The following is a 288,358-nucleotide window of genomic DNA, read 5'->3' as shown; positions in this document are numbered from 1 at the left end:
GCACCGGTTACATTGAATAGAGGCCGCTCTCGCACCTGTTATATTGAATAAGCGACGCTCTAGCACCAGTTACATTGAATGGACGACGCTCTAGAACCGATTACATTGAAAGAACGACGCTCTAGCACCAGTTACTTTAGTTTAAACTAATTTATTTCAGCTCGACTGTGATGAAAGCTTAAAGCTTATTTGAACCACTCTCGAGTCCGCTTCCTGGAAAACCCAGCACTGGTGTCATATGAGAAGTCATGGTCGTGACCCCAGTGAGGCTTGAACCCACGACCCTTTGATTGATCGGCCGACACCATAACCACTAGACCACCGCTCCCGTCTTGAATGGACGACGTTCTAGCACCGGTAACAATGAATGAACGCCGCTCTAGCGCCGGTCACATTGAATGGGCGACGCTATAGCACCGGTTACATTGAATGGGCGACGCTATAGCACCGGTCACATTGAATGGCCGACGCTATAGCACCGGTAACAATGAATGAACGCCGCTCTAGCGCCGGTCACATTGAATGGGCGACGCTATAGCACCGGTCACATTGAATTGGCGACGCTATAGCACCGGTAACAATGAATGAACGCCGCTCTAGCGCCGGTCACATTGAATGGGCGACGCTATAGCACCGGTTACATTGAATGGGCGACGCTATAGCACCGGTCACATTGAATGGGCGACGCTATAGCACCGGTTACATTGAATGGACTCTATGATCCCAAAAAAGACCACAATTAATAACATTAGCGAATCTTACACCTCTTATTTCGCTTTTTTATTACATGTATTACAAATCAATACGCTACCAATATATAGTTCCTGTTATTTAACGGACAATTCTAAATAGATTCGTTTTAATAACCTGACATTTCTATCAAATATACATATCATTCAAATAAAAGTAATAAACTATTATATTTAATTTATATCCTAATAAAACACAAAATAACGTACCTATATCACAAGTAATTAGTACTAAAATGAAAATTTGGAAAAAGTAGCACACATAATACAACATAACCATACCACATAAATCACAAAATAAATATGAAATTTGTAAAAGTAATAATCAAATTTTGAAAAGGCATGTAATATTCCAGTTTCCGATTTTTTTTGCATAAACTTGACCAAAATGTTTTGACACGTGTACAAGTTGACTTATTTAGAATCTCAAAGACGCAAATCAAGTTCTTTTCACGGAGATTTTACCGTACTTTACTAATTTAAAGGCATGTTATAATCGATAATTAATCGTCAATCATCGAACACATGTCAAACGATAATCAGCACTTTTGATCTATCGATAAAGTCAATACAAGAAACAGATCATGCATATCTCAACATGCTTTTACATGTTCGCTATCCGGCGCTTACTGAAATCCTGTCCGTAAGTATATGTCCAAAATTCACCAGTTCTGGAATTGATTATCACTAATAAGCATTTCGATATTTTCATACAGAAAGACTGCCAAGTGCAGTGGTTTATATCATGGACAATACAACATAAAAGAAGCGTTTTTAATTTTACTTATTTTTGTCTTGTTCATGCATGTGTATGTTGTTTATGGCCAGGCAAACATACTCCTTTGTTCTCGTCACTTTTCGTGGGGGAGGGGTGGGGGAATCTTTTTAACAGGAGAGTAAACGTGTGTTAACTGAGAGATTCTCGCGCTCACGTGCTGTTAAAACGCCTTTTCTTAATATGCAGTTAATTGTGCCTTTGACACATATTTATTAAAATAATAAGTTTGTAAGATGAAAAATAAATCTTCAGTGTACATTTTTGTCTCAGCCTACGGAAGATATGGCTCCCTTCGGATATAGCTCCTCTGGGAGCTGCATTCGGAGCATGTTTTATACAGCTTCCTTGCTAAAATTGCTAACACATGTAGCTCTGTTTTGAATGTTACTCCTCTGTCTTTTTATACAACATAGACCACATAGTTGCTAATTACTTTCAGGTATTGAGATTAATTTCTATAAATGCGACTTGAAATATAAAATAGTCCGGATCCGATTCAACGTTCATCAATGTCTGTGAAGTGGGATTTTCGATCGGCACCCTAATTTATAGTGTGAAAAACGACTGTCGAGCTACAATCTCGAGCTCGGCCATCAGCGTCCGATTTCATACAGCAAAATAAAAAAGACTACTGAAATCTGTCTCGGGGCTTTCGAGACTTTGTGGCACTTAGATACTTTATTTGGTCAGGTGCTATAACTTTTTAGTTACTGATCCCATATAGGACTCAAATCTTCAAATAAACAGATTTGTATCTGCTGAAGTGATATGATAAGCGCGCAATATGAACATACCCGGTATATAAATCTTGGTGTGAGAATGGTGGAAATTTTGTAGTATTTTTTGCTTTCTCAGGCATTGTCTCTGGACTAGACAGGCCATGTAAAGATAGATTATATACTTATTTTGCCAAGGCTGTTTTTGTAAAAATATCATTTGAACAAAATGATTTTAGAAACTGTCGACTGTACAATGTTACAAAGAATTATGCCAAATGACCCTTAAATAAAATCGTATTGACTTCGGTGTTGATGTAGAATTATTACCATAATTTCTTTTTAAGGTGGAATGCGCCTAATTTGAAGTTATTGGGTTTCGTTTCGACATTTTGATTAATATAAAATTCAGCATATTTTTCATTGACTGCGTATTTTACTTTTTTGATATTTCTGTAACTTTTTTCTCTGCAAACCTTCAAAAACGACCATTGACCCTTAAATAAAATCGTTTTAACTTCGGTGCTAATGTAGAATTGTTTTAACACATAATTTCTTTTAAAAAAAAGCTGAATAATACAATACATTCTAATATTCCTGCCTATGTTAAAACACCCTTAAGCTAGAATGACGTCACGTTAACGTACGATGACGTCAAAGATTTTGTTGCGACAAAGAAAGAGCGCTTCTATATTTTATCTACTGTTTTAGATTAAGGGCATAATAGAATCGAAATAATTTATAGCAAAACCGTGTTTTAACACTATTTATACACTCAATCGGTAATACGTAGTACAAATAATATTATTATGCCCAACGTATAACCGACCATCGTGCATAAATAGTGATAAAACACTCTTTTGCTATAAATTATTTCTTAAATAATAGCATGCTTATTTCAGTTTCAACTTACTAATTATCTGGCTGTCTAATATTTAACTAATGTGCCTTGGATGCTAAGCGGTACCCTAACGTCTTGCATGCTTGTTAATGTGCCTTGGATGCTAGGCGGTCGCCTATGTCTCTCATACTTGTTAATGTGCCTTGGATGCTAGGCGGTCGCCTAATGTCTTGCATGCTTGTTAATGTGCCTTGGATGCTAGGCGGTCACCTATGTCTTGCATGCTTGTTAATCTGCACTGAATGCTAGGCGGTCGCCTAACGTCTTGCATGCTTGTTAATGTGTCTTGGATGCTAGGCGGTCGCCTATGTCTTGCGTCTTGCATGCTTGTTAATGTGCCTTGGACGCTAGGCGGTCGCCTATGTCTTGCATGCTTGTTAATGTGCCTTCAACGCTAGCCGGTCGCCTAATGTCTTGCATGCTTGTTAATTTGCCTAGAACGCTAGCCGGTCGCCTAATGTCTTGCATGCTTGTTAATGCGCCTTGGATGCTAGGCGGTCGCCTATGTCTTGCATGCTTGTTAATGTGCCTTGGATGCTAGGCGGTCGCCTATGTCTTGCATGCTTGTTTATGTGCCTTGAACGCTTGCCGGTCACCTAACGTCTTGCATGCTTGTTAATGTGCATTGAATGCTAGGCGGTTGCCTATGCCTTGCATGCTTGTTAATGTGCCTTGAATGCTAGGCGGTCGCCTAACGTCTTGCATGCTTGTTAATGTGCCTTGGATGCTAGGCGGTCGCCTAACGTCTTGCATGCTTGTTAATGTGCCTTGATGCTAAGCGGTCGCCTAACGTCTTGCATGCTTGTTAATGTGTCCTTGAATGCTAGGCGTCGCCACTTGCATGCTTGTTAATGTGCATTGAACGCTTGCCGGTCGCCTAACGTCTTGCATGCTTGTTAATGTGCCTTGAATGCTAGGCGGTCGCCTAACGTCTTGCATGCTTGTTAATGTGCATTGAACGCTTGCCGGTCGCCTAACGTCTTGCATGCTTGTTAATGTGCCTTGAATGCTAGGCGGTCGCCTAACGTCTTGCATGCTCGTTAATGTGCCTTGAATGCTAGGCGGTCGCCTAACGTCTTGCATGCTCGTTAATGTGCCTTGAATGCTAGGCGGTCGCCTAACGTCTTGCATGCTTGTTAATGTGCCTTGGATGCTAGGCGGTCGCCTAATTCTTGCATGCTTGTTAATGTGCCTTGGATGCTAGGCGGTCGCCTAACGTCTTGCATGCTTGTCAATGTGCCTTAAACGCTAGCTTGTTAATGTGCATTGAACGCTTGCCGGTCGCCTAACGTCTTGCATGCTTGTTAATGTGCCTTGAATGCTGGGCGGTCGCCTAACGTCTTGCATGCTTGTTAATGTGCCTTGAATGCTAGGCGGTCGCCTAACGTCTTGCATGCTCGTTAATGTGCCTTGAATGCTAGGCGGTCGCGTATGCCTTGCATGCTTGTTAATGTGCCTTGAATGCTAGGCGGTCGCCTATGTCTTGCATGCTTGTTAATGTGCCTTGAATGCTAGGCGGTCGCCTAACGTCTTGCATGCTCGTTAATGTGCCTTGAATGCTAGGCGGTCGCCTAACGTCTTGCATGCTTGTTAATGTGCCTTGGATGCTAGGCGGTCGCCTATGTCTTGCATGCTTGTTAATGTGCCTTGGATGCTAGGTGGTCGCCTAACGTCTTGCATGCTTGTTAATGTGCCTTCAACGCTAGCTTGTTAATGTGCATTGAACGCTTGCCGGTCGCCTAACGTCTTGCATGCTTGTTAATGTGCCTTGAATGCTGGGCGGTCGCCTAACGTCTTGCATGCTTGTTAATGTGCCTTGAATGCTAGGCGGTCGCCTAACGTCCTGCATGCTCGTTATTGTGCCTTGAATGCTAGGCGGTCGCCTAACGTCTTGCATGCTTGTTAATGTGCCTTGAATACTAGGCGGTCGCCTAACGTCTTGCATGCTTGTTAATGTGCCTTGGATGCTAGGCGGTCGCTTATGTCTTGCATGCTTGTTAATGTGCATTGGATGCTAGGCGGTCGCCTAATGTCTTGCATGCTTGTTAATGTGCCTTGGATGCTAGTCGGCCACCTAACGTCTTGCATGCTTGCTAATGTGCCTTGGATGCTAGGCGGTCGCTTATGTCTTGCATGCTTGTTAATGTGCATTGGATGCTAGGCGGTCGCCTAATGTCTTGCATGCTTGTTAATGTGCCTTGGATGCTAGTCGGCCACCTAACGTCTTGCATGCTTGTTAATGTGCCTTGAATGCTAGGCGGTCGCCTAACGTCTTGCATGCTTGTTAATGTGCATTGAATGTTAGGCGATCGCCTAACGTCTTGCATGCTTGCTAATGTGCCTTGAATGCTAGGCGGTCGCCTATGTCTTGCATGCTTGTTAATGTGCCTTGGATGCTAGGCGGTCGCCTAATGTCTTGCATGCTTGTTAATGTGCCTTGGATGCTAGACGGTCGCCTATGTCTTGCATGCTTGGATGCTAGGCGGTCGCCTAACGTCTTACATGCTTGTATCGAGATGGTGAGACTGTGCAAAGAAAATATGTTCTTCTCCTTGTTCTAGACCATATTGTGCCTAAACTCACGAAAACATAAAAAATGACTGCGTGTATCCGCTGTAGTGAGGGCGTCCTTGTTTTGTTCATTAAGTTTACGTATTACAAAAATATCAAGACTAATGGTTAAGGCCGCATGCTTTAAAGACATGGAAAATGCATTTTAAGAAACGGCGTAAATTAAGTAACAAACATTGTCATATTTTGCATATTCTTCATAACTGACGCAAGTTTAACAACATATAACGTAATTACGTAAAATTCCTACATGTGCAACCGTTTGTTGTTACATAATTTTAACTGGGAATAGTCATTTACACGAAATTCTTTATATACGTGGAACATTCTTCTAATTTTTTTGAAAATTTGTGGGTGACATTTTTATTTCATTAACTCAAGCTGCGCTTGTCTGTAACATGTTTCGTTTGTACTTTTTTCCATTATAGTTAACAGACATTGTGTCTTTCATACAGTTTCAACTGCGGCATTGTAACGAATTAAAAATGTTTCTGTATAATCAGTTTGCAACCAGGTTTTGCAACAAATTCAAATATTTAATTAAAATAAATAACAGTACTGCATAAACTGATGAAAAACTTTTATGTCCTCTACCAGAAAGTGGGTGAGCAACATTTACTCGTCGAACTGGAGTCTCATATAAATAAATGTATTTCATATTAGTCTCTTCACTGTACTTTTAACATATATCATAAAAGATAAACTACATAAGCATGTACATTTTAATACATGTATAAGGCAAGGCATAGATCTAAAAGCACTTCAAATTATCATTACAGTTTAATATCTAGAAATTAATATTCACATAAACATACTAGGACAATATCAATACAGTTTAATATCTAGAAATTAATATTCACATAAACATACTAGGACAATATCATTACAGTTTAATATCTAGAAATTAATATTCACATAAACATACTAGGACAATATCATTACAGTTTAATATCTAGAAATTAATATTCACATAAACATACTAGGACAGTATCATTACAGTTTAATATCTAGAAATTAATATTCACATAAACATACTAGGACAAGATCATTACAGTTTTTAAATATCTAGAAATTAATATTCACATAAACATACTAGGACAAGATCATTACAGTTTAATATCTAGAAATTAATATTCACATAAACATACTAGGACAAGATCATTACAGTTTTTAAATATCTAGAAATTAATATTCACATAAACATACTAGGACAAGATCATTACAGTTTAATATCTAGAAATTAATATTCACATAAACATACTAGGACAAGATCATTACAGTTTAATATCTAGAAATTAATATTCACATAAACATACTAGGACAAGATCATTACAGTTTTTAAATATCTAGAAATTAATATTCACATAAACATACTAGGACAAGATCATTACAGTTTAATATCTAGAAATTATTCACATAAACATACTAGGACAAGATCATTACAGTTTAATATCTAGAAATTATTCACATAAACATACTAGGACAAGATCATTACAGTTTAATATCTAGAAATTATTCACATAAACATACTAGGACAAGATCATTACAGTTTTTAAATATCTAGAAATTAATATTCACATAAACATACTAGGACAAGATCATTACAGTTTAATATCTAGAAATTATTCACATAAACATACTAGGACAAGATCATTACAGTTTAATATCTAGAAATTATTCACATAAACATACTAGGACAAGATCATTACAGTTTTTAAATATCTAGAAATTATATTCACATAAACATACTAGGACAAGATCATTACAGTTTTAAATATCTAGAAATATATTCACATAAACATACTAGGACAAGATCATTACAGTTTAATATCTAGAAATTATTCACATAAACATTCTAGGACAAGATCATTACAGTTTTATATCTAGAAATTATTCACATAAACATACTAGGACAAGATCATTACAGTTTAATATCTAGAAATTATTCACATAAACATACTAGGACAAGATCATTACAGTTTAATATCTAGAAATTATTCACATAAACATACTAGGACAAGATCATTACAGTTTTTAAATATCTAGAAATTTATATTCACATAAACATACTAGGACAAGATCATTACAGTTTAATATCTAGAAATTATTCACATAAACATTCTAGGACAAGATCATTACATTTTTAAATCTAGAAATTATTCACATAAACATACTAGGACAAGATCATTACAGTTGAATATCTAGAAATTATTCACATAAGCATACTAGGACAAGATCATTACAGTTTTTAAATATCTAGAAATTAATATTCACATAAACATACTAGGACAAGATCATTACAGTTTTTAAATATCTAGAAATTAATATTCACATAAACATACTAGGACAAGATCATTACAGTTTAATATCTAGAAATTATTCACATAAACATACTAGGACAAGATCATTACAGTTTAATATCTAGAAATTATTCACATAAACATACTAGGACAAGATCATTACAGTTTAATATCTAGAAATTATTCACATAAACATACTAGGACAAGATCATTACAGTTTAATATCTAGAAATTAATATTCACATAAACATACTAGGACAAGATCATTACAGTTTAATATCTAGAAATTATTCACATAAACATACTAGGACAAGATCATTACAGTTTAATATCTAGAAATTAATATTCACATAAACATACTAGGACAAGATCATTACAGTTTAATATCTAGAAATTACTCACATAAACATACTAGGACAAGATCATTACAGTTTAATATCTAGAAATTATTCACATAAACATACTAGGACAAGATCATTACAGTTTAATATCTAGAAATTATTCACATAAACATACTAGGACTAGATCATTACAGTTTTTAAATATCTAGAAATTATTCACATAAAGATACTAAGACAATATCATTACAGTTTAACAGAATTTTCTTAAATTTTCGTATATCTGCTTCAATATGTACATCGACAATTTCAGCGATCATTAGGGTATGTCGCCATGCTCTTTTTTGAGTTAAAGACAGGTTAAATAAATGACAATTCAAATATGAGAACCAAGAACTGATTAGATTTTATCACAAATTTAACTGATTTTTGACAAAGGATTTTCTTAAATTCTTACTTAAATTGATAAAAATAATTGTTCAGATTTCAAAATAAACATGACTTTTTATTAATTTTTATTTTTGAGAAAATTTCTCGTTTAACGCATTAAAATATAACAAATGATGTACATCCTGATCTGTTTTTCACACGACACCTTTTTACATCGTATGTGTTTTTCATCATACACAACAGATATGGATATCCATGCTTTCTTAGGAATTATTTAGATAAAATAATCTGATTTAGACAAAAAAAATCTCATTTCTAGATGAAGTATTTTAACAAATATGTTTTCTTTTGCCTATCAGAAGAAAGCCTACATTGATTCTCCTATTTAAATAATTTATATTACGTTTTAATACTGAAAATCTTATTGTTGTTATGTGGAGATGTTGAAGTGAATCCAGGACCTTTTAATGCATCTTTGTCTATCTTTCATCAGAATATACGCAGCATTAGAAACAAATTTGAATACATAAAAACTAATGTCTTAGACTATGACATACTATGTTTTACTGAGACTAAGCTATCTCTTGATATTACAGAGGATATGTTGAAATTAGAAGGTTTTGATACTATTTACAGGAAAGATAAATCTTCTTACTCAGGGGGCCTTCTTGCCTATGTATCAGCTAAACTTTGGTCGAAAAGAATAACTACATTAGAAAACATATTGCCGGAATCTATTTGAATGGGAATTAAATGTGAAACAAGGAAATATTTAGTATGCAATTTATATCGGCCACCGAATTCGGCCGTAGAACGCTGGGACAGAATCAATATTTGCATTGACAAAGCGCTCGAACTATCTGATAATATAATTCTGGTAGGGGATGTCAACGAGGATCAGTTAAATTTGAATAATAATAAACTTAGAGATATATTACTGTTGAATAATATGACAAATGTCATAAATGTACCTACTCGTATTAATGCTTATTCTCGAGCATTACTAGACCCTGTTGCCTTAACTAACAATATTCATTGTATACATTCTGGTATTTTTGAAACTGACAGAAGTATAAGTGATCATTTCGGTACATACGCATTTGTTAAGATTACCCTTCCATCTACGACTACTTTTAAAAGAACAGTTTGTAATTACAAGCGTGCAGATTTTGACAAACTTAATACAGATATTCGTTTAACAGATTGGTCTTTTCTGAATTGTAATGATATAAATTCTGCAACAGAAACTTTTACAAGCAAATTTTTTATTAAAGTCATGTATTCCTACGAGTTTCGCAACAACACGACAAAATGACAGGCCTTGGTATAACTCGGAAATTAGAAAAAAACTTCTCGACAACGCGACAGACAAAAAAGAAAAGCTGAAAATTCGGGAAAAATTTCTGATTGGAATTCTTATAAAAAAGAAATAGAAATAAAGTCAATACCATGAAAAATCATGCCAAAGAATTTTTTTTCAATAATATAGAATTTGCGCGATTAAGTTCTTCTAATCAACGACAGTATTGTAAAATAGTCAGACAGTTGGTAAAAGATAACTCTTCGAGCTGTGAAACAATACCACCGCTTTCGTAATCACGGGATAATCTAGCCTTTACAGATACTGACAAAGCTAGCACATTGAAATCACGGGATAATCTAGCCTTTACAGATATTGACAAAGCTAACATATTGAACGACTATTGTGTTTCAATTTCAACAGTTGATGATTCTAACTCTAATTTGCCAAATTTTCCGCTGAAAACAAACAAAATTTTAGAGCACATCACTATTACAGAGCAAGAAGTCACGGATGTATTATTAAATCTTGTAATAAATAAAGCCAGTGGACCTGACGAAATTAGTCACAAAATGTTAAAGGAAACGTGTTATACAATTTGTAAACCCTTAGCTGTTCTTTTTAATATGTCTATTCAACTTCATGAATATCCAAGTATTTGGAAAGACTCAACTGTGATGCCATTATTTAAAAAGGGAGAAAAATCAATCCCATCGAACTACAGACCTGTATCACTGATAAGTTGTCTTGGAAAAGTAATGGAACGGATAATGTTTAAGTATTCAGACTGACAATTTTTTACATGAAAATAAGCTTATATATAAATATCAAGCCGGATTTCTCCCAGGCCACTCTACTATTTACCAGCTTATTGATATCTATGATCAGATTTGTAAGGCTTTTGACAATAGGAAATCGACATGTATAGTCTTCTGCGACATAAGCAAAGCATTCGACAGGGTGTGGCATAAAGGTTTTATCTTTAAAGTTAAACAATACGGTTTTTCTGGAAATGTATTAAACTGGTTCTCAAACTATTTGCTTAATAGGAAACAAAGAGTATTTGTAGGCACTTCATTTTCAGATGAACAATACTTAACAGCCGGCGTGCCACAGTGCTCAATGTTAGGGCCTTTGCTATTTTTAATTTACGTCAATGAAATAGCCGATTCACTAATCAGTATAACACGTTTATTTGCCGATGACAGTTCAAACGATAATAACTACATAGAAACGACTATTAATACTGATTTAGAAAATGTATCTATCTGGGCTAAACAATGGTTAGTGCAATTTAATCCGGCTAAAACAGAAGTAATGTATTGTTCTCTGTCAAAAAATAATAAAAATCGTCCTGCTATTTATTTTCAGAACGAACAGCATCATTTTGTACATTACCATAAACACTTAGGTGTTACATTCAGTGACGACGGTACTTGGCATAAACATATACAATATCTGCATCAAATATTTTAAGAACAATGCGTATGCTTAAATTTAAGTTAAAAAAGAACACTCTAAATCAGATTTTTATATCATATCTGAGACCAATATAGAATACGCATCGTCGGTATGGGACAGCTGCACTCAATATGAAAAGGAAACGCTCGAAAAAATACAATATGATGCTGCACGTGTTGTCACTGGTTTAACCATATCCGTTTCAATTAACAGACTTCTTTGTGAAATGGGCTGGATTTCTTTGTCAGATAGAAGAAATATGCAAAAATTAATACTAGTATTTAAATATAATCGTGGCGAATTACCAAGTTATTTGAATGACATATTTCCAGAAACTGTTCTTGATTCAAACACATACAATCTAAGAAATAACAATAACTATGCTACTGTTGCTAGACGGTTGGAGATCTATTCAAAATCAGTAGTACCATCTTCGATAAAATTGTGGAATAGCCTTGACACTGAATTACGAAATGCTCAGACACTTTCTTCCTTCAAACAGAAACTTAAAGAAAAATACAAACCCCGACTAATACCTTCATACTTTCTTTCTGGTAACAGATGTTCGCAAATACACCATGCGCGCATAAGAAATAAATGTAGCAATCTAAATTCAGATTTATATTACAATAATATACGGAATAATTCAAGTTGTAACTGTGGTTTCTATAATGAAGACGCAGATCATTTCTTTTTTAAATGTCCTCTTTATTCAGAGCATCGGCGAAATTCGTTTAGAAACACACGACCATACCATCCTTTAAGCGTCTACAAATTATTGTTTGGTATTAATCACTTATCCGAAAAACGATAATAAAACATTATTCCAACATGTACAACACTTCATGAAAACAACAGCACTATTGGAAATGATAGAATTTAGGATAGAATTTTATATATTCTGAACACCGCTGTTTACAATCGAAAACAATGTTTGGCTGTGCTGATTGCACTTTAGGCGGACAGGGAACATTTATTTATGGATTACATATTTTTCTTAATTTAGGTTTTTCTTCTTTTTTCATTTTTTGTGTTTCTTTCTTTTTTTTGTTTTGAAACAGTTACCTTTTGTATTTATTTAAATTCTCTATATCATTTACATTACTATGACATACAAAGAAAATGATGCTCATTTTGTTAAATTTAATGGGACAAATGGGACGGGCCAACCTCTTATGTTGGCAAAACTTGTGGCCCAACCGTTTTGCTTTTATGTAAGTTGAATTTTAATCATACTGTTATTAATTTGTTAAAATAAGCATGCCTTTTTCATTGTATGATTTGTGTATTTGTATTTAAATTAAAAGCAATAAAATATGATTAAATCAAAGCCTACAGTTATAAACATAATATTAATCGTATAGACATAAAATGTTACCATAACATGCATACATCTTTCAAAAAGTAAACAATAACAACCATATATCGCATTTCTATTTCTTTTCCGTCTTGTAACTTGTAAACAGACATCTTTGTTTTTCATTGTATTTGCCTTTCCATTAGATATAAACCATTTGAGTTTTTACCTGCTGAATCATTTTCATTCAATTAACTCGTATTGTCCGACTCCATTCGCACCTATTCAGCTTCATATTTAACCGTACGTAACATCCTGTAAATACCATTGACTCTGATATCATGCTTAAAAACAAAATGTATAAAACAAATGCATCTTCTAAAAGGAAACATTTTATTTACAAACTCGTTTCTTCTTCTTAAAATAAGGAAGCAGGTTCCGGTGGTATGTTAAGGGCATGCATTTACTTTTTTTAAGATTATATTATCTCGTGCGCGCGACATCTTATTTCGAGCGCTCGATATCTTATCTCGTGCGCACGACATCTTATCTCGTGCGCGACATCTTATCTCGCGTGCACGACATCTTATCTCGAGCGCACGACATCTTATCTCGAGCGCTCAACATCTTATCTCGAGCACATGACATCTTATCTGGAATGCACGACATCTTATCTCGAGCGCTCGACATTTTATCTATATATATTAAGGCCCATTGTGTGTATTCAGATCATCAGTAAAAACATAGATGTCGTGCGCTCGAGATAAGATGTCGTGAGCTCGATGAAAGATGTCGTGCGTACGAGAAAAGATATCGAGCGCTCGAGATAAGATATCATACGAACGAGATAAGATGTCGCGCGATCGAGATAAGATGTCGTGCGCACAAGAGAAGATGTCGAGCGCTCGAGATAAGATGTCGTGCGCACGAGATAAGATGTCCAGCTCTCGAGATAAGATGTCGTTCGCACGAGATAAGATGCTAAGTGCACGAAATAAGATGTCGAGTGCTCGAGATAAGTTCTCTTGCACACGAGATAAGATGTCGAGCGCTCGAGATAAGATGTTGTGGGCTCAAGATAATTTAATCTTAAAAAGATGCATGTCCTAAACATACCACCGTATAAGACGAATAAAATGTTTGTTTTTATTTTAGAAGAAGTGTTGTAACATTTCCTCTCCTGGAAAATTTTAAAATTTGTGATTTCTAGAAGGATTTAAACACTAACAATATTGATTGTCAGTTACTCCAGGTCTAAATTATATATTGATGAATTACCCCTGGAAAAAAAAGAAGTTTTTGAGTAGAAATTTTTATTAGGGTGTTTGACTCTTGCAGGAAGTGGCACCTTATATGACTTTGAGTATTTCAAAAGCCAAAGGCTAAATTCCAGTGAGTTTCTAGGATAAAATTTTCAGGATGGTGTCATCACATACAAAGTCGCGACATGCAATGTTTACTGCTTATATTGTTTATGAAATTCATTTTTAAATATCCAATAAGGTTCCCCCGAAAGAAAATGACGCAAGTAAGCAAATTAGTACTATACTTTAATTATTTTTTCATGTGATTTGCAACACCCCTCACACCCCTTTGCACCGGCTTATTAAATGATATTGAATATCCAAAATGAGAAATAAGAACCTAATTCAATGGTTGGACACAAAAACTTTGGTAAAAATTGTTGATATTTATTTCCTTTCAATTGAATATTAACCTATTTACTTGAAAAAAATGTTGATAAGCAGAGCGTCACTACATATAAAATAGAATGAACGTAACCAGTGCAATCAGTTACGTAATCGACAACAAAATATCTCTGTAGATGCAAATAAATATTAAACACAGACAGACATATAACACAATATGCTACATCATTGTTGTCATCAAAAAGCTAATAAGCCCTATAACAAACATACTCATCATGTATAGAAGCACACACTCTGTAAACAATACCGGGAAAGAGCAGGGATACATCACGTTTTGCTAAATAAAAAGAATGTTTATGAGTTTAGCAAACATGAAGACATTATGTTGGAATGTTTACCTTGTTGACTTAGTATAAAGATATCAAATTGTTTGACAAGAAGCAAGAAGTTTGGTGTGCTACCGAAAACAAGTTCTGTTTATAAAGTAATTTTTCATCCTGCGTATGAATTCGTCCTCATTTGTTACTGTCAGCTAGATTGACACAGTCGACAAACAATAAAGGAACAAGTAAACGCTGCTGTTTCAATTTTGTCAGTTTTTGCATATGATTATGAAAATGCTTGGCAGTTGAATGGCATATTGAATTTATGGAAATATTTGATGCATAATTGGCAACGAGTTCTTGCGTGATGAAGTAAGCATGCGCATTTACAGTATACAAATGTATAGACAAACCACTATTCTGTAAGGTAACTACAGTCGATCCAGACAAGTCACGTGTTGATAACAAAATATGCAAAAAGGCGGAATGGTTTGATAACGACTGTCGTCAAGCTAAATGTCCATATTTTGATGCTCTTACATTATTTAATAGAATCAAAACAGATGAAAATAGGTTAAATATGCTTAGACTGAAATCGATATATAAACGTTTAGTCAAAACGAAGAGAAAAGAGATATGGAAAAGTAAAAGAATTAGAAAAATTACGTCATTCAAAACCAAAGGATTTTTGAAGACTGTTTCGCAAAAATAACAAGAAATCAAATAGTTCCATCTCTAAAGATGATTTTTATAAATATTTTCCAGCCTTACAAAATGATATACAACATGTTGTTAATAACGAAGCTGGGAACATTTGTTCAGAAAATAATTTCGAAGATAATGCTTGTAGATTTGGGGAATTAGATAGTCCAGTGACTGTATTAGAAGTTGTATATGTTATTAAAAGGTTGAAATGAAATAAAGCTCATGATAATGATAATCTCATAAATGAATACTTCATAGAGTGTTTTCATATACTGTCATCGCATTTAGTTGATATATTCAATGCTGTATTGAATTCTGGATATTTTCCTGTGGAGTGGTCAAGAGGTATAATTGTGCCTGTATTAAAAAGAACGATCCCTGCAATGTTCACAATGTTCAGAACTAAGAGGCGTAACGCTTGTAAGTTGTTTATCAAAAATATTCATTGGAATTTTAAATAAGTAAGTTAGCGACTAGAAAATGATAATATTTTAGGCGATCCGCAGTTCGGATTTCGCGAGGGCCGTTCCACTATTGATGCTGCGTTTGTGTTAAATGCTATTATACAGAAGATTTTAAACGAAAAAAAAAACGTTTGTATTGTTGTATGGCAGGTATGAAAAGGGCATTTGACTCTGTATATTTAAATGGTCTTTGGCTAAAGTTGTTTAAATTAGGCATTGATGGAAAATTACTAATAATTGTTAGAGATATGTATTCCCAAGTAAAGGTTTGTGTTAAAGGTTGCAACTCCTATTCTGAGTACAATGTATTTTGAATGCGACGTATGATTAAAACAAGGGGAGGTAATGTCCCCTTTGCTATTTTCATTATTTGTTGATGATCTGAAACTGTTTTTACAACAAAACCCCGACAGTGGCTTAAGCTTAGATGATATAGCATTTATACTTATGTTATTTGCAGATGACATGGTAATTTTAGGAGATATTATGGTCGATTTACAAAATAGTCTTTAGTACATACTGCAACAAATGGCGGGGGGGGGGGGGGGGGGGTGAAGTAAATTCTCTAAAGACAAAGATTACAACAATCAGGAAATGGATATTGTTGATAATTTTAATTACCTTGGGATAGTTTTTAATTACACAGGTACTTTTGTGTTAAACCAAGAAACCTTGGCTGGTAAAGGGCTTAAAGCTTTAGATGATTTAATGAATACTGTTAAAGGTTTGATTTTTAAAACCCAGTGGTTATACTACTCTTAATTATGGTTGTGAAATCTGGGGGTTTGGAAAATCGAAAGAAATTGAACGTATTCACCTGAAGTTTTGCAAATCTTTACTGAATGTTAAAACATCGACTAGCAATATAGATGTATATGGTGAATTAGGGCGACATCCGTTATATAGAGATAGATATGTACGAATAATCAAGTACTGGGGTAGAATTAATTCATCTTCGAATATATTATTAGTTAAATTGTATGAATGCTTTCTTGTTAGTAAAACTAATAGAAATAATTGGGCTTATCAGGTGAAATGTCTTTTAGATAATTTTGGCTTTTCCTAAGTATGGAATAATCCAACGTTGGTAGACTTAGGTAAGTTCCACCTAGCCTTTAAAGAACGTGTATTAGATGCTTTTAAGCAGAATTGATGCCAACGAATAAACGAATGTGGAACATTAGATATGTACAAATATTTTAAAACCAGTTTTGTATTTGAAAAATATTTAGATTTATTACTGTTTAAAAACAGGAGTGTTTTGATTAAGTTAAGACTATCCTCGCATAAATTAGTGATTGAAACAGGTCGTTACAGCTAGACAACTGCGTTACTGTATATTTTGCCAGAATAAGGATATAGAAGACGAATATCATTTTATCATAGTGTGTCCATTGTACGAGAATATAAGAAAAACATATTTAAAATCATACTACTACCGAAAGCAGTGAAATTTATTGAACTTCTCAATAGTGACAAACAAGTTATTATTAGAAATTTATCAAAATTCATTTATCATGCATTCATACTGACGCATCTTTATTGTAAATAGTGGTATACTTTTAGCTTTACGTATCTAAATGGTACTTCCGTGTATAGTAGTTAAATGTATAAGACTCATTACCAACAACAATCTATGTTTCACGGAAAAATATTTATTTCATTCAAACATGCTTACTTTTTACATTATTTGTATCACATGACAATATTGAAATGTGTATGTTATATTATCTTGCTTCGCTCTCGCCTGATATGGATTTCCTCGACAGCGTATATCCCGTATCCTGTCACCAACAAGCAGTGTAACTAATATTATATGACAAAAAACTGTACAGTTTAAGTCAATAAAATAGTCTTTCTGTCTGCTTTTACACAGTGTTTACGGTTTTATGCGAACTGGTTTTGTTTTGATCATAAGCTGCTATACTTCCAGTTTTTTATATACTGTAAAAGTCTTATATTTCGCGATTTCCTATTTTTTAGCGAGTTTTTTAATTCGCGAGGTTGCCACATCGAAATTGGGAATTTCCGGTTTATATATATAAATAATATTGAGACAGAAAATTTATCGAGACAGATGAATTCGCGAGAGTGTTCATTTGCAAAATTTCGCAAAAATGAAAACCTCGCGAAAAATAGACTTTTACAGTAGTTCCTAGATTGCAAAACCAGGCAATCCTTCCTTTTAAAACGAAACTTTATTAACATAATGCGTCTGTAGGTCGGATAAAGCATGATTTTTTGTGCTGTAACATCTGCAGAATATCGAGGAATTGGTTGGTACCCGAGTCTATCAACTTATCTCGAGGGATCCTGCTCATGTTATAACATAGAATAAACATGCGTGAACGCTGTTCTAATGTAAAACGTGTAAAAAGCTAAACAATGAATATATTGTCCATCAAGGACATTACATATTCAAGGAATGCGCGGGAATGTCAGTGTTGTTTGTTCACATTGACGTTATTTCTTTTGAATTATCCGTTATAGCCCGTAATACTTTTAGGGGAGATGTTGTTAAGGTGTCGGCCGCGCAACACAGTCGTGACTAGTTTTTTCCAGGAAGCGGACTCGAGAGTAGTTCAAATAAGCTTAAAACTTCCATCACAGTAGAGTTAAAATAAGTAAGTATAAACTAATACTTTTACGCTTGCCACGGAATGCGCATATGTAAAAAAATGTTTATTAAAAGCGCGTGGGCGCCACTGAAAACACCCCTGAAAACTGAAAACGACTAAAAAACAGTAGTTTTATGCTAACATTCATATAAATGTGTAAAAAGAAAATCTATAGAGTGCTTGGAACTATTGTACTATTTCGACATAAAAATTGTGACGATATTACGTTATTTACCTAAAATAGATAACATTTGGTGGTTAATATATTGAAGAGACGTGTATGAAAAACGAGATTTTTTCCGCTCTTGAACATTAAATGCTATACTTTTTATAATTCACTGTGAAATTATTACGCATTATTAATTATAAATTATAAGTTATTCCGCAAATTATTAATCTCTTCTTGCTATTTCGGTATGTTAAAACATGGTTCTGCTAAATATCTATATATTATTTCTTAAATATGACTAACACTTTTATTTCCTTATCTTCTTAACACATCTTTTATATTTAGTTCTAGAGAAAGTACTATAGACAAAAATAATTCTATATAATAGAGTAATTATTAACGATGCATTTCTGATCAATTTTCTGTGCACGAAATCTATCCTCAAATTTTGCTAATAGCATCCCAATGCCCGGGTCGAGAGCATTATTGTCTGTGATGAATGTTTTACTAAGGAATACAAAACTAATATTATTCTACACCAGTTATTTATGTCATTCAAAGAATGACTCCAATGTACAGATAAAAATGCCGAAATGAGGAAAATATTCCTGATTACATTCTTGTGGAAACCCCTCTACGTATATATATCCAGACAGTATATTTACTTCGATTCTCTTCTCTAAACAGTTGTATTGCTTTGGATAAAAGTTTTCACATTTTTTAAATGGATTGACAAAAACGGATTTAGCATTTAAAAGTTGCATTTAAAATTACTACTAAGTTGCACAAAATATTGTTGCAGTTCTGGATATTGACAGAGTACTGTGCTACGTTTGACCAGTGATAGATCTATACCTGTTTGTTTATATATTTTGGTTTCTGCTTGGATTAAATAGTTCAGTTTTTTTAATTGGGATATCCGTCACGAATAGTGTACGGGTAGCATGCGGTGTTCTGGTGTTGCACGTTCACTCGAAATTCAGTTCTCGATATATGTGAAAACTTTTTTATTGAATTCATTTATCTCTAAGTTAAATGTGTTCGAGTAATGGCTTACAACTGGGAAGAAGATATATATCATTTCTCCAGCTTATAATTAAAAAATATCGGAAAAAGCTTCGTTTTCTTGTCTTTAGACATTATAATATTATGATAAAAATTTACTTCAAAATTATGTATTACCACTTATTGTTGTAGTTCTTGTTATCATTATTATTGTATTATTATTATCATTATTATTGTCATTATTATCATTATTATTGTCATTATTATTATTACTATTATTATTATTAAATTTAAATTACATATTAAAAATCACTTTTTTTTCAAAAACGGTGTTTTCACCTGAACTGATACGTGTACTATTTTCAAAAAAGTAAATAAAAAAGTAATATTTTCTAAAATGTTATTTTGGTTCTTTAACCGGATTAAAAACTATTTCAATGGAATGAGTTTACTAGTCTTTGGATACAGTGGCTGAAACTTTGCTTACAGTTTCGAGCCAAATTAATGTTCAAAAAGCGATATCATCTCTCACATGTACTAAATGCTATATAATTATATTTGACATATTTCTGTAAACAGTTCTACAGGTTTCAATTGCACTAGCATTTGTCAAATAATATTATTTTGAAAGGTAATGCAGCTTTCCATCCTAATAATTTGATCACATATATTTGATATCCCATTGAAGTGAATGATAAACTAAAAGAAAAAATATGAAAAAATAAAATTAATTCTGTAAGCTCATTTCAATGAGAAGGACGTTTAATTTTTAAGTCGGTTGTTTTAGCACTTTTTTAGGCCGCATTCTCCTCATATAATTCTTTCGTAGCTTTTATGCAATAGACAGCTGTTTGGGATATATTTAATATTACGGTTTCGAGGATTTTTATCCATATCCTTGACGACATCAAACAAAAATTTGCTATTTCATGGAGTTTTCATTCCTAGAAAATACGAAATGAAACCATGTAAAATTCTATTTGGATGTGTAAATTACGCCATGTTCATTAAAAATTCAATTTTATTTCAAATTTCAATTAAGTATTTTCATTTATAATCAAATTTTCTTGATTGGCCATTGTAGCTTCAAACTTGAGATATGATATACATTAGTGAAAAAATATAATCCATTAGAGTACGTACAAAATCAGATACTGATAATTAAATAAAGACAATGAAGAATAAAAGGTGAAATAGACCAAATTTTTAGCTTATTAATAGAAAATGGGGTAAAGTATGGCAGCTGCAACCATTTTACTACATGCATGTTGAGAAATGTCCGTTTGTGCTTGATACCGTAAGGTCTTTATTTTGAGCGAATATTCAGTAACATTCCTGTACGACTGAAATGCATTAAATATATAGTGGTGTATACACTAGTATAATTGTGTTCGACATTTATACCCTCATAGATGGTTGGTGAATTAGTCACAACGTGTGCTGGCCGAAACTATTTATCATCTAAACAAAGATGTGCGGAAAATTCAAATAGAACTTAAACAGACACAATTCATAACAAAAACAGGCAGGTAAAACATTCGCAACACATTTCGTAACAAATAAGCATAAGTGAAATTTCAGAACCGCAGGTATCAAAGGAAAAAATACAAAGAAGTTCAACGTAAATTTAACATTTCGGCATATAAAATACATAACTTTATTGTCAATATTACTAAAAACAACAGAAAATGAATAATTGTCGAAAAAATACAAATACAAATAATTTTGAATCATTTAAAGCTATAGCAGAAATTCAAAGTATACAAATCTTTAAAAATTAAACATAGTTTTAAAATATATTCTTTAAAATATGCTAACAGACAGTGAACATCGGTCCGAATTGACTGATATTTTCATACTGGGAGCACGAATTGACGGATATATTCATACTGGAGCACGAACTGACTGATATATTCATACTGGAGCACGAATTGACTGATAATATTCATACTGGAGCATGAATTGACTGATATATACATACTGGAGCACGACTTGACTGATATATTTATACTGGAGCACGAACTGACTGATATATTGATACTGGAGCACGAACTGACTGATATATTCATACTGGAGCACGAACTGACTGACAATATTCATACTGGAGCACGAATTGACTGATATATTCATACTGGAGCACGAATTGACTGATAATATTCATACTGGAGCACGAACTGACTGATATATTCATACTGGAGCACGAATTGACTGATATATTCATACTGGGAGCACGAATTGACTGATATATTCATACTGGAGCACAAACTGACTGATAATATTCATACTGGGAGCACGAATCGACTGATATATTCATACTGGAGCACGAATTGACTGATATATTCATACTGGAGCACGAACTGACTGATATATTCATACTGGGAGCACGAATTGACTGATATATTCATACTGGAGCACGAACTGACTGATATATTCATACTTGAGCACGAATTGACTGATATATTCATACTGGAGCACGAATTGACTGATATATTCATACTGGAGCACGAACTGACTGATATATTCATACTGGAGCACGAACTGACTGATATATTCATACTTGAGTACGAATTGACTGATAATATTCATACTGGAGCACGAACTGACTGATATATTCATACTGGAGCACGAACTGTTCGGTCAATTATTGAATCATCTGTTGACATATTTCATTTCTTGGTTGTTTTACTACTGTATACTTATTCATTACCTCAGTTAAAACTGGTTGTCTGAAGTTTAAATGTTTTGAAGTACCATGACACGATTATTCAGAACAATGCTTCTTCTGTTAGATTCTATTGCAGAGATCTTATTTGCTGTATTTTGTATTGTTCTTTTTGCAATAACAGTAAATATGAAAATAAGCTAGACCGACTCAAAACAAACCAATCTGTACCCTATCATATTCAAATAAGATATAACAATCAATACTTTCTAAAAGTTACATTTTACAAAAGGCCAATGACTAGCAAATACCTTGATGTTGGTACCACTGTGCTCATTAGACACGAAGAAAGAGTTGAGATACTGCTGTATCAAGTGGCTGCTTATTCAGTTTTGACACGTAAAAGTAAAAAAAAAGTTATTTGTTTAATATATAACCCGTACTATACGAGGGTTGTTAAAAATAACGTAGACTTTTGCTGTCAAAAGCCGTATATTGTGTAAAGAGCACTGTGAAATATAGCATTGGAATTCGCAATCTTTCTGTAATTTTGGTCATGCATTTTCTGTATCATTTTTGCTGATAGGCAAAGCGCTTAGAATGTTTTGATTACCATAGCTACGCATTTTTCGTCTGTCATGATTTGAATTCAATCGCTAATGTCCGCACTAATAGTCCATTTGTGCAACAACACGTCAGGGCTACATGGGATCGTTGAATCGTGGGAGGCGGCGGAAGTAAGCGACGTTTATTTAAAACAAGTGAGTATAGTTTAGTTGGCTGAATAAGATTATGGATGAAAAATCGTAGTACCTGATTATTAAAGCGCAATACCCAGTCTCACAGTATTACCTGACTGTTAAAGCGCAATGTTTAGTTATGCATAAATTTGGCTGAATAAGATTATGGATGAAAAATCGTAGTACCTGATTATTAAAGCGCAATACCCAGTCTCACAGTATTACCTGACTGTTAAAGCGCAATGTTTAGTTATGCATAAATTTTGGAGAACAGCAACTGAAATTTATAAACTAATGAAGCTGACGCCACAACAATGTTCGATCATCTATATCTTGATCTTCAAGCCATTCAAAAAATCGCAAATGGCCCAGAATTGCTTAAAGAAAAATCCATGATTCGACATAAACGTCAATGTTTGACGCCTTGGATAAAGACCAAATACTCACGTTGAGCATCCTGTCTGAGACTTTACACTTTTTTTCCAGTTTTCTAACCAAATACCTTATTATTACTTTGGTATTGTCCGTGAAAGTTAATAAAAGAAATTTACAAATTTAAATTTATACAAACTTAATTAAAGAATCTTGTTAAAGACACAGCGTCGTTAACGTCGTTGAAATATGATCCTGTGCGCCGAGACGTAACTCCTCACTTTGTGATCATAATCGTGTCAAATTTAAGGTACATTTAGTAGAAAGATTGCGAATTCTGATGGTATATCTTTTGTTTTGCTTCATTTAAACTATATAAAAGTTAGAAACAAGGTCTACGTTATTTTTGAACAGCCATCGTATTTGTTTTTTCATGGTTTGCTTCTATATTTATCTCCATGTACAGACTGTACAATACAACTTTTGCAAACATTAAAATTATGTTAAAGGCTCATAATGCCTTTGTTCAAAATGTGGCTGCCACATTTTCCATTATGAACATAAAATACATTAATTTCTTGTTAAATCCTTTTTCTGATAATTAGTTTCTTTAACGTTTGTCAAAGGTTTGAATTATTGAATCTATTGTTTTTTATTACCTCCCTGTAATGCTCTAACTATAACAGTTCATGTGCAATATAAACGTAACTTGCTTTTCTTACCAAGTAAGTACGCATAAAATCTATTTGGAAAGCTGTTTTTCACCTGTTTTTCGCATAATGGCGGATACAAATAGTTCTCAGTTTTTTTGTTCTGTAGAGCTATTTTCCTTATTTTCTTTGCAATTTTTTTGCTAAAATCACATGACAGATCTATGCTTGACATGTAGGTAGCATTTTCATAATGAAATAACAACATGACAAACTTTTTCATGGAAACTTAGATCATACACCACCAGTGTTATTTGGGGTCTCATTTTTTAGCTGATTTTGCAGTTTGTGTGTTTGACTGAAATTATTTTTCTTGCATCAAGCATGACCCCCACTTTTCTTTTGATTTTTATTTAGCATTGACAAAACTCTTCAAAAAAATGTAGGTTACAGACATTTAAAATGGGTCCTGATGTGTGCTGTAGCCATTGGAAAAAGGTCAATTTTATATAGAATAAAGAACAATAACTATTTAGTGTGTTAAAACCTATAAGATGACATTGGTAAAAATTGAAATCTGGCCAGATGATGGTGGAAATGGGCTACTTTGATTAGAATTTGATAGAAAATGACAAAACTATTGCAATTTTGTTGAAAATGAGAATAAAACCAAAAAATATCACATTTTCACTGTTTTGGGTGTATTTTTTTTCAAAAACTGCCTATTTATAGCCTACTGATTGCTAATTTCTGGCCATCAGAGGTAAAGTGAACATATTTAACAGTTTAAATGTGTACTTTGTATGTAGATCAGAGTAGAAAATGTCAAAACAGGGCAAAACAAGGCCACATTTAGGGTAACTGCTTCAAAATTATGTCGCGACAGCTATTTTTGACAAAATCTGATGCTTTGTCCTATGGTACTGAAAATGCCATAAAACCTTAGAAACTGTTGATATCAAGCTAAAACCTTGTATTTTTTCATGTATTTAGGTTTCTTGTACATTTCAAATGAAACTGGCACAGTGTCAGAGAAAAAAGTTTTTCTTATAGGCATACAGACACTAAATAGAAAAATGGCGCGAAAAAAATGGTAGTCGCATAATGGCGGATACAAATAGTTCTGTTTTTTTTTTTTTTGCTCTGTAGAGCTATTTTCCTTATTTTCTTTGCATTTTTTTTTGCTAAAATCACATGACAGATCTATGCTTGACATGTAGGTAGCATTTTCATACTGAAATAACAACATGAAAATTTTTTCATGGAAACTTAGATCATACACCACCAGTGTTATTTGGGGTCTCATTTTTTAGCTGATTTTGCAGTTTGTGTGTTTGACTGAAATTATTTTTCTTGCATCAAACATGACCCCCACTTTTCTTTTGATTTTTATTTAGCATTGACAAAACTCTTCAAGAAAATGTAGGTTACAGACATTTAAAATGGGTCCTGATGTGTGCTGCGGCCATTGGAAATAGGTCAATTTTATATAGAATAAAGAACAATAACTATTTAGTGTGTTATAACCTTTTAAGATAAAGTTTTAAAGCAGCCAAAATTCCGTATCTTTACATTGATATGAACAAGTTGTATACTGCATCTGTGTGAATACAGAAAAAACACGTGTATGTTCAACAGTACACGCAAAACTTTGTTAGACTTGGTATTGCGCTTTAACAGTCAGGTAATACTGTGAGACTGGGTATTGCGCTTTAACAGTCAGGTAATACTGTGAGACTTGGTATTGCGCTTTAACAGTCAGGTAATACTGTGAGACTGGGTATTGCGCTTTAACAGTCAGGTAATACTGTGAGACTGGGTATTGCGCTTTAACAGTCAGGTAATACTGTGAGACTTGGTATTGCGCTTTAACAGTCAGGTAATACTGTGAGACTGGGTATTGCGCTTTAACAGTCAGGTAATACTGTGAGACTTTGGTATTGCGCTTTAACAGTCAAGTAATACTGTGAGACTGGGTATTGCGCTTTAACAGTCAGGTAATACTGTGAGACTGGGTATTGCGCTTTAATAATCAGGTACTACGATTTTTCATCCATAATCTTATTCAGCCAATTTCAAAGAAACGATTGAGATATGATTTTTACATGCACGGGTCGGCGAAACTTTATGAAAATCGCAATGAATAGCGCGTTGTGTGGCGACCCATGACAATTTATATTTGGCTCCAGCAGAATAACAGTTACAGCGGTTTTTATTGCGTGCAATTACACCGTGTATGTCCGGAATGTTTGTTTACTGTGTAACATTTCATTCTAAATAATAACCGACGACAGATCCTGTGATATACATCGAAAGAAAAATACATTTTCATTTAGCATTTACTTAACAAAATAGACAAGGTTCTTGATGTGTTTAAGAAATTCAGTATCAACTTCACTGATATTACCTTAACTTTAATTTAGAAAAGTTATTTAACTAACGAGTCATTCATAATATATTTTTACCTGTAAATCGGAACAATTTGCATTTCCGTCGACAAAATATCTATAGAATGCATCTTTTTCAAATAGCTGCTGTAGTACTAGCGAAAATATTGCTCATGTAATGAATTATTCAATTCAACTAACCAGAAATATTCCAATTATGCAATAATAAATTCTTATACATATTATAGGTTTTAACTCGTGTGAAATTTTGAAACAGTCTGCTTTTAAACAAGTATACACATCATAACTTTTATATAATTTTGTGTTATTGGTTACTTCAGTCCGACTTGGTGTTTTCAAACTCATGGAAATCATGATTTTCTAATTGCTTCTAGTTAAACCTTAACAACTTTAACAAATGTAAGCAAAGTCACATACATTATTTGAAACTAAAACATTTAATTTTGACCTTTTTTTCAATTCTTTGTTATGCATTTTACCTTTGTCTTACAGTAAAATTACTGCATGGAATTCCCTGCATTTTCACAGTATCATTGAAGGGCATTTCCTGCATGTTACACAGTATCATTGAAGGGCATTCCTGCATGATACACAGTATCATTGAAGGGCATTCCTGCATGTTACACAGTATCATTGAAGGGCATCCCTGTATGTTACACAGTTTCATTGAAGGGCATCCTGTATGTTACACAGTTTCATTGAAGGGCATCCCTGCATGTTACACAGTATCATTGAAGGGCATCCCTGCATGTTACACAGTATCATTGAAGGGCATCCCTGCATGTTACATAGTATCATTGAAGGGCATTCCTGCATGTTACACAGTATCATTGAAGGGCATCCCTGCATGTTACACAGTATCATTTAAAGGGGATCCCTGTATGTTACACAGTATCATTGAAGGGCATTCCTGTATGTTACACAGTTTCATTGAAGGGCATCCCTGCATGTTACAGAGTATCATTGAAGGGCATCCCTGCATGCTACACAGTATCATTGAAGGGCAACCCTGTATGTTACACAGTATCATTGAAGGGCATCCCTGTATGTTACACAGTATCATTGAAGGGCATTCCTATATAATACACAGTATCTTTGAGGGACATTTCTTCATGTTCTACAGTATGTTTGTGTGACATCTCTGTATTTTACATAGTATCTTTGAAGGACATCCCTTTATGTTACACAGTATCTTTAAGGGTCATCCCTTTATGTTACACAGTATCTTTGAGGGACATCCCTGCGTGTTACATTATATCTTTGAGGGCTATCTTTGAGGGACATTCCTTAATGTAATAAAATATCTTTGAGGGACACCCTGCGTGTTACACTATATATTTGAGGGACATTCCTTAATGTGATATAGTATCTTAGAGGGACATCTCTGCGTGTTTCATTATATATTTGAGGGACATTCCTTAATGTGATATAGTATCTTAGAGGGACATCTCTGCGTGTTACATTATATATTTGAGGGACATTCCTTAATGTGATATAGTATCTTAGAGGGACATCTCTGCGTGTTTCATTATATCTTTGACGGACATTCCTTAATGTGATATAGTTTCTTAGAGGGATATCCCTGCATGGCGCAGTATATTTGAGGGACACCTCTGAATATTACATGCAGATACTATATAACATTAAGGAATTCCCTTCAAAGATATAATGTAACATGCAGGAATGTCCCTCTAAGATATCTTCAAGGGACATCCCTGTATGTTATACAGTTATACAGCATCTTTGACTGATATACCTGCATGTTACTCAGTATCTTTGGGAGACATCCCTTAGTGTTGTACAGTATCTTTGAGGGGCTTTCCTGCATGTTATGCAGTATATTTTAGGGACATCCCTGCATGTTTTCAGTGGTTAAGGTTATAACGATACTAAGCATTAAATATTATAAAAAGACACTCATTTATCTGTTAAAAGAAGGTCGTCTTGGAGGCCGCAGGTATATTGGAAAGCAACAAGTTGTGTAGCACATGGGGATTGGGTGATTTCACGTGACTTTTTACCGATATGCGACTGGTTTATCGCATTTATGGAACGCCGTTTTTTGCAATATAGCTGGCACTCTATATGATATATAGAGAAATGTTTGTGACCTGAATTCCCCATTCATTATTTTATATAATTTATTCAAACTTTCAGCAATGATCAATATTGATACCTAGCTGTGCATAAGGGATTTTTCTTTTAATTTCCTGGATTATGGTCCTGTGTTGACTTGCTCTATATGTCAACGAAGTCCAGATGAAAGCACGAATCACATTTGTGATAGCTCTAGTAAAGTACTTCAGTAGTCAAAGAATGCGACCGGTTGAGCTAAAAGTTAGGGAAATATAGTTATTTATGCTCAAAACAATAACTTTCAGAATTAAGAAGATCTACTTGTAAATCATGTAGAATGGAGTAATATTTCCTACATTAAAGCGTAATGGTATAATAAAAAAAAAAACAGCACGTTATTCACCCATAAGTTACTTTTTAGGCTGAGTGGTCACACATACATCCATAACAATTTCTGGTCTGTATAACTTCTGGCCTCGGGAAATCTTTCGACTTGTACGTTATTAGAATTGATTTTGCGTCAGGAAATGGGCTCGTCTCTCTCTCTCTCTCTCTCTCTCTCTCTCTCTCTCTCTCTCTCTCTCTCTCAGAGAGGAAAAGGTGTGTGAGATGTAATTAGGTGGAGACATGATTGCCACAGTGGTTTATCTTGAGCCTTGAAACATTGCTATCAAACCATCATGATTAGAACAACCGTGATAAATTGCCTCATTTGCTTCTCCTGAAATCCTCATTTTTCATGATACATCGCAGCCTAACGGGGCTTGGTTGCAAGAAAGACAAAAAAGTGCTTTTTTTTTTTTTGCTTCGTTCGATGTTTGTCATTTCCCTTTTTTGTCTGTCATTCTGGTTAAGTCTCAGGTTTTTGTTTCTGAAATGTTTTCAAGAAAGATGAACTTTTAATTGTCATAATTCCACCTAAGATACAAGAAGCATACTGCAATTCTCTCACTGAAAATAAATATTTTAATACAAGAAATCATAAATAAATTTCTGTCAATATGTGTATAACTATATGATCGCCATTGAAAGGCTAAAATGTTTGAAATTAGTAAACACATTAGGAGATGTCTACCTATGAATTAAATCACTCATTTCCTGTAAAACTTAGTTTTGGCAGAATAAATATAAGATTTTGAATATCGTTCATATTGACAAAATTTATATTTATTACTAGTAATCAGTTAGGGACACTTGCAAAAACTGAATTTCTTAAACAGAACAATATACATGTTTTCTGTCTCAATATCATTTGGAAAAATCCTAAAATCTATTAACAGGTTCTCATATACCTACCTGGTGTATCTTTTTTCCATTATGTGATACAATTACTAATATTATGAAAGGTCGAAAAACTAACTAATATAATTATTTGCAATTAATTGTATGTGTAGCTCTGTATGTTACAGAAATATGGTTGTTCAAAGATAATGGACAAACTGTAATGGTCACCTGTGCTGACCATCACTGCATGGTCAGTTATGTGTACATTTTCCGCCTCGCCACACCCGGTCGTAAACTGGACATTAACTCACTTTATATTAGTCTTGTCTGCTAATTAGATCTGACAATCGGTCAGCAGCCAGCTGGCCAATATTGTAAGGGGCGTAGTATCTGTCTGCACGTTTGCATGCAAAGGATCTCGAAATTTAGAAAATAGTCTAAGAAATAGTTTAGAACATTTTACTCACTACCCTACGTATGTTTAATTATGGTCTTCATTAGTTTTCATCAACAGAATAACACCTAATAGGCAAGGTATAATACATTTATATATTTAATTAAAATGTCAGTAGATAACAATATTCACAAAGAAATGTCCACTTACTTTTTGCACACATCACAAGAAAAACTTTGTATATTTTGGCATAGGTTTACATTACTTCTGTAGTATAAATAGGATTTTTAAGTTCGGCCAAAAATTATTATATTCTGTCTACTGAATTTAAACATTTCATACATCGATTTTAAGCAACGTCGTTTGTTTCCCAATGCTGTAATACAGTACTTTAGGGTACACAGGATAGCTAACAAACTTTTCCTGCATTCCAGTTCAAAGAAAATAAATTTAGTAGGGTTTTTTCCCTGCATATGAAAAGGAAAATGCCTATTCTTTTCAAAGCATTCGGCTTTTGATTTAAAAGCATGTGTTTTTCTGTTCATGCAGTTGTATGCATACGCATGGATTTAGTGTGTACAGGATAGTTTTGGTCATTTTTTAATTATTAGTTAAAGAAACACACATAAACAAATTTGCCAGGAACTTTTGACTATAAATCAGAATAATAGTGTTTACTATTTTCAAAAACATTTCAATCAAATACTTTTCATTCATTGATGTTTTTACATACACGGTGATTTAGTCAGTAGAGGATAGTCTGATTTTTATATGATGACATGTAAAAAAATAAGACAAGCAAATATTTAAAAATATATGTCAGAATGTCTATCTGCAAGCAGGAAGGTCTAATACGTATCAGTTGTTCCAGCTGCAAGGCAGTAAAAGAATGTCATGAAAATTTGTACAATAACTTAAGTCTAAATACAAAAAAAAATATCATCCTATCCTCTTTACCCTAATATCCGCTATATCCAAAACCAATGTATGTAGTAAAATTTAAAAGAAGTATATTTCGGAAAATAAAGCGCAACCAAACAAAATGATAACAGGGTTGTATTAATTAGTTTCATAATTTCCGACAACCAGCTAGACATAAGTTCTAGGGAAGGATACTAATTACATAATTAACTGTTCCTAAATTTAAAAAAAAAATGTATTTTAGGGTGTCATAAAGTTGCCGGTGAATATACTGGCAACGATAACATGCAGTCTACGGACAGATATTGAAGGTAGTTATCTAGTAATAAATGTACAGAATTTATTGTCGCTCTTTATTGAAAGTGTAGTCTTGCAATGCAACGAGTTATTAAGTAATATTTGACGTATGTTTGGAATTATGCATATTACACGGTTAATGATAAGAAATTAAGATACCCCAGATAAAGAACCTGTAACCAAATTTCTAGAGAAATATTATACTCCGCAAGTCGACCAATAAGCGTTTTATAATGCATCGACCAGTAAGCTCTGTTATACCGTCTCAATAAACAAGATTCCTGAAGATGCAGGCTCTGTTTGATGTCTATGAAGTTAGTAAGATATATGTGGTATCAAGTTTCATAACTGTTTCCATGGATTTTGTGTGGCCTTTATATTCCATCTCTTGATGGCAACAAAAGCAGAACGTTTGTCCTCCCGTCTTCTCGTCACAACAAAGGCAGAATGTATGTCCTTCCCGTCACAACAAAGGCAGAATGTATGTCCGTCTGTCTTCCCGTCACAACAAAGGCAGAATGTATGTCCGTCTGTCTTCCCGACACAACAAAGGCAGAACGTATTCTTTGGTAATGTTTAAAAACATACATAGACTATACAATCACATTCCTGCTTATATGTACTAGATATTACCTATACAAATAATTCAGCTCAATTTGTTGATAGTACACCTTCAACAACATTTCATTTCATTACTCAATCTGAAATAGTTTAAATCACCATGTCTCATTTTAAACGGTTTATCATAAAATACAACTTTTTGGCATGTTCAAATAAGATGTATTTAAAAGTTCTGTAAATTTAAACATACTTGGGCGATTGATTAGTACCCTAGTATATATTCCTTTTCCTTTAAAAAGAATATGCAGGGCAGGACAAAGTGATATTCATTTTCTAAATCGCTGTATTCACATGAGGCACATTTTCATTCAGATTTCAATATATTTCTATGCCTACCAGTTTCAATATTTAAATGATGGAACGACATTCGTACTTTAGCAATCCTTTTTCGCAGTATAACATCATTTATTTTATTTAGATATTCAGATGTTTCAAAATGTCAACTTATTTCAGTCAAAGAGAAGATTTGTTTAAAATTGCTAACGTACAGATCAAGTAGTCTTGTTCGTAATGATGGGATAACATTTGAAATAATCTGATTCAAAATATAACCAAACATCAATAAAGCATGCAAGTGTTTTAATTTAGAAGCACAGCTGACCACATTCGTATCTGTATCAGTATCATAATGTTAAATACAGTTGTTAACAAGCAATTGTTATATTTACCTTAAATGAAATATTATAAAATATTTAACAATTCTTGTTTGTCTTAAGGATGTAGGATCAGTTTTCTTCTACAAATAAGATTTTTAGGTTGAAACCGCGAAGCGGTTGAAACCTATAATTACCGTATTCTGGAGCTTCCAAGAATATCATATTGACAGTTTTCACTGAAAGGCAGATTAATCCGCCGTAAGGTTTTTACCCGTTTTTTAGGCTAATCGACAGATACTTTTATTAATATAAACTGTTCTCTGAACATTGTTCTACAGTCCGTTGATATTTTCGTTTTCATACTCTGTAAGCTTGAAGAACATTAGTTTCTAAGAAATTTAAGAACAGAAAAGGCACAGGTCACCGCACTCGTTTTTATTTAATAGGCATTTTTCTTCCACTGTTTAAGCATTTCTTAAAATAAGTAAATTTGAAAAAATGGGGATACCTTATGAATCATATCTCTCACTTAATGTTAATGGGATTTCAGATCTTACAGGTTACTATGAATACATGCCGATACCAGTATTATGTAAGTATAAATGTCTCAAACATATCTCTTTCATTTTAAATGTTGACATAATTATCCCCACCCACTTTTTGTTAATGGAAAAAACGTATTTAAATCTACAAAAAAAATCTGTAGTTAAGATTTTGAAAATATTTTGCTGCTTCATTGACACACAAAAAGCTTCAAAATGGAAAGAAAAAAGGTTGTGTTTGCCGTGCATCTAAGAGATATATTTAGAAAAAAGAAACTTTAAAAGCAGTTACTGATGAATTTTGATATTTTAGCTCTTTGTCTCAATTCATACTTACTAGATAATATAAAGTGCTATAATAAAAACTTTTATTTTAGTTGTAGATTGTATCATTAAAAAATATCAGAACCAAACCGGATCTACTCAAATAGATATTTGAAAATACCCCTTCCCCCATTGTGCAATTTATATCAGACTAAGGCAGATGCCGGCAAAACGTCAGTGTCAATGTTTCAATCTTTTTGGATCAATGGTACATTATTAGCCATTTTTTAATGATTTAGTATTTATTTTCGGCATAAATTTTGTTAGGAATAAATAATTTCTTTTAGATTATTAACAATTTTATCTCCAGATACATTACGTCGAAATGTCATATTTTAGCGGAAAGCAAAGACGTTTTAATAACGCTGAAATATAAATAGTGGTAAGAAAATGATATAGGATAAGCCGAAAAAAAGATATGTGTTTAATCCCCCCCCCCCTCCCCCTCCCGAAAAGCAAAATAACATTTCAAAGACAAACAGAAATACTTTATCTAAACAAATAAAATATTTGACTTTTAAGAGTTAATCTGCATATTAAAAGCAGGTATTAAATGTCAAAGTTTAATGACCTGCTGCTTTTACTGGTCATAAAACAACCGTAACATATCCATCTCCTGGTTCAGTTTAATGAGCGCAGTAGGACACATGTCGGGGCTTTCACAGGTCACCATAAATATCACCCTTGTTTCAATTCTTTACCGTGTAAAAGAGTGCAAATCAATTCGTTATATGCCAGTTCAAATACTAGTAAAAACATTTTATTGATCAAAGCTCCAACTAACATTTTTGACCTATACTTTCAAACGTAGTTTAAATTTTTTAATGTTTTAAGTTTAATATTTTTGAAAAAGACCGAAATGACAGGTCACTAAAACAGCATCTACATGTTTTAGCTAATATAACAATTCCTTACTGTCGAAACTGAATTACAGCGTAAGGAAAAATACCCTTTAATCCGCTAGCGATTTTTTTTTATAATAAACATCCATCCGGTGGCTGTCAGCTTCGTTAACTAATCTGGCTACGGGCCAGATACTATTTTATAAATATTTTATTATCTGTTGTTGTTTTTTTAAAGCAAAAATCCGTCTCAGCACTATTCTCCTGTTTTAAGACAAAAGGGGCAATAAAGGTAACTTGAATAACAGTTTTAATCTATATATGTTTTTATGTTTTACAATGTGCTATTTATTCTCGCTATCTTTCTTCTGTGTGTTTCGTAAATGTGATTTGTACATAATTCAAACTTGTTCTGCTCTTCAAGAATGGGTGAAATAAAGAATAGACACAAAACGTAGTGTCGGTTAAGAGTAGTCGCTACCGTGCAATGTTTTTTTTTCTTTCAGTTTAGTTCAGAGTGAACCTTTATTTTGAAACTTAACTTCAGTGTGATTGTTTACAGTAATCATTTCTACATTTTGATTCCATTCTTGAGAAACTACGTCGTTGTTTAACCAGTGCGACCAATTTTCAACTTTAAAACGCAGAAACACCTAATTGATTACAGAGCCGTAAAACTATTGTTGAACGTGACAGGGTGTCATAGTGGTGTTTATGTCATAACATATTCCTATTGCAGACAAGGTTCTGCCACAGAGATTTAGCCGCAGATTGAATTAGCACCTTTATGTTATGTCGTCTGCGCACAGAAAGCTTTCATTTGCTTTTTCATTCGCTTTCAAAACAAAAGCCGATAAAGCCATCAGGGGAGTAAAAACATAACGCAAAAATGCGCGTAACTGACTAGATTTTCATTTTTCTCAATCTTTGCATATTTTTGTTCAACATAAAACAGCGTAATATTCATTTTAGAATACCAACATGTGAAAACATCAGGTCGAGTTAGTGTAACGTTAAAACTCCATTATCAAAGGAATGCGAACTAACGGGACTTTTTTCCCTTACAAACTAAAACAACAAATTATTACGCGTTGTTCCAGACGTATGAAATGGTTCCAATTATCTAGAAAGATTATAAGCATTTAACGGTACTGTATAATTGTTTCAGGATAAATTTATATAAACGTTTTAAGTTGCCTAAGCTGTAGTTGTCCAGAATTAAACATTGGAAGACAAGCTACATGTTACTTTACTTTGACAACACTGCCGTTCCCACAATAACTTTAAAAAAAAAAAAAAAAAAAAAAAAAAAAAAAAACTAACAAAATAGTGGAATTATGCAAAAAGCACCACTTGATGATGTAAAAATAATTTAGTGTAAAATGTCACTAAAATAGTAGTTTTATTGTTAAAAAACAGGGAACGACGTACGAGAACACTATTTTTTTCTAATGTTGATGTCAGTGTGTAAAATAAATTAACATAGTGACAATTTTGTACACCCGAAACCATTTTTCCTGTACGACATGGCATGTGAAGACTCCAACGGGTTGTTTGCCTTCGCAGACGATTTTTCTTTTCATGTAATTAGATGTTTTTTTGCGAAAATTTTCGAGGTAAAGATTAAAGGCATTGTTAGCATTGTCAAAATGATGTGAATTACGTAAGAACATTGCAGAATCATTACATGTTTAATGCATTTTGCATAAACATAAAAAAGCTATTAAAGCCAATATGATAAATGGGTGTATATATCTGTTTGGTACATTGCTACAATTAAATGAAGATCTAACCTGCTTAGCTTAAATGTTGTAATATGTATTTATACACAAGTATATGCACAAATATATTTGATAATGATATCAATTTATCATCTATAAATATATTTTCCCCCAGATACAAAGCATAAGGGGGCTATATTGAAGTCACGCATGTCCATCCGTTGGTTCGTCCGTCTATCTGTCTGTCTATCCGCCCGTCCATCGTACCGGTTCTATGGGAAGATTTTCATAAAAATAGCATCAATTATTTACCTCACTAAGGCGAAGTGCAAAGCACACGACCCAAGTCATAAGGTCCAAGGTCACGGCACACTAGAACGTCAAAGGTTAAATAGCTTGCTTTCGTGTCTAAACCGCTTGGAAATATAACACTAGCATTTGTTGTTTACCTACAAGGCATAGTCAAGGTCCTACTTAGAGGTCAATGATCAAATATGTTAGATTCGTGCTCGCTCCAATTATTCTGCCATACGACATTAAGAGTGCACATCCCAATTTACAAATATTAAATAGCTTGGATTAGTGTCCGCTCCATATCTTCTTAATTTTCATATAAAGTACGACGCGCAGAGTATTCATGATCGCAGAGTTTACATGATCGCAGAGTATACATGATGCAGAGTATATATGATCGCAGAGTATACATGATCCCAGCATTTTACTTTCCGTGTATTACAACGGCGTCTGGGGTATAAATCGCCTTTAGTGGCAGTTCTAGTTTAATTACTTATATAAACGTAATTAGTGTTATTGTAAACATTCTAAAATGTACCTTATTTGTACAGTGTATCGTCCCTGTAGCATCAGTATATAAATATCATATGGCAACGTGTTTGACATTGATATTGTCAACCCGAGGGCAGAATGTCACCCGAGGCGAAAGCTGAGTGGTGACATTCTGTTTCGAGGGTTGACAATATCAATGTCAAACACGCTGTCATATGATATTTATTTTATTATACCGAACAAAATTTAGTATATAAAAAATGTTTAAAAATGTTTTTAATTCATTATATTTAATAGTTTCATCTTTAGCGCGGTAATCGCCTGTGTACACATTGAATAGTGACGTCACTACTATATGTGTACAAGGGAGACAATCATTTGGCTAAACAATTGAAGCAGTTAATTGCCCTTATTTGACATTCAAAATATCAGCGCGGTCACGTGCCCTGACAGTCACTTTCGCTTGGTCACGTGTCAAAAAGGTTGAAAATGTTTTTGATAGTCAAAATATCTCTTTCTCGGGTAATGGGATTTTATCATTGTAGACAAAAGAGAGGTATAATAATGTAAATTAACTTGTTCAGTTATATACATTAAATGTTGTACTGCCCACATTGTTTTAGATTAAACAAACGTGTTATATGGTTATCTTTGCAAATAGCCATTCCTAAAAGATCCGCCCTAGCCGTAAATCGGTTTTTTCATGATCAAGATATAAACTACACATCACACTAGAAGTCTCCGACAGTCGTAATGGGCATATTTTAAAAAAGATTTAAAATATCTTAAATAATATAAATGTTACGACTAATAATGTATTTTCCCATTGTAAAATTCAGGCAAACAGAAGAAAGAATACGACGGAGATGTTGATTTTATACTAACTAAGATAATCAAAGTAATGAATATAGAAAGGCTGGCTACCACAAAACACTGAAAGAAAACTGTGCGGGAAAGATGTTTGCAAAATCTGAAATATTATGGGCTTTCCATATCAAACTAAGGCGAAAATAGGGTACTGTTGAGAGGAATCATCGTTATTAACTTGAGAAAGGTAGTGTAAGTATATTACAGACTATCTACAACATATAGACGAATATAAATATATAGATAACGAGGACAAAATGAACATTGAAAGGAACACAGTCGGGCGAAACTGTCAGTGGCAAACCCAACACTAGTGAATTAAAACCGTTTTATGCTGCAACTTTATCCTTGGCCCCAACAATGGTTCCAAAGTCAACACTTTTAAAAAAGCCAAGTTGAGTCATTGACTTTTATATAGACTTGCATATAATTAAGTATTATTTTGTAAAAAGATCATATTAATATACCGTGAATAAGCAATCACATGTTTAGAAAATTATCCAAAGGACAATGAAATTGCTTATAATTTGTAAGTTATAAGGGGTACAAACAAGAGAAGTATTGCAAAGCAATAAAGGGCCTCCTAGTGGTAAGGAACATTGCAAACAAAAATGAGGTATTATAAAGAATAAGAACCAGAAACAAAAAGAAAAATAAAGAATGTGGAAAATTACCCTACGTTGCAATATTAAGCCTCCGTTTATGTATAAATTCTCGGCTTTTACTTCTGAATTTTGCTTTTGCATATTTTGACATTCGTAAATTGAGTCAACGTTAATATATATATAATTAAGCTCACTGCTTTTATTCATTTTATAATGATAGTTTACATTAAAAAAAAACAATTTAGGGGCACAAAATCGGAGAAAATATATAAGTAACAAACACGACATCTATACTTCGATACAGTCCCACTTTGTTGACATAATGACGTAATACATGTCTACTTTATGAATAGAAAAGATGACATGTCGAGTTTATGAATAGAAGTTAGGACATGTCGAGTTTATGAATAGAAAATATGACATGTTGATTTTATGAATAGAAATTAGGACATGTCCAGTTTATGAATAGGAAAATGAGCATGTTGCATTGATCAAAAGAAAAATGGTCAAAACAAACATTGTCAATTTTATGAATGAAAACCTAAACACTTTGTCTAGTCGCTAAATCCTATATAAAACCAAAGTTGCGGTTTAACAGTATTGAAAAGGAGAAACCCCTCATTCACTCGTTTTTTACTCATTTTCTAGGGAGGAGGAACCCCTTATGTACTCATTTTACCTCCTCCCAGGGAGGAGGAGCCCCTCTTTCACTCATTTTTTACTCATTTTCTAGGGAGGAGGAATTGCTCATTCCCTTATTTTACCTCCTCCCAGTGAGGAGGAACCCCTCATTCACTCATTTTTACTTATTTTCAAGGGAGGAGGAATCTCTGATTCAGTCACTTTAACTAGTTTTGACCACATTGATTATTATTTCAAAAGAATGGAGGTAAAATTGTATGAATGGAATGCAGTTAATCCACTATACAAACAAAAACACTTCAACTGGGCTATCATTTAATACTGTCATCTTTTCTATTCATAAACTCGACATGTCCTATTTTCTATTCATAAACTCGACAAGTCATCTTTTCTATTCATAAACTAGACATGTATTACGTCATTATGTCAACAAAGCGGGGCTGTATTCCACCGCCTCCCCGCGCCCCCATTTATCAAACCGTAATAAATTAGATGACAAACCACAAGAAGGCATTAATTTTTTTCATTCTTGTATGTTCAATCACAGGCGCTTGAAGCTCTATCAATAAATATATGCATTACCATATCCCACCCACCTAATATACTATGAGATCTAACCTGCACATAATTGATAGAGCTTCAAACATATGTGGTTCAATGACAAAATTTGGTAAAAATTATGCTGGGCTTAATTTATTCGTGTAGTAATGAACCAGACGTCATGCGGCAATTTGACATCATTATTGACGTCATAATGCCCTCTTACCGGTCCGCGCATCAACCGTGGTTTATCGTATAATATACAGAGCTTGACTTTCTTCTTGTTTAACTGGCAATCAAATTGTTTGTTTGTTTTGGGTTTAACAGTATTTAAGTCATGTAACGGCGGGCAGTTAACCTAACCAGTGTTCCTGGAGTCTGTATCAGCACAAACCTGTTCTCCACAAGTAACTGCCAACTTCCCCACATGAATTATCAGAGGTGGAGGACGAATGATATCAGACACAATGTCTTTTATCAAATCGTCAAGGACAATATACGCCCCGCCCGGGGAGGGATCGAACTCGCGACCCCGCGATCCGTAGGCCAACAACCTCTATTGAGCTAAGCGGGCGGGCTGGCAATTGAATTGAGATATGTTTTAAATATAATTAGTACATAAGGTGCGCGGTACGGATTTTATCATGAAAATAGAACATAGAAAAAAACCCTAAATAATCTAAGGAAATCTAAAAACAGTTTCTTGGGAAAACTACATTACTTTCAACAGTGTAAAATCTAAATGGAAACAAAGCTACTGTCGCTTAAATTAATCGCAATATTTTACGCTTACTTGTCACGTGTTTACCTATAAGTGACCGTTTATAAATGAAAGAACAATCAGTTCTGGATTTAGGGGTATAAAATTACATCGTTTTAATGTCTTAGTGTTAGACTATCCCACAATCTAAAAATAAATGTGTTTGGAAGCAAAATGTAATAGAGCGGATGAAGTGGTCCAGTGATAACACTGTTTGACTACGAAACCTGGGGTCGTGTGTTCCAGTCCCCGCTCCTCCAACTAAAATTAATGACTTTGGGATAAGAGTCCCGTGTATGGATGCTTTACACCTGGCACGCTAAAGAATCAGGGAAGCTTCTGGTATTGTAGCATCTTCTGTATCTACTAACATTACTAACAGTCTTCTGGAGGAGTGGCCCATATGTAGGTGGTGGCCGTGTTTTGTGAGTTGCTGTTTTTAGGCGAGAAAAATGTTTTGTTTTTTTTTGTGTGTGTTTTTTTGTTGTTGTTGTTGTTGTTATTTGCAGTTCAAAATGGCGTCATTTGTTTACTTTCTGATATAACAGAGGACACGTTTTGCAGCGGTAAGTGTGTTCATTATTTACGAATTTTTCAAACGGTAACGCCCAGATGGTGGCCATATAATTTATCTTCACTCGGCTTTTGGTCTGACATGTTTATCTTTGTTGGTAAAAAAAGTTATTGAAGGTACAGTGTCAGCTTATAGTGACGAAAAAATCGTAACCGTGCATGAAAATGTGATTCCTGTACAAAACGAACACTTTACGGGATGTTTATTGATTTGGACGTATACATAAATATATACTGTAATTGAAGATTATTATGTGCTACTTCTAAAACCTCAACAAGCAACATTTTGTTGTTTAATGTTGTATACACGACAGTTTTGTTGTGTGATTGTTCTACCGAGAAGTCTTCTTGAAGTCTACAATCTAATACAAACATTGGAAATTAGAAATATTTGAAAGTATGGTGGCTGATTTCTGCCATTTCGTGTTGGCGTGTTGGCGGGGCGAAAACCCGACAACACGACAAAAGCCTAATTTGTCGAGTTGTCATGCCGGCGGGGCGAAAACACGACACATTTTACGCGAAAACTCGACGTTTAGAGGGCGCCGACACGACAAATTTATCTGTCAAGTTTTCGTGTTGGTGGGTATAAATATGTCGTATTGGCGCCCTTTATTTGTCGAGCTGTCGTGTTTTCGCCCCACCTGACACGAAAACACGAAAACTCGACAAATTAGGTTTTTGTCGAGTTTTCGTGTTTTCCTGTTGTCGTGTTTTCGCCCCGCCAACAGGAAAACACGACAAATACTTTTCAGACATCTCTTATAAAACGTCGAGTTAACTTATTCTGAAACTAGTGGCATGGGGTTTTAGAAGCATTTTTCTTTCTATTCGAACGAACCGTCAATTCAGAATTTATTTATATTCACTAAAAATCTGAGATTATAAAACAGTACAATAACATGTCCGATGTCAGTCATTGTTTTAACAATACAAAGTGTATGTATAACAGACCCGGTTCCAGAAATATTCCATTGGGGTGCGGTGAGCGGCAACAGTTAAAGAATGAAGGCGGCATCGGCGAGCCGAGTGGGTTAAGTACGGAAGGGGGTAACCCGTAATGTTAGGTAGATCAGGGCGTGTCCGCCTGGAAATGTTTGAAATATATTAATAAAATGGTGGCCCCTGCTGCATTTTTTGAGTCCAAATTTTGAGGTACGGGGGTTAACCCCCTCCTGACAATGGAATCACAGGGTCTCTCCATTGTCATTTTTGAAATATAGGTTTGAAATGGTGGTCCCTGCTGCATTTTTGTCCAACATTTGAGGTACGTGAGGGGGTAAGATGGTATTCCCATGGACATTTTTGAAATTTAGGAAAGCAATGGTGGCCTCTGGTGCATTTTTGGGTCTAAATTATGAGAAAATATTAAGTTGATATTCGACCTTTGTCTTTCGATATCTTTTTATGTAACAAAAAGGTATTCGGTCGAAATATACATAGAGCATAAGTCAATTTTAATTCTACAAGTTATATTTTCTAGCATGCAGTTATGTTGTGTATTTGTCGTGTTTTCGTGTTGTCGTGTCGGCGGGGCGAAAACACGACAATACGAAACACGAAAACTCGACAAATACCTAATTTTTCGAGTTTTCGTGTAGGCGGGGCAAAAACACGAAAACTTGACAAGTAATGTATTTGTAATACCTAATTTGTCGAGTTTTCGTGTTGGTGGGGCGAAAACACGACAGATCGGCAAATAAAGGGCGCCAACACGACATATTTATACCCGTCAACACGAAAACTCGACAGATAAATCTGTCGTGTCGGCGCCCTCTAACCGTCGAGTTTTCGCGTAAATTGTGTCGTGTTTTCGCCCTGCCGATATGACAACACGACGTGTTGTCGTGTTTTCGCCCCGTCAACACGCCATAACGAAATGGCAGAAATCAGCCACCAAATGAAAGTGTTATATATAAAATACTAAATGTAATGTGGTACTCACCAATACTAGTGAAAGCAAAAAAAAAATATTATATATCACATATTATAATATAATATAAGATAAATTACATATTATAATATATTATCTACCCTTTTCGTACATTTTTAATTCCTGTTATTGAAGATCAGATAGTTACTAATTGTACAGATAATATAATATATAAGATATATTACATATTATAATAAAATATCTACCCTTTTCGTACATTTTTAATTCCTGTTATTGAAGATCAGATAGTTACTAATTGTACAGGCGCTTGAAGCTCTATCAATACATATATGCATTATCAAATCCACCCACCTAATATACTATGAAATAGTACAGGATCTCTTTCAGAGATCTATGATCTCTTCAAGAGATCTAACCTGCATATATATTTTATTGATTAAGCTTCAAACACCTGTGCTTATTGTCGCCTGAGGGAGCAGACATAGAGAAAGGTTTGATGACGCCAATCTGCAGCCTTGTATGTCATCTTTCACGGACGCGTCTATCTATCTAGGTACCATGTAAAAATTAAACTCCTTATTTCCATCCAAAAATATTGATTTTGATGAGGAACATTTAATGTTGTGCAAGTGTAAATACGTGAAAAATAATGGAAGAGAGTAAATGAGTAAATATCAGATGACCAGAGTGAAAAAAATGGTAGGTCGTTTCTAGACTGGCTAGACGATTGTTACTATAAATATAAATTTTGCTTCATAAGGAATTAAAAAAACTAATATGAATAACAGATTTCAGTTTTTGTGAATAATACAAAAACTTGTTAAATACAAATAGTGCGTTATTTTCATATTTACAGAGAAAGGTAGTTCTGCACGTTTGGATCTAAAAAAAATCTACAATGTAGAATTTGATTAAACCTCAATTTTTCCAAACTTCAGAATACACTTAGAAAATTCAGCAAATAAAAAGATAGTGCTCGATATTTTGCTAGACTGATCTGAAATTTTTAACCTCACACAATTTTTCATAATGGGAGTGTATGGGAAAATCACAATTTTGATAACATTTTCGCAAAAAGATTTTTTTCTACAATGTAGATTTTAATGAAATGCCTGACAGTCGTAAATAAACATACGGTCTATAATATGGTGAAATAAAATGTATAGGCTTGAGATATTTGTCCACGATTAAAGAGTCCGCGCAGTTCAAGATAATTTAAGACATTTTTCGGAATTATTTAACGTGTCAGATGTTTTAATTTCATATTGTCACTTTAGAAAGATAGTAACGTTGCCGTTGTAATAAATTCATTCACCATTTGCCATAAATTTATGAAATGATTTTCATTTTCGTACGCCGAATCCAGGCTTTATTCTACGTTTTCCGGATAAATGACATTACGCTATCAAACGTGCAGAACTACCTTAAATAGATATGATTTCTCAAACAGATTATTTATTTTTTATGAGTATAGAAGAAAATGTGTTACGTTTTGTATGATGATTGTTATCATAGTCTTAGAGAGTATGAAATGAAATTTTATTCATAATAATGAAATGTGAACGATGATCACATTCACAAATATTAATATAAATAACAATTGTTACAGTTGTAAATAATATTACAATTCTTAGTATAAAAATACAACAGTAATTTTATTTTTTATCTATTTCATTTACTAACACTACAACATAATTTATTCACAATAACACAATAATGTCAGTTTTATTTATAATTAAAAAGATAGTAATTGTTTTATGAATGGAAGATAGAAACAATGAAATTAGTTTAGTCAAATAACAAAAGAAAGAACATTTTTTAAACTTTCAAATGGGCAATAATAAATTACAAGTAGTAATAAATTTGATTGTAATTAAAATCTAAAAAATCATTTATTTGTTTAATTAAAAAGGTGTTGCCTTTAATTGCATAGTCATTTTTTAAATAAATTGATACAGTGAATAGTATTCAAAGATATGGGCAATATATAAATAATCTCGACAAAATAAATTAATCAACACAAATTGCATAAATTTAATATAAGGAGTATTTACATGAAACACAAAATTAATAATTACTAAAATGTGCTGAATATCAAAATGGCCTTAATTGGAACCACACATTAAGACCTTACAAATGCTTTATACCATTAAATTTGATTAGAATAAAAAAATATTCGAGGTTTAAGCAAAATATGAAATGAAGGAATAATCAAAAACATGAAAATGTGATATTGTTCAGATTATATATTGGCCTTATTCGAAATGAAATATTAAGACCTACTGAACTGCTTTCAGTAAATCTGATTAGATTTGAAGTTTAATCAAAATGGACATGCCTTTAATTTTATAGAATAAATCAATTATCTTGTTTTTTTTAACGAAAAGTTCCAGAGAATTCTAATACAAACAAACATTCATGCTATAAGCAGAAATGTATATACATGATAACTTTTCAATTATCACAGAATGTTTTCCTGACACTAGTCGTCAAGTTCCTGCACCACATTTTCAAATAGTATACTGGCGTAAGTCCCTGTAAATTGCTAACAGCCTGAAGGGTGACGATGTTGACATCTCATCATCCTCATTCATAATCGTCACAAAACCTGGAATAGTTTTTCACTTCTGCCATTGAAGTCTCCAAACTAGCGTAATGTTAAGTTCTACAACCTGGGCTAACTAATTGTTAGGCAATTTAGATGTTTTATATTATCTTTGAAAGCATCACATTTGTTAATATAATCTTTAATATATATGGCAAATAAAAATTTAGTTTATTGACACATTTATAATTATATTAAAAGATAGAAATACAGTTATACAAGCTTTACTTGAATTTAATACTGAAATATTGTTTTTGTATATTCTCAACACTCACACAATATCATTTTTATTATAAAAGAATTCAATACCTCTCCATTTGAAATAATTTTTATTTAAACCATACACAACTCCTTTAAATCAGACCATTCAATCTTTAATTTTCATTGTTAATGGCACTTTTCACCTAGACTATTAATATATATTCTAAATTACCCTAATTACCTAATTACATAACAATGGTACACTTTGCCTCTAGTAAATCCCTATATAATTGTGTGGTACACATTAACAAAGAAAGTGGTACACATTGGCTTGAATTGGTACACATCGACCATAGTACACATTGACTATCACCCATTTATGTTATTTGATAATAACGTGTATCTTGAGGCATGGTCCAAGGAAGTCATAGTTCCTATTTATAACAAGAGGACCATGATGGTCCTGAATCGCTCACCTGTCCCCACATGACCCAGTTTTGAACTGAGTATGACGTCGTTTTTCTATTATTTGACATAGTGACCTAGTTTTTGACCTCATGTAACCCAGTTTTGAACTTGACCTAGATAATTATCATGAAGATAAAAATGCTGACCAATTTTCATGAAGATCCATTGAAAAATATGGCCTCTAAAGAGGTCACAAGGTTTTACTATTATTTGACCTAATGACCTAGTTTTTAACCGCAGTTGACCCAGTTTCAAACTTGACCTAGGTATCATCAAGATGAATATTCAGACCAACTTTCATACAGATCCCATGGAAAGTATGGCCTCTAGAGAGATCACAAGGTTTTTTTATTATTTGACCTACTGACCTAGTTTTTTAAGGCATGTAACCCAGTTTCAAACTTGACCTAGATATCATCAAGGTGAACATTCTGACCAATTTTCATGAAGATCTCATGAATAATATGGCCTCTAGAGAGGTCACAAGGTTTTTCTATTTTTATACCTACTGACCTAGTTTTTGACCGCACGTGACCTAGTTTCGAATTTTACCTAGATATCATCAAGATGAACATTCAGACCTATTTTCATGAAGATCCGTTGAAAAATATGGCCTCTAGAGAGGTCAAAAGGTTTTTCTATTTTTAGACCTACTGACCTAGCTTTTAACCGCAGTTGACCCAGTTTCAAACTTGACCTAGGTATCATCAAGATGAATATTCAGACCAACTTTCATACAGATCCCATGGAAAATATGGCCTCTGGAGAGGTCACAAGGTTTTTTTATATTATTTGACCTACTGACCTAGTTTATGAGGGCACCTAACCCAGTTTCAAACCTGACCTAAACATCATCAAGTTGAACATTCTGACTAATCTTCATGAAGATCCATTCAAAAGTATGGCCTCTAGAGAGGTCACAAGGTTTTTCTATTTTAAGACCTACTGACCTAGTTTTTGATCTAGATATCATCAAGATGAACATTCAGACCAATTTTCATACAGATCCCATGAAAAATATGGCCGCTAGAGAGGTCACAAGGTTTTTTTATTATTTGACCTATTGACCTAGTTTTTGACGGCACGTGACCCTGTTTCGAAGTTGACTTAGATATCATCAAGATGAATATTCTGACCAATTTTCATAAAGATCCATTGAAAAACAGGCCTCTAGGGAGGTCACAAGGATTTTCTATTTTTAGACCTACTGACCTAGTTTTGGACCGCACATAACCCAGTTTCAAACTTGACCTAGATACTATCAAGATGAACATTCTGACCAACTTTCATAAAAATCCCATGAAAACTGTGACCTCTAGAGTGGTCACAAGCAAAAGTTTACGCACGGATGCACGGACGGACGCACAGACGACGGACGACGGACGCCGCGCGATCACGAAAGCTCATCTTGTCACTTTGTGACAGGAGAGCTAAAAAGGGCGATAAGGCTAAACAAAGCATGGAACGCTCTTACTTTTTGAGGTTCAGTACCACATAGTCTTCTAGTTTGAATTCATGTTTAAATAGTACATATGTTCGTAGTTTCCTAACATCCTTAATATCGTTTGCCCACTTGTAAAATACCTATACCGAGTTGACAAAGCATGGAACGCTCGTGCTTTTTGAGGTTCAGTACCACATAGTCTTCTAGTTTGAATTCATGTTTAAATAGTACATATGTTCGTAGTTTCCTAACATCCTTAATATCGTTTGCCCACTTGTAAAATACCTATACGGAGTTGACAAAGCATGGAACGCTCGTGCTTTTTGAGGTTCAGTACCACATAGTCTTCTAGTTTGAATTCATGTTTAAATAGTACATATGTTCGTAGTTTCCTAACATCCTTAATATCGTTTGTCCACTTGTAAAATACCTATACGGAGTTGACAAAGCATGGAACGCTCGTGCTTTTTGAGGTTCAGTACCACATAGTCTTCTAGTTTGAATTCATGTTGAAATAGTACATATGTTCGTAGTTTCCTAACATCCTTAATATAATTTGCCCACTTGTAAAATACCTATACGGAGTTGACAAAGCATGGAACGCTCGTGCTTTTTGAGGTTCAGTACCACATAGTCTTCTAGTTTGAATTCATGTTTAAATAGTACACATGTTCGTAGTTTCCTAACATCCTTAATATCGTTTGCCCACTTGTAAAATACCTATACCGAGTTGACAAAGCATGGAACGCACGTGCTTTTTGAGGTTCAGTACCACATAGTCTTCTAGTTTGAATTCATGTTTAAATAGTACATATGTTCGTAGTTTCCTAACATCCTTAATATCGTTTGCCAACTTGTAAAATACCTATACGGAGTTGACAAAGCATGGAACGCTCGTGCTTTTTGAGGTTCAGTACCACATAGTCTTCTAGTTTGAATTCATGTTTAAATAGTACATATGTTCGTAGTTTCCTAACATCCCTAATATCATTTGCCCACTTATCTGAGTAATAACTTTTAGCAAGATCCTTAGCATGTGACAGGTTAATAGTAGTTTTCGTACTGAAGCAATTGATACAACCTATTGTTGACATAATTTGTTTAATTTCACTTGACCAATTATAACGACATAATAAAAAGTCATTTTCAAACACTTTCTTGGTTAGTCTGTTACTGTCCATAGTAACGAGGCAATTCCAGAATCGTATGATATTTAACCATCTGCGATAAACATTTGGTATCCAGCCGGTATCACCGTGCAAGGCAAGTACTGGAGCAAATCTATGAACTCATAGAATGTAACGTAGTGCTCTGTGTTGAACATTGTCAATACATTGGAATGATTTGAATACCCATGTAGAGGAACCGTAATCAAGGATAGGATTGACACAACCATCATAAAGTTTTTCAAAGGCATGGAATCCAAAGTCTTTTAATTGGTGTATTTTACTTATCAATTTACCTAAGGCCCTTTCTGCTCCCTTAGCAAGTGCTTCACAATTCATAGTGAAGTTATTTTCCTCGTTAAAAATCACGCCTAAGTACTTGTATTGCGCCACTATTTCTAAGACATTGCTTCCAATTGTAAATTGATGCTGAGTACACTGTGTTCGACCCCGACGGAAGTGCATGCACATAGATTTCTCAGTATTAATGAGCACCCTCCACTGTCTACACCAAGTATGTAATAAGTCTAGCATTTTCTGTAATTTCTCTTCAGAGTCTGTAACAAAGACAATATCGTCAGCATACATCAACATTGAGACTTTAATGTCACCTACAACAATACCACAGTCAAGGTTGTTAATTTCTAGAACTAAGTCGTTTGCAAAGACAGAAAACAGTGTAGGAGAAAGGTTACAACATTGCTTTACGCCTGTCCTGCAATCAAACCAATCGGTTAGTGTGTTGTTTATACGAATACTAGCTGCTGAACTTGTGTATATGTTCTTTATAGACTTGTAAAGTTTGCCATCGATTTTGTTCAACAAAAGTTTATACAGTAACATTTCCCTGTCAATAAAATCAAAACATTTTCTCAGGTCAATAAATGACGTATAGACGTTTTGATTATTCCTCACAATGCTATCTAATGTAAATATATGTTCTTCGCATGATCTATTTGCGCGAAATCCATTCTGTTCATCCGCTAGGAGTTCATTTCCTTCTAAGTATGAGGACAATCTTTTGTTAATAAACGAACTATATAGTTTACTTATGCAGGATAATAGGCTTATTCCTCGATAATTTAGAGGCACGCGATGTAACAACTGGATTTAAAACAAGGGGAACCATTATCTCCCCTTCTATTCATTTTATTCATCAATGATATAACTGAAAATCTGAACTTCAACTCTATGACAGAAAAAGATTTTGAGTTTTTATCGATGTATTTGATATTATTTGCAGATGATATAGTTTTATTTACAACAGACCTGAAGAGCTTACAATCACAAATAGACAGTTTATACCAGTATTCAGAAAAATGGGGTCTAAAAATTAATGTTGATAAAACAAAAATATGTGTTTTTGAAAAACGTAAAGAAAACGGGTCTGAAGATTTCTTTATTAATGATGAAAAGATTGAAATTGTAGATAATTTCACATATTTGGGTGTCAAGTTTATGTATACAGGAAATATGCCAGGTGCTGTTAAATCATTATAATGATCAAACTTTAAGAGCTTACAACAGTTTGCTGTCTTTGTTTGATAAAATAAAAATAGTTGTGAAGACAAAAGTATCGCTATTTGACACCATGGTTGCACCGACTCTCCTATATGGATAAGAGGTGTGGGGTATTTATAACTACAAAGATATTGATAAACTGCACATTAGATTTTGCAAATATGTATTAGGTGTAAAACAGCAAAACCCAAGCTGTGCATTTATGGTGAACTCTGACGACTCCCACTATCTATTATTTGTAAAGAAAGATCTATAAAATTTTGGTTAAAAATTATGAAGAATTCTGATACTCCAATGTATAGGATGTATAGAGATATTTGCAATCATGTAAATACCAATTGTTGGGCATCTAGAATTCATTCAATTATTGATCATCTTGGCATTACAAATGGATAGAAATGTAAATTACATGCGTATGTTTAAAAGGAGGCTACGGGACCAGTACATTCAAGAATGGAATCATGCTATTAATACTATGCCTAAATTATATTATTATTGTAAATTTAAAAAGGTGTTCGAATTTGAAGAATATCTTAAGGCATCGCCACAATCACAACTCAGTATCAGTTCATATTTTCAGGCCGAGTATTTTTCTCTTGAAAATTGCACTAAAGCCGTAACAGCCGGTCAAATTATCATCAACATAAGAAGCATATGATGATTTATAGTACATATGCTGATTGTAAAATATTTGAGTCTCCTTTAGACCGAAAGTTTACCCCAAAATATTGAAATTGCAGTCAAACTCCAATATAAACAATATTACAAAGACAAAATTTAGTTAATTTCATAGTACAATATGTATACTGCAAACTCCTACGGATTTTTGTCGAAATTGTTCCTGGTTATTGCATTAGACACAAAAAGACAACCCCGTGTAAATTTAATTTAAAATGTTGTTTGTACATGCATTACTGACCACAGGTAGCCAGGTAAACCTATACATAATCCTATAATATCACCTGTTTATATACATGTAAATTATGTGTGAACAGATAACACAAATTGGATAGATTGATGGTGTTGGGTGTCACAAATTGACATACGGGCCTTATTTTATATGTATTGTAAATGCAGGTATTGCATCATCTTTTTGTAAATTTTTGAGTTATTGAGGTAAATGTCAGATTTCACGCATGAAATACCTCTCATGTTTTTCTGTATTTCATAACTTAAATTTCCATGTAAATTTCATTAAATTCTGTTCAGTAATAAGAAAGTTGATATTTTATAAACTTCAGTAATTTATGTTTTTATCCCCAAAACCACTATAATGGGCCTCAAATTGTCAATTTAAATTCGCGCCAAAGTAGTTAGATTCCCCGGCTATATCGTGAATCCCGTGAAAATAGAAATAGTAAGAGCTCACGGCTTAACCGTGAATCCCATGAAATTTAGTATTTGGCGGGACATTATCCTTTAAATAGACTGGACTAGATATGCCTTGCGCACACCACCTTACGACTTTATAGACGAATCTATGTCTGAATTATTTTCTTGCTAGAAATTTATGCTCGATCGAGGTAAGAAATTTATTTGTTAGATTTTTGTATGATTTTTGCATTACGATTTTTATTTGGTAAATTTTTGTTCATTCTACAGAATTTTGTAACATTTACTTTTCGGTACATGATTTTGGCTAGTTTCGGTATGTCAGGATGATTTATTAAATTTTTCAGACTTTTGTAAATTATTTGGAAAGAGGAATCTAAAATGTTTCATTTATATAAGATGTTAGATTTATACTGAAATTTGTATCGTGATAATTGTAAAGCACTGTTTCAAAAACTTATGTCAAACATTTTGTTAATTATGGAACGCCATTACTGCATTGTATTGTTATGTATAAATCTATATGGCAAGTCTAATACCATGTTTGTAATATATTATTGTAATTTGTAATTGTGTGCCAGTCTATAGCACATCTAATTAATGTCCGTTGTAGTGTATGGCATTAGATATTATATGGATGCCAACTCTCATATAACGTTTGATTTACATTGAATTTTGTTAATTTGTAGTTGTAAATAATAGCTGCAGTTTATCATGTCCGTATCTATAATGTTTCATCATATACTTTTCATATCATTTCATACTTTAACTTTAGTCTTTTAAGTAAGTAATCTTTGTAATATGGAAGTAATAAGTGACGTATTTTAATCATGTGACGTTTGAACTTAGTAGCACATATGTTTTGTATAAGTAGCACGTATTATTTATGGGAGCCTACGGAGGTATGGTGTACCCAAAGGAGCAGTTTTATGCCCTGACTTTTTGTTTTGCTATGGTGCTTACCATATGTTATATATTTTAGCTTCTTCCGCCAGACGATTTTACCTAGTGATGTCATAACCCGGAAGTACAATGCCCGAGGTTCACTTGTCTTCACTCGCCTGGATGTGATATTCCTAGCGCAGAGCTTTCGTCCCATGGTTGTGCCGTAAACCGCAAAGACGATGATTTTTGTTATCCTCTGAAGTCAGCTCAGGGATGCAATCACCTACCACCATAGGGAGCCAACACGGAATCAACGTATTCACGGTTTAAAGGGACTGTATTTTGAATTTAGAAGCTATGTTTTGTTTGTGCTACTTAAAGTTCACAATTGAATTAAAGAACTGTGTCACGTCAGATTAGAATGGAATTTAAGAATTTTTGTATCTAGAGATACTGAACTTTCTTTTTTTTTCTTTCTTATAATCAGTTTTTTTTCTTTTCATATCTATTCATTGTTAATAATCATCTTTTGTAAATAAATTTTTAAATATTGTAAAGGGTGTTGATTTGTTCTGATGGTTACTGTCGCCGGTACGGCCTTTCCTGTCACATTGGGTTTATTGTGTATAATTCAGTAATCAGGTAAAATTTCAAAATAATTTCTGAAGACTTTATTCTTCACGGTCTGCTTTACAATTGGCTGTAATTATCTTTGAAATGTATTGAATATATATTGAGTTTGACTGCACATAAAATTGCAAAACTATATTGTAAACTATGCCCCAAAATGTTATTGAAACTGAGTACCATTTTATGTTGTGCAGTAATAGATATGAACAATTAAGAAAGAAATATTTGGGAACCATTACCTGGCCTAGTATACAGAAATTTAATAATTTAATGTCAACGAGAAGTAAAAGGAAAATGCTGGAAATAACAAAGTTTGTCAAAGTCTATGTCTTTAAAAGAAAAACTACACTGAAAATTTAATTGTTTCTTAATATCATGCACTTGCGTTATTTGTGTTGTATAATCTTGTAATTTTATTTTATTCTGTGTCTGTTTTATATTGTATGACTATAATATTATTACAATGTGTCTTTGCCATATTTTTTATGGATGTAAATGGCCAAAGGCAATTTATATTGTCGATATGCCAATAAGAAACCTTGAAACCAATATCACTGGCTCCAGATATTGCGTTAAGTGTACATGTATAATTATCTTATTTGCGTCCCTATTTTCTAGGCTGCATTATCAGATAATTTTAATGCTTTTTTTTCCTGTAAAGAAACGTGAGATGAGATTGTTTCCAATTTTGGAAAATCGAAAATAGTTCAATATACAATGTAGAGCATGTGAAAGAGCTTCAACAAATACTAACAACATGATAGATGTAGTAAACAAAAATAATTTGATATATCTAAAACAAATAAATTAAAAACAAAAATGTATCTGATTAAGCTTCCTAAGAGTACTTTAATCTGCACAGCCATATAAATATTGCTCGGTAAGTGTGAAGTGCAGATTTTTGAACTATCATCATTTCTCTCACTGTATATTTATAATAGTCATTTGTTTGTGTTCTTAGTTGCCTTTGAAAGACTGTTGTATCGTACAAAAAGAAGCTTTAAAACATTCATCAAATCATTCTGAAAGATTATTCAAATGTGTTGCAATTATATGTTTTACAACTAACAACTGACGACTGCATAATTTATGTAATGATTTACACCCACAGTTATATGAAGAATAATATAGGATTGACTAAACATGTCAAATGTTGACCTGCCCATTCTAATGGTCAGAAAATAAACATCCAACAAATAGGTCATGTGTACTCTTAATATCCACACCATTCATTTTGTAATTATTTTACTTAGTTAGACATTTTCGTTTGAAACTTGTGTTTGCACTTTCGATTCAAATTTATTATGTGATGTAACATTTTTCACTTATATTTGTAGGAATGATGAGACAAGTAACTCAAATTAAATTTTAAATGAATACAAGTGTTAAGTATTGCATTCTTTCTATCTTGTTAACTGTACATGAATATAAACTGTACATTAATATAAATGGTCCATTATCATAGAAGTTTCTTCGTGAAAAAGAGTTAGAAAAGAAATTATAAAATAAAATAAATGTCTTCCTACCCTCACTTTTTTGTCAAATAACCTTAAACTCAAATATTTTTATGGGTATTATCTTTGATTTTTTAAAGCGACACATTGTCAGCTTTTAAAATCCTTTTAAAATGTGCTAAATTGTATGTTCTGTAACAGTCGTGTTTGGTGTAAACATTTTATTATACAAGAAAATTCCTAAATGTGTTTGCAAAGAACCTTTGTAATATACAATTATAGAAAATGATAAAGAAGCTTTTGATATTATAGAGAAAAAAAAACATCATGCAATATTATTTCGGACTGCATCAATAATATGAATGATACATTTTCGGGCAAGATTACTTGATTCAAGAAATATGACAATGGTATTTCAAAATCTTGCTTTTAGGAATGGACCTGGTTTCTACAAATTAAAAACAAGTGAAACACAGCAAGGGTCAGTTTTCTAATAGTCTCTTACTGTGAGATCTGGTGAGCTTATTCGATACTTCCTTCATGATATTGCTGCTGTCTACATGTTTGTTTATTACCTCATTATACTGACAGGCACGTTTATTTATACAAAGATCGTCTGTAATTTTCCTGATAAATATTTCAAGAAATGATAAACACTTCATGTGGTATGTACACTAATAATGAAAACTGTTTTATAAGGCATTTCTCTCTATAAAAAGTGCATTATGGACGCAACGCCATTATTTTTGTAATAAGGTAAAATGTTTACATCTAACCGTTTTATTTGTGAATAGCGCTATTAAAACAAAATTCACGTCGCATTTCTGTTATCAGTTTACTCACCTTTAACACATTTTTTAAAAATCTCAAACTGAGTTAATCCGTTATTGCTGTTAAGTTTAAATCTTGTATATGAAACCGTGTATGTTGCCTTGCATACGTTCGTTAATTTTTGGTTGTTTTAGATTGTCGTATACTCGGATGATTTTTTAAAAACATCCTGCAAACACAAATGAGTAGCAAACATGTAGCCATCATTTTTTTCTCTTAACCTTTACCCTGCTATATTTCTAAAATAGTCTGGTCTGTCATTCAATTTGAGCAGTACCACTTATTATTCAAGGGGTGTTGACTGAAAATTTACTTACTGAATAGCGAACAGTACAGACCATGATCAGCATGCTCGGACGTGTAGGCTGATCTTGGTCTGTACTGGCCGCAAAGACAAATTCACTTGCCACCAGCAGGCTAAACGTTAATGTAGTTGTATTTCATATGTATCCATTTTCTTATTGCAGTTGTTTTGTGGATGACCATTACTCGTACTATTTGTAATACGGGAACAGAGACACAAAGTAGCACAGAGGCCCGTGAAAATAGCTCACATAGAAATCTTTCAAAGGAAATGAAGCCTTACCACCGACTAAATAATAGCTTCTTTTTTTAATCTTAATTTCTATTGTTTACCTTTATTACTTTTTCACTTTCTCGGCAAAATTACGGAAAGGGTATTGTGCAAAAGCGTAAAAATAGCTCGGGGCAATCAAGAGTAATTTGTTGTCCAGTCTTGTATCGCATCGCTTAAACTAAATGGACATTTTGTTAATACGCGAAAATTTCTGATACCGTTTGTATCTCATAAAAATAGTTCCAATGTAAAAACAAATACCGTACATTGCCAAATTAAGCCTCTGTTTTTGTATAAACTCTCGGCTTTGACTCTTTAATTTTGATAACGATTTTGTTCATTTTGCTAAATTAACTCAATGTTAACATAGATATTTAAAGAAGCTCACTGTTTTACTCATGATTTATATAATGATATTTTACTTTTAAGACATAATATCAGAGAAAATATATAAGTAATAAACACAACATCTATACTTCGATATGTCATACTCACAAGTTACGATGAACATTAATCAGGTTGAAAAGACTTGCAATTCTAATAACTAATTATGGTGAATTGCATGCCAAGTAATAAAATTCCTATAAATATATATACATATAGTTTGCACAGTAAGGTAGAAGCAGAAATCAACTAAACAAAGAGAAGCATATAGATATCATGTATTTGTATGCTTTCTTCAAATGCATTAAAAATATTTGCCATTTATAAGGCTTTGTAGTCCATACATAGCTAATAGTGAAACCTAGGTTCGCGAAAATATTACCATATTTGGCCTGGTGGCAAAAAGTTAGGGGAAAAGCAAGAGTCCAACAATGCACAGTCCTCTTCCGTACCCATTCTGCATGACAAAACTATCTGTCAACCGATTACTTTTTTCAGTACTCCTCGCTGAATTAGGCCTGTTGTTTTGATATTTGCACATACAGCCAGCAATCAATATTCGCAGTTTCGCATCTAACCAACTTTGGACACTAATTTCGTTAAGGTCAGCTGAATGCTTGTCAGAAGATTTTAAAAATATCCATTTCACAGCACCAAAGCACAAAATCCGATTTGAATATCATTTTGAACTTCAGTTTTGGCACTTACCTTTATTCTTAGATTTTGACCCTGGCAAATTCGCATCTAACGCTGGAAACTACCAACTGCTACCAAAGGCCTAACTATAGTATAGGAACCAGCGTGGGAGCCATCTGGTTTCGCGTAATGGCTGACAGGATTTTGAACACTTGGCATGGCCACAGAGGTCTAAATTAAAGCTGGTTTCTGTTTAAATTTCATTGTGGATGTATTTTGGACATTTTGGTTGAAAAAATAGGAGAGGAGGTTGTATTTGGTGAAGTGAAACTCAATTTTAATATGCGTAGTACTTCCAGGTCACAGCAGTGTGATTTTGATGTGGTTTTACAGTAAGCAAATGTGACCACAGGCAATCGTCGTGTGACTTTGACCCCTTATGAATGATGGACCCCTACCCTGTTCTCTACAACCCAGATCCCCAACATAATAACAGAAAAACACATTTCCAAAAAAAAAAAAAAAAATGCTATATATAAAAAAGATAAAGGTATGGTACTTTACGGCCAAACATTAAGGAAAAAATGGAATGACCTCAGTAACGATCTCACTGCGTACACAATTTTCGGTCGATTTTTGAAAATCTGGTCTTAATCAACGCATAAAGCATAAATCTTAACAGTTAACATGCACTTTGGTCTCAAGGCTGCATCATTTTGATGCAGCGAGACGCTATTCTTTGACAAAATCATCTCGTACACGATGTGACCTAACCCGTATATTTCTCGGGCCAATAGACAAGTCAATGGCAGCCACCTATTCCCTTCGTTATTTCCAAGCACAATCGTGGCCAGCCTTTAGAAACATAAATAATTAGTCGCTTACCTATAATTACTTCGTCCAGTTTCCGTCATTAACGATGCATCCAGTCAATTTCCCAACGCTGTATTTCTCTCAAAACATCAGCTGCCATGTTTAAACCAGCTCACGTGGAGAACACACCTCCAGAATCGACCAATCGCAAAAAGGCTACGTAGTAAAAACCAGTTCCGGGTCGCCGTATAAACATGGCAGCTGATGTTTTGAGAGAAATTTCCCAACGCTGGATGCATCGTTATTGACGGAAACTGGACGAAGTAATTATAGGTAAGCGGCTAATTATTTATGTTTCTAAAGGCTGGCCACGATTGTGCTTGGAAATACCGAAGGGAATAGGTGGCTGCCATTGATTTGTCTATTGGCCCGAGAAATATACGGGTTAGGTCACATCGTGTACGAGATGATTTTGTCAAAGAATAGCGTCTCGCTGCATCAAAATGATGCAGCCTTGAGACCAAAGTGCATGTTTACCGTTAAGATTTATGCTTTATGCGTTGATTAAGACCAGATTTTCAAAAATCGACCGAAAATTGTGTACGCAGTGAGAACATTACTGAGGCCATTCCATTTTTTCCTTAATGTTTTGCCGTAAAGTACCATACCTTTATTTTTTTTATATACCACAGTATAGCATTTTTTTTTTTGGAAATGTGTTTTTCTGTTATTATGTTGGGGATCTGGGTTGTAGAGAACAGGGTGGGGGATCCATCATTCATAAGGGGTCAAAGTCACATGCCGATTGCCTGTGAATGTGACAAGAGAAATCTCTCTTAGAAGGTATATCACCCCTATTTTTTCTCCTCATTTTATGTCAGTTTTGTCATAACTCTTTAAAAATGAGGTAAGGATTTGTTCCCTAGAAATGGGTCTAGCTATGTTTGGTAGCTATTTTGGTAGCGACCGAAAATAGAACATGGAAAAAAACTAAATAAGCTAAAGAAATTTAAAAACTAGATTATGCCTGGGAAGATTCTATTACTTTTTAAAGCTTTACTTTTTTGACTGATTTTAAGTTTGGTTTTGATTTAATTGTTATACATTACTAATATTTTATATATCAGTTTTACGATTTCAAGATGTATTATTTTATATAATATATTATTTTTTTCTTGTTTATGCTATATCCTTTTTTTAAATATGCTTTATCAAAAATGCAGTTTACAAAAAAAAAAACCAAAAAAAAAAAAAAAAAAAACTTCACGGCATTATTGCTGAAAAAAGATGCAATTAAAAATATTGATGAAAATTATTTATAAAGATGTTTTACGGTGTCTCGAACCTACGAACTCAAGACTAAAATACTGGAAGACAAACGTGCTAGCCCTATGTGCTATCGAGTCTTTTCCTTTATGATTGCAAATGTCAGATTAATAACTCTATACCTCCTTGACACAAGACATGAGCTAAACAAGATTTCGTACTATTTGCTTATCTAAAGTTTATATTAGCAGGAGCGGAATACTACACTTAGGACCATTACTAACCCGATACTTTTTAAATTCCGTGTTTTTTTAAAAAAAATATGGTTCAATGTATTTGAAACTACAGTGTTAATGTATATAGTTATAAAGTTGTTTGGCTACATTAGCTGCACAGAAATTATAAAATCTTTCAACCATGACGACCCAGCAGTTTTGCGTAAAGTACGTGCACGATTTCAACACTTTGCAGGAAGAAATGTTGGGAAGCAAAAATATCGATTTTCATTTTCGTTTAGTTGTTCTGAAATTCTATTAACACTGAAAAACATAATTTAGCTATTAAAATTTTACTGGTTATGTTATATATCCAACAGCGCGGTTGCAAGCCGGACATTCACTAAATACGATTTTATTTATATAAAGATATTGACTGCAAATATTTATTCACAATAGATTATAATACAAATGTACATTTATCGTGAAATTTTAATACTGAGTTATTTTCTTTATAGGTTGCGCGAGTCTTTGGCAGATATTTGTCAACCATGGCTAGTCTTCGACAGAAGTTTCAACGCAAATGCCGAGCTGATGATGAGCCGAGGCAGCCTCGCAGAAGGGTGACAACGCCTGCACAGGATGCGCGGATCGTTACAGATCATCTTCGATATCGTTTCAAGACCGCGACAAGCAGTGAGAGGGCGACCAATGGAACGCATACAAGACCCGTAAGTCAGCAAACAACAACAGCGGGAGCGATTGGCCCGCCGTCATCAGCGTATGACATACACGGGCTGAGTGGTAAAATGTCCTGTTCACGGACGACTGTCGGGTTTAACTTGTACCACAACGACGGAAGGATGCAGACGTCGAGGTGAAAGATAGAACGACGCGTGTGTGTTTCAACGAGACCAGAATGATTGCATTCCTTGAGTGTGATTTGCCAAAGATCCATAAAATTATAGACTATATTTGTCAGAGTAATGATCTCGATCTCGGTGTACTAAAGGAACTGTCAGTGCGGTTTCTTACAGAATTTCTAGACAAAAATCGTAAAAATAGCAAACAAACTACAGACCAAAAAGCAATATGTTTTGGTAAAGATACAAGTAAGCATTGATCTGCAAAATGTAATAGAGGATTGAGTGAAAAGAAAATGGACGATAAAATCGGTGCTGATCCTAGTGTTATCTGTCCAAGTTGTAAGCGTAGGTGTAAAACTAGAAGTTTGATATGTACACACTGGATACATTACCGATGTCCGGGACTAAGTGAGGTAGAAATCGAAGAGGCAGAAAAGACCACGTCTAAAACATACAGTTGTAAATTCTGTCTAAGGGAAAACAACGAATCTGGTACCTACGAGTCATCTTAACAGCTTTCAGATAGTGCAAAGTTTGAAACAGTGAAAAATGTGGAGAATGCGAGTACTAGGAAATCGTGCCTAGAAATACCCAAAATCATACACGAAACGGAAAGTACATTAGCTCTAGACATTCTCATTGATGAAATGGACGTTGAACAAAATGTTAATACAGATGTGAACACTATACAGGAAGCAAAAGAACCTAGCCTAGTTACGCGTAGAGCATCCTCGAACACTGAATGTTTATGTTCGATCAAATTATCAGGGAAGACGAGGTCAAGATCAATCAATTAAAAACTCAAGAAAAATTGAAAGACTTACTATTATTATTATACCAGATTTATATAGCGCACTTTTCATGATCATTTTCACGTTCAAAAGAGCTTTACATAGTTCAAATGCAGCCACACAGGGCGCATAATTCATCCTCTACTAGTACAGACACAGAACGATCTGACCAGAGGGACAGAGTGAGACAAAGCCCTCACGACAGAGAGATCAGAAATCAGATAAGGCTTGTCCGGCTAACTTAGCCTAGCTCGTTGCGAATAGACAGCCTGGTTCTTTAACGTGCCCAGTGTATAGCACTGATACATGCAAGGATTGCCTGGGTTCCTGACCAGTACACCTCTAGTTGGGTGTGAATCACTGAAAAGCGTTTCTGAAAATTCCCGAGTAGCTGCCGGGGATCGAACCCCCCGACCTCAGAATTGGAAGGCCAGTGTGCAAACCACTGAGCTGTCCGTCCACCACAAGATTTAAATAAACTTGAATCTTATACAAAGCGTCTCGAGGCTCGTAACGAAGAATAACAGGTAACTGTTCAGTCATTCATAAAGCGACTTGAACGTCTAGAATCTGCTGAGGGTAAGTCAGTTGAGTCGGAAGTAGGGGAACAACAACAGCCAGTAAATATGCGCGTATCACCAAGCACTAGTGAAAAAATATTCCAAGAAAGATTTAATAAATTACCAGAAAAAATTACTTTACACACTTCGTATTTGATAAACTTGACACGGAGCTTGAAAAATTCTTAATGGTTGCAAGCAAGCATAGCGAAATGCTAACAACTGAGCCGGAAGGAAGTAACGGGGCGACACAGCTTGATAAGGGAGAATCGCGGGAAGTTCTCCCTCTAACAACACGAACAGATCCAGAAAGCGAATTGATAGCACCGGATGAAACTGCACAAAACCCAAAGGTACCTAAGGAAAACATCAGCATTATCACTGGTGGGTCATGTGTCAGCACTACTGATGAAATTAGAGGGGTGTAGCAAGCGTGGCAACCAGTCAGCCCCGAATGTGTTCATTTATTGAAAGTCAACCTACTACAGCTGCAGATTGTTTCCTTGGGGCACAGACTGATACGACACCTACTATCAACTTTGGTATACAGGTAATTCACGATGAGAGTACTCAATGGGGGCAACCGTTGATATCTAGAGCTGAAAATACAGTGTGTGAACTGCGCGATAATCACCCTTTTTGTACTATCTCACAACACAGACACAGACGAAACAGTACATACTACAGTTAAAAGTAGCGACCGTAACAATGAACTTACACAGTACACTCCCTTAGGTAGTGTCTCTTATAAGCGCAAACATATCATCACCAGTTCAACTACAATAAATGATTTTTTAAAACAGAATAGTATAATCATGGTGCAGGTGCATTGGCTGTTTCAAGTGCAAACTGACTTACTGAGTGAAGTAGATTAAAACATTAACTCTGCAGACAAAGGGATTAATTATAATGATCCAATCCTCCCCACACAGCTTCCGCGAGGGTACAGTGGGTGGAGTCGGAATAATATGGAAGCAAGAGTTAGATGAAGCCCGTGTAATGTTGGTAATCAAGTACATTTCATAAAGCTATACAATTATTCAACAAACAAGGGTTTGGTTATCATATCGTCAAATTTGCCTTGTCGCGGGCTAAGTGGTAACTTAGAGGAATTCTGTGAATTGGTGGATCAGGTCTGTGAGATTATACTAACATTTCAGTCGGATAGTTGCATTCTGATTGGCGGTGACTTGAATGAAAGTTTAAGCAAATCGTCTGAAACAAAATGTTCTTTGTACTTGAAGGAGCTGATTGAGAAATTGTGCTGCAGTTTGAGACTAGAGGTAAAACTTCGGCAGTGACTGTTCGGTAATTGACCATTTCTTATACAATATTCCGAATCAACTGATTACAGAGACAAAGCAAATTTTAAATGTTATACCAGCAAACACGTCTGATCACTACCCAATCAAAATGGAAGATATAGATTCTGCTTTAAAACAATGTACTACAGAGGAAGAGTACGTCACAAATAGAGTGAATTGGAAATGTGTAAACAGAAATATGTATATGAACTGTGTAAATGAAGGACCGAAAGTTCTTCTAAATGTAGATAGAGATGACAATAAGGCAATTGAAAGGTTCCGTGACCTTCTAAATAACTCTGCACTAAAGGCTAGTTCTAAACGGAAAACATTTATATCAAAACCTAAGCTAAAGATCTGGAATCCAGACATAAAACTTAACGTGAGGAACATGGAAATTATCATACAAGGACTGAAAGAATGCAGGGAAACTCCGCGGGATAATGACCAATTTCATGAGAAGAACCGGTGTAAAAAGATGTTGCGAGCCAGCTATAGACAGGCACGTGCCAACAGAGACATCGAGCTGAAACAGAAGACGATAGACAATAGGAAATATGACCCAAAAACTTTTCACTAGCTAGTTTATAGTCAGAGACATAAAGGCACAAGATACATAAATGACCTATATGTTGGCACGAAATGCTACCAAGAAGAAAACATTCTCAGCGGTTTCCAAGAACATTTTAGGAGTCTCGGTACACAGGCAACCAATGAGCTGTTTGATGAGCCTTGCCACAATACGGTCAACATGGAGTGTAATCTTCTTCAGATGTCACTTGTAAAGACAAGGTCAAAAAAGTCTGCCTTGAGGAACTGGAAAAAGCAATAAGGAGTTTGAATACAGGAAAATCACTGGATATTTACAATTTGGCAGTAGAGCACATTCTAAAACGTGGACATGAATCACAGGTATACTTGTTGCACATAATGAATCATGTTTTCAACAGCGGTCAGTTTCCTAACACAGTAAAAAAGGATAAGTAGCTCCAATCTTTAAAAACAAAGGTGAACCGGACGTGTGATCCAACTATAGGGGCATAACTATACTTCCGGTTATTGGAAAGGTAATTGAGGCTATACTGAGGGACAGAATTTCGTTGGATGTGAGCCGCACCCAAAACATATTTCAACAAGGATTCTCTAAAATTCATCGCCTTTGAATGCAGCCTGTATCATAGATGAACTTTATCGTGGAAGCAAAAACAGTAAAACGAAATTAAATTTAATCCTATTGAATGCTAAATCCTTGACCATCAACACATGCTCAAACGTTTGTACTATATGGGTGTTTCCGATCAACATTGGAACATACCTGAAAGTTTTCACAAAAATTCCGTTAGTTCAATGAATAGGAGGGGTCGTTATCGTCAGAATTCCAAGTACAACAGGGTGTCAGACAAGGCGAAGTCCTGAATACTGACTTATATAAAATTCACATTAATCCATTGCTGAACAGACTTCAAGATGCAAACAATAGGTAGCGTAAGATGTTCGGCTAGCGCATGTGCAGACGACATTTGCAAGTGTCAGTTTCTCAGGAACTCCAGAATATTGCAGCAGAATTCGCAAAAATGGAACGGGATCTGCTACAACCTGCCAAAAGTGTACATATACGTGTCCATCCTCAGCGTAGAATGAAACATCAACAGTCACTATTTATAGATAACGGTAAACATTCATCAACAAAAAGATCATTGCATCTGGGTATCATACGTACTGACTCAGTGTTGAACAACCAAAGAAAGAACGTGGAATAGAATGTGAAAAAAGCAAGGCGTAAAGCTTATAGTTTATTCGGAAGTGGATATAGAGGGCAAACTGGTCTCGACGTGTCATCTGTGGTCTATCTCTATAAAATATATATTGTTCCTGTTCTGCTATATGGTACGGAAATCCTTCTGCCACCTGTAAACTTGGTACATAAGTTAGAGACAGTTCAGAGAAAGTGTGTGAAGGAAATTCTAAGACAATAGAGCGAACCCATTATCAATGATGTTACAGGACTATCACCAGTGGAAGCTCAAAATTCATACGTGGTACGATCTCGGAAGAACTCAACAATTGCTTGATAAATTACCGACAAAAGAACAGTGGAAAAGACAAATATATGGCGCTGTCAACAACTATTGGATTAGCAGGGTAGACAGTTTGGTTCCTTTGTTTACTACGCTTCAGTTTCTCAAGGGTGATACTTTTGTACCGGGGGAGTTATTCCATTGGTAGCTCCAGAATGTTGTGCTAGAGAATCAGAAAGACTAAAGACAAAGCTACACCTTCTTACGGAAAATTATTTGTTACAATCCAACAGGAAGAACTTCGGAGTTTACAGCGATATTTTTTATTTGTTAAGTTTTATGCCTATAGTGCACTTTGCCCTCCACTGTTCAACCATTGAAAGTATACGTTGTTCAGTGCTCCCTGATATCCAGAGGCAAGTATTAACTTCAACTAATTTCTCAGCATTAAGTGATGATAAGAAACAGTTGGCCAACTCTAACAATTCCTGAGATCTCCCATGAATGCAGATTACCACGCATACGAGAATGCTGTACGGTCTGGACAAGGAACGACAGCTATTCTTGTTACCCAGAACGAGGCGCCAGCAACCCCAATGTAAATACGTGATTTCAATTCTTTATGATCAATTGGATTAAATTACGGGGAAGTAAGTCTAATGTGTTAATTATTTATATTTAAAATTTGAACGAAATCCGTTCGCAAATAATCGAACTACAGTGCAACCTCTGTAGAGCAACACCCTTTGGAAGATACAAATATTGACTGTTATGTAGAGGTTGTTGTTCTGGAGAAGCAAATTTGATAGTATATTTCAGCTTAGGGACAATTTGAGGATGTTGTTATAGAGAGGTTTTTGCTTAAGAGATGGCCGCTTTGGAGAGGTTGTACTGTGTATGGAATTCTATAGGTGTCGGATTAGAAGTGTATATGAATATGTATGCATGTACATGAGTAGTCTTTAACTATCTCAGCAAAATTCCGTGTTATCTCTCTGATCGTCTGTTTTAAGAAGGGAATGAACATTATGTACCTAATGTTTGAATAGTTTTATGAAACTGGGGATATAAACAAAACGAAGGGTCTGTATACTGACTTTATTTCGTGTCCAGACCCTATGTTTGTTCACAAGAGACAATTCCTGAAGCTATTCAAATTTTGTGTAATTATGACTCGTTTCTTCTCAAAACATTGGCTAATCAGAGCCAAGACTGATGAAGTCAGAATATATAAGAAAAGTATTTTGAAAAAAGATTATCTAGTCTGTAACCAGACTATACTGACTAATGCAGGATCATCGTTCAGGCGGTGAAATATGTTTTGGACTTAAGGTTAAGAAGGCGTAATAGAGCGCCATCTAGCGGAACGTCAAACATTACGCTTGACGACGCCATGTCTTTGCGTTCTAAGCGTTGACGGAAAACAGCTTGTATACTAAAGATTTCATTTCGCATCCAGTTTTTCGTCATATTTAAACAATGAAATATCTACTTGTAGTTCATAAAAGCAGTGGATATAACTACTGCCTACTTTAGATATGTTTTCTGATATATTCTTTTCCATCAAAGTTAGAATGAACGCACTGAAGCAAAAAAAAAATCTATTTATGTTTAGAGTAAAAATATGGTTAGAATTTGTCAGCATTTGACCGTACTCATATTAAACACTCAGATAAAACTTCCACCTTTTTTAACAGTATGTATATATCTTTTTTAAATTCGAATAGCGTGAATATTAAAGCTGCTAAATCACTGTCGTTTTCAACTTAAGCTTGAAACAAAATCCGGTTATATGAATGAACTGACGTATAAAATATGAAAGATTCTGTTTTAAAACAGCACTATCAAAAAAGAAAACACAAAAAAAAAAAAAAAAAAAAGAAAAAAACAGTAAAAATTTAATATTAATAAATGGGAGGGTAGTGATAACAATGAACTTGCATTTTAACAATTAACGGCTAACTTCATTTTTTTCATTTTAATCATATTTGATTTCTTTTTGTTTCATACATAAAATAATTCAAGCATATCTTTTTAACACAGGAAAAAAAACAATTGGGTCGGGCTACAACTTATTTCAACATCGGCATATACAGTCATTTCATCAATGTTAACTTTCATCTTTTAAATGAACATTTCAAACCATGGTTAACAAATATGTGCAATTAAGATTTTAAAATAATTCCAGTTTTGAACCAGACCCTTAGAAAATAGTCTTTTGTCTAATTCATCTAGTCAACAAGAGTGCCAGAATGTCACAATATACGCCTGTCATGTAAATGTTACAGTAAAACATATTCTGTATAAGTTTGGTAGACAGTAAGTCTTCAAGACTGAGCTACTTATAGAAGCAACAAAGTGAAGTAAGTCCACAAGAAATCTATACTTAGTTTTTCTAAGTTCACAAAAAATATCCTTAACAGGTAGAGATACCTTAAAATACACCTAAAATTTCAAAGTAACATTTTTGTTGTACCACAGAAAAGTGACCTCAGTTTTTTCCTACGGTCAATTATAAAAAAAAGTTACAATATAAGTTATTTATAGTAACAACAAAGGGAAGTTAATCTAAAAAAAACACCTAAGTCCACACAAAAATCCTTACCAGGTAGCAATAGGTCAAAATACACCTAAAATTGGTTGTAACATACATGTTGAACTACAGAAAAGTGGTCTCGATTTTTCCCTACGACCAGTAATAAAAATAATACAATATAAGCTATTTAGAGTAACAACAAAGGGAAGTAATTCTAAACTAGGGACCTGATTCTTCGCATGGCACCCCGTCTCATGATTGCGAACAATTTTGCCAGTTGCATCAAAATCCCTCCATGCATGAAGAAGAAATGCTCCGGACAAAGTCATTTTGTATCTGACAATTGGCCTTGCGCATGACACTCCGTCTCATGGTGGTGAACAAGTGTACCAAATTGCATCAAAATCCCTCCACGCATGAAGGAGAAATGCTCCGGACAAAGTTGTCACTCTTGTGTATGACTTTTGACCTCTACGTGCGACCTCCATGCATGAAAAAGAAATGCTCCTGACAAAGCTGTCATTCTTGTATCTGACTTTTGACCTCTAAGTGTGACCCTAACCTTAGACCTAGGGACCTGTTTTTGCGACTGACACTCCGTCTCACGGTGGTGAACAGTCGTGCCAAGTTACATCAAAGTCCCTCTTTGCATAAAGAAGAAATGCTACGGACAAAGTTGTCATTCTTGTATCTTACTTTTGACCTCTAAGTGTGACCTTGACTTTAGACATAGGGACATGGTTCTTGCACAGGACACTCCGTCTCATGATGGTGTCCAATTGTGCCAAGTTACATAAAAATCCCTCCATGCATGAAGAAAAAAAATACTCCGGACAAAGTTTGTGGACGCCGCCCTCCCTCCCGCCAGGGGCGTTCCCATAAAACGTCGCGTCTTCCAGACGTGCGTATAAAATTACCCCCACACCTCATGTCGGACCGAATGACACACTGGTTGGAGCGTTCGCCAATCAATCGAGAGATCATAGGTTTGGTGTCAGGTACGGTCACTCTATCCGTGGATAACATTTTTCAATGGGACTTATGCATTTGATAACCATTAACTGTGTTGGGTTTGCGCCGTTTCTCAAATAAAAAACCGGCGGTCTGCTTACACAACATGTCTTTATAGTTTCTAACCAGTACGCAAAAATTGACAACTTTACCAATTCATGGAGCGCTGTAGCTTGTCGGCCTAGAACTGACATCTCTGGATTCCGGAGAAAATTGTATTTAACTATTTATAAAACAGTTGAAACGGGCCTAAACCAAATGCGAAAAGTTATTTAATAATGCAACAAGCTGTTAAATAAAGGCTGCAAATAAATCCTACAGACAATGTGAACTTGGTTGTAAAACGCGGGAAAAATACGTAACGTTTTAACTGTGCTTAAACTTCCCTATATCATAGCATCGTAGCGTGAAAAGGAACCCGGTATTCAAGGAATTTTATTGTTCCTTCTCTTGAGAACACTTAGGGTTGGTAAGTCACACTTGACTGAGCAATTGACCTCGAAAGCTGTTGTCATTACAAGCTGGCCAATCAAACTCAGTGACCTTAGAAATAACCTCTGACGTTAAAATCATTCTTTCCTAATTGAGGCGACTCTCTGACTGAACGCGCTCCGCGGATTACATATTACTAAACCCGAGGATGATTGACTGATTATTTTATTTCCTCAATTCTTGAAGAGCATAACATGTGTACAAACAGGTAGACATATATCAGCAAATTTACATGTAAACAACTAAATATTATCGTTACCTTCGAATGCATGGTCAATATGTGAAAAAAAAACAACCCATTGCGACCCTCTAATTATGCGCAACAAATTCACGCATCAAATGGTACACTACATGTGGAAATGGACTGACCGGGTCAGTGTATAGCCAGTGTATTCTATTGCCGGATTTACTCAACTGAAAGTGGTAACGGATTTACTTTGTTGTTGGATTTAACAATTTATATTAACGTAAGTACTTAACTGACATTTTTAGGCAGTATAAAACAACATAGTTCTTTTTCAAAATTTTAGGGTTTTTTTTGTATTTTGGTACAGAAATAAACGCACCCTTGGTGCAAAATGTAACGCCCCAAGGGGCGCTTAAAAAAAAGTAAAGTTTCATGTTTAACGCGGGTAGTCGACGAAAGTCCACACCTGGAATGGATGTAACAACTTATTTCCAGCCAAGCCCACGGCAGGCGTCATATTTACTTCCCTAGCATCCAGTCTAGACCGAAACTGTTGGAAAGAGTACTGATTAAAGTAAATCACCCAGCACTGAACACTAGTCGGGATATCAGCCGCAACCGGGTATCGATCCGGGTCCGTGAATCGAACCCGGATCGCTGGTTTTGTAGCTCAACCTGCGCCATTATTTTTATTAAACGGGGGGGGGGGGGTTACGGAATGTCAATAAGGTTGAATGATCTTGTCCTTGTGTCCGATCCTGGGGTTCCACACACTGATGACTAATATTTAAAACAGACATTGCAACCAGTTTTTTTACAAGATGATCATTACATATTTATATAGATGTGCCCTAGAAGGAACTTTTGCTATGCTTTAACTTGTAATCTTACTTTATTCAAAAACATTTAAGGAACCTTTTCAGAAAATTAAAAAAAAATCTACGGAGGAGAGAACGAGCAGAAGTATCATTTTTTCATTACGCTTTTTTGTGTGTATGTAACATGCATTCAGGTATACAAGTGTGACAATAAAAGTCGCAAAGAAATCGGAATTAGAATACGCTTAAAATGAAATTGATGTTGTTGTTAACTTTTTTTTTGTTATGAACTTATTTATCCCTAAAATTGTTTGTAAAATTTTGATGCACAAAATCTGCGCGTGAAAAGGGTGGTAGGGGAAAATTTAAAACAATGCAGCGAAAACGTAGTCGGAGACCCCCTATTTTTCGCTCATTTTGCAGTAAAATAAATCTTTATGATAATTTTAGTGGGTTTTTTTTTTAAACTATGGGACAGTTTTTACTCACTACTTAGTCATTCCGCTCGAAAACAATTATTTCGTAAAAAAATTATGAATTTCTTTATTTGAGGTAAATATCTAATGATGAACTGTTTTATTGATAGATAAGGATTGGCTATCTTTAAATAAAAGAAAACGCTTTTTCAATATTCAGACCGGCTTAACCTGACATAATCTAAACTGATCATAAAGAAATTTTTGATTTTCTTTTATCATTTCACGCAGGCAAAACCAAGCTGGTGATAACGATTTTTATATGTAGAACTCATGCTCTAGACATATCATATAGACATCTGATATGAAAAATATCAGTATATCACAGCCCAGGACTTGATCTCATTTGAAAACTGCGTAGTTTTTCAAGAATGTTGTCGAAAAATACACACTACATCTAATAGACTTGGTTTCTCTTTCTTTTCAATTCCATTTAATTGGCAATTTTTGTAATAGCCTCAAACTAATTTGACAACAGCAATTTAAAACTTTCAAGGAAAATAAATCTTTCACCAAAAGCCATATCTACTTGGTATATACGCTACCGCGTGACCTGTTGATAGATCTATGAAGAAGAACACATATTTGAGACGCCAAACCGACAAAAACTTTCTCCAATTTACATTAATCTTATACTATTAGAAGATGCAACTTTTGTCTTTCAATGAAAATTACGATTACAGAACCGTGCTAGAGGCAACTGCTACCGTGTCACTTGAAAACAGGTCAGTGCAGTCAAAGATTTTGCTGCAATAAATCTCAGCATGTCAAGCTTTTTTAGCACATGATAAGCAGGTGCAAAATGTAATCGACTTATCTGTTTGAATCATTGTTTCGAACCCACAGCCCTTTCAACATTTGTTTTCCCCAGAACAGAACATTCAAACAAGCTCCAATCTTTCCAATGATTTTTGTCCTGTAAAATTGCTTTACTTGTTCAGATGGCTTTTTGTTAAGAGACAATCGATTAATTAAAATGATCTGATTATTTTGTTTAGAGATTGTTTAACATAATCGATATTAAATGCGACTTACTATTTCTGGTTCGAGTCCATTCAATATTACTGTATCATAGAGTTCTACTGAATCCTGAACACAATCTTATATTACTGTATCATAGAGTTCTGCTGAATCCTGAACACAGTCTTATATTACTGTATCATAGAGTTCTGCTGAATCCTGAACACAATCTTATATTACTGTATCATAGAGTTCTGCTGAATCCTGAACACAATCTTATATTACTGTATCATAGAGTTCTGCTGAATCCTGAACACAATCTTATATTACTGTATCATAGAGTTCTGCTGAATCCTGAACACAATCTTATATTACTGTATCATAGAGTTCTGCTGAATCCTGAACACAATCTTATATTACTGTATCATAGAGTTTTGCTGAATCCTGAACACAATCTTATATTACTTAACTTGATTGCATTCTATGCTTCCGAAGGATCTTTTGTTTCACTAGTCCTATCAAAATCATTTAGGAAACCGCAATCACTGAACTGTCTAACTTCATATATGATAATCATCACCTTTTTATCATTTATACATATATAAAAAGGTACATACCATGTAACAATTTCCAAATAAATGCAGTACTAAGCATATAACAAAAGGTACATACAATGTAACGATTTCCAAATAGATGAAGTACAAAGCATGAAGCAAAGGTATATACCATGTAACGATTTTCAAATATATGTAGTTCTTAGCATGAAGCAAAAGTTCCATACCATGTAACAATTCCCAAATAAATGAAGTACTTAGCAAGAAGCAAAAGCTGCATACCATGTAACAATTTCCAAATATATACAGTACTTAGCATAAAGCAAAAGTTGCATACCATGTAACAATTTCCAAATATATGTAGTACTTAGAATCAAGCAAAAGTTGCATACGATGTAACAATTTCCAAATATATGTAGTTCTTAGCATGAAGCAAAAGTTGCATACCATGTAACAATTCCCAAATAAATGTAGTACTTAGTAAGAAGCAAAAGTTACATACCATGTAACAATTTCCAAATATATGTAGTACTTAGCATGAAGCAAAAGTTGCATACCATGTAACAATTTCCAAATAAATGCAGTACTAAGCATATAACAAAAGGTACATAAAATGTAACGATTTCCAAATAAATGCAGTACAAAGCATGAAGCAAAGGTATATACCATGTAACAATTTCCAAATATATGTAGTTCTTAGATTGAAGCAAAAGTTGCATACCATGTAACAATTTCCAAATATATGCAGTACTTAGCATGAAGCAAAAGTTGCATACCATGTAACAATTTCCAAATATATATGTAGTACTTAGCTTATAACAAAAGGTACATACAATGTAACAATTTCGATATAGATGCAGTTATAAGCATGTAGCAAAAGGTACATACCATGTAACAATTTCCAGATATATGTGGTACTAAGCATGTAGCAAAAGGTATATACCGTGTAAAAATTCCCAAATATATTGCATGTAGCAATTTCCAAATATATGTAGTACTAAGCATATAGCAAAAGGTACATACCATGTAATAATTTCCGGAGAGATGTAGTACTTAGAATACAGCAAAAGGTACATACCATGTAACAATTTCCAAATAGATGCAGTACTAAGTATGTAGCCCAAGGTATATACCATGTAAACTGGTATATAAACTATACCGTGTAAAAATTTCTGAACAGACACCATGTAGCCATTTTCAAATATACCATCAAGCAATGTCAGAATAGATTTATATCCTGTAGCTTTTTAGCTCACCTGAGCAATGCTCAGGTCAGTTTTTCTGATCGCTCGATGTCCGGCGTCTGTCGTCTGTCGTCTGTCAATATTTAGCTTGTGTATGCGATATAGGCTGTATTTTTCAACTGATCTTCATGAAATTTGGTCAGAATAATAACCTTGATCAAATCTAGGCCGAGTTTGAAAATGGCTCATCTGGGGACAAAAACTAGGTCACTAGGTCAAATCAAAGAAAAACCTTGTGTATGCGATAGAGGCTGTATTTTTTAATTAATCTTCATGAATTTTGGTCAGAATGATTACCTTGATAAAATCTAGGTCAAGTTTGAATATGGGTCATCTTGGGTCAAAACTAGGTCACTAGGTCAAATCAAAGGAAATGCTTGTATATGCGAAAGAGGCTGTATTTTTCAATTGATCTTCCTGAAATTACGTCAAAATGATAATCTTAATGAAATCTAGGCCGAAATTTAAAATGGGTCATCTTGGGTCAAAAAGTAGGTCACTAGGTCAAATCAAAGAAAAACCTTGTGTATGCGATATAGGCTGCATTTTCCAATTGATCTTCATGAAATTTGGTCAGAATGATTACCTTGATGAAATCTAGGCCGAGTTCGAAAACGGGTTATCTGGGGTTAAAAACTAGGTCAATAGGTCAAATCAAAGAAAAAACTTGTGTATGCGATAGAGGCTGTATTTTTTAATTAATCTTCATGAATTTTGGTCAGAATGATTACCTTTATGAAATCTAGGTCAAGTTTGAATATGGGTCATCTTGGGTCAAAAACTAGGTCACTAGGTCAAATCAAAGGAAATGCTTGTATATGCGATAGAGGCTGTATTTTTCAATTGATCTTCCTGAAATTAGGTCAAAATGATAATCTTAATGAAATCTAGGCCGAAATTGAAAATGGGTCATCTTGGGTCAAAAAGTAGGTCACTAGGTCAAATCAAAGAAAAACCTTGTGTATGCGATATAGGCTGCATTTTCCAATTGATCTTCATGAAATTTGGTCAGAATGATTACCTTGATGAAATCTAGGCCGAGTTCGAAAACGGGTTATCTGGGGTTAAAAACTAGGTCAATAGGTCAAATCAAAGAAAAAACTTGTGTATGCGATAGAGGCTGTATTTTTTAATTAATCTTCATGAATTTTGGTCAGAATGATTACCTTGATGAAATCTAGGCCGACTTTGAAAATGGGTTATCTGGGGTTAAAAACTAGCCACTAGGTCAAATCAAAGTAAAACCTTGTGTATGCGATAGAGGCTGTAATTTTCAATTAATCTTCATGAATTTTGGTCAGAATGATTATCTTGATAAAATCTAAGCCGAGTTTGAAAATGGGTCATCTGGGGTCAAAAACTAGGTCACTAGGTCAAATCAAAGAAAAACCTTGTGTATGCGATAGAGGCTGTATTTTTCAACTAATCTTCATGAATTTTAGTCAGAATGATTATCTTGATGAAATCTAGTCCGAATTCGAAAATGGGTTATCTGGGGTTAAAAACTAGGTCACTAGGTCAAATCAAAGAAAAACCTTGTGTATGCGATATAGGCTGTATTTTTTAATTCATCTTCATGAATTTTGGTCAGAATGGTTACCCTGATGAAATCTAGGCCGAAATTGAAATTGGGTTATCTGGGATTAAAAACTAGGTCACTAGGTCAAATCAAAGAAAAACCTTGTGTATGCGATAGAGGCTGTATTTTTCAATTAATCTTCATGAAATTTGGTCAGAATGATAACCTTGATGAAATCTAGGATGAGTTTGAAAATGGGTTATCTGGGGTTAAAAACTAGGTCACTAGGTCAAATCAAAGAAAAACCTTGTGTATGCGATAGAGGCTGTATTTTTCAATTAATCTTCATGAATTTTGGTCAGAATGATTACTTTGATGAAATCTAGGCTGATTTTTTAAAAAAAATGGGTCATCTGGGGTCAAAAACTAGGTCACTAGGTCTAATCAAAGAAAAACGCTGTGTATGCGATAGAGGCTGTATTTTTCAATTAATCTTCATGAATTTTGGTCAGAATGATAACCTTGATGAAATCTAGGCCGAATTTGAAAATGGGTTATCTGAGGTTAAAAACAAGGTCACTAGGGTAAATCAAAGAAAAACCCTGTGTATGCGATAGAGGCTGTATTTTTCAATTAATCTTCCTGAAATTAAGTCAAAATGATAATCTTAATGAAATCTAGGCCGAAACTGAAAATGGGTCATCTTGGGTCAAAAACTAGGTCACTAGGTCAAATCAAAGAAAAACCTTGTGTATGCGATATAGGCTGCATTTTCCAATTGATCTCCATGAAATTAAGTCAGAATGATTACCTTGATGAGATCTAGGCCGAGTTCGAAAATGGGTTATCTGGGATTAAAAACTAGGTCAATAGGTCAAATCAAAGAAAAACCTTGCGTATGCGATAGAGGCTGTATTTTTTAATTAATCTTCATGAATTTTGGTCAGAATGATTACCTTGATGAAATCTAGGCCGAGTTTGAAAATGGGTTATCTGAGGTTAAAAACTATGTCACCAGGTCAAATCAAAGAAAAACCTTTTGTATGCGATAGAGGCTGTATTTTTTAATTAATCTTCATGAATTTTGATCAGAATGATTATCTTGATGAAATCTAGGCCGAGTTTGAAAATGGGTTATCTGGGGTCAAAAACTAGGTCTCTAGGTCAAAACAAAGAAAAACCTTGTGTATGCGATAGAGGCTGAATTTTTCAATTAATCTTCATGAACTTTGGTCAGAATGATTACCTTGATGAAATCTAGGCCGAATTCGAAAATGGGTTATCTAGGGTTAAAAACTAGGTTATTAGGTCAAATCAAAGAAAAACCCTGTGTATGCGATAGAGGCTGTATTTTTCAATTAATCTTCTTGAATTTTGGTCAGAATGATTACCTTGATGGGTCATAAACTAGGTCACTAGGTCAAATCAAAGAAAAACCCTGTGTATGCGATAGAGGCTGTATTTTTCAATTAATCTTAATGAGTTTTGGTTAAAATAATTGCCTTGATAAAATCTAGGTCAAATTTGAATATGGGTCATCTTGGGTCAAAAACTAGGTCACTAGTTCAAATCAAAGGAAAAGCTTGTATATGCGATAGAGGCTGTATTGATCAATTGATCTTCCTGAAATTAAGTCAAAATGATAATCTTAATGAAATCTAGGCCGAAATTTAAAATGAGTCATCTTGGGTCAAAAAGTAGGTCACTAGGTCAAATCAAAGAAAAACACTGTGTATGCGATATAGGCTGCATTTTCCAATTGATCTTCATGAAATTTGGTCAGAATGATTGCATTGATGAAATCTAGGTCAGATTTGAAAATGGGTCATCTGGGATCAAAAATTACGTCACTAGGTCAAATCAAAGAAAAACTTTGTGTATGCGATAGAGGCTGCATTTTCCAATTGATCTTCATGAAATTTGGTCAGAATGATTGCATTGATGAAATCTAGGTCAGATTTGAAAATGGGTCATCTGGGATCAAAAATTACGTCACTAGGTCAAATCAAAGAAAAACTTTGTGTATGCGATAGAGGCTATATTTTTCAATTGAACTTCCTGAAATTAAGCCAGAATGATTGCCTTGATGAAATCTAGGTCAAATTTGAATATGGGTCATCTTGGGTCAAAAAGTAGGTCACTAGGTCAAATCAAACGAAAACCTTGTGTATGCGATACAGGCTGCATTTTTCAATTGATCTTCATGCAATTTGGTCAGAATGATTGCCATGATAAAATCTAGGTCAAGTTTGAATATGGGTCATCTGGGTTTAAAAACTAGGTCACTAGGTCAGATCAAGTAAAAACCTTGTGTATGCAATAGGGTCTGCATTTTACACTGGATTTTCATAAAATCTAGTCAGAATTGTTGACTTGATGAAATCTAGGTTAAGTTCGAATATGGGTAGTCTGGGGTCAAAAACTAGGTCACTAGGTCAAATCAAAGAAAAACCTTGTGTATGCGATATAGGCTGTATTTTTCAATTGATCTTAATGAAATTTGGTCAGAATGATAGCCTTGATGAAATCTATGTCAAGTTGGAATATGGGTCATCTGAGGTCAAAAACTAGGTCACTAGGTCAAATCAAAGAAAATACTTACTTACATTTTGCTCCAATTTTAATGATAATTGGTCAGAATATTTTTTTCCATGAAATCACTAGGTCAAACATGTTTACACTGTTAAATATGTTGTGTTATGGTGTGTTTCTCAGGTGAGCGACCTAGGGCCATCTTGGCCCTCTTGTTTCCAAATAGGTTTAAACTATGAAGCCATTTTCAAATAGATTTATGCCATTCAGCTACAGACTTATTTTCAAATCGATTTATACCAATATACCGTTTCACAAATTGAAAACAAAATTTGGACATCGGGCAATAGCTGCAAGAGCATGTCAGTTTCAAACTATTTATAAACCAGACATACTTTTATCCCGGAAATTTATAACATTTCACTGCATAATATTTATATGCACAGCTGAATAGGACGAAAGATGGCTTTCAGAATCTCTCTAACACTTAAACTAATGAATGGAAAAAACTCTATTGTTTACTTATTTTGTTTTGGTTTTCTCTTTTTCTCGAATGTTATTCAAATTATCAGTTCATGTCTAAACTTGAGTTAAAGACTCACTGACGTGTGCTAACAACTTGTTTAGTTAAAGCAGAAAAAACTTTCAATAAGTATAGCTCATCCTTGTCAATTTTACAGAAGCATTTTCACAGATGCACACTTTCCCGTAGTCTGCATTCTACAGCAAAGTAGAAACCATCATAGGTATATCTAATAAATTATGTCTATTTCTTCTTCAAAAAGAAGTTCTGTAAAAACATACATTTTAACACCATTCAATTTCTGAGAATCCACGATGACCCAGTCTCATCCTAGACCAAGTCTCCATTAGTGACCACTTTTACACAGAATGTTAACAATAAACAAAAGTCAAGCGAGACAATAACTGTTGTCTCTGAACTACAGGAAACACAGGTTATTAGAAGATTTCTGGTTCGATTTCCAAGTAATACTAGTAGTCCTTATTTTCAAACAGTACAAACTATCTAATACTTCTGCTAGTAACCCCATTTATTTGATGTTTGCCAGTGAATTATAGAGTTTTCTCAGTGAAATAAAAGTGATAATCCACAGTTTTGAAACAGTAGATTATCATTTTTATTTTTCACTGTTTTTGCCGAACTAGAGTAACTTCGGGTATATTCGACACCTTAAGCATAAAAACGGTGAAGCAATTTTCATTGCAGAATGACCGGTGCGAGCATTTCATGAAAACGAAAGTAGACCTTTTCTGTGTCTTCAGTATAAAACGCTGCCCAGTGTTTGCATCTACATCGTCAATATGATGGATTTTATTCTGATTGTTGTCGTCGTGTAAGTTCGACATCTTTCGGGCAAATTCGGCACCCTGATGAATTTTAAAACTATACAAGTTGAACATTAATCATTTTTGTAGAACTACATTAAAAACAGCTAATTTCACAACAGACATAACACATGGTTTTATGCTGACGAGTAGGCTCTAATTTTTCAGATTTCATAACTTGAGCTATAAAAAGTAAAACAAACAATAATCTTTATTGTTCAGTAGATTATACAAACGCTGGCTAATTGTTTCGGGAAACAATATAAGATATAGCCTCATTAATGATGTTTATTTATTTATTCGCTGCTGCCTTCTTTTTTGACATGGTACCATTTTCTAAAATCTGAAAGGCAGAAGCAAGTTTTGACGGAGAGTAGCTGCAACATTTTGCATGAACTTGTCTCGACATTTTAATCTGATAGAAGGGTTTTTGTTACTAAAATATGTGGAGTACTCGGCTATGATTGTTTTAAATAACGATCGATGATATGTTCTTATTGTATGCTAATCAATATATTACACTATTAAAATTGCATGAATTTTTATTGTCTATTGATAATTAATTGTCATATATTCATATTGGTCCCAGGTGTAATTATGTGCACGCTAATTAAATGTACAGGTGCTTTTTAATGACGTAATTAGCGACGTCAGTTCAGGTTACATACTCTAAGGATCTGTGTGGACAAAATTAGGAAAGCTCGGATTGGTAAAAAAAAAAAACGCTTAAACCATTTGTATACCGTAAATTTCCTTTAAAGGAGATATAATCGAATATTTTTTAATAGTATGACGAATTTGCACGACAATGTTATATCTTGTCTTGCAAATTCGTCACCCCCTAGCCAAGGTCATGCTTGGAAACATGGGATACTATTTGTTTCTAAACATCAACATCAAATATACTTCTGTTTATATTTCGATTAAATAAAGTCAAAATGCAATTGTAAGAATAGTTTTACACACCTTTGGTTCGCTGACCATTCTTACAGAAAACTGTTACTGCGGTTTTCGTTCAAAATGAATTTGACTGTCGAAGTTACCCGATGAGCGTATCGGAAAAGGAAAGAGCACCTGTGTGATCAAGATGTTCTCATGATGTCATACATAAATATGACGTCATATAAATTACCAAAGAAGAATTATTCTAGGACATTATGGGTTTTTCCACACGGATATTAATTCAAGGTGTCGAATATACACGACTGTCGAATTTATCCGAAGTTACTCTAGTTCCGGTCCTCCGTCGCGACTGAAGTCAAATTGTATACCGAGCGTTATGAATACCGGGACCATAATGACGATGACGTCGTAAAAATGACGTCATTTGTGTTATGCTTTCTGTTGATCTTTCCCGCGATTTTCGACATTTTATAAATTGCGTAACAAAAGTAAAGTATTACACACAAAATAAAAAGAAAATTTGTTTGTGTCAGTGAAATATCAATTTTATTTCACAAGTGAGCACAAAAAAAGTCATTTCAAAAACTGATATTTTCACGAGTGGCGTAGCCACGAGTGAAAATGACTTTTTTGTGCTCACTTGTGAAATAAAATTGATATTTCACTGAAACAAACAAATATCCTCTATTTTATACCATACAATGGTGCAAAAAGGATAAAACAACGTCATTCCCGCTTCACACACATGTATACATAAACATGATTGCAAAGTATACATGAGCGTGGTACCGCATATATTGAGTAAGGTACAGAAATGTGCATAAGGATATTTCCCTTCAGAACAAGGGAAAAATGGTTTATTCTTTTGCGGTACATTCATACGAATTCAGGATTGTTGTTGTCAGTGCCTATGCTCTGGCAATACTTCACAAACAAGAAATATCGGTAAAACTGATGAATGCTCCCCCGAAATAAAATTATTGCATATTACAAGAATACACTGACTGACTGGGCACATATAGTTTACTAATGTTGAATAATCAACTTTAGGGCAATATCTCAATGAAAAATCATCCCACAGATACATAAGGATAGATAAGGATAATATGCCAACCTCCTCTTAAGAGTGAAGCCTCCGAATTCCAGCAAGTGGTTGCTGATATGATGGTGCTATAATTTACTAATGTTAAGTAGGCCTAATCAAAGTGCAATACATCCACAGCTTTTATTATATTTGACTGGCATATCCTCGTTGGTTGTCACCTTGAAATTATCCGATAATCAATATCGGTTTACCTAGTGATGTCACTTTGAGAAATAGATTATATAGGAAATTTATTTTCAATGATTAATTTTAAATATATATTTAAGTTTGTGAATATTTTAACACATATGACAGTATACATCAATTTCTCCTCTTCAATTTAATGTAAAAATATTTATTCTAACTGAACATCTTCTTGCTTCCAATTTTGTTTTAAAAGTATCACCATCGCTTATATTGAACATATAGTGAAAATCACTAAACTTTTCAATTTCTTTTACTTTAGAGGCAAATTAACTATATTTTTCAAAACATGACAACTTATTAACACATATGTAGGTGTTCTTGACTTTATAAACAATACAATGGTATATTTATAATTGTAATAGGGTAAAAGCTTCTTGCTTTCATTTAACGTCAAAATGTATCAAGAAATAAAAAAAAACTTGTTGATTTCTTAATATAAAGTTCTGATAACTTAAACCGTGTTAATCTATAGAACTGCATATAACAACTGACGTACGATTCAATATAGTCTTTTGAAATAATAACGTTCATAATTGTCTCAGTCAAAAAAATAGAAAAAAATGAACAGAACAGAATAGAGCAGAGCTTTGATTTTTCACCAAACTGTTTATGAGAACAATGCGAATCAACATAAATTACATTATTTCCGACTGAAAGCTAAATATCTTTGGAATATTGAAACATTCGACGACAGGAGAAAAACTATGTCAAAAAGTAATTTTCTTATGAAATAGTGTAATTTGCAAGTTAGGCGCTCATTGAAAGATGGTGAGATGGGGAGAGAATGTGTATATTTATTTAAACAAAAGACACACCATGGTTTCCACGCTGTGCAAAGAAAGGGTAAAATTAACAGACGCGCAATATCATGTCTATTTTAGAAATGAAATCCAGGCTTGAAAACAAAACAAAACAAAAAAAAAACAAACATTTATTATAGCATGCTTTCCATGAGTTTGCACGGTAGGACTATCTCTTTAGTACGACCTACATTTTTTGTCACGGTTTTGTTCGTGGAAAGTATGCGAAATAGCCACCTTTACAGCTAAAGACTTTAGTTTACACGATAAATTTGATTTCCTGACTTAATTGTATAGTATGTACAAACACATATACAGTTATATATGCGCCAATGTGTCGGCTGCATTTTTCTGTGCTCGCAATATTTTCATGTGAATGAGTGGAAATACTTCATGAAAATTTTTGAAATTTGGCAAGATCGTACATAAAGGATTTGTGAAAAGATTGGTGTACCTTTTGTGAAGAATTCTTTAGTGGTTTGCATGATATTAGAGGTTTTAAAATCATTTTAGTGACATATTTCGGATTTTAAAATCAAGAAACATGCCTCCAGCTATATCCGTGACAGCTGGTGAACACTTAGCAGAGAATGAAGGGATTATACAGTACAATAGATGTGATCCTTCCTTTATACGTCAATCAACCAATATTGAAAAGCCAGATCAGCTACTATTATCAAAATTAAAACTTTTAGGTCTATTGAACTTTGGACAATCAGGTTACTCTCAGTACAGGGGTTCTCGAGGGGGAATTCCTAAATTAAGTCGTGTTTGGGACACAAATAAAGGGGTTAACATAGACAATCTACGGGAACTACCGCAAGTAATTCCTGTAGTTTCACAGAGTCATCAAAATACATGCAAAGTTTCAACAGTTTCAGATCATGGGGTCAATCTCAATAACGGACAAGAGTTATCTCAGACAATCCCCATACTTGCAGAGACTCGTCAAGGTGCAGGTAAAGTATCAGCTGTGCCTTCTACCAACAAAATTAAAAATATTGTACATGTACAACGTGAACCTCCCACTCTAGTTAAAAGTCAGACCTCAATTAAAGTATGTAGTATTAACCCAAGATCAGTTAAAAATAGAGCACTCTCTTTTTGTGACTACCGGTATATCATTTCAAATGAATTCGATGTAGTTGCTGTTACAGAAACTTGGTTTGGCAGTGCTGTAGATAAAACATGCTTAAGTGAACTTGTTGGCTACAAAATTAAGCACGTCCCCCGCTGTAAGGGCAGCCGTGGCGGTGGCGTAGCAATCATACATATAACTTCTATAGATGTCCGCCTTCTGGCATCAACACGAGACAAAGATTTCTCAACTTTCGAATACATGGACTGCAATTTGAGCATAAAAAAATTTAATTTTGCGTATTGCTGTCGTTTATAGACCACCACCATACCGGGGAAATAGAATTAAAATAGGAGACTTTCTTGAGAATGAATGGCCCAATTTCTTATCTAGATTTGCAACAACTGACAAACTAATCATCATTGTAGGAGATTTAAACTTTCATTTTGACTTTCCGACTGATAGACACACAACAAACCTTGTAAGCACTTTGGATGCACACAGAATGAGACAACATGTTAATGAAGCCACTCACGTCGGTGGACACATCCTGAATGTTGTCATTATAAGAGATAAAGATGACATCGTGTCAAACATTGAAGTCACTGATCAAGGTCTGTCTGACAACTGCGGTAAGGTCGCTCGCGATCATTTTTCAGTGACTTTCAAAGCAAAGGCTGCCAGACCTCCACCAGTGAGAAAAACTGTTTCCTTTCGAAAACTTAGGGCAATTGATGTTGACTCATTCAAAGGGGATCTTCTGAACTCAGAGTCTTTGAAACCTGTCCCTGGTTTTCACAAGAACTTCATGATGCTAAACATTTAAGGCGCAAGTTGGAATAGAAATGGCGCAAATCAAGACTGACAATAGACCGCCAGCTTTACAAAGAAAAGTGTGCAACAGTAAATAGGTTACTAAAAAGGGCAAAAATACATTTCTACTCGGATAAGGTAGAATCTTGCCAAAAAGATTCAAAGAGCCTTTTCAAAATCACAAAGCATATGTAAGGTGCTACAAATGACATCACTTTACCAAAAGCTGCATCCTCCAAACAACTCGCACAAGACTTTAGTGACTTTTTCTTAAACAAAACACAAAATACGGTCAGACATAGCATCCTGTTTTGTATCCGACATTTCTGACGAAGCTGAAACACAACCACCAATTGAGGACTGCCTAAACATTTTTACTCCAGCCAAACCAGAAGATGTAATGAATATTATTCAGGCATCTCCATGTAAGTCGTGTGAATTAGACCCAATACTAACTTGGCTTTTAAAGACATGCCTTGACGAGCTCCTTCCAGCTTTGACAAAAATTATCAACACATCACTTGAAACCGCGTATGTTCCAAAAGAGTTTAAAAAGTCTCACGTTAGACCTCTTTTGAAAAAAAACAGACCTTGATTCAAATGAACTAAAGAACTACAGGCCTGTTTCAAACCTACCTTTTGTCTCAAAGTACTGGAAAAAGTAGTAGATAAACGCATTGAGTGCCAACTGACTTCGAAGAACCTACATGAACAGCACCAGTCTGCATACAGAAAGCATCACTCGACAGAAACTGCACTTCTAAAAGTTAAAAATGACGTTCTTCTATCCCTGGATCAAAACGAAATCACAATTTTGGTAATGCTTGACTTATCAGCTGTGTTGATGCTATCGATCATGAAACGTTGCTAAAACGCTTGGAAAAGGACTTCGGGATCATTGGCAAACCACTACAGTGGATGGCTTCTTATCTGAATGACCGCTACCAAACAGTCTCAGTAAATGGCCGAAAAACTACATCATGTACACAAAACCCGTTGATTCAATCTGCAGAAGCCATGAACTGAATCATCACTTTTATGCCGATGACTCACAACTAAGCCCAAAAATATTTCCTACCAACATGAAGCCCTATCTCGAATTGAAATCTGTCTCAATGACATAGTCGCGCCCGCCCACTTAGCTCAGTAGGTAGAGCGTTGGTCTACGGATCGCGGGTCGTGAGTTCGATCCTCGGGCGGGGCTTATGTTCTCCGTGACTATTTGATAAACGACATTGTGTCTGAAATCATTAGTCCTCCACCTCTGATTCATATGGGGAAGTTGGCAGTTACTTGCGGAGAACAGGTTTGTACTGGTACAGAATCCAGGAACACCGGTTAGGTTAACTGCCCGCCGTTACATGACTGAAATACTGTTGAAAAACGGCGTTACACCCAAAACAAACAAACAATGACATAGTCTCTTGGATGCATCAGAACATGCTGAAGCTCAATACTGACAAAACTGAGGTCATTTTGTTTCACACAAATCACAAATGCGTGAAAGTAGGACCCTCTCAGATTAAACCATCAATTTGTGTGAATAATCTAGGTGCTAGAATGGATTCAAACATGGTCATGACACAGCATGTTAACTCTCTTTGTTGAGCTAGTTATGCACAACTTCGGCAAATAGGCCACATCAGGCAGTACATCACAGCTGATGCTACCAAGTCTCTTGTTAACTCTCTGGTTACATCGAAAATAGACTACTGTAACTCGCTGCTGTATGGAATTTCCAAAGACACACTGCAAAAACTTCAATGTGTACAAAACACAGCGGCCCGCATCATAACCAAGACTCCACGATACGATCACATCAAGCCGGTATTGAAGGAGTTGCATTGGCTTCCGGTTCAGCACCGCATTGAGGTCAAAATCTTGACACTCACATACAAAGCCATGCACAATGAATCTCCCAAGTACATTGTCGATATGCTGGACATGTACAAGCTTCGTAGAGACTTAAGGTCGGCAAGTGGCCTTGTGTCTTTGGTTGTACCGAGAAGTCGAACAGTAAAGTACGGTGACAGAAGTTTCAAGCATGCAACTCCAAAGCTTTGGAATGCCCTCCCAGCAAGCATCAGAGATTCAAGCTCACTGTCCGCATTTAAAAAATCTTTGAAAACGCATCTCATGTTATATAAAATAACAAAATTTGAAATACTGTTGGAAATGGCGTTAAACCCAAAACAAACCATGACAGGTTTGTTTCGTGTTGAGAAAGGGATTGCTCTCGTAATGTAATTTAACGTTGAACATACTTTATGGATGATCTTGTTTTAATTACTGTTCCTTTTAATCTTTTACCAATATATTTACATGTATGTATATGTATGTATGTGTTCTTTATGTTTTTGTAAAGCACTTTTGAACGTACATATTTTGTATGAAAATAGTGCTATATAAGTGTGGTATAATAATAACATATCTGAGTGGCATATTTGATTTATGTATATCATTGATTATACAAGTAACTTAGACACTATAAATAAGTAGACAGGGTGAATCAGAGCTATTTTTAAAAAGAATGAGTTTGGATCTCAATGATACACATACACCAATGTTGTCAAGAAAAATCAGAAACTTGATTCATAATTAAATAGATTCTTTCTTTCCTTGATTTCTATGGAAAACCTAGGATGAAGGCCAGTTAATATAAAACATGTGTGTGCGTGTTTTAGTAAGATGTATGTTCTTTTAAGTTTGTTAAGTTGCTCGGGGATTTTTTTTTTTTGCCATCGCCTGTCAAATACAGTATTGCTTAGTTTATTACTTTATTTTATCATGTTTTAAACAATAAACTTCTAGGCATGAAAGTTAAGTAGAAGTCCCGTTATTTGGACAAGAACAATGAAACAAAATGGGAATACATGTATCGAGGAAAACTATTATACATGCTTTTGTGGGAAAGCTCGTTTATGAAATAATTCTCGGATTTCAATGTTTAGCAGAATTCAAAGTTTCAAAAGAAAAGAAAAGAAATGTATTTAAATGTTTTCATTTTCTGTTACATGACAACACGAATTTCGCAATATCATAAGCTATCATAATGGGTTTTCTACAGAAATGTTTTATATCTTTACAAGAATAATATTTCTATATGAATCTATAAAACAACATAATTTATATCAAAAATTGGCTACATGCTTTGTTGCTTTCTATGGAGTAACATGCGAGCTTAAATTCCATGTATCACCTAAAGCAAAATTTTAGATCAATGCAAAATCCATGACAAAGAATTATTGACTTGGGTCATGAATGACACGACTTTAGCTAATGTAAGGGAGACAATCCAATTTGAAGGGAATTGATTTAACACAGTCAATAACTAGAGCTATCACTAAAGGTGATGAATGTACCCCCCGCATGCACTGACACAGTACATTGAATTTGACACACACAAGACTGCATAATTATGTGGACTGTATGTATACAGTATAGTAACAAAAAACAAAGACCCATAACTATGCAGAATATTTATCTAAAAGAATGTAACATGCACCATGCACAACTAGGGTTGGTACTGATCACTTGTGTGAAGTTTCATTAAATTGTGTGCAAGGGTTTGGTAGATTAGGCACGCACAAGATTGCATATGCAGGCTGTATGTACATAGTATGTTAACAAGAAACAAAGTCCCATAACTCTGCAATTTTTGTCGCTGAAAGAAACTAACATGCCCCATGCACAACTACTGTTGTTACTGATCAGTTGTGTGAAGTTTCATTAAATTGTGTCAAGGGGATGAGGAGAGATGGTGCGCACAAGATTGTGTCTATGTATATAGTATAGTAACAAAAAAACAAAGTCCCATAACTCTGCAAAATTTTTTTCTAAAAGAACCTAACATGCCCCATGCACAACTACTGTTGGTACTGATCACTTGTGTGAAGTTTCATTAAATTGTGTCAAGGGGATGAGGAGAGATGGTGCGCACAAGATTGTGTCTATGTATATAGTATAGTAACAAAAAAACAAAGTCCCATAACTCTGCAAATTTTTTTTCTAAAAGAACCTAACATGCCCCATGCACAACTACTGTTGGTACTGATCACTTGTGTGAAGTTTCATTAAATTGTGTCAAGGGGATGAGGAGAGATGGTGTGCACAAGATTGTGTCTATGTATATAGTATAGTAACAAAAAAACAAAGTCCCATAACTCTGCAAATTTTTTTCTTAAAGAACCTAACATGCCCCATGCACAACTACTGTTGGTACTGATCACTTGTGTGAAGTTTCATTAAATTCTGTCAAGGGGATAAGGAGAGATGGTGCGCACAAGATTGCGTCTACGGACAGACGGACAGACGACCAGACGGACAGACAGACAGACGGACAGACGGACAGACAGACAGACAACCTGAAACCAGTATATCCCCCTTACAACTTTGTTGTCGGGGGTACAATTAAGGGAGAGAATTCTTTCAAATTCTCGTTAAAAGCTGACCATGAACTCAGTGAAAATCATCCGACTGGAAGATGAAGATAATATGCCCATCTCCTCTTTTGAGTGAAGCTTTGAAGTTTTTATGGATTCCAACCAGTGGTTGCTCAGGAATGCACAAGACAGGAAATGATACTATAGACTACTAATGTTAAATAATCTCAGGGCAATAAGTCAATACAGCAGACAGCGAGCTATTTCGATGCTGGATAATGAAAGGCACATCTGAGGAAACTTGACCTGTCACTGGAGTGTTTAATGACTCCAATGTGGATAAAAATATTTGACAATAGCTTAATAGGTCTGTGTCAAAAGTATTATTTACAACAGAGATAAAGATAAAGTGTATCATAACATTAAATAAGTATAAAAGGGGCATAATTCATGAAACATGTGCCATATCATGTGATTAATAATGTGGAAATATTTTAAGATTGAACAAGAGCTCGTCGAACACGAAATGCCCCCCTTGATGCATTCAGTAATTGCAAAAGGAACAAAAATTATATGCTCACTGTAAACAAAATAAAAGTTCTATTAAGTTTCGTGATCCTAGGCTCAAGCGTTCTCAAGGTATCGTCCGGAAAGTGTTTAACTGTTCCGTGTCAGTTTGACCTTGACCTTTGGCCTAATTAATAGGAGTCATCTGCTGGTCATGATGAACCTCTCTAGCACCTTTCATGACCCTTGGCCCAAGCGTTCTCAAGTTATCGTCCAGAAACCGTTTAACTGTTCCTGGCCAATGTGGCCTTGAATTTTGATATATAGACCTCAAAATCAATAGGGGTCATCCGCTGGGCATGACCAATCTTCCTATCAATTTTTCTGATCCTAGGCCCAAGCGTTTTTGGGTTATCGGGTTATCGCCCGGAAACTGTTTTACTGTTCCTGGTCACTGTGACCTTGACCTTTGACCTACTGACCTCGAAATCCATAGGGGTCATCTGCTGGTAATGTCCAACCTCCCTATCAACTTTCACGATCCTAGGCCCAAGCAATCTTGAGTTATCATCCGGAAACCGTTTAACTGTTATGGGTCACTGTGACCTTGATCTTTGACACACTGTATGACCTCAAAATCAATAGGGGTCATCTACTGGTCATGACCAACCTCCCTATCAACTTTCATGATCCTAGGCCAAAGCGTTCTTGAGTTATCATCCGGAAACCGTTCAACTGTTCTGGGTCACTGTGACCTTGATCTTTGACGTACTGACCTCAAAATCAATAGGGGTCATCTGCTGGTCATGACCAACCTCCCTATTAATTTTCATGATCCTAGGCCCAAGCGTTCTTGAGTTATCCTCCGGAAACGGATTGGTCTACATACCGACCGACCGACCGACCGACAGACAGACTGACCGACATCTGCAAAACAATATACCCCTCCTTCTTCGAAGGGGGCATAATAAAACCCGTTTAGTAATAACTGAGATAAAAAAGTGAACTGAAATTTTTAAATTAAAAGATGGCATAACTCATTACACATTGGTGCCAGCATTATTGACCTTGTGCCGTATGGTTTTGGTGATGATTTTGAACAACCGCCTTAAGCCTGAATCAGATCAATTCAGTAACAACAGATATATGAGCCGTGCCATGAGAAAACCAACATAGTGGCTTTGCGACAAGCATGGATCCAGACCAGCCTGCGCATCCGCGCAGTCTGGTCAGGATCCATGCTGTTCGCTTTCAAACCTAATGAAATTTGAGAAACTAATAGCGAACAGCATGGATCCTGACCAGACTGCGCGGATGCGCAGGCTGGTCTGGATCCATGCTGGTGGCTTACCCACTATGTTGGTTTTCCCATGGCACGGCTCATATGGTGAAAAAGCATAAAAATTAAAATGAAATTCTAAAAGGGGGCATAATTCATGAAATATTGGTGCAGAAGTTATGACGTTGTGTCATATGATGAACATGATGACGCGGAACAATAGTTTTCAGTTTGAATCATATCCCTTTGGTGATAATAGAGATAGAGTGAAACTGCATCAAAACTTTAACCTAAAATAATCAAAAGGGAAATAATTCATCAAATATTGGTGACAGAACTCAAATGATGTGGGTGAGGATGTGAAACAATTATTTTAAGTTTTAATCAAATCAATTTCGTAATAACTGAGAAAGAATGAATGTGCTCCAAAACTGTAACCTGAAATTTCTATGTGAAAAGGGGGATAATTCATGAAGTATTGGTGCAAGACTTATGGCCCTTGTGTAATATGATGTTTGTGATGATGCGGAACAAGTATTTAAGTTTGAATAAAGTCCTTTCTGTAATAATAGAGATATAGTGAAAATGAATCAAAATTAACCTAAAATTGTAAGTAAAAAGGGGACATAATTGATGATGAGCAATAACAATTTTAAGTTTGAGACAAATCCATCAAGTAATTACAGAGATAAACAGTGCATCAAAACTTTAACCAAGGTGCGGCCGACGCCAGGTAGAGTAGGACAGCTCTCCATATTAGTATAGTTGAACTTAAAATCATCCAACCGGAACATGAAGATATTATGTGCATCTCCTCTTATAGACTGAACCTTCCTATTAAGTTTCGATGAATTCTGGCTAGCGGTTGCAGAAGAATTTATTTATTTGGGTTTTACGGCGCACCAACACAGTATTGGTTATATGGCGCCAAACAGGACTACAAATTTTGGTTCCACATGGAATGCTCTGGGCAAAAATGATACTATAATATACAAATGTTGAATAATCAAAGGTCAATAACTCAGTGAAAAATCACTCGACCATAACATGAAGATAATATATGCATCTCATTGTAAGAATAAAGCTTCCTATGTAGTTTCAACGAATTCCATCCAGTGGTTGCTGAGGAATTCTTGGGACAAGAAATGGTACTATAGTATTCTAATTTTGAATAATAAAAGGGCAATCATCTGACTGGAACATGAAGACAATATGCGCATCTCCTCTTGAGAGAGAAGCTTTCTATGAATTATGGCTAATGAATTCCAACCAGTGGCTGCTGAGAAATACTCCAGACAAGAATTGTAGTATAGTATACTACTGTTGAATAATCAAAGGGCAATAACTCTTGTGAAAAATCATCCCACTGAAACACGAAGACAATTTGCGCATCTCCTATTGATATTGAAGCTTCCTATGAAGTTTGGCTAAATTTCAATCTGCGGTTGCTGAGAAATAATCTGGACAAGAATTTTACTATGGTATACTACTGTTAAATAATCAAAGGGCAGTAACTTTGGTCACGAATTACGGGACTGGCGGATGAAGCGGCGACTATAAACAGCCTGATATGCCATGGCAGATTGTGTCCAGTCCGTCAACAGTTTGTCTGTTTGACAATCAAGAAATTCAATTTAATTCCATAGAAAATAGAAAAGCAAAAACAAAAGAACTGGAAACTCTTTTTGAATATTACTGTTTAAGATATTCTAGCGGCAGTTGGTATATCTAGTTTAATCTTATTTCATAACTTCATCAATAACACATGTCAGTACAAAGTATTTACATAACAAACAACAGTAAATACAAAGTACATAATTCTAAATAAGTAGCAGCATATACTAGTATTACCATTAATGTTATTAAAGGCAAAATGGTTGGGCCGCAAGTTATTGCTGATTAAATGTTTACTTTCCCCAAGTGTTCAGACAAATGTATATCAGTGTATGTTTTCAGTGTACAAATTTAGAAAAGGCATGAATCTGTTCAGGATAGTCGTGTCTACTCTTGCATTGTTCTCCTACATACGCCGTCCGGCAGTCAGAGTGGTTGGTTCAGGAATGTAATAATGGACTCTTTTTTCTAGATAACAAAGGAAAGGTGGTTGGTAAATCTGATGTTCCACAGCTACAAAAGACCACAGACCACTAATGACAGTCTCACTGTCAAAGGAAATCTGCTTACTCTGATTTGTTTTGCAAAAAGGAAGTTCGCTTCAAACATTTTGCTGCAATCGGAAGACGACTAAAATAATGACAGTTGGCGACAATGATGAGATGAAGTGTATGACTATCAAGAATCTTTCACTGGTTGAATGTACGGATGGAATATAGTACATTGGCCAGTGGTAGTGCCATTAGGTCACAGACGAACAGTTTTAACATACTGTCACGATATCAAAGCTTCAGGTCATCTAGGCTTTAAGAAAACGTTGGTTCAACCTCTCAACCAAATTTCATACTATATTTTAAAGAGTTTTAAGAAAATATATTTTCAGAAGTTTGTTGAATGTGATTCGATATTTAAGTGCATTGTATTTCGTGAATACCAATTTGAAAATTAAAAATGAAATCATTTCTAGGCCCTTACTGCAAGCAACTCGACTTCTGTAACAATAATTGTTTAATGTATTAAGGAGAATACTGTGAAATCATTTTTATTCGCATAGGACGAATTTTCGCGTATTTCGCGCTAGGACCGATGCGCGAATTTAAGACCACGCTAATATTATTTCTTAATTTTAATTTTGCATTTCTAAAATGGCAATTTCATGCCAGCGGATTTAAATGATTTCACAGTAATTTGTCACTTGGTGTGCTGCTATACAATGTGTTTGTAGAGGATAAATGAATCAAACAATTGTAGAATGAATGCACGAAATTTCATACCAGCGAATTTAAATGATTTCACAGTAGAATGATTGTCACTTGGTGTGTTGCTATACAATGTGTTTGTAGAGAATATATGAAGCAGACAATAGTAGAATGATTGTCACTTGGTGTGCTGCTATACAATGTGTTTGTAGAGGATATATAAATCAAACAATTGATGAATGATTGTCACTTGTTCAGTTGCTGTACAATGTATTTTTAGAGAATACAATACATGAATCATACATTAGTTGTTTCATATCTTGTGACTGATGACATTTATTTCATCTGTATATATACATATATGGGTTTTCAGTCCATCAGGAATGTGTGAAAAACCCCAGGCATGCCCACTAAAACATCTGTATGTACATCATTAACTACTTACACAGGAGCCTGGATCTAGTGACTGGAAAGAAGAAGAGCCCCAACATTGGCCCTGAACTCATCTAGCGTCTCGCTGTCTGTGATATTGGTAGGCAGCCACTTCCGATCACCGGTGGTCTGTGGAAAGGAAGGAAGCCTGTAGATGCCATTAGTGGCTCTGATTTGGTATAGCCTGTTTGATCCACAGGTTTGAGCGTCGCGTTTTCATGTTAGGTTTAGTGGTACTTCGACTAGGTTGTTCTGGATCTTGAATAGCATAGTAAGGTGGGCTATGTAGCGCCGGTGCTGTAGAGACTCTCATCCAGTTGTCTCTACCATCCTGATGACACAGCCTGGGTGCATTCTGTTTACTCTCTGTGACTCGGCGATATATGACCATTTTGTGTCGATTCGCCGTAAAACCCAACTCACTCTCTGTGCACGAACCTTGCAGCTCTCCTCTGAACTTGCTTAAGAGTGTGGGTCTCATTTAAGTAGACGGATCCAATACAGAGGAGGCATATTCAAGGGTGGGATGTACGACGGAAGTGTATGCTGCACTTTGACATGCTTAGTACATTCACCTTGGTTACCCCTTATGAAGTCCAGTGACCTGTTTCCCTTTGCGGCGGAGTTAGTAACACTTCTCATGATGGAATTTCATTAGCCAAGCTGCTGATAGAAATATCTGGCTCTAGGGTAACTGTTCTGCACTAACACGACAGGGCCTCAATACCGCCTAAGCAGTTACTCTTGGGCCAGATTCTAGCTCATCCCATTTTCTTACCAGAATATTATCTCTAATAGATAATCTCTGCCATTGACTTAATAAGGATTTCACAAAAGGTCTTCTTTTGATACTGTCGTTTTGTCGATCTTTTCCCTAGAAATGTCAGCATATTGATCTTGAATGATTTTGTATCAGCAGTATCTGCATTAGCATGAGCTATTTTATACGGCATGCTTTCTGTTGATCATCTACCAAATTTATATCTGATAATACATTCAATCTGCATTTCTATGTATCTTTCCAGGTCGATGAACTCTGTCCATTTGAAATCCAGATAAAACTTTCAGTCATCTTGCCACTTGTCCCTCTCCCTCTGGGTTTTTAAATTGTATTAACCACCTCGAAGATCCGCGGTCAGTTCTCACAATAAATCTTTTTCCATTAAAATAATGTTTAAAATATTTTACAATGTGAACTAAACCTAACAATTATTTCCTTGTTGTACAATATCTCTTCTCCGATTAAGTCAATGTTCGATTAGCATATGCTATAACTTTTTCTGTCATTTGTCTTCTGTGAAAGTATAGCCCCTATTGCAATTTCTCTCGCATCTACGTATGAAATAATCGGCTGTGTAAAGTCGGGATAACTAAGTATTGGTGCTTTTACCAGCTTTTGCTCAAGTTTGGCGAAAGCCTGATCACATTCTATGGCCCAAATAAATTGCCTACCTTTCTATGTTAGTTGATGTAATGGTTTTGCTACCTCTGAAAACTAAAAAAAAAAGGAATTTTCTGTAGTAGCTGCATAGTCCTAAGAAAGCTCTTAAATCGGTAGTATTTGTTGGAACAGGCCAATCCTTAATTGCTTGTGTTTTCGTAGGGTCAGTTTTAATGCCTTCAGCCGATATGATATGGCCAAGATATTATACTTCTTTACAAAACAAATGGCATTTCCTAGGTTTTAGTTTAAGACCTGTATGTTGTTACCTACTAAACACCGTATCTAGATTTTCTAACATATCATCGAAGGTTTTACCATGAACTATTATGTCGTATGTAAGTATATCAAACATATTTGCCAGATGAGACCTTCTAAAACTGTCTCCATCAATCGTTCAAATGTTGCAGGGGCTAATGTGTCGTCTATTCCCGGAAAGGCGTACGCAGTTACATCGTTTAATTTTCAATAATCTATGCAAAAGCGTTTACTTCCATCTCGTTTCTGTACCATGACTATGCCACTGGCCCACAGACTAGATGACTGTTGCACCGTATAGCGGGTTAATGTCTACTTTGTTTATTTCTGATTTTTAGTTTTTGTTTTTAATCCAGCTATTCTTGTGTACAGTTGTGGTTGGAAATAGTGCTGTGTTAGTGCTATGTGACAGCTGCGTTTGAAAGTTATGGTTTACTATCTTTTCACGCCCCAAATGAAGGTCTTTCTAAATTCAAGATGGCGGAAGTATCATAAGGCTTATGCAGAATTGTTTTCTTTGCTCTTGGATTTTATCATGATCATTCTTACTTGTGTGGTGATTGTGCTGAAAATAGGATATAACACTTATGAATGTTTTTTGCATCTTTCTGTGCTTCTATGTTGCTGTAACTTCAGTGGTTCAGTGGCTTGCATCCAGTGAATTTTTTGATAATTTTCTTCTTAAATTTACATTAACTGTCATTCACCTGTAAAAAAGTACATTTACACTAGAGATCAATCACTGGATATTGGATATACGGTATGGTATCGAACAGTAGGGGATAAGAGGGAAGCAAGACTCTGTGGTATGTAGGAGTATAAACTTACACAATATAGCATGTACAAAGAAACCGAACGAGGTGATAAAAGTAGAGTAATTCCCAAACAAAATGATGTGAACTATAAAAATTTAATATACCTTAAGAAATGCAATCACTACAAAAATATAAGCGAATATGTACCCTGCATTACTCTGAACTGTAATTTTTTTAGAGTAAATCTGTTCTGAGTGAAGATGGTTTTCTGGGTCAATACCTCAGGGATGAGAAAATAGATTTTGCTCTTTTGACTGAAATTTGGTATTCAGATGAGAAACAACATCAGTTTGAAACTTTTAATCTGGACCAGAATTGTTTCAAGGAAGTGGCGTGGGGTCCGGCAATCAACATGAATACTCAGAACGGTATTTACAAAGAACTACGAGACTATATTTTATCTTTTAGAACGGGAGATGATTCCAAAAATTTGTTTTCGTATTTTCTCGTTGTTTTAAATGGTAAGTCACAGGAAATAGAAGTATTTATAGTTCTTTAATCCCGGGAAAAATACGTCTGCGAATTCGACAAATAATTAATAGCAATTTGTACGCCATAATCGGAAGCTTTTATTGTTTTTCTCGGGACTGATGAATTAAAATAATAAACTTAATTTTTTCTTTAGTATTTAAGACATGGATTGTGCTCATGCATTGTTGTTTCAATTAAGTGTTACTAACCGGAAACAAGAGCTGTCACATGAGACAGCCTCTCGACTATTTCGATGCTGGATAGTTAAAATGAGTACATGATCCGAGGAAGCTGGAGCTGTTCACTGGATAGTCATATTATGTGGTTGACCATGTGGAACAACCATTTCAAGTTTGAATAATATCAGTGTGTGCGTGCGTGCGAGTGTGTGTGTGTTCGGGTTTAACATTTTTTAAAATAATTTTCAGTCATATAAATGACGGTGCCTACTTGTAGCAATGAGCACAATGCCCAAAAGATTATAGCGTTGCCTCACTGGAATTATACTGACACTTGGCTGACCAGTCCTAGCACTATCCTCTTAATGCTGAGCGCCAAGCGAGGAAGCTTCTAGTACCATTTTTTTCTACTTTTTTGGTATGACGTGGCCAGGTATCAAACCCATGACCTCCTGCACTCGGAGCAGGTGCTCCATCAGTACTACCACTAGGCTACCAAGGCAGTTGTAGAGATATAGTGAAAAAGCATAAACATAAAACTGAAATTCTAAGTAAAAAGGGGACATAATTTACTAAATATTTGGGCCAGAGTTATGGACCTTGTGCCATATGATGAGGACGACAATGTGGAAGAAGTATTTTAAGTTTGAATTAAATTAATTAAGTAACAAGAGCTCGTCGAACACGAAATGCCCCCTTGATGCATTCAGTAATTGCACAAGGAACAGAAATTATAAGCTCACTGTAAACAAAAGTTCTACTGTTCTGGTCCAATCTGACCTTGACCTTTAACCTAACAAGGGATCACAGGGTGACCCTGGTTTCTGACCACTGAGCCATTTTTTAATGTTCCAAATTTTAAGACTAGCTCAAGATCAAAATCAAGGTTAAATTTCAGTTCGGTTCAAAACACTGTGCATGTGGTCCAAATTTGAAAGTTTTTTTTGGTACACAAAGCTATGCATGTGGTCCAAATTTGAAGGCTGTAGCTTGAGAAATGTGAAAGTAGGTCACTAGGTCAAATTTTATTTTGGAACACAAAACTATGCATGTGGTCCAAATCTGAAGGTTGTAGCTACAGAAATATGAAAGTAGGTCACTAGGTCAAGATCAAGGTCAACTCACACCAAGGTTCATCTTGCTACTTAAAACAATAATTGTGATCCAAATTTGAATGATGTAGGTTGTAGACATGAAGATTCTAAGTTTATATGAACCATGTGACCCCCGAGGTGGGGCCATATTTGACCCTAGAGGGATAATTTGAACAAACTTGGTAGAGAACCACTAGATGATGCTACATTACAAATATCAAAGCCCTAGTCTCTGTGGTTTGGACAAGAAGATTTTCAAAGTTTTTCCCTATATAAGTCTATGTAAACCATGTGACCCCAGGGCAAGGCCATATTAAACCTTAGGGGAATAATTTGGATAAACTTAGTAGAGGACCACTAGATGATGTCATATACAAAATATCAAAGCCCTAGGACCTGTGGTTTTGGACAAGAGGTTTTTCAAAGTTTTTCCTATATAAGTCCATATACACAATGTGACCCCCGGGGTGGGGCCATATTTGACCCCAGGGAAATAATCTGAACAATCTTGGTAGAGGACCACTAGATTTTGCTACATATTAAATATCAAAGCCCTAGGTCCCGTTGTTTTGGACAAGAAGATCAGAAACCGTTTAACTGTTCCTGGCAAATGTGACCTTGACCTTTGACCTAATGACCTCAAAATCAATAGGGGTCATCTACTGGTCATGACTAACCTCACTATCCATTTTCTTGACAATAGGCCTAAGCGTTCTTGAGTTATTGCCTGGAAACAATTTTATTGTTCCTGGTCACTGTGACCTTGAACTTTGACACACTGACCTCAAAATCAATAAGGGTCATCTGCTGGTCATGACCAACCTCCCTATCAAAATTCATGATCCTAGGCCCAAGCAATCTTGAGTTATCATCCGGGAACCGTTTTACTGTTCAGGGTCACTGTGACCTTGATCTTTGACCTACTGACCTCAAAACCAATAAGGGTCATCTGCTGGTCATGAACAACCTCCCTATCAACTTTCATGATCCTAGGCCCAAGCGTTCTTGGGTTATCATCCAGAAACCGTTTTACTAATCAGGGTCACTGTGACCTTGACCTTTGACATACAGATCTCAAAATCAATAGGGGTCATCTGCTGGTGATGACCAACCTCCCAATCAACTTTCATGATTCTAGGCCCAAGCGTTCTTGAGTTATCATCCGGAAACGGATTGGTCTACATACAGACCGATCGACCTACATACAGACCGACATCTGCAAAACAATATACCCCTCCTTCTTCGAAGGGGGGCATAATAACAAAGATAAAGTGAAAGTGCAACAAATTAACCTGAAATTCTAAGTAAAAAGGGGCTTTAATTTATGAAATACTGCTGCTAGATTTATGGCGTGGGTAAGGAAGTGGTGCAACTATTTTTAGTTTGAAACAATTAAACCCATTCGGTAATAACAGATATAGAGAAAAAGTGCATCAAAACTTTAACTTGAAATTTTATTTAAAAAGTGGACATAATTCATTATATATTAGTGCAAGAGTTAAGACACTTGTGTCATATGATGTGGGTGATGATGTCGACCAAATGTTTTAAGTTTGAGACAAATCCCGTCTGTAATAGCGGAGATATAGTGAAAATGCATCAAAATTAACCTAAAATTCTAAGTAACAAGAGGGCCACGATGGCCCTATATCGCTCACCAGAGTCAATCTGGCCTACTGGCCTAGTTTTTTACCCAACATGACCCAGTTTCGAATTTGACTTGGAGATCATCAAGGCAAACATTCTGACCAAGTTTCATAAAGATTGGGTCACAGTTGTGGCCTCTAGAGTGTTCACAAGCTTTTCCTTTGATCTGACCAGGTGACCTAGTTTTTTACCCCACATGACAGAGATTAAAACTTGAACTATATATCATCAAGACAAACATTCTGACTAATTTGCATGAGTTTCAAACTTAAATTGTGGTTAACAAGGTTTTCCTTTGATTTGGCCTAGTGACCTAGTTTTTGACCCTACATGACCCAGTTTCGATCTTGACCTAGAGATCATCAAGACTTACATTCTGACCAAGGTTCATAATGATTGGGTCAAAAATGTGATCTCTAGAGTGTTCACAAGGTTTTCCTCTGATCTGACCTACTGACCTAGTTGTTGACCCCACATGACCCAGTTTCGAACGTGACCTAGAGATCATCAAGACTAACATTCTGACCAAGTTTCATAAAGACTTGGTCAAAAATGTGGTCGTTAGAGTGTTCACAAGCTTTTCCTTTGATCTGACCTACTGACCTAGTTGTTGACCCCACATGACCCAGTTTCGAACTTGATCTAGAGATCATCAAGACTAACATTCTGACCAAGTTTCATAAAGATTGGATCACAAATGTGGTCTCTAGATTGTTCACAAGCTATTCCTTTGATCTGACCTACTGACCTAGTTTTTGACCCCACATTACCCAGTTTCGAATTTGATCTAGAGATCATCAAGACTAACATTCTGACCAAGTTTCATAAAGATTGGGCCACAAGTGTGGTCTCTAGAGTGTTCACAATCTATTCCTTTGATCTGACCTAGTGACCTAGTTTTTGACCCTACATGACCAAGTTTCGACCTTAACGTAGAAATCGTCAAGACTATTTTTCTGACAAAGTTTCATAAAGATTGGGTCACAAATGTGGTCTCTATAGTGTTCACAAGCATTTTCTTTCAGCTGACCTACTGACCTAGTTTTTGACCCCACATGACCCAGTTTAGATCCTGACCTAGAGATTGTCAAGACTAACATTTTGACCAAGTTTCATAAAAATTGGGTCAAAAATGTGGTCTCTAGAGTGTTCACAAGCTTTTCCTTTGATATGACCTACTGACCTAGTTTTTGACCCCACATGACCCAGTTTCGAACTTGACCTAGAGATCAAAACTAACATTCTGACCAAGTTTCATAAAGAGTGGGTCAAAAATGTGGTCTATAGAGTGTTCACAATCTTTTCCTTTGATCTGACCTAGTGTACTAGTTTTTGAACCTACATGACCCAGTTTCGAACTTATCCTAGAGATCATCAAGATTAACATTCTGACCAAGTTTCATAAAGATTGGGTCATAAATGTGATCTCTAGAGTGTTCACAAGCATTTTCTTTGATCTGACCTACTGACCTAGTTTTTGACCCCACATGACCCAATTTAAAACTTGACCTAGAGGTAATCAAGACTAACATTTTGACCAAATTTCATAAAGACTGGGTCATAAATGTAGTCTCTAGAGTGTTCAGAAGCTTTTCCTTTGATCTGACCTACTGACCTAGTTTTTGACCCTACATGACCCAGTTTCAACCTTAATCTAGAGATCATCAAGACTAACATTCTGACCAAGTTTCATAAAGATTGGGTCACAAATGTGGTTTCTAGAGTGTTCACAAGCATTTTCTTTGATCTGATCTACTGACCTAGTTTTTGACCCTACATGACCAATTTAAAACTTGACCTAGAAATCTTCAAGACTAACATTTTGACCAAGTTTCATAAAGATTGGATCAAAATTGTGGTCTCTAGTGTTCACAAGCTTTTCCTTTGATCTGACCTACTTACCTAATTTTTGACCCCCACATGACCCAGTTTAGAACTTGACCTAGAGGTCATCAAGACTAACATTCTGACCAAGTTTCATAAAGATTGGGTCACAAATGTGGTCTCTAGAGTGTTCACAAGCTTTTCCTTTGATCTGACCTACTGACCTAGTTTTTGACCCCACATGACCCAGTTTCGAACTTGACCTAGAGATCATCAAAACTAACATTCTGAAGTTTCATAAAGATTGGGTCACAAATGTGGCCTCTAGTGTTCACAAGGCAAATGTTGATGCACGCCGGACAATGACCGGTCACAATAGCTCACCTTGAGCACTTTGTGCTCTGGTCAGCTAAAAATTGGTGCCTTGTGCCATATGATGTCGGTGATACTGTGGAACAGTAGTTTAAATTCAGTCAAATCCATTTAGTAATAACTGAGATAGAGTGAAAGTGCACCAAAACTTTAACCTGAAATTCAAGGTAAAAAGGGCAGATAATTTACAAAATATTAGTGAGAAAAAAGAAAAAGTGCATCAAAACTTTAACCAAGATGTGGACATAGGACGCCGATGCCAGGGCAAGTAGGATAGCTCTCCATATATTTCGTATAGTCAAGGTAAAAATATAATAGAAGCACGTAGAACACGAAATGTCCCCCTTGATGCATTCAGTAACTGCACAAGGAACAGAAATTATTTTGTTTGTTTGTTTGTTTGTTTTGGGTTTAACACCGTTTTTCAACAGTATTTCAGTTATGTAACGGCGGGCAGTTAACCTAACCAGTGTTCCTGGATTCTGTACCAGTACAAACCTGTTCTCCGCAATTAACTCCCCACATGAATTATCAGAGGTGGAGGACGAATGATTTCAGGCACGATGTCTTTTATCAAATCGTCACGGAGAACATATGCGCCGCCCTTGGATCGAACTCGCGACCCCGCGATCTGTAGACCGACGCTCTCCATACTGAGCTAAGCGGACCACTGTACACTAAAGTTCTACTGTTCTGTAAATGTGTCCTTGACTTTTGACCTATAGACCTTAAAATAAACAGAGGTCATCTGCTAGTCATGATCAACCTCCCTATTATGTTTTGTTATCCTAGGCCCAAGCGTTCTCAAGTTATCGTCCGGAAATGATTTAACTGTTCCGGGTCACTGTGACCTTGACCTTTGACCTACTGACCTCAAAATCAATAGAGGTCATCTGCTGGTCATGATCAACCTCTCCATCAATTTTCACGATCCTAGACCCAAGTGTTCTTGAGTTATCATTCAGAAACTGTTTAACAGTTCAGGGTCACTGTGACCTTGACCTTTGACCTATTGACCTCAAAATCTATAGGGGTCATCTGCTGGTTACGTCCAACCTCCCTGTCAACTTTCATGATCCTAGACCAAAGCGTTCTTGAGTTATCATCCGGAAACGGATTGGTCTACATACTGACCGACCGACATCTACAAAACAATATACCCCTCCTTCTTTGATGGGGGACATAAACAAGAGCTGTCAGATGACAGCGCGCTCGACTATTCGAAGAATTGATTGAAGAATGGGGTCAAAATATTTCCATAGATTTTCAGACAAAAGAAAAAAATTGATTAAACAAAAAATGTTCCTGTATTTGTGGATTTCGATTAGTCTTGCAGTAAATGGCAATGTGTGACCATGATGGCAAATATGTTAAATTATATGTTAGGCAAAATATGGACTTGTATAAAAAATTTAACTAATTTCTAAGTCCAAAAAGGGTCATAATTCTGTCAAAATAGTTGACAGAGTTATGTACACTTGCCTACAGATGGAAATCATGTTGATATACTAGTGTTAAAAGTGTCAAAGCCACAGTTCAAATAGTTTTGGCAAAAATTTCAAAGTCCAAAAAGGGCCATAATTCAGCCAAAATAGTCGTCAGAGTTAGGTACTCTTGCCTATAGATGGAAATCATAATGATAAACAAGTGTTTAAAGTTTAAAAGCCATATGTCAAACAGTCTTGACAAAACATGGACATATACGAAAACAGAACCAATTTCCAAGTTCAAAAAGGGCCATAATTCAGCCAAAAAGATGACAGAGTTATGTAAGCCATATGTCAAACACTTTACACAAAATATAAACTGGTACGAAAAAGTTAACCAAGATTTCTAAGTCAGAAGGGGCCATAATTCAGCCAAAATGCTTGATGGAGTTATGTACTCTTGCCTACAACTACATATGGTGATGGTAAACAAGTGTTGAAAGTTTCAAAGCTTTATCTCAAAAGACTTTGTCAAAATGTAGACTGGTACGAAAAACTTAACCAAGACTTCTCAAAATGTAGGCTGGTTCGAAAAACATAACCAAGACTTCTAAGTCAAAAAGGGGCAATAATTCAACCAAAATGCTTGATGGGGTTATGTACTCTTGCCTACAACTGGACATGGTGAGTGTAAACAAGTGTTGAAAGTTTCAAAGTTTTATCTCAAAAGACTTTGTCAAAATATGAACTGGTACGAAAAACTTAACCAAGATTTCTAAGTCAAAAGGGGCCATAATTCAGTCAAAATGCTTGACAGAGTTATGTACTCTTGCCTATAACTGGACATGGTGATGGTAAACAAGTGTTGAAAATTTCAAAGCTTTATCTCAAAAGACTTTGTCAAAATGTGGACTGGTACGAAAAACTTAACCAGGGTGTGATGCGGACACTGACACCGACGCCGTTGTGAGTAGGATAGCTCTTTATTTATTTTTATTTTGTTTGGTTTAACGTCGCACCGACACAATTATAGGTCATATGGCGACTTTCCAGCTTTAATGGTGGAGGAAGACCCCAGGTGCCCCTCCGTGCATCATTTCATCACGAGCGGGCACCTGGGTAGAACCACCGACCTTCCGTAAGCCAGCTGGATGGCTTCCTCACATGAAGAATTCAACGCCCCGAGTGAGGCCCGAACCCACATCGATGAGGGGCAAGTGGTTTTAAGTCAGCGACCTTAACCACTTGGCCAGGGAGGCCCCCGAGTAGGATAGCTCTACTTATTCTTCAAATAGTCGAGCTAAAAAGCAGTGGTGTTGCAATCACTTGTAGAAATACAATCAATATGTGAATAGCAACTCACAGTACTGTTCGAAGCTTTGAATATGGTATTTGGAAACTCATTTTCAAGAATCTGATTATATGCATAGTGGGCATATATAGACCCAAGGCACTGTCCACTAGTAACAAGTTCATTGTTGAATTATTTGACTTCATCGAAAACATCTTACCACATTATGAATATTCACTTATAATGGGTGATTTCAGTTTGCATATTCACAGCAACAACAGTGCTATTACTGACCTCAATATATCACTCCAAGCAGCAGTGAGCTCGGAACAACATGTTATTTTAGAACTCATACAAGACATAGCTTGGATCTAGTCATAACTGAGTCACTTAATGTTGCTCATGTGGAGAAATGTGCTGATCACTGTGTTGTTAAGGACTCAAGTTCTCCTATGTGTTAAAAAAGACTATTACTTGTAGGAGCATTTCATTTTGAAACTTTAAAAATCTGAACAAATTTCTGGTGACCTTAGTGCAATAACAAGAGCTGTCAGTTGACAGTGCGCTCGACTATTCTCAGTGCTTGATAGTATAATATACTTGCTATGAGTAAAACTTTAACATTACAATAAGCATATTCTAAGTCGAAAAGGGGCCATAATTCAGTCAAAATGCTTGATAGAGTTGTCTGCTCCTGTTTACAGACTGGGGTCATGATGGTAAACAAGTATGCAAAATATGAAAGCAATATCTCAATGGACTTTGAAAATACTTGGGGTGGTACGCAAACTAACATTACAATAAGCATATTCTAAGTCGAAAAGGGGCCATAATTCAGTCAAAATGCTTGATAGAGTTGTCTGCTCCTGTTTACAGACTGGGGTCAAGATGGTAAACAAGTATGCAAAATATGAAAGCAATATCTCAATGGACTTTGAAAATATTTGGGGTGGTACGCAAACTTTAACATTACAATAAGCATATTCTAAGTCGAAAAGGGGCCATAATTCAGTCAAAATGCTTGACAGAGTTGTCTGCTCCTGTTTACAGAATGAAACTGAAAACTGAAACTGTTTTATTTGATTAAACGCCTATTTTTACGCAAAACATATTCAATGGCGTTTTACAAATACATAAAAATACGACAAAAATTAAGATATTTTAAATAACATACGACATAAATATCATTGTGAATAAACTATTTAGTAAGCATTAAACAAAAGATCAGGCATCAGATAAGATTAATAAAATATTAGAACATTAAGATACAGTAAGATAGCTGTTTGTTATTAAGTAAGTATAAGTGGGTTATTGCGACATAACCAGAAGTTATTAATAACAAATGTATTTTGTATTTGTTATAAAATAGTTCATATTTAAATGTATTTACACAATAAAATCATCCAGTTCACGTTACTTCAACCTCTTAAAAATTACAGTCACAGTCTCTAAAAGAGTGCAAAGTAATTTCCAAAATAATGAGTTTTCAACTTCTTTCTGAAAACATCTACTGTGTCCGAGTTCCTTATTTCGAGAGGCAATTCATTCCAGAGTTTAGGTCCAGCAATACCAAAACTTGTCGCTGAACGTTTTGTGCTTGTTGAAAGGAACAACGAAACACCCAATAACAGAATTTGAAGAACGCAAGTTCCTTGTCTGTGTTTGTTTTATGAGAAGTTCAGAAAGGTATTCTGGAGAGTTTCCAACTGAACAATTATACATGTAGGCGAGCATTTTGAATGCGATTCTGGCTTTGATTGGTAGCCAGTGAAGATCATACAGCGCTTGCTTGGAACTGTCATATTTTCTTCGATTTAGGACAAGTTTTGCACACATGTTCTGAATTCGTTGCATTTTGTTTACTTCGCTTTGAGCAATACCATACAGAATGACATTACAATAATCTAAATGGGATATCACCAATGGCTGGACAAGGGTTTCTATAGCCTCTTTGGTAAGATATTTCCAGATTCATTTTATTCTAAGTAGTTGAGCATTGCTGTTCTACACTCGTTTTACATGCTCTTTTAGATTCAAGTTTTCATCCAGGAATGCACCTAGATATTGAATAAAGCTCACTGATTTCACTTCATCACCTACAATGCATATTTTGTCAGTTGAACACTTAGAGAGCTGTTGCCTACTACCAAACATGATGAACTCGGTTTTGGAAGTGTTCATTTTGAGCTTATTTTCATTCATCCAGTTGTTGATTGTTTTAGCACATTGTTCAAGTTCTTGTATTGCCTGGGATTCTACTGTTGGAGATGATAGTTTAAAGTGTTTATTAGCAGTGTGGTCATCCGCAAAGCCATAAACTGAAATTGACGGCGGAATAACATCCAACAGTGTCCCCCGCATACCGGTATGTCAAATATAGCCACGGTCCTAAGCAGCTCCCTTGTGGAACGCTACAGGTTAATTGGCGTGGAAATGACATGGCTGAATTGACACTTACACGGCAACTTATGGGGCGCAGGTAGGAATCAACCCAGCAGTGCTGTTCCACGAATGCCATACTGCTTGTTTAACACATCAACAAGAATCTCATGATCTACAGTATCAAAGGTGGCACGGAGATCGATGGCAATTAGCGCCGTAACTTCTTTCTTCTCCATAGCATCCAGTAAATCACTTACAAGACGTAACAGTGCTGATTCGCAAGAATTCTTGCGAATCAGCATTGTTACGTCTTGTAAATGATTCACCGTTTTTCCTGTAAGCAGGTTGGTTTTTTGGTGGAAGATTGTGTTTGTTTACATGATCATTGAACCTGAACAGAGCTGCTTTTTCAGTCAATTTTGACAGAAACGATAGGTTACTAACAGGCCTGTAGTTTGCGAATTCAAGTTCCAGTCCCATTTTATTCAACAAAGGTCTTACAATTGCCTGTTTCCATTTTGTTGGAAAGATGCCGTCGCACAATGACGAATTAACCAATTTGGTAATAACAGGTAACAGCTCATCTAAGTACAATTTTAGCACTTTTGTTGGTAGAATATCGAGTTCACATGATTTCGACTGTAGTTGGTTTATAAGTTTTCTAACTTCTTCCTCGCTCAGATCTTTAAAACTGTCAAAACAAGGAATATATTTTTCGCATGGTTGAAAATTATCGAAATGTTTCAATGATTCTCGAATTTTTTTGATTTTATTGAAATGATCTGCAAATTTCTCCGCCAGTGTGCTGTCATGTCCAGTTGGCATAGGGTTCTCAGACCTAGTGCCTGTTGTCTCAGATACAAATCTATAAAGCTTTTTCGAGTCACCTTTTGCATTTAGAACTTTTTCACTCGGAGATGATTTTTTCTCATGTTTGAGTTCTTTTTCGTAGTTCTTATATTGACACATGCAGATGATGATTATCAAGAAACTAGAGATGCTTTTGAGAAAAGCGCACGTCTCCCACAACTGCCTAATCATCTAAATAGTAAGTCAGTCTTTATATTCTGTTTACTTAATCCACATGTGCATACGCCTTCTTGACACCAAAGAGACCACTAAACTACTATTAGTACAGGCGCCGGTTTGGGGGCAAAACTGCGCAAGAAATCAGTGTTTTTGGTAATTCAAGGGCCATAATTCCTAAGTGCCTAGGCCGATTTGGCTAGTTATCAAACTTGGCCGAGAACTTATTGGCAGACACATTTTGTTGAAGTTTGGTGAAGATCGATGAGAAATGTTCGACTTAGAGTGCAGACAAGCTTTGTGACAGACACACAGACAGACGGACTAGAGTAAATCAATATGTCTCCAACACCACTGTGTGGTGGGAGACATAATAACCCAAGTATAACACCTTGGTCACCTTGACCTTGGGTATAATGGGCCCAGCCTCTGCACAAACTTTGTTTGTATGCTGGATTATGTTTATGTGAACTTACAGTAAGATATAAGCAATACATGTAGTAACAAAGATATGACAGAACAAGAGCTCCGCCAAGCGGGGCAATATACGCCCGAAGGGTTATATCAGAGAATGGTGGCAAAATTTAAAGAACTTTACTGTTGAAGCCTAAAGGACAGGAACAACAAAGGGAAGAAATCCCCCCCCCCAAAAAATTTCTAAGTCCACAAAAAAATCCTTACCAGGTACAGATATGTCAGAATACACCTAAAAATTGGAGGTACCATCCATGTTGTACTACAGAAAAGTGGTGTTGGTTTTTCCCTACGGCCAATAATCAAAAAAGTTATAAAATAAGCTATTTATAGTAACATAAAAGGGAAGTAATTAAAAAAAAATTATTGTGAGAAAAAAAAAGGGATCTGCCAAATAACAAGAGCTGTCCGTAAGACAGCCAAGCTGGACTATTCGAAATATTGTCACAGAAGCAGGAAATTATTACCCAAAATGTTAAATATCAAAAGAGTTTTAAGTTCGAAAGGGGACATAATTTGACCAAAATACATATCAGAGTTATGGGACTTGATGCTATCAACTAGTTTTATAACCCCGAAGAAACATGTTAGGTTTCAATTCAATATCTGCATTAGTTTTAGAAATAGTAACTTGCATGTAAAACTTTAACCAGGATTTTCTAAGTCCAAAAGGGGGCATAATTTGCCCAAAATACATGTCAGAGTTATGGGACTTGACCCAGTGAGGTAGGTAATTGATCTAGAAAAAGAAAAAATAAGTTTCAAATCTATATGCCTTTTAGTAATAGCTGTATGTACTTGCAAACAAAACTTTAACCAGAATTTTCTAAGTCCAAAAGAGGGCATAATTTGGCCAAAATGAAGGTCAGAGTTATGGGACTTGGTGGTATCAACTAGTTTTATAACCCCGAAGACACATGTGAAGTTTCAATTCAATATCTGCATTAGTTTTGGAGATAGTAACTTGCATGTAAAACTTTAACCAAAATTTTCTAAGTCCAAAAGGGGGCATAATTTGCTCAAAATACATGTTAGAGTTATGGAACTTGACCCAGTGAGGTTTGTAATTGACCTAGAAAAAGAATAAATAAGTTTCAAAGCTATATGCCTTTAAATGATAGCTGTATGTACTTGCATGCAAAAACTTAACCAAGGTGTGATGCCGACGCCGACACCGACGGCGCGCCGAGGCCAGGGTGAGTAGAATAGCTAGACTATTCTTTGAATAGTTGAGCTAAAAACAAGAGGGCCATGATGGCCCTGTGTCGCTCACCTGAGTACTAATGCTCAAAATGATATGATCGTTTCAAACCAATCTCATTAGAAGCTGCTTAGGTGTATTCATTTAGATAAATAATAAAGGAGGTAATCTGTCATAAATTCAGTCAATATGTATCTTCACTGATTGTCCAAGTCCATCTGTTGACATAAATGAAATTTCAGATCAGTATCTTCATTAGATATGGAGATATACCCATTTTAATTTGAAATAAAGGGAGGTAATTTGACATAAAATCAGTCCATAGTTATCTACCCTGATTGCCTCAGTCCAACTAATGACAATAATGAAATTTCAAATAAGTCCTATAAGTACTTACTGATATAAATCCATTTTGTTTACAATCAAGGGAGGTAATAAGATATAAAATAACTCTGGAACCTACGATTGGATCTGACAGGTTCGTCATGGAATCTAAGATTTATTGTTGTTGAAGATATTTTGGAAGTTTGTATCAAATCAAACCATAAATGAAGTCTCTATATGGCTACGAAAGCCAAAATAGCCAATTTTGGACATTTAAGGGGCTATAACTCTGGAACCCATCATGGAATCTGGCCAGTTCAAGAAAGGAAAGGAACAAAGATCTTGTGGTGATACAAGTTGTGTGGAAGTTTGGTTAAAATCAAATCATAAATAAAGCTGCTATTATGCAGACAAGGTCAAAATAGCTAATTTTGGCCCTTTCAGGGGCCATAACTTTGGAACCCATAACAGGATCTGGCCAGGTCAAGAAAGGAAAGATCTTATGGTGACACAAGTTTTGTGCAAGTTTGATTAAATTCAAATTATAAATGAAGCTGCTATTGTTCAGACAAGGTCAAAATAGCTAATTCTGACCCTTTCAGGGGCCATAACTCTGGAACCCATAATGGAATCTGGCCAGTTCAAGAAAGAACCAAGATATTATGGTGATACAAGTTGTGTGCAAGTTTGATTAATTCAAATCATAAATGAAGCTGCTATTGTGCAGACAAGGTCAAAATAGCTAATTCTGGCCCTTTCAGGGGCCATCACTCTGGAACCCATGATGGAATCTGGCCAGTTCAAGAAAGGACCAAGATCTTATGATGATACAAGTTGTGTGCAACTTTGATAAAAATCAAATCATAAATAAAGCTGCTATTGTGCAGACAAGGTCAAAATAGCTAATTTTGGCCCTTTCAGGGGCCATAACTCTGGAACCCATAATGGGATCTGGCCAGTTCAAGAAAGGAACCGAGATGTTATGGTGATACAAGTTGTTTGCAAGTTTGGTTAAAATAAGATCATAAATGAAACCACTATTGTGCAGACAAGAAATTGTTGACGGACGGATGGACAGACGACGGACGACAGACGAAGGGTGATCACAAAAGCTCACCTTGTCACTATGTGACAGGTGAGCTAACAAGTTACTAAAAATAAGCTATTTATAGTAACGTAAAAGGGAAGTAATTAAAAAAATATTGTAAGTGAACAAAAGAAGGATCTGCCAAATAAATCTGTTGATATAAATGAAATTTCAGATCAGTATCTTCATAAGTTATGGAGATTTAACCATTTTAATTTGAAATAAAGGGAGGTAATTTGACATAAAATCAGTTCATAGTTATCTACCCTGATTGTCTCAGTCCAACTAATAACAATAATGAAATTTCAAACTAGAGCTATCACTAAAGGTGATGAATGTACCCCCCGCATGCACTGACTCAGTACATTGCAATTTGACGCACACAAGATTACATAATTATGTGGACTGTATGTATATAGACTGTATGTATACAGTATAGTAACAAAAAACAAAGTCCCATAACTATGCAGAATATTTATCTAAAAGAATGTAACATGCACCATGCACAACTAGGGTTGGTACTGATCACTTGTGTGAAGTTTCATTAAATTGTGTGTAAGGGTTTGGTAGATTAGGCACGCACAAGATTGCATATGCAGACTGTATGTACATAGTATGTTAACAAGAAACAAAGTCCCATAACTCTGCAATTTTTGTCGCTGAAAGAACCTAACAACTACTGTTGTTACTGATCACTTGTGTGAAGTTTCATTAAATTGTGTCAAGGGGATGAGGAGAGATGGTGCGCACAAGATTGTGTCTATGTATATAGTATAGTAACAAAAAAACAAAGTCCCATAACTCTGAAAAAACATTTTCTGAAAGAACCTAACATGCCCCATGCACAACTACTGTTGTTACTGATCACTTGTGTGAAGTTTCATTAAATTGTGTCAAGGGGATGAGGAGAGATTGTGCGCACAAGATTGTGTCTATGTATGTAGTATAGTAACAAAAAAACAAAGTCCCATAACTCTGCAAATTTTTTTTCTAAAAGAACCTAACATGCCCCATGCACAACTACTGTTGGTACTAATCACTTGTGTGAAGTTTCATTAAATTGTGTCAAGGGGATGAGGAGAGATGGTGCGCACAAGATTGTGTCTATGTATATAGTATAGTAACAAAAAAACAAAGTCCCATAACTCTGCAAAAAAAAATTCTAAAAGAACCTAACATGTCCCATGCACAACGACTGTTGGTACTGATCACTTGTGTGAAGTTTCATAAAATTCTGTCAAGGGGATAAGGAGAGATGGTGCGCACAAGATTGCGTCTATTGACAGACGGACAGACGGCCAGACGGACAGACAGACAGACAACCTGAAACCAGTATACCCCCCCTTACAACTTTGTTGTCGGGGGTACAATAAGTACTTACTGATATAAATCCATTTTGATTACAATCAGGGGAAGTATATATAATATAAAATAACTCTAGAACCTACGATTGGATCTGATTTGTCATGGAATCCAAGATTTATTGTTGTTGAAGATATTTTGGAAGTTTGTATCAAATAAAACCATAAATGAAGTCTCTATATGGCTGCAAAAGCCAAAATAGCCAATTTTGGACCTTTAAGGGGCCATAACTCTGGAACCCATGATGGAATCTGGCCAATTGAAGAAAGGAAGCAAGATCTTGTGGTGATACAAGTTGGGTGCAACTTTGGTTAAAATCAAATCATAAATGAAGCTGCTATTGTGCAGACAAGGTCAAAATAGCTACTTTTGGCCCTTTCAGGGGCCATAATTCTAGAACCCATTAAAGGATCTGGCCAGTTCAAGAAAGGAACCGAGATCTTATGGTGACACAAGTTTTGTGCAAGTTTGATTAAATTCAAATCACAAATGAAGCTGCTATTGCGCAGACAAGGTCAAAATAGCTAATTCTGGCCCTTTCAGGGGCCATCACTCTGGAACCCATTAAGGAATCTCTCCAGTTCAAGAAAGGAACCAAGATCTTATGGTGATACAAGTTGTGTGCCAGTTTGATAAAAATCAAATCATAAATAAAGCTGCTATTGTGAGGACAAGGTCAAAATAGCTAATTTTGGCCCTTTCAGGGGCCATAACTCTGGAACCCATAATGGGATCTGGCCAGTTCAAGAAAGGAACCGTGATCTTATGGTGATACAAGTTGTGTGCAAGTTTGGTTAAAATAAAACCATAAATGAAACCACTATCGTGCAGACAAGAAATTGTATGGACGGACGCACGCACGGACTGACGACGGACGAAGGGTATCACAAAAGCTCACCTTGTCACTATGTGACAGGTGAGCTAACAAGAACACCGTAATGCAGAGCAATATACATACGAAACAAAGTCATATGACCTTTGACCCCTAAGAGTGACCTTGACATTGAAGCAAGCCATCCATAACATGCGCTCTGCAAGTCGTCTCAATGTGGTGTACATTCGTGCCAAGTTTCTTTGAAATCTTTATTTATTTTATTTGGGTTTTACGGTGCACCAACACAGTATAGGTTATATGGCGCCAAACAGGACTACAAATTTTGGTTTCATATCTCATTTACAGCAAAATAAAAACATGAGGTATGGAATCAAAATTTGCATACCTGCTGGAATCACAGAGTTACAGCTAAACCAAGTGTTAAGACCCTATTAGTCGCCTCTTACGATCATGCAAGAGTAAGGCAGTGGTTACAATTCTTTTCATACACAGACCGTCCCAGAACCACATGGGGCTTCTTTGAAATTCTTCAAGCAGTTCAAGAGTTACAGAGCAGACATGAAACAAACTCATATGACCTTTAACCCCCAAGTGTGACCTTGACCTTTAAGAAAGCCATCCAAAACATGCATTCTGCATTTCGTCTTGATGTGGTGAACATTTGTGTCAAGTTTCTTTGAAATCCTTCAAGGGGTTCAAGAGTTACAGAGCGGACATAAAATTGCTAACAGACGGACAGACACTGGGGGTGTAACATAATACGTCCCTTCGGGCATATAAAAACAAAGGTTGCCGAAAAACTTTAACCTTAAAAATAACCCAAGTATAACACCTTGGTGACCTTGACCTTGGGTATAATGGGCCCAGCCCCTGCACATACTTTGTATGTTAGACAATGTTTATGTGAACTTACAGAAAGATATAATCAATAATAACAAAGATATGACAGAAAAACAAAGGTTGCCGAAAAACTTTAACCTTAAAATAACCTAAGTATAACACCTTGGTGACCTTGACCTTATGTATAATGGGCCCAGCCCCTGCACTTACTTTGTTTGTATGCTGAACAATGTTTATGTGAAGTTACAGTAAGATATAAGCAATAGTAACAAAGAAAAACAAGAGGACATTGATGGTCCTGAATCGCTCACCTCTTCCCACATGACCCAGTTTTGAGTATGACGTCGTTTTTTCTATTATTTGACATAGTGACCTAGTTTTTGAGCTAATGTGACCCAGTTTTGAACTTGACCTAGATATTATCAAGATAAAAATTCTGACCAATTTTCATGAAGATCGATTGAAAAATATGGTCTCTAGAGAGGTCACAAGGTTTTTCTATTATTTGACCAACGGACCTAGTTTTCGAAGGTATGTGACCCTGTTTTGAATTTTAACTAGATATCATCAAGGTGAACATACTCACTAATTTTCATAAAGATCTCATGAAAAATATGGCCTCTAGACAGGTCACAAGGGTTTTCTATTTTTATACCTACTGGCCTAGTTTTTGAACACAAGTGACCCAGTTTCGAAACTGACCTAGATATCATCAAGGTGAACATTCAGATCAATTTTCATGAAGATCCATTGAAAAATATGGCCTCTAGAGAGGTCAAAAGATTTTAATAATTTTAGACCTACTGACCTAGTTTTTGACTGCAGTTGACCCAGTTTCAAACTTGACCTAGATATCATCAAGATGAACATTCAGACCAACTTTTATACAGATCCCATGAAAAGTATGGCCTCTAGAGAGGTCACAAGGTTTTTTTTATTATTTGACCTACTGACCTAGTTTTTTAAGGCATGTGACCCAGTTTCAAACTTGACCTAGATATCATCAAGGTGAACATTCTGACCAATTTTCATGAAGATCCATTCAAGGGTATGGCCTCTAGAGAGGTCATAAGTTTTTTCTATTTTAAGACCTACTGACCTAGTTTTTGATCGCAGTTGACCCACTTTCAAACTTGACCTATATATCATCAAGATAAACATTCAGACCAACTTTCATACAGATCCCATGAAAAATATGGCCTCTAGAGAGGTCACAACGTTTTTTCATTATTTGACGTACTGACCTACTTTTTGAAGGCACGTGACCCACTTTCAAACCTGACCTAGATATCATCAAGATGAACATTCAGACCAACTTTCATACAGATCCCATGAAAAATATGGCCTCTAGAGAGGTCACAACGTTTTTCTATTATTTGACCTACTGACCTAGTTTTTCATGCCATGTGACCCACTTTCGAACTTGACCTAGATATCATCAAGATGAACATTCTGACCAATTTTCATGAAGATCTCATGAAATATATGGCCTCTAGAGAGGTCACAAGGTTTTTCTATTTTTAGACTTTCTGACCTAGTTTTTGACCGCACATGACCCAGTTTCAAACTTGACCTAGATATCATCAAGATAAACATTCAGACCAACTTTCATACAGATCCCATGAAAAATATGGCCTTTAGAGAGGTCACAAGGTTTTTCTATTATTTGACCTACTGACCTAGTTTTTGATGCCACGTAACCCACTTTCAAACTTGACCTAGATATCATCAAGGTGAACGTTCTGACCAATTTTCATGAAGATCTTATGAAATATATGGCCTCTAGAGAGGTCACAAGGTTTTTCTATTTTTAGACCTACTGACCTAGTTTTTGATAGCACATGACCCAGTTTCGAACTTGACCTAGAAATCATCAAGGTGAACATTCTGACCAATTTTCATGAAGATCCATTGAAAATTATGGCCTCTAGAGTGGTCAGAAGGTTTTTCTATTTTTAGACCTACTGACCTACCTTTTGGCCGCACGTGACCCAGTTTCGAACTTGACCTAGAATTTACCAAGATGAACATTCTGACCCATTTTCATAAAGATCCCATGAAAACTGTGACCTCTAGAGATGTCACAAGGAAAAGTTTATGCACGGACGACGGAGGCTGCGCGATCACAAAAGCTCACCTTGTCACTTCGTGACAGGTGAGCTAACAAAGGTTGCCGAAGAACTTTAACCAAGAAAATTCACATCGACACTGACGCCGGGGCGAGTAGAATAGCACCCTTATTCTCTGAATAGTGGAACTAAAAACAATTGGGGTCTACTTCACAAGCCCAACCATGATATCAAGTTTAAAGAATCTGAGTCAAGTGGTTCTCCAGTTACCATACAGAATGAGTTTTCAAAAAGTTCAGATCCCTGTGACCTTGACCTTTGATCCAAATAACAATAGGAACCATCTATAGTCGTCTGCGGTATTCTCGCGTCATTGGTAATTTCGAGTTATTTCTGTTTTGCACTGCAGCGTCATCTGGACATTGTTTACAAACAACCTACTTTTATTTTCAGTTCAAATTTTACTAACTTTATCCAGAATGCATAGAATTTTGGTGAGTATACTTTCAAAATAGTTGAAACACTTAAATTTCTATCCAATTAAACCAAAATACTCTATGTTTCACTTGTTAACATCGTTTTCGCCAAGGTTTTGCTTATGTCGTCTGTTATTAATAGGCCCGATTTGGATGAACGATGATCCCACAATGCCCCGCTTCCCTTTAATTCCTGCCTTGGTACCATAATTTCCGAAACAGACTGGATTTAGTGATCACAAACAAGGGTTCAAAGGTCAGGGTTCTGAGACTGGACAGCTCTTTCAGGTGTACACACTGTCGAAATGAGTAAATTGTCAAGTACTGGGTGTGGAACATTTCACATAATTTTACCAATATTGTTATGATTTTTACAGTTACTTTTACCAACAGACACAGTATTCATTAGTGTACCGGAAATAAACAAATGTAGCGGAATGTAACCTAACAGTAATTCTACAACTACAACAACAACAACAACATCTTTAACGCGAAAATACCAAGGACATACAATATCAAAATGGTAGAAAGTGTACATGTTGACATGTGATTGTCGGGAGTATTTTTTTTTATATTTTGTGTCAAAACTTGTACGTTTTGATAATGATTTATTTGAAATCATTTATTAAATGAAATAACTGTTATATTTTGATTTTTAATTGTATTTATTGTCACTAGTACCGCGAGAATATAGGGGAACAGGCTACTTTATAAGCCAAATCATGTCATCAAAACTGAAAGGTCTAGGTCAAGTGGTTCTCAAGTTATTGTGCAGCAACCGTTTACAAAGTTCAGGCCTCTGTAAACTTGACCTTTAACTTACTGACAACAAAAATAGTTAAGATCATATACTTCATTAGCCAAATCATGCTATAAAGTTAAAGGTTCTGGGTCAAGTGGTTCTCAAGTTACTGAGCAGAAATCATTTTCAAGCTTCAGGACCTTGTGACCTTTGACCCCAAAAACAATAGGGGATGTCTGCTTCATAGGCCCAATCATGCTACCAAGTTTGAATGTTCTGGGTCAAGTGTTTCTCAAGTTACTGAGTGGAAACCATTCCCTCTACCAAGAGACGGACATACCAACCAACAAACGAGACCGACGTACAAAGCAGTTTGTCCCCATTTCATCAAAGGGGGGCATAAAAATAGAATATTTACACCAATGAAATAATGACGTATCACCGGTAGTTTTTTTGTCCAACATAGGCTGGTGATCATAATCGTAAATTGAAGGCAAACTTGCTGTTGGTTTTTTTTGTTATAATCTTGAGTGATTTTGCACATAGTATTGAAAAATCATATGATACATCATTTAAGTTAAACCAATGGGGAATTAACACTGAGCATTTAAATATGTGAGGTGTAACAATACAATTTACTATAAATCAAGATTTTATTATGGTAATGATATCAACATTTATGCAAAGCTTAATACCAAACCTTAGAAAAGTCAAATAAGGAACATAATTCTAATTCATTACAACAAAATAATTATCTATGGTAGATAAGTACATCTGATGAGAAGGATGTCTTGTGTGACATTTCAGCTATTACTTTGAAAAGTTACAGCTTAAATAAGAGGGCCATGATGGCCCTATATTGCTCACCTGAGATTAATTGCTTGGTTAAACAAATTTCTTTGCTAATGCTTCAAAAAACAAACAAGAAAATAGATGAGAAGGTCATGGTAAAGATTCTTCAAGATAAATACTGAAATCTGTTAAAAAATTATACAGGTGGTCCAAATCTCTTTGCTGTAGCTTCAAAAACAAGAAAGTAGGTGGGTAGGTCAGGGTTAATAATATTTAGGATCAGTATTGAAATCTGTATCAAAAGTTCTACATGTGGTCCAAATTTCCATCTTTAAAAACAAGAAAGTAGGTCAGAAGGTCACGATTATGCCTATTCAGGTTGAGTATTGAAATCTGTATAAAAAAAATATATTTATCCAAATTTCTATACTGTAACTTCAAAAACGAAAAAGTAGGTCAGCAGATCATGATTTCAGTAGGTCAAGGTCACAGTCAAGTGACCCCTAATTACTTGGGGTCATTAGGTAATTATAATTAAACAGTCTAGGAAATATGATTAGATAATTTTTAAAGTATTTTTTCCTATATAACACATACAAGTGACCCCCGGGGCGGGGCCTCTTTTCACCCCAGGGGCATAATTTGATGGATCTTGTAAAAGAACCACTAGGCAATGCTACATACCAAATATCAAAGGCTTAAGCCTTGAACTTTCAGACAAGAAGATTTTTAAAGTTTTTTCCTTTATAAGTCTATGTAAAACTTGGGACCCCCTGGTGGGGCCTCTTTAAATCACCCTAGGGTCATAATTTGAATAATCTTAGTAGAGGATTACTAGGCAATGCAACATATCAAATATCAAAAGCCTAGGCCTTGTAGGTTCAGACAAGAAGATTTTTAAAGTTTTTTCCTATTCAAGTCTATGTAAAACTTTGGAACCCAGGGTGGGGCCTCTTTTCACCCCAGGGTAATAATTTGAATAATCTTGGTAGAGGACCACAAGGCAATGCTACATGCCAAATATCAAAGGTCTAGATCTTGCGGTTTCAGATGAGAAGATTTTTAAAGTTTTTTTTCCTATATAACTCTACGTAAAATTTGAGACCCCTGGGGTGGGGTCTCTTTTCACCCCAAGGGCATAATTTGAACAAACTTCATAGAGGACCATTAGATGATGTAACATGCCAAATACTGAGGCTCTACGCTTTGTGGTTTTGGACAAGAAGATTTTCAAAGTTTTTCCTATATAAGTCAATGTTAACCATGTGACCCCAAGTGGGGGGCCATACTTGATCCTAGGAGGATAATTTGAACAATCTTGGTAGAGGACCACTAGATGATGCTACATGTCAAATATTAAAGCCCTATGATCTGTGGTTTTGGAGAGAAGATTTTTTAAGTTTTTCCTTTCGGTTGCCATGGCAACCAGAGTTCTGCATGGAATTCAATTCTTTGAACAATTTTTAAAGAGGACCTCCAAGGAACATCCCTGTGAAGTTTTGTCAAAATTGGCTTTGTGATTTAGGAGGAGATGTTGTTTAGAGAAAAGTGTGGCAGGACGCCGGACGGACGGTCAGTGATCACAATAGCTCACCCTGAGCCTTTGGCTCAGGTGAGCTAAAAATTCAGTTGAAGTTTTGCACGAACTATTAATAGTTCGTGCAAAACTTCAACTGAATTTAACTTCAATAGCCTAGTGGTAGAGCTTCCGCTTCGAGAGCGGGAGGTCGTGGGTTCAATCCCTGGCCACGTCATAGCAAAGATGTGACAAGAGGGCCATGATGGCCTTATATCGCTCACCTGAGTTAAGTTGCTCACTTGAACAAATTTCTTTGCTAAAGCTTCAAAAACAAAAAAGTAGATAAGTAGGTCATATTCATGGTCACGGAAAATCAGTTATAAGATTAGTGTATAAAACTGTACATATCATCCAAATTTCAAGGCTGTATCTTAAAAAACAAGAAAGTAGGTCAGTAGGTCAAGGTCATAGTCAGGTGACCCTTATCATTTGGCGTCAGTGGGTAATTATAATTAAACAGTCCAGGAAACATGATCTGATAATTTTTGAAGTATTTTTTCCTATATAACTCATATATCAAGTGACCCCTGAGGCGGGGCCTCCTTTCACCCCAGGGGCAAAATTCAAACAAGAGGGAAGTCAGTGGGTCACATTCATGGTCAATGAAATTCAGTTTTAAGATTTGTGTGCAAAACTGTGTAAGTCATCAATATTCTAAGGCTGTATCTTAAAAAACAAGAAAGTAGGTCAGTAGGTCAAGGTCACAATCAAGTGACACCGTATTACTTGGGGTCATCAGGTAATTATAATCAAATAGTCTTGGAAATAGGATCAGATGATTTTTTAAGTATTTTTCCTATATAACTCACATAATAACTAAGTGACCCCAGGGCGGGGCCTCTTTTAACCCCAGGGACATAATTTGAACAATTTTGATAGAGGACTACTAGACAATGCATCATACCATATATCAAAAGCCTAGGCCATATGGTTTCTGACAAGAAGATTTTTAAAGCTTTTTCCTATATAAGTCTATATGAAACTTGGGACCCCCAAGGAAGGGCCTCTTTTCACCCCAGGGGTACAATTTGAACAATTTTGGTTGAGGACCATAAGACACTGCTACAAACTAAATATCAAAGGTCTAAGAGTTGTGGTTTCAGACAAGAAGATTTTTAAACTTTTTTTCCTATATAAGTCTATGTAAAACTTGGGACCCCCGGGGCGGGGCCATATTTGACCCTAGGGGGATAATTTGAATAATCTTGGTAAAGAACCACTAGATTATGTTACATACCAAATATCAAAGCCCTAGGCCATGTGGTTTTGTACAAGAAGATTTTCAAAGTTTTCCCTATATAACTCTATATAAACCATGTGACCCCCGGGGCGGGGCCATATTTGACCCTAGGGGGATAATTTGAACAATCTTGGTAGAGGACCATTAGATGATGCTACATACCAAGTATCAAAGCCCTAGGCCATGTGGTTTTGTACAAGAAGATTTTCAAAGTTTTCCCTATATAAGTCTATATAAACCATGTGACCCTCAGGGCGGGGCCATATTTGACCCTAGGGGGATAATTTGAATAATTTTGGTAGAGGACCACTAGATGATGCTACATACCAGATATCAAAGCCCTAGGCCCTGTGGTTTTGGACAAGAAGATTTTTAAAGTTTTTCCTTCCGGTTGCCATGGCAACCAGAGTTCTGCATGGAATTCAATTCTTTGAACAATTTTGAAAGGTGGCCACCCAAGGATCATTCCTGTGAAGTTTGGTGTTATTCTGCCCAGTGGTTTTCAAGAAGAAGATTTTTTTAGGAAATGTTGACGGACGGACAACGGACAACGCACGCCGGAAATAGAGCACCATGAGCCTTTGGCTCAGGTGAGCTAAAAAACGGTACCAGCAGATCCCTTGCTTGGTGCTCAGCATTAAAAGGGAAACTGGCTTCTCTTTTCTCATACCCTTGTGGCGAAGGATTCCATCAGGAATGAGGTGTTGAGAGTGATTAATATAAGTTGTAGAACTTGCTTCACAATCGACCTAAATAAGTTATGTATAAACTAAGGTGAAAGGTGCTGTTTTTACACCAAGTCCAACCACACTTAGCCTTATTTGGTTACTGCAGCAGGTCTGATGAAAGGCAGACCTTTAAAACAGGAGCTGTCACAAGACATAGCGTGCTCAACAATTTCGATGCTTGACAGTGAAATTGGGTACATCTGAGGAAGCCTTAGCTGCCACTGGAGTGTTCAATGAGGATGATTATATTGGACATTAGTACATGTTCGAGTCAACTGTACTTAGTAATAACAGAGATGGAGCAAAAATGTATCAAAACATTTAATAAGTATAATCCGGGGAGCATAATAAATGAGATAGAGCAAAAGTGCATCATAACATGAACCTGAAACCATAAGTAACAATAGCCTCAAATAGGCCTGGTCGCTCACCTGAAGAGGACCTTAACCATCTTACCCTTAAAGGGACCAAACACCCCAACTGAACAAATCTATGAGAGGACCTTTTATTGATGCAACAGACTATGTTCGTAGAAGATCCATTGAGTGGTTCATGATAAGAGTCATTAAAAGGTATCTTTACTTTTAGCCCTAGCAACCAATATGAACAAATCAGAGAGAGGACCTTATAATTATGCTAAAGACCAAATTTAATGAAGACCCATTAAGTGGTTCATGAGAAAAAGTCTGTTCAAGGTATTCCTATCTTTAGGTCTAGTGGCCCTTAGAAGGGGTCAAGTGCTCCCAATTGAACAAAATTGGGAGAGGACCTTATAATGATGATACAGACCAAGTCTGATGAAGATCCATCAGGTGGTTCACAAGAGTTAAGTCTTTTGAATGTTTTTCTATTTTTAGCTATAGTGGCCCCAAAAAGGGGCCAAGTGCCCCCCATTTGAACAAATTTGGGAGAGTACATTATAATAATGCTACAGACCAAGTTTTGATGAAGATCCATCTGGCTGTCCACGAGAAGAAGTCTTTTAAAGGTATTTCTTATTTTAGCTCTAGCAGCTCCTAAAAAAGGCGAATGGGACCCATTAGAACAAGGCAGTCTGAAAGACAGCTTTATCACCTGCCGCTGTTATGGATAGTGAAAGGGTTGATAATACTGGGTGGAAGCATGAAACATTTGAGTTGTGACTTTAACCTTGAGCTGGTGTGGATGAATTTTGAGTTCTGCACATCGTCTTGATAAGGAGAATATTACAGAAAAGTCTAACTAAAATCTTTCAAGGGGTTTAGGAGACACAGAGTTGAAACAAAATGGAAGGCTCAAACCTTTGACCTCGAGTTGTGACCTGGACCTTGAGTCAACATGGCAGACTCATGAGTTCTGCAAATTGTCTTCATGAGGTGATCATTTGACCCACGTTAGTTTCATGAAAATCCTTCAAGGGGTTTAGGAGATACAGAACGGACACAAAATGGAAGGCTCAAAACTTTGACCTTGACCTTGAGCAACATGGCTGACACATGAGTTCTCCACATCGTCTTGATGAGGTGATCATTTGACCCAAGTTTCATGAAAATCCATCAAGTGGTTTAGGTTATATGGAGCCGCCACAATTGTTACAGATGGATGGACGGAGACTATTCCTATAACCACGCCCCCCCACTTGTGGTGGGGATTGACAAACTTTGGAGAGGACCTATAATGATGCTTCAGACCAAGTTTGATGAAGATCTATCAAGTGGTTCCATGAGAAGAAGTTCTTTAAATGTTTTTCTATTTTTAGCTCTGGTGGCCCCTAAAATTTGAGTAAATTTGATAGAGGTCTATGCTAGGATGCTACTGACCAAGTTTGGTGAAATTCTAACCAGTAGTTTCAGAGGAGGTTTAAGTAAAAATGTTGACGCAGGACGCCATACTAATAGCTTACCCTGACCTAAGATCAGGTGAGCTAAAAATACAATAGATTATACTGTAACAAGAGGGCCAAGATGGCCCACGGTTGTTGCTCACCTGAGAAACACACCATTACAGTGTAAACATGTTTGACCTAGTGATTTCATGGAGACAAATATTCTGACCAATTTCAAGATTGGACCAAAAATGTGGCCTCTTGAGTGACCCAGATTCGTGCTTGTCCAAGATTCCATAAAAACAAACATTCTAACAGAGTTTTGGGAAGACTGGGGCAAAAAAGTGGCCTCTAGGGTGTATACAAGCTTTTCCTTTGATTTGACCTAGTGACCTAGTTCTTTGTCCAACGTGACCCTGATCTGAAATCATCTAAGGCTTTATAATAACAAATGCCCCCGCAGCACCTTGACCCTTTGACCTGGTGACCCCAAAGTCAGTAGGGGTGGTGTACTCAATAAGTACTATCGGCATGTGAAGTTTGAAGGTCCTGGGCGCAGTGGTTCGCGAAGATTAACATTCTGACCAAATTTCATTAAGATATGGTCATAAATGTGGCCTCAAGAGTGTTAACTAGCTTTTTCTTTGATTTGACCTGGTGACCTAGTTTTTGACCCTACATGAACCAGATTAAAACTGGACCTTGAGATCATCAAGATTAAAATTCTGACCAAGTTTCATGAAGATAGAGTCATAAATGTTGCCTCTAGAGTGTTAACAAGCTTTTCCTTTGATTTGACCTGGTGACCTAATTTTTTACCCCAGATGATCCAATATCGAAATTGTTCAAGATTTTATTGAGGGTAACATTCTGACCAAGTTTCATTAAGATTGGGCCAATATTGTGACCTCTAGAGTGTTAACAAGCTTTTCCTTTGATCTGACCCGGTGACCTAGTTTTTGACCCCACAAGACCCAGATTCGAACCTGATCTAAAGATCATCAAGATTAATATTCTGACTAAGATTCATGAAGATACAGTCATAAATATGGCCTCTAGAGTGTTAACAAGTTTTTCCTTTGAATTGACCTGGTGATCTAGTTTTGACCCTACATGACCCGATATCGAACGCATCCAACATTTTATTGGAGTAACATTCTGACCAAGTTTCATTAAGATTGGGCCGAAATTGTGACCTCTAGTGTTAACAAGCTTTTCCTTTGATTTGACCTGGTGACCTAGTTTTTGACCCCAGATGACCCAATATCACTCGTCCCAGATTTTATTGAGGGTAACATTCTGACCAAGTTTCATGAAGATTGGGCCAAAATTGTGACCTCTAGAGTGTTAACAAGCTTTTCCTTTGATTTGACCTGGTGACCTAGTTTTTGACCCCAAATGACCCAATATAAAATTCTTCCAAGATTTTACTGAGGGTAAAATTCTGACCAAGTTTCATTAAGATTGGGCCAATATTGTGACCTCTAGAGTGTTAACAAGCTTTTCCTTTGATTTGACCGGGTGACCTAGTTTTTGACCCCATAAGATCCAGATTAGAACTTGATCTAAAGATCATCAAGATAAACATTCTGACTAAGTTTCATGAAGATACAGTCAAAAATGTGGCCTCTAGAGTGTTGTCAATCTTTTCCTTTGATTTGACCTAGTGACCTAGTTTTTGACCCCATCTGACCCAGATTTGAACTTGACCTATATATCATCAAGATTAACATTCTGACTAAGTTTCATAAAGATATGGTCATAAATATGGCCATAACAATGTTAACAAGCTTTTCCTTCGATTTGGCCTGGTGACCTAGTTTTTAACCCCAGATGACCCAATATAGAAACTGTCCAAGATTTTATTGAGGGTAACATTCTGACCAAGTTTCAATAAGATTGGGCCAAAATTGTGACCTCTAGAGTGTTAACAAGCTTTTCCTTTGATTTGACCTGGTGACCTAGTTTTTGACCGCCGATGACCCAATTTTGAACTCGTCCAAGATTTTATTGAGGGTAACACTCTGACCAAGTTTAATTAAGATTGGGCCAAAATTGTGACCTCTAGAGTGTTAACAAGCTTTTCCTTTGATTTGACCTGGTGACCTAGTTTTTGACCCCAGATGACCCAATATCGAACTCGTCCAAGATTTTTATGAGGGTAACATTCTGACCAAGTTTCATGAAGATCAGGCCAAAATTGTGACCTCTAGAGTGTTAACAGTCAAACTGTTGACGACGGACGGACGGATGACGGACGACGGACACAGGGCGATCACAAAAGCTCACCTTGAGCACTTTGTGCTCAGGTGAGCTAAAAATCTGGCCCCTAGAGTGTAATCAAGCTTATTCTTTTATTTGACCTGGTGACCTAGTTTTTTACCCCACGTGACCCAGATGAAAATTCGTACCAGATTTCATGCAGACCAAACATTCTGACAAAGTTTTGTACACATCAAATGAAAAATGCAGCCCCTATTGCATACACAAGGTTTTTCTTTTATTTTAACAGGTGACCTAGTTTTTGAACCCCTATGACACAGATTCGAAACTGGGCTAAGGATCATCAAGATAAACATTTTGAACAAAATTCATGAAGATAAGGTCATAAACGTGGCCTTTGATTTGACCGGATGACCTAGTTTTTGACCCCACATGACCCAGATTGATCTAGAGGTCATCAAGACAAAACATCCTGACCAATTCTCATGAGTTTCAAACTTAATTGTGGTCTCTAAGGTGTGAACAAGATCTTCCTTTGATTTGGCCTACTGGCCTAGTTTTTGACCCACATGACCCAGTTTTAAACTTGACCTAGAAATCATCAAGCCAAAAATTCTGACCAAGTTTTGTAAAGATTGAGTCACAACTGTGGCCTCTAGAGTGTTCACAAGCTTTTCCTTTGATTTAACCGGGTGACCTGCTTTTTGACCCAACATGACCCAGATTCGAACATGGACTAGAAATCATCAAGAAAAATATTCTGATCGATTCTCATGAGTTTCAAACTTAAATTGTGGTCTCTAGTGTTAACAAGACTTTCCTTTGTTTTGGCCTACTGACCTAGTTTTTGACCCCACATGACCAAGTTTCAAACTTGACCTAGAAATTAACAACGCAAACATTCTGATCAAGTTTCATAAAGATTAAGTCACAACCGTGGACTCTAGAGTGTTCACAAGCTTTTCCTTTGATTTGACCGGGTGACCTAGCTTTTGACCCCACATGACCCAAATTCGAACTGACCAAGAGGTCACCAAGACTAACATTCTGACCAATTCTCACGAGTTTCAAACTTAAATTGTGATCTCTAGTGTTCACAAGCTTTCCCTTTGATCTGGCCTAATGACCTAGTTTTTAACCCTACATGACCCATTTTTCAACTAGACCTAGAGATCATCAAGACAAACATTTTGAAGTTTCAAAAAGATTGAGCACCAATTGTGGCCTCTAAAGTGTTCACAAGCTTTCCTTTGATTTGACAGGGTGACCTAGTTTTTGACCCCACATGACCTGGATTCAACCTTGATCTAGAGATCATCAAGACAAACATTCTAAACAAGTTTCATAAAGATTGCGTCACAACTGTGGCCTCTAGAGTTTTCACAAGCTTTCCCATTGATCTGGCCTACTGACCTAGTTTTTGACCCCACATGACCCAGTTTCGAAACTGACCTAGAGATCATCAAGACAAACATTCTGACCAAGTTTCATAAAGACTGGGTCACAACTGTGGCCTTAGAGTGTTCACAAGGCAAATGTTGACGGATGCCGGACAATGACGGTCACAATACCTCACCTTGAGCACTTGTGCTCAGATGAGCTAACAAAAGCAAAAGACTAGCAAAAAAACTATAGTGGTTACTTCTCATTCTTATCTGATCATAAACATCCTTTTGTACCAAATGAGTAAAAGGCTTAAAATTGCTGAGCATTGTTACTACAATATCTTTTACTATTTACACTTTCAATTAAATTAAATCACATTTGCAAAAGTTTCTTTTCCACAGAGTTCTTATGAGGGCTGGCAAAACTGAGCTAAAAGAAATTTCCATCACTTAATTGGTGCAGATTTTAAAGTGTCACACTTTACGAGTCCTAATTTTGACATCATATTACTGCCTTGCCATTCTGCTACACATTCACTGTTAGTTCTCATATCAACCTGAAAATAAAAAAATATCCCATGTCAGACATGTATATTGTAAAATTTAACGAAGGCATAGTAATATGTTTTAGTTGTTTTGGGTTTCATGTCACATACAGCTGAATATCGTTACCTCGATATCGGTTAGCTCGACACTCAGGTTAGCACTATGTGTTTTGGTTGGTCCCGACTTTTCTCTATATATTTTAATGGTACAATTTATCATTACCTCGATATTGTTAGCACAATATTTTGTTTAGCTTGATGGGATTTTTCAGTCCCGTCAACTTACCTGTACTATTTTTACACCTGGTTTTGTCGATATCACAGCTTGTCAAAAAATACCCGTTATTTGTAAGGTGTGAAAACCAACCTATTGTTGCCCGGCGATGTATTAATTATAATCAGAATAATTACCAATGCATTCGGACTTGTTTAGGGAAGGACCCGGTAACCAACCCAGGGGATACTTAGAAACTCTACTGAGCATGCTGGTCATGGGGAAGAACCCAGTAAAAATTTAACAAGAGGGTCACACTGACCCTGAATCGCTCACCTGAGTAATATGAGCCACATGTTTCAAATGGCAAACTGATGCTAAAATATTAGAAAGTAGGTCAGTAGGTCATATTCATGGTCACTGAAAGACAGTTTAAAGATTGATGTGCAAAACTGTACATGTCAAACAAATTTCAAGGCTGTATCTTAAACAAGAGGGCCATGAAGGCCCTGTATCGCTCACCTGACCTAGGAATCATCAAGATTAACATTCTGACCAAGTTTCATTAAGATATGGTCATAAATGTGGCCTCTAGAGTGTTAAGTAGCTTTTTCTATGATTTGACCTGGTGACCTAGTTTTTGACCCTACATGACCCAGATTCAAACTGGACCTTGAGATCATCAAGATTAAAAGTTTCATGAAGAGTCATAAATGTGGCCTCTACAGTGTTAACAAGCTTTTCCTTTGATTTGACCTGGTGACCTAGTTTTTGACCCCAGATGACCCAATATCGTTCTGGTCCAAGATTTTATTTAAGGTAAAATTCTGACCAAGTTTCATTAAGATTGGGCCAAAATTGTGACCTCTAGAGTGTTAACAAGCTTTTTCTTTGATTTGACCCAGTGACTTAGTTTTTGACCCCATAAGACCCAGATTCGAACTTTATCTAAAGATCATCAAGACTAACATTCTGGCCAAGTTTCATGAAGATACAGTCATAAATGTGGCCTCTAGAGTGTTAACAAGCTTTTCCTTTGATTTGACTTAGTGACCTAGTTTTTGGCCCCATCAGACCCAGATTTAAACTTGACGTATATATCATCAAGATTAACACTCTGACCAAGTTTCATTAAGATATGGTCATAAATGTGACCTCAAGAGTGTTAACTAGCTTTTTCTTTGATTTGACCTGGTGACCTAGTTTTTGACCCTACATGAACCAGATTCAAACTGGACCTTGAGATCATCAAGATGAAAATTCTAACCAAATTTCATGAAGATACAGTCATAAATGAGGCCTCTACAGTGTTAACAAGCTTTTCCTTTGATTTGACCTGGTGACCTAGTTTTTGACCCCAGATGACCCAATATCAAATTCATCCGAGATTTTATTTAAGGTAACATTCTGACCAAGTTTCATTTAGATTGGGCCAAAATTGTGACCTCTTGAGTGTTAACAAGCTTTTCCTTTGATTTGACCCGGTGACCTAGTTTTTGACCCCAGATGACCCAATATCAAACTCGTCCAAGATTTTATTGAGGGTAACATTCTGACCAAGTTTCATGGGCCAAAATTGTGACCTCTAGAGTGTTAACAGTCAAATTGTTGACGACGACGACGGATGGACGACTGACAGATGACGGACACAGGGCGATCACAAAAGCTCACCTTGAGCACTTTGTGCTCAGGTGAGCTAAAAACAAGGAAGTAGGTTAGTAGGTCAAGGTCACAGTCAAGTGATCCCTAATCGCTTGGGTCATCAGGTAATTATAATTTAACAGACTAGGATATATGACCTGATAAATTCTCAAGTATTTTTTCCTATATAACTCATAATTATAACAAGTGACCGCCAGGGTTGGGCCTCTTTTCACCCCAGGGGCATAATTTGAACAAACTTGTTAGAGATCCACCAGGCAATGTTACACACCAAATATCAAATGCCTAGGCCTTGAGCTTTCAGACAAGAAGATCCTAAGGACATAATTTGAACAATTTTGGTAGAGAAACACAAGGAAAGGCAACATACTTAATATTAAAAGCCTAGGCCTTGCAGTTTCAGGCAAGAAGATTTTTAAGGTGTTTTCCTATATAAGTCTATGTAAAACATGAGACCCCCCAGGGTAGGGCCTCTTTCACCCCAGGGGCATAATTTAAATAGTTTTGGTAGAGGACCACAAGGCAATACTACATACAAAATTTCAAAGGCCTAGGTCATGTGGTTTTAGACAAGAAGATTTTTAAAAGTTTTTTTACTATATAAGTCTATGTAAAACTTGTGACCCCCGGGGCGGGGCCTTTTTTCACCCCAGGGGCACTCTTTGAACAATCTTGATAGAGGACCATAAGATGATGTCACATGCCAAATATCAAGGCTCTATGCCTTGCGGTTTTGGACAAGATTTTTAAAGCTTTTCCTTTCGATTGCCATGGCAACCAGAGTTCTACATGGAATTAAATTCTTTGAACAATTTTGAAAGGGGACCACCTAAGAACATTCCTGTGAAGTTTAGTGTAATTCTGCCCAGTGGTTTTCAAGAAGATTTTTTTAGAAAATGTTGATGGACGCATGACTGATGACACAAGACAGACATTGCGCGGTCACAAAAGCTCACCATGAGCCTTTGGCTCAGGTGAGCTAAAAAGTTCTGATTAAGATGTTTTATTTGTGCATAAAACAAAGATCGTATTTAAGTTTTATGTATTTTCTTTCCCCTTTCAAACCCTCTAAAAGAAGTAGGGATGTAAGATAATATAGATGTCCTACATACAGACACAAAATGTAATCCTAGATAGACGATATCATTACGTCGAACTTCCGATACGTCTATGCAAATTTTGCAGTCCCTTGAATATCGAGGTAACGGTATCTGACTGTGTTTCTTTTTTTTTGTCGAGTTTAACGTCACACTGACACAATTATAGGTCATATGGCAGCTTTCCAGCTTTGATGGTGGAGGAAGACCCCAGGTGCTCCTCTGTGCACTATGCTATCATGAGCGGGCACCTGGGTAGAACCACCGACCTTCTGTAAGCCAGCTGGATGATTTCCTCACATGAAGAATTCAACATCCCAAGTGAGCACACATTTCTGTTCATATGTTAACCTTGCAGCTCTTATCGTGGAGTCTTAGGACCTCAAGTGCACATTACAACATCTTTTAGACACGAACTTGTACCTGGGTAAAGACACTGTCCTTCCCACAGCTAGCATGTATCACATGAAAGACATTCACTGTAGGGTTTCAAACCCGCAGTAGAGACTGGCAATCAACTCGAAGCCAGTAACATTAACAACTTTACTGCAGAGGTCATGAAAATTAATGTTATGATAATAGAGTGATTTTTTATAATGTCTAGAAGGTTTGAAATTCCTCTTAATTGATCTGAAATCAGTTTTCTGTGAAAAGTCTGTAATAATGCCATAGAAGAACTTCTGTAGGCGTGTCTCCATGCGTGTTTGAAGACCAAACCTGCCTAATGAACAGAAGACCACTACTTCCCTAACTATTGGTTACATGAGGCTTCAATGTTCCCTAACGGTAGCAAAGTTATACTATCTATTGAATAAAGTATCATAAATATCCATAAATTAACTTACTCCATGACCTACAAATTGCCCTTCATATGGGTGCACCTTAAACAAATCATCAAATATATTCAGGGCTCCAGATAATTTTTTTGACCTATGAGTATTTACTCATCATAATTTTTGTGAATGAGTAAAATGGTAAATCTGAAATTGACTATGAGTAATTTTACTCCTGAGGATTTGTAAATGTGAAAAACCAGATCAGTTTTATAACATATTTATTGGGTGTAACCCCCATGACTTTGTTTGTAGTTCAATATGGTTTCAATATTCAGCATTCAAGTCTTTGCTTCTTTTTTCTCCCTTGGCTTGCTTTGGTTTCACCCTCGCTACCAAATCCAACAGAATATTCAATATACTTTTAACTATGTTTTTGGGATCATTTGAAAGAATGCGTAGATTTTTTGTTCACTTTTTACATTCATAGAAAGAGACATTTTTGTTGCTTACTCCGCACTGCAAGTTGATATTTTAAATCGACACCGCTTTTTAAATACACTACTGTACCATCCATATTAATTCCCAGCTATTTGATTTATGCACGCATTGAGTGTATAATATAGTTTAACCTAGATGTACAGAGTACCATTCAATGTGTGTGTATCTTAAATGTGAAAGAATTAATGCCGACCGTGCTCTGTTACGTAAAGCATCCAGACGATTCAATTTTGTTTACGCTAGTAAAAAGTCATTGCGTGCATTTCTGTAATTTCATATACATTTTTATATGCTTAAAAATTATCAGACATGCGTATATGTATTATTTCAAAGCGTAATTTACGCTAATACGCATCTTATCTGGAGCCCTGTATATTGCTGTCATTAATTTATACTTGGGTTTCAAAGTAGTGGACCAAAATTTCTTGACCCAGTACTGAAAATAAATATATGCCTATGTGTTCCAGGGCTCAACAAATTGTTTGGAAGCAAGAACACTGTACCTACCAGAAACTTGTCACGGACATTCAGGAATGTTTTTAAATTTTGAGGCTCTAAAATGTGTTACAATTAATTTTGAACAAACTTGAAGATCTTATTCTCTTTTTTACATTTTTAGCTCTGGTTTCCCTTAAGTGGACCAAGACTAATCATTTGAACAAATCTGGAAAGAACTTTACAATGATGTTACAGACCAAGTTTGACAGTGATCATTTCAGCAGTTCATCAGAGGTCTTTCTATTCTAAGCCTTAGTGGCATTTAAAAGGGGCTAAGTGACCCCATTTGAACAAGTTTGCGCGAGGATCATGCAATGACGACACAGACCAAGTCTGATGAAGAGACAGCCAGCATTTCATGAGAATGTGTCATTTAAAGGTTAGTGTTTCCCCCTCGTTTTAAATATAGTCCCCACTGTAAGGGCAAAACATCCCCATTTGAACAAATGTTAAAGAGGAACTTACATTTATGCTACACATCAAGTTTGATAAAGATCCATCAAGTGGTTCAAAAGAAGTAGACAGTTAAAAGTATTTCTGTTTTAACCTCTGGTGGGTGGTCCCGCATAAGGCCAAGAGCTCCCATTTGAATGAAATTGGCAGGGCACTTTATAATAATGCTACACACCAAGTTTTATCAAATCCATCCAGTGGCTCATGAGAAGAAGTTGTTTAAAGGTATTTCTAGTTTTAGCTGAGGTGGTCCCCATTTGAAAAACATGAGGGTCATTGACACTAAAGCGCTCACCTGTCTACTTGGCTTCAAGTGTGTTTGTATAACTAAATGATACAAGTACAGCATTAGATTTCTTCTATGTTAGCCTATATTATATGTACATGTCACACACATTTTTGAACCTAGGGCAATAATTTGAAAAATTACGGCAGACAGTAAAACTCTGATATCACACACCAAGTATCAAGGCTCTAGCTATTACTGATTCAGAAAATAAGCCTATAGCAAGTACATGTCACACACAGGGGCGTGGCCATTTGTGACCTTAAGGCTGCAACACTGGAACCCATGATGAGATATGGCTGGTTCAAAAAAGGAACCAAGATCTTATGGTGATACAAGATGTGTGCAAGTTCGGTTAAAATCAAATCATAAATGAATCCACTATCGTGCAGACAAAAACTGTTGACAGACAATATTCGGATTATAGAGGTTCCACTGTATTTTTATGAAATTCCATTATTTTTTTCAGATTTTTTCCGGCTTTTAGCTTATGTTAAACAAGTGGGCCATGATGGCCCTAGATTGTTAATCATGTTTCATGTCTTAAGCAGGCCAGAAAGTGAACAACTTTAGACAAGGACCCAGGTGTCGAAAGTTCAAGAGGCAGTAGAAGTCGATTACATTAAACAAACCATTCAAACACTATATGCTTCTTAGTTCTTTGGAAAAATACACACAAACCACTGGAGCAGGCTGAGGGTGTTCTGGACCCTCTCTTTACAAGGCAGTCTGAAAGACAGCAAAATCCCCCGCCACTGCTATGGATAGTGAAAGAGTAAAACCTTTGATTTTAGCTGTGACCTTGACCTTGAACTGACATGGCTGACTCATGAATTCTGCACAACGTCTTGATGAGGTGATCATTTGACCAAAGTTTCATGAAAATCCTTCAAGGGGTTTAGGAGATACAGAGCTGAAACCTTTGACCTTTAGTTGTGACCTTGACCTTGAGTTGACATGGCTGACTCATGAGTTCTTGATGAGGTGATCATTTGACCCAAGTTTCATGAAAATCCTTCAAGGGGTTTAGGAGATACAGAGCTGAAACCTTTGACCTTCAGCTGTGACCTAGACCTTGAGTTGACATGGCTGACTCATGAGTTCTTGATGAGATGATCATTTGACCCAAGTTTGATGAAAATCCTTCAAGGGGTTAAGGAGATACAGAGTGGACACCAAATGGAAGGCTCAAACCTTCGACCCTTAGTTGTGACCTTGACCTTGAGCTGGCATGGCTGACTCATAATTTCTGCACATTGTTCTGATAAGGTAATCATTTGACCCAAGTTTTATAAAATTCCTTCAAGGGGTTTAGGAGATATAGAGCGGACACAAAATGGAAGGCTCAAACATTTGACCTTCAGTTGTGACCTTGACCTTGAGCCGACATGGCTGACTTATAAGTTCTGCACATCGTCTTGATGAGGTGATCGTTTGACCCAAGTTTGATGAAAATCCTTCAAGGGGTTTAGGAGATATAGAGCGGACACAAAATGGAAGGTTCAAACCTTTGACCCTAAGTTGTGACATTGACCTTGAGCCGGCATGACTGACTCATGGGTTCTGCACATTGTCTTGATGAGGTGATCATTTGACCCAAGTTTTATAAAATTCCTTCAAGGGGTTTAAGAGATATAGAGCGGACACAAAATGGAAGGCACAAACCTTTGACCTTGAGTTGTGACCTTGACCTTGAGCCGGCATGGCTGACTCATGGGTTCTCACATCGTCATGATGAGGTGATCATTTGACCCAAGTTTTATAAAATTCCTTCAAGGGGTTTAGGAGATAGAGAGCGGACACAAAATGGCAGGCTCAAACCTTTGACCTTGAGTTGTGACCTTGACCTTGAACCGATAAGGCTGACTCATGGGTTCTGCACATCGTCTTGATGAGGTGATCATTTGACCTAAGTTTCATGAAAATCCTTCAAGGGGTTTAGGAGATATGGACTGGACACGATTTTGTTACGGACGGAAGGACGGAAAGACGGACGGATGCAGACCATTCCTATAATCCCTCCGCCACGGCGGGGGATTAATAACCAGCTGTTAATGAGAAGTTGTTTAATGGTTTTTCTATACTTAACTCTAGTTGCCCCTAAAAGGGAACTATGTTCCCGTATTTCAACATGTTTGGAAGACGACCTTACATTGATGCGAAGACCAAGTTTGGTGAGGAGTTATCAAGCTGTTCATTAGAAGAAGTCGTATTTCTATTTTAAGCTCTAGCCACCCCTAAAAGGGGCTGTGTGCCTCCATTTAAACAAATTTGGGAGCGGCTTCACAATTACAAGTTAGAAAAAGATCCAATCAGTTCAAGATCAGAAGTTGTTTAAAGGTGTTATTATCTTCAGTTATATTGGCCCCTACAAAAGACCAAGCTCCCCCATTTTAGCAAATTTAGGAGAGGACCTTATAATGATGCTGCAGATAAAGTTTAATGGAGATCAATCAAGTGGTTCATGAGAAGAACTGTTTAAAGATATTTCTATTTTCAACTGTAAAAGGGCCAAAGCACTTCAATTTGAATAAAACTGGAACAGAATTTTATAATGATGCTACAGACCAAATTTGATGAAGATCCCTGAAGCTGTTCATGAGAAGTTGTTTAAAGGTTTTTCTAATTTGGCTTTAGCAGCCTCCAATAGGGGCCAAGCATCCAAATTTGAACATATTTGGGAGAGGACCTATTAACAATGCTATGGACCAAGTCTGATGCAGATCCATCAAGCAGTACATGTTAAGAAGTCATTTAACAGTTTTTCTATTTTTAGCTCTGGTGGTCCCTAAAAAAAAAGAGGCCAAGCTGGAACATTTCAACATGATAGCGGACCATACAAGGATACTACTAACCAAATTTCAGTACAATTCTGACCAGATTTTAAGAAAAGATTTCATCTGAGACTATATCGCTCACCTGTTATCATTGCACTTAAGGATAAGAAGGTCAAAAGAATTATGAGAAAATACAGTTGAAATTTTCCAGATATGTCAAAATACACCTAAACATTGGGGGTACCATCCATGTTGTACCACAGAAAAGTGGTCTCGGTTTTTCCCTATGGCCAATAATAAAAAGGTTACTAAATAGGCTATTTATAGTAAAATAAAAGGGAAGTAATTAAAAAAAAATTATTGTAAAGAATCGAGATCTTGTGGTGATACACATTATGTGCAAGTCTGGTTAAAATCAAATCATAAATGAAGCTGCTTTTGTGCAGACAAGGTCAAAATAGCTAATTTTTGGTCCTTTCAGGGGCCATAACTCTGGAACCCATTATGGGATCTGGCCGGTTCAAGAAAGGAACCGAGATCTTATGGTGACACAAGTTTTGTGCAAGTTTGATTAAATTCAAATCATAAATGAAGCTGCTATTGTGCAGATAAGGTCAAAATAGCTAATTCTGGACCTATCAGGGGCCATAACTCTGGAACCCATAATGGAATCTGGCCAGTTCAATAAAGAAACCAAGATCTTGTGGTGATACAAGTTGTGTGCAAGTTTGGTTAAAATCAAATCATAAATGAAGCTGCTATTGTGCAGACAATGTCAAAATAGCTAATTTTGGCCTTTTCAGGGGCCATAACTCTGGAACCCATTATGGGATCTGGCCGGTTCAAGAAAGGAACCGAGATCTTATGGTGACACAAATATTGTGCAAGTTTGATTAAATTCAAATCATAAATGAAGCTGCTATTGTGCAGACAAGGTCAAAATAGCTTATTCTGGCCCTTTCAGGGGCCATCACTCTGGAACCCATAATGGAATCTGGCCCGTTCAAGAAAGGAACCAAGATCTTATGGTGATACAAGTTGTGTGAAAGTTTGGTTAAAGTATAATCATAAAAAAGCTGCTATTGTGCAGACAAGGTCAAAATAGCTAATTCTGGCCCTTTCAGGGGCCATAACTCTGGAACCCATAATGGGATCTGGCCAGTTCAAGAAAGGAACCAAGATCTTATGGTGATACAAGTTGTGAGCAAGTTTGGTTAAAATATAATCATAAATGAAACCACTATCCTGCAGACAAGAAATTGTTGATGCACAAAATAGCAAATTCTGGTCCTTTAAGGGGCAATAACTCTAGAACCCATGATGGGATCTGGCCAGTTTTCGAAAGGAACTGAGATATCATGCCAATACAAGTTTTGTACAAGTTTGATCAAAGTTACTTGCAAAATGTGGTCTCTATTGTGTTTACAAGAAATTGTGGACAGACGGACGACGGACGATGGGTGAAGGGCGATCACAAAAGCTCACCCTGTCACTACGTGACAGGTAAGCTAACAAAAGTGTGGACAGACAGACACTGGATGGAGAGCGATCAAAACAGCTAACCTTGAGCACTTCATGCTCAGCTGAGCTAAAGAGCAGGAAGTTAGGAATCTTAGGGCCACTTGGAAGGCTGTTGTGAACAATAAATCAACTTCCATTTTTGGTTACTTTGATGCTCAAGCTTCTCCATGGCTATTAAATTCATCACATTTTTTGTAAAAAGCTCTCTCCTTTTGCTGAACGAGTACTACAGCAAGTTCCAGTTTTTACTTGCATTCATGAGCATGAGAGTTGATTTGTTGTGCCCTGTAGTCAGTTCAAAAGCTTACGTAATCATCAATTGATAAACTCACAAGAGCTAAGTAGTATCATTATGCTATCGTATCTTGCTCTTTAAAAATAAATCTCAAATTGTTATCTTATACTTGTAATTTATCCCAAACTTTTTTCTTGGGATTCAGCTGTTCGTCGGGTTTATCAGAACTGTGACCATCAAAGTAGATTCTATCTCCAGGTGCACTACCCTCTGGTGGATTCAGTGGCTCCACAGCTCGAGGTTCTTCTCTGTGAAATATAGCATGTAAGGTAAGATTGCTGTTTTAACACATAAACCAATTTGTGGTTAATATTAAGTTAATAGAGACCTCCAGGTTACTGCACAAAGCTACTTTTTAGCTCTTTACCACCTTTATATACTGGCTGGGAAAACTTAAAGCAAATTATAATGACTACAAATAGCATCACTGTGCCATCTTAATTTAAAGAATTTCATGTCACACTGAGAGCTATAAACATTTTTTTTTCAACTTTAAGACTGACAAAGATCCTAGAGAAACCTAGAGACATTATTTCATACAACAGGCTGGTATGTAACTAGAACAAAAGGGTTCAACCACAGTTGACAAAAGCCAAATATTAGTTTGTGACTTGAATTAAGAGGACCTCTCTACAACTGTCGTATCAATACCATGAAATTTGTGATGACATAGTATAGTAACAGTGGCAACAAGGACGTTAATTTAGATGTTTTATCTGATGTTTGTTTTGGGTTTAACACCATTTTTCAACAGTATTTCAGCTATGTAAAGGCAGGCAGTTAATCTAACCAGTATTCCTGGATTCTGTACCAGTACATTTATTTATTTATTTGGGTTTTACGGCGCACCAACACAGTATAGGTTATATGGCGCCAAACAGGACTACAAATTTTGGTTTCACATCTCATTTACATTGAAATAAAAACATGAGGTATGGAATCAAAATTTGCACTGTACCAGTACAAACCTGTTCTCCACAAGTCACTGCCAAACTCACCACACATAGTAAAGGTGGAGGACAAATTTCTGACACACTGTCTCTTATCAAATCATCAAGGAGAATATACTCCTCACCTGGGGATTCACCTAATGTTCCCATGTTCTGTAGACCTGCACTTCCCCAACTGAGCTAAGCAGGAGGGTTAAACGTTTGAAATTTTACAGTCTTATAAATGCTTCAATGTTTATTAAATATATATTTCTATAAAACTAAAACATAAAAGACTAGTTAAAACTGTAAATATCACTTACACAGAGGCACACATTAACATTGCACAAGATGTGATCCCCCTCATTTTGACTGGTTTTAGATTACACAGGAAAACACCCAGTTTGTCTTGTAGTTTTTCCTCAGGATAAAGGCCAACAAGTCCACTCACAACAGTCCTGGTCTCTGGCTCACCTAAATCCACTGTCTCTACAAAAAGGGACTCAGCATCTGGATGCTAAAAAGGAAAGATGCATACAAAGTATTACTAGACTAAGACGATAAAATTTTTTAACAATCTGACCTGATCATGACTGTTTGTCCTTGAATATATGTACAACACACTGAATCATGACTAGTAACAACTGTATTTAGTATGAACTAGTGGCCACTATATTAAACAAAAAGCCATTATTTCAATACAAGAGGGTCATGATGACCCTGGATCACTCTCCTGAGTAATATGAGCTACATGTTTCAAATATAAAACTGATGCTAAAATATTAAGGAAGTAGGTCAGTAGGTCATATTCATGGTCGCTGAAAGTCAGTTTTAAGATCTGTGTGCAGAACTGTAGATGTCATCAAAATTTCAAGGCTGTATCTATAACAAGAGGGTCATGATGACCCTTGATCGCTCACCTGAGTAATATGAGTCACATGTTTCAAATGGCAAACTGATGCTAAAATATTAAGAAGGTAGGTCAGTAGGTCACATTCATGGTAACTGAAAGACAGCTTTAAGATCAGTGTGCAAAACTGTACACATCATCCAAATTTCAAGGCTGTATCTTAAAAAACAAGAAAGTAGGTCAGTAGGTCAAGGTCACAGTCAAGTGATCCCTAATCGCTTCGGGTCATCAGGTAATTATAATTAAAAAGTCTAGGAAATATGATCTGATAATTTTTGAAGTATTTTTTCCTATATTACCAATAATTATAACAAGTGACCCCCAGGGCTTGGCGTCTTTTCACCCCTGTGGCATAATTTGAGCAAACTTGTTAGAGATCCACCAGGCAATGCCACATACCAAATATCAAAGGCCTAGGCCTTGAACTTTCAGACAAGAAGATTTTTATTCTTTTCCTATACAAGTCTATGTTAACCTTGGTACCCCCAGGGCCTCTTTTCACCCCAGGGACATAATTTGAACAATTTTGGTAAAGAAACACTAGGAAAGGCAACATACCAAATATCAAAAGCCTAGGCCTTGCAGTTTCAGACAAGAATATTTTTAAAGTGTTTTTCCTATATAAGTCTATGTAAAACTTGAGATCCCCCGGGGCAGGGCCTCTTTTCAACACAGGGGCATAATTTCAATAATTTTGGTAGAGGACCACAAGGCAATGCTACATACAAAATATCAAAGGCCTAGGTCATGTGGTTTTAGACAAGAAGATTTTTAAAGTGTTTTCCTAAATAAGTCTATGTAAAACTTGTGACCTCCGGGGCGGGGCCATTTTTCACCCCAGGGGCACAATTTGAACAATCTTGATAGAGGACCATAAGATGATGTCACAGATCAAGGCTCTACGCCTTGTGGTTTTGGACAAGAAGATTTTTAAAGTTTTTCCTTTCGGTTGCCATGGCAACCAGAGTTTTGCATGGAATTTAATTCTTTGAACAATTTTGAAAGGGGACCACCCAAGGATCATTCCTGTGAAGTTTGCACTTAAGGACAAGAAGGTCAAAAAATCATAATCATGATCAATCAAAAGAATCATGAGAAAATATAGTTGAAATTTTCTTAAAGGTACAGATATGTCAAAATACACCTATAAATTGGAGGTACCATCCATGTTGTACCACAGGAAAGTGCTCGGTTTTTCCCTATGGCCAATAATAAAAAAGTTACTAAATAAGCTATTGATAGTACCATAAAAGGGAAGTAATTAAAAAAAACATATTGTAAGTGAACAAAAGAAGGATCTTCCAAATAAAAACAAGAGCACTGCAATGCAACGCAAATGCAGAGCAACATACACATAAAACAAAGTCATATGACCTTTGACCCCTAAGTGTGACCTTGACCTTGAAGTGAGCCATCCGAAACATGCGCTCTGCATGAGGTGAACATTTGTGTCAGGTTTCTTTGAAATCCTTCAAGGGGTTCAAGAGTTACAGAGCAGAAGGGAAATTGCTAACCAACAGACAGACAGACAGACGGACACCGAGGCGATAACATAATACGTCTCTTAGGGCATATAAAAAGGAACCGAGATCTTATGGTGACACAAGTTTTGTGCAAGTTTGATTAAATTCAAATCATAAATGAAGCTGCTATTGTGCAGATAAGGTCAAAATAGCTAATTCTGGCCCTTTCAGGGGCCATAACTCTGGAACCCATAATGGGATCTGGCCAGTTCAAGAAAGGAACCGAGATTTTATGGTGGTACAAGTTGTATGCAAGTTTGGTTAAAATAAAATCATAAATGAAACCACTATCGTGCAGACAAGAAATTGTTGACGCACGGACGGACTGACGACGGACGAAGGGTGATCACAAAAGCTCACCTTGTCACTATGTGACAGGTGAGCTAAAAACAAGAAAGTAGGTCATTAGGTCAAGGTCACAGTCAGGTAATCACTTGGGGTCATCAGGTAATTATAATCAAACAGTCTAGGAAATATGATCTGATAATTTAATTCCTATATAACTCATATTACATGTGACCACCTCTTTTCACCCCAGGGGAATAACTTGAACAATTGTGTTAGACATCCACTAGGCAATTCTACATACCAAATATCAAAGGCCTAGGCCTTGAACTTTCAGACAAGAAGATTTTTTTCACTATATAAGTCTATGTTAAATTTGTGACCCCTAGGGCAGTGTCTCTTTTCACCCAAGGGGCATAATTTGAACAATTTTGGTAGAGGACCAAAAGGCAATGCAACATACCAAATATCAAAAGCTTAAGCCTTGCAGTTTTAGGCAAGAATTTTTTTTAATTTTTTTCCTATATGAGTCTATATGAGTACCAAATAACAAAAGCCTAGGCCTTGCCGTTTTGGACAAGAAGATTTTTAAAGATTTTCCTTTTGGTTGCCATGGCAACCAGAGCTCTGCATAGAATTCAATTCTTTGAACAATTTTGAAAGGGAACCACCCAAGGATCATTCCTGTGAAGTTTGATGTAATTCTGTCCAGTGGTTTTCAAGATTTTTTTAGACAAGAGGGTAATGATGACCCTGAGTAATATGAGCCACATGTGTCAAATGGCAAACTGACACTAAAATATTAGCAAGTAGGTCAGTAGGTCAAATTTATTGTCACTGAAAGACAGTTTATAGATTGGTGTGCAAAACTGTACATGTCATCCAAATTTCAAGGCTGTATCTTAAAAAACAAGTAGGTCATTAGGTCAAGGTCACAGTAAAGTGATCCCTAATTGCTTTTAAGTATTTTTTCCTATATAACTCATAATTACAACAAATGACCCCCAGGGCGGGGCATCTTTTCACCCCATGGGCATAATTTGAAAAAACTTGTTAGAGATCCATCTCAAATGCCTAGGCCTTGAACTTTCAGACAAGAAGATCTTTAATTTTTTACCTAGTATATAAGTCTATGTTAAACTTGGTACCCCCAGGGCAGGTGAAACAATTTTGGTAGAGAAACATTACGAAAGGCAACATACTTAATATCAAAAGCCTAGGCTTTGCAGTTTCAGGAAAGAAGATTTTTAAAGTTTTTTTTCCTATATAAGTCTTTGTAAAACATAAGACCCCCCGGGGCAGGGCCTCTTTTCACTTTTTTAGAAAATGTTGACCGACGGACGACACACAATCAGTGTGGGGAATCACGTGACCCAAAATGGTACGGAACACGGAAGTCAACATGGCGGATTTCTGACTTTTTTACCAATTTTCAAAGGTTAGTAAAAACTACAGCATCTATTTCGCTCGTATTATAGCGCAGTCTATGCGCATTTTAATGCTCTTTCTAGCGATGTATGTGTCTTGTCTACGTTTCTTCTAGTTTCTGAGTTACCTTCGAGGTTTTGACCGAACCGAGGATAATTTTCTGTAAAAACGCAATGGTACGATACACGTAATTACTCTTTGCACACAAAAATCTATGTAATATGCAGTTTTTTGTACTTGTTTCAATCTGTAACTGTTAGATCTTTATCATATAGTAACCATGCACAGTGTTTCTTTATGATTTTTCGTGAATTCTTGTAAAAGATCGACAAACTATTGAAATGGTACGCGACACGTGCTATGATACGCAACACGTATTAACTGTTGGCAGTGTGATAACGCAATGCGTGCATGTGTCACCAACGGCGATTTAACTTCCAATTCGCGTCATAATTAATTTATTGAACTATTTCAAACTTGGTTTTCAGTTTTTAAAATCGTTCAGAAGCACTGCAATCTTTATTTATGTTTAAACAGGTCAGCATGCTAAGACTTTCATGTTTCAAAATTACATAAAATCTATTAATCTTATTTCAAAATGACGCAGTTGTTTAGTTTTCTAATCTTGTATACTTTTCTTCTACAGAAATGGCAAAACCTAAGAAGAAACGGTGTCTGACACTTGGGAAAAAGAAGTGGATAAAGAAGCAAAACAAGAATATCAATATTAAACTAATTTTCCAATTGCCGCAATGCGCCAGGAAATCACCAGCGAGAAAACCAACAAAAAGACTGCTTACGCTATCTGAATCCCCTCTACAACTTATATCCAGCAAACTGAAGAATTAAGTCATTTAGGTCACCTGTCGCTTCCAAAAAACAAACATACAATAACTCTTGATTAAAGTTAAAGTCTTCAAGAACACTTTTTTGACCTGTAGAGGAAAACAGTGATATATACAGACGATGTAGAGCACTTCTTAAAAACTGGATTGCAAGTGTGAAGAGCTGCATAATACAGACAATGTAGTCCCCGTTGATGTGGCTGATGAAGCAGTTAATGAAAATTTATTGTCAGAAGTTTTCTCGGTATTATAAGAGGAAGATGGACTTGATGAAGTAATGATAAAATTTCTAAAATTGGTTAAAGATAAAAAATTCCACTGAAGAGTATAGCATTTTTTTGTGGATGGAGGTTGTTTGTTGGTTTGGGTGCACTAATACAACACAAATGAGATACTCGAACAAAACTAAGATGTTTTGGAAACTTTGCTGGAGAATGTTTGGAGGACGGTTTATTCGTTTTATGAGCGGATACAAAAATAGGGAAGAGAACGTATTGGGAATGTCAGATCCAGGGCTGGCATCACCCTAAACATCTTTGATAAACATTGCCGTACCAGATTTGCTAGTGTTTATACCATTTAGTTACAAATAAGTTTTACAAAGCTGACTTTTTTAATGAAAATTAAGTCACGTATCGTGCTAAAATCATCTAAAATTTGAACTAATTATTGAACACTAAATAAATGTTACTATATACCTTTCTTACACATTTTTTGTCGATAGTTTCGATAGTTTCTTCATGGAAACATTTAACAGAAAACGTTTTATTTTGCAGTATCATTGAAAAAAATACTACACTACATTTTGTATATGGGGTCTGGTAAACCTACCCCCCTTGGCCAGGCCAACATTATCTGCTACCCCCTGTACAGTATCTTTTAACGTTATGGTACATCCCGAGACATAAAACAATCACACAAAATAAAATAGTCTTCATCGGATCACGTTTTGAAAAGTTCACCCACCACACCATGTTTGCGAACTGGGTGAGCTTTTATATTATGTACGACTGTTCTATGTCTCAGGATGTACAATACTGTATATGGGCGTAGCTAATATCGGGGTCTGGCCAAGCGGGCATGTTTTTCAGACCCCATGTGTCTGTATGATATTTTGGAGCGAAAAAATCGTCTTGGTATATCTGTAATTGTTTCATAATACTCTACTCGCGATTTTATGGATTTTATGTTACTATGTTTATAGTTGGCATTTTTATGTGACCAGGAGTTCAAGCATTTTATATTTACGTACAAAAGATGAACAATTAATAAATAATTATAATAATTCAAACTGATTTTGTTTTTTGGTGGCTATATTGTCCATTGAAACAGTATTCCAGATACTTAGAAGCGGAAAGAGGCTTTGGAAGAACCATAACAAGATCCAAACTACCTAGTTTTCTCATATAAAGAGGCCGTTATTAGTTGGGTTCTAACGTAAACCCTCTATCTTTTCAATTTCACAGTGATTAGAAACTTGAGTAACAGTTCGATTACTTCTTTATTGCAATTAAAAACATAATTAAACAAAATTATGTCACAAAAACGTGTGCAAAAAAAAAAAACATATCATTTTTTTCAATTTCATTTTCATTATCTATACAGAATCTATACAGCAAACTTCCAACATTAAATTAAAACAAAATCAAAGAAGAACACTGTCATTAGAAATTTCTTTTTCTCAATGTCATTGAGTCTTTCTATTCCCATTGAGTATGCCAATTTATATCATATAATGTCCTTTTGCATAAAATTTAGCCTCATGATTGTACTCACAGTTTTCACATTGTTTACTGAATATATCAATTTTTCCCTAATGTTTACTATTAAAAACATCGGTTCTTTCTTCACTCAGTATCTATTTCACTTCCCGTAATTGTATTAAATTCCTCGTCTCATTTAGTGTAGATTTATATCACATATCTTTTCACATTATGTACTCAAATATTTTTTCTTTTCTCCAATTGTATTTATATCATCCTCCTTTTATTTTCAGCACTGATATCGTAACTATTTCTTTTCTCGTTCATATGCACTTCTCAGTCCAGTCCCATCCTCTTCATCGGTAGCATTTTAGATTCATTCGTCCTAGCCTTCTCCCACCTTATACACAGAGCTCCTTTCTGAACTGCGTTCCTTGATGTACTAACAGTACCCTGTTTTCTTCTCACAGGAAGTCTCTTTCTGCTTGCAGTATCGAACATGTGATTTCTTCACATTTCTTCACACAGTAATTCAGTGTTTAAGAAGCGTCTACATCGTCTCTGGTATCACTGTTTTTCGCTATATGTCCAGAAAGGGATCTTGAAGACTTTCATCGGGAGTTATTGTAAACTGTTTTTTTTTTTTGTTTTTGTTCTTTTTTTGAAAGGTCAGGTGACCAAATTCACTTTATTTTTTATTTGCTGGAGATATGTTGTACATAGGGGATTTAGATGGCATAAGCAGCCTTTTCGCTTGTGATTTCTTGACGGATTGCGGCAATTGGAAAGTTACTTTGATATTGACATTCTTGTTTTGCTTCTTTATCCACTTCTTTTCCAAAGTGTCAGACCCGGTTTCTTCTTAGGTTTGGCGATTTCTGTAAAAGAAAAATATACAAGATTAGAAAACTGCGCCATTCTGAAATAAAATAAATATTTTAAGTGATTTTGAAACATGAAAGTCTTAGCGTGCTGACTTCTTTAAACATAAATAATGATTGCAGTGCTTCCGAACGATCTTAAAAAGTGAAAACCACGTTTGAAATAGTTAATAAATTAATTATGACTCAATTTTAAGGTTAAATCGCCGTTGGTGACACATGCACGTGTTGCGTATCAGACTGCAAACAGTTAGTACGTGTTGCGTATCATAGCAAGTGTCGCGTACCATTTCAATAGTTTGTCGATTTTTCGCAAGAATTCGCGAAAAATCGTAAACAAACACTGTGCATAGTTACTGCATGATAAAGATCTAACAGTTACAGAATGAAACAAGTTCGAAAAACTGCATATTACATAGATTTTTATGAGCAAAGAGTAATTACGTGTATCGTACCATTGCGTTTTTAAAGAAATTATCCTCGCTTCGGTCAAAACCTCGAAGGTAACTCAGAAACTAGAGAGAACGTAGACAAGACACATAAATCACTGGAAAGAGCATTAAAATGTGCATAGACTGCGCTATAATACGAGCGAAATAGGTGCTGTAGTTTTTACTAACCTTTGAAAATTGGTAAAAAAGTCAGAAATCCGCCATGTTGATTTCCGTGTTCCGTACCATTTTGGGTCACGTGATTCCCCACACTGACAATGGACACTGAGTGGTCACAAAAGCTCACCATGAGCCTTTGGCTTAGGTGAACTAAAAACTTGGGACCCCCTGGGCAGGGCTTCTTTTCATCCGAAGGGTAATAATTTGAACTATCTCGGTAGAGGACCACAAGGCAATGCTACATACCAAATATCAAAGGCCTAGGTCTTGTGCTTTCAGACAAGAAGATTTTTAAAGTTTTTTCCAATATAGTCTATGTAAAACTTGGGACCCCCGGGGTGGCCTCTTTTCACCCCTGGGGCATAATTTGATCAATCTTCATAGAGGACCATTAGATGATGTCACATGCCAAATATTGAAGCTTTACCCATTGCAGTTTTGGACAAGAAGATTTATATAGTTTTTCCTTTTGGTTGCCATGGCACCCATAGTTCCATGTGGAATTCAATTCTTTGAACAATTAACATCCCTGTGAAATTTCATCAAAATTGGCCTGGTGGTTTAGGAGGAGCTGTTGTTTAAAGGAAAGTGTGGACGGATGGACGCCGAACGGTGAGTGATCACAATAGATTACCCTGAGCACTTTGTGCTCAGGTGAACTAAACAAGAGCTGTCCGTAAGACAGCCAAGCTCGACTATTCGAAATATTGTCCCAGAAGCAGGAAAATATTACCCAAAAAGGTTAAATATTAAAAGAGTTTTAAGTTCAAAAGGGGGCATAATTTGGCCAAAATGCATATCAGTTATGGGACTTGGTGCTATCAACTAGTTTTATAACCCCTAAGGCACATGTGAAGTTTTAATTCAATATCTGCATTAGTTTTGGAGATAGAAACTCGCATGTAAAACTTTAACCAGAATTTTCAAAGTCCAAAAGGGGGCATAATTTGCCCAAAATACATGCCAGAGTTATGGACTTGACCCAGTGAGGTTGGTAATTGACCTAGAAAAAGAAAAAAAAAGTTTCAAATCTATATGCCTTTTAGTAATTGCTGTATGTACTTGCACGCAAAACTTTAACCAGGATTTTCTAAGTCCAAAAAGGGGAATAATTTGCTCAAAATACATGTAAGAGTTATGGGACTTGATCCAGTGAGGTTAGTAATTGATCTAGAAAAAGAAAAAATAAGTTTCAAATCTATATGCCTTTTAGTAATAGCTGTATGTACTTGCACGCAAAACTTTAACCAGAATTTGCTAAGTCCAAAAGGGGGCATAATTTGGCCAAAATGAAGGTCAGAGTTATGGGACTTGCTGCTATCAACTAGTTTTATAACCACAAAGACACATGTGAAGTTTCAAATCAATATCTGCATTAGTTTTGGAGATAGTAACTTGCATGTAAAACTTTAACCAAAATTTTCTAAGTCTAAAAGGGGGCATAATTTTCCCAAAATACATGTAAGAGTTATGGGACTTGACCCAGTGGGGTTGGTAATTGATCTAGAAAAAGAAAAAATAAGTTTAAAATCTATATGCCTTTTAGAAATAGCTGTATGTACTTGCACGCAAAACTTTAACCAGAAATTTCTAAGTCCAAAAGGGGGCATAATTTGGCCAAAATGAAGGTCAGAGTTATGGGACTTGCTGCTATCAACTAGTTTTATAACCCCGAAGACACATGTGAAGTTTCAAATCAATATCTGCATTAGTTTTGGAGATAGTAACTTGCATGTAAAACTTTAACCAAAATTTTCTAAGTCCAAAAGGGGGCATAATTTGCTCAAAATACATGTCAGAGTTATGGGACTTGACCCAGAGAGGTTGGTAATTGACCTAGAAAAAGATAAAATAAGTTTCAAAGCTATATGCCTTTAATTGATGGCTGTATGTACTTGCATGCAAAAACTTAACCAAGGTGTGACGCCGACGCCGACGCCGACGCCAGGGTGAGTAGAATAGCTAGACTATTCTTCGAATAGTCGAGCTAAAAAATCAGAAATATTCTAACAAGTTACTAACAAATCTATTTAAACAAAATCTGTTTGTAAAATCTATATATACCCATGATGGTCTTCTAAGGCAAGTGGGTATGTACTTAAGTACGATGTGACCTTGACCCCTGACCAATGATCTCAAAGACAATATCAAACGCATTCTGTCTAGTAGAAACCATTTTCAGTCTAGGTCACTGTGACCTTTAACTTTGACCTACTAACCCCCAAAACAAGTGTGTGAATAATATTCCTATGATGTTTCATGACCTGTCATATACTTTTTGAGATATATGTGACACATCTTTTATGCCTTATCAGGCATATTTTTTTTACTAAGTCAAGGGCCATACTTTAGTCTGACTAAGTGATATTTCAAACAAAACCCAAGATGCACAACTTCACATGCTGAATAATATTATATTCCTGTAATGTTTCATAATACTGGGTCAAATACATTTTGAGATACATGTGACACAAACTTAGGCCCTTTTTATGCCTATTTTTGACAAAGTCAAGGGCCATAACTATAGTCTGACTGTGAGAGATCCCGATTTAAAACCCCTGGTGCACTGCTTCTTGTGCTGAATAACAATCCTGTGTTTTGAGATATGAATAACACAAATCGAGACAGGCAGATGAATGGACAGACGGACAGATGGATGGACAAGGGCAACTCTAAGTGCACTCCCCCCTCCCAAAAAAAATTATGGGGCACAAAATACCAAAGGCCTATTCTATAACAAACTGCATAAAATTTGTATAGAATAGCTCCACTGTCTTGAATCTAAAGAGATACTGCACAAAGTAATATTAGTGACAGTATTTACCTTAACGGTTACAAGGAGGAGACAGCACATCTACTCAAACTATACAAACTTACAGTATCTCCTCTGTTACAAAAGAAATTTCATACCTTTTCAACTTTAACAATTTTCCCAACTCGGAGATCTAATCTAGAGGGAGACAACTCAGCATCTGTATTTCCACCAGCTGCAGCAGCAGTATTACCTCCCTCTGAAAAGTGTAAATGCAGAAGAATTCTCAACTGGTAAAACATTACTGTTAACTTTTGATGCTATGTAGGTAGCATCCATTTACCTGTTATATGACAAAGTGGTCTGTAAGATATCTTTGTAAATATTCCACCCAGCCACTATATGGTGATATTATATGTATGAATTTCAAAAACCGTCTTAGATTTCATACTTGTACTGTCTATCTATAGTCACTATCTGTAGGAGTTGGTTGCTTATTCAAACAAGAGGGCCATGATGGCCCTATATCGTTCACCTGAGTTTAGCTGCTTGCTTGAACAGATAAGTTTCTACAAAATAAATATGTATTTTTTTTTTATGGGGGACGGGGGGGGGGGGGGGGGGGGGGGGGGGGGGGTGGGGGGGTTGAGGTAGAATAAGACATTGGGGGAAATGATGTGATGTGACAAAATCAAACATGAAGATTTTTGAAGATTCCACTACATAAATAAGGGGTAAGTGACAACACACTCTGGTGCAATGCTTTTTGACAAATCAAAATAATTTCTAAAATTATTGTAAAGGGTCACCCAAAAAACATTTGTGTAAAATTATTTTAAAATTGGGCCTGCTTTTTCTGAGAAGAATATTTTTAAAGTTTCCAATACATATATACAGGGAAAAAGTGCCCCCATCCCCCTTGGAGGCCATGTTTTTGATGAAACAAAATAATTTGAACAATCTTGGTAGAGGGTCACACAAGGACCATTTGTGTGAATTTTTTTCAAAATTTGGCCTGCAGTTTCATGCAAGAGCATTTTTAAGTTTTCACTATATAGGGAAAGTGACCATACCCACTTGCAGCCATGCTTTTTTACAAATCTTAATAATCTATACTATCTTGGTAAATGGTCACACAATTAAAAATCGGGCAAGCAGTTTCACACAAGAAGATTTTTTAAGTTACCACCATATTCATATGGAGAAACAAGAGGGCCATGAAGGCCCTGTATCGCTCACCTGACCTATTGACCTAAAGATCATCAAGATTAATATTCTGACTAATTTTCATTAAGATATGGTCATAAATGTGGCCTCTTAATTGTTAACTAGCTTTTTCTTTGATCTGACCTGGTGACCTAGTTTTTGACCCCACATGACCCAGATTTTGAACTTGACCTAAAGATCATCAAGATTAACATTCTGACTAAGTTTCATGAAGTCATAAATGAGGCCTCTAGAGTGTCAACAAGCTTTTCATTTGATTTGACCTAGTGAACTAGTTTTTGATCCCACCTGTCCCAAATTTGAATGTAACCTATATATCATCAAGATTAATATTCTGACCAAGACTCATTAAGATACGGTCATAAATGTGGCCTCTACAGTGTTAACTAGCTTTTCCTTTGATTTGACCTGGTGACCTAGTTTTCGATCCTACATGCCCCAAATTCAATCTGGACCTTAAAATCATCAAGATTAACATTCTGACTAAGTTTCATGAAGATACAGTCATAAATGTGGCCTCTACTGTGTTAACAAGCTTTTCCTTTCATTTGCTCTGGTGACCTAGTTTTTGACCCCAGATGACCCAATTTTGAATTTGTCCAAGATTTTATTGAGGGTAACATTCTGACTAAGTTTCATTAAGATTGGATCAAAAATGTGACCTCTAGAGTGTTAACAAGCTTTTCCTTTGATTTGACCTGGTAACCTAGTTTCTGACCCCAGATGACCCAATATCGAACTCATCCAAGATTTTATTAAGGGTAACATTCTGACAAAGTTTCATTAAGATTGGGTCAAAATTGTGACCTCTAGAGTGTTAACAGTCAAATTGTTGACGACAGACAACTGACGACGGACACAGGGCGATCACAAAGCTCACCTTTGAGCACTTCGTGCTCAGGTGAGCTAAAAAGACCATGCCCTCTGACGCCAATGTTTTTAAAGGAATCCGAATAATCTGAACAATCCTGGCAATAGATCAAACAAGGCACACTTCTATGAAATTATTTATAGGGAAAATAGACCGCACCCAATGGCGGCCATGTTTTTTGAGGAATCGAAAAAACTTGAGCAATCTTGGTAGATAATCACACAAGGATCATTTGTGTGTAATCATTTCAAAATCGGGCCAGCAGTTTCATACAAGAAGATTTTTAACGTTTCCACTATAAAAATATAGGGAAAGTGGCCATGGCCCTGGCAGCCACTTTTTTAAATGAATCTTAATAATTTGAAGAACCTTGACTAAGGGTTACATAAGGACCATTTGTGTGAAATTATTTTGAAATCAGACCAGTGGTTTAAGAGATGTTGTTAGAAGATTTTCCTATTTTAAGCTCTGGTGGCCCTAAGTGCAACCATTTCAACATCTTTAACAGAGGACCACCCAAGGAACAACCAGGCCAAGTTTTTTCAACTTCCAAGCAATGGTTTCAGAGATGTTGTTTGAAGACTAGTCTATTTAAACCATGTACGCCCCAGGGCAGGGCCATTTATAACCCCAGGGAGAAATTCGAACAATATTGGTAAAGGACTACTATATGGTGCTACATACCAAATATCAAAGCTCTTGGGCCATGTGGTTTTGTACAAGAAGATTTTCAAAGTTTTCCCTAAACAAGTATATATTAACCATGTGATCTCAAGGGCGGGGCCATATTAGACCCTATGGGGATAATTTGAATAATCTTGGTAGAGGACCACTAGATGATGCTAAATACCAAATATCAAAGCCCTAGGCCATGTGGTTTTGGACAAGAAGATGTTCAAAGATTTTCCTTTCAGTTGCTGTATCAAGTTCTGGACGGAATTCAATTCTTTGAAAAAAAATTTAAGAAGACTACCCAAGGAACATCCCTGTGAAGTTTCATTGAAATTGGCCTGGTGGTTTAGGAGGAGATGTTGTTTAAAGGAAAATGTTTTAGAACGACAGACAATCACTGGCCACAATAGCTCACCCTTGAGCACTTCATGCTCAGGTGAGCTAAAATCAGAATAATACAAATATATCTGATGTGTTTAAATTACTAAAAGACTTTGCCACTCACAACCATGTGCATTTAAAGGATGCAAGGCCACTGATTTATCGGGGCAATATTTACCTAATGCTAATCAAAAGAATTTATTACATACACACATTGACATCTTGACAATATCTATTTATTTGTAAGAAGACAGCATCAATAGCTAGAACGACAGTCTGGGTCACGGGCACCAGACCAGAAAGAAAATGCCTCTGTACATGTTATACCCTACCCCTAGGTATACTATAAGAACCATGGTCATGAACTGGAAAGTAAACTAACCCATTTCAATCATACATTTCTAAACTAAAACGCGCAGTTCGGTCAATGGGTACCAAGCATATTGAACAAGTGGTAATTTATCTTCCATCATGCACCAATCACATATTAATGTCTCAATATTTCATATTTAACCGCCTCGATAGCCTAGTTGTAGAGCATCCGTTCGAGTGCGGGAGGTCGTGGGTTCGATCCCCGGCTGCGTCATACCAAAGATATGAAAAATGGTACCAGTAGCTCCCTTGCTTGGCGCTCAGCATTAAAAGGGAAACTGGCCTCTTCTCTCATACCCTCGTGGTGATGGATTCCATCAGGAATGAGGTGTTGAGAGTGATTAATATAAGTTGTAGAACTTCCTTCACAATCGACCTAAAATAAATTATGTATAAACTAATATTTCATATTGCAGAGATACTCCACATATTTTACACTTTCGTCAACATTACAGAAAAAACTTGTGTGAACTTCCCTAATGAACATCCAGTCTAGAGGTCACAGCAGTGTGCACATGTTAGGTGAAATGTAAACAAATAAAAACAGAATACAAAATATTCACAGTTCTACAATAAAATTAGAAATGAATGAAATTCATTTTAGAAATGTTTTGATGAAGAAATTCCATACTCAGAGCAAACATTTACCTAGTGTAATTTTCGGCAGTGTCTCACTGCCTTCTTCAGCACTGACTGACCGAAAATTACACTAGGTAAATGTTTGCTCTGAGTATGGAATTTCTTCATCAAAATGTTAAATCCAGAGCATGGGAACAACATCATCAGTTGTATTTTAGAAATGATTTTGAATTTGAAGTCACTAGTGGGACTTCTTTTGCAAAGCGGCGTACGCCGTTTTACGCCGATTTCAATTTCTGGAACTGGCGCAGCAACTTTATTTCTCTCGCCTCCGGGGTAAGCAGATTGCGCCGGTTCACAAAATGCGGCGAGGTGAAGACAAATATTGCTGAAAACTCCTCGTAAGGAAATTTTGAAGTAAGTGAGTGATATATTATAAATTTAAAACAAGAGGGTCATGATGACCCTGGATCGCTCACCTGAGTAATATGAGCTTCATGTTTCAAATGTCAAACTGATGATAAAATATTAAGAAAGTCAGTGGTCACATTCATGGTCAATGAAATTCAGTTTTATGATTTGTGTGCAAAACTGTGTATGTCATCAAAATTTCAAGGCTGTATCTTAAAAAACAAGGAAGTAGGTCAGTAGGTCAAGGTCACAGTCAAGTGACATCATATGCCTTGGGGTCATCAGGTAATTATAATTAAACAGTCTTGGAAATAGGATCAGATGATTTTTTAAGTATTTTTCCTATGTAACTCATATAATAACTAAGTGACCCCAGGGCGGGGCCTCTTTTAACCCCAGGGGCATAATTTGAACAATTTTGGTAGAGGACTACTAGACAATGCATCATACCAAATATCAAAAGCCTAGGCCGTATGGTTTCAGACAAGAAGATTTTTAAATCTTTTTCCTATATAAAACTTGGGACCCCCAGGGCAGGGCCTCTTATCACCCAAGGGGTATAATATGAAAAATTTTGGTTGAGGACCATAAGACAATGCTACAAACCAAATATCAAAGGTCTAACTGTTGTGGTTTCAGACAAGAAGATTTTCAAACTTTTTTCCTATATAAGTCTATGTAAAACTTGGGACCCCCGGGGCGGGGCCATATTTGACCCTAGGGGGATAATTTGAATAATATTGGTAGAGGACCACTAGATGATGCTACATACCAAATATCAAAGCCCTAGGCCATGTGGTTTTGTACAAGAAGATTTTCAAAGTTTTCCCTATGTAAGTCTATATAAACCATGTGCCCCCCGGGGCGGGGCCATATGTGACCCTAGGGGGATTTGAACAATCTTGGTAGAGGACCACTAGATGATGCTACATACCAAATATCAAAGCCCTAGGCCATGTGGTTTTGTACAATAAGATTTTTCCAAGTTTTCCCTATATAAGTCTATTTAAAACATGTGACCCCCAGGGAGGGGCCATATTTGACCCTAGGGGGATAATTTGAATAATTTTGGTAGAGGACCACTAGATGATGCTACACACCCATTATCAAAGCCCTAGGCCCTGTGGTTTTGGACAAGAAGATTTTTAAAGTTTTTCCTTTCTGTTGCCATGGCAACCAGAGTTCTACATGGAATTCAATTCTTTGAACAATTTTGAAAGGGGGCCACCCAAGGATCATTCCTGTGAAGTTTGGTGTAATTCTGCCCAGTGGTTTTCAAGAAGAAGATTTTTTTAGAAATTGATGACGGACGACGCACTACGCACGACGGACATCAAGTGGTCACAATAGCTCACCTTGTCACTTCATGACAGGTGAGCTAAAAATGTGTAAAATAACTTTAAAAAAAGATAAGAATGCACGTAAACTAACAAAATACTTTTTTCATCATTTTATTATTAAACATCTGTAACAGGACCCTTTAAAAGAATATTTAATATGCGCTAGAAGGAACCTTTTGGTAAGCTAAATCTTGTATCACTTATTAATTCTGTAACTACAGACAGCTGTCACAGCAATAGCCACCATATTTGTTTAACCGGATTGCTCGATTCGCTCATGTGACCGGCTTACCCCGATACACCAGCGGCGAATGCAAATGAAGCAGGCCCATACATTGGTATACATTTGTACTGTTTATTTAATTTATACTGCACATTTATGCTGCATATACACATTTTAGTGTACACGTTAAACGGCGACTGATATACATTTTCACATCAACCAATCAAAATAGTTTTGTAATCTAGACCGGAACTTCACCAGGGAAGTTCAACTAAGATTTTTCTGCAACGTTGAAAAAACTGTAAACTATGCATTGTTTCTCTAAGATAAGAAATACTGAAGAAACATAACTGGTACATAATGGAAGATAAATCACCACTTGTTGAATATCCTTTAAGTACGCAACTGAAATGGGATAGTATACTTTCCCATTCATGACAATGGTTCTTATAGTATACCCAGGGGTAGGGTATAACATGTACAGAAACAATTTTTTTTCTGGTCTGGTGCCAGTGGTCTGGGTAATTTACACAACTTTTCCTTACTTTTCTTTTGTACAGGGTAAGCATTTGAGGTGAGTTTCTTCAGTTCTGGTGTGCTAAACTCTTGCCGGACTGGTTCAAGCAAAGTATTCAGGTAAATTTCCACAGCTGCCTTTAGATCACCTGGATGTAACTCCTAAATCAGAAAAAATAAATAGGTATTCACACTCAAGGTTAATGTTTTCTGCATATAAAAAGATGAAATTGGCTATGGTATACAAATTTTTCAGATGAACAAAAGACCGAGTATTGCAGTGGCAATACAGAAGTCCCCTACAGAGAAAACTTTTGCTTGGGAACAATAAAAATTTTGTGTGTAGCACTAAGATAATCAATGCATATAAAAGTTATGGAGTGAAAACAATTTTTACTTGACCTTCAACAGTGACCTTGACCTATGACCTACAAGCATAAGTCATGTTCTTGCATAATCTACATAATTGCCATCAGAACTATTCACATACCAAGTTTTATGAACCTAGCTTGAATACTTATTGAGTAATTGCAGGATGGGGGGAGGGTATCCCCTCCAGAGTTTTACCGGTAGGGAATTAAAAATGCTTTAAAGCAATTAGGAGCTAAGAAAAAACTATTTTTATTTAAATTTCAATAGTGACGTTGACCTACAAGCATAGTCTAAATCATGTACACAACACATTGTCTCATCATAGGAACATTTGTGTGCAGTACTTAGATAATCCATCAATGCATATATAACTTATGGAGTGGAAACAATTTTACTGGACCTTCAATAGTGACCTTGACCTTTGGCCGACAATCATGGGTCATGTGCGTGACACAGTCTAATCATGGGGAACATTTCTGTGTAATAAAAAATCCTTCAATGCAATTAAAGTTATGGAGCAGAAAGCTTTATACTTGACTTTCAAATAATGGTAACTTTGAACTCTTGATTGATAGGCACAGTTCATACAAGTAACAAAAGCAACACATCATCTGGTTATGGGGAACATGTGTGCGAGTGTATATAAGAATGGGCAAAGTATGCAACATATTGTCAGCTCACAAGGAACATTTGCTTGTAGTGGTATGAAAATCCTTCAATGCATATAAAAGTTATGGAGTGGAGACAAATTTTAACTTGACCTTAAACAGTGACCATGACCTTTAACTGACAAGCATAGATCATATTTGACACATTGTCTCATCATGGGGAAAGTTTGTGTGCAGCTCTGAGATAATCCATCAATGCATATAAAAGTTATCGAGCAGAGACAACTTTTACATGACCTTCAATAGTGACCTTGACCTATGACCTACAAGCATAAGTCATGTACATGCATAATCTACATATTGCACTCTATTCACATACTAAGTTTTATGAACCTAGCTTGAATACTTTTTGAGTAATTGCAGGACAGAAAGACGGACGGACAGAGGGCATTCCACCGTACGGCAATAATTACATCAATACAAGAGATCACAGAGTGATCTTAGCGCCCACCATTGAGCCATTTTTGAATGTTCCAAATTTCAAGATTAGCTCAAGGTCAAAATCAAGGTCAAATTTCATTTCGGTACACAACACTGTGCATGTGGTCCATGCATGTGGTCCAAATTTGAAAGCTGTAGCATGAGAAATGTGGAAGTAGGTCACTACATCAATTTCAAGGTCAAAGTTCATTTCGGTAGACAGAACTATGCATGTGCTTCAAATATGAAGGCTGTAGCTTGAGAAATGTGGAAATAGGTAATAGGTAAAAATCAATGTCAAATTTCAATTTAGAACACAAAAATATGCATGTGGTCCAAATTTGAAGCCTTGTAGCTTCAGAAATGTGAAAGTAGGTCACTAGGTCAATCTCAAGATCAAAGTTCATTTCTGTACAAAAAACTACGCATGTGGTCCAAATTTGAAGGCTGTAGCTTGAGAAATGTGGAAGTAGGTCACTAGGTCAAAATCAAGGTCAAATTTCGTTTCGGAACACAAAACTATGCATGTGGTCCAAATCTGAAGGCTGAAGCTTGAGAAATGTGAAAGTAGGTCACTAGGTCAAAATCAAGGTCAAATTTCATTTCTGATCACAAAACTATGCATGTTAGGGGTGACTATTGAGACCAATTTTGACTATTGCAATACTATTGATATTGCTGAAAAACTATAGCGATACTATTCTATTGCAGGTTACTATTGCGATACTATTGCAATAGTTATCGGCCACCATGTTTTATACAGTAAAACTACCAACTGGCATTGTTACTCAGTGTAAGACACGGCACTGTTTATGATTGCTGTTAATACACATTGAGATACATGTTTGTATAACTGAAATGGACAGAAATAAATCTAACATTAAATATTTTTAACATTTTTCTATTTCTTGCCTTCCTTGGCTTTGAAACAAATAAGTAAAACAAGCAAATTCGATGAATTGGTATCCCCCGCCGAAAGGGTTTGTGGTGAGGAATGGCAAAAAGATATATCCGGCAAAAAGTTAAGGATGTTAATAAGAAGCAAATAACTTCATTAGTCAAAATCAATTTAACAGAAAACAAATGTTTAATTACAGAGTATTAAATTGTATGATACTTTGATCCTGACTAAAGAATTTATTTTGAATGGGATATGCTTACTGTAATAAGCTTAGCTTTTAAAATTAAATGCAGTTAATTGAAATGTGAGCTTGAAGTTTAACTGGAACAAAATATTGTCTTTGAGTGGTTTGGCACCAGGTGTTGCTGTTTAACATGTACATTAAAAGAACAGATGTCCTTAAGAGAACACAGGTAAGATATCTTGAACATGGCTGAGGGCAAGGTTTGTGCAGTCACAACGTAACATGTTGAAGGTTTGAACATTTAAAAAAAAAAAAAAAGGAATGGATATATATATATATATATATATATATATATTTTTTTTTTTTAGGGGGTGGGGGTGCAGGGGAACGGGAAAGGAAACAAAATTTCACATGTTGATTATAAATATTGATTGAAAATTAAAAATGAAAAAAAAAAAAAGGTAAAAGGGTGAAGTTGGGGGGGGGGGGGGGCAGAGGATGCATGATCAGTGGTGGGCATGACTGGGTGGAGAAGTGAAAAATCTAATATAAGAAATGAAAAAAAAATATTTTTTTGGGGGGGGGGGGGGGGGGGGGGGGGGGGGGGAGGGAGTGTGACCAAGTCAAGTGGGTGACCAGGTGTGGGTGTGCAACTTCACATGTTTATAATAAATGTTCACAGAAAAGAATGAAAGAAATTTGATGAAATTCTGCCAAATGGTAAGTTTGTTATGTACAAATATGTGGATTTTTAGACAATTAAAGGGCAATAACTCTAAAGTTACAAAAGAAATCCGTACAAAATTGTCTGTGCACAACCACATTATAGTGCTCTAAAATCTGTTAAAGTTTCATAGTTCTAGGTCAAATATATCAAAAGTTATGATGCAGAAATTGCCATATCTATAGTACCCTATATAGTTAACACTAGAAACTTCTAAGGGCCATAACTCTGGTGTTACTTCATTGGCCCCATAACCTCATAGTGGTGAACATGTATATGAAGTTTGTTTGAAAAAAATCTAAAATAAGGAATGTTTGGAGGGGGGGGGGGGGGGGGGGGGGGGTGTCGGGTGATAGTGGGGGAGGTGTGTGATCAAGGTAAGGGGGTGACCAGGTGTGGGTACACAACTTCACATGTTTACAATAAATGTTCATGGAAAAGAATGAAAGAAATTTAATGAAATTCTACCAAATGGTAAGTTTGTTATGTACAAATATGTGGATTTTTATACAATTAAAGGGCAATAACTCTTAATTTACAAATAAAACCTAATAAAATTGTGTGTACACAACCACATTATGGTGATCTAAATTCTGTTTAAGTTTCATAGTTCTAGGTCAAATATATCAAAAGTTGTGATGCAGAAATTGCCATATTTATAGTACCCTATATAGTTAACACTAGAAACTTCTAAGGGCCATAACTCTGGTGTTACTTGGGCAATTTGACTGAAACTTGACGGGCCACAAGAACTCATAGTGGTGAATGTGTATATGAAGTTTTAAATAAATATTCCCAACCATTTCCTAGATATGGCTCCGGACGGACGGACAGAAAGACGGAAGGATGGACGGAAGGACGGACGGACAACGCCAAAACTATATCCTTCCGACTTTCGTCGGGGGATAACAATAAACCTATGCAAGGTATACTCAAACGAATCGGCCATTTTGTTGCAAATGTCAACGTTTAATAACCCAAATCATCGAAAAAGACGAAAATTGACGGATCAGACTAAGGTGTACCAGCACTCAATGAAGGGCCCTACCGAACAGTTTGCTATATCATACAAGTAGCCTACTTTCTCCATTGTACATTTTCTCATTTAAGATTAACAGGTTATTTAAACATATCCAATCAAATTTTCTAAGAAACCAAATTTATCTATTATCTCCCAGACTTCCCAGTCCTTTGTGGTAGTTTAATTCCGTGAGGGTAATTATTGTAATGGAGACGTAAACATTTTCCGAGGCACAAATGAAAGCTGGCTCTGTTTCTTGGTTTATAAAATATTAATTATTTCTGTATTTACTAAAATTTTAAAACTATCAAAACTATCGATTGTTGAAGGAACTATCAGCGATTGTTATTGGATCGTGACTTTTCTATCGATGCATACTATCGGGACACTCAGTATCGCAATGCATCAATATTTCGATGTATCGTTACACCCCTAATGCATGTGGTCCAAATTTGAAGCCTGTACCTTCAAAAATGTGGAAGTAGGTCACTAGGTTAATGTCAAGGTCAAAGTTTTTTTCAGTGCAAAAAACTATGCATGTGGTCCAAATTTGAAGGCTGTAGCTACAGAAATGTGAAAGTAGGTCAAGGTTCATCTTGCCACTCTAAACTATACATGTGGTCCAAATTTGAATATTGTAGGTTATTGATAAGAAAATTTTAAAAGCTTTTCCCTATATAAGTCTATATGAACCATGTGACCCCCGGGGCGGGGCCATATTTGACCCCAGTGAAATAATTTGAAACACCTTGGTAGAGGACCACAAGATGATGCTACACACCAAATATCAAAGCCCTAGGCTCTGTGGTTTTGGACAAGAAGATTTTCAAAGTTTTTCCCTATATTAATCTTATGTAAATTATAAAAATAAACAAAGGGCCATAACTCACTCAAAAATTGTTGAACCAGTCTGATTTTCAGGGGGACACAACTAGGGTACCAATACATCATTCTGACAAAGTTTGGTCTAAGAAATTTTAGTTAGACATTTGTGTGACGCTCACGCTAACACTCAAGCTGACGCCGGGGCGAGTAGGATAGCTCCCCTATTCTTCAAATAGTCGAGCTAAAAAAGGGGTAAAAAAGCATTACTTGCAGGAGAATTTCAAGATTTGACAATAAAAAACACTTCTCATGATTCAGTATGTATAAACAATGAAACAATAAATCTCTAGAGCCACAAATATCTCTCAAAGTATTCAAATTGAAAGTTTGAATCATTGCCTCAATTATTTATGAAAAAGCAAAATAACATTTTTTTGATAACATGGTAAGACCAAGTAAATTTAAATTTACATGATTGTATAACAAGAGGGTCATGATGACCCTGAATCGCTCACCTGAGTAATATGAGCCACATGTTTAAAATAGCAAACTGATGCTAAAATATTAGAAAGTAGGTCAGTAGGTCACAATCATGGTCATTGAAAGTCAGTTTTAAGATTGATGTGCAAAACTGTACATGTCATCTAAATTTCAAGGATGTATCTTAAAAAACAAGAAAGTCGGTCAGTAGGTCAAGATCACAGTCAAATGACCCCTAATCGTTTGGGTTCATCGGGTAATTATAAGTAAACAGTCTAGGAAATATGATCTAATAATTTTTGAAGTATTTATTCCTATATAACTCATATAACAAGAGGGCCAAGATGGCCCTAGGTCGCTCACCTAAGAAACACACCATAACAGTGTAAACATGTTTGACCTAGTGATTTCATGGAAATAAATATTCTGACCAACTATCATTAAAATTGGAGCAAAAATCTTGAGTATAAACAAGTATTTTCTTTGATTTGACTTAGTGACCTAGTTTTTGACCCCTGATGACCCATATTCGAACTTGAACTAGATTTCATCAAGGCTATCATTCTTACCAAATTTCATGAAGATCAATTGAAAAATACTACCCATTAAGAAGACGTTTCTCGTTCGCCGGTTTGCAGTCGTTTACTTGTGAATCACTCAAACACCTGCCCTCCCTGACCTCGGTACATGTCTATGAAGCTTACCAGACACGTCATCGGGAGTTGCGCGTGTACATTTCAGTATGGACGGAGTTTATCGATAGGCATGATGCAAACACTCGGTTAGGCCCAAATCAAAATTTTGTTTGTTTTCCGCTTTATTTGTTTTTATTTCTATTCATTAACATATTTCTGTATCAGCCTGTTGAATTTGTAGTCTTGCTATTGCTTTAAAATTCATAGAGTGCCCTTATTCAGTAAAAGTTTTACGTGGCTTCTGTTTTCTCAATACAATTTCTGGAACAAGTTAAAGCATAGCAAAAGGTCCTTCTAGGGCACATCTATATAAATATAAAATGATCATCTTGTAAAATTTTGGTTGCAATGTCTATTTTATACTGCCAAAAATGTCAAGTAAGTATTTACGCTAGTTATTTAACATAAATTGTTAAATCCAACAACAAATTAAACAGAACAGAACAGAACAGAAATACAGTTTTCACATATTAACCATGCATTTGAAGGTAACGATAATATTTAGTTGTTTACATTTAAATTTGCTGATATATGTCAATCTGGTGGACTAAATGTACATATGTTATGTCCTTCAAGAATGGATGAAATAAAAAAATCAATCAATCATCCTCAGGTTTAGTCAGAGAGTCGCCTCAATTAGGAAAGAATCAGAGGTTATTTCTAAGGTCACAGAGTTTAATTGACCAGCTTGTAATCACAACATCTTTCGATATAAGTAGCTCAGTCAAGTGTGACTTACCGAATTAAAATGTTCCTTCTCAAGAGAAGGAGCAATAAAAGATGTAATAGAATCGTGCTATTGGTTTGTTTTACTGTGTCATGCACTAATGTAATAGTCGACTAAGTCTGTTTATTTGACTTGGACATGCGCACTCGTGTACAATAAACGTGCGCATGCCATGTATAGGAGAGCACAATGCCGTGAAATAACATCTACTTTTATTATTATTGTGATTTTATTTCATTATATCCAGCAACAGAAACAAAAACTAAATTCGAATTAATGTAAATCAAGTATGTCATTTTGCGCTGTATTGAAAAGACAACGTTAGTGGTCATGGCAGCGAAATGGAGAAAAAAACACTGTCGGAAATATCGCCAATTTTAAACTGTGAAAATTTTATACCAGACCGTTGAAAAATGAGGGGTGGCGCATTCTATAATAAATGAGGAAAACATAATAGGCTTTTAAACATATATTTGTTATCGGTAATATGTCATTTGTTACGACATTGACAGAAAGGTATCAGTGTCTGATTCATGGAAGTGTCACATACATTGCGAAACATGTTTTATGAGGACTGTGTTCACAAATATGTGATTCAACGTTAAAAAACCCCTAACTGCAATTTTTACACGTCACATGTTTTCTCTGCAAAGACGTTACGAACAAATTGGATGTAACTGTTGTGCGCTTGGAATTGTACCTATTTTTCAGTCGAAATCAAACTATTGGTTTTTTGTTTGAAGTTGTTCAAAGTGAAATGCGGGAAAATTGTCAAACGGGAAAGATCTTCTTAACGGGTAGTATAGCCTCTATCGCATACACAAGGTTTTTCTTTGATTTGACCTAGTGACCTAGTTTTTGACCCCAGACGACCCATATTCAAACTTGACCTAGATTTCATCAAGGCAACCAATCTGACCAAATTTTATGAAAATCCAGTGTAAAATGCAGCCCCTATTGCGTACACAAGGTTTTTCCTTGATTTGACCTAGTGACCTAGTTTTTGAACCTAAAGGACCTATATTCGAACTTGACCTAGATTTTATCAAGGCTATCATTCTGACAAAATTTCATGAAGATCAGTTGTAAAATACAGCCTCTATCGCATACACGAGGTTTTTCTTTGATTTAACCTAGTGACCTACTTTTTGACCCTAGTTGACCCATATTCCAATTCTATCTAGATTTCATCAAGGCAATCATTCTGACTTAATTTCATGAAGGTCAATTGAAAAATACAGCCTCTATAGCATACACAAGGTTTTTCTTTGATTTGACCTAGTGACCTACTTTTTGACCTCAGATGACCCATTTTCAAACTCGGCCTAGATTTCATCATGTTATCATTCTGACTTTATTTCATGAAGATCAACTGAAAAATACTGCCTCTATCACATACACCAAGGTTTTCCTTTGATCTGAGCTTGTGACCTACTTTTTGACCCCAGATGACCTATATTCGAACTTGACTTAAATTCATCAAGGCATTCATTCAGACCAAAATTCATGAAGATTAATTGAAAAATACAGCCTCTATCACATACACAAGGTTTTTCTTTGATTTGACCTAGTGACCTAGTTTCTGTCCCCTGATGATCCATTTTCGAACTCGGCCTAGATTTCATCAAGGTAATCATTCTGACCAATCATGAAGATTGATAGAAAAATACAGCCTCTATCGCATACACAAGGTTTTTCTTTGATCTGACCTAGTGACCTAGTTTTTGACCCCAGATGCCCCATTTTCAAACTTGGCCTAGATTTCATCAAGGTAATCCTTCTGACCAAAATTCATGAAGACTAACTGAAAAATACAGCCTCTATCGCATACACAAGGTTTTTCTTTGATTTGACCTAGTGACCTAGTTTTTGACCCCAGATGACCCATTTTCAAATTCGGCCTAGATTTCATCAAGGTAATCATTCTGACCAAAATTCATGAAGATTAATTGAAAAATACAGCCTCTATCGCATACACAAGGTTTTTCTTTGATCTGACCTAGTGACCTAGTTTTTGACCCCAGATGCCCCATTTTCGAACTTGACCTAGATTTCATCAAGGTAATCCTTCTGACCAAATTTCATTAAGATCAGTTGAAAAATACAACCTCTATCGCACACACAAACTAAATGTTGACAGATGACAGACAGACGCCGGACATCGAGCGATCACAAAAACTCACCTGAGCATTGCGGGGCCTCTTTCACCCCAGGGGCATAATTTGGACAATCTTGTTAGAGATCCACTAGGCAATGCTTCATATCAAATATCAAAGGCCTATGCCTTGAACTTTCAGACAAGAAGATTTTTATTTTTTCCCCTATATAAGTCTATGTTAAATTTGGGACCCCCGGAGGAAGGCCTCTTTTCACCCCAGGGGCATCTTGAACAATTTTGGTAGAGGACCACAAGGCAATGCAACATGATACCAAATATCAAAAGCCTTGCAGTTTTAGGCAAGAAGGTTTTTAAATTTTTTTCCTATATGAGTCTATGTAAAACTTGAGACCCCCCGCCCCCGAGCAGGGCCTCTTTTCACCCCAGGGTTATAATTTGTACAATTTTGGTAGAGGACCAAAAGGCAAAGCTACATACCAAATATCAAAGGCCTAGGTCTTGTGGTTTTAGACAAGAAGATTTTATATAAGTCTATGTAAACATGCTAAATATCAAGGCTCTACGCCTTGTGGTTCTGGACAAGAAGATTTATAAAGTTTTTCCTTTCGGTTGCCATGGCAACCAGAGTTCTGCATGGAAATCAATTCTTTGAACAATTTAAAGGGGGCCACACAAGGATCATTCCTGTGAAGTTTGGTGTAATTCTGCCCAGTGGTTTTCAAGAAGATTTTTTAAGAAAATGTTGACGCACGATGGACGACACGACGGACGACACACAACACACGACGGACATGGAGCGGTCACAAAAGCTCACCATGAGCCTTTGGCTCAGGTGAGCTAAAAATCTGTATGAGAACAAGACATAAACTCCATTAAGCTTCCATTACACTTCCATTACAAGTATAAAGACTATGTTCCCATCACATGTATAAAGACCATGGTTCCCTTTACATGTAGACACCATGGCTCCCAACCATAACATGTGTACAGACTATGGTCACTATTACATGTAGAAAGACCATGGTTCTGATTACATGTACAGACTATGGTTCCCATTACATGTAGAAAGACCATAGTTCCTGGCCATTACATGTATACAGTCCATGGTTCCCATTACATGTATAAAGAACATGGTTCACATTACAGGTATTACGACCATGGTTCCTGGCCATTACATGTATAAAGACTTCGGTTTCCAGCCATTACTTGTGTAATGACTGTTTCTTGTCAGATGTTAATGGACATAGGTAAAAATATTTCGAAACAAACTATAAAATAACTAGTATTATGTTCTGTTTCCTTTATTTGCTATATTGTATTTACAAATCATACATTGTGAATAATTTAGGTCATAATGTTAATCTCAAGCTTCAATGATGAAGACTCAATGTACACCTTTGGCCATTATCTCTGACATAGAGTGGCCACAGCTGGCAAAATTCCTCAGATGAAAGAAATCTACACCCCTAATGAGGTATGGGACAAGTTTCAAATCAGCAACAGTAAAAACTCAAACAATTTATAGCCAAAAGTATATGATTGAGTCTTTCTTTTAAAGACTACTCAATTTCACAATGTAAAAGTTAGACTCCTCTATGCAATTTTGCTTTCAGTCTTGTAATAGATATTTATTTAAACACATTGTAACCTTAAATTGACTTTAATGAAAACTAATGAAACTAGAGCTATCACTGAAGGTGATGAATGTACCCCCCTCACGCACTGACACTGTACATTGCAATTTGAAGCACACAAGATTGCATAATTATGTGGACTGTATGTATATAGACTTTATGTATATAGTATAGTAACAAAAATCAAAGTCCCATAACTCTGCAGAATATTTTTGTGAAAGAACCTAACATGCATCATGCACAAGTAAGGTTGGTACTGATCATTTGTGTAAAGTTTCATTCAATTGTGTGCAATGGTTCGGGAGATCAGGCGCGCACAAGACTGCATATGCAGACTCTATGTATATAGTATAGTAACAAAAAATAAAGTCCTATAATTCTACAGAATATGTATCTAAAACAATGTAACATGCACCATGCACAACTAGGGTTGGTACTGATCACTTGTGTGAAGTTTCATTAAATTGTGTGCAAGGGTTCAGGAGATTAGGCGCACACAAGATTGCATATGCAGACTGTATGTATATAGTATATTAACAAACAAGCCAGGATGGCCCTAGGTCACTCACCTGAGAAACATACCAAAACAGTGTAAACATGTTTGACCTAGTGATTTCATGGCAACAAATATTCTGACCAATTTTCATTAAGATTGGACCAAAAATATGGTCTCAAGTATAAACAAGTATTTTCTTCAATTTGACCTAGTGACCTAGTTTTTGAGCCAAGATGACCTACATCCAAACATGACCTACATTTTATCAAGGCAATCATTCTGACCAAATTTCATGAACCTCAATTGAAAAATACAGCCTCTATTGCATAAAAAAACGTTTTTCTTTGATTTGTCCTAGCGACCTAGTTTTTGACCCCAGATGACCCATTTTCGAACTTGGCCTAGATTTCATCAAGGCAATCATTCTGATTAAAATTTATGAAGATCAATAGAAAAATACACCCTCTATCGCATACACAAGGTTTTTCTTTGATTTGACCTAGTGACCTAGTATTTGAACCCAGATGCCCCATTTTCGAACTTGGCCTAGATTTCATCAAGGTTATCATTCTGACCAAAATTCATGAAGATCAATTGAACACGAGCTGTCCGTAAGACAGCCAATGCTCGACTATTCGAAATATTGTCCCAGAAGCAGGAAAATATTACCCAAAATATTAAAATATCTAAAGAGTTTCAATCCAGTACCTGCATTGCTAAACTTTAACTAGAAGTTTTAAGTTCAAAATGGACATAATTTTACCAAAATGCATGTCAGAGTTATGGGACTTAATGCAATCAACTAGTTTTATAAAACCAAAGGCACAAGTGAAGTTTCAACTTAATATCTGCATTCGTTCTGGAGAAAGTAACTTGCATGCAAACTTTAACCAGAATTTTCTAAGTCCAAAAGGGGGCATAATTTGCACAAAGTTTCAAGTCATTATCTTATATAGTACCCAATTTATGTCCAGAAAGCAAAGTTTGTTAAAAAATTAAAGTATGAAAGGGGCATATTTGTCAGAGTTATGGGACTTGATCCAGTGAGGTTGGTAACTGATCTAGAAAAAGAACAAGAGCTGTCCATAAGACAGCATGCTCCACTATTCGGCGATTTGACAGTAAATTGAATATATGTCTCAATAGGAGACCTCTACTTTAAAAGGAAGATACATCAAGGGGCATAATTCTGTCAAGAACACAAATTAGAGTTATTGGGATTGTTACTACACATGCAGATGATGATGGTAAAGATATATTTTGAGTTTCAAGTCATTATCTTAATATATAGTACCCAATTTATGTCCAGAAAACAAAGTTTGTTAAAAAATTAAACTTTGAAAGGGGCATATTTGGTCAAAAATACAAATCAGAGTTATGGGGACTGTTACCACACATGCAGATGATGATGATAAAGATACATTTTAAGTTTCAAGTCTTTATCTTATATTGCATTAAAGTTATATCCAGAAAGCGAAGATTGCAAAAAAAACTAAGTAAACAAGAGCTGTCTCCATAGGATGACACATGCCCCCGATGGCACTTTGAATGAATAGTTATGGCCGATGTTAGAGTTTAGGACCTTTGACCTACGGAGCTGGGTCTTGCGCGCGACAAATCGTTATTTTAAAATCCATGCATGAATGACAAAGATATGGACCGGACACACCCATCAATGCACTATCATGAAAAATGACCTTTAACGTCTAAGTGTGACCTTGACCTTTGAGCTACGGACCTGGGTCTTGCACATGACACGTCGTCTTACTGTGGTACACATTCATGCCAAGTTATTTGAAAATCCATCCATGGATGACAAAGATATGGACCGGACACGCCCATCAATGCACTATCCTTTAACGTCTAAGTGTGACCTTGACCTTTGAGCTACGGACCTGGGTCTTGCGCACGACACGTCGTCTTACTGTGGTACACATTCATGCCAAGTTATTTGAAAATCCATCCATGGATGACAAAGATATGGACCGGACACGCCCATCAATGCACTATCCTTTAAAGTCTAAGTGTGACCTTGACCTTTGAGCTACGGACCTGGGTCTTGCGCGCGACACGTCGTCTTACTGTGGTACACATTCACGCCAAGTTATTTGAAAATCCATCCATCGATGACAAAGATATGGACCGGACACAAAAATTGCTGACAGACTGACAGACCGACAGACCGACGGACCGACAGACGGACAGACGGTTCAAAAACTATATGCCTCCCTTCAGGGGGCATAAAAAGGGGCATAATTCTGTCAAAAATAAAATTAGAGTTATGGGGTTTGTAACCACACATGCAGATGATGATTATAAAGAAATACCGTATTTTGGTGTGTATAGGACACGGTGATGTATAGTACGCATCTAATTTTTGCCCTGGAAATGGTCGGAAAATTAAAGTTCTAGCGTATTAATTGCAGTTAAATTTCAGATTTTTTCCCCAGCAATATTTACCGGCAAAAAAGTTATGGCGGCAGCCATACTGATGCCGCAGACTGAATCATTATCAGAACCTGATTGGTGGAAATCGCACAGTGTTATTTTCGATCCAAACCGTTTCGTACCAACGGTAGTATCGGTAACAGACTGCATCTCAAATCAAAGAAAAGTGGCTTTTTGACACTAATTGGCAGCAGTCGGTTTGTGTCTACATTCTGCAATTATGCAAGTTAAAGTGTGAATTGTTTGCACAGCAATTATAACACCTTTCCGCGTCATGTAATTAACAAACAAGAGGACCATCATGGTCCTGAATCGCTCACCTGTCCCCACATGACCCAGTTTTCAGTATGACGTTGTTTTTTCTATTATTTGACACAACAACCTAGTTTTTGAGCTGATGTGACCCAGTTTTGAACTTGACCTAGATATCATCAAGATAAAAATTCTGACCAATTTTCATGAAGATCCATTGAAAAATATGGCCTCTAGAGAGGTCACAAGGTTTTTCTATTCTTTGACCTAATGACCTAGTTTTTAAAGGCACTTGACCCAGTTTTGAACCTGACCTAGATATCATCAAGGTGAACATTCTCACTAATTTTCATGAAGATCTCATGAAAAATATGGCCTCTAGAGAGGTCACAAGGTTTTTCTATTTTTAGACCTACTGACCTAGTTTTTAACCGCACGTGACCCAGTTTCGGACTAGATATCATCAAGGAGAACATTCTGACCAACTTTCATGAAGATCTCATGAAAAGTATGGCCTCTAGAGAGGTCACAAGGTTCTTTTATTTTTAAACCTACTGACCTAGTTTTTGACCGCACGTGACCCAGTTTTAAACGTGACCTAGATATCATCAAGGTGAACATTCTGACCAATTTTCATGAAGATCCCTTGATAAATATGGCCTCTAGAGAGGTCACAAGGTTTTTCTATTTCTAGACCTACTGACCTAGTTTTTGACCACTAGTGACACAGTTTCGAACTTGACCTAGATCAAGATGAATATTCAGACTAACTTTCATGAAGATCCATTGAAAAATATGGCCTCTAGAGAGGTCACAAGGTTTTTCTATTATTTGACCTACTGACCTAGTTTTTGTCCGCATGTGACCCAGTTTCAAACTTAATCTAGATATCATCAAGGTAAACATTCTGACCAATTTTCATGAAGATCCATTGAAAAATATGGCCTCTAGAGGTCAAGGTTTTTCTTTTTTTAGACCTACTGACCTAGTTTTGGACCGCACGTGACCCAGTTTCGAACTTGACCTAGATATCATCAAGATGAACATTCTAACCAACTTTCATGAAGATCTCATGAAAAATATGGCCTCTAAAGAGAGTCACAAGTTTTTTCTGTTTTTAGACCTACTGACCTAGTTTTTGACCGCACGTGACCCAGTTTCGAACTTGAACTAGATATCATCAAGATGAACATTCTGACCAATTTTCATGAAGATCCATTGAAAAATATGGCCTCTAGGGAGGTCAAAAGGTTCTTCTATTTTTAGACTTACTGACCTAGTTTTTGACCGCAGTTGACCCAGTTTCGAACTTGGCCTAGATGTCATCAAGATGGACATTCAGACCAACTTTCATACAGATCCCATGAAAAATATCATCTCTAGAGAGGTCACAAGGTTTTTTTTATTATTTGACCTACTGACCTAGTTTTTGAGGCACGTGACCCAGTTTCGAACTTGACCTAGATATCATCAAGGTGAACATTCTCACTAATTTTCATGAAGATCCATTGAAAAGCATGGCCTCTAGAGAGGTCACAAGGTTTTTCTATTTTTAGACCTACTGACCTAGTTTTTGACTGCAGTTGATTCGGTTTCGAACTTGACCTAGATATCATCAAGATGAACATTCAGACCAACTTTCATACAGATCCCATGAAAAATATGGCCTCTAGAGAGGTCACAAGGTTTTTTATTATTTGACCTACTGACCTAGTTTTTGATGGCATGTGACCCAGTTTCGAACTTGACCTAGATATCATCAAGATGAACATTCTGACCAACTTTCATAAAGATCCCATGAAAAATGTGACCTTAGAGTGGTCACAAGCAAAAGTTTACACACGCATGGACGATGGACGACCGACGCCGCATGATCACAAAAGCTCACCTTATCACTTTGTGACAAATGAGCTAAAAAAAATGGGTTCTTTTGATTCTCAGTAAAAAGATTAACAAAATATCTCTTTTTGGAGTTTTTTTCTTTTATTTAAAAATTAGAAGTAAAAAAATTATCTTTCAAGTTTTTTATTACGCTAAGAATTAGTATAAACAATGTTTGGAATGGAGGACGGATCTGTCTGGATTTTATCCAAGCCAGAGTACATGTACCAGTCAATGGCATCCAGTAAAACGAAAGTACAAACAAACGTAATTCAAACTGCAAAAGTATCACTGAATTAAAGTCATTCGTAATTTTAATAGTCTGTATGGGTTATTTACGATATATTTTATTGAAAATAACCGCTATTGGTTGAAAAGCCGCTGATATTGATATTTTTTATCCATATTGTCCGTTTGTAACAGATGCACGTAATTTTGCCAGAGCTACGGTAAAAAAATTGGCCCGAAAAAAAATTCTGCTGGCAATGTTCTGTCGTATAGGTCGCAGGAACTTTTTCAGGCAGAAAAATGGGTAGAAAAAGTGCGACCTATACGCACCAAAATACGGTACTTTTAATTTCAAGTCATTATCTTTGCATATATCTTACTGTAACTTCACATAAACATTGTCCAGCATACAAACAAAGTATGTGCCAAAGTACCAAAGTACCAAAGATATGTCTATAAACGAAGCTTTCCAAAAAATTTAACATGAAAATAACTCCAAGTATAACAATTTTGTGACCTTGACCTTGGGTATAAATACAAATCTGAGTTATAGAATTGTTACCACACATGCAGATGATGATGATAAAGATACATTTTAAGTTTCAAGTCTTTATCTTATATTGTACTAAAGTTATATCCAGAAAGCGAAGATTGGCAAAAAACATTAAGTATGAAAGGGGCATAATTCTGTCAAAAAAACAATAAGAGTTATGGGGATTGTAAACACACGTGCAGATGATGATTATAAAGAAATATATTTAATTTCAAGTCATTGTCTTTTAAAGTACCAAAGATATGTCTATAAACAGTTTTCAAAAAAATTTAACATGAAAATAATTCCAAGTATAACAACTTTGTGACCTTGATCTTAGGTATAATGGGCCCAGCCCCTGCATATACTTTGTTTGTATGCTTGACAATGTTTATGTGAACTTACAGTAAGATATAAGCAACAGTAACAAAGATATGACAGAAAAGCAAAGGTTGCCAAAAAATTTTAACCTTAAAAATAACCCAAGTATAACACCTTGGTGACCTTGACCTTGGGTATAATGGGCCGAGCCCATGCACATATTTTGTTTGTTGGACAATGTTTATGTGAAGTTACAGTAAGATATAAGCAATAGTAACCAAGATATAAAAGAAAAACAATGGTTGCTGAAAAACTTTAACCTTACAAATAATCTAAGTATAACACCTTGGTGACCTTGACCTTATGTATAACGGGCCTAGCCCCTGCACATACTTTGTTTGTATGCTGGACAATGTTTATGTGAAGTTACAGTAAGATATATGCAATAGTAACAAAGATATGACAGGAAAACAAAGGTTGCTGAAAAACTTTAACCAAGAAAGGTCACGCCGATGCCGGAGCGAGTAGAATAGCCCCCCTATTCTCCGAATAGTGAAGCTAAAAACAAAGGTTGCGAAAAAACTTTAACCATAAAAATAACCTAAGTATAACACCTTGGTGACCTTGACCTTGGATATAATGGGCCGAGCCCCTGTACATACTTTGTTTGTATGCTGGACAATGTTTATGTAAAGTTACAGTAAAATATAAGCAATAATAACAAAGCTATGACAGAAAAACAAAGGTTGCCGAAAAACTTTAACTTTAAAAATAACCTAAGTATAACACCTTGGTGACCTTGACCTTGGGTATAATGGGCCCAGCCCCTGTACATACTTTGTTTGTATACTGGACAATGTTTATGTGAATTTACAGTAAGATATAAGCAATAGTAACAAAGATATCACAGAAAAACAAAGGTTGCCGAAAAACCTTTAACCAAGAAAGGTCACGCCAACGCAGAAGCCTAAGCCGGGGCGAGTAGAATAGCCCCCCTATTCTCCGAATAGTGGAGCTAAAAAATAAGTTTCAAATCTATATGCTGTTTAGTAATAGCTGTATGTACTTGCATGCAAAACTTTAACCAGGATTTTCTAAGTCCAAAAGGGGGCATAATTTGACCAAAATGAAGGTCAGAGTTATGGGACTTGGTGTTATCAACTAGTTTTATAACCCCGAAGACGCATGTGAAGTTTCAATTCAATATCTGCATTAGCTTTGGAGATAGTAACTTGCATGTAAAACTTTAACCAGGATTTTCTAAGTCCAAAAGGGGGCATAATTTGCCCAAAATACATGTCAGAGTTATGGGATTTGACCCAGTGAGGTTGGTAATTGATCTAGAAAAAGAAAAAATAAGTTTCAAATCTATATGCCTTTTAGTAATAGCTGCATGTACTTGCACACAAAACTTTAACTAGGATTTTGTAAGTCCAAAAGGGGGCATAATTTGGCCAAAATGAAGGTCAAGAGTTATGGGACTTGGTGCTATCAACTAGTTTTATAACCCCGAAGACACATGGGACAATGTTGGCAAAAAGCCGGTCAATATGAGTATTGACCGGGCCGGCGGTCAATACTGGTTAAAACCGGTCAATACTGGTCAATACTGGTCGATTCAATATTTTGGTCACTCTTGGGTGGTCAATACTGGTTTATTCAACACTTAAACATAATGCACATTCACAGATTAGAACAAGCTGTAACAGTACTGTAAAAATAATAAAGCAATCTGAATAATATATAATTTTGTTTGTTAAAAAATATAGTGGATGAGTGGTCAATACTGGTCGATTCAGTTTTGGTCCTTGGCAATGTGTCCTGGTCAGGCTCAGTTCTGGACAATATACTTAGACTAGTCAGTGGTCAATACTAGTTTATTAAATGCTTTTATCACCTTAAAGTATAGCCTTTATTTCAAATTAATTAAAAAAAATATATATTACTATAAATTACACTCATTGAAATGGACAGTACTGGTCAATTCAAATTTTGGTCCTACACAGTATCCCTGATCATTTACACAGTGGTCAATACTGGTCATTTAAATACTTTGACTGCATAACTAATTTTTTTAGATAAAGTTACCATGTTCAAGCATCTCATTAATACAATGGGATTATTGATCATGACAGCTAATTAGTAACTAGATGGACAGGCCTGCAACATATAATCTATTGTATATTGTAAGACATGGTGTCAATTAGGCTATGTGACACTTGCTATCAAAACACAACTAAACCACTTCAGTGAAAGGGTCCAGTTGTAGGCAGCAATTTTTCATTGAATTAAATACCAATAAAAATAATTAGATTTATCACTTGTGAATCAAACACTTTTAATAACTATAACTGCTACAGTTTATAAAATACTTTCTGCAAATGAAGTTCAGTTATATTAGCAGTCTTATGACCAGTATCAACCAGTGCTGACAAACTGACCACTTCTGACTAATTTGGGAATTAATTTGGTTGCTTGAACTAAATATAATGCATGCAAACACCTTCATCAAGCCCCAAATGCTCTTAACAGTCATTATTTTAATTGTTCATAAACTCTGCAAAATATCTTAACAGTCAGTATTGACTAATTGACCAGTATTGACCAATCGACCAGTATTGACCGGTATTGACCACTTCAGGGAGTATTGACCAGGGCGGTTTTAACCGGTTAAAACCGCTGGTTAAAACCGGGGGCGGTTTTAACCGCCCAACATTGACATGGGAAGTTTCAATTCAATATCTGCATTAGTTTTGGAGATAGTAACTTGCATGTAAAACTTTAACCAGGATTTTCTAAGTCCAAAAGGGGGCATAATTTGCTCAAAATACATGTCAGAGTTATGGACCTTGACCCAGTGAGGTTGGTAATTGACCTAGAAAAAGAAAAAATAAGTTTCAAAGCTATATGCCTTTAAATGATAGCTGTATGTACTTGCATGCAAAACTTTAACCAAGGTGTAATGCCGACACCAGGGTGAGTAGAATAGCTAGACTATTCTTTGAATAGTAGAGCTAAAAATACAGCCTCTATCGCATACACAAGATTTGACCTAGTGACCTAGTTTTTGACAAAAGATGACCCATTTTCGAATTTGGCCTATATTTCATCAAGGTAATCATTCTGACCAAATTTCATGAAGACCAGTTGAAAAATATAGCCTCTATTGCATACACAAGCTAAATGTTGACAGACGACAGACAGACAGACAGATGACGGACATCGAGCAATCATAATAACTCATCTGAGCATTGCTCAGGTGAGCTAAAAACAAAGTCCCATAACTGTGCAGAATTTTTTTCTGAAAGAACCTAACATGCACCATGCACAACTAGGGTTACTACTGATCACTTGTGTGAAGTTTCATTAAATTGTGTGCATGGGTTCAGGAGATTTAGTGCGCACAAGATTGCATATGCAGACTATGTATATAGAATAGTAACAAAAAACAAAGTCCCGTAACTCTGCAATTTATTTTTCTGAAAGAACCTAACATGCACCATGCACAACTACTGTTGTTACTGACCACTTGTGTGAAGTTTCTTTAAATTGTGTCAAGGAGATGAGGAGAGATGGTGCGCACAAGATTGTGTCTACAGACAGATGGACGGACAGACACAACTTGAAACCAGTATACCTCCCTGAACAACGAAGAGGGTCATTGGGTAGAGAGCCACACAAGAACCATTTGTGTAAAATTATTTTAAAATTGGGCTAGTAGTTTCACACAAGATTTTTAAAGTTTCCACTATTTACATATAGGGAAAATGGACCACACACTCTGGGAGCCATGTTTTTTGACAATTCAAAATAATTTGAACAATCTTGGTAGAGGGCCACACAAGAACCATTTGTGTGAAATTATTTTACAATTGGGCCAGCAGTTTTCCACTATATACATATACGAAAAAGTGACCAACGCCTCCTGGCGGCCATGTTTTTTGACAAATCTGTATAATTTGAACAAACTTTATGTTGGTAGAGGGTGACATATGGTCCATTTGTGTGAAATTATTTCAAAATCAGACCATTGGTTTAGGAGGAGATGTTGTTTGAAGATTTTTCTATTTTTAGCTCTGGCAGCCCCTATGTGCAACCAAGCAGAACCATTGAACAACTTTGGTAGAGGATCATCCAAGGAACATCCATGCCAAGTTTCATCAAAATCCATTCAATGGTTTTAGAGGAGATTCTTTTAAACACAATCATTGACGACGGACGGACAGATGCAAGACGGACACAACGTGATCACAATAGCTCACCATGAGCTAAAAATAATTCTCTTACCTGACTAGCAAAGGCTTTTTCAAGATCTTCATAATTTGTAAAAAGTAAATTACCACCATTTTCCTCCGCTCTTTCTATTTTGAACTCTGAAAACATAGAGTAAACTAAGAGACTGTTTTTTGACAACAACAAGCTGTGTTTTCAAAACGTTAAAACATGCCCCAGGTGTATCGCCAAAGACGTTGATTTTGAGGTCAGAAGTTTAAAGGTGAATATCATAGGTCAAGGTCATCTATATATAGGTCAGTTTGTAGGTCTTGCCAGAAGGTTTGTTGAGTGTGAGTATAAACTAAATTGGGTCATTTCTGTGGGCTGTAGGACCAAAAATGTTGTTTATTAAGGTTCTTTTTTTAAGTTTGAAGGTTAAGGATCAAGGTCATTTATACATAGGTCAGTTTGTAGGTCTTGCTACAAGGATTGTTGAGTGTGAGTAGGAACTAAATCATGTCATTAATGTGGGCTGTAGGCAATCTGGTTGACACAGACGGACAAACTGACAGACTGATAGTTCAATCGCTAAATGCCCAGGGGCATAAAATGTCTCTGACCATTTACACACAGAAATTGTAATATGTCACAAACTAAGGGCCAACTTATATACAACTAGTCTTGGCACTGATAACTCTTGTGAAGTTTGATGGAACTCCAAGCAGTGGTATCAGAGAAGAAGAACAGATAAAAAAAAAATTGACAAATCAAGGGCCATGCAGGGCTTTTTTCCTTCTATAAAAGAGGCCGATCTTTGGCCCCTTCACAATCCAAAACTGCACTTTTTTCACAAAGCTGTGCAAAAAATTCACAATTCCATGCAGATTTCACAAATTATCAGACTTAAATTTCATTATGTTCTGGTAAACTTCATTTCAGACTATTGTAAGTGTGTAAATAATTGTTAATCAAACAAAGGGATACAGCTATACAGTATACCGTGGTAAAGAACCAAAAAGACACAGAATTTATATCTGTAGTGCTTATGAACAAACGTGCATACATGACTCATCAATTTCTGTGTGCAAAATGTCTAGAAATGAAAAGACTCTTGTCAAGTAAAACACAGCAATAGGATTTATTTTTCCTTCGGTGTTAAGAACAAAAAATTAGAAACTAATGAACAGGACAACAGATTAACAACAGCTGACACTATTTCCCCTGAAAAAAATGGACGTTTAAAGTAAGAACTAGAGTACTATTCAAAACTGTGAGGTACTCATGTTATACAGTATGTCTGATTACATACACTCAATATACATAACTTATTAGATGGGCTTTTTTCTGATTTGTGTTTTTTTTTTTGCTTGATAAGTCCAATAGTTATTGGATAAATGTGCAGAAACTTATAGGTTTGTCTTTTTTTCAGTCCATGAGTTCATATTTAAAGTATTTGTTTCAATTATTTTAAATTTGCACTCCCCCACCCCAACCCCATTTACCGCACTATTTTTCACAAAATGGCCTCAGGCCCCTTCACAATTTTGTTCAAAAAGGCCCGGCCATGACTCCACTGAAAACATGATGATAATATGCACAACAGTTTTCTATGTTTCACACTTAGTCTAATTACTTGAAAGATTTAGTGAAATTCACCCTAATTGTATACAGCAAGTCGTGTAAACACTACAAAATGGCAAATCAAGGTCCATAACTCTGGTGAAAATCACTGAATAGGAACATACCAATGTATAACTAGACTTTGCACTGACAACTCCTGTATGGTATGGTGGAAATCTGCCCAATGGTTGTAAGGTGAGTTCCAAAATATTGTAAAATTTCAGAAATAAAAGGCCATAACTCTGCTGAAAAACACAGACCAGGAACATGCACAAGGCTTGGAAATGACCACTTTTGTGTAGTTTGGTGTAATTCCTCCTGCTGGTATTCGAGCAGTTGCCCTGACAAAGTTATACTAGAATGTGTCTGTAGGACACAGCGTGTGCCCTGACTGGTACATTTGTCACAAATAAGGGGCAATAATTCAAATGTTTGCTGTCTTAATGGGGTATAGCCTAAACAAACTTTTTATATAAAGGATTGATTATTCTAGGCCATATACTTTTTGAGCAATGAGCATCACAAACAAAAAATCCACTAGTTTGTCTATTTCAAGGGCCATAACTCTGTAATAAGTGCTAAGATTCTCAAGAAGAATGCCAAATGTACAAGGTCACATCATGATCAAGACTCATGCAAGATTTCATGAATTTAAATCAAATACTTTTTGAGCTAGGCACGTCATTAGGTGAAAATGTGCATTTTTGACTATTTCAGAGGCATAACTCTGGAAATAGGGTTGCTGTGTAAAGCGCCTTTGAACGTGTTTATAATGAAAAGGGCGCTATATTAATCTGGTATAACAAGCAAATTCGATGAATTGGTATCCCCCGCCGAAAGGGTTTGTGGTGAGGAATGGCAAAAAAATATATCCGGCAAAAAGTTAATGATGTTAATAAGAAGCAAATAATTTCATCAGTCAAAATCAATTTTACAGAAACAAATGTTTAATTAAAGAGTACATAATAAATGTATGATACTTTGATCATGACTAAAGAATTTATTTTGAATGGGATATGCTTACTGTAATAAGCTTAGCTTTTAAAATTAAATGCAGTTAATTGAAATGCGAGGTGGGGGAATGGTACAACTTGCATGTTGATAAATATTCATGGAAGGTTTGAAAAAAATCTAAAATAAGGCATGACAAACAAGAAGCTGCGTTCAATAAACGCTTGATGCCCCAGGTGGCATCCTTGTCGATACAAAGCAACCTAAGTCCAAAACGAGGTCAAGTTCAAGGTCAAGGTCAAACTGAGGTCAGGTGATGTCTGAAGATGAGGAATGGTCACAGGTTACATCTGCATTAGTATCAAGTCATTCTAGTAAGGGGTATTGATGCTAGACGAAACGGTCCCATTTGGTTAACCTCGTACGGACAGACGGACGAACGGACAGAATAATCACTATATGCCTCCCGCATCAGTAGATGCCTGGGCATAAAAAAAAAAATTTTTTTTAGGGGGGGAGTGGGGTTGGGAGGGGGAGGAGGTGTGACCAAGGCAAGTGGGTAACCAGGTGTGGGTGAACAACTTCACATGTTAATAATAAATGTTCAGGGAAAAGAAATGAAAATTTTTTTATGAAATTCTGCCAAATGGTAAGTTTTCATGTAGTTCATGTAGTTCTAGAAACCGTACAGCGAAGAGCTGTATAAACAATGTTGTTTCTTAGGTCCTTTTGACATGTGAAAGTTTGTTATGTACAAATATGTGGATTTTTAGACAATTAAAGGGCAATAACTCTGAAGTTACAAAAGAAATCCGTACGGAATTGTGTGTGCACAACCACATTATAGTGCTCTAAATTCTGTTTAAGTTTCATAGTTCTAGGTCAAATATATCAAAAGTTATGATGCAGAAATTGCCATATTTATAGTACCCTATATAGTTAACACTAGAAACTTCTAAGGGCCATAACTCTGGTGTTACTTGGGCAATCTGACTGAAACTTGATGGGCCCCATAACCTCATAGTGGTGAAGATGTATATGACATTTGTTTGAAAAAAAACTAAAATAAGGAATAATTTTTTTTTTGGGGGGGGGGGGGGGGGGGGTTGGGTCGGGGAGGGGGTGTGATCAAGGTAAGGGGGTGACCAGGTGTGGGTACACAACTTCACATGTTTACAATAAATGTTAACACTAGAAACTTCTAAGGGCCATAACTCTGGTGTTACTACGGCAATCTGACTGAAACTTGGCGGGCCACAAAAACTCATAGTGGTGAACATGTATATGCAGTTTTATATAAATATTCCCAACCATTTCCTAGATATGGCTCCGGACGGACGGATGTTCCTACCTATGGATACTTATGTGGCTACTCTTTTGTTCTCTCTATTGTTCTTTTAGCCTTATGGAATGAATGACATCAAAGAAAAAGTACAGTTACCTATTGTTCCTATAGCCACCTAAGTATGCAAATGTGAGCTCGGAAGGACGGACGGACGGACAACGCCAAAATGATATCCCTCCGACTTTCATCGGGGGATAATAATAATAACAAGTGAATGAAGTATTGCCATGCAATACAAAGTCCCCTACTGGAAGGCACCTAATTTTCTCTACTGCAGTATCACATAATGAACTGATAACTGTCAATGATGTATAAACAATACTGTACTATATATACAATATGTTATAACAAAACACTTGGATAAAAAATTTATATATAAAAACCTACAGTTGTTTCCATATGGCATTTTTTTTTGGCCGATTATTAAAAAGGTATCATATAAGTTATTTATAGTAACAACAAAGGGAAATTAATCCTAAAAAAAAAAAAAAAAATAAAATAAAAAAAAAAAATAAAATTCTATATAATGTAAGTCCACAATAGACTCTTTTCCAGGTACAGATAGGTCAAAATACACCTAACAAGAGTGCCAGAATGTCACAATATACGCCCGTCACAGCAAATTTCTTTACATTAGCACCTGTACTTGGTCTTGGTTTTTCCCTACAGTCAATTATAAAAAAGTTACAATATAAGCTATTTATAGTAACAACTAAGGAAAGTTAATCTTTAATAGGCAATGCGCATTCCTATAGTCCCCAAAACTGGTTTTCAACCAGTAGGGGACTAATAACATTAAACACTTTTTGAGCTGGGCACATCACAAGGTGGAAGTGTGCATTTTTGACTATTTCAGGGGCCATAACTCTAGAAATAGGGGGCGGAGGCAGACAAAAAATAAAATGTGCGTGACTTCACATCATGATAAAGACTCATGCAAGGTTTAATCAATTTATATGAAATACTTCTTGAGCTAGGCGCGTCACAAGGTGAAAATGTGCATTTCTGACTATTTCAGGGGCCATAACTCTAGAAATAGGGAGCGGAGCCAGACGAAAAATAGGAGGTGCGCAAGTTAATATCACGATCTAGACTCATGCAAGGTTTCATCAATTTATATGAAATACTTTTTGAGCTAGGCATGTCACAAGGTGAAAATGTGCATGTTTACTATTTCAGGGGCCATAACTCTGGAAATAGGTGGTGGAGCCAGTTGAAAAATAAGAGGTGCGCAAGTTCATATCATGATTAAAACTCATGCAAGGTTTCATTAATCTATATCAAATATTTTTTGAGCTAGGTGCATCACAATGTGAAAATGTGCGTTTTTGACTATTTCAGGGGCCATAACTCTGGAAATAAGGGGCGAAGCCAGACGAAAACTAGGAGGTGCGCAAGTAAAGACTCATGCAAGGTTTCATCAATTTATATGAAATACTTTTTGATGAGCTAGGCACGTCACGAACTTCTGACGGATGGACGGACGCATGCACAGACAAGACCAAATGTATATGCCCCAAAATGCCAAAAATATGCATAATATGGCTTGGCACTAACCCTCCTGTAAGATTTGGTGGACATCTGCCTAATAATATAACAGAAGTGGCCAAAACATGAAATTTGATGAATCAAGGGTCATAACTACGCTGAAAAATCATCAAACTAGGAACTGCCGAAGACATGCACAGTTAGGCTTGGCAATGATGACTTTTGCAAAGTTTGATGTAAATCTATCTAGTGGTATCGGAAGAGTTGCATAGACAAACTTTGTGACATACAGGAAGACTGACAGGCAGATGGACAGCACTAAACCAATATGTCTACATAAAGGGAGACATAATTACAAATAAAGTGTATTTGATTAATATTTTTAGAATGATGTAAAACATATTTAACATGTAGCTACTAACCTTGGCTTACTTCTATAACAAAACATAGTTTTATTTCATTTACTTCTAGGTATTGCCTTTACACAAACATCAATGACTTTTCTTTCTGACTTTTGTAGACCAACATAGTCATTGCTTTAAATATCAAGGCAAGTATAAACACTTTTAAAATAAACATTCTAGTACTTTAAGTTAATCAAATTCTACAAGCATTAATGGATTACTGGCAAAGATACAACCAAAAGTAGTGAGAAGCAAAACAAATATTCTTGACACAGATGTTCCCCAGACAAGAGGGGCATTGACCCTAAAGCACTCACCTGTGTACAAGGCTTCAAGTGTGTTTGTATAAGTACAGAGTTAGGTTTAGTATGTACAATTGTCAGACACAGGGGCATGGCCATTTTTATCTTTTTTACCTGAGGGTGATAATTTGGACAAGTCAAACGCTTATATCACATGCCAAATATCAAAGCTCTAGAGAAAAGGATTTTTAAAGTGTGATAGCTGAAAACCTATTTTTAACCAAAAAGACCCATATGTTCAATGAACTGGAACCATATAAACAACTTTCAGATGGCTACCCAGAGATTATTTGTGTAAATTTTCATCAAAATCCATTCAGTTGTTTTGGAGGAGATGTTGTTTAAAGAAATTATTGATTATAAGTTAGGACCACGCCCTCTGGCCGCCATGTTTTTTGAAGAATCAGAAAAATTTGAACACTATTTGTAGAAGGGCACACAAGACCCATTTTTGTAAAATTATTTTAAAAGTGGGCAAACAGTTTTATACAAGAAGATTTTCTAAGTTCCTACTATATACATAAAGGGAAAAGTGACCACACCCCTTGGCAGCCATGTTTTTTGATGAATCGGAAAAATTTGAACATTCTTGGTAGAGGGTCACACAAGAATCATTTGTGTAAAATCAGCCTAGCAGTTTCATACAAGAGGATTTTTAAAGTTTCCACTATACACTTACAGGGAAAAATGACCACGCCCTCTTGTGGCCATGTCTTTTGACAAATCGAAATAATCTGAACAATCTTGGTAGAGGGTCACACAAGGACCATTTGTGTAAAATTATTTTAAAATCAGGCCAGCAGTTTCACACAAGATTTTTTAAATTTCCACCTATATACATATAGGGAAAAGTGACCAAGCCCCCCTGGCGGCCATGTCCTTTGATGAATCAAAATAATTTGAACAATCTTGTTAGACGGTCACACAAGGACAATTTGTGTAAAATTATTTTACAATCGCGTTAGCAGTTTCATACAAGAAGATTTTTTAAATTTCCATTATATATATACAGAGAAAAGTGACCACGCCCCCGTTTGAAGATTTTTCTATTTTTAGCTCTGGCGGCCCCTATGTGCAACCAAGTGGAACAATTTGAACAATTTTGGTAGAGGACCATGCAGGGACCATCCATGCCAAGTTTCGTCAAAATCCATTCAGTGGTTTTGGAGCAGATGTCTTTTAAACACAATTATTGACAATGGACAGATGCACGACGGACACAGCGTGATCACAATAGCTCACCATGAGCATTACTCAGGTGAGCTAAACAAGAGGGTAATGATGACGCTGGCTAGCTCACCCGAGTTATATTAGCCACATGCTTCATATGGCAAACTGATGCTAAAATATTAAGAAAGTAGGTCAGTAGGTCACATTCATGGTCACTGAAAGTCAGTTTTAAAATCGGTGTGCAAAACTGTACATGTCATCCAAATTTCAAGGCCATATCTTAAGGAGCTGTCAGTTGACAGCGCGCTCAACTATTCTCAGTGCTTGATAGTATAATATAAGCTATGAGTAAAACTTTAACATTACAATAAGCATATTCTAAGTCGAAAAGGGGCCATAATTCAGTCAAAATGCTTGATAGAGTTGCCTCCTCCTTTTTACAGACTGAGGTCATGATGGTAAACCAGTATGCGAAATATCAAAGAAATATCTCAATGGACTTTGAAAATATTCAGGGTGGTACGTAAACTTTAACATTACAATAAGCATATTCTAAGTCAAAAAGGGGCTATAATTCAGTCAAAATGCTTGATAGAGTTGCCTCCTCCTTTTAACAGACTGGGATCATGATGGTTAACAAGTATGCAAAATATGAAAGCAATATCTCAATGGACTTTGAAAATATTTGTGGTGGTACGCAAACTTTAAAATTTGTGTGACGCTCACGCTAACGCTAACGCTCACCCTCATGACGACGCCGGGGCAAGTACGATAGCTCCCCTAAACAAGAGGACCATGATGGTCCTGAATCGCTCACCTATCCCCACATGACCCAGTGTTGAACTGAGTATGACGTCGTTATTTCTATTATTTGACAAAGTGACCTAGTTTTTCAGCACATGTGACATAGATATCATCAAGATAAAAAATTCTGACCAATTTTCATGAAGATCCATTGAAAAATATGGCCTCTAGAGAGGTCACAAGGTTTTTCTATTATTTGACCTAATGACCTAGTTTTTGAAGGCACGTGACCCATTTTTAAACTTGACCTAGATATCATCAAGGTGAACATTCTCACCAATTTTCATGAAGATCTCGTGAAAAATATGGCCTCTAGAGAGGTCAAAAGGTTTTTCTATTTTTCGACCTACTGACCTAGTTTTTGACGGCACATGACCCAGTTACGAACATAACCTAGATATCATCAAGCTGAACAGTCTCACCAATTTTCATGAAGATCCATAGAGAAATATGGCCTCTAGAGAGGTCACAAGGTTTTTCTATTTTTAGACCTACTGACCTAGTTTTTGATTTCACGTGACCCAGTTTCAAACCTGACCTAGATATCATCAAGATGAACCTTCTGACCAATATTCATGAAGATCTCATGAAAAATATGGCCTCTAGAGAGGTCACAAAGTTTTTCTATTTTTAGATCTACTGACCCCACGTGACCCAGTTTCGAACTTGATCTAGATATCATCAAGGTTAACATTCTGACCAATTTTCATGAAGATCCATTGAAAAATATGGCCTCTAGAGAGGTCACAAGGTTTTTCTATTTTTAGACCTACTGACCTAGTTTTTGACCGCACGTGACCCAGTTTCGAACTTGACCTAGATATCATCAAGGTGAACATTCTGACCAATTTTCATGAAGATCCATTGAGAAATATGGCCTCTAGAGAGGTCACAAAGTTTTTCTCTTTTTAGACCTACTGACCTAGTTTTTGATCCCACATGACCCAGTATCGAACTTGACCTAGATATCATCAAGGTGAACATTCTGACCATATTCATGAAGATCTCATGAAAAATATGGCCTCTAGAGAGGTCACAAGGTTTTTCTATTTTTAGATCTACTAACCTAGTTTTTACCCCCACGTGACCCAGTTTCGAACTTGACCTAGATATCATCAAGCTGAACATTCTGACCAATTTTCATGAAGATCCATTGAGAAATATGGCCTCTAGAGAGGTCACAAGGTTTTTCTATTTTTAGACCTAATGACCTAGTTTTTGACCCCACGTGACCCAGTTTCAAACTTGACCTAGATATCATCAAGATGAACATTCTGACCAATATTCATGAAGATCTCATGAAAAATATGGCCTCTAGAGAGGTCACAAGGTTTTTTTCTATTTTTAGACCTACTGACCTAGTTTTTGATCCCACGTGACCCAGTTTCTAACTTGACCTAGATATCATCAAGGTGAACATTCTGACCAATATTCATGAAGATCTCATGAAAAATATGGCCTCTAGAGAGGTCACAAGGTTTTTCTATTTTTAGACCTACTGACCTAGTTTTTGACCCCACGTGACCCAGTTTCGAACTTGACCTAAATATCATCAAGGTGAACATTCTGACCAATTTTCATGAAGATCTTGTGAAATATATGGCCTCTAGAGAGGTCACAAGGTTTTTCTATTTTTAGACCTACTGACCTAGTTTTTGATGGCACGTGACCCAGTTTCAAACTTGACCTAGATATCATCAAGGTGAACATTCTGACCAATTTTCATAAAGATCCCATGAAAAATGTGACCTCTAGAGTGGTCACAAACAAAAGTTTACGAACGCACGCACGCACGGACGGACGGACGACGGACGCCGCGCGATCACAAAAGCTCACCTTGTCACTTTGTGACAGGTGAGCTAAAAACAAGGAAGTAGGTCAGTGGGTCAAGGTCACAGTAAGGTGACCCCTAATCACTTGGGGTCATCAGGTAATTATAATTAAACAGTCTAGGAAATATGATCTGATAATTTTTGAAGTATTTTTTCCTATATAACTCATATATCAAGTGACCGCAAGGGCGGGGCCTCTTTTCACCCCAGGGGCATAATTTGAACAATGGTATTAGAGATCCACTAGGCAATGCTACATACCAAATATCAAAGGCCTAGGCCTTGAACTTTCAGACAAGAAGATTCCCCCCCCCCCCCCCTAAATGTCTATATTAAACTTTGGCCCCCTAGGGCAGGGCCTCTTTTCACCCCAGGGGCATAATTTGAAAAATTTTGGTAGAGGAACACTAGGCAAGGCAACATACCAAATATCAAAAGCCTATGCCTTGCAGTTTCAGGCAAGAAGATTTTTAAAGTTTTATCCTAAGTCTATGTAAAATTTGAGACCCCCCATGGCAGGGCCTCTTTTCACCCCAGGGTAATAATTTGAACAATTTTGGTAGAGGACCACAAGGCAATGCTACATACCAAATATCAAATGCCTAGGTCTTGTGGTTTTACATAAGAAGATTCTTAATTTTTTTTTCCTATATGTCTATGTAAAACTTGGGACCCCCGGGGCGGGGCCTCTTTTCAACCAAGGGGCAAAATTTGAACAATCTTCATAGAGGACCATTAGATGATGTTACAAGCCAAATATCAATGCTCTACGCCTTTTTGGACAAGAAGATTTTTAAAGTTTTTCCTTTCTGTTGCCATGGCAACAAGAGTTCTGCATGGAATTCAATTCTTTGAACAATTTTGAAAGGGGGCCACCCAAGGATCATTCCTGTGAAGTTTGGTGTAATTCTGCCCACTGGTTTTCAAGAAGAAGATTTTTTTAGAAAATGTTGACGGACACACGACGGACATTGAGCGGTCACAAAAGCTCACCATGAGCCTTTGGCTCAGGTGAAACTGTACAAAACAATTATAGTTCTTCTGCTTTTCACTTCCGTTACAGAGGAGAAAAAGTTATTGTATCAAAAATCTTGGGACGGGCAGACTGGACAAGATAATTTAAGTATAACTTATTTAGTGGGAGTACAATCAGCACTTAGACAGAACATGCGACCTACCTCCAGTTTTAGAGAGTGGAAAGAGGACAGATTTACAGAATGCCAAGACACCATTATCAGCTGTGTTTCCAGGCTCACAGAATGCTTTCTTTAGTTTCTTCTTCACCTGAGCTGTTGAATCAAGAAGATCTATTTTGGAATCTTCTTCTGAAGAGCTCATTTTCCCTCCGGTCAGTCCTGGTACTGTAACATAAACATCAAATCACAAAGCAAGTTTATACTGTACACTTCTAGAGCAATTATTGACATTATAATCTCATCTTAATATTTTTAAATGTTGCTTTCCTTTTCAAAGTTACGACTAACTTAGTTGTCTTAATCTGAATGTTTAAGTTTACAAAATCATTCAAATTCTGAAAGTTTGTGTTAACAAAGATATCATTAATCTGGTTGACTCACAAAGATAACTTTTAAGGTTCAGGCTTACAACAAAGCTGTCTTCATTTTGAAGGTTTCAGCTTAAAAAGCTTTCTGAATTCTGAAAGTTCAGGCTTACACAGGCCTTCCAGCATGGCCTTGCAAAAAAGTAGGAGAAAAGTAGGAGGTCCCTACACAAAAAAGTAGGAAAAAAACAGGAGGTTTGCGGACAAAAAAAGTAGGAATAGTAGGAGGTTATTAACATTAAATTTGCAATGCTTACCTTAATAGCTGTTAATACTACACCTTCACCATGCCTGGAACCAGAAAGTTTTCAATGGGGGGGGGGGGCACAAGTCTAGAATGAAGATGTAACTGCAGAGGCGCATAGTGAGTGGTGGTGAACATTTGTGCCAAGTTATATCAAAACCCCTCTATGCATGAAGAAGAAATGCTCCGGACAAGGTTTTCATTCTTGTATCCTTTTACCTCTAAGTGTGACCTTGACCTTAGACCTAGAGACCTGGTTCTTGCGCACGACACTCTGCCTCATAGTGGTGAACATTTGTGCCAAGTTATATCAAAATCCCTCTATGCATGAAGAAGAAATGCTCCGGACAAAGTTTTCATTCTTGTATACTTTGACCTCTAAGTGTGACCTTGACCTTAGACTTAGGGACCTGGTTCTTGCGCAATACACTCCTTCCCATGATGATGAACAATTTTGCCAACTTTCATCAAAATCCCTCCATGCATAAAGAAGATATGCTCCGGACAAAGTCGTTCTTGAATTTGACCTTTGACTTCTAAGTGTGACCTTGACCTTAGACCTAGGGACCTGGTTCTTGCGCATGACACTCCGTCTCATGATGGTGAACAACTGTGCCAAGTTTCATCAAAATCCCTACATGCATGTAGAAGATATGCTCCGAACAAAGTCTGTGGATGCCGCCCGCCCGCCCGCCAGGGGCGTTCCCATAATACGTCCCGTTTTTCAAACGGGCGTATAAAAAGTCATTTACAAGTTTTCTATTTTCAGCTCTAGTGCCCCCTTAAAGGCATCAAATGCTCAAATTGTAAATTGTCATTTCAAGTTAATATCAGGACAAGTTTTTCGAATAATTTAATGTGTCAGACGTTTCAATATCGTATTTCAACTCTTGAAAGACATTAACGTTGCCATTGTAATAAATTTACTCACTAGTTGCCATTAGTACATAAAATCATTTTCATTTCCGTACGCAGATCCAGACTTTATTCTATGTTTTCCGGAAAAATGATGTTAAGCCATTACTTCCGGTATATGAAACGTGCAGAACTACCTTAACTGTGCCAACCTTGATAGTGGTCAATGCCAGGTTGGTACTGACCAAGCTGGTGTAATTCAGACCATAAGTTTTCGAGCAGAAGATGTTTAAGTAAAATTGCTGACACAGGACAATGGCTGAGTGACACCAGATAATTGGCCTATACTAATAGCTCACCATGAACAAAGTGCAGGTGAGATAAAAAGGAGATTAATTCATGAAATATTGATGTGACAGTTATGGCCCCTGTATTATATGATGTGGGAGATAAGGAATAATTATTTTAAGCTTGAAGCAAATCTAATAAGCTATAACAGAAATAAAGTGAAAGTGTATCAAATGTTTAAGTAAAGGGTGGTCACCAACACCGGGGCAAGTACAATAGCTCTCCATATAGTTCTCATTGCCAAGCTTAAAACTAAAAATTAACTGGGACAGATACATCTATCCATCAAGAATCAAGACAGCAGAGAAATTTTGGGTTGATATATATTACAGGATAATGACAATCAAGAGATCCAAAGCCATACAGCCAAATTCTTACCCATAGGGTTCATAAGATGAGCTCTTTTCGTGTAGCCCAGGTGTGGCATATACTGAAATAGACACAATCATATACATTTTTCTCTGTAACTTGATTTATCAGGAACATGCTAATCTTGGTTTTCAAAATTAGATAATACATGAGAACACTTTATTGTGTATTTTCTGTGCTTAAATCTTTCAGGCTACTCTGAAAGCGAATGATTTCTAAATTACAAAATGAACTTTACATACCAAACCATCTAAGTTTGCTAATAAAATTTGTATGTGAATAAGTTGCATCCAGGGCTCAATCTTTCCCATTTATATTGACTTATGAATCACCTTTCAGTGCCAAAGAAAAACAGAAGTGCCAGAATGTCACAATATACGCCCATCACAGCAAATTTCTTTACACTAGCACCTGTATTTGCAAATGGAATTTTAATTTTGTGGTTGTTTACAATGTTTTTTTTTTTTAGAAATTATTGTAATTCTTTTATTTTTCTAAGTCCACAAAAAAAATCCTTACCAGGTAGAGATACCTTAAAATACACCAAAATTTGAAAGTAACATCAATGTTGTACCACAGAAAAGTGGCCTTGGTTTTTCGCTACGGTCAATTATAAAAAAGTTACAATGTAAGTTATTTATAGTAACAACTAAGGAAAGTTAATCTTTAAAAAAAATCAAAAAAAAAATTGCAAGTCCATATAAAAATCCTTACAAGGTAGGGATAGCTCAAAATACACCTCAGAATTGGATGTAACATGCATGTTGTACTACACAAAAGTGGTCTCGATTTTTTCCTATGACTAGTAATGAAAAAGTTACAATATAAGCTATTTATAGTAACAACAAAGGGAAGTAATTCTAAAGAAGGGACCAGTGCATGACACTCCATCTCATGATGGTGTACAATTGTGCCAAGTTACATCAAACTCCCTCCATGCATGAAGAAGAAATGCTCCAGACAAAGTCATTCCTGTATCTGACCTTTGGCCTCTAAGTGTGACCTTGACCTTAGACCTAGGGATCTGGTTATTGCGCATGACACTCCGTCCCATGGTGGTGAACATTTCTGCCAAGTTATATCAAAATCCCTCCATGCATGAAGAAGAAATGCTCTGGACAAAGTTTTCATTCTTGTATCCTTTGACCTCTAAGTGTGACCTTGACCTTAGACCTAGGGACCTGGTTCTTGCGCATGACACTCCGTCTCATAATGGTGAACAATTGTGCCAAGCTACATCAAAATCCCTCCATGCATGAAGAAGATATGCGCCGGACAAAGTTTTCATTCTTGTATCCTTTGACCTCTAAGTGTGACCTTGACCTTAGACCTAGGGACCTGGTTCTTGCGCATGACACTCAGTCTCATGATGGTGAACAATTGTGCCAAGCTACATCAAAATCCTTCTATGCATGAAGAAGATATGCTCAAGACAAAGTCATTCTTGAATTTTTCATTCTTGTATCCTTTCACCTCTAAGTGTGACCTTGACCTTAGACCTAGGGACCTGGTTCTTGCGCATGACACTCTGTCTCATAATGGTGACCAATTGAACAATTGTGCCAAGCTACATCAAAATCCTTCAATGCATGAAGAAGATATGCTCCGGACAAAGTCATTCTTGAATTTGACCTTTGACCTCTAAGTGTGACCTTGACCTTAGACCTAGGGACCTGGTTCTTGTGCATGACACTCCATCTCATGATGGTGAACAATTGTGCCAAGTTTCATTAAAATCCCTCCATGCATGAGGAAGATATGCTCCGGACAAATTCTGTGGACGCCGCAAAAGGGGCGTTCCCATAATACGTCCCGTTTTTCAAACGGGCGTATAAAAAGAAACCAAATAAGCTTACTTCAAACACAGTTTCAATACTCCTTAAATAACACCTTGGACAGTAGGTTTGCTAGTATAGATTTAACAACATTTCTAACAGTATTTCAGATATTAAAGTAACGGCAGTCCATGTACATGTACCTGGATTCCAAACCAGTATACTATTATAATTTGTTCTATTCAAGTAAATGAAATTTTGCAAGCATGAATAAGAGGCTGATGATGGCTAATTTTAGAACAGTGAGATGAGTTTTATTTGTAGGGGGGAAAATTAGTGGATTTTGTTGTTTCCTCGATCAAAACTAGAGCTATCACTGCAGGTGATGAATGTACACCCCTCCCCCTACCCCCCAATACACTGTGACAGAGTACATTGCAATTTGACGCACACAAGATTGCATCATTACGTGGACTGTATGTATATAGTATAGTAACAAAAAACTAAGTCCCATAACTCTGCAGAATATTTTTCTGAAAGAACCTAACATGCACCATGCACAAGTAAGGTTGGTATTGATCACTTGTGTTAAGTTTCATTAAATTGTGTGCAATGGTTCCGGAGATTACGCACGCACAAGATTGCATATGCAGACTAGGTATACAGCATAGTAACAAACTAGAATGTGTCTGTAGGACACAGGGTGTGCCCCCCACTGGTACAATTGTCACAAATAAGGGGAAATCATTCAAATGTTTGCAGTCTTAATGGGGTATAGCCTCAAAAAAATATTAATTATGAAATGGATTCTTTATTCTATACCATATACTTTTTGAGCTATGAGCATCACAAACAAAAAATCCACTATTTTGGCTATTTCAAGGGCCATAACTATGTAATAAGAGCTAAGATTCTCAAGAAGAATGCCAAGTGTGCAAGGTCACATTATGATAAAGACTCAAGCAAGGTTTCATGAATTTACATTAAATACTTTTTGAGTGAGGCACATAAATAGGTGAAAATGTGCATTTTTTTACTATTTCAGGGGCCATAACTCTAAAATAGGGGATGGACCGTGATGAAAAATAGGAGGTCCGCAAGTTCATATCATGATAAAGATTCATGCAAGGTTTCATCAATTTATATCAAATACTTTTTGAGCTAGTCGTGTCACAAGGTGAAAATGTGCATTTTTGACTATTTCATAAGGCCATAACTCTAGAAATAGGGGGCGGACCCATAATGAAAAATAGGAGGTGCGCAAGTTCATATCATGATTAAGACTCATGCAAGGTTTCATGAATCTATGTCAAATACTTTTGGAGCTAGGCGTGTCGCAAGGTGAAAATGTGCATTTTTGACTATTTCAGGGGCCATAACTCTAAAACTAGGGGGCGGAGCCAGACAAAAAATAGGAGGTGCGCAAGTTCATACCATGATAAAGACTCATGCAAGGTTTCATCAATTTATATCAAATACTTTTTGAGCTAAGCGGGTCACAAGGTGAAAATGTGCATTTTTGACTATTTCAGGGGCCATAACTCTAGAAATATGGGGCGGACCCAGATGAAAAATACAAAAACAAAGTCCCATAACTCTGCAGAATATTTATCTTAAAGAACGTAACATGCACTATGCACAACAAGGTTTGGCACTGATCACTTGTGTGAAGTTTCATCAAATTGTGTGCAAGGGTTCAGGAGATTGCATAATTATGTTGCATATAGTGCACACAAGATTGCATTTGCAAACTGTATGTATATAGTATATTAACAAAAAAGTCCCATAACTGTGCAGATTTTTTTTCTGAAAGAACCTAACATGCACCATGCACAACTAGGGTTACTACTGATCACTTGTGTAAGTTTCATTAAATTGTGCACATGGGTTCAGGAGATAAGGCACGCACAAGATTGCATATGCAGTCTCTATATATATATATTGTACAGCAACGAAAAACAAAGTCCCGTAACTCTGCAATTTTTTTCTCTGAAAGAACCTAACATGTACAACGAACAACTACTGTTGTTACTGATCACTTGTGTGAAGTTTCATTAAATTGTGTCAAGGGGATGCAGAGAGTTGGTGCGCACAAGATTGTGTTTACGGGGCATATGGACAGACAGACAACCTGAAACCAGTACTGTAAAATCATTTAATTTTGAGGGCATGAAATTTCGTGGTTTTGGTCAAAACAGCAATTGCATGGGGATATGAATTCATGGATTTCAACTTTTGAACATAAAATGAATGGGAATTTTACTTGTTTGTTGGGATTAAATTTCATGGATTGACTCAACCACGAAATCCACAAAAATTAGTCCCCCACGAATATTAATGATTCCACAGTATACAGCCCCCGTTACAACTTCATGGTTTAGGGGACATAATAAGATGGTTTGAAGGCCCTAAGTTGCTCACCTGACTTTGACCTTTTAACATTAAATATATGCCATGGCAAACTGTATCATCACAATTTTTCTTAGTATGACAAACATTCATTCCAACATATGATAACTACTACCCAGACAAGATGGAGGCAGTCAAGCAGAACTATTTGAACAAACTTGAATAAGTCCAAGCAAGGATACTTCTGACCACTATGGCAAAAATCAAACAAGCAGTTCATAAGAAGAAAGTGTTTAAAGGTTTTTGTAATCTTAGATTTAATAAGCAGAACCATTTGAACAAATTTGAGAAAGGTCAATACAAAGATACATCTGACTAAATCAGGTGAACATGCATCAAAAGATTCCTGAGAAGAGAGTGTACAGAGTTTTCAATATCTGACTTTGGCTGACCTAAAGTACAAAAGTCAAATAGAACCATTTGAACAAATCTGATGTCTTGCTTTTCCTACTGAGCTACCAATGCCAGCAAATACTTTAGACAGCCACAAGCACAAGTTCAGATCAGATAATCAAATTTGTTATGATATTTGTGAACAAATTCTGAAAATTCTTTCCTTTCAAATAGGTGACAAAAGTTACCATGTGGATAGTTTTCTGTATATAATTATTCAGGAAAAACTTACTTTTTCGGCAAATGTGAAGATTTTTCTCTGGTCCACACCACCAAACTGTGCATCAACTTTCAGGTACTCTTCATCCAATGCCTGAAGTACAAACATTATCACTATCTTTCAAATATTCATTAAAACACCATCGTTCTGTCTTGTGAATTTCTTAAAGAGTATCTTTTTTGTCATTGCAATTTCCAACAAAAAAACAACAACAAACAAGAGGGCCATGACGGCCCTGTATCGCTAACCTGAGTACCATTGCTCAAATTGATATGATCAAGTTTTGACATAGAGCACATAGGCATACATATTAAATATCATCAGGATAAACATTTTCTTGTAACAGTCCCTTTTGACCTAGTCAGAGCCAATTTCCATAACAAGTTTGAGGGACCTAGGCTCAAATGCTGCATTTTTGTACTAACATGACTATTCCTTACCCTGGAAGACTTAAATAACATTTAAAACTAATCTCATTAGACACTGCTGAGATATATTCGTTTACATAAAATAAAGGAAGGTAATTTGTCATAAATTCAGTCAAAAGTTATCTACCCTGATTGTCCGAGTCCATCTGATGGCACAAATGACATTTCAAATCAGTATCTTCATTGGTTACTGAAATACACCCATTTTAATTTGAAACAAAGGGAGGTAATTTGACATAAAATCAGTCCATAGCTATCTACCCTGAGTGCCTCAGTCCAACTAAAGACAATAATGAAATTTCAAATGAGTTCTACAAATATTTACCAAGACAAAAGGGCCATGATGGCCCTATATCGCTCACCTGTTATCATTGCACTTGAGGACAAAAAGGTAAGAAAGTCCTCAGAAAAAGTATCTAAATCCAAAGGACAGGAACAACAAAGGGAAGAAATTTAACCAAAAAGAAGAAAAAAATTCTTACAAGGTATAGATATGTCAAAATACACATAAAAATTGGAGGTACCATCCATGTTGTACCACAGAAAAGTGGTCTCGGTTTTTCCCTATGGCCAATAATAAAAAAGTTACTAAAAATAAGCTATTCATAGTAACATAAAAGGGAAGTAATTAAACAAGAGGACCATGATGGTCCTGAATCGCTCACCTGTTCCCACATGACCCAGTTTTGAGTATGACGTCGTTTTTTCTATTATTTGACATAGTGACCTAGTTTTTGAGCTCATGTGACCCAGTTTTGAACTTGACCTAGATATTATCAAGGTAAAAATTCTGACCAATTTTCATGAAGATCTATTGAAAAATATGGTCTCAAGAGAGGTCACAAGGTTTTTCTATTATTTGACCTATTGACCTAGTTTTCGAAGGTACGTGACCCTGTTTTGAACTTTACCTAGATATCATCAAGGTGAACATTCTCACTAATTTTCATGAAGATCTCATGAAAAATATGGCCTCTAGAGAGGTCACAAGGTTTTTCTATTTTTATACCTACTGGCCTAGTTTTTGACCCAACGTGACCCAGTTTCGAAACTGACCTAGATATCATCAAGGTGAACATTCAGATCAATTTTCATGAAGATCCATTGAAAAATATGGCCTCTAGAGAGGTCAAAAGATTTTTCTAATTTTAGACCTACTGACCTAGTTTTTGACCGCAGTTGACCCAGTTTCAAACCTGACCTAGATATCATCAAGATGAACATTCAGACCAATTTTCATACAGATCCCATAAAAAGTATGGCCTCTAGAGAGGTCGCAAGGTTTTTTTGTTATTTGACCTACTGACCTAGTTTTTGATGGCACGTGACCCAGTTTCGAACTTGACCTAGATATCATCAAGGATGAACATTCTGACCAATTTTCATGAAGATCCATTCAAGGGTATGGCCTCTAGAGAGGTCACAAGGTTTTGCTATTATAAGACCTACTGACATAGTTTTTGATCGCAGTTGACCCAGTTTCAAACTTGACCTATATATCATCAAGATAAACATTCAGACCCACTTTCATACAGATCCCATGAAAAATATGGCCTCTAGAGAGGTCACAACATTTTTTCATTATTTGACCTATTGACCTACTTTTTGAAGGCACGTGACCCACTTTTGAACTTGACCTAGATATCATCAAGATGAACATTCTGACCAATTTTTATGGAGATCCATTCACAAGTATGGCCTCTAGAGAGGTCACAAGGTTTTTCTATTTTTAGACCTACTGACCTAGTTTTTGACCGCTCATGACCCTGTTTCGAACTTGATCTAGATATCATCAAGATGAACATTCAGACCAACTTTCATACAGATCCCTTGAAAAATATGGCCTCTAGAGAGGTCACAAGGTTTTCCTATTATTTGACCTACTGACCTAGTTTTTGATGGCACGTGACCCACTTTCGAATCTGACCTAGATATCATCAAGATGAACATTCTGACCAATTTTCATGAAGATCTCATGAAATATATGGCCTCTAGAGAGGTCATAAGGTTTTTCTATTTTTAGACCTACTGACCTAGTTTTTGACCGCACGTGACCCAGTTTCGAATTTGACCTAGATATCATCAAGGTGAACATTCTGACTAAGTTTTATGAAGATCCATTCACAAAGTATGGCCTCTAGAGAGGTCACAAGGTTTTTCTATTTTTAGACATACTGACCTAGTTTTTGACCGCACGTGACCCAGTTTCGAATCTGACCTAGATATCATCAAGGTGAACATTCAGACCAACTTTCATACAGATCCCATGAAAAATATGGCCTCTAGAGAGGTCACAAGGTTTTTCTATTATTTGACCTAGTGACCTAGTTTTTGAAGCCACGTGACCCAGTTTTGAACTTGACCTAGATATCATCAAGGTGAACATTCTGACCAATTTTCATGAAGATCTTGTGAAATATATGGCCTCTAGAGAGGTCACAAGGTTTTTCTATTTTTAGACCTACTGACCTAGTTTTTGACCGCTCATGACCCAGTTTCGAACTTGACCTAGATTTCATCAAGGGGAACATTCTGACCAATTTTCATAAAGATCCCATGAAAAATGTGACCTCTAGAGTGGTCACAAGCAAAAGTTTACGCACGCACGCACGGACAGACGGACAGACTGACGGACGGACGACAGACGCTGCGCGATCACAAAAGCTCACCTTGTCACTTTGTGACAGGTGAGCTAAAAAAAAATTGTAAGTGAACAAAAGAAGGATCCGCCAAATAAATATGTTGGCATAAATGAAATTTCAGATCAGTATCTTCGTTAGTTATGGAGATATACCCATTTTAATTTGAAATAAAGGGAGGCAATTTGACATAAAATCAGTTCATAGTTCATCTACCCTGATTGTCTCAGTCCAACTAATAACAATTATGAAATTTCAAATAAGTCCTATAAGTACTAACTGATATAAATCCATTTTGATTACAATCAGAGGAGGTAATCTGATATAAAATAACTCTGGAACCTACGATTGGATCTGATTTGTCATGGGATCCAAGATTTATTGTTGCTGAAGATATTTTGGAAGTTTGTATCAAATAAAACCATATATGAAGTCTCTATATGGCTGCAAAAGCCAAAATAGCCAATTTTGCACCTTTAAGGGGCCATAACTCTGGAACCCATGATGGAATCTGGCCAGCTGAAGAAAAGGAAGCAAGATCTTGTGGTGATACAAGTTGTGTGCAACTTTGGTTAAAATCAAATCATAAATGACGCTGCTATTGTGCAGACAAGGTCAAAAAAGCTACATAAGTGATCTAGCCTATTCATTTATTTTGTTGGGTTTAACGTCGCACCGACACAATTTTAGGTCATAGGCCAACTTTCCAGCTTTAATGGTGGAGGAAGACCCCAGGTGCCCCTCCGTGCACAATTTCATCACGAGCGGGCACCTGGGTAGAACCACCGACCTTCCGTAAGCCAGCTGGATGGCTTCCTCACGTGAAGAATTCTACGCCCCAAATGAGGTTTCGAACCCACATCGATGAGGGGCAAATGGTTTGAAGTCAACGACTCTAACCACTCGGCCACGGAGGCCCCCTAGCCTATTCAAGAAAGGAACTGAGATCTTATGGTGACACAAGCTTTGTGCAAGTTTGATTAAATTCAAATCATAAATGAAACTGCTATTGTGCAGACAAGGTCAAAATAGCTAATTCTGGCCCTTTCAGGGGCCATCACTCTGGAACCCATAAAGGAATCTCGCCAGTTCAAGAAGGGAACCAAGATCTTATGGTGATACAAGTTGTGTGCAAGTTTGGTTAAAATAAAATCATAAATGAAGCTGCTATTGTGCAGACAATGTCAAAATAGCTAATTCTGGCCTTTTCAGGGGCCATAACTCTGGAACCCATAAAGGAATCTGGCCAGTTCAAGAAAGGAACCAAGATCTTATGGTGATACAAGTTGTGTGCCAGTTTGGTAAAAATCAAATAATAAATGAAGCTGCTATTGTGCAGACAAGGTCAAAATAGCTAATTCTGGCCCTTTCAGGGGCCATAACTCTGGAACCCATAATGGCATCTGGCCAGTTCAAGAAAGGAACCGTGATCTTATGGTGATACAAGTTGTGTGCAAGTTTGGTTAAAATAAAATCATAAATGAAACCACTATCATGCAGACAAGAAATTGTTGACGGACGGACGCACCCACGCACGCACGGATGACGGACACAGGGTGATCACAAAAGCTCACCTTGTCAGTATGTGACCATGTGATCTTATGATGATACAAGTCGTGTGCTAGTCTGGTTAAAATCTAATCATAAATAAAGCTGCTATTGTGCAGACAAGGTCAAAATAGCTAATTTTGGCCCTTTCAGGGACCATAACTCTGGAACCCATTATGGGATCTGGCCAGTTCAAGAAAGGAACCAAGATCTTATGGTGACAAGTTTTGTGCAAGTTTGATTAAATTCAAATCATAAATATGCAGACAAGGTCAAAATAGCTAATTCTGGCCCTTTCAGGGGCCATCACTCTGGAACACATAATGGAATCTAGCCAGTTCAAGAAAGGAACCAAGATCTTATGGTGAAACAAGTTGTGTGCTAGTTTGGTTAAAATAAAATCATAAATGAAGCTGCTATTGTGCAGACAAGGTCAAAATAGCTAATTCTGGCCCTTTCAGGGGCCATCACTCTGGAACCCATAATAGAATCTGGCCAGTTCAAGAAAGGAACCAAGATCTTATGTTGATACAAGTTGTGTGCAAGTTTGGTAAAAATCAAATCATAAATAAAGCTGCTATTGTGCAGACAAGGTCAAAATAGCTAATTTTGGCCCTTTCAGGGGCAATAACTCTGGAACCCATAATGTGTGCAAGTTTGGTAAAAATCAAATCATAAATAAAGCTGCTATTGTGCAGACAAGGTCAAAATAGCTAATTTTGGCCCTTTCAGGGGCCAAAACTCTGGAACCCATAATGGGATCTGGCCAGTTCAAGAAAGGAACCAAGATCTTATGATGATACAAGTCATGTGCTAGTTTGGTTAAAATCAAATCATAAATAAAGCTGCTATTGTGCAGACAAGGTTAAAATAGCCAATTTTGGCTCTTTCAGGGGCTATAACTCTGGAACCCATAATGGGATCTGGCCAGTTCAAGAAAGGAACCAAGATCTTATGGTGATACAAGTTGTGTGCAAGTTTGGTTAAAATAAAATCATAAATGAAGCCACTATCGTGCAGACAAGAAATTGTTGACGGACGCACGGACGGACGGATGACAGACAAAGGGTGATCACAAAAGCTCACCTTGTCATTATCTGACAGGTGAGCTAAAAACAAAAGCCCTATATATCGCTCACCAGAGTTGATCTGGCCTACTGACCTAGTTTTTGACCCCACATGACCAAGAGTTGAATTTGACCTAAAGATCATCAAGACAAACATTCTGATTAAATTTCATTAAGATATGGTTACAACTGTGGCCTCTAGAGATTTCACAAGCTTTTCCTTTGATTTGACCAGGTGACCTAGTTTTTGACCCCACATGACCCAGATTCGAACCTGACCTACAGATTATCAGAACATACATTCGACTAATTCTCATGAGTTTTAAACTTAAATTGTGGTCTCTAAAGTGTTGAAAAGATTTTCCTTTGATCTGGCCTAGTGACCAAGTTTTTGACCCCACATGACCCAGATTCAAACATGACCTAGAAATCATCAAGCCAAACTTTCTGACTAAGTTTCATAAATATTGGGACATTACTGTGACCTCTAGAGTGTTCACAAGCTTTTCATTTGATTTGACCAGGTGACCTAATTTTTGATCAAACATGACCCTGTATCGAACTTGACCTAGAGATCATCAAGACTAACATTCTGACTAAGTTTCATAAAGATTGGGTCAAAAATGTGGTCTCTAGAGTGTTCACAAGCTATTCCTTTTGTTCTGACCTACTGACCTAGTTTCTGACCCCACATGACCCAGTTTCGAACTAGACCTAGAGATCATCAAGACTAACATTCTGACTAAGTTTCATAAAGATTGGGTCAAAAATGTGGTCTCTAGAGTGTTCACAAGCTATTCCTTTTGATCTGACCTACTGACCTGTTTTTGACCCCACATGACCCAGTTTCGAACTTGACCTAGAGATTATCAAGACTAACATTCTGACCAAGTTTCATAAAGATTGGGTCACAAATGTGGCCTTTAGAATGTTCACAAGGCAAATGTTGATGCACGACGGACGCCGACGGAGCCGGACAATGACCGGTCACAACAACTCACCTTGAGCACTTTGTGCTCTGGTGAGCTAACAAGAAGGCAGGGTTCCCACACTTTTACCTCTATGAAATTTAAGGACTTTTCCTGGACTTCTCAAGGACCATGTTGCGATTTTCAAGGACCTCTGTACGACATATAGGGTTGTACGTTCCCGTCAATTTTTCTAGATTCAGTGTAAAAATATAAGAACAAGAGGGCCATGATGGCCCGATATTGCTTTAAAAGTTTCTACTTAATAAATACAGGCTTTGCAAATTTTTTTTTTCTTTTCTTTCCTTACTGTCCTCAAGCTTTTGTTTCTCAAGGAAACTATGAATCATTTACTTGTCTAGCATGTTGTGAAGACTTAATCAACTCTTTCATAATAACTACCACCTTTGGTGCCAACTACATTATTTATATAATCTGTGATACACTTCTAGCAATTAAATTATTTTCAGTCAAGCTGATGTTTGGTCACTGAATTCTAGCGTGCCACTTAAATCACGATTTTCACAATTATTCTCGAAAAAAATCGGAATTCCACAGGGTATCTTAAAAATCAACACAAAAATGACCGAAAGCCTAGAATTACTGTTTAAAAATTCAAGCATAGCTACCTATATAGGCTCATCAACTACAAAAACATCGATATTTTCGAAAAAAGAAATTGAAATGACATCCACGTCCGCCATTTTGAATCATGAATTACTTCCCTTAGCAAAATGGGATAATTCCCGGTATTTTCCCGTACCTTTACCGTTCTATTGCCAAATTCCCGGTATTTTCATGGCCGGGAGTCAATTTTTGAAATTCGCGGACTTTTCCCGTTTTCCCGGATAGCGTGGGAACCCTGAGAAGATCATTGACCATCAAGCGCTCACCTGTGTAAAACGCTTCAAGTGTGTTTGTATAATGTAATGGTACAAGTACAGAGTTATATTTATATAAATATCAAGGCCCTAGCTGTTATGGATTCAGAGAAGATATTCAAAATATCTTTTATATTGGTTTATATTATATCAAGTCATACACATGGTCAATTTTGAAACTAGGGCAATAATTTGAACAATTATGGTAGAAAGTCAAACCCTGATATCACATGCCAAATATCAAGGCACTAGCTATTATCACTTCAGAGAAGAAGATTTTTAAAGTTTGATAGCTGAAAACGTATTTTTAATCATAGTGACATGTGTTCAATGAACCGGAACCATTTGAATAACTAGAAGATGCTTTTGTAAAAAGCGCATGTCTCCCCCGATGCATAGTCGTACAGGCAAGAAGTCAATAGGGGACAGGAGCTAAAGTCAAAAAGACATTGATGGTTGGCTGCAATAGGGATCATCCACTTGGCATGTCCAGTCATCCCACTAAGTTTCAACATTCTCGTCCTAGTGGTTCTCAAGTTATTGTTCAGGCTCCTGTGACCTTTACCTTTGACCAAGTGACCCCAAAATCAACAGAGGTCATCTACTCTGCATGTCCAATCATCCTATTAAGTTTAAACATTCTGGGTCAAGTGGTTCTCAAGTTATTGATTGGAAAGAGTTTTCTATGTTCAGCCCCCTGTGACCTTGACCTTTGATGGAGTGACCCAAAAAACAATACGGGCCATGCATCTACTCTGTAAGTCCTATCACCCTATGAAGTTTGAAGGTTCTAGGTCAAAGTGTTCTCAAGTTATTGACCAGAAATGGATTTCCATTTTATATCCGCTGTAACCTTGACCTTTAATAGACTGACCCAAAAATCAATAGAGGTCATCTACTCTGTATGTCCAATCACCATATTAAGTTTCAATATTCTGAGTCAAGTGGTTCTCCAGTTACTGTCCGGAAAAGATTTTACATGACCAGGCCTCTGTGACCTTGACCTTTAATAGAGTGACCCAAAAATCAATAGGGGTCATCTACTCTGCATGTTCAATCATCCTATGAAGTTTCAACATTCTGGGTCAAGTGGTTCTCAAGTTATTGATCGGAAATGGTTTTCCATGTTCAGGCCCCTATGACCTTGACCTTTAACACAGTGACCCCAAAATCAATAGGTGTCATCTTGTCTGCATGTCCAATCATCCTATGAAGTTTCAACATTCTGGGTCAAGTGGTTCTCAAGTTACTGACCAGAAACGGTTTTCCATGTTCAGGCCCCTGTGACCTTTAATAAAGTGACCCAAAAATCAATAGGGGTCATCTACTCTGCATGTTCAATCATCCTATGAAGTTTCAACATTCTGGGTCAAGTGGTTCTCAAGTTATTGATCGGAAATGGTTTTCCATGTTCAGGCCCCTATGACCTTGACCTTTAACAGAGTGACCCCAAAATCAATAGGGGTCATCTTGTCTGCATTTCCAATCATCCTATGAAGTTTCAACATTCTGGGTCAAGTGGTTCTCAAGTTACTGACCAGAAATGGTTTTCCCTGTTCAGGCCACTGTGACCTTGACCTTTAATAGAGTGATCCAAAAATCGATAGTGGTCATCTGCTCTGCATGACCAATCATCCTATGAAGTTTCAACATTCTAGGTTAAGTGGTTCTCAAGTTACTGACCGGAAACAGTTATCCATGTTCAAGCCCCTGTGACCTTGACCTTAAATAGAGTGACCCCAAAATCAATAGGGGCCATCTCCTTTGCATGACCAATCATCCTATGAAGTTATAACATTCTGGGTCAAGTGGTTCTTAAGATATTGATCGGAAATGGTTTTCAATGTTCAGGCCCCTGTGACCTTGACCTTTGACCGAGTGAACCAAAAATCAATAGGGGTCATTTACCCTGCATGACCAATCATCCTATGAAGTTTCAACATTCTGGGTCAAGTGGTTCTCAAGTTATTGATCGGAAATTGTTTTCAATGTTCAGGCCCCTGTGACCTTTGATGGAATGACCCCCAAAACAATAGGGGTCGTCTACTTCAGCAGCCCTACCATCCTATGAAGTCTGAAGGTTCTAGGTCAAATGGTTCTCCAGTTATTGATCTGAAATGAAGTGTGACATATGGACAGACAGACAGGGCAAAAACAATATGTCTCCCCCCCCCCCGGGGGGGGAGACATAATTTTGAAAGAGGGCCACCAAGAAATCCTTTTTGTAAAGTTTCATCAAAATCCATTCAGTGATTTTGGGGATGTCACTTAAAGAAATTGTCGATGCACCCACGCATGACGAACGACAGACACACAGCATGATAAGATTGCTGTTACTTTTCGTGTGTGTGTGTGTGTGTGTTCGGGTTTAACGTCTTTTTCAACAATTTTTCAGTCATATAAACGACGGTGTCTACTTGTAGCAGTGAGCACAATGCCCAACTTTATAGTGCTGCCTCACTGGAATATCACGCCGTAGACACGTGGCATGATACCCCACCCAGTCACATTATACTGACACCGGGCTGACCAGTCCTAGCACTATCCCCTTAATGCTGAGCGCCAAGCGAGGAAGCTGCTAGTACCATTTTTTACGTCTTTGGTATGACCCGGCCGGGGATCGAACCCATGACCTCCCGCACTCGAAGCGGACGCTCTACCACTAGGCTACCGAGGCGGTTGTTACGTTTCGTAAAAGATCAAGTGGTTTATTATTCTTTTAAACAAAATTAATTTCATATAAATTTAATAGTATTTTGATGAAAGAAATATAAACAAGAGGGCCATAATGGCCCTATACATCGCTCACCAGAGTTGATCTGGCCTACTGACCTAGTTTTGGACACCACATGACCAAGAGTTGAATTTGACCTTAAGATCATCAAGAAAACATTCTGACTAAATTTCAAAAAGATTTTGTTACAACTGTGGCCTCTAGAGTGTTCACAAGATTTTCCTTTGATTTGACCGGTGACCTAGTTTTTGACCCCACATAACCCAGATTCGAACTTGACCTATAGATTATCAAAACAAACATTCTGACTAATTCCCATGAGTTTCAAACTTAAATGTGGTCTCTAGACTGTTGAAAGACCCAGATTCAAACTTGACCTAGAAATGATTAAGACAAACATTCTGACCCAGTTTCATAAAAATTGAGTCACAAATATGGCCTCTAAGGTGTTCACAAGCTTTTCCTTTGATTTGACCGGGTGACCTAGTTTTTGACCTCACATGACCCAGATTGAAACTTGACCTAGAAATCATCAAGCCAAACTTTCTGATTAACTTTCCTAAATATTGGGTCACAACTGTGGCCTCTAGAGTGTTCACAAGCTTTTCCACTGATGTGACTTAGTTTTTGACCCCACGACCCAGTTTTTAACTTGGCCTAGAGATCATCAAGATAAACATTCTGTGGAAATTTGTAGCAAATCAAAGCATAAATTAAACCTCTATAAGGCCGAAAGGGCCAAAATGGAAAATTTTGCACTTTTCAGGGGCAGTAACTCTAGAACACATGATGGAATCTAGCCGGTTTTCAAAAGGAACCAAGATCTTACTGTGGCTTAATTTGTTTGTAAGTGTGGTTAAAATCGAATGTAAAATGTCACTTCTATCGTGTTCACAAGGTAAACATTAACAAATTTCAGCACTTTTAGGGGCCGTAACTCCAGAAGCTATGACTGGATCTGACGGATTCATCATGGAATCCAAGATCTATTGTTGTTAAAGATATTTTGCAAGATTGTATCAAATCAAACCATAAATGAAGTTTCTAAATCTCTTAAAATTGATTGTAAAATGTGATCTCTATCGTGTTCACAAGCGAAAATAGCAAATTTTGGCCTTTCAAGGGGCCATAACTCTGAAACCCATGATGGGATCTGGCCAGTTTTCCAAAAGAACCGAGATATTATGTCAATACAAGTTGTGTGCAAGTTTGCTAAAAACTATTGCAAAATGTGGTCTCTACTGTGTTCACAAGCCAAAATGGCAAATTTTGGCCCTTTAAGGGTCCATAACTCTGGAACCCATGATTGAATCTGGCCAGTTTTCCAAAAGGAACCAAGATATTATGCCAATATAAGTTGTGTGCAAGTTTGATTAAAATCAATTGCAAAATGTGGTCTCTATTGTGTTCACAAGAAATTGTGAACGGAAGGCGAAGGACGAAGGGCGATCACAAAAGCTCCTTGTCACTTCGTGACAGGTGAGCTAAAAATTGGCTATATTTACTGTTTCTGTAATAACTATAAGATAGCATAATTTGCAGAGGAACAGAACTAACCATGTAACTTTTTTATTTAGAATGATATAACTTTTATGTTTGCACTGTTTTTAATTGAACAAACAATGCAACCCTAGCCCCTGGATATAGATTACATGTAAAGCTGTGTTTGTTACAGGAATATAGTCATAAAGGTTTTTCAGGTAATTAGAGGTGAAATCACCGATACATCAATGGCAATCGATCTTTACGGTAAACAGTCTAAAGGTAAGTAACCCTTAATGATGCATAACTTTTATATATACCCGATTTATTAACAAGAGGGTCTTGATGACCCTGGATTGCTCACCTGAGTAATAGGAGCTACATGTTTCAAATGTAAAACTGATGCTAAAATATTAAGAAAGTAGGTCAGTAGGTCACATTCATGGTCACTGAAAGTCAGTTTTAAGATCCCTGTGCAAAACTGTAAATGTCATTCAATTTCAAGGCTGTATCTTAAGGAACAAGAAAGTAGGTCAGTAGGCCAAGGTCACAGTCAAATGACCCCTAATTACTTGGGTTCATCAGGTAATTATAATTAAACAGTCTAGGAAATATGATCAGATAATTTTTGAAGTATTTTTTCCTATATAACTCATACAACAAGAGGGTCATTTACCCTAAAGCGCTCACCTGTGTACAAGGTTTCAAGTGTGCTTGTATAAGTACAGAGTTAGGTTTCTTCTATGTTAACCTATATTACATACATGTCACACACACTTTTGAACCTAGGGCAATAATTTGAACAATTACGGTAGACATTACAAATCTGATATCACACGCTAAATATCAAGGCTCTAGATATTATTGATTCAGGGAAGATTTTCAAAGTTTCTAATATAAAAGCCTATAGTAAGCTTTTGACCTCAGGGCAATAATTTGGACAAGTATGGTATACATAAAGGGAAAAGTGACCACACCCCCTGGCAGCCATGTTTTTAGACGAATCGGAATAATTTGAATGATCTTGGTAGAGGGTCACACAAGAACAATTTCTGTAAAATTATTTTAAAATCGGGCTTGCAGTTTTTAATCAAGAAGATTTTTAAAGTTTCCATTTTATACATATAGGGAAAAGTGACTACACCCCCTGGCTGCCATGTTTTTTGATAAATCAAAATAATTTGAACAATCTTGGTAGAGGGTGACATAAGGACTATTTGTGTAAAATTATTCTAAAATCGGGCCAGCAGTTTCACACAAGAAGATTTTTAAAGTTTCCACTATATACATATAGGGAAAAGTGACCACGCCCTCTGGCAGCCATGTTTTTTGACAAATCAAAATAATTTGAACAATCTTGGTAGAGATTCACACAAGGACCACTTGTGTAAAATTATTCTAAAATCAGGCCAGTAGTTTCAAACAAGAAGATTTTTAAAGTTTCTACTATATACATATAGGGAAAAGTGACCACCCTCTAGCGGCCATGTTTTTTGACAAATCAAAATAATTTGAACTATCTTGGTAGAAGGTCACACAAGGACCATCTGTGTAAAATTATTATAAATTCGGGCCAGCAGTTTCACACAAAAAGAATTTTAAAGTTTCCCCTATATACATATAGGGAAAAGTGACCATGCCCTCTGGCGGCCATGTTTTTAGACAAATCAATATAATTTGAACAATCTTGGTAGAGGGTGACATAAGGACCATTTGTGTGAAATTATTTCAAAATCGGACCATCGGTTCAGGAGATGTCGTTTGATGATTTTTTTATTTTTAGCTCTGGCGGCCCCTATGTGCAACCAAGTGGAACCATTTGAACAACTTTGGTAGAGGACCATCCAAGGAACTGTTCGTAACATCCATGCCAAGTTTAATTAAAATCCATTCAGTGGTTTTGGAGGAAATATCGTTTAAACAAAACTGTTGACGACTTGACGGACGGACGCTGCCATGCACGACGGACGCCTGACACAGCGTGATCACAATACCTCACCATGAGCACTTTGTGCTCAGGTGAGCTAAAAATTATGTGACCCTCGGGCGGGGCCTCTTTTCACCCCAGGGGCATAATTTGAATAATCTTGGTAGTGGACCACTAGGCAATGCAATTTACCAAATATCAAAAGCCTAGGCCTTGCAGTTTCAGACAAGAAGATTTTAAAAATATTTTCCTATAGAAGTCTATGTAAAACTTGGAACCCCCGGGGCAGGACCCCTTTTCACCCCAGGGGCATAATTTGAACAATCTTGAAAGAAGACCACAAGACAATGCTACATACCAAACATCAAATACCTAGGTCTTGTGGTTTCAGACAAGATTTTTAAAGTTTTTTCCTATACAAGTCTACGTAAAACTTGGGATCCCTGGGGCATGGCCTCTTTTCACCACAGGGGCATAATTTGAACAATTTTGGTAGAGGACCTCAAGGCAATGCTAAATACCAAATATCAAAGACCTAGTCTTATGGTTTCGGACAAGAAGATTTTTTTAAGATTTTTCCTATATAAATCTATGTGAAACTTGGGACCCCTGGGGCTGGACCTCTTTTCATCCCAGGGGCATAATTTGAACAATCTTTATAGAGGATCATTAGATGATATCACATGCCAAATATTGAGGCTCTACGCCTTGTGGTTTCGCACAAGAAGATTTTCAAAGTTTTCCCTGTGTAAGTATATGTTAACCATGCCAAAACAAGCAGATAAACTTTTTTCACAATTTTGCTAATATAAAACCTTGTGAACATATTCAATATTTCAAATTTGCGAAAATCAGGGAAAGTATGTGCTTTTACAGTAGGTGATGTTTTACCTGTAAACCTGGGTAAAGCAATCCACTCAGTAAAGGATGGTCCACTTGTTTGACAACTTCTGCTCCTGCTTTCCTGGCATCATGTTCTGTCACCATTGAAGACAATCTGTACACATCCAGCGTGTACTCCCTATAAGGTTACTTATAATTTTAACACATCCTATAATCAGCTGTAAAAGTTACTTATTTAATTTGTTTTAAAACAAATTTTTATCAGATTTTTCTACTGAGATGGCAGTTTCCGATGACCTAACCATGTCCCATGCAGAAAACCAAACATGAATTTCTTTGAACTAGATATAACTAGAGCTATCACTAAAGGTGATGAATGTACCCCCGCATGCACTGACACAGTACATTGCAATTTGACGCACACAAGATTGCATAATTATGCGGACTGTATGTATATAGACTGTATGTATACAGTATAGTAACAAAAAACAAAGTCCCATAACTATGCAGAATATTTATCTAAAAGAATGTAACATGCACCATGCACAACTAGGGTTGGTACTGATCACTTGTGTGAAGTTTCAATAAATTGTGTGCAAGGGTTTGGAAGATTAGGCATGCACAAGATTGCATATGCAGACTGTATGTACATAGTATGTTTACAAGAAACAAAGTCCCATAACTCTGCAATTTTTGTTGTTGAAAGAACCTAACATGCCCCATGCACAACTACTGTTGTTACTGATCACTTGTGTGAAGTTTCATTAAATTGTGTCAAGGGGATGAGGAGAGATGGTGCACACAAGATTGAGTCTATGTATACAGTATAGTAACAAAAAACAAAGTCCCGTAACTCTGCAATTTTTTTTCTGAAAGAACCTAACATGCCCCATGCACAACTACTGTTGTTACTGATCACTTGTGCGAAGTTTCATTAAATTGTGTCAAGGGGATGAGGAGATGGTGCGCACAAGATTGTGTCTACAGACAGACGGACAGACGGATGGACGGACAGACAGACAGACAGACAACCTGAAACCAGTATACCCCCCCTTACAACTTTGTTGTCAGGGGGTACAATAATGTATTCTTTCAAGTGTTTAATCTAGAATCTAGACCTGAACTCTATGCCAAATAACATTGTAATATTGCAATGCCATGTAACATTGAGCAAGTAGGCCTTCATATTAAGCTTTCATTGAACTTTAGTTACAATAGAGAGAAAAGGCATATAAGAGGGTCATGACGACCCTGGATCGCTCACCAGAGTAATATGAGCTACATGTTTAAAATGTAAAACTGATGCTAAAATATTAAGAAAGTAGGTCACATTAATGGTCACTGAAAGTCAGTTTTAAGATCGGTGTGCAAAACTGTATCCAAATTTAAAGGTTATATCTTAAACAAGAGCTGTCTGTTAAATAGTTTTGATAGAACGCTGACTTCAGGGTTCTATGGAACACTTAATTCTGCTTATTTGTATGCATACTTTTTGGGAAAGGACGCCTAAATATTGCAACCGTGAGTCCACGGGACGCATAAAAAGCTGTTGGACGCACAGCTTACTGAGTACACAAAACAACCACTTGTCAATCAAAGGTGGAGTTTGCGGTGGTTGCTTTGCGCTCTCGGCCAATCAGAGATCATTGTTTTCCAATAATCGCATGGTCGATTAAGGTAGCACTGTTTACGTAATAGATTTAATCAACACGTGACAAACATGCCTTTATTTATGTGATACTTATGTGTTGGCCAATTAATTTTCATAACAGATGGCTCAACTATGCTTTTTGCACTCGCCGCAAATTTAGATAATTGGATTAAATGATGATTAAATAATGACTGAAAAGGGCAGTGTAACTGAACTTAATTGTGATGTTATTCGCAGCCGTTCCCAAATTAATCTTGCTATGTTTCCACAATGGATGCGATACAAAATATATTTCAAACGCCGACATCGTTTGGTCAATTTAAGTATGAAATTTTGGGAATATTATTCAAATCAGTACAAAGTTTGGCCATTCTAATGTGATTATGTCGCAGTAACATTAAAACAAGAGGGTCATGATGACCCTGGATCGCTCACCTGAGTAATATGAGCCATATGTTTCAAATGGCAACCTGATGCTAAAATATTCAGAAGGTAGATCAGTAGGTCACATTCATGGTAACTGAAAGTCAGTTTTAAGATCGGTGTGCAAAACTGTACATGTCATCCAAATTTCAAGGCTGTATCTTGAAAAACAATAAAGTAGGTCAGTAGGTCAAAATCACAGTCGAAGTGATCCCTAATCGCTTGGGGTCATCAAGTAGTTATAATTAAACAGTCTAGGAAATATGATAATTTTTTAAGTATTTTTTCCTATACAACTCATAATTATAACAAGTGACCCCCAGGGTGGGGCCTCTTTTCACCCTAGGGGCATAATTTGAACAAACTTGTTAGAGATCCACCAGGCAATGCTACATACCAAATATCAATGGCCTAGGCTTTGAACTTTCAGACAAGACGATCTTTATTTTTTTCCTATTTAAGTCTATGTTAAACTTGGTACCCACAGGGCAGGGCCTCTTTTCACCCTAGGGACATAATTTGAACAAATTTAGTTGCGAAACTCTAGGAAAGGCAACATACTTAATACCAAAAGCCTAGGCCTTGCATTTTCAGGCAAGAAGATTTTTAAAGATTTTTTCCTATATAAGTCTATGTAAAACTTGAGACCGCCACAATTTTGGTAGAGGACCACAAGGCAATGCTACAAACAAACTAGAATGTGTCTGTAGGACACAGGGTGTGCCCCCCACTGGTACATTTGTCACAAATAAGGGGCAATAATTCAAATGTTTGCAGTCTTAATGGGGTATAGCCTCAACAAATGTTTTATGAAAAGGATTTATTATTCTAGGCCCTATACTTTTTGAGGTATGAGCATCACAAACAAAAAATCCACTATTTTGGCTATTTCAAGGGCCATAACTCTGTAATAAGAGCAAAGATTCTCAAAAAGAATGCCAAGTGTGTAAGGTCACATCACAATAAAGACTCCAGCAAGGTTTCCTGAATTTACATAAAATACTTTTTGAGCTAGGTACATAATTAGGCGAAATGCATTTTTTTACTATTTCAGGGGCCATAACTTTAAAAATAGGGGGTGGAGCCAGCCAAAAAATTAGAGGTGTGCAAGTTTATATCATGATAAAGACTTATGCAATTTTCAACCATTTATATTAAATACTTTTTGAGCTAGGTGTGTCACAAGGTGAAAATGTGCATTTTTGACTATTTCAGGGGCCATAACTCTAAAAATAGGGGGGCGGACCGAAATGAAAAGTAGGAGGTGCGCAAGTTCATATCATGATTAAGACTCATGCAAGGTTTCATAAATCTATATCAAATACCTTTTGAGCTAGGCATGTCACAAGGTGAAAATGTGCATTTTTGACTATTTCAGGGGCCGCAACTCTGAAAATAGGGGTGGAGCCAGCAAAAAATTAGGATGCGTGCAAGTTTATATCATGATAAAGACTCATGCAAGGTTTCATGAATCTATATCAAATACTTTTTGAGCTAGGCGTGTCACAAGGTGAAAATGTGCATTTTTGACTATTTCAGGGGCCATAACTCTGAAAATAGGGGGCAGGACAGATGGAAAAATAGGAGGTGCGACAAGTTCATATCATGATTAAGACTCATGCAAGGTTTCATGAATCTATATCAATACTTTTTGAGCTAGGCATGTCACAAGGTGAAAATGTGCATTTTTGACTATTTCAGGGCCATAACTCTGAAAATAGGGGTGGAGCCAGATGAAAAATAGGAGATGCGCAAGTTCATATCATGATTAAGACTCATGCAAGGTTTCATGAATCTATATCAAATACTTTTTGAGCTAGGCATGTCACAAGGTGAAAATGTGCATTTTTGACTATTTCAGGGGCCATAACTCTGAAAATAGGGGGCAGAGCCAGATGGAAAAATAGGAGGTGCGCAAGTTCATATCATGATTAAGACGCATGCAAGGTTTCATGAATCTATATCAAATACTTTTTGAGCTAGGCATGTCACAAGGTGAAAATGTGCATTTTTGACTATTTCAGGGTCCATAACTCTAAAAATAGGGGGGCGGACCGAAATGAAAAGTAGGAGGTGCACAAGTTCATATCATGATTAAGACTCATGCAAGGTTTCATAAATCTATATCAAATACCTTTTGAGCTAGGCATGTCACAAGGTGAAAATGTGCATTTTTGACTAATTCAGGGGCCGTAACTCTGAAAATAGGGGTGGAGCCAGACGAAAAATAGGAGATGCGCAAGTTCATATCATGATTAAGACTCATGCAAGGTTTCATAAATCTATATCAAATACCTTTTGAGCTAGGCATGTCACAAGGTGAAAATGTGCATTTTTGACTATTTCAGGGGCCGTAACTCTGAAAATAGGGGTGAAGCCAGATGAAAAATAGGAGATGCGCAAGTTCATATCATGATTAAGACTCATGCAAGGTTTCATGAATCTATATCAAATATTTTTTGAGCTAGGCGTGTCACAAGGTGAAAATGTGCATTTTTGACTATTTCAGGGGCCATAACTCTGAAAATAGGGGGCAGAGCCAGATGGAAAAATAGGAGGTGCGCAAGTTCATATCATGATTAAGACTCATGCAAGGTTTCATGAATCTATATCAAATATTTTTTGAGCTAGGCATGTCACAAGGTGAAAATGTGCATTTTTGACTATTTCAGGGGCCATAACTCTGAAAATAGGGGTGGAGCCAGATGAAAAATAGGAGATGCGCAAGTTCATATCATGATTAAGACTCATGCAAGGTTTCATGAATCTATATCAAATATTTTTTGAGCTAGGCATGTCACAAGGTGAAAATGTGCATTTTTGACAATTTCAGGGGCCATAACTCTGAAAATAGGGGGCAGAGCCAGATGGAAAAATAGGAGGTGTGCAAGTTCATATCATGATTAAGACGCATGCAAGGTTTCATGAATCTATATCAAATACCTTTTGAGCTAGGCATGTCACAAGGTGAAAATGTGCATTTTTGACTATTTCAGGGTCCATAACTCTGAAAATAGGGGTGGAGCCAGATGAAAAATAGGAGATGCCCAAGTTCATATCATGATTAAGACTCATGCAAGGTTTCATGAAACTATATCAAATACTTTTTGAGCTAGGCATGTCACAAGGTGAAAATGTGCATTTTTGACTATTTCAGGGGCCATAACTCTGAAAATAGGGGGCAGAGCCAGATGGAAAAATAGGAGGTGCGCAAGTTCATATCATGATTAAGACTCATGCAAGGTTTCATGAATCTATATCTAATACTTTTCAAGCTAGGCGCGTCACGAACTTCGGACTGAGGGACGCACGGACGGACGGACGGATGCACAGACAAGACCAAATGTATATATGTATATGCCCCCACCACTAATGGGGGGGGGGGGGGCACAAAAATCAAAGGCCTAGGACATTAAGCGATCACAAAAGCTCACCATGAGCCTTTGGCTCAGGTGAGCTAAAAATGCAATCGTGTTGAATCTACATACTGAAAGTGACCCTGGTGATGCTTTCACGCTGGTTTAAATAAGCAATTGGTATGATCAAAGAAGTATAAAATACATTTATATATTTATAGCTCTTTGGTATGATGTTTTAAAAGTATGTTGCAAACATGCATATATGTAGATGATGTCATTGATGATTATGATAATGAGTGGGTTTTTTCACTTGAATAAAATAGACTTTGTTTTGAAATGTTATTCCTTCATCTTTTACCATGAATACAGTTATATAAATGGAATTTTATAAGGCAAGAGTTTTTAATTAGTTGTTTCTTGGGAGCAATAAACACGATAAACTGAAATTAACAACAGCTGTTGCAGGACAGCAATGCTCGACTATTCAACAGCCTTGTCAATTGAATGAATACAAAAGCCGAAAAAGGGGCATAATTTTGTAAAAATGCAAAACAGGGTTATGGAACCTGCACAGTGCTTATCAGCTCATGACAGCTGACAAGTGTGCGAAGTTTCAATCCATTCCCATTAGTGGGTACTGAGATACCAGCTGACATACAAGAATTTAACCAAAAACTGCTAACTTAAAGTTGAAAAAGGGGCATAATTTTGTAAGAATGCAAAGTAGAGTTATTGAACCTTTGCACTGCATGTCATATCAAGACAGTTAACAAGTGTGTGAAGTTTCAATCCTTTCACATTAGTGGATACTGAGATACCAGCTTACATACAAGAGGGTCGTGATGACCCTGGATCGCTCACCTGAGTAATATGAGTTACATGTTTCAAATGTCAAACTGATGATTTTTAGAAATTTTTTGGAAGATTTTCCGATATACAATCAAGTAACCCCTGGGGCAAGGCCAATTTTACCCCGGGGGTCATGATTTGAACAAAGTTTGTACAAGTCTACTAGGCAATGTTACATATCAAATATCTAAGATCTAGGCCTTCTGGTTTATTTTTAGCAAATTTATGAAGATTTCCCTATGTACAATCAAGTAACCCCTGGGGCTGGGTCAATTTGACCCTGGGGGTCAAGATTTGAACAAATTTTGTAGAGGTCCACTAGGCAATGCTTCATGTCAAATATCTAAGCTCTAGGCCTTCTGGTTTATTTTTAGAAAATTTTGAAGATTTTTCTATGTACAATCAAGTAACCCCATGGGGCGGAGTCAATTTAAACCCGGGGGTCATGATTTGAACAAATTTTGTAGAAGTCCATTAGGCAAGGAAACATGTCAAATATCTAAGATCTAGGCCTTCTGGTTTATTTTTAGAAAATTTTTGAAGATTTTCCTATGTAAAATCAAGTGACCCCTGGGTCGGGGTCAATTTTGACCCCAGGGGTCATGATTTGAACAAATTTTGTAGAGGTCCACTAGGCAATGCTACATGTCAAATATCTAAGCTCTAGGCCTTCTGGTTTATTTTTAGAAAAATTTTGAAGATTTTCCTATGTAAAATCAAGTGACCCCTGGGGCGGGGGTCATGATTTGAAGAAATATTGTAGAGGTCTACTAGGCAATGCTTCATGTCAAATATCTAAGCTCTAGGCCTTCTGGTTTATTTTTAGAAAATTTTGAAGATTTTTCTATGTACAATCAAGTAACCCCTGGGGCGCGGCCAATTTTACCCTGGGGGTCATGATTTTAACTAAGTTTGTAGAAAATATCTAAGATCAAGGCCTTCTGGTTTATTTTTAGAAAATTTATGAAGTTTGTCCTATGTACAATCAAGTAACCCCTGGGGCTGGGTCAATTTGACCCTGGGGCGATCAAGTTTGAATAAATTTTGTAGAGGTCCACTAGGCAATGCTACATGTCAAATATCTAAGCTCTAAGCCTTCTGGTTTATTTTTAGAAAATTTTGAAGATTTTTCTATGTACAATCAAGTAACCCCATGGGGCGGGGTCAATTTGACCCTGGGGGTCATGATTTGAACAAAGTTTGTAGAAGTCTACTAGGCAATGCTACATATCAAATATCTAAGATCTAGGCCTTCTGGTTTATTTTTAGCAAATTTTTGAAGATTTTCCTATGTAAAATCAAGTGACCCCTGGAGCGGGGTCAATTTTGACCCCGGGTGTCATGATTTGAACAAATTTGTAGCAATGCTACATGTCAAATATCTAAGCTCTAAGCCTTCTGGTTTATTTTTAGAAAATTTTGAAGATTTTTCTATGTACAATCAAGTAACCCCATGGGGCGGGGTCAATTTGATCCCGGGGGTCAGGATTTGAACAAATTTTGTAGAGGCCCACTAGGCAATGCTACATGTCAAATATATAAGCTCTAGGCCTTCTGGTTTGTATTTTTAAAAAAATTGAAGATTTTCCTATAGAAATCTATGTAAAATCAAGTGACCCCTGGGGCGGGATCAATTTTGACCACGGGGTCATGATTTGAACAACTTAAGTAGAGGTCCACTAGGCAATGACACATGTCAAATATCTAAGCTCTAGGGCTTCTGGGTTTTGAGAAGAAGATTTTTTAAGATTTTCCTATGTAAAATCAAGTGACCCCTGGGGCGGGGTCAATTTTGACCCCGGGGTCATGATTTGAATAAATTTGGTAGAGGTCTACTAGGCAATGCTTCACACCAAATATCTAAGCTCTAGGGCTTCTGGTTTTTGAGAAGAAGATTTTTAAAGTTTTTCCTTTCGGTTGCCATGGCAACCAGAGTTCTGCATGGAATTCAATTCTTTGAACAATTTTTGTAGAGCTTCACCCAAGGAACATTCCTGTGAAGTTTGGATGAAACTGGCCTAGCGGTTTATGAGGAGATGTCGTTTAAAGTAAAAGTTTACGGTCGGACGCCGGATGGTGAGTGATCAGAATAGCTCACCCTGAGTCTTTGGCTCTGGTGAGCTAAAAACTTATCCAAAAACTGCTAAGTCGAAAAAGGGGCATAATTTTGAAACAATGCTAAGTAGAGTTATGAGACCTGCACAGTGCATGTCAGATCATGACAGTTAACAAGTGTGTGAAGTTTAAATCCATTTCCATTAGTTGATACTGAGATACCAGAATACATACAAAAACTTAACCAAAAACTGCCAAGTGGAAAAAGGGGCATCATTTTGAAAAAACAAAACAAAGTAGAGTTATGGGACCTGCTTAGTGCATGTCAGATCATGACACTGAACAAGTGTGTGAAGTTTCAATCCATTCCCATTAGTGAGTACTAACATACCTGCTTACATACAAAACCTTAACCAAGTTGAAAAAAGGGCATAATTTTGTAAATAAGCAAATAAGAGGTATAGAACCTGTGCAAAGTAAGTCAGTTTATCACAGTAAAGAAGTGTGTGAAGTTTCAATCCATTCCCACATGTGATTACTGAGATACCAGCTTATATATAAAAACTTAACCAAATCAGGATGCTGACGCTGACGACGATGTTCTTTGAATAGTCAAGCTAAAAAGTGAAAATAAAAGTAGGCCTATTATGACATTTAGATTTACAGCAGTCTGAAAAAAAAATCTCTGTAAAGAAATTAAAGATGAACATCCACCCAAGGTCTCGTCCTGCCAAGATCTTTAAATTATAAAACTTTTCTGAGACCCAGTCTGAAATGTGCAGCTACTGATTCATCACTTTGGAATCTGGCTTTAATCTATCATGTATGCATCACATTTAAGACCATACTGAGACTGATGTAAGATTTATAAACTACAGCCTTGGCGAAAGGAAGCACTTCAGAAGGCTACGACTTAAATCTAGCGACTGGCAAAAATATAGGACTCCAATTTTTCATACATGGACTCCAACTTTTTCCAGGAAGGGAGTCCAGGACTCCTACTTTGAAAATCCTAGCGAGACCGCTGTGACTTGTATGCAAATTGTACTAATTTCTAAGTCCATAAAGGGCCATAATTCAGCCAAAATAGTTGACATAGTTATGTACTCTTGCCTACCGGCAGAGGTTATAATAAACAAGTGATAAAAGTTTCAAAGCCATATGTCAAACACTTTACACAAAATCTGAACTGGTACAAAAAACTTAACCAAGATTTGTAAGTTAAAAGGGGCCATAATTCAGCAAAAATCCTTGAACTTTCAGACAAGACGATTTTTAAAGTTTTTTCCCTATATAAGTCTATGTAACATTTTGTATCCCCAGGGCAGGGCCTCTTTTCACCACAGGGGCATAATGTGAACAATTTTGGTAGAGGACCACAAAGGCAATGCAAACACATCAAATGTCAAAAGCCTAGGCCTTGCAGTTTCAGACAAGAATTTTTTTTTTTTTTAAATTCTATACAAGTCTATGTAAAACTTGGGACCTCCGAGACAGGGCCCCTTTTCACCCAAAGATAATAATGTGAACAATTTTGGTAAAGGACCACCAGGCAATGCAACATACCAAATATCAAAAGGCTAGGCCTTGCAGTTTCAGGCAAGAATATTTTTAAAGTTTTTTCCTATAAAAGTCTATGTAAAACTTGGGACTCCGGGGTGGGGCCTCTTTTCATCCAAGGGGCATAATTTGAATAATTTTCATAGAGAACCATTAGATGATGTCACACGCCAAATATTGGGGCTCTATGCCTTGTGGTTTTGGACAAATAGATTTTTTAAGTTTTTCCTTTCGACTGCCATGGCAACCAGAGTCCTGTGTGGAATTCAATTCTTTGATCAATTTTGAAAGGGGACCACCCAAGGATCATTCCTGTGAAGTTTGGTGTAAATTTGCCCAGTGGTTTTGTAGAAGAAGATTCTTTTAGAAATTGTTGACAGGTAGACGACTGACGACGAACATCGAGCGGTCACAAAAGCTCACCATGAGCCTTTGGCTAAGGTGAGCTAAAAACATGAACATTCCCTTTATGAAAAGCATTATTTCAGGAAGAGCAAGACTGCAAAATGCCTAAACTTTGGTTTCAAGCATTCCACACTAAAGGTAAGTCGGTAGAGTAGTACTCCACACATCTGCAGTATCAAAAATATAACTTAAAGGAATTGTATGTAGCTATCAAGCATGTATCTTACTTGCTCAATTGAAAATCTGTTCCTCTCACAAACTTGAGTTTATCTAGAGGTACACCTATAGATTTGAGCATAGCTTTGATCACATGCTCATAGTACTGTACCCTCAGCTGTAGCAGAGCCCAGGGGGCCTTCATATTGTCAAGGTAGGCATGAAGATCAGCAAACAGTATCGTTACCTGCAATCAGTATTGAAAATATAAAAGGTATTCAGAATTACTACACTATGAATTCTCACTGCTTCACAATGAACATACTGAACATTCAGTTTAAATTGAAAAAAAAAAAAAAAAGATATGCCTCTTTCCTTAGCTAACTTCAAGTCTAACTTCAAATCCACGTCAATAGTAATTTATCATTTCTTTAGCCTATACATACAAAGTTACACATGAAATGTTATAAAAGAAAACTAGAATTGTGTCCATAGAACACTGATGCCCCCACATACTGCACCATCCTCTAAATATTAAAGTAAAAGTACAAACCATTTTTTCAGCATGCCCACTCATTTTTAAAGTTAAGGGTACATGTACCGCCTGCTTTTGCAAAATAGTGGTACACTTCAAAATTTGGGGGTACACTTCATGGCAGATCTGAAATTTTTCTAATTATATTCTGAAATTTGTATATACGTGTTTTGTTTTTTTTCATGCAGAACTCTCTATAACATACGAGATAATTTTAGAAAATTTAAATTGTTTTTCCAAAGTTAAGATAGGAAATTCTGAATCAAAGGACCTCTCCCTATATTATATAATTAATACTAAATATAAGTAAGTTTTCAGCAAGGTTCATGTATTCCCGACTTCGTGAACGGAACACGATTCGTCCGAAATAACATACAGTCAACTGAAGACTGGTAAAAATTGCGATCAATAATAAATGCCCAAACTATTACAGATATGCAATGTGTATCAAAATTGCAGTTAAATATCGAAAAAAATAATATTGTTAACCTTTTGCTGGGTTCACAAAAGCTAAAATGCTTTTTTGCATTTCGTATCCATATACCTTTTTTTGCACACGACCCATGTGACGTCTGACTAAAACACTTACCAAACCCCTCTATGCAGCTGACAATTACGCCGAGAATTCGGTCATGGAAACAAAATTATCATGTCCCTGGACCGGATCTGCGTTTTAGCCCGTACCAAACAATTGGCAAGTGCGCGATGAATTAAACAGCGATTTGGCAGCTGAACATAGGAGTTCCGAATCTCTACAAGCATGTACCCCCAACAAGTGATTTTTATGTGTGCATTTGGTATTTTGTGCTTGATTCACGTACTTCAGTGCGTGAATGGGCATGCTGTGTTTGACTAACAGTTTTAAGCAAATTGTATTTAGATAAGATTGTGCACCTGATTAACTTTGAATCCAATCCTTCAAAAAGTGTATGAGGAGTTGAACAAACCAAATGTCTTCACTATGGCCTATAAAGGGCCATAATTCTAGAAACAAGAGCTGTCCATAAGACAGCACGCTCGACTTTACTCAGTGCTTGACTCTGAATTAGAGCTTTGCCAGTAAAAGGGGAATAATCTGTCAAAATTCTAATCAGAGTTATGGGGGTCATTTCTTAACATGTAGCTTTTGATAGTAAATAACTATTTTAGGTTTCAAGTCAACAGCTTTGTAACAGAGATATTGGACGTTATATAAAACTTTAACCAAAAAAAAAAGTTAAAAAGTGGCATAACTCAGTCAAAATTCTAATCAGAGTTATGGGGATCATTTCTTAGCGTGTAGCTTTTGATAGTAAATAACTATTTTAAGTTTCAAGTCAATAGCTTTGATAGTAACAGAGATATTGCACGTTATATAAAACTTTCACCAACTAGGATGTGTCTGTAGGACACAGGTTGTGCCCCCCACTGGTACATTTGTCACAAATAAAGGGCAATAATTTGTCACAAATAAAGGGCAATAATTCAAGTGTTTGCAGTCTTAATGGGGTATAGCCTCAACAAACATTTTATGAAAAGGATTCATTATTACAGGCCATAAACTTTTTGAGCTATGAGCATCACAAACAAAAAATCCACTATTTTGGCTATTTCAAGGGCCATAACTCTGTAATAAACACTAAGATTCTCAAGAAAAATGCCAAATGTGCAAGGTCACATCATGATAAAGACTCAAGCAAGGTTTCATGAATTCACATCAAATACTTTTTGAGCTAGGCACATAATTAGGTGAAAATGTGCATTTTTTTACCACTTCAGAGGCCATAACTTTAAAAATAGGGGGTGGAGCCAGCGAAAAAAAAAAGAGGTGTGCAAGTTCATATCATGTTAAAGACTTATGCAAGTTTTCAACTATTTATGTACCATACTTTTTGAGCTAGGCATGTCACAAGGTGAAAATGTGCATTTTTAATTATTTCAGGGGCCATAACTCTGAAAATAGGGAGCGGACCCAAATGAAAAATAGGAGGTGCGCAAGTTCATATCATGATAAAGACTCATGCAAGGTTTCATGAATCTATATCAAATACTTTTGAGCTAGGCATGTCACAAGGTGAAAATGTGAAAATTGTACTATTTCAAGGGCCATAACTCTGAAAATAAGGGGCGGACCGAAATGAAAAATAGGAGGTGTGCAAGTTCATATCATGATTAAGACTCATGCAAGGTTTCATGAATCTATATCAAATATTTTTTGAGCTAGGCGTGTCACAAGGTGAAAATGTGCATTTTTGACTATTTCAGGGGCCATAACTCTGAAAATAGGGGGCAGAGCAAGACAAATAATAGGAGGTGTGCAAGTTCATATCATGATAAAGACTCATGCAAGGTTTAATCAATTAATATTAATTACTTTTTGAGCTAGGCACGTCACAAGGTGAAAATGTGCATTTTTTACTATTTCAGAGGGCGTAACTCTGAAAATAGGGGGCCGACCCAAATGAAAAACAGGAGGTGCGCAAGTTCATATTATGATAAAGACTCGTGCATGGTTTCATCAATTTATATCAAATACTTTTTCAGCTAGGCGTGTCACAAGGTGAAAATGTGCATATTTTACTATTTCTGGGGCCATAACTCTAAAAATGGGGGCGGAGCCAGGCGAAAAAATAGGAGGTGCGCAAGTTCATATCATGATAAAGACTCATGCAAGGTTTCATCAATTTATATCAAATACTTTTTGAGCTAGGCGCGTCACGAACTTCGGACGGACTCACAGACAAGACCAAATCTATATGCCCCCAGAACTCATGGGGGGGGGGGGGGGGGGGGTTTGAGAGCACAAAAAAAAAGTTAAAAAGGGGCATAACTCTGTCAAAATTCTAATCAGAGTTATGGGGGTCGTTTCTTAACATGTAGCTTTTGATAGTAAATAACTATTTTAGGTTTCAAGTCAATAGCTTTGTAACAGAGATATTGGACGTTATATAAAACTTTAACCAAAAAAAAAAAAAAGTTAAAAAGTGGCATAACTCAGTCAAAATTCTAATTAGAGTAATGGGGATCATTTCTTAGCGTGTAGCTTTTGATAGTAAATAACTATTTTAAGTTTCAAGTCAATAGCTTTGATAGTAACAGAGATATTGGACATTATATAAAACTTTCACCAACTAGAATGTGTCTGTAGGACACAGGTCGTGCCCCCCACTGGTACATTTGTCACAAATAAAGGGCAATAATTTGTCACAAATAAAGGGCAATAATTCAAGTGTTTGCAGTCTTAATGGGGTATAGCCTCAACAAACATTTTATGAAAAGGATTCATTATTACAGGCCATATACTTTTTGAGCTATGAGCATCACAAACAAAAAATCCACTATTTTGGCTATTTCAAGGGCCATAACTCTGTAATAAGCATTAAGATTCTCAAGAAGAATGCCAAATGTGCAAGGTCACATCATGATAAAGACTCAAGCAAGGTTCCATGAATTTACATCAAATACTTTTTGAGCTAGGCGCATAATTAGGTGAAAATGTGCATTTCTTTACCACTTCAGAGGCCATAACTTTAAAAATAGGGGGTGGAGCCAGTAGTGATGGGCCGACAATCGGCGACAATCGAATAATCGTCGACATTACATTCATGAGCGCGATCGCTGACTACACTTTTCCCTGACCGATTAATTACTTGGCATCCTAAACGGCTAATTTAGTTGTTTATGACCATTTTCGTTCTGGTATTTACGGTTCTTTGGGGCAATTACACCAAGGGAAACTACTCTACGTAAAAATGGCTTCCTCCAAAGTCTCGACGGAAATTGAGGTCTTCTGTGATCACCCAGATTTTGGAAGATATATAGCTTATACAAAATTAAGCAGGGAAAACCATCAACCTAAACTCTTGACATTAGTATGGCAGTATGTATAGCATGCCGTAAGACTTAGGCAAGCATATTAGCAAAGGTAACTTGATGATTTCATTTTTTTATTTTGTGGGACATATTTCACAGAAGATTCACGTTGAGGAATATCCTGTAACTTTGTAAACAAAGAATTCTGGAAGTGCTCTTCAGGAAGTAAATATTCGGGACTTTCGGATTGCACCGTTAATCGGTAACCACCGATAATAAGTAAGGTGGGGATAATCCTTCCAGTTGCTGGCTAAGAACTAATAAACCGTTCATACTTTTTTTTTGTTCCAAATAATTTAACAACACAATATCACTGGATAAGTCCCTGGTGAAATTAAGACGAGTACCTGATTTGAAGTTTACTATCTTCACAAATATTTCACTTTTATGCTGTTAACTTAATTGTGTTTATGAAGGGATACAATAGAAATGGGATATTTGATGTCTGTGAAGTTCATTTCTTAAGAAATGACATATAAACATACACTGTAAGGTAAATTTATAGATATGCAACTAGAGTAACCGATTATCCGATTATATCTGATTAATCGAATCGGTTGGCTTGTCCGATTATGCCTATTAATCGGTTGGCAAATCTAACCGATTTGCCCATCACTAGGAGCCAGCCAAAAAAAAAAAAGAGGTGTGCAAGTTCATATCATGTTAAAGACTTATGCAAGTTTTCAACTATTTATGTACCATACTTTTTGAGCTAGGCATGTCACAAGGTGAAAATGTGCATTTTTAACTATTTCAGGGGCCATAACTCTGAAAATAGGGGGCGGACCCAAATGAAAAATAGGAGGTGCGCAAGTTCATATCATGATAAAGGCTCATGCAAGGTTTCATGAATCTATATCAAATACTTTTTGAGCTAGGCATGTCACAAGGTGAAAATGTGCATTTTTTACTATTTCAGGGGCCATAACTCTGAAAATAGGGGGCGGACCCAAATGAAAAATAGGAGATGCGCAAGTTCATATCATGATAAAGACTCATGCAAGGTTTCATGAATCTATATCAAATACTTTTTGAGCTAGGCCTGTCACAAGGTGAAAATGTGCATTTTTGACTATTTCAGGGGCCATAACTCTGAAAATAGGGGGCAGAGCAAGACAAATAATAGGAGGTGCGCAAGTTCATATCATGATAAAGACTCATGCAAGGTTTAATCAATTTATATCAAATACTTTTTGAGCTAGGCGCGTCACAAGGTGAAAATGTGCATTTTTTACTATTTCAGGGGGCGTAACTCTGAAAATAGGGGGCCGACCCAAATGAAAAATAGGAGGTGCGCAAGTACATATTATGATTAAGACTCATGCAAGGTTTCATCAATCTATATCAAATACTTTCTGAGCTAGGCGTGTCACGAACTCCGGACGGACTCACGGACGAGACCAAATCTATATGCCCCCACCACTCACAGGGGGGGGGGGGGGGGGGGGTGTTTGAGGGCACAAAAAAAGTTAAAAAGGGGCATAACTCTGTCAATATTCAAATCAGTCATGGGGATTGTTTCTCCTGGTGTAGACTTTGATAGTAAATAAATATTTTAAATTTCAAGTCAAAAGCTTTGATGGTAACAGAGATATTTGACTTCATCAAAAACTTTAATCAAAACATTCTAAGTTAACAAGAGCTCATAGAACAGGAAATGCCCCCCTTGACGCATTCAGTAATTGCACAAAAAAACAGAAATTATTTTGCCACCGTACACAAAAGTTCTACTGTTCTGGGTCAATGTGACCTTGACCTTTGACTTATTGACCTCAAAATCAATAGGGGTCATCTGCTGGTCATGATCAACCTCCCTATTAAGTTTTGTGATCCTAGGCCCAAACGTTCTAGAGTTATCATCCGAAAACCGTTTAACTGTTCTGGATCACTGTCACCTTGACCTTTGACCTACTGACCTCAAAATCAATAGGGGTCATCTGCTTGGTCATGATCAACTTTCATGATCCTAGGCCAAAGCGTTCTTGAGTTATCAACCTGAAACTGACCTTGATGTTTGACCTATTGACCTTAAAATCAATAGGGGTCATCTGCTGGTCATGACTAACCTCCTTATCAACTTTACAGATCCTAGGCCAAAGCCTTCTCGAGTACGGATTGGTTTACATACCGACAAGACCGACATACCGACTGAAATAAATCTGCAAAATAATATACCCCTCCTTCTTAGAAGCGGGGCATAAAAAGGGGCATAAATCTGTCAAAATTCAAATCAGAGTTATGGGGATTGTTTCTCCTGGTGTAGACTGTGATAGTAAACAACTATTTCAAGTTTCAAGTCAAAAGTTCTGATAGTAACAGATATTTGACTTTATCAAAAACTTTAACCAAAAAATTTTAAAAGTTACTAGATGCCCACGGGCAACATGTCGAGCCCGTCAGCTGTCAAAAGGACTGGGAGTTGCACACGACACTCTGTCGCATTGAGGCAAACATTTATGCAAAATAAAAAAAAGATTGCAAAAAGTTACAATATAAGTTATTTGTAGTAACAACAAAGGGAAGTAAATCTTTAAAAAAAAAAAAAATTTTAAGTCCACACAAAAATACTTACCAGTAGAGATAGGTCAAAATACACCTCAAAATTGGATGTAACATGCATGTTGTACTACAGAAAAGTGGTCTTAATTTTTCCCTACGACCAGTAATAAAAAAAGTTACAATATATAAGCTATTTATAGCAACAACAAAGGGAAGTAATTCTAGGTTCTTGCGCATGACACTCCATCTCATGATGGTGAACAATTGTGCCAAGTTACATCAAAATCCCTCTATGCATGAAAAAGAAATGCTCAGGACAAAGTCATTCTTGTATCTGACCTTTGACCTCTAAGTGTGACCTTGACCTTAGACCTAAGGACCTGGTTCTTGCGCATGACACTCCGTCTCATGGTGGTGAACATTTGTGCCAAGTTACAACAAAATCCCTCCATGCATGAAGAAGAAATGCTCCGGACAAAGTTGTCCTTCTTGTATCCTTTGACCTCTAAGTGTGACCTTGACCTTAGACCTAGGGACATGATTCTTGCGCATGACACTCCGTCTCATGATGGTGAACAACTGTGCCAAGTTATATCAAAATCCCTCCATGCATGAAGAAGCAATGCTCCGGACAAAGTCGTTATTGAATTTGACCTTTGACCTCTAAGTGTGACCTTGACCTTTGAGAAAGAAACCTGGAGTTTGCGTATGACACTCCGTCTCACTGAGGTTAACATTCATGCCAAATATAAACAAGATTGCTCCATGCATGTCAAAGTTATGGTCCGGACAAACAAATCTGGACGGACGCACATACACCGAACAGCTATTTGGACAACTATGTCTTCGCTTCCGCAAGCGGGCTCGACAACAAAAAGGGGCATAAATCTGTCAAAATTCAAACCAGAGTTATGGGGATTGTTTCTCCTGGGGCAGACTGTGATAGTAAATAACTATTTTAAGTTTCAAGTCAATAGCTCTGACAGTAACAGAGATACAGTCTAAACCACTCGATCTTTTATGGAACATCACGGCAATCTTAGATTTTAGTGTAGACAGTGAGCGCGGAGAGTAGCTTCCCTTACCACTGTAAACAAACTTGTTTTGAAGTTGGAAAATTGTCTGTAACAATTTTGTTGTGAAAAAAAAAAGACACGCCGGAGTTTAAGATTGCTAAGAAGACCATTCGTATTGTGAAGGCAAATGTACGTCAATGTATCCTGGTAAAATGATAATAGAAAACCAAAAAAGAAATGGGCCTAAAAGCTAAATTAGTCAGAAGTCTGAAAAATAAATATACTGACTGCACCTCCGATCAGCGGTCATCTGGCTTAAGCAGCCAAATTTTCTGCTTCCCCTGGCTGGCTGCTTAAGACAGGTTAGACTGTATTTGACTTTATCAAAAACTTTAACCAACGGTGACACCGACGCTGGGGCGAGTGCAATAGCTCTATATTTTCTTCGAAAAGTCAAGCTAAAAATAGCCAAAGAAAAAAGTCCATTACTTATGGTCATCTTCACATAAAGGTCCTTCATCTGTGAAACTTTCAAGCATATCCATTTAATAGTGTTTGAGGAGTTGGACACAAGATTTTTCTCTATATTCTACATGTACATAACAAAACTATCAAAGGGCCTTAACTGTTGTAAAAAAGTCACAGCAAAGTTCCTTCCTTTAAGGTCATCTGCACATCAAGCTTCTTTATGTGTGAAGTTTGAAGCAAATCAGGCTAATAGTGTGGGAGGAGTTGGACACACAAGATTTTTCTCTATATTCTATATAGCAAAACTATCAAAGGACAATAACTTGGGTAAAAATAGTCACAGCAAAACGCATGACAAAGTATTTAAAAGTATCCTTTGGTTTTGTTTTGGATTTTTTTGCCACCACATAATTCTGCATTCTTTTCTTTTAAATCTTGAGATTTTTTTTATTCCCATTTACTAACATTATGCATTTAACATTAAGAAATGTTGTAAGTAATTTTATTCCATATTCACATAATTACTTCACTGTAAAATGTATTAAAGTTAAAGAACAGCTATACAAAACCTTGAACTTACAAAAACTTAAAACAGAAAATGTAATACCTCACAGCCAGCTCTGAGGAAGTCCGATATTTTACACATGGGAACAAAATAACCAACATGAGGTTTTCCTGTTGTTGCTGTTCCCCAGTATACTTTCAAATCTCGCTCCTTCAATACTGCCTTTACTCGATCCTCTCCAATAGTTTCCTGAAATATCAAAGCAACTTCTTGTGATACTCCTTTCACCAACATTTCACATCCAGTAAATCAGACAAGCCCAAGGCCCGGAGACCAGAGCTATGAACTATTTGTTCAATGTGGATTTGTTGCAATTGTTCATTACCATTTAGGATATATAACAGCCAACAAGTTAATCTAACCACAGTTCCTGGATTCCTTAACAGTACTAACTTGTTCTCTGCAAGTCACTGAGTACTTCTGCACATGGAGAAGATGCAGCGACAACTTCACATGCAGAATAATATCTGTCTTCTGTGAATTCATCATGGGGAACATTGCATCAACAGCACACTGACCTATACCCTGTAGGTATAAAACTGTATAAAGTCAGCTAAACAGGCCACTACACTTTAAAACAAGAGCTGTCCGTTGACAGCGCGCTCCACTATTCGAAGAATTGATGGAAGTATGTGGTCAAAATATTACCAGAGATTTTCAGACAAAAGAAAAATAATAGATAAGACAAACAATATACCGTATTTTCCCGAATAAACGCCCCCAGGGGCGTTACATTTTCCAAAGAGGGGGCGTTCATTTGAGGTAAAAAAATAAAAAATAAAAACTTTTACAAAACTTAAAAACATCGTTCAAACCAACTGTAAAGTGTTTCTGTGTTGTTTAATCCCCTCAAAACATAATTATTTGGCATCCAATTTAATGCAGCGTGTCTTAAAATTATGCATTTAAATACGGTACCTCATGTATTCCGTGACACGCTCGCGACATTACACATTACGTCATCATACCCAAACAGCTGTGTACTCCGATAATATTTTCCTTAGTACATGCGGGTAGCAATACACAATGTCAGTGGTTTGACACGCTGCTTATGTGCCGGCTTTTAAATTAAAAGTTATTAAAACTGCCGAAGAAAAGGTTAACACTTTGCCGCAAATTTGTCGAGAGGAAGCTTGTGCACGGGTGGTGCAAAAACAAATCAAAAATGGATTTACCGTTTAATTTTCTATTTGAAGATTGGATACGTACCGTACTTAGTATAAACGTTTTGGATTTACGGTACATGTACTGTTTAAAAGTGTGTTTAATTCTTAATACATTGGATACTTACTGTAAATTACTTATTATGTGGACTTATAAAAATGAGGTAGGTGATTTTTTTTCGTTCTTGTTGACTTTTTTTCCCTCCAAAACGGGTGGGGGGCGTTAATTAGAGGGGGGGCCTTAATTCGGGAAAATACGGTACCTGTATTTGGATTTGGATAAGACTTGCACTATATGGCAATGTGTAACCATGACGGTAAGCAAGTGCTCAATGTTTCAAAGCCATATATCAAACAGTTTAGACAAAATACGGAATGGTATGCGAACCTTTACTAATTTCTGTGTCAAAAAAGGGCCATAACTGAGCTTAAGTCCTTCTCCTAGTTATTAGTCTTGCCTACATATTATGTAGACTATAATGGTAAACAAGTTTCAAAGCCATATGACAAATATGTTAGGCAAAATATGGACTGGTATGAAGAATTTAACCGATTTCCTAGTCCAATAAGGGCCTTAATTATTTACTCTTGCCTACAGATGGAAATCATGACGATAAACAAGTGTTCAAAGTTTCAAAGCCATAATTATGTCATATAGTTTTTACAAAACACTGACTTGTACGAAAACTGAACCAATTTCCAAGTCCAAATGGGGTTATAATTCAGACAAAATAGACGACAGAGTTATGTACTCCAGCCTACAGATGGAAATCATGATGATAAACATGTGTTCAACATTTTAAAGCCGCATGTCAAATAGTTTTGACAAAACATAAGACTTGTACAAAAGTTGTACCAAATTCTATGTCCAAAAAGGGCCATAATTCAGCCGAAATAGTTAACAGAGTTATGTACTCTTGCCTACAGATAGAGACTGTTACAATAAACAGGTAATAAAAGTTTCAAAGCTTCACATAAGATATAAACTGGTACGAAAAACTTATCCAAGATTTTTAAGTTAAAAGGGGCCATAATTCAGCCAAAATCTTTGATAGAGTTATGTACTCTTGCCTAAAACTGGACAAGGTGATGGTACACAAGTGTTGAAAGTTTCAAAGCTTTATCTCAAAAAACTTTGTCAAAATGTGGACTGGTACAAAAAACTTAACCATGGTGTGACGCCAACTCCAATGCCATGGTGAGTAGGATAGCTCAAAGTCAAGCTAAAATTAGTACTGTTCATTTTGTAAAAATATTAAAAATTTCATAATGTAACTCAAATTTCACCAAAGGTTCACTAATGTAATGATTATAGTTTGTTTTTTAGGTCAGGAATGTTTTTATGCCCCCGAAGGGAGGCATATAGTTTTTGAACCGTCTGTCCGTCTATCAATCTGTCGGTCTGTCGGTCTGTCGGTCTGTCTGTCAGTCTGTCAGTCTGTCCGCAATTTTCGTGTCCAGTCCATATCTTTGTCATCGATGGATGGATTTTCAAATAACTTGGCATGAATGTGTACCACAGTAAGACGACGTGTCGCGCGCAAGACCCAGGTCCGTAGCTCAAAGGTCAAGGTCACACTTAGACGTTAAAGGATAGTGCATTGATGGGCGTGTCCGGTCCATATCTTTGTCATCGATGGATGGATTTTCAAATAACTTGGCATGAATGTGTACCACAGTAAGACGACGTGTCGCGCGCAAGACCCAGGTCCGTAGCTCAAAGGTCCTAAACTCTAACATCGGCCATAACTATTCATTCAAAGTGCCATCGGGGGCATGTGTCATCCTATGGAGACAGCTCTTGTTGTTTTATTTATTTGTTTTGTTGGGTTTAATATTGCATCGACACAATTTAGGTCATATGGTGACTTTCCAGCATTGATGGTGGAGGAAGACCCCATGTGCCCCTCCATACATTATTTCATCACCAGCGGGCCTCTGGATAGGATCAATGACCTTCAGTAAGCCAACTGGATGGCTTCCTCACATGAAGAATTCAATACCCTGGGTAAGGCTCGAACCCACAAAGAGGAACAAGTGATTTGAAGTCAGTGAGCTTAACCACTCGGCCTCAGAGACCCCTGCGATTGTACTTTTAACAAAGGAACAATCTGTTAGTCAAGGTGTTTACAAATCAGTTTTATCCAGTACATTACGCTTGACTGATATTTACGACAAGTTAAAGCATAGCAAAAGTTCCTTCTAGGGCATATCTATATAAATATAAAATGATCATCTTGTAAAATTTTGGTTGCAATGTCTGTTTTATACTGCCAAAAAATTTCAAGTAAGTATTTACGCTAGTTATTTAACATAAATTGTTAACTCCAACAACAAATTAAATCTGTTACCACTTTCAGTAGAGTAAATACGGCAATAAGACATAGACCCGGTTAATCAGTTATGATTCGATGTGTGAATATGTTGCGCATAATTAGAGGGTCGCAATGGGGTTTGTTTTCATATATTAAATATGCATTTCAAGGTAACGATAATACTTAGTTGTTTACATTTAAGTTTGCTGATATATGTCTATCTGGTCGACTGAATGTATGTTATATTCCTCAAGAATGGAGGAAATAACATCCTCGGGTATAGTAATATGTAATCCACGGAACACGTTCAGTCAGAGAGTCCCCTCAATTAGGAAAGAATAGTCTAACGTCAGAGGTTATTTCTAAGGTCACGGAGTTTTACTGGCCAGCTTGTAATGACAACAGCTTTCGGTATCAGTAGCTCAGTCAAGTGTGACTTATTGAACTCTAATATTCCTTCTCAAGAGAAGGAATAATGAAGGGCATAACTTTAGCATGAACTCAAAACATTTTCTCCTTTCTCATATAGTAATGGCTAACGTTCAATAATGATAAAATGATCCATTATGGTCAATCACATGAAAGGAGAGGGGGGTGGGGGGAGGGGGAGCAGGGAGGTTCATTTTGTTAAAGCAACCATTTCATGCTACATCTCTCAGAACCAGAAACTCTCACCAGAAACTGTATGGAGGCATTGAGGATCTGTGGCAAACCACAAGTTTCATCGAGGCTACTGGTTTGGTATAGTCGCGAACAAGAAGAAGAAGAAGAAGAATGCTACGTGTCTCAATACACCAAATGTCAAAATAATCAAACAAATAATAGTTAATAAATTTGGACACTTAGTCTCACTACCACCTCGATACTATTTCTTTAACAATGAAATTTTTTTTCATTTCCATGTACTTTATTTTAATATCTCTGCATAATTCCCCTTGTTTTGAAGAGAAAAGAAGATAATTATATCAAATCTTAAAAGCTCCGTGAGTTATCACCTATTAAACAAGAGGACCATGATGGTCCTGAATCGCTCACCTGTCCCCACATGAACTGAGTATGACGTCGTTTTTTTCCTATTATTTGACATAGTGACCTAGTTTTTGAGCTCATGTGACCTACTTCTGAACTTGACCTAGATATCATCAAGATAAAAATTCTGACCAATTTTCATGAAGATCCATTGAAAAATATGGCATCTAGAGGTCAAAAGGTCTTTCTATGTTGAGATCTAGTGACCTAATTTTTGACCGCAGTTGACCCGGTTTCAAACTTGACCTAGATATCATCAAGATGAACATTCAGACCAACTTTCATGCAGATCCCATGAAAACTATGGCCTCTAGAGTGGTCACAAGGTTTTTCTATTATCTGACCTACTGACCTAGTTTTTGATTGCATGCGACCCAGTTTATAACTTGACCTAGATATTATCAAGAAGAATATTCTGACCAATTTTCATGCAGATCCCATGAAAAATATGGCCTCTACAGTGGTCACAAGGTTTTTCTATTATTTGACTTACTGACTAGTTTTTGACTGCACGTGACCCAGTTTCAAACTTGACCTACATATCATCAAGATGAACATTCTGACCAATTTTCATACAGATCCCTTGAAAAATATGACCTCCAGGGAGGTCACAAGAATTTTCTATTTTTAGATCTACTGACCTAGTTTTGGAATGCAGTTGACCCAGTTTCAAACTTGACCTAGATATCATCAAGATAAACAATCAGACCAACTTTCATGCAGATCCCATGAGAACTATGGCCTCTAGAGTGGTCACAACGTTTTTCTATTATTTGATCTAGTGACCTAGTTTTGGATCGGACGTGACCCAGTTTCAAACTTGACCTAAATATCATCAAGAAGAACATTCTGACCAATTTTCATGCAGATCCCATGAAAAATATGATCTCTAGAGAGGTCACAAGGATTTTCTATTATTTGACCTACTGACCTAGTTTTTGACCGCAGTTGATCCGGTTTCAAACTTGACCTAGATATCATCAAGATGAACATTCTGATCTATTTTCATGCAGATCCAATGAAAAATACGGCCTCTACAGAGGTCACAAGGTTTTTCTATTATTTGACCTACTGACCTAGTTTTGGACAGGACGTGACCCAGTTTCAAACTTGACCTAGATATCATCAAGATGAACATTCTGACCAATTTTCATGCAGATCCCATGAAAAATATGACCTCCAGAGAGGTCACAAGGATTTTTTTTTATTTGACCTACTGACCTAGTTTTTGAAGGCACGTGACCCAGTTTCGAACTTGACCTAGATATCACCAAAGTGAACATTCAGACCAACTTTCATGAAGATCTTATGAAAAATATGGCCTCTAGAGAGGTCACAAGTTTTTCTATTTTTAGACCTACTGACCTACTTTTTGACCGCACGTGACCCAGTTTCGAACTTGACCTAGATATCATCAAGGTGAACATTCTAACCAATTTTCATAAAGATCCCATGAAAAATGTGTCCTCTAGAGTGGTCACAAGCAAAAGTTTACGCACGCACGCACGCACGGACGGACGCTGCGCGATCACAAAAGCTCACCTTGTCTCTTTGTGACAGGTGAGCTAAAAACAAGAGCACTGCCTTGCGGGTGCTGACGCTCATCTGATTTTTTTGTATAATAGAAATATTGTTCTACCCATGATTTTCTAAGTCTAAAAAGGGCCATCATTCTTGCAAAAAGCAGGATAGAGTTAGCTTTCTTGATGTACAGCATCCCCTTATGATGGTGAACAAGTGTTGCAAGTTTTAAAGCAATAGCTTTGATAGTTTATGAGAAAAGCTGACTTAAACATAATACTCAACCAAGAAAAATGATTTTCTAAGTCCAAAAGGGGCAATAATTATTGCAAAAAGAAGGATGGAGTTATGTTTCTTGATGTACAGCGTCCGCTTATGATGGTGAACAAGTGTTGCAAGTTTCAAAGCTATAGCTTTGATAGTTTAAGAGAAAAAGTTGACCTAAACATAAAACTTAACCAAAAAATCTGATATTTTCTAAGTCCAAAAGGGGCCATAAATCCTTCAAAAAGCAGGATGGAGTTATGTTTCTTGCTGTACAGGGTCAGCTTATGATGGTGATCAAGTGTTGCAAGTTTTAAAGCAATAGCTTTGATAGTTTAGGAGAAAAGCTGACCTAAACATAAAACTTAACCAAGAAAACTGATTTTCTAAGTCCAAAAGGGGCAATAATTCTTGCAAAAAGCAGGATGGAGTTATGTTTCTTGATGTACAGGGTCAGCTTATGATGGTGAACAAGTGTTGCAAGTTTCAAAGCTATAGCTTTGGTAGTTTATGAGAAAAATTGACCTAAACATAAAACTTAACCAAGAAATGATATTTTCTAAGTACAAATCGCCCCCTTAATGTAAAAAGGTACCATGTGCCTTCTTTATTCATATGCTCATGGTACCTTTTTGCATTAAGGGGACGAAATGGGGCCATAAATCTTGCAAAAAGCAGGATGGAGTTATGTTTCTTGCTGTACAGGGTCAGCTTATGATGGTGAACAAGTGTTGCAAGTTTCAAAGCAATAGCTTTGATAGTTTAGGAGAAAAGCTGACCTAAACATAAAACTTAACCAGGCAACGCCGACGCCGATCAAGTGATGACAATAACTCATTTTTTTTCTCAAAAAATCAGATGAACTAAACAAGAGGGCCATAATGGCCCTATATTGCTCACCTGTCATCATTGCACTTAAGAACAAGAAGGTCAAAAAATCATAATCAAGATCAATCAAAAGAATCATGAGAAAATATAGTTGAAATTTTCTTAAAGGTACAGATATGTCAAAATACACCTATAAATTGGAGGTACCATCCATGTTGTATCACAGGAAAGTAGTCTAGGTTTTTCCCTATGGCCAATAATAAAAAGTTACTAAATAAGCTATTTATAGTAACATAAAAGGGAAGTAATTAATCAAAGGCCTGAATGGCCTGACTCGGCTAATGATTGATGTACTGACAGTATAGTCTACCAGTTTCAGTTTGTTTTTAGTTTTTTTCTTAAAATTTCATAACACAGCTCGATATTTACCCAAAATATTATATCCGGATACGATTACACTTTTCTCCAGTTTGAACAATATATTTTACAAATTGTGATGATACGAAGACATTTAGCAGCAATTGGCAGTATCTGACATTGAAGTTTACGGTTAAATTACCTCTTATTTAAATCTTTTCATAAAAAAGTTGTTTCGTTTCGTGAAAGCAGCCAAACATAGACGATCTACTTTCGATTTCAAAAACTACAGGAAAATACAATTTAATGTTTCGCCGATTTGTTTATTTCTCGAAAAATAAGAATTAAAATCATTTTTAATATCAGTAGTAACTAAACAAACCAGTAAGAGCTTCTTCTTCCAATAATTTATCCGTTTACTGACTGCAAAATTCAACCCACGCAAAGTTTATAGAAATCATACGATGCATGTTTACGTTCAATGTGCGAGAATTAAGGCTAATCGGCTATGTTACCTAACGCATCCAGACGATTCAGATTTTGTTTTTAAAAAAGCATTGTGTGCGTTTCTGTAATTTTATATATGTTTTTATACGCTTAGAAATTATTAGACATGCGTATTTGCATTATTTCTATACGTAATTTACGCTAATACGCATCTTATCTGGTGCCCTGTGGAACTATTTTTTGTCTTTAGCTGGATGTTACCCAAGCATTGTAAGCCTTCGCAATTCTTAAAATGCACATTTATGCTTAATGAGTTACATTCGAGTATTGCACAATTACAAGTCATAAATATGACAGATTACATCGTATATTGGTCATAGCAAAGGGAATTGACACAACTTAACTTCATTCATGCAGTGAACTGTTTGAAGTTTGAGAAATCTAATGGAACTACATCCCTTCACTGTGTTATTTGGTCCATTTAGAGAATCGTTGGATAGCAAGGACTCGTCAAAAGGCTTTCAGCCTTTAGCCGACTCAAAAACAAGGGCTGTCCGTAAGACAGCCAAGCTCGGCTATTCAAAATATTGTCACAGAAGCAGGAAATTATTACCCAAGATGTTGAATATCAAAAGCGTTTTAAGTTCGAAAGGGGACATAATTTGACCAAAATACATATCAGAGTTATGGGACTTGATGTTATCAACTAGTTTTATAACCCCGAAGAAACATGTTAAGCTTAAATTCAATATCTGCATTAGTTTTGGAGATAGTAACTTGCATTTAAAACTTTAACCAGAATTTTCTAAGTCCAAAAGGGGGCATAATTTGCTCAAAATACATGTTAGAGTTATGGAACTTGACCCAGTGAGATTGGTAATTGACCTAGAAAAAGAATAAATAAGTTTCAAAGCTATATGCCTTTAAATGATAGCTGTATGTACTTGCATGCAAAAACTTAACCAAGGTGTGACGCCGACGCCAACGCCGACGCCAGGGTGAGTAGAATAGCTAGACTATTCTTTGAATAGTCGAGCTAAAAATTATTGTAAGTGAACAAAAGAAGGATCTACCAAATAAAAACAAGAGCACTGCAATGCAACGCAAATGCAGAGCAATATACACACAAAACAAAGTCATATTACCTTTGACCCCTAAGTGTGACCTTGACCTTGAAGTGAGCCATCTGAAACATGCGCTCTGCACATAGTTTTGATGAGGTGAACATTTGTGTCAGGTTTCTTTGAAATCCTTCAAGGGGTTCAGGAGTTACAGAGCAGAAGGGAAATTGCTAACCAACAGACAGACAGACAGACGGACACCGAGGCGATAACATAATACGTCTCTTAGGGCGTAAAAAAAAGGAATCGAGATCTTATGGTGATAAAATTTAAGTGCAAGTTTGGTTAAAATCAAATCATAAATGAAGCTGCTATTGTGCAGACAAAGTCAAAATAGCTAATTTTGGCCCTTTCAGGGGCCATAACTCTGGAACTCATAAAGGAATCTGGCCAGTTCAAGAAAGTAACCAAGATCTTATGGTGATACAAGTTGTATGCAAGTTTGGTTAAAATAAAATCATAAATGAAACCACTATCGTGCAGACAAGAAATTGTGGACAGACAACCTACAAAGGGTGATCACAAAAGCTCACCCTGTCACTATGTGACAGGTGAGCTAAAAAAGAAAAACATACAGTCTGGATACAGACTATCACACACTATGTAGTAACTATTATTCTATATCTGACAAACTGATTGACAGATTGACAAGTTCAAACAAATATACCCCAGAGCTCTCTTCCACTTCCTTAAGCAAAGGTAACAAAAATTTGGGTCAGCTTTTTCTACTGGTAACAACTCTCCATAAATTTTTGCCTTAGTATAAAATTTGAATTTGAAAGGGAGCATATACATATTTAAAAAGTTAGGAGTATTTTACCTGAAGATTTCTTGTGATAAGTGTAAACTTCTCATCAGCATTCATAGACACATGCTCAGCTTCTGCCATTGTCACTTTTCAAAACTTCTGTAAATCAAAAAGCAATACAAAATCTATATGAAAACAAAATCACAGTTGGCAAGGAAAACTGCACTGAAATTACCAGCACCCTTCTCCACGGTCAGCTTTTGACATTGAGATGAACATTAGGTCAGTTTTTATATGTTTATGGGTTTCATTGCATGAGGAATAACAGATTGCCCCAAGAAAAAAGATACAATTGATGTATTACTAAAAATGTATTTTGAATGAAATGCTTAGGAAATTTAACACACTTGAATTGAGAGTTTGAGGATAGTTCCAATGGTCAAATGCATCTTAAATTAGGCCTTTTTTTTGTATTTATTATTAGTTTTACAGATTTCTTTGGAAAAAAGGTAGGGCAGGAGGGGGAAAAAAAGTGACCTCGATTGTTAAGTATTTTTGCAAAATCTCAAATGCAGCCCTGTTCAACCTGAACTGAAACTACCAACAAGGTAACACTCTCACCAAATGAAATGATGATTATTGAATCAAACTATAGCCATATCCCTGTTCACAAGGCAAACGCTGACAACCAGAGGACAGACAGTGGTTGATCACAAAAGCTAACGTGGTGTACCCTGTGCTCAGTGACGTCTCAGTTGTTCTCAACATGTTCGAAATATGCATTTTTATTGTTCTTGCATTTTCATTCAAGAAGACATGTAATTGCTCAGCAGTTGGTGCCAAGTAGATACTGGTTCAAATCCGGCTATAGCCCATTACCTTTATATGTTAAGTGATTAAGGTCACTAATTTTATATCCTTACACAATGTCATACCATCAACTGTGAAACAAGGTTTGAATCCCAGTGCTCAACAAACCCAATCTGTGAAACAAGTTGGCAGATAAAAGTTAAAGACAATTGTGATAGTTTTTTTTCTCACATTAAAATAATTTTCTTTGACTTTATATAGTAAGATATCCGCAATAAAAAATACACTTACCATATAGTTTACATTTTTTGATGATTTAAAGATGATACATTTGTACCTGTCAGCAAAAATATGCAGAAAAACAGTGTACCCCTTATAAACAAGAGGACCATGATGGTCCTGAATCGCTCACCTGTCCCCACATGACCAAGTTTTGAACTGAGTATGACGTCGTTTTTTCTATTATTTGACATAGTGACCTAGTATTTGAGCTCATGTGACCCAGTTTTGAACTTGACCTAGATATCATCAAGATAAAAATTCTGACCAATTTTCATGAAGATCCATTGAAAAATATGGCCTCTAGAGAGGTAACAAGGTTTTTAAATATTTGACCTACTAACCTAGTTATTGATGGCACATGACCCAGTTTCTAACCTGACCTAGATATCATCAAGGTGAACATTCTGACCAATTTTCATGAAGATCAATTCAAAAGTATGGCTTCTACACTGGTCACAAGGTTTTTCTATTTTTAGACCTACTGACCTAGTTTTTGACTGCAGTTGACCCAGTTTCAAACTTGACCTAGATATCATCAAGATGCACATTCAGACCAACTTTCATACAGATCCCATGAAAAATATGGCCTCTGGAGAGGTCACAATGTTTTTTTATTATCTGACCTACTGACCTAGTTGTTGATGGCACATGACCCAGTTTCGAACTTGACCTAGATATCATCAAGGTGAACATTCTGACCAATTTTCATGAAGATCCATTTGAAAGTATGGCCTCTAGAGAGGTCACAAGGTTTTTCTATTTTTAGAGCTACTGACCTAGTTTTTGAACACAGTTGACCCGACTTCGAACTTGACCTAGATATCATCAAGATGAACAGTCAGACCAACTTTCATACAGATCCCATGAAAAATATGGCCTCTAGAGAGGTCACAAGGTTTTTTTTATTATCTGACCTACTGACCTAGTTATTGATGACATGTGACCCAGTTTCAAACTTGACCTAGATATCATCAAGGTGGACATTCTGACCAATTTTCATGAAGATCAATTCAAAAGTATGGCCTCTAGAGAGGTCACAAGGTTTTTCTATTTTTAGACCTACTGACCTAGTTTTTGAACACAGTTGACCTAACTTCGAACTTGACCTAGATATCATCAAGATGAACATTCAGACCAACTTTCATACAGATCCCATGAAAAATATGGCCTCTAGAGAGGTCACAAGGTTTTTCTATTATTTGACCTACTAACCTAGTTATTGACGGCACGTGACCCACTTTCAAACTTGACCTAGATATCATCAAGGTGAACATTCTGACCAATTTTTATGAAGATCCATTCACATGTATGGCCTCTAGGGAGGTCACAAGGTTTTTCTATTTTTAGACCTACTGACCTAGTTTTTGACCGCACGTCACCCAGTTTCTAACCTGACCTAGATATCATCAAGATGAACATTCAGACCAACTTTCATACAGATCCCATGAAAAATATGGCCTCTAGAGAGGTCACAAGGTTTTTCTATTTTTAGACCTACTGACCTAGTTTTTGACCACATGTGACCCAGTTTCGAACCTGACCTAGATATCATCAAGGTGAACATTCTGATCAATTTTCATGATGACCCCATGAAAAATGTGACCTCTAGAGTGGTCACAAACAAAAGTTATATGGACGGACGCACGCACGCACGCACGGACGACGGACGCTGCGCGATCACAAAAGAAACTAATAAAAAAAACTGGGATAGAACCTTTTTTGCTGCAAATATGAAGGAGTCATCAGAACATTTCTTGTTTTATTATATCCCAATCCATATTCAAAAACTTTTTTAAAATGCATATGATTTGTTCTTAAACATTAAACATTATTTTCATGTATAATCAGTATGGAACCTGTTTTCTGATATTCCTGCCCATAAACTGTTATTTAAAAAAAAAGATTTAAAAAACTTCACATTTATTAATTTTCCTGAAATAAAAGAGGTAAAATGCCCAATACTATGAAAATCAACATAAAACAAGAGCTGTCTGTAAGACAGCGCGCTCCACTATTCGGAGATTTGACAGTAAAATGAATATATGTCTCAATAAGAGACCTCTACTTTAAAAGGAAGATACACCAAGGCACATAATTCTGTCAAGAACACAAATTAGAGTTATTGGGATTGTTACAACACATGCTGATGATGATGGTAAAGATATATTTTGAGTTTCAAGTCATTATCTTATATAGTACCAAAGTTATGTCCAGAAAATGAAGTTTGTTAAAAAATGTAAGTATAAAAGGGGCATAATTCTGTCAAATACACAAATCAGAGTTATGGGGATTGTTACCATACATACAGATGATGATGATAAAGATACATTTTAAGTTTCAAGTCTTTATCTTATATTGCATTAAAGCAATATCCAGAAAGAGAAGATTGCAAAAAAAGTTTAAGTACAAAAGGGACATTATTCTGTCAAAAATACAATTAGAGTTATGGGGTTTGTAACCACATATGCAGATGATGATTATAAAGAAATATTTTTAATTTTAAGTCATTATCTTTTAAAGTACCAAAGATATGTCTATAAACGAAGCTTTCGAAATAATTTAACATGAAAATAATTCCAAGTATAACAGCTTTGTGACCTTGACCTTTGGTATAATGGGCCCAGCCCCTGCACATAATTTGTTTGTATGCTGGACAATGTTTATGTGAACTTACAGTAAGACATAAGCAATAGTAACAAAGACATGACAGAAAAACAAAGGTTGAAAAACTTTAACCTTAAAAATAACCTAAGTATAACACCTTGGTGACCTTGACCTTGGATAAAACGGGCCCAGCCCCTGTATATACTTTGTTTGTATGCTGGATAATGTTTATGTAAAGTTACAGAAAGATATAAGCAATAGTAACAAAGATGTGACAGAAAAACAAAGGCTGCCGAAAAACTTTCTTAAAAATAACCTAAGACTTAGTATAACACCTTGGTGACCTTGACATTGGGTATAATGGGCTCAGCCCCTACATATAATTTGTTTGTATACTGGACAATAATTATGTGAAGTTACAGTAAGATATAAGCAATATTAACAAAGATATGACAGAACAAGAGGGCCATGATGGCCCTATATTGCTCACCTGAGTACCATTGCTCTTAATGATAAGATCAAGTTTTGACATAGATCATAGACATAGGCATACACTTTAAATATCATCAGGATACATATGTTCTTGTAACAGTCCCTTTTGACCTAAGGGTCACGTACTAGTAATGGCCAATCTCCATACCAAGTTTGAGGGTCCTAGGCTCAAATGCTGCATTTTTGTACTAGCATGACTATTCCTTAGCCTGGAAGACTTAAATAACATTTAAAACCAATCTCATTAGATGCTGCTGAGGTATATTCATTTACATAAAATAAAAGGAGGTAACTTGTCATAAATTCAGTCAAAAGTTAACTACCCTGATTGTTCAAGTCCATCTGATGGCATAAATGACATTTCAAATCAGTAGCTTCATTGGTTACTGAGATACACTCATTTTAATTTGAAACAAAGGGAGGTAATTTGACATAAAATCAGTCCATAGTTATCTACCCTAATTGTCTCAGTCCAACTAATGACAATAACAAGAGCTCGTCGAACACGAAATGCCCCCTTGATGCAATCAGTAACTGCACAAGGAACAGAAATTATATTTTCACTGTAAACAAAAGTTCTACCATTCTGGTTTAATCTGACCTTGACCTTTAACTTATTAACCTAACAAGAGATTACAGAGTGATCTTGGCGCCATCCACTGAGCCATTTTTTAATGTTCCAAATTTCAAGACTAGCTCAAGGTCAAATTTCATTTTGGTACAAAACAATGTGTATGTGGTCCAAATTTGAAAGCTGTGGCTTGAGAAAAGTGAAAGCAGGTCACTAGATCAATTTCAAGGTCAAAGTTCATTTCGGTACACAGACCTATGCATGTGGTCCAAATTTGAAGGCTGTAGCTACAGAAATGTGAAAGTAGGTCACTAGGTCAAGATCAAGGTCAACTCATGTCAAGGTTCATCTTGCCATTCAAAACTATACATGTGGTCCAAATTTGAATGATGTAAGTTATGGACATGAAGATTCCAAGTTTTTCCCTATATAAGTCTATATGAACCATATGACCCCTGGGGTGGGGCCATATCTGACCCTAGAGGGATAATTTAAACAAACTTGGTAGAGAACCACTAAATGATGCTACATGACAAAATATCAAAGCCATAGTCTTTGTGGTTTGGATAAGAAGATTTTCAAAGTTTCTCCCTAGATATAAGTCTATGTAAACCATGTGACCCCCAGGGCGGAGCCATATTTGACCATTGGGGAATAATTTGAACAATTTTAGTAGAGGACCACTAGATGATGTCATATACAAAATATCAAAGCCCTAGGCCCTGTGGTTTTCGACAAGAGGTTTTTCAAAGTTTTTTCCTATATAAGTCTATATAAACCATGTGACCCCCGGGGTGGGGCCATATTTGACCCCAGGGAAACTAGAACTGTCACAGGAGTGACTCATACCCCCACCATACGGTCTTGTCACAGAAGAATGGAAACCATAAGGAATCTTAAAAATACTTTGGAGTACTTCATCCTGGGCTTCCACATATAAGTAATACTAGTATAATACTAGTATAGTAATACAAGTAAATATATTAAATCTCTAATATTAGAGATACATTAAAAGTGAATACGAAAAAGGGTCTAACCGGCCCATGTTACCACAGAAAAATGTTTTTACTTTCTACATAGGACTTATAATAAAAAAGTTAGAAAAATACCTAAAATACTGAAAATCTAAAAATAGGATTTCTAAAAATAGACTAATTCCTGGAATTTAAGGGGAAGAAACTCAGTACAAAAGTTAAAAAAAGGTTACTTCCCTTTGGCTCTAAGCCAATCAGAATGAGATATAGTGAAAATACATCAAAATTAACCTTAAATTCTAGGTAAAAGGGGAAACAATTCAAGAAAAATTAGTGTCAGAGTTATGCACCTTGTGTCACATGATGTGGGTGATGAGGTGGAACATCTATTTTAAGTCTGGATCGAATCCATTCAGTAGTAACTGAGATATAGTGAAAATACATCAAAATTTACCTTAAATTCTAAGTAAAAAGGGGCATAATTCATGAAAAATTGGTGTCAGAGTTATGCACCTTGTGTCACATGATGTGGGTGATGAGGTGGAACATCTATTTTAAGTTTGAATCAAATCCATTTTATAATAATTAAGATATAGTGAAAATACATTAAAATCAACCTTAAATTTAAAGTAAAAGGGGACATAATTCATAAAAAATTTATGTCAGAGTTAAGCACCTTATGTCACATCATCTGGGTGATGAGGTGGAACAACAATTTTAAGTTTGAATCAAATCCATTTAGTAATAACTGAGATATAGTGAAAATACAACAAAATTAACCTTAAATTCTAAGTAAAAGGGGACATAATTCATGAAAACTTGGTGTCAGAGTTATACACCTTGTGTCACATGATGTGGGCACATGATGTGGGTGATAAGGTGGAACATGTATTTTAAGTTTGAATCAAATCCATTTGGTAATAACTGAGATAATAGAATTCAGGACGTGACAGGACGGGACCCGACGCGACGCGACGGGACGCGACAAAACTGCCTCCTATATACCCCCCTCAAACATGTTTGGTGGGGGTATAATAATTTGAACAATCTTAGTAGAGGACCACTAGATTTTGCTACATACCAAATATCAAAACCCCAGGCCCTATGGTTTTGGACAAGAAGATCAGAAACCGTTTAACTGTTCCTGGCCAATGTGACCTTGACCTTTGACCTTTGACTTAATGACCTCAAAATCAATAGGGGTCATCTGTTGGTCATGGCCAACCTAACTATCAATTTTCCTGATACTAGACCAAAGCGTTCTTGAGTTATTGCCTGGAAACCATTTTACTGTTCCTGGTTACTGTGACCTTGACCTTTGACATACTGACCTCAAAATCAATAGGGGTCATCTGTTGGTCATGACCAAACTCCCTATCAACTTTCGTGACCTTAGGCCAAAGTGTTCTTGAGTTATCATCCGGAAACCGTTTTACTGTTCAGGGTCACTGTGACCTTGACTTTTAACATACTGACCTCAAAATCAATAGGGGTCATCTGCTGGTCATTACCAACCTCCCTATCAACTTTCATGATCCTAGGCCCAAGTGTTCTTGAGTTATCATCCAGAAACCGTTTCACTATTCAGGGTCACTGTGACCTTGACCTTTGACATACAGACCTCAAAATCAATAGGGGTCATCTGCTGGTGATGACCAACCTCCCTATCAACTTTCATTATCCTAGGCCCAAGCGTTCTTGAGTTATCATCCGGAAACGGATTGGTCTACATTCCGACCGACCGACCGATCGACCGACAGACCGACCGACAAGTCTTCAAAGGGGGGCATAATGAAATTTCAAATGAGTTCTATAAATACTTACTGAGATAAATCCATTTTTATTAAAATCAGGGGAGGCAATCATGCATTGGTATATGCATGTAGAAGATATAGAGTACAAGCCTTTACAATAATATATTACATGTACCATTGATTCATGCCTTAACATCAAATTCGTGCCCCCAAAAACGGAAGGAATGGCGCCCCGCGCGACCACTGCGCATGTCCAAGTACCTATCAACTTTCGAAACAAGTTTTTTATTTGTCACTTTAACAGTCAACATGCGCCAGAAACATGTAAAAACAATTACAACAATACCCTAACACCTCAAGCCTTTAATGTGTTCAATTCTGTCTGAAACGGTCCATTAATCCTTAAATTTGTGTAGTTTACAATCTTCTGCATTCTAACAACATGGAGACGCTTGACACACTCATGTCACGTGATACTGATCATGGAAAATTACCTGTAACGTATACTTATACCGAAAAGTTGCGCTACGCATTATCATACAAAATGCCTATTAAACTCCAATTATGGATGGAGGTCTGTTTAAAGTAAATTCTTATATGTCTATTGATCTGAAATTTCTGTCATTATGTTATAAGGCAGAATTCCTATGCCCAAACTGTGACCAGCAGTAATGTCAAACTACATCAAAATATCAAAATTGTAAAATAAATCTACAAAAAAAGTAAGAACTAGAAATGTGTCCATGGGACACAGATGCCCCCACTACATGCCAAAGGACACAAATTTTTTCCTAGGTCAGGGGCCATAACTCATACAATACTGAATGAATCCGGACGTGAAACCCCAGGTGCACAACCGCAAATGCTGACCAACATTCCTTTAAACATTGGTGACTCTAGGTCAAATACTTTTGGAGCTACGCGCGACACAACATTAAAATAACCAATTTTTAACTAAGTCAGGGGCCATAACTCCTATATGACTGAATGAATCCGGACGCAAAACCCTAGGTGCACAACTGCACATGCTGACCAACATTCCTGTAAATTTTGGTGACCCTAGGTCAAATACTTTTGGAGCTACGCGCGACAACATTAAAATGACCAATTTTTTACTAAGTCAGGGGCCATAACTACTACACAACTGAATGAATCCAGACGCAAAACCCCAGGTGCACAACTACACATGCTGACCAACATTCCTGTAAAGTTTTGTGACTCTAGGTCAAATACTTTTGGAGCTAGGTGCGACACAACATTAAAATGACCAATTTTTACAAAGTCAGGGGCCATAACTCCTACATGACTGAATGAATCCGGACGCGAAACCCCAGGTGCACAACTACACATGCTGACCAACATTCCTGTAAAGTTTTGTGACTCTAATTCAAATACTTTTGGAGCTACGCGCGACACAACATTCTCAGAAGGACGGACAGAGGACGGAAGGACGGACGGACAAGGGCAAATCTATATGCCCCCCCACCCAAAAGTGGGGGCATAAAAAATGTTGATATTCATAGCTCAGATTTAAAACTTTGCCTTTAAAATTTTGTAAGTAGTTGGGCAGTGTTTTTAGTTATTTGCATTTATTACCACAATGCCTTTCAAAACTTTATGAAATCTACATTTATTTAATCTATAGTGATGTGAAAAAACTTTTGTTGTGAAGTACAGAACTGGTTGTTGAAAGCTGGGAACCAAGGGGCACGAATTTGATGACAAGCGTTTCAGCAATCCAGATCAAGGTTGGCTAATACAGATGTGTTTATTTTTTGAAACGTTTAGGATTCTTTATGTTTTTTGTTGTTCAAACAAAGATAGAACTGCAGTTGTTACAGAAAACAGTTAAGTTTACAGGAGTAACATGTAATTAACCACTTAGGGGCACGAATATATGGTAACACGGCATAACAGCGTGTCCTCATTGCAGTGAAAATTCGAAATTTCGGCAAAAGATCTACGGCCGCACGGATGCCATTTTATAGGGGATGAAAATCCCCGAGACGGTTACGTCCATATAAAGTTATTCGTCTTTGTTGTTTGCATATACTGAGGCAATTTTTTCGATGTTTTCCGGTTCCAGTTTATGTACACACCGCAGACTGGTTGTCTTCATGAACATCCGAGCACCCCGAATCAGTCATAGAAATTCGTAAACCACGCCAACGTGATTCTTTTACTTCTTTTTTCGTAATGAAAACTGTACATGCAACTGAAAAACACTTTTAAAACAGTAAGGAAGTGTAAAGGCCATCAAGTTTCTGCGTGGAGTGCAAACAAACAACAAAATCCTAAAGCCAGTGCGAGAACTCTGTGAATGACGTCACCGTAAATTTTGCAAAGTATGATATTCGCTGTAAGAGGTATGATGACACTAAATGTAAACTGTTAGAGCGAACTTTCACTTTCTTTTGAGTGTTGAATATTTCTTTGTAAGTGGATGTATAAAAGATAAATCCCCATGCTAGGCAGTGCCTTAATTCATAGGAAGTGTCTAGGGGTACGGATCCGTACCTCTTGAATCTGATTCTAGAGGTACGGATCTCCCTTTTCTAGAGATTTAGGGTTTTTTACATCTTAAATTTTGTTGAAACTGAAATAACTAATAAGACTTAACAAAGAAGTATAAAATACATTTTTATAGCTCTTTGGACTTAACCAGTGTATTCAAACTTGGATTTAAATGAGTTACAGATACCAGCGTTCACCCGATTGTGTACCTTCTCTTTCAAAACCTAAATAACCTAGGCACTCCAAATGAATACTCTGTTCCGTGCCGATAAATTTATTGTAAAACAAACTGTTGATAACAGATTAATGAATGAATCTAACCGCTGAATAAACAAGAGCTGTCCGTAAGACAGTGCGCTCGACTTTTCTCAGTGCTTGACTCTGAAGTAGAGCTTTGCCAGTAAAAAAATATCTGAGTTAAAAAGGGTTATAACTCTGCCAAAATTCAAATCAGAGTTATGGGAATTGTGTCTCCTGGTGTAGACTTTGATAGTAAATAACTATTTTGAGTTTCAAGTCAAAAGCTTTAATAGTAACAGAGATATTTGACTTTATCAAAAATTTTATCAAAAAAATCTAAGTTAAAAAGGGACATAATTCTGTCAAAACTCAAATCAGAGTTATGGGGACTGTTTCTCCTGGTGTAGACTTTGATGGTAAACAAGTATTTTAAGTTTCAAGTCAAAAGCTTTGATAGTAACAGGGATATTTGACTTTATCAAAAACTTTAACCAAAAATTCTTAGTTAAAAAGGGGCATAATTCTGTCAAAATTCAAATCAGAGTTACGTGAATTGTGTCTCCTGGTGTAGATTTTAATAGTAAATAACTATTTTGAGTTTCAAGTCAAAAGCTTTAATATAACAAAGATATTTGACTTTATCAAAAATTTTAACAAAAAATTCTATGTTAAAAAGGGGCATAATTGTGTCAAAATTCAAACCAGAGTTATGTGGATTGTTTCTCCTGGTGTAGACTTTGATGGTAAATAAGTATTTAAAGTTTCAAGTCAATAGCTTTGATAGTAACAGAGGTATTTGACTTTATCAAAAACTTTAAGCAAAAATTCTAAGTTAAAAAGGGGCATAATTCTGTCAAAATTCAAACAGAGTTATGGGGATTGCTTCTCCTCGTGTAGACTTTGATAGTAAATAACTATTTTAAGTTTCAAGTCAATAGCTTTGATCAAGGGCGTAGGAGCTGGGGCTGCAGGGGCGGCATCTGTCGCCCAAATATTTCGAGGAGCGGCGAAATGCCTAACTCGTAAATTTTTGAAAATATAATTGAGAATAAATACAGAGGTCTTTCTTTGCCAATTGTCAATTTATCATGAAGTTCATCAGCGACTGATATGTACACAGAATCTTGTCATATCGCTGACACCTTGCTAGATCACCTTGGTGACAAGGTATTGTACAAAATCGATAATTCGCAACGACCAGTTCACGCCCCGCAGACTCGGATTATAGGCGATACATTAATTAATGAATGTTAATCGTATTTTATTGCTTACTGCCGAACTGATATGGCGATTAATGTTGTGTCTCAAATTCTGCCGACAAAGGTAAGTATCTTGAGTGAAATGCATCTTTAGATGTCTTTTGATAAAAGATATTAAATTAAATATTTTTGACATAAACGTACTGTCTTAAATATCAAAGAACCCAACCATAATGATTGAATTCAATGCATTCTCGGCTCTACGAACAGTTAAGACTTATTTGCATGCCAGTATGACACAGAAAAAGCTAAACCATCTCATGACACTCTACGAGCATAGGGAGATGACGGACAAAATTGACATGATAAAAGTGGCAAATGAATTGTTTGTGGAAATGAAACACTAAGTACATTAATTTTGGAAAGTCTTTTTAAATTTTATCAGCTAGCTATTGGTGCTAATGATGTTTTACGATATCATCAGTTATATCACAAAAATCTTGTTAAATATTGATGATATAGTTGTATTTTTTGTTCTTAGCTCTAAATATATGTTGTACATTATGTGCGATACATATGAATGAAACTGAATTATATTAACATACCAGTATATAATTAGTGCTTATTTCAGAAAGAAAACAGTCAATTGCGTTTTACCTTTATAATGCCATTTAATGACTAAAATGCCATAAGGACTGGATAGATTTTACCCCTTCAAGTCAGGGTCTTGTGCTCAATCCCCTACCTAGGCATTACTGATTCTACCCTGACAAAACATTATCCGTATCTAACATCGTTTGTTTGTTTGTATATTAGCTTTCTTATAGTTGCCACCGGTAACACATATTGGCAACTCCTCCAGAAGACTGTTAGTAATGTTAGTAGGAGAAGAGTGCAAGATACAGAAGACGCCCCAATTCCAGAAACTTCCCCATTTCTTTAGCGTGCCAGGTGTATAGCACCCATACACAGGACTCTTATCACAATGTTAGTAATTTTTAGTTGGAGGAGCAGGGGCTCGAACTCATGACCCCTAGTTTCGTAGTCAGACAGTGTTACCACTGCTCTTATCTAACATCGTACCGCCATTACAGTGTTTATACACAGAAAACTGTAAATAGGAGTGAAAACTAAAAAAAACGTTTATGTTCAACAGCTACAGTACGACCAGTGAAAAGTTCCAATGGACACCTGTCACCCAGCTGGGTGATTTCGCCGCAAATCGCGGTGAACAACGTGTCCGGACACGGAGCTCACCGAACACGCTGTTTTGCGGTGAAATTGCGGTGTTCATGATTGTTTTAAGATGTGCTATTTTTCATTTTATTTTATCCAAAAATCAAAAGAAATATACATAATTATATGTTAACACAAGATATCGTAATCTTTCAGTTTCAATGTTCGTCTGCAAGGTAATTTTGGAGACTTTTCGTATTTTGCAGGTAGAGCACTTTACAAGAAGCATATACGATGAAACAGTGCTTAATAAACAATAAAACCAGTAAATTCAGTTGTTTTATTTAGAGTTTACTTTTGCAGTTTTGTATGTTTGTTGCAAACTTCTGTTGTTATACTAACAATTACTTTAATACAATTACGTTATTTAACACCCTAAGGCCATACCAAATTGATATGTCGTTCGTCGGAACTACCGCATCAATAATTTCATTCCCGAGAAAAAAATAAAAATCACCCGCCGGCACGTACATAAAAATCTCCGGAAAAAAATTTTTTTTCCCGATTACGCGGTCCGGAATAATAACGGCAAAGCAGGTTTTATCGCTGTTTTAATGCGTCAAAGTGATATTGATCGGATTTCGTGCGTCCGTAATACATGTTACTGATGACCAAAACTCAAAAAGTCAGGAATTATGGTGTTGTTCATCATTTGTTTTAAATCTTGAGTGTCTGTGCTAGTGCCACACATGGCCTTTGATGTGTCGGTAGGTAATGAAGTAGGCACGTTCTACTTTTGTTCAATACAGTGAAGGGAACGAAGCCCGACTTGTAAGACGTGCACGGGGATGCAGTTAAAAATATTTGGAAATATTGTTCAGATATAGTTTTCAAACCATTTGTTATCAGTTGTTTAGTTCAGTATGTTATATCTAGAGCCCAAAGCTGAGGCCGACTACTATCTTAAAAAAATGTTTGTTCACAGATCCTGACCGACCTATCACATTGTCTAGGCCCAAATCTTTTTGAACGTAACTTCTTTAGTACAGCAGTCAGATATTTTATCGAAACGCATTTAGTCAATTTATAAATTGTTTAGCTTTTCAAATAAGTAGTGTAGATATAAAATCTGTCCTTTTGTAACCCATTTGTCTATTACTTGGCTGTGAATTGATAGAACGAAAAAAAAAACTGAAAAAAAAAAAACAGACCTCCCCAACTCTTAATTTCTAGTTCAGTCAAAGCAAAACAAACAACACTTAAAGGGTGGCCATATAACACTTTAAGGGTGGCCATATTGGGACCTTTCTTTGTCAGTCTTGTTATCATTTTTGCCTGAAATGAATCTCTACCACAAAAACATAAGCTAGCCTGATCTGTTAAGAAATTATTCCAAAGGGATTCGAGCAATGTCGAAGCATCTGTATGACCAACTCTGTTTGGTCTCACTGGTCAAGTGGTTTATTACTTCCCTTCACCTCTATGGGTTGGAGTTCCACTAGGGGCACAAAGTTGTTCATGTGCCGCAGCCATCTTACTGTGTTTCAGAAGAAATATTATTCCACACATGTGCCTGTTTTGTCTTAAATATTCCTCATGCTGTGCCGTTAAATAGGTAGGTCTTCAGATTACCGTAGATACCCATGTATAATGTGCACCCGTGTATAATGCGCACCCCCGATTTTGGCCCAAAATCCTGGGAAAAAAACATTTTTGGTCAATTTTGAGGTGGATGGAAAACGAAAGTAGAGTTTACATCGACACCGGTAATAAATCTTATTTCCGCGGCGGAGAGCAGCATCGGTCTCGCGGTACTATCGATTTTTGTTTTCTCGAGTAAAATATTTTTTATTTGTTGTTTTACCTTTTTAATTAACTATTTTGAATAAATAAACAGTAGCTGATTCAATATCTCGGAATGGTATCTTTCAAAATGATATGAGCTTCTCAATTCAAACCAACAATAAAAGGTGTGATAGTCTTTTTGTCACAATCAAATAGCCAGTAATTACCGGCAATTAACGTGTCACCTCGTGTCAATTATGTTGTTCACAGTTTGATCTCGGTTAAAGATAATTCTCGATCTTGAATTAGTATCTTAATTTTTGTGATTTATTAACATTTTTTTTATCAAAATACTTTTAAATTTATATGAAATTAATTTTGTTTGAAAGAAAAATAAACCATGCTATCTTTTACAGAACGTAACGGCAATCTTAGATTTTAGCGGTGACAGTAAGCGCAGGGAGTAGTGTCCCTTTACCAAAATGGCGAACATCGGTAACAAACTAGTTCTGAAGTTGGAAAAATTGTCTATACCTGTGTATTATGCGCACCCACTATTCGGGGGTGGTCCCGGGGGTCAAAAAACTGCGCATTATACATGGGTATCTACGGTAATGTAGAAAAATCAAAATTAAAATTAAGACACTCATCCCTTAGAAATTATAACTAAAAAAAACAAAGTGATTCAGTGAGGTTTGGCAAGAATTTATTTGCAAAATCATTCATGTAGTCTTTAAAACATAATAGAAAAGCTATATACTGTGTTACACACACTGTAAATGTTTGATTTCTGTGTTATTTCTAAAGAAATGTTAACTTCATGTATAATCATAACCGCCTCCTCAAGGGTCCAAGCTGGGAAAAAAAAATAAAAAAAGCCCGCTCGCTCCATGTAAAATCTACCCGCCTCTGAAAAAATCAAAATTGAGAAAAAAAAAAAAATTTCGCTCGCCCGCTCCAATTTTTTTTGAACATTTTCCGAAGAACTATTAATCAATTTGGTATGGCCTAACGATTAATCTTCGTTCACAGTTTGTCATGCAATTTTGATAATTATTTAAGAGGTAAGTTACCAGTTAAAATTAATATTTTTTTTAATAACTTGTTAATTTGTTACGATTTATTTGCTTTTATAAATATAAAAAAAAACAAGAGCTGTCACTAATGGTGACAAATGCCCCCGCAGCACCTTGACCTTTGACTTGGTGACCCCAGTCAGTAGGGTACTCATTAAGTACTATCATCATGTGAAGTTGAAATGTCCTGGGTGAAGTGGTTTGCGAGTAAAGTGCCTTCATGCAAAAAGTTAACGTTGGCCCCTGTGACCTTGACCTTTGACCTGGTGATCCCGAAGTCAGTAGGGGTGGTGTACTCATTAAGTACTATCAGCATGTGAAGTTTAAAGGTCCTGGGTGAAGTGGTTCACGAGTAAAGTGCCTTCATGCAAAAAGTTAACGTTGGCCCCTGTGACCTTGACCTTTGACCTGGTGACCCCAAAGTCAGGAGGGGTGGTGACTCATTAAGTACTATCAGCATGTGAAGTTTAAAGGTCTTGGGTGAAGTGATTTCGCGAGTAAAATGCCTTCATGCTAAAAGTTAACGTTGGCCCGTGACCTTGACCTTTGACCTGGTGACCCCAAAGTCAGTACGGGTGGTGTACTCAATAAGTGCTATCAGCATGTGAAGTTTGAAGGTCCTGGGTGCAGTGGTTTGCGAGTAAAGTGCCTTCATGGAAAAAGTTACCGTTGTGGCGAACGAACGAACTAACTAACGAACAGACAGACAGTTGAAAACTAATATGCCTCCCTTCGGAGGCATAAAAAGAATTTTGAAATATAATTTACAATATAGAATATTGGAATCACAGTTTTCGTTCGGGAAAGAAAACAGTGGTATTCACTTAAAGTAAACAAAGTAATTATCCATTTAAACATTTAGATGCATTTCTACATGTCTGAAATAACAAATCAATCGAATTATATCTCATGGCATTTCAAATTTCAAGAAACTATAAATGTGTAACATACACCTGTGTTAAAAATTATTTTTATCTGCTTTTTTTTTCAGGGCAAGATTACGAAAAGGAGTGCAGAGTATGAGCTGTGGGAGCAACACCTAACAATTTTATAATTATTTTGTAAACATAATTTTATATGCATTAAATGTCATACGGTATGTATATAGCCTCATATAAAACAAAAACCTGTGTATCGATAATGCTTACAGAAATCATTTTGTGTTCATTATATAATTCATATACAAATGTATGTACTCACTACTGACAAAAATTGTTTATTCTTCATTCTGTATTGTTTTCGGCAAGATTAAGATATTTGCATATTCGTAATATTTGCATATTCGTTGTAACGTATGTGATCTTTTTCGTAAAATTTGGTCTGTGTAACAGTAACAAAATATGAAATAGAATGTACTGTTTAGTTTTTACAACTGCACGTGTATTTGTCACGTTATGTGTGTGATTATTACATGAAAATTGTAAATGTTGGTATCGTCTGTATCTATGCACTTTTTATGAATAAGAAATAAAACATCAAATGGAAGCATAATATGAGCAACATAGCAAAATAATTTTTTCTTTCTAGTGTAAATCATTCTTGACTTTATTTGTTTGAATTTTTGTGCTTCCTAATAAATGATATATTCCGTTAAACTTCGTAAAGAAAAAAATGAATTAATAAAGGATAAAGAAGCCCGATTTTCATTTTCTGCTCCTTCCCTCCTCTGGTGTTGTGCTGTAATTTTCACTCTTGTTGAAAGTTTCTACCCGTAAGTATAGATAACAACTACTTTACGCTTTCATTATTTATTATTATCCATATGGAAATGATACATATTTATTAGTGGCTTTAAAACATCCTGTAGTGAACGGTCCCGTAGGACGGCCAAAAATCTAGTCATATGTGATTATCACTACTCGTGTAGTTCAAGCTGGACTGTCTAGCTGAACGTGCCTCACATATGACTAGCTTTATGACCGTGCGGGGCCGTATTACTAGCCACTACCGCGTCTTGCTCCGAAACTTCACTTCTGCTTTTCCTATTTTTTATGTACTTGTAGTTTGTGTGTACCTGAAATATAAAATAATAATTACTTCATTACTTTTGATTTATCCCTTATCTTATTGTAAACTTCACGATAATAAATCATTGCAAAATGAAAATAAACGAGACTACATGTACAAGTGAAAATGAAATTGATTTAAATATCGAACAACTTTCATGACTTGAAGTTAAATTCAATTGTTTTAAACTGCATTTAATAGAAAGTTTTACTCGGAAACTGTCTAAAACTTAAATACTCTTTATTGATAACGAACGTATAGGCCGCATTGAACGGGCATCGGCAATTATCTAATTAGCACTTGTTAACCAACATGAACTTACTGATCAGAAGTAACTTACCAATTAATTTTGCAACATGTGAAAATGGGCAAACATGCTAAACGAAAGAAAGAATTAGACAGTTTAATTGCAACGGAGGTGAGTAAAACATTAATGCCAACATGTATTGTTAGTAGTAATTGTTAGCGGACGTTTTAACAATTTTATATTAAACAATAAACATAAACAAAGGAAACAAAACAGTTTATAATTACACATCTTATAAGCTTAGTGTTTACCTGAAAACAGATAACAATATTGTTAAACAAAATATAAGAGCAAAAAATATTTTTCTACAATGAAAAACGGGTTTAACTGAGACGATCTGAACACGGAGAATCACCGCAATTGCACACCGCGATGCACCGTGTCCGCCGATCGATAGGCAGCAAATAAACGGACTCAGTGTTCGCTTCGATCTGCTAGCGTGTTCGGGACACCGCAAACGGACACAGTCAATTGCTTTCTGTCGCGGAGGTCGCGCGAAAAAAAGACTTTTTATCTTGGTTGTACTGTACTGAGAAGTCCAAGAAATCGCTAGATTGCACCATTTACTCTAGCTATATGCAAAATTTTCCCGGGGCCACACCAGACCCCGTTAATGGGAGGGGGATACTCCATCCCAAATCCACACCCTCCGCCGCCCCAATCCTCAAATCGTCCCTACGCCCCTGTTGAAAGTAACAGAGATATTTGACTTTATCAAAAACTTTAACCAACGGCGATGCCGCCCGGCTGTACATATTCCAGAGTAAGTGTGGAAAAATTGTGCACAAATGCAAAACTTCCATGGAAAGTAGGTATACTGAGCAAAAGTTCCAACTAGACCCCTTAGTTTTTATCATATTTCTTTGACAGTATTATAAGTAGGCAAAAATAAATAATATATTTTGAAAAACAATTTATTTTCACATAATAAAATGCATTTTTCAATAACAGGAAACGAAATCCATTCGCATAACAAAGACGTTTAGTACGTGACCCAACAAATTAAAAGTCACTGGTTTTTAATAACGCGTATGACCGCCATTAGACCGAATAACTTCCAAGCACCGACTGCGCATGGACCTGATGTAAGGTCGAATGTACGCCTGGTCTATGGCAGACCATTCTTGGACGATGACTTCTTCCAATTCCCGAAGATTTTGAGGAACAATCGGAAGTCTCCTAATGCGCCTATCAAGCTCGTCCCACAAATGCTCAATTGGGTTTAAGTCCGGGGATTTCGACACCCAATCGAGGACATTAACGTCGTAACGTTGCAAGAAGTTTCTAGTGCTTGCGGCTGTGTGACTTGTAGCTCCATCATGCATGAGTGTTAGTCCACCATGAGTCATTATGTGGGGAATCGCCACTGGGAACAACACGTCATTTTGGTACTTATGCGCATTGAGATTACCATCAATTACAATGGCAGGTGTTTTAGAATTTAATGACACGCCTGCCCATATCATCAATGAACCACCACCGAACCTGTCACGTTCAGTAACACAATTGTCCTTGTAGCGTTCGTTACGACGGCGGTACACCCTTATCCTACCATCACTGCGGTTAAGAGAGAATCTGCTTTCGTCGGAAAACAAAATGTTTGCCCAATCGCGTCTGTTGAATCGCATGTGCCTCCTTGCCCAGTTTAATCTGTTTCGACGATGAGCAGCTTGTAAGATTATCCCTTTATACGGACGTCTTGCTCTGATTCCTTGCTCACGGAGACGATTTCTCACTGTCTGAGCCGAGATATTGCGGTTATTCACCCCAACAGTTGTGGACGCAGTGACTGTTGCTTGTCTAAAACGATTACGTAGGTGTTGTAACACAATGAATCGATCCTGCCTATGTGAAGTTACACGCGGCCGAGGTCTCCGGTGCTCATCCGCCACATTTCCGTTACGGACAAACTTGTTCTGAAGGTTTGTTATCGTGCTCACATGACGTCCAAATACACGTGCAACCTGCAATAATAATCAATATCAATAAGAAAACGATCATAACATTTCGTTCAATAATAATTCAATAATTTTGAAAAAGAATGACCAATTAAAACATAAGATAAATGAAAAAACGCATTTTACCTGATAACGTGAGAGTCCAGCTTCCAACATTCCAATAGCACGTGCTCTTTCTTCATTTCGCATTCGCGGCATATTGTACTCGTTTTGATAATTTTATGATTTTCAAATCGGCATGGCCATAGACTATGGAGAAAACATGTACACTGTTTAATTTCGGACAATTGTTGACTTCGGCAAGTGAAAAACACGATTTGCACGTGCATCAAGGATGACATGGTTTTAGAAACTTGACAAACCGGTTTTATCGATAAATGTGTACACTGTACACTAACAAATATCGCGCTTCTTATTTCAGAACGATACCTTTAAAAATAAAAGACTTACAGAAATTATAAAAATGTCTAGTTGGAACATTTGTTCAGTATACTTTCCATGGAATAGTACGGAAAAGTCACCTGTTATATAGCATGTCCAGAGTGTTTGCAAATGTTTTCCACGGACATCTCTGGAAATTACTCTGGACATCTATCAAAATGTTCATGGAATATTCACAGACACTGCGGAAATGTAGCACTTTGAAAAAATTCTGGTCATTTAACTCTGGAAAATAACTCTGTCATTTTCTAAAGGATTTTAAACACATCAGAAAACAATTAGCATCAGACTGGTAATACCATGTGATCAAGCTCAGCCAATTAGATGAACTGATCTTACAGAGGAATTTTCAAAATGTTTAACTGGAAGTCTGATGTTAACAAGTTTTGTAAAAATTAGTGAAACTTTAATATGTGAAGTAATTCAGTTCAAAGTTAATTCTGAGGATTCTAGAAATTGCTCAAGTAAGTTTGTTTACATAATTGACCAATGAAACAATACATACATTTGTAATTATGCTAATTAACACATGCATGTATATTTGTACATCAGTCATTATATAGCATAAAACAATAAATGCTGAAGTATAACCAAAGGCTTCACAAAGATTTTATAAATAATATGCATATATGAAAACAGACATCTTCAGGTATTTTCTTTGAATGATTTCATCATTATTTAAGTGTAACTAATCTTTGTTCAAAACTATGTATATGCTTAAAAAATATTCTAATCAGTCACTTTTAACTGGCAAAGATTCATTTTCCTTGTTCTTATATATCATATAGTGTTTGAAACTGCAAAGTGATCACATGCAATAAAATCATATTGCTTGTACTGAAGTGTTACTGCTCACTATACATGTACTGCAAAAAAGTCTATAAATCACATTTATTGCTATTGAATAATACTGTCAGCAGAACTTCCTGGACGACTTTGGAATAACTCCAGAAAATTGTTCACGGACGTCCATTGAATCACTCCGGAAAATTGTCCATGGAAAGTTCTCTGGAAATCCCTGGACATTTTTCCGCAGTTTTTCACAGTATTCCATATCAAGCTGCGGACAGTTTGTCCGATTACTCCAAAGTCCAGACTTCCACGGAAATTCAAAGACATTCCATGGAAACTTCTGGAATTTTGACAGCCGGGCGACGCCGGGGCGAGTACAATAGCTCTACTTTTTCTTCGAAAAGTCGAGCTAATTATATATGAAATTCAGCAGAAAAAATAGGTATAATAATAATTATGCACCTATTTGTTTTGTTATTTAACAAGATGTAATGATAATCGGCATGGAACTGATTATTTAATAATCAATTACTGACATTAAGTAAAAGAAACTGTTTGTGAAAACATCCCTTGTATTTCGTAACGGCTACCAAATGTGTGCAAAACACAAATACCTTAAGAGTTATCTATCATTTAAAATAGCTTTTTTCGCAACATGTTTAGCATTTTTTTTTATTCTTTATATCTTTTTCTTCTGCCAGTTCGAATCCTCGTGATTTATTTGGTGTTCCTCGGTTATTTATGTTTGGAAGGAAAATGTAACAAATCGGATGAACGTAATTATCTGTAAACCATTTAGATCCAAGTTTAAGGTGAATACTGATGAAGTCTTACTTGTTATTTCATTTTCAATAAAATTTGAAAAGTAAATGACCCTTAATCTCTAGAAAAACGGAGGTCCGTACCTCTAGAAAACCCCTAGCAGCCTTGTCTAGAGGTACGGATCCATACCTCTAGAATCGGATTCTTGAGGTACGGATCCATACCCCTAGACACTTCCTTATTCATATTAGGTTATACCAGAAAACGTTCCCAATGGAATTCATTAAGGATTTCTTAACAGAAATATGCAGAATAAGTACAGCGACAGTCAAATGGTATCACGCGGTCCAAAAACGTCTGTTATTTGGACTACAAAGGCCAGGGAATGTTCATAGCACTTCAATATGAAAGTAGCTCCAAAGAAAACTAGTGCAATGATATTCTGCAAGAACAGAGATGATATTCAGAGTATGTGTGCAGGGATTTTTTTAAGGCTGATTTTGGGGCTGAATATGGGCCCCATCCCAATTGCAAAAATGAGCTTATTTTCCCAATTCTTAGGTTTAAATTTCCCAAAATTTTACTGAATGTTGAGTGTCTGTGAGTTTCTCACTGAAGAAATACCAGAAAATTTAGTAGACACTTTCAAAAGACAAAAAATATATAACAAAAGACTTGCAAGACATCCAACAATAACAATGCTGAAATAAAGGTTGTATGATGGTAAAATTTATTTTTTGAATTTCCCAATTTTCAGGTTTTATGTGCCATTTTTCCCAACTGAATGGGCCCCGGGCCCCAGTTTTAGTAAGGTAAAAAAATCCCTGGTGTGAGGACATTAGCACTGAACTAGACAATAAGAGAGTCGAAATAGTGCGCAGCAAGAAAGTCCTTGGAATAACATTGGATGACAAACTCAGTTTTCATGAACATATAGCTGAAAAAACTAAATCAGGATATGAAGCACTGAGAAACATAGATGTATTTATTAATCAAAATGCTGGTTGTGCACAATCCAATTATATGAGATTGTAAAAATCCCTGGTCTTACCTGTGAACATATTTAACAGTTTAAATGTGTAATTTGCATGCAGATCAGAGCAGAAAATGTCAAAACAGGGCAAAACAAGGCTGCATTTAGGGTAACTGCTTCAAAATTATGTTACGACAGCTATTTTTGACAAAATCTGACGCTTTGTCTTATGGTACTGAAAATGCCGTAAAAACTTGGAAACTGTTGATATCAAGCTAAAACCCTGTATTTTTTCATGCATTTGGGTTTCTTGTATATTTCAAATGAACTGGTACAGTGTCAGAGAAAAAAGTTTTTCTTATAGGTAAGGCATACAGACACTAAAAAGAAAAATGGCGCGAAAAAAAATGGTAGTCGCATAATGGCGGATACAAATAGTCCTCAGTTTTTTTGCTCTGTAGAGTATTTTCCTTATTTTCTTTGCAATTTTTTTGCTAAAATCACATGACAGATCTATGCTTGACATGTAGGTAGCATTTTCATAATGAAATAACAACATTACAAAATTTTTCATGGAAACTTAGATCATACACCACCAGTATAATTTGGGGTCTCATTAGCTGATTTTGCAGTTTGTGTGTTTGACTGAAATTATTTTTCCTGCATCAAGCATGACCCCCACTTTTCTTTTGATTTTTAGTTAGTACTGACAATATTCTTCAAGAAAATGTAGGTTGCAGACATTTAAAACGGGTCCTGATGTGTGCTGCGGTCATTTGAATTAGATCAGTTTACAGGCTGACTCGGACCATGGCTGATTCGGACCAAAGAAGTATAAAATACACAGAATGGCAAAGTTCTGGCTGTAATCTCGTGTCAGAGCATGAAACGGTGTTATCTTAGTAAAAACAAACGTCAGCGAGCATGGAGTTACAATTTGTACCTTTAAAACTACATTTAAAATATATGTTATCTTCTAAAACAACATAAGTTTAATGTGAAATAGTCTTAAGACACAAAGTACACGTTTCTTACCATCAAAAGAAGCATGATCATACGGTGATAATTAATTTACCGATGAATAATTGCTTTCGCATACAAAATGGCGCGTGGAGAACGCGTCACTTCCGGTAAACGAGATCTCATTCAGTTGTCACGGGATGTTGGTGAGATTTGCTCTATATGCCTCTCAAGTTGCCGATCTATTTATTTTTATAGCTCTTTGTTCGGACCAAATTTACTTGGCTTATTCGGCCCAAATTGTTTAAGTTTTCCTGACACTTATGTCATGAGTAAACATAACATTTATGAATATTAAGTTTAATTTCTCATGCAGAGAATAATCAAAGTCCTTATTTAAATGCATAAATGATGCATTTTAGTTTGTCAAAACTTCTAACCTGCTTGTACAGTGTATATTTTATGTCCTTACTTCAAGTTAAACCTTTATATAATCTATACTGGTACTGATGATAAACCCGGACAGATGATAAAGTCGACCACCTTGGAAACATTTTATTGCAATCGGTTATTTATAAAATTGAATACACCATCTAATAGTTTCCCAGGGCTTTTTCCCCCTATAAATCTACCTCCGGTAAAAGGAGATAATCCCAATGCAAAAAAGTATGTTTTTTTCCCAAAGTTGAATTTAAAATTCCCAAATGATTATACCTCTTACAGTTTTTGCTGTTTTAAGATAGTTTTGCTAATTTGTATGTATATTTAGGTAACTTTTATACTGCTGAACAATTACTGAAATGCAATTCATTAATATTTCACACAAAAACACATTTATGTAGATTTTGGTAATTTGCAAATTGTCTCAATTAAGACAATTTCAGAGAGCCTTTTCCCAATTCCACGGGTGTCGGTGGCATTCCCAAATTGATGAAAAAAAGGCCTGTTTTCATTTACAACACCAACTGGTGTAAATAAAAACAAAATTGGTAAATATTCTGTATAAATAAATGACTTACATTTATCTGTATAAAAAAATATTTATCCAAAATTACTGGGGAAAAGGGTGTTTTTTGCGCATGCTCACTGCCGCCACATGAAGGCCTGACATTGGGTCACTTTGCATTACTTGATCAGGAATGACTGTTGCAGCTTTTTGGGGAAAGTTTCAATATAATACTACGAAGAAAATTTTATAAATGACAAAGTGTTCGAATTTATCATCAGTCAACCTGCTTACAGTCCCCATTTTACTAACCCCTTTCAGGGCCTCACTTCGCGTGAGTTTGCTAACTAAATATAAATTTGAATTAAGTAAAGTCTTCAGCAAATGTTAAGCTTTATTTTGATACCTACCACTGATTACAAATTGCAGAAATAAAAAAGTTGCAGGTAAAAAACCTCATTTTCTGTTCGGGTTTATCATCAGTACCAGTAATCAACATTATTTTCTGAACATTGCTGAATCATCCAAAACATACGGTCATTTTTGACTAATATGAATTAAGGCACTGCCTAGCATGGGGATTTATCTTTTATATATCTACTTACGAAGAAATATTCAACACTCAAAAGAAAGCTAAAGTTCGCTCTAAACAGTTTATTACAGTTAGTGTCATCATACCTCATACAGTGAATATCATACTTCGCAAAAATTACGAGAAGCCGCGACGGTGACGTCATTCACCGCGTTCTCGTACTGGTTTTATGATTTTTTTGTTTGTTTGCACTACAAGCAAAATCTTGACGGCCTTTACACTTCCTTACTGTTTAAAAAGTGTTTTTCAGTTGCAAGTACAGTTTTCATTACGAAAAAGAAGTAAAAAGAATCATGTTGGCGCGGTTTACGAATTTCTGTGACTGATTCGAAAGATCGAATGTTCTTGAAGACAACCAGTCTGCGTTGTGTACATAAACCGGAACAGGAAAACATCGAAAAAATTGCCTCAGTATATATGCAGACAACAAAGACGAGTAACTATCAGGGCTCACACTGGCCTCCAAAAAAATAATAGCCAACTTTTTAACCTATGAAAAATTAATAGCCAAAATTGATGCGGATCTTTGCGTGCAATTTTTATAAAAATAAGAATGATAAATTTCAACATATATACCTTCTTAATTACTTTAAAAAGTAGCAAGCCCCAACAGGGGATGTGGGAATCGGGGATTCAGGGAAATTACCTCCTAATATTGGTGGTGGGGTCCCACTATAACAGTTTAAAATGCTATATTCTGATGGATTTTGATGGCATTTACAAGACACATAGTTAGTTTGTCTAAGGCAGCTGAAATTGTTTATATTGACATTATGGACTGGGCAATGGCTCAATTAGCCCCATTCATGCACACACAATAAGGACACAGTTGCACACAATGGAAAGTTTACCAAGTCTTTGAGTATCATTCATGTTTATACTTTTTCTTTATACAGAAGATTCTTTTGACCATAACTGCACTTAAATTGCTCGAAAAGTACAAAACAATCAAGTCGCGAAAATACGTGATATTTGGCATCTATGCACACTACTGAATTACAGCTTTTTGTCAAGAAGTTTTTGATGCTTTATTCAATAAATATTCTAATTTTTAAGTGTTTTAGAATGTTTTTACTTACGCTAATTACAGTATGCAAGCACATTTATTTGTTGATTTTTTTAGTTTGCCCGTATCGGCCATGTTTCTAAAAATAGAAACAGGATTGGGTTTTCCGATATTTTTTTAATTAGTGTGCAAAACAAAAAACATTTATTATGCCAGAATTGTCTTGGTAAAAAAAATAGACTATTAAAAATATCTGGCCTGTAATATTTCAACAAATTCGTGTTCTTTACAAATTCTGAAAATTCGAAAAAAAATATTTTTTTTCGCTTTGAACAATTTCATTTTAGATTAAAAACAGATATAGATCTAACCTAGATCCTGATTAAAGACATTTTGAAACCGTCGACAGTTAGGTCAGTTTATAATATGTTTTTAAAGATAATTAAATTAGCGGTAACTATAGCTGGCAATTTAATTTTTCATCTGGAAACTGCCCGTACATATTGGTTTAAGTGTCGTTTGCCGAATATAGAGTTGAAGAAAATTTGCGCTGGCGTTTTAAAATGTTCCAAAAAAGTAGCCTGCCAGTTCAATCTGATTGATAGCTAAATAAGTAAGATTAACTTCCGGTTATAATCGGTTTAATTGTCGTCTGCATCATACCGCTTTGGGCAATGTTATCGGCATAGTTGACACGTGTTTGGAATACACGAGGTAATAAACAGTGCGCTCTATTGATTTTCTACACTAGCAGACCGCGGGTTACTGTCTCACTTGGCATAATTATTTATGTAGCTGTTAAATAAAATAATCGCCAGTTCCTGTCGCCAAAATAAAAAAATATTCGCCATTTAAATAAAATAATCGCAAATGGCGATAATGGCGACTGACAGCGTGAGCCCTTAACTATATAGCCTGTTTACACCTATTTTCGCGGTACTAAGAGAATAAATGAATAAAGAAAAGAAAAACAATATTATGTTGCTATTATTTCTTATTAACTGCGTAAACCTTTTCTTTTCCACTATTATTTCAAACAGAAAATCATTTTTCAAGTCCTTGTTTACTTTTAAACCCATTATGTTTCCGGTGCATGTGACTTTCACTTTCGCCAAGGGAGTTAATCCTAATTTCGCGGTACGGCATCCGACTTGATAAAGCGCTCCCTGTGAAATTGTAAAATGTATAGGACCCCTAAATTTTCAAAATAAATTTCGTGAGTAAGACATTAAAAATTATTGCAATGTAAAATTAACACAGTGGAAGGGTAATTTTGTCAAATATATGGACAACACACGATTCATTACCAATTTTACTTTGTCAAATGATCGACAAGGGCATTTAAAAATAATTGACCTACGTTTACAAAAATAGGGTGTGAAACCTAATCAGCTTTAAAAGTAGGTCAAATTTGTTTACTGTAGAGAGCGCTGCACATTGTTGTTCTCGCAAAAATCAAATGCCGCGAGACCAGATGTAACGCGAAAATAGCAGCAAGTGGTATACGGATGTTACCGTCTCGGGGATTTTCATCCACGGCGCTTTGCGCCATGGATAAATCGCCTATTAAAAGTTTGTGGTCTGAATCAGTCAAAATATATGGTCATTATCTACTTTTATTCAAACAAGAGGACCATGATGGTCCTGAATCGCTCACCTCTTCCCACATGACCCAGTTTTGAGTATGAAGTCGTTTTTTCTATTATTTGACATAGTGACCTAGTTTTTGAGCTCATGTGACCCAGTTTTGAACTTGACCTAGATATTATCAAGATAAAAATTCTGCCTAATTTTCATGAAGATCCATTGAAAAATATGGTCTCTAGAGAGGTCACAAGGTTTTTCTATTATTTGACCTATTGACCTAGTTTTCGAAGGTACGTGACCCTGTTTTAAACTTTACCTAGATATCATCAAGGTGTACATTCTCACTAATTTTCATGAAAATCTCATGAAAAATATGGCCTCTAGAGAGGTCACAGGGTTTTTATATTTTTATACCTACTGGCCTAGTTTTTGACCGCATGTGACCCAGTTTCGAAACTGACCTAGATATCATCAAGGTGAACATTAGATCAATTTTCATGAAGATCCGTTGAAAAATATGGCCTCTAGAGAGGTCAAAAGATTTTAATAATTTTAGACCTACTGACCTAGTTTTTGACCGCAGTTGACCCAGTTTCAAACTTGACCTAGATATCATCAAGATGAACATTCAGACCAACTTTCATACAGATCCCATGAAAAGTGTGGCCTCTAGAGAGGTCACAAGGTTTTTTTATTATTTGACCTACTGACCTAGTTTTTTATGGCACGTGACCCAGTTTCGAACTTGACCTTGATATCATCAAGGTGAACATTCTGACCAATTTTTATGGAGATCCATTAACAAGTATGGCCTCTAGAGAAGTCACAAGGTTTTTCTATTTTTAGACCTACTGACCTAGTTTTTGATCGCACATGAAACTGTTTCGAACTTGACCTAGATATCATCAAGATGAACATTCAGACCAATTTTCATACAGATCCCATAAAAAATATGGCCTTTAGAGAGATCACAAGGTTTTTCTATTATTTGACCTACTGACCTAGTTTTTGAAGGCACGTGACCCACTTTCGAACTTGACCTAGATATCATCAAGATGAACATTCAGACCAACTTTCATACAGATCCCATGAAAAATGTGGCCTCTAGAGAGGTCACAAGGTTTTTCTATTATTTGACCTACTGACCTAGTTTTTGATGGCACGTGACCCACTTTCGAACTTGACCTAGACATCATCAAGATGAACATTCTGACCAATTTTCATGAAGATCTCATGAAATATATGGCCTCTAGAGAGGTCACAAGGTTTTTCTATTTTTAGACCTACTGACCTAGTTTTTGACCGCATACGACCCAGTTTCGAATTTGACCTAGATATCATCAAGATGAACGTTCAGACCAATTTTCATACAGATCCCATGAAAAATATGGCCTTTAGATAGGTCACAAAGTTTTTCTATTATTTGACCTATTGACCTAGTTTTTGAAGGCACGCGACCCAGTTTCGAACTTGACCTAGATATCATCAAGGTGAACATTCTGACCAATTTTCATGAAGATCTTGTGAAATATATGGCCTCTAGAGAGGTCACAAGGTTTTTCTATTTTTAGACCTACTGACCTAGTTTTTGACGGCACGTGACCCAGTATCGAACTTGACCTAGATATCATCAAGGTGAACATTCTGACCAATTTTCATGAAGATCTTGTGAAATATATGGCCTCTAGAGAGGTCACAAGGTTTTTCTATTTTTAGACCTACTGACCTAGTTTTTGATGGCACGTGACCCAGTTTCGAACTTGACCTAGATATCATCAAGATGAACATTCTGACCAACTTTCATAAAGTTCCCATGAAAAATGTGACCTCTAGAGTGGTCACAAGCAAAAGTTTACGGACGCACGGACGCACGCACGCACGCACGGACTGACGGACGGACGACGGACACCGCGCGATCACAAAAGCTCACCTTGTCACTTTGTGACAGGTGAGCTAAAAAATGTGGTCCGAATCACAGGTAGAGCACACACAGTAATTAACAGATCATATATAAATCAACATATCACCTGTAAATTCATATATCAACACATCTTTTAATCAATATATCGGTCACTTCTTAACCATTATTTTCTAATGCAAATCATTTCCGCAAAGATTTCAACGATGGAGACGGAACATAACTGTAAATTTTCATTTTATGATAAAAAAAAAATGTTTGTCATGATGCGTTTATAAAATAAACTGCATTAGCATATCTGTATTAAACCACATATGCATGTTTAACAGTTTCAAATGCTATAAATTTGTCAAAATATAACTTATTCAATTAATAATGTCGAAATTCTTCTTTCTTTTCCGAGGTGAAGGTCACGATTGACTGGTTTACAACATCGTCATTCGGTTTCATCAGCAACTTCTTAGTAATGAATAGCATCTCTTTGTCAGCATCAATCACGGCGCTTGTTAAAATAAATGATGGAAAAGTACCAGTCAACATCAAAATGCTTCCGGTGAATTAAGAGACAGAGAAACGATTTGTCGACTTATTTTTCCATTTTCTGGGGTATATTATAATCCTGAAGTCCTTCACTTGTATAGTTCTTTGAAAATATTTCTCCAAAAAGAAAATTCGCAGCATTCAAAGTTGAAATTATCTTCACGAAAGTGCTGGTGTAAACAAAAATAAACCCCGGATGTGCGTTTTACGGTGCGGATTTGACTGTGAATTTTTTTAAAAACAATTTTACTTACTAATATATTGATTAAAAGATATGTTGATATATAAATTTACAGATGATATATTGATTTATATATGATCTGTTAATTACTGTGTGTGCTCTACCTGAATCAGCCATGGTCCGAATCAGCCATGGTCCGAATCAGCATAAAGAACAACTATTTAGTGTGTTATAACCTAATAGATTTATATATAAATAACATACGTACTTAACGCTTTTTTTTTTAACCGATAGCTTTTAAAAAGAAATACACACTCCCTATTGCAGTTTCTAACAAATCTGTTCTGAGTTTTCAGTTCTTTTGCATCATCCGGAAATACGATTTCGCCGGTAAATATTGGACCCAAAGATTTTTATAAACAGCAATAATCTTTTTCACGAAAAGGACCTTGACGCGGAAAGAAATACCGCCGCAGAAAATACAGTCTTGTCGTTACTAAATGAAATTACGACCTATGATGACCTACACATTTTCGGAAACTGCACTGATAACACACTAAATAGTTGTTGTTCTTTATTCTATATAAAATTGACCTATTTCCAATGGCCGCAGCACACATCAGGACCCATTTTAAATGTCTGTAACCTACATTTTCTTGAAGAATATTGTCAGTGCTAAATCAAAATCAAAAGAAAAGTGGGGGTCATTGTAGTGTATCATTCTAATGGCTTATCTAAAGAATGTGAGATTATATACTTGTGTTTGCATTGTTAAGAGTTCAGTTTAATCTGCGATGCTGTACTAGCAAATAAGAAAAATCAACAACAACACGTGTAGCGTTTGTTCATAGATAATTATTAACTTCCAACGTTTCGGCGTTAAGCCTTTTTTTCTTTTTTTTTATGCTGTACTAGCCACATACTTAATAAATATATAAGCTAGAACAGGTCTTCATGTGATATCTTACATTGGCGACGAGGAAAATATTTGTTTAAATTCGGATGGAAGAGGCATTGATTAAATTCGAGTGCCTTGACATTGATTCAATTCGAGTGCCATAATTTTTATCTTCTAAGTCAGTGCTTGGATAATTAAAATGGCAAAAGCGATTAACATTCCATCAATTGAACAGTTTGATGTTTCGGGTGACCAAACTTCGCTCTCACAAAGATGGAATAATTGGATGAAGCAATTTAATTTCTTCACAGTTGGTCGCGGTATAACAGATGCAACTCAAAAACGAGCATTGTTGTTACATCTCGCAGGTCCAGAAACACAAGAAATATTTGGGACATTGACAGAAACTGGGGAAGATAAGGATTATGACAAAGCTGTTGAGAAATTGACGGATTATTTCAAACCAAAAAAGAACATAGCTTATGAACGGCATATTTTTCGTTGTGAAATCCAGAGAGAGTCTGAAACTGTGGAACAATTTTCAACAAGACTGAAACATTTGGCATTAACATGTGAATATGGAGATATAAAAGATGACATGATAAGAGACCAAATTGTTGACAAATGTCGATCACACGAGTTACGTCGTAAGTTTTTAACAGTAGAAGATTTAAAATTGCCGAAATTACTTGACATTGCAAGGGCATATGAAGGTGCTTGTGCTCGAGCAGAGAAGATTGAAAACCCATCATCTACGCCCGTGGTAAATAAAGTTGCGGCCAAACAAAAAAGTAGTTCGAGACCAAAGCGGCGTCCTGAGCAACAGAGGAATAACACAGGTGTAAAATGTTATCGCTGTGGAAGACTAGGACATTTGGCGCGGAAATGTGACGTTTTGAAAAATCAAGTTTGTCACAAGTGCTGCATCATGGGACATTTTGCAAAAATGTGCAAAAGTAGTAAATCTAAGATCACACAAAAAGTTAAAAGCCTTGATGAGTCATCAGGTTCGGATTTAGAAGAAAATGTGTTCATTTGCCTGGAACAATAAAAGGGACAAAGATAGATTTTCTTATCGACAGTGGGGCAAGCTGCAATGTTATTGATAAAATAGCATGGAAGAAACTTAAAAGAAAAGTTAAATTGCAGGAGTGTAGAAAGAAGGTTTATGCGTACGGAGCAAGTACACCTCTGAATTTGATAGGGACATTTGAATCAGAAATATGTGTTGACGGGAAAACACAGTCTGCAGAATTTCTGGTGACAGATACTGTGTATGGATCTTTGTAAGGATATCGTACAGCGGCTGCGCTGAAAGTGTTAAAAATAGGTGCAAATATTAATAAGGTGGAAAGCAAAGAAGAATTCAAAAGGAAATACCCGGAATGCTTTCAGGGAACTGGGAAATTGAAAGATTTTCAGTTGAAATTACATATTGATAAGACTGTTGAACCGGTTGCGCAGCCAGTCAGAAGACTGCCATTCAGCTTAGGAGAAAAAGTTGAACAGAAAATTGAGGATTTAGAATCAAAATACATAATTGAAAAAACAACAGGTCCTAGACCATTTGTGTCGCCATTAGTTGTCGTGCCCAAGGGAAACAATGACGTAAGGATATGCGTTGATATGCGTCAGGCGAACCGTGCAATCTTGAGAGAGAGACACCCTATACCTACCGTTGATGAAGTGATACATGACATGAACTCTGCGACAATTTTTTCAAAAATTGATTTGAAAGAAGGATTCCATCAAATTGAGTTAGAGGAAAGTTCGAGATATATTACAACGTTTGTAACTTCAAAGGGACTATATCGATATAAAAGGCTCATGTTTGGTATAAATTCAGCACCGGAAATTTACCAGTATATCATTTCACAAGTCCTGGAAGGCTTAGCGGGGGTAAAAAATATTGCAGATGACATCATAGTTTATGCACCAGACAAAACTATGCATGATCAAAGATTGAATGCAGTTTTTGAAAGGTTACGTGAACGTGGACTAACCGTAAACTATGAGAAATGCAAGTTTTGTATGGATAAGCTAGTATTTCACGGACATGTATTATCAAAACACGGAATAGGACCAGAACAGTCAAAAGTAGAAGCTATTCTGAATGCAAGGAGACCTCAAAATGTTCAAGAAGTAAGAAGTCTGCTTTGATTAGCAAACTGGAATCACAGATTCATACCTGACTTAGCTTCCGTTGTTGAACCCTTACGTAGGTTGACTAAGAAAGGAGTACGGTTTAAATGGACAAACGAGCAAACGGAATCTTTTGAAAAGCTGAAAAGAAGATTATCTAGTGCAAAAACATTGGGGTACTTTGATCCCAAAGCGAAAACGACTGTTATAGCAGATGCTGGACCCATGGCACTTGGAGCTGTGCTTATACAGGAACAAAATGGTCAGCAAAGAATTATCCAATATGCAAGTCGTACACTCACAAAGACTGAGCAGAAGTATTCACAGACAGAAAAAGAGGCTCTGAGTTTAGTTTGGAGTTGTGAAAAGTTTCGTATTTGGCTAATAGGCCTTGAGTTCGATCTCGTGACAGATCATCGTGCATTGGAGGTTATAACGGTCCAAAATCTAAACCGCCACCAAGGATAGAACGTTGGGTTTTGAGACTACAGGCTTTCAACTTCAATGTGGAATATAAGCCGGGCAAATACAATATTGCTGATCCTTTGAGTAGATTGACGCAGCAAAACGTGACTAAGTCGAAAGTATCAGACATTGCTGAGGAATATGTCAAATTCATAGCTTTGGATGACGTACCAGAAGCATTAACTGCACGAGAAATTGAACAAGTATCGTCACGTGATTCTGAGATTACACAACTGCGAAGAGAGATCCGTAAAAACGGTGATTTTAAGGATTTACCTGACTACAAACATGTTACAAAAGAACTAACTGTTTTAGGGAAAATGGTGTTACGCGGAACTCGTATCGTTATTCCGAAATCACTACGATATAGAATAGTCAAATTAGCACACCAAGGTCATCAAGGAATCGTGAAAACAAAGCAGAGATTGCGCAACACTGTATACTGGCCTGGTATAGACAGTCAGGTCGAACGAGAAGTTAAAAAGTGTCATAGTTGTCAGTTAGTAGGTCAGCCGGAGAAGCCAGAACCGGTGTCGAGAACAAAACTGCCAGAGGGACCATGGCAACACTTATCGATAGATCTTATGGGACCATTTCCAAATAGTGGTGATTATGTGTTTGTTGTTGTTGATTATTTCAGTAGATGGTTCGAGGTGGATATTATGAAAAGCATAACCTCAAGTAAAATCATTGAAAGTTTGGACAAAATGTTCGTAACGCATGGATTACCAATTTCAATAAGGTCTGATAACGCACCAAATTTCAAATCTGAGGAGTTCGAGGATTATTTACGTGAACATGCGATTGAGCACTTACCAAATACACCATATTGGGCTCAAAGCAACGGGGAAGTCGAACGCATGAATAGGACAATATTGAAAGCAATTAAAAGTTTACAAGCTGAAAGAGGGAATTGGAAAAAAACATCTGAATGAGTTTATTTTCGCGTATAGAACAACGCCGAACACAGTAACAGGAGTAAGTCCTGCTGAATTGATGTTTCGTAGAAAACTTCGTACTAAGTTACCTTATTTGGTTGACAGTGAGACTGAAAAATGTGACTTTCGAGAAAGGGACATGATCCAGAAAGAAATAGGGAAGGAGTATGCAGATACTCACAGAAATGTGAAATACAGTAACATTTTAAAAGGTGACAAAGTTCTCGTTGAACAAAAAGAACAAAATAAGCTTACACCACGGTATGAACAAGTACCGTATGTAGTAACAGGTAACCAGGTATCGCTTGAGAAGTCTGGAGTAACTATTGACAGAAATGTGTCACAAGTGAAAAAGTATCATGAAAATGATAAATGTAGTACGGAACTAGACAGTGTTCCTGACGAAATTGTCTTAGAGAATACGCGACCAAAAAGGGAAATTAGGAAACCCAAGTACTTAGACGATTATGTGACATAGACAACAAATATTGGAATATGCTTAGCCTAATAATCTGCTTTTATATATTTGCTGTGAAAAAAAAGTGTGTTTGTTGAGTAACTTGATAAAATAACAGACCAAACCCAAATTTTTAAGATAAACTTGTTTTGAGTGGTGATAAAACAGGGACAGTATAATTTTCCTAATTAACCTAGTTTGAGATTATATCTTGTTACCAAGAAATAATAAGACACTACTTTATCTGTTATCTTAAGAATCCTGGTATGTTTACAAAAGTTGATTACATTAAATTGTTTTCTGAATGAGAAATTTTGTGAATGAAATTCCATAGTAATGTTTCATATATGTTTAGATTTAAGGTTGTTGTTTACATGTTTTCAAAATTTTAATTAAAATTTTAAAGTAATTTTAAATCTAGGTAAAAGGGAGATGTAGTGTATCATCCTAATGGCTTGTCTAAAGAATGTGAGATTATATACTTGTGTTTGCATTGTTAAGAGTTCAGTTTAATCTGCGATGCTGTACTAGCCACATGCTTAATAAATATATAAGCTAGAACAGGTCTTCATGTGATATCTTACAGTCATGTTTGATGCAAGAAAAATAATTTTAGTCAAACTTAAAAACTGCAAAATCAGCTAAAAATGAGACACCAAATTATACTGGTGATGTATGATCTAAGTTTCCATGTAAAAAATTTGTCATGTGTTGTTTCATTACGAAATTGCTACCTACATGTCAAGCATTATAAGATCTGTCATGTGATTTTAGCAAATAACTGCAAAGAAAATAAGGAAAATAGCTCTACAGAGCAAAAAAACTGAGGACTATTTGTATCCGCAATTTTTTTTCGCGCCATTTTTTCTATTTCTAAAATTACACCGCAAAAATTCATTAGAAATACAATATTTTTAAAGTTATTATAACCTCCATTTGCATAATCTTGGATGCACAACCTTGATAGATCGATGAAAATGAACTTGAAAGCTGACATTTTTTAAAAACTTGTTGTTTGGTTCAGATTCTTTAAACGTCCAAATATCTGCTAGATGCCAATATAAAACTAAAATTCATTGAAATTAATTTTTGAATACTGTGATATTGATAGTGGTTGTTACAAAATTGCATACAAGTAATAAAAATTACATATCCATCTCTGTGTTATAGGTCTTTCTTTTCCTTTTAAATAATCTCTGACAGAATTTATGAAGAGCAAAGAAATCATAAAATGTTGCTTGAATGTGATTGACCACATTCTTTTAGAAAAAAACAGGCAAATTCAATGAATTGGTATCCCCACCGAATGGGTTTGTGTTGAGGAATGTAAAATGTTTAGGATGTTACTAAGAAGCAAACAATTCCATTACATTTGAACTTAAAATAACAGAAGTCCTTAAAGGTCCATTACTAAGGGAAAGTGTGTTGGCAATTTTTTTCATAGCCAGTGCATAGACTTCTGCAAGACACTAATTAATGAAGATTGGCAGGTCAAAATTTACAGAAGGTCTTTGGAACTCGAAGAAATGTATGTGTATTATGTTGAAATTTCAATGAATCGACAGAATGACCCCCCAGGTCTTTTTAACTTTCTTCATACTTCATAGAAAAATAATTGTACATATACTGCGATTTATTTCGAATTTCTATATACCAACTTTCATTTTCCAATAAAATGAAATAGTTCCTGTGCTTTTTAAAAGAAATTAAAATGTTCACTTTCCTTAGTATTGGACCTTTAAGAAAGCATAATCAAGTAAGAAATCTGGAATGTGGGGGCGCGTGGGGGGGGGGGGGGGGGGGGGGGGGGGGGGGTTACAGTGTCACATGATAATAAATGTTCATGGAAATAAGAAATTTAATGAAATTCTACCAGTTGTTAGTTTGTAATGTACAAATAATATCGGCGGGGGATAATAATAATACGAATAATGAAAAAAAAGAAAATCTCAATCAAACCTTTCTGAGTTTTCTTTAAAACTTATAAAATTCCTGTTTAAACGCCATTGTTTAACATCTTGATTCTGACTAAATTTATCAGACAATGATCATTTAACACTTGGATCCCACATTAATCATAGAATCCCTAGAAACCACTTATTTACTTAAAGACTGTGGATAATTTCTGTCTGTAATAAAACAAGCAAAGAAGACCAGAAATTAGTGTGTATTTGCTACACGCGTTCCGATGACATAATATATTTAGGATAGGTATGAAAAAGATCAGATTCTTCTGTTAAAGACAGCACAACTAAAAACTAAAAAATTCTAAGTCTATTCCAAGTAGTAGAAATGAAATGTACTTTGAAGTTCCAAGCATTTAAAGAAAACTTTGAAGAGCAAGTAATTTATGCGTGTATGCAATATCTAAGAGCAATGCTTATGTATTTTAAGATATCTTAATATCAGGGAATAATAAAAAAATGTACTTACCTAACTGGAGTGCACAAAACCGTAGAAGTATTGAAAAAAGTTATATCCGTCCAATTTCATAAAAAAGCTTTGAAATATTGCGTCAGAAAATGTCTAGTTAGCTTCCTGGAATGAAAGTTGAGATTCTAAATACATGTATGAAACGTATAGATATAGGACGACAATCGGACAAAAACATTAGTGAGTGAGTGAGTTGGGGTTTACTACGAATCGACACAATATTTGTGCATGTGAAAACCTTAGCCATGATGAAAAAAATAAGACAGGATTGTTCTACAGCAGACACACAACGCCCATTTACGGTAATGGTGCCGGGTGTGCGGTAAAAGTAGCGCTATTAAACAACGAAAACAGAAAATCTCAGTTTCTCTATTTTGAATCATAACGAACTCGGTATTAAATGCCAAGAAAAGTTATTGTCTCGATTTTTTTTAATAACAGTTTACACATACTCAGTACATATCTCCACTTCTAATAAGCGTAAACAATACAAGATATAAGCAGCATGACGAAGGTCATTGTTTATAAGCCCCATTGAATAGTATGCATAAGGATTTATTAGACTTTCGCGTGTGCATTCGCATGTGCATTCGCATGCAATAATTTCAACATTACTATTTACTTAAATTCATTCGACGAAATAAGCACTTTCTAATTGCAAAATTGAAACCAACGTGTACATGCACGCATGCTGTTCTAAATTTCTCTACGAAACGAAAATCTAATTCAATCTTGTTTGCAGTACTAGTGTAAATCTAAATGTTTGAGACATTTAGATTAGATATTTAGGCTTTGTAAGTATACTTTGAACATGCACGGCCAAAGTTTATGAAATATTTCAGTTTCCACAAACAATAAATCAAACATCATCTTCTACGAGCATCCGTTCAAGTATGACATCACAATCTTTATTTAGTATTCTAGTCATGTTTTCATTGAAGTATATCTTCAGTAATCGGCAATTTTAATTTGATTTTGTATAAACTAAAAGAAAACTGGTTAAAAGAATATTGATTGAATAGTGTGAGGCAATATCCCTTTTTTCAGTCAAACGACCGTTACTTTGTAGTTTATAAGATTCTTTCAATGGTTGTAAGTGCAGATGGGAATTTCCGGTCTCGAGGGTAACTGTTTAGGCGGTAACGAGGCTCCTGCCGAGTTACCGCATAAACAGTTATCCGAGAGCCGGATATTCCCATAGAATCTTTTTCTTGCATACCCTATTCAATAAATATTGGTAAAGATAAATTAAAACAAATGATTTTCTTAGAGCACATTTTTTCTTATAGTAGCGTATTAACAAAGTTCGGGAACTTTACGTCCGTAAACAGGAAGTACGCCGTGACGTTACAAAGACGAAAACAACGTAATAGTTCCAGTTTTGTATGATCATCAGCAGTGAAACGTTATGTTATTTCCGTAAAATGACGTTTTTTTTTTAATCGAGAAATATGTTATAAGGAACAAAAAGAAACTATCAAGGTTTTGATTTTTATCCCGTTTTACCTGTAACATTATTATTACTACACACATCTTCTGTATATATGTAGTTCCTTATACGTCATTTATAGCACGAGAGTCATCTTACACCCCGGGGTGTAAGATGGAGTTTTCCAGCACCGGTGAAATCACCAGAAATCCCAGTCTGGTATGCAAGAATTCTCAATACTTTACCGCCGCTGTTGGAAGGTTTTCTTACCTGCCTCCCTTTCCTTGCGGATTTCGCAATTTGATTAACCGCTATTTAGCGCTAGTCTGACCGCAAAACAGGTGTCATTACCTTAAATCAGCGTTACCGGTTGAACACATTGAGTCACCTTTACTTCTGAATTGATCTGGGTCATTTAACCTGTGCTACCATATTCTGTTTATGCGATTAGTTTTTGCTGTGTATAGGTGCATAGCCAAAGTATCATCTTTCCCCTATAATTTCCCAAATATTTCGATTAACTAGCTTTTTTGCATGATCGATTTCAAACGACAGTGTGGTTTATTTACATATCGGCATTGTTACATTTTTTGCCTGGTTGTGATATCCCTATAATATTTTGGCAGTATTTCAAATACTTTTTCGCATTTTGTTCGCTTAGGTTTAAGTAATATTTATTCAATATCCATGCATATAAATATTGTAACCGGGAAACTACCCCTCGATCATTTTCCTAACGTGCGTTCGGCTACAATTGCAGACGAAAATTTTCGTGTACTTACTAAGGGCCGGGCGGAATTTGATAAAGGGAGAAATAAATAAGTTATATGTTTAACGAATAATTGTATTCAATTATTACAGCTAAGTTTAGCAAGGTTAATAGATTAGTTTAAATATCAACCCGACTAAATACATGTATCTAAATGTTCTAGTAAAGTCTGAGTGATATCCTTATTTTATCTAAGATTATATTTATATTGCTGCCGGTCAGCTTTTTTGGTCCTGATTTTCAAGAGAAATGTTAATTAGTATAAGTAATGTAAGTCTTCTTAACAGATTTATAAATTTATATAGATATTATGACTGTATAATTTCGGGTGGTCCTAGCCGAAAATAGAAAATGAAAAGCCGGCGACCGGCGTGCGCGTCTAGTTTTACTACGCGTTAAGAAGATCTCTTCCGTTTGACGCTTTTCTCGCGTTTCACTTTGAACAACTTTAAACAATCAAAGTACTGAAAGTACAGAAATGCTGGTTAGCACAAAACACTGAATGAAAACTGTGCGGGAAAGCTGTTTAAAAAGTCAGAAATATAACGGGGTTTCCGTAACATAAGAAATCATTTTAACTAACTTGAGTAAGGTAGTTTAAGGATATAACAGACTGTAGATGTTGAAAAAAAAACACAATGTTTGCTCCTTTGGGGATAACAGAATAAGTGAGAAAAACAGCGCGTAATTTTCAATCGAACCGAGTCTGCTATTATTCTGCTTGGTTGCATTCTTTGCTTTCAAAGGATCTTTTTACAGATTGTATTAACTATCACAACAGCAATCTTTAAGTGCCGTGTGGCGGCTGTAAAAAGTCTCCCCGTACTTGGATTCAGTGTTGTTATATTTTCTGGTCCTTTGGGATCATAAAGTCCATTCAATTAATGCTATGTAACAGAGTTCCGCTTAAGCCGGTGCTAGGTGTTGCATTTTTCATTACCTCCTATGAAAAGACTCAGTCAAACCGAGTCTGCTACTATTCTGCTTGGTTGCATTCTTTACAGATTCTATCACTTAGATCTGAAAAAGATTAATATCTAACAGAAAAAGTCAGATTCCGAGAACGCACTCCCATCAAACCACAACCCCATAGAAGTGTATGTATGAATGTGTACACATATACATTTTTGGGTCGGGGCTTTGCTCCGACTCAATGGAATAATAGACGGTAAATGAAAAACACTACACTTTTTAGTGAAAAACGGCAAATAACAAAAATTAGTGCAGCTATAACAAAGCGCATGAATATCATCAGGACTATTTACGGCTATTTTTATATTAACGGCTATTTTTAGAATGCAGTCGCCAGTGACGTCACCGATATATGTCATGTATATATACATACCGCTTGATTTGATACACACAAGAAACACGATTGCTTCTGAGAAACTATTCCAAATAAAAACTTGACGGAAACCGTATTCCAAGGGCGAAGTTTCGCTCAAATGATATAAATGAGCATGCATTCGGTATTTGAGCTGAAACTCTGGCTTGAATGTGGATTACTTAACCGTGGAGATAAACCGAAAGTTATAGTAGAAAAGGTTTGTAAAGTATAACGTTCGCCGTTCGAATTCTCGCTTTCAATTTTTAAACCTAGCTTATTTTGTTGCATGTACATCTTAAAGAGTTTTAAGACAGGAAGTGCACAGACTGGAAAATATACACTGTTTTTCAAAGAGCGTACTGACTATACTGTATTTGAATGGGACTATAATTAAGAGACACTTAACAGACTGCGAGAAAGGAGTTGAACGACCATTCCAGTTCTTCCAATAACAGCCTGAATGATACAAGCGCTTTTATTACTGATTGATATATGGAAATATTATTGAATCTGCAAAAGTGACTGTTTCTGTTAAGCTCTGACAGACTCAGTGAAAATGATGAGAACCTAAACAAGGATTTCCATAAACGTTTTTTTTTTAAATACGAAAAAATGTACTACATGTATGAATTTAATGTACTATGTAAAATAATTGCATTTAACAGCATTTTGTTTGTTTTTATTGGCCAAGATAAAATGTTAATTATTTTAGAAATATAAAACAAGTACTAATACAGATGCTAAGACTTAGAAAAAAAGATGTAATTAATTTGCTGGAAGCCACCATATTGGAATGAAGCTTTATCTAAGTGTTGTATTGTCATACTACCGGGCATAATTTGCAGTGCGGCGCTGTCGCATGTTTGGCAAAAGTCTTTTAAAAGATGAATTTCATTTACAAGCAGGTTCTTTGTTTTCTTCACAGAAGTGCTTATTTATTTAGCAAAGTTGGTCTAGCACTTTCTGTTTTCTTATGATTGCACGAGAGATCCGTAATAGCACTTTGATAAAGGATATTACATAAGTGTCTTTTCATTAAATTTTTAAACAAGTTGAATAATATAAAGAAATGCGAGGCTCTGCCAAGCATTAATTACGGTACATGTTAGCGTTTCCTATTGAAACAACAAAAAATCTACTTTCTTTCACTACAGAAACAAGTCAGTTTGACCAATTCTCATATATATTTTAAACAATATCGACATCAAAACTTTAATACTCTAGTGTATTATCATTTTTATTCATTGGCTTTATTACACTCCCACGAAGTCAAACATGTTATTAATTAACATCTCTGAATCTGAAATGTTTTAGCTGTTATCAAAGGAATCCGAGAAAAAAAAAAGATAAAAGAAAATAAATAAAAAAAAGGAAACAAAATTATCACTAGTTAAATTATCATATTTTTCGTATGAGAACGAATTTGTTTGGGTGCAAATGAAAAGTATTCAAAAGCATGTACTTTGATGACTTATATTGCTGTTGCATGAAATATAATACTGGCATTACAGGAAAAGAGTGATTGAATTCAAGTTTTTGAACTCTGAAATGTTTTTGGGAAGTTCATGCAGTTGAATATTGGGGGAAATATTTACATGACCCCTTTGAAATTTACTATTTATGTTGCTGTAACATGTTAGGGGAGTTAGATGCACGCTGCCACTATGGTCATATTCCACATTGTTGTCCTGTTTACCCTTACCCTGCTCAATTTAAATAATCCATATTTCCATCTTTGAATCTGGCAATACTACCATTAATTGTAAAAATAGATGCTAACAAAAAGATACTAACTGAATGACAAACAATACAGATCATGATCAGACTGTTCAGATGTACATACTGATTATGATCAGACTGCACAGTTGTGCATGCTGTTTGTGTTCTACACTGATTGCAAAGGCAGAATCAAGCATGATATTCAGCATCAAATGGTTTCTGATACATATTTTATTTTCACATATAAATTTGAGAAACTTACACTTTATCTTTACTCTCTTAATATTTAATACTTAATATTTTTTACACAGATTCAAGCTATTGTGCAATATCTTCATCTACCATTGGAGTCGTTAAACACTCCAGTGACATCTCCAGTTTCCTCAGATGTGTCCAGTTTCTCTATCCTGCATCGACATAGCCGGGGGCGCTGTCTCCAGTGACAGCTCTTGTTAGCTTTCGTAATGTTCACTGCAAGTGAATAGTCTTAATTGGGGTTTCCCAAATCAGTGTAGGTGCACATATCGCAAATTTGTTTAAATTAAATAGGTGAGTTTAACCTTTAATTTACAAAAAATCTTTGAACTGACAATCGAAACTGATACTATTTACTAAAGACAGATATGTTAAAGTCATTATGTGTAATAGGATTCATACAATAATGTTGAATTTGTGTTAGTTTGTGTGTTTAATATTTTGACATATTTCAAAGCTACAAAGTACAATCTGTTTATAAACTGGTTTGTTTTTTATTTGTACCTACAGCGCGTGAATGAATTTTGGAAATGCCAGACATAAACCAATTTCTGGCGTAAATCTTAGGGTTCGCACAGGCCTTGGAAAGTGCTTGAAAACGAGCTGCATCTTGAAAAGTGTTTGAAATGTCGATCAGATGGTAGAAAAGTAAATTTACTGATTCCTGTTGTGATTTACTGACAATTGATTTCAAAATGGCAAGTGCCGTTTCAAACTGGGTTGGCTAAAGGATTAAAGATGGTGCAGAAAGGAAAAGGACGTCCACAAAGCGCATTGCTGAGTTTGTAATAAAAAAATTTGAAAAAGTGCCATGGGCTAAAGTTATGAATAATATTTATGGTTTAAATAGTTTGATAAATGTGTTTCAAAGTAACAACATCAAAGAAAAACTGTAACAGTCTCAAAAATTGGAGTGCGGTACAGGTCCATGAAAATGCCAATTTGTCCTTGGAAAGTCCTTGAATTCAGTTCCCAGATAAACACATTTATCAAACTATTTAAACCATAAAATTTTAATATTATTCATAACTTTCAGTTCCCAGATATCTGTATGAACCCTATTCTCCTATGTTATAAATATAGCTGAATTGCCCGACCCATCAGTACTCTCAGTGCTTTGATTATAAAATATAGACGAAATAAAACTTAAAGACAACGAATGAAAGGAACACAGTCGGGCACCGTCTTGTAACTGTCAGTGGCAAACACACTACTGGTGAATTTAAACTGCGCCTGTAACCTTATCATTGTCGCCCATCATGGTTCCAAAGTCAACACTTAAAAGTCAAGTTGGGTCATTGACTTTAATATAGACTTGCATTTGACTTAATAAGCATTTTTTTTTGTAAAAACAAAATCATATTAATATACCGTGAACAAGCAATCACAAGTTTATATCCAAAGGACAATGACATTCTTACAATGTGAAAGTTGCAAGGGGTACAAAAAAGAATAGCATTGCAGAGCAATACAAGATCTCATACTGGTTAGGAACGTTGCAAACAAATATGAAGTATTATAAAGAAAATAAACAGAAACAGAGGAACTAAAAAGGGAAAAGGAAAGAATGTGAAAAAATACCCTACGTTGCCAAATTAAACCTCTGTTTATGTATAAACTCTTGGCTTTCACTCTTGATTTTTGATAATGATTTTGCAATTTTGATATTCGTAAATTAAGTCAACGTTAATATGTATGTAAAGAAGCTCACTGCTTTTCCTCCTGATTTTATAATGATATTTTACTCCTTTAAAAACAGTTTTAAGGACATAATATCAGAAAAATATTAATATCAGAGAAAATATATAAGAACAAACACAACATCTGTACTTCGATATGTCATTCCCAAAATTTTGTATGGATCAGGTTGAACAGACCTCACCGAAAAGACTGACGATTCCACGAACAATATTCCCGATTTCGTTCTTACATTTCAAGCAATTCAATAACATTAAGGATAACGATATCGTTTGGTGCATGTCTCGGCAAAACAGGTTTTAAAACATTTAATTAAATGCGTATAACGCGAATATTACCACTTTGTGATATATTTTGGACAAACAATTTCTAATATCGACGATTGTTATGAATAATAAGGCAGAAACTGTTTAGAAAAGCTTATGAAATATTCCGCAGGTATAAAAATAGTCTTACTTTTGTTTTGATTAAAGTATAAATCGAATTTTTGACAATAGTCGGTTTTCTTTGAACACTGATCTTGTCAAAAATATTTCGAATGCGGAAAAGGGGATATCTCTGCAATCATTTATACACCATTAGCTTTAAATATGCTCACCAGGGAAATATTCTTTATGACGTGTTTAGCGACTTAAAAGAAACAGTTCGAGATGCAAACTGGCTTTGGCGACGGGATGATTCGACTGAAAAATAGGTACAATTTCCAGTGCACAGCAGATACATCCAATTTGATCGTAACGTCTAAACATGGGGATTCACAAGTAAACGAATGCAAACTGGTAAAAAGGAAACGTTTTCTTAATGGGTAGTATAAGTTCCGCGCCATAATACTTCGATTACAAGGCTGAAAGTATAATTTTCCGGTCCATCCAATCAGAATCCCGGATACCACCGATATGGCCATTTTCAGCTTATCAGAAACTCTATGGAATTGCCAATTCTGTGTAATCATCCGCCGCAACAGAAGAGTAAAAAATAGTCCTCCGCTGGGTTTAGTATAATGTTCTTAATCTTATGCCGGGTAAAAGGCTCCTACCATCTACAAGTCCCGATGCAAACTATAAATGATGGGTGATACAGTAGGATGGAGCTTTTACCAATAGCAGAAAATATGACGACAATATTAGTACATGTGGTGCCCACAGTCAAACAAAATGTGTCAGTTTGTCAAAGTAAATACGTACTTGCGAGATTTCCGAATAACTGAACATGCTTTTATTTCGGTAAGCAATCAATGCATTCATTTTTTTCATCATTGACATGCATTTAAAAGATCAGTTATAACTAAAATAGCTTTCTCTTTGGTCAAATGTCATACTTTTTCGCAACCCGTGAACAGCTATACGTTTTCATTGATATAATGTTGAATAGTATAAGGATTCCGTTTATATAAATATACAAGAACTATTTTGTGTTTTACATTATATGCCTTCTGTTGCCTTTTCGTACGTTAGGGTTTCACCTGGCGTGGGTAACTTTCATATTAACTGTCCTGTAACTTTGGAACATGGTGGGGGTAAGAGTGAGGTTAAGTGCACCATAAACCGGTTTAAGCTCCCCAGTGGTGGTTTTGCAACTGACCGCTCCAAGGCGGTGCCCCAATGTGTTCCTTTGTTTGTTCGTTTTGTCCTTGTGTGTTTACTTTGTGTGAGTGTGTATGTTGGTCGTGTGCGCGTCCGCGTGCTGAGTTTAAGTTTGGCGAGTCTGCGTTTTTAGAACGTGACTTTCCCTGTTGGATATTCATCCTTGTTTTCATCTTTTCTCTTCTAAGTATCAACCTTTCGACTATAATTTCTATCAACATTCTTTTCCGTATTATCCAAGTCTCTTTGTCTTCTCCTTGTCATGTATATCAACAACTCTCCTGCTGTCTACTCCTGTGGGTTTTTCTCTTGACGTACTCCTTCCCTTACCAGACTTACTTCTCTACATTTCTGCTCCATTTCCACATGTCAGTTCTAACCTCGCTATCACTAAAAATCTCAGCCCATATTCTAATCATGTTTCTGGCTTCATGCGCATGATCGGAAATATAAGGTCCTATTTTGTCCACAATCCTTTCATAATCCTCTGGATATTTGGCAAGATAGAATCCAACGGCCCTCTAGAATTTGTCCTTTGTCCAAGTCATGAATTCTGCTGAAAGTTTTTTCTCTGCCATGACACCATTGGCATAACACTGTCAACCTCCTGTGTGCAGAAAATATAAGGTGTGAATGGAGCAATGCCTGGGTCGGGAACATCTAAAAGCTGATATATTTCCCTGACATTATATATTTATGGCATACCGTAAATCAAAGAAGTCAGACACTAACTGTATAAGCTTCTCAATAAGTGTATTCCTTCATGTCGTTCAGCACATTTTTTTTTAAAAATACGATCTATTTAATTGCCGTGTCTGCCGTTCGAAGCCTTCCAGAATATAGTCTAGCAAAATGCAATCCTTGTTAAAACGTTCATTGTTTATTTATTTAAATGTTTTATACACATATTTATTACGTATATTTACAGGCATGCATTTCTTTTTTACACCGTTTATTTATACATTTTTTTACTTATCTATCCATCTATTTCTCTATATTTAAAGATACAACAGTTGGGCAATGATATGAATGTACATCAACTTACTCCATAAGCAAAGACAATTGCAATTTATTGCTTGGATCTGGTTTCTTTTACCACCCAGCTCGGTAATCTATTCCCTTTATATTGAGAATAACAGGCTACTGTCTTTTGATATCAATGTTATCAGGTCGAGGTTGATATAGGCTGGATAGGTGAGGGAACTGACCCTTCCGTACATATCTGCCGAGCTTGATAACATTGGTATCAAAAGACAGTTGTCTGTTATTCTATTTATCATGAAACTCAAACAACCTGTTTAGAACAACATATGTTCTCATCTCTTATTTCGTAAAAATTCATGTCTGAACTTACAATGTTTAGGGCGGGTTAAAAATCCAAAGAGTATTTCAAGGAAAGTGTCCAAAGAGTGTCCAAAGAGTCCAAGAGTTTCTTGTGTAGGCGTAGTTTTACAGGTCTATGTTAACCTAACCCTAACCCTAACCTTTAGTCAGTATAACTGTGTTAATCAAAAACCGCTTTGGATATTTATGTGGAGCATACTTTCAATTGGAAACTTTTTACTGCGTTAATCAAAAACCGCTTTGGATATTTATGCTACCGCAATGTTTATTGACTTTCTGATATTCTTATAAAAAGATAACAATGAAAAAAAACTCTTATCTGCATAAAAATAAAAAAATCATCCTCTTGAATAAATCAGAACATGCTTTATTTCCACATTATTAAACATTTGACTTAGACAATTACATGTCCAAAGCGCTGAAAATTAAACTTCCTGTTCCAGACTCAGTCAGAGATACTTCAATCACTAAATTTACACTGATCCAGGAATTATAATTAACGCAAAACACTTTTGCTACTTACTTAATGAAAATTGGATGCCTTAAAAATTAGGCATGAATCAAGAATAAGTACATTGTCAAGTGTATCGTAAGCCTTTCCAAGAATCGATCCAAGTGACGTCATGATCAACTTACACAATGACGTCATTAAGTACTATTGTCTGTGTGATAAATGTAGAGACAAGCATATTTAAGGAAATTACTAGTTGAGATTACAGAATCTGATTACAGAATATGTTTAGAAAAAAGTCGTGCAACATTAAAACTGGACTCTGTAGTAAAATTCGATGTGGAAGGAAACTGATGTGAAAACTAGTCCGTCAATATGGGAGGTGCTTAATTTTGATATCAGATCAATGACCTGATACTAAAATAAAATATCAGTCAAGTGATATCAGGCACTTTGCATAGTAGTTGCATGATAAAAAGGATATAGTCGATCTACATAGTAAGCGTTGGGATGAGAGCTTAGGCTTCTCGTCTTTTCAGTTGCTGTATGGTCGAAAAATCCAAGGATCGATAACTTTTTTGAGACAGCTATCTGCTGGAAGGACAAGAAATGATGAGATGAAAACCACTCACCAGTATGTAGTTGATTAACAGGAAAGGTTAGAAAATACTTGCAAGATAGATCATTGGGAGTTAGAGAAAAGTAGTATTTAACTAGAAAGTAATATACTGAGCAAAAGTTCCAACTAGACCCCTTAGTTTTTATCATATTTTTTTGACAGTATTATAAGTAGGCAAAAATAAATAATATATTTTGAAAAACAATTTATTTTCACATAATAAAATGCATTTTTCAATAACAGGAAACGAAATCCATTCGCATAACAAAGACGTTTAGTACGTGACCCACCAAATTAAAAGTCACTGGTTTTTAATAACGCGTATGACCGCCATTAGACCGAATAACTTCCAAGCACCGACTGCGCATGGACCTGATGTAAGGTCGAATGTATGCCTGGTCTATGGCAGACCATTCTTGGACGATGACTTCTTCTAATTCCCGAAGATTTTGAGGAACAACCGGAAGTCTCCTAATGCGCCTATCAAGCTCGTCCCACAAATGCTCAATTGGGTTTAAGTCCGGGGATTTCGACACCCAATCGAGGACATTAACGTCGTAACGTTGCAAGAAGTTTCTAGTGCTTGCGGCTGTGTGACTTGTAGCTCCATCATGCATGAGGGTTAGTCCACCATGAGTCATTATGTGGGGAATCGCCACTGGGAACAACACGTCATTTTGGTACTTATGCGCATTGAGATTACCATCAATTACAATGGCAGGTGTTTTAGAATGTAATGACACGCCTGCCCATATCATCAATGAACCACCACCGAACCTGTCACGTTCAGTAACACAATTGTCCTTGTAGCGTTCGTTACGACGGCGGTACACCCTTATCCTACCATCACTGCGGTTAAGTGAGAATCTGCTTTCGTCGGAAAACAAAATGTTTGCCCAATCGCGTCTGTTGAATCGCATGTGCCTCCTTGCCCAGTTTAATCTGTTTCGACGATGAGCAGCTTGTAAGATTATCCCTTTATACGGACGTCTTGCTCTGATTCCTTGCTCACGGAGACGATTTCTCACTGTCTGAGCCGAGATATTGCGGTTATTCACCCCAACAGTTGTGGACGCAGTGACTGTCGCTTGTCTAAAACGATTACGTAGGTGTTGTAACACAATGAATCGATCCTGCCTATGTGAAGTTACACGCGGCCGAGGTCTCCGGTGCTCATCCGCCACATTTCCGTTACGGACAAACTTGTTCTGAAGGTTTGTTATCGTGCTCACATGACGTCCAAATAC

The 288,358-nt window shown here is 36.3% G+C and overlaps 1 protein-coding gene and 1 non-coding gene across 4 annotated transcripts; both read right to left on the bottom strand.

Annotated features, from left to right (window-relative positions):
- Positions 1-121,014: 121,014 nt before the first annotated feature.
- LOC123551427 (tyrosine--tRNA ligase, cytoplasmic-like) lies at positions 121,015-275,988 on the bottom strand. Of its 3 annotated transcripts, none has more exons than XM_045340357.2 (14): positions 275,918-275,988; positions 238,210-238,296; positions 228,387-228,533; positions 219,481-219,656; positions 209,000-209,129; positions 194,447-194,527; positions 189,647-189,698; positions 187,439-187,621; positions 176,417-176,502; positions 155,231-155,363; positions 148,768-148,868; positions 137,995-138,188; positions 136,852-136,990; positions 121,015-126,677 (listed from the first exon to the last, which is right to left on the bottom strand). In XM_045340357.2, the coding sequence occupies exons 2-14, from the start codon at positions 238,276-238,278 to the stop codon at positions 126,567-126,569; spliced, it is 1,602 nt and encodes a 533-aa protein (XP_045196292.2). In that variant the 5' UTR covers positions 238,279-238,296; positions 275,918-275,988; the 3' UTR covers positions 121,015-126,566. The 3 variants fall into 3 exon arrangements, with proteins under 3 accessions (XP_045196292.2, XP_045196293.2, XP_045196294.2); XM_045340358.2 differs by lacking the exon at positions 275,918-275,988 and adding an exon at positions 268,853-268,967; XM_045340359.2 differs by lacking the exon at positions 275,918-275,988 and adding an exon at positions 268,900-268,966.
- Trnas-cga (transfer RNA serine (anticodon CGA)) lies at positions 204,571-204,642 on the bottom strand. Its single transcript has one exon. It is a non-coding gene; the product is annotated as a tRNA-Ser (tRNA).
- Positions 275,989-288,358: the final 12,370 nt, after the last annotated feature.

The sequence above is a fragment of the Mercenaria mercenaria genome, chromosome 4 (assembly GCF_021730395.1).
Source record: "Mercenaria mercenaria strain notata chromosome 4, MADL_Memer_1, whole genome shotgun sequence".
In the NCBI taxonomy this organism is placed as follows: domain Eukaryota; kingdom Metazoa; phylum Mollusca; class Bivalvia; order Venerida; family Veneridae; genus Mercenaria; species Mercenaria mercenaria.
This window is presented reverse-complemented; position numbering and strand designations above follow the sequence as displayed.

What these genes read in the sequence shown, in the direction of transcription:
- LOC123551427 (XM_045340357.2), bottom strand. Translation starts at nt 238,278, where the DNA reads ATGGCAGAAGCTGAGCATGTGTCTATGAATGCTGATGAGAAGTTTACA. An exon ending in TCTTCACATTTGCCGAAAAA is followed by an intron (nt 189,699 to 194,446) that starts GTAAGTTTTTCC and finishes TGTCTATTTCAG; the next exon opens with TATATGCCACACCTGGGCTA. An exon ending in AAAAAGCCTTTGCTAGTCAG is followed by an intron (nt 155,364 to 176,416) that starts GTAAGAGAATTA and finishes TTTCTGATTTAG; the next exon opens with GAGTTACATCCAGGTGATCT.